Genomic DNA, 288,358 nt, shown 5'->3' with positions numbered 1-288,358 from the left:
AAAAGAAAGTTCATAATGAGGTAGACATATACCTGAACGGATGCATTACCACTTCAGAAATTGCCTTGGTGTCTAGAGGTCTCAAATCTAAAAAAGCAGGAGGGTGGGACGGTATAGTATACGAACACATTAAACATGGTGGAACAGTACTTTTTGAATATATCGCCACCTTATTTAATAATGTCATAAAAAACGAATACATTCCAAAAGACTGGAAAAAAGGCATTATTATAACATTGTATAAAGGTCAAGGTAAAAAGATAACTATTTCCTAGACCATTCACTTCTGTCCTCTCATCAATCAGGCTTTCGGTCTGGCGACTCCACTGTGAATCAGCTCCTTAAAATAACTCATGATGTTGACCAAGCTCTTGATTCCGGTAAAGAAATTAGAATGGTCTTTTGCGACATAAGCAAGGCCTTTGACAGAGTATGGCACCGCGGCCTACTAGTCAAACTATCCAGTTTCGGTATAAGCGGGAAACTCTTATCCTGGTTCAAAAGTTATCTTGAAAATCGTAAACAGCGAGTCTCCTTAAACGGCAAATCATTTGACTGGGCGTACGTTAAAGCAGGTGTACCACAAGGATCTATACTAGGGACTCTCCTTTTTCTTGTTTTTATTAATGATATAGTCGTAAATATTAATGCAACAATAAAACTATTCGCCGACGATACTTCTTTATACGTTATAGTCGACCTTCCTGCTCATGCTGCTAACATACTGAATAACGATCTTGAACAGATTCATATGTGGTCAAAAAACTGGCTGGTAAAATTTAATCCCATTAAAACCGAAACAATTACAATTAGTCGAAAAATCCGTAAACCACAACACCCTTCTTTAACAATGGATAACACAACTTTAAACGAAGTAACCACTCATAAACATTTGGGTGTATTTTTTTCCAGTAATGGTGACTGGACTGCCCATATAGAGAATATAATAAGTAAATCCTCTAGAAAACTTAATCTATTGCGTGCCTTTAAATTTAAAATTGATCGTTCATCCCTCCAACAAATGTATTTTTCTTTCATCCGTCCAATTTTGGAATATGGAGACGTTATTTGGGACAATATGTCTATTGCCCAAGAACAAGTTATTGAAAACATCCAATTAGAAGCAGCACGCATTGTGACGGGTGCAACCAAACTTACCAGCATTTTAAAACTTTACAAAGAGACAGGATGGGATCCACTTAAAACTAGAAGAAACTATCATAAAATTATCCAGCTCCATAAAATGGTCCATAGCAAAACACCGCCATATTTACAAGATATACTTCCTCAGAGACACTCCAATATACACGGTCACAATACTAGAGAAGCCAATAACTTTCTTCCAATTCGCTGCAGAACAAATACATATAAAAAGTCCTTTTTACCTTCAACAATCCACCTTTGGAATGATCTCCCTGCTGCTATTAAAAATAATCCCTCTCTTTCAAAATTAAAATTGCATTTAAGTGCCAATGCTACTTCAGTGCCAACATATTATTTTGCTGGAACTAGACTTGGTCAAATCTACCATGCTAGATTGCGTATGGAATGTAGTTCCCTAAATGACCATTTATTTAAGAAAAAAATTGTTGAATCTCCGTTGTGTAGTTGTAGGTTATCAAATGAAACTGTCGAACATTATCTTTTATATTGTACCAAATATAGTAACATTAGACAAGACTGTTTTGCTACTTTACCTTTACAAATAACCTTGGATACTTTAGTTTATGGAAACACTAACTTACCGAGAAATACCAACGAAATAGTATTTCAAAGTGTTCAAAATTACATTTTACGCACTAAAAGATTTGAATGATTGTTACATTATTTTTGTATGATAATTAAATATTTATATACATGTAGTATTAGTATCGGCGCGTCACCAGCTGGTTGAATATCAATCCGACATACGTCTACTTACTAACTCCTTTCCTTGATCCCCTACTCTCTCTACCCCTCTACTCTGAACTGATAACATGATTTCTCTTGTTTTTCGATATCCATGTGACGTTATTTCTTTAAACATTAATAAATGCTTACAGTGCTGTTAAGTAGAATCACATCAAGGAGACAGATTTATATAAGTGTTCATCACTTGTTTCTGAATCCTTTTCTTTTGTATACCTAAGTACTCTGTAATATGTTATGTAATAAGAAAGAAATAAAGTTTAAACTAAGGTAAAAAGAAAGAAGACCCCAACAGCTACAGGGGGATCACATTATTACCTGTATTTTTTAAAATGTTTGAAATGGTTTTAGCACAAAGAATCCAACGAGTTTTAAATTCCCGTGTATTTCCAAATAGACAACAGTCTGCCTATCAAAAAGATTTGTGTAGTCTATGCACATCATTCAGTCTTCAAGAATGTATAAGTCACAATATTGAATATGGTTCCAACGTCCATGTTGCTTTCTTAGATAGTAACAAAGCGTTCGACACTGTGTGGCACGCTGGACTATTGTACAAAATTTATGAATTAGGATTAAATGCGAAGACGTGGATTTTACTAAAATGTATGTATACAAATGTTGAAATTTGTGTTTTATTCAATGGGTTAAAATCCTCCATGCTCAAAATGGAACGTGGAATATTACAGGGAGGGGCATTGTCTGCCAAAATGTACCTAGTATTTATTAACGATTTACTAAATGAAATAGAGAATTCTGGCCTAGGAGCAGTAATTGTTGATTTAAATGTTAATGTTCCTACTCAAGCAGACGACCTCTGTTTGGTCAGTACGAGTCTTGGAAGTCTTCAGAAAATGATATCAATAAGTGAAAATTATAGTAAAAGATGGCGTTTTTCATTCTCTGCTGTAAAAAGCAAAATTGTTACCTTCACAAACCCAGATAGTAGAACTTGCACTGTGTATAATGAGCTTTATCTGTACAATTGTATTATACCACAGACTGATGGCATTACACATGTTGGTATCTTATTAAACTGTAAACAGAACTCATTCGAGAGAACAGCACGTGCATGTAATAAGTTAAGATCGGGTACGATGTCCCTTGTTCGTTCTGGTGCACATCCTTGTGCTCTAAACCCTTTAACAGTGGCGAAGCTTATCAAAATTACAGTTTATCCATCAGCCTTATACGGATGTGAGCTTTGGCAATTGACAAAAACCGAAATAATAATGCTAGAAAGGGCGCAACATTTTATTGTTAAATCTATTCAAGGGTTTGAAAAGAGAACCAGAACAGATATGTGTACATCTTTACTTGGTTGGACCTCTATCGAAGCATATATAGACATTAGAAAGTTGTTATTTTTTGGAAGATTGTGTAGATTGAAAACAATGTCTTTTGTTTATAAAGTTTTATTTATTTACACTCTCTCCCAGACCTTCAGTTATTACATATATTGATTGGAGGAAATGTAAACTATCAAATTAGTGCAGAAGATCTGATTGAATTCAGGATAAAATCCTGTATTTGTGTGTTCAAGATGTGTAAACTATATTATAATTAATATATATAATGATAAGGATAACAAATAGTCCATGTACATTTTGTAGGAGTCGTGTGACTTAACAATTCATTATAATTTACCTGATTTGTGTATAATTAGATATACAATTGTATTTGGTAGGATGAAGTATAATTAGATATACAATAATATAGAGACATGACATACAGTGGTAGGATCTGATATGTAAGTACTTAGATATACAATAATATAGAGAGACATACAGTACATATTAGATATACAATAATATAAGACATGACATACAGTGATATGTATAAATAACGTAATCATGACATACAGTGGTAGGATCTGTAGTAAGTACAATTAGATATACAATAATATAGAGACATGACATACAGTGGTAGGATCTGTAGTAAGTACAATTAGATATACAATAATATAGAGACATGACATACATTGGTAGGATCTGTAGTAAGTACAATTAGATATACAATAATATACAATAATAGAGACATGACATACAGTGGTAGGATCTGTAGTAAGTACAATTAGATATACAATAATATAGAGACATGACATACAGTGGTAGGATCTGTAGTAAGTACAATTAGATATACAATAATATAGAGACATGACATACAGTGGTAGGATCTGTAGTAAGTACAATTAGATATACAATAATATAGAGACATGACATACAGTGGTAGGATCTGTAGTAAGTACAATACAATAAGTACAAATTAGATATACAATAACGTAATCATGACATACAGTGGTAGGATCTGTAGTAAGTACAATTAGATATACAATAATAGAGAGACATGACATACAGTGATAGGATCTGTAGTAAGTACAAGTAGATATACAATGATATAGAGACATGACATACAGTGGTAGGATCTGTAGTAAGTACAATTAGATATACAATAATATAGAGACATGACATACAGTGGTAGGATCTGTAGTAAATATAATTAGATATACAATAATGTAGACATGACATACAGTGGTAGGATCTGTAGTAAGTACAATTAGATATACAATAATATAGAGACATGACATACAGTGGTAGGATCTGTAGTAAGTACAATTAGATATACAATAATATAGAGACATGACATACAGTGGTAGGATCTGTAGTAAGTACAATTAGATATACAATAATATAGAGACATGACATACAGTGGTAGGATCTGTAGTAAGTACAATTAGATATACAATAATATAGAGACATGACATACAGTGGTAGGATCTGTAGTAAGTACAATTAGAGATACAATAATATAGAGACATGACATACAGTGGTAGGATTCTGTATTAAGTACTAATTAGATATACAATAATATAGAGACATGACATACATTGGTAGGATCTGTAGTAAGTACAATTAGATATACAATAACGTAATCATGACATACAGTGGTAGGATCTGTAGTAAGTACAATTAGATATACAATAATATAGAGACATGACATACAGTGGTAGGATCTGTAGTAAGTACAATTAGATATACAATAATATAGAGACATGACATACAGTGGTAGGATCTGTAGTGATATACAATAATATAGAGACATGACATACAGTGGTATCTGTAGTAAGTACAATTAGATATACAATAACGTAATCATGACATACAGTGGTAGGATCTGTAGTAAGTACAATTAGATATACAATAATGTTGAGACATGACATACAGTGGTAGGATCTGTAGTAAGTATAATTAGATATACAATAATGTTGAGACATGACATACAGTGGTAGGATCTGTAGTAAGTATAATTAGATATACAATAATATAGAGACATGACATACAGTGGTAGGATCTGTAGTAAGTACAATTAGATATACAATAATATAGAGACATGACATACAGTGGTAGGATCTGTAGTAAGTACAATTAGATATACAATAATATAGAGACATGACATACAGTGGTAGGATCTGTAGTAAGTACAATTAGATATACAATAACATACAGTGGTAGGATCTGTAGTAAGTACAATTAGATATACATGACATACATACAGTGGTAGGATCTGTAGTAAGTATACAATTAGATATACAATAATATACAATAATAGACATGACATACAGTGGTAGGATCTGTGGTAAGTACAATTAGATATACAATAATATATACAGAGGATCATGATATACAGTGGTAGAGACATGACATACAGTGGTAGGATCTGTATTATGAACAATTAGATATACAATAACGTATTCATGACATACAGTGGTAGGATCTGTAGTAAGTACAATTAGATATACAATAATATAGAGACATGACATACAGTGGTAGGATCTGTAGTAAGTACAATTAGATATACAATAATATAGAGACATGACATACAGTGGTAGGATCTGTAGTAAGTACAATTAGATATATAATAATATAAAGACATGACATACAATGGTAGGATCTGTAGTAAGTATAATTAGATATACAATAATGTAGAGACATGACATATAGTGGTAGGATCTGTAGTAAGTACAATTAGATATACAATAATGTAGAGACATGACATACAGTGGTAGGATCTGTAGTAAGTACAATTAGATATACAATAATATAGAGACATGACATACAGTGGTAGGATCTGTAGTAAGTACAATTAGATATACAATAATATAGAGACATGACATACAGTGGTAGGATCTGTAGTAAGTACAATTAGATATACAATAATATAGAGACATGACATACAGTGGTAGGATCTGTAGTAAGTACAATTAGATATACAATAATATAGAGACATGACATACAGTGGTAGGATCTGTAGTAAGTACAATTAGATATACAATAATGTAATCATGACATACAGTGGTAGGATCTGTAGTAAGTACAATTAGATATACAATAATATAGAGACATGACATACAGTGGTAGGATCTGTAGTAAGTACAATTAGATATACAATAATGTAATCATGACATACAGTGGTAGGATCTGTAGTAAGTACAATTAGATATACAATAATATAGAGACATGACATACAGTGGTAGGATCTGTAGTAAGTACAATTAGATATATAATAACGTAATCATGACATACAGTGGTAGGATCTGTAGTAAGTATAGTTAGATATACAATAATATAGAGACATGACATACAGTGGTAGTATCTGTAGTAAGTACAATTAGATATACAATAATGTAGAGACATGACATACAGTGGTAGGATCTGTAGTAAGTACAATTAGATATACAATAATATAGAGACATGACATACAGTGGTAGGATCTGTAGTAAGTACAATTAGATATACAATAATATAGAGACATGACATACAGTGGTAGGATCTGTAGTAAGTACAATTAGATATACAATAATATAGAGACATGACATACAGTGGTAGGATCTGTAGTAAGTACAATTAGATATACAATAATATAGAGACATGACATACAGTGGTAGGATCTGTAGTAAGTACAATTAGATATACAATAATATAGAGACATGACATACAGTGGTAGGATCTGTAGTAAGTATAATTAGATATACAATAATGTAGACATGACATACAGTGGTAGGATCTGTAGTAAGTACAATTAGATATACAATAATGTAGAGACATGACATACAGTGGTAGGATCTGTAGTAAGTACAATTAGATATACAATAATATAGAGACATGACATACAGTGGTAGGATCTGTAGTAAGTACAATTAGATATACAATAATATAGAGACATGACATACAGTGGTAGGATCTGTAGTAAGTACAATTAGATATACAATAATATAGAGACATGACATATAGTGGTAGGATCTGTAGTAAGTACAATTAGATATACAATAACGTTGAGACATGACATACAGTGGTAGGATCTGTAGTAAGTACAAGTAGATATACAATAATATAGAGACATGACATACAGTGGTAGGATCTATTAGATATACAATAATGTAGAGTGACATACAGTGGTAGATATACAATTAGATATACAATAATATAGAGACATGACATACAGTGGTAGGATCTGTAGTAAGTATAATTAGATATACAATAATGTAGAGACATGACATACAGTGGTAGGATCTGTAGTAAGTACAATTAGATATACAATAATATAGAGACATGACATACAGTGGTAGGATCTGTAGTAAGTACAATTAGATATACAATAACGTAATCATGACATACAGTGGTAGGATCTGTAGTAAGTACAATTAGATATACAATAATATAGAGACATGACATACAGTGGTAGGATCTGTAGTAAGTACAATTAGAGATACAATAATATAGAGACATGACATACAGTGGTAGGATCTATAGTTAGTACAATTAGATATACAATAGCGTAATCATGACATACAGTGGTAGGATCTGTAGTAAGTACAATTAGATATACAATAATATAGAGACATGACATACAGTGGTAGGATCTGTAGTAAGTACAATTAGAGATACAATAATATAGAGACATGACATACAGTGGTAGGATCTGTAGTAAGTACAATTAGATATACAATGATTTAGAGACATGACATACATTGGTAGGATCTGTAGTAAGTACAATTAGATATACAATAACGTAATCATGACATACAGTGGTAGGATCTGTAGTAAGTACAATTAGATATACAATAATATAGAGACATGACATACAGTGGTAGGATCTGTAGTAAGTACAATTAGATATACAATAATATAGACATACATGATATACATACATACAGTGGTAGGATCTGTAGTAAGTACAATTAGATATACAATAATATAGAGACATGACATACAGTGGTAGGATCTGTAGTAAGTACAATTAGATATACAATAATATAGAGACATGACATACAGTGGTAGGATCTGTAGTAAGTACAATTAGATATACAATAATATAGAGACATGACATACAGTGGTAGGATCTGTAGTAAGTACAATTAGATATACAATAATATAGAGACATGACATACAGTGGTAGGATCTGTAGTAAGTACAATTAGATATATAAAAGTGTAGAGACATGACATACAGTGGTAGGATCTGTAGTAAGTACAATTAGATATACAATAATATAGAGACATGACATACCGTGGTAGGATCTGTAGTAAGTACAATTAGATATACAATAATATAGAGACATGACATACAGTGGTGGGATCTGTAGTAAGTACAATTAGATATACAATAATATAGAGACATGACATACAGTGGTAGGATCTGTAGTAAGTACAATTAGATATACAATAACGTTAGAGACATGACATACAGTGGTAGGATCTGTAGTAAGTACAATTAGATATACAATAATATAGAGACATGACATACAGTGGTAGGATCTGTAGTAAGTACAATTAGATATACAATAATATAGAGACATGACATACAGTGGTAGGATCTGTAGTAAGTACAATTAGATATACAATAACGTAATCATGACATACAGTGGTAGGATCTGTAGTAAGTACAATTAGATATACAATAACGTAATCATGACATACAGTGGTAGGATCTGTAGTAAGTATAATTAGATATACAATAATATAGAGACATGACATACAGTGGTAGGATCTGTAGTAAGTACAATTAGATATACAATAATGTAGACATGACATACAGTGGTAGGATCTGTAGTAAGTACAATTAGATATACAATAATATAGAGACATGACATACAGTGGTAGGATCTGTAGTAAGTACAATTAGATATACAATAATGATAGAGATCATGACATACAGTGGTAGGATCTGTAGAAGTACAATTAGATATACATGACATACATGTAGATCATGACATACAGTGGTATACATCTGTGTAAGTACAATTAGATATACAATAATATAGAGACATGACATACAGTGGTAGGATCTGTAGTAAGTACAATTAGATATACAATAATATAGAGACATGACATACAGTGGTAGGATCTGTAGTAAGTACAATTAGATATACAATAACGTAATCATGACATACAGTGGTAGGATCTGTAGTAAGTATAATTAGATATACAATGATATAGAGACATGACATACATTGGTAGGATCTGTAGTAAGTATAATTAGATATATAGAAGTGTAGAGACATGACATACAGTGGTAGGATCTGTAGTAAGTACAATTAGAGATACAATAATATAGAGACATGACATACAGTGGTAGGATCTGTAGTAAGTACAATTAGATATACAATAATGTAGAGACATGACATACAGTGGTAGGATCTGTAGTAAGTACAATTAGATATACAAAAACTATACAATTGATTGACTTTATTTTAAATGCCCCTGCTATATGTTTACATGAATTACTCATCACTTTATAAGTTTAAATACCTATTAATTGACGGTCTATGGCTGTTATACTTTTTAGATTTTAATATCTTGAACCAATATTTGAAGATTTGAATTAACACAAAATATTCAAAACGATATCTACCAAGTTCATAAGAAACCATTACATTACAAGCTGAGTGTTTTACCCCTAATACTCACTTACAGAAATCTAGGTGAACTTTTCAATGATATTACAATTCTTCACGGTCCAAACTTCAGATGCATTTTAGAGAATACTACTTACATACGTATCAAACAGATTGAACATGGTTTAAACATTTAAACTTAAATTCTTACATTTGGAATATAATGCACTCAGAGTATTTCTACCCGACCAGGTAAGTGGTTTTGAGCAACACTTAGGTTATTGTTGTACCTAAACAACATTCCTAGATAGCTAAATTCATGAACAACTTCAATGGGAGTACCATTGTATAACTGTTACTATCACAAAAACAACTATTTAGTTTTTTCTGTGTTCACAATTTCCAGTTCTTTGAGTATTTATGTAAGTTGTCTTATACATGTTTAAGTCTCTCAACACTCTCAGAGAACAACACTAAATCAGCAGTGTTAATTTTCGCCTTGTAATAAGCCTAAGTTGTTAGCAAAAAAATTCAGAGCAAGCACCCTTAACAGCAAAACAGGATTTGACACAATTATAAAGAGATTTAAAAGTTTGAAAATTTGACCATAATTCCATTCTTCAAAAGTTTTCCTGAAAGGCTCACTCTGTCAAGGTAATCAACGGAAATCAACAAAACAACCATACAACGTTTTCTTTGATGAAAGGGTTTACACTGGATTTGGAATTCATTGCAAAATCAGTATCAGCTGTACTGAGTCCTAGTCGGAAACCAAATTGTAACTCGCACAAAAAATAACATTATTTTCGCAAAGTAAATTATTTCCAAACACAACAAAACAAACTAGAAACTTATTCCTCTGAAAGTATTTGGGTCGGAAACACTTCGTTTTTTATGCACTGGAAAATGGTCAAAGACCATCTTTTTGGAAAATGTCAAGATTCAAAGATATGAAAGAATACACTTGTACATAAACGGTACTACAGGTAAACAGCACACCTGAATATAAACGGTACCACAGGTAAACAGCACACCTGAATATAAACTGTACCACAGGTAGACAGCACACCTGGATATAAACTGTACCACAGGTAAACAGCACACCTGAATATAAACTGTACCACAGGTAGACAGCACACCTGGATATAAACTGTACCACAGGTAGACAGCACACCTGGATATAAACTGTACTACAGGTAAACAGCACACCTGGATATAAACTGTACCACAGGTAGACAACACACCTGGATATAAACTGTACTACAGGTAAACAGCACACCTGGATATAAACGGTACCACAGGTAAACAGCACACCTGAATATAAACTGTACTACAGGTAAACAGCACACCTGGATATAAACTGTACCACAGGTAGACAACACACCTGGATATAAACTGTACCACAGGTAGACAACACACCTGGATATAAACTGTACCACAGGTAGACAACACACCTGGATATAAACTGTACCACAGGTAGACAACACACCTGGATATAAACTGTACCACAGGTAAACAGCACACCTGGATATAAACTGTACCACAGGTAGACAACACACCTGAATATAAACTGTACCACAGGTAGACAACACACCTGGATATAAACTGTACCACAGGTAAACAGCACACCTGAATATAAACTGTACTACAGGTAAACAGCACACCTGGATATAAACTGTACTACAGGTAGACAGCACACCTGGATATAAACGGTACCACAGGTAGACAGCACACCTGGATATAAACTGTACTACAGGTAGACAGCACACCTGTATATAAACGGTACCACAGGTAAACAGCACACCTGGATATAAACTGTACCACAGGTAGACAACACACCTGAATATAAACTGTACCACAGGTAGACAACACACCTGGATATAAACTGTACCACAGGTAAACAGCACACCTGAATATAAACTGTACTACAGGTAAACAGCACACCTGGATATAAACTGTACTACAGGTAGACAGCACACCTGGATATAAACGGTACCACAGGTAGACAGCACACCTGGATATAAACTGTACTACAGGTAGACAGCACACCTGTATATAAACGGTACCACAGGTAAACAGCACACCTGGATATAAACTGTACTACAGGTAAACAGCACACCTGAATATAAACTGTACCACAGGTAGACAACACACCTGGATATAAACTGTACAACTGGTAGACAGCACACCTGGATATAAACTGTACTACAGGTAGACAGCACACCTGTATATAAACGGTACCACAGGTAGACAGCACACCTGTATATAAACGGTACCACAGGTAAACAGCACACCTGGATATAAACTGTACTACAGGTAAACAGCACACCTGAATATAAACTGTACCACAGGTAGACAACACACCTGGATATAAACTGTACAACTGGTAGACAGCACACCTGGATATAAACTGTACCACAGGTAGACAGCACACCTGGATATAAACTGTACAACTGGTAGACAGCACACCTGGATATAAACTGTACTACAGGTAGACAGCACACCTGTATATAAACTGTACTACATGTAGACAGCACACATGGATATAAACTGTACTACAGGTAGACAGCACACCTGTATATAAACTGTACAACTGGTAGACAGCACACCTGTATATAAACTGTACAACTGGTAGACAGCACACCTGGATATAAACTGTACTACATGTAGACAGCACACCTGGATATAAACTGTACAACTGGTAGACAGCACACCTGGATATAAACTGTACTACAGGTAGACAGCACACCTGTATATAAACTGTACTACATGTAGACAGCACACATGGATATAAACTGTACTACAGGTAGACAGCACACCTGAATATAAACTGTACTACAGGTAGACAGCACACCTGTATATAAACTGTACAACTGGTAGACAGCACACCTGGATATAAACTGTACTACAGGTAGACAGCACACATGGATATAAACTGTACAACTGGTAGACAGCACACCTGGATATAAACTGTACTACAGGTAGACAGCACACTTGTATATAAACTGTACTACATGTAGACAGCACACATGGATATAAACTGTACTACAGGTAAACAGCACACCTGAATATAAACTGTACCACAGGTAGACAGCACACCTGGATATAAACTGTACAACTGGTAGACAGCACACCTGTATATAAACTGTACTACATGTAGACAGCACACATGGATATAAACTGTACTACAGGTAGACAGCACACCTGAATATAAACTGTACCACAGGTAGACAGCACACCTGGATATAAACTGTACCACAGGTAGACAGCACACCTGGATATAAACTGTACCACAGGTAGACAGTACACCTGGATATAAACTCTACTACAGGTAGATAGTACACCTGGATATAAACTGTACCACAGGTAGACAGTACACCTGGATATAAACTGTACTACATGTAGACAGCACACCTGGATATAAAATGTAGAACACGTTTTATTTTTCGATTGACTGATTGATTAACTAATTGATTGAAGCACTGGTTGATACAAAGAGTCCTAATTGTAATTCAGGAATGATCGGCCATTTTGGTTCAAATGTGTAATTTTGTCAACCGTGTACGTCAATTGTAATCACTAATACATTGTATACAGATGATCTTTTCACTGTGGTTATGTAAAACAGCCACAGAAAAACGGCCGTCAAAGAATATTGGGCTAACAGCGTGGACAGGAAGAAAAGAGTAGCATGTTCTTAACACTTGGATAGGAAGAAAAATGAAACATTGTCTTACTACTCGGATGGGAAGAACAGCGAAGCATTCTCTTACTACTCGGATGGGAAGAACAGCGAAGCATTCTCTTACTCATAAAATTTATGTCTGTGTCAAAAGGCACATACCAATTATACCAAATTTATTTTCTATCTGTGACGTAATAATAATAATGACACATATATGTGTACAGTCTTCAGGGAAACAACACACGAGATTAATAACTGTGACGTCGCAAATTTAAGGCACAAGAATATCAGGGATCAACGTCACCTCCGTTCCACATAGACATTTGATACGTACATTGTAACTTTAGATGAACTACACACACCAGGTGTAATCGCAAGTGACATTTGTATTCTATACATCTATACGTAAATACGAACATGACATAGCATATAATACTATTCCATGTCTGGGGTTAAGTAAATCTAATTTGTACGCGCTAGATTGCCTAGCTTTCTACGCATTCGATATGTTTAATGGACGAGGCATTTGTATTATGATTTGATTACATATTAGAGCCGCCAACGGATTGTGAAGCAGCATCGTTTTGTCGTCCACTTAAGTATAAAACATATCCTGTGTACCTGTACTCTCTGTTATAAAACATACCTTGTGAACCTGTACTCTTCCTTATAAAATACCTTGTGTACCTGTACGCTGTTTTATAAAACATACCTTGTGTACCTGTACTCTCTGTTATAAAAGATACCTGGTGTATACTCTTGTGTACCTGTACTCTCTTTTATATAACATATCTTGTGTACCTGTACTCTCTTTTATATAAAATACCTTGTGTACCTGTACTCTCTTTTATATAAAATACCTTGTGTACCTGTACTCTCTTTTATATAAAATACCTTGTGTACCTGTACTCTCTTTTATATAAAATACCTTGTGTACCTGTACTCTCTTTTATATAAAATACCTTGTGTACCTGTACTCTCTGTGTACTCTCTGTTATAAAACATACCTTGTGTACCTGTACTCTCTTTTATATAAAATACCTTGTGTACCTGTACTCTCTTTTATATAAAATACCTTGTGTACCTGTACTCTCTGTTATAAAAGATACCTGGTGTACCTGTACTCTCTGTTATAAAACATACCTTGTGTACCTGTACTCTCTTTTATATAAAATACCTTGTGTACCTGTACTCTCTTTTATATAACATACCTTGTGTACCTGTACTCTCTTTTATATAAAATACCTTGTGTACCTGTACTCTCTTTTATATAAAATACCTTGTGTACCTGTACTCTCTTTTATATAACATACCTTGTGTACATGTACTCTCTTTTATATAACATATCTTGTGTACCTGTAGTCTCTTTTATATAAAATACATTGTGTACCTGTACTCTCTTTTATATAAAATACCTTGTGTACCTGTACTCTCTGTTATAAAACATACCTTGTGTACCTGTACTCTCTTTTATATAACATACCTTGTGTACCTGTACTCTCTTTTATATAACATACCTTGTGTACCTGTAGTCTCTTTTATATAAAATATATTGTGTACCTGTACTCTCTTTTATATAAAATACCTTGTGTACCTGTACTCTCTTTTATATAACATACCTTGTGTACATGTACTCTCTTTTATATAACATACCTTGTGTACCTTGTGTACATGTACTCTCTTTTATATAACATACCTTGAGTACCAGTTCTCTCATTTATGAAATATACCTTGTGAACCTGTACTCTCTGTTATAAAAGATACCTGGTGTACCTGTACTCTCTGTTATAAAAGATACCTTGTGTACCTGTACTCTCTTTTATATAAAATACCTTGTGTACATGTACTCTCTTTTATATAAAATACCTTGTGTACATGTACTCTCTTTTATATAACATACCTTGAGTACCAGTTCTCTCATTTATGAAATATACCTTGTGAACCTGTACTCTTCCTTATAAAATACCTTGTGTACCTGTACGCTGTTTTATAAAACATACCTTGTGTACCTGTACTCTCTGTTATAAAAGATACCTGGTGTACCTGTACTCTCTGTTATAAAAGATACCTGGTGTACCTGTACTCTCTTTTATAAAACATACCTTGTGTACCTGTACTCTCTGTTATAAAACATACCTTGTGTACCTGTACGCTGTTTTATAAAACATACCTTGTGTACCTGTACTCTCTGTTATAAAAGATACCTGGTGTACTTGTACTCTCTGTTATAAAAGATACCTTGTGTACCTGTACTCTCTTTTATATAAAATACCTTGTGTACCTGTACTCTGTTTTATAAAACATACCTTGTGTACCTATATTCTGTTTTATAAAACACACCTTGTGTACCTTTATTCTGTTTTATAAAGCATATCTTGTGTACCTACACTCTCTGTTATAAAACATACATTGTGTACATGTACTCTCTTTATATAAAATACACTTGTGTACCTGTACTCTCTTTATATAAAACACACCTTGTGTACATGTACTCTCTTTTATAAAACATACCTTGTGTACATGTACTCTCTTTTATATAAAGATACCTTGTGTACCTGTACTCTCTTTTATATAAAATACCTTGTGTACCTGTATTCTGTTTTATAAAACACACCTTGTGTACCTTTATTCTGTTTTATAAAGCATATCTTGAGTACCTACACTCTCTGTTATAAAACATACATTGTGTACATGTACTCTCTTTTATAAAATACACCTTGTGTACCTGTACTCTATTTAATAAAACACACCTTGTGTACATGTACTCTCTTTTATAAAACATACCTGGTGTACCTGTACTCACACCTTGTGTACCTGTACTCTCTTTAATAAAACATGTAATGGCGGCTAGAACGTCGCCCTTGTTACCATTATTCTGGTATCTAGACGATGTAATGGAGGCTAGGATTTCACCTTGGTTACCATCATTCTGGTTTCTAGACGATGTAATGGAGGCTAGGATTTCACCTTGGTTACCGTCATTCTGGTCTCTAGGCGATGTAATGGAGGCTAGAACGTCACCTTAGTTACCATCATTCTGGTCTCCACACGAAGTAATGGAGGCTAGAACGTCACCTTGGTTACCATCTTTCTGGTCTCTAGGCGATATAATGGTGGCTAGGATGTCACCTTGGTTACCATCATTCTGGTCTCCTGACTATGTAATGGAGGCTAGTACGTCACCTTGGTTACCATCATTCTGGTCTCCTGACTATGTAATGGAGGCTAGTACGTCACCTTAGTTACCATCATTCTGGTCTCCAGACGATGTAATGGAGACTATGATGTCACCTTAGTTACCATCATTATGGTCTCCTGACTATGCAATGTAGGCTAGGACGTCACCTTGGTTACCATCACTCTGGTCTCCAGACGATATAATGGAGGCTAGGATGTCACCTTGGTTACCATCATTCTGCTATCTAGACGATGTAATAGAGACTAGGATGTCGCCTTGGTTACCATCATTATGGTCTCTAGGCGATGTAATGGAGACTAGGATGTCACCTTGGTCACCATCATTCTGGTCTGTAGACGACGTAATGGAGACTAGAACGTCACCTTTATTACCAGCATTCTGGTCTCTAGGCGATATAATGGAGACTAGAACGTCACCTTGGTTACCGCCATAATGATTAATAAATGTATCTAATTGGAATGTATGTGACATTAATACAGGTAGATATGACACAGGTGTTGATGTGATCCTCGCTGACCCCTCATTGTCCATTGTTATCCGTATAATATCTGTTATTAGGTCCTACTGCAACAAAACCTGTGATCGATTTCTGTCTGTAATCACAACTGAAGTGTCGCCGAGTTCACTTTGTCACAAGCTATCCGGGAACATTGCCTTGTTTTATTGTAAATTTAGAACGTGTAATGTAAAATTACCAGTCGAATGTGGCAGGAGGAATAAAATACCCAGAGAAAACAGAATTTGCAACCTATGTAATCTAAACGAAATTGGAGACGAGTTCCATTACCTATTTAATTGTAGTGACCAACAAATATTAATTAATAGAAAGAAATTTTTGTCAAGATGTTATTTGGAAAGACCAAGTACATTTAAATTTAATACTCTATTTAATTATGTAGCTAATGATGAATTAATTTCGCTTGTGAAATTTATTAACATAATAAATTGTCGACTCAATTAATTACATGTAGTAGCACCAGTACCTTAATATTGTATTGTTTTTGCATTATAATGCAGTATATGTCCTGTATATATATATTGTAATTTATATTCTCTACACATATATGTTTAGGAGAATAAAGTCATTGCCATTGTCATTGTCATGATTAGGATACACGCTCTGTTGACATTCCATGATTAATTCCGGTACGTGATAATTACACACAGGTTCAAAAGAAACACACACATTTCTAAATCCAAGAGACGATGTAAATTAAAGAAGGTTATTGTGCGAAAACCAAAAAGCATTATATGATAAAAACGAATCTGACCTCTGACCTACATGTACTGCATTTAACTCGTGAAAACTTTACCCCTACAAATGAACTTACTACATACATGTACATGTTTCTGTGGAAATCTGAATACCTGGGAACTTATCAAGTCCCATAAAAAATTCGAACGATAAAGTTGTTAAAAGTCTATGTGTTAAAATGTCCACATACTTGCTAAAATCTTAAATCTACGATTGGAAAGTGTTTCCCGATTTCTGACAGCGTTGTGTATAACCTCGATTGACTGACGGAAGATTGATAAAAGACAAACACTTAATTTTCACAAAAATATGTAAGAAAAAGATTTGTATATAATATTAACCTAAATACTAAATAGAAAAAAAAACCACACAAAAGATACATCAAATGTAAATATAAATACCATATTAATGTAATGGAGACGATCACGATGGAATGAAACGTTAAGAGAATAACGTGTGTTGGAAGGGAGACTACTCTAACAACTTTAAAGACAATTTCGAGAAAATGAAATGTCTCTCTGTCTCTCTCCATCTCATCTTCCCCAATCAATCAATCAGTCAATCAATCAATCAAAATCAATCAATCAGTCAATCAATCAATCAATCAATCAATCAATTAGTCAATCAATCAATCAATCAAAATCAATCAATCAATCAATCAGTCAAAATCATCAATCAAAATCAATCAATTAATCAATCAAAATCATTCAAACAATCAATCAATCAATCAATCAATTAATCAATTAATCAAGCCTTACCGTATGTAATGCTACTATACCAGATACTTACGCGCAACATTAGGATGTACAACTATATTCATGTTTGCGCTCCTATTCAGTGTACGACGATTGCCAGCAAAACCAGTATAGCGCAATATCACGAGAAGTGCCACGAATAAAGGACAATGAACCCCGGAAAGAGTATCTCCGCTAACACTGCAAAAGGCATGTTTGTTTCTGTCCTCTCTGGAAATATACTTGTTCTATTGGTAGAAGTGCACATCTATTTGATACATCTATTTATTATCACAATAGAAGAAAAGAAATACATAATGTATTTTTATGTTACGAGATACATGCTATAAGAGCGTTACTAACGAATCTTTCTATCCCTACTATAAAATGTTTTCACGTGTGTCAGTTATACTGTGGCACCATGACCAAAATACTAAACTGTTTTTTATCTTTCAGTAATTTCAATGACTATATCCATATACCAACTGTCTGAAAAATGTCTTGGATTTGAACCCTATTTGGTTTTTACAGATCGTCAAAGTTGAGGTATATGCACTAAACATGGGGTTCCTTAGCTTTAAACACGTGTACAGCGCACACATGTTCCAAAGTTTTGGCAGTTGAACCTAATCCTGTGCCCGTATTCGTGAAACCGTTCTCATGCTCAAGCATAGATTTTGTGCTCAAGCAAACTTTTTTATAATTCGCCTAAATCATATAAAATAATACTAATGTCAAATAAAAACATTGAATATAGCATTTGACTTAAAGTCCTTTCAATTATTTTTGAAATCTTTGGCGAAATCTGCCTTATTTATAAATTTTCAACTTAAACAAGATATAAGGCTGGAGCACAAAATTCATGCTTGAGTATGAGAATGGTTTCATGAATACGGGCCCAGAATGAGACTCAATATGTTACGAGCGTTTACTTTCTAACTTGAATTTAGAATTAAGATGTAAATCTTTACGATATCAGTGCGTATCGCACAGTCGAGCAGTAAGACGTTAGTCGTGTTATCTCAGGGGTCGCGTGTTCAATCCCAGATATCGATGTTATAATTCTATTTTAGCTATCATTGAATTTTCAATACACATTTTAATGAAATGATTCTAGTAGCGTCCCGTATGCATCGCAGTGATAATTAGCCAAAAGATTGTCAATTATCTCAGGTGATAATTAATTCCGTCTTTGAGTTAAATTATAGGTCTACTGGCAATACTTTACAGTGTTCGACGCATGGTAAATTATCATCTCAATGTGCTGTATTTTGATGATTATAAAACGTCACGTATCAAGCATTAATTCGGCAATTAAATTTATCTTTTATTTTACATTTACATGTATATTCTGTAGCTTTGTTTTTGCGATATCGCCAACTACGTATGCGATCAACATGTTCTATATCTGGACAAAGTTAATCTGAACGCACGTTCACTTGTCGTCATTAATCGTGTATTTTACATCCATCAAGGCTAAGACTGACAGAAATAGGTGCACCAGAAAAATTGTGGAAAGTCAATGTTTGATATCATAAGATTTTTTGTTAAGAACTGAGTCACTGGATTGATTTCTATCTCTCCTTTTTAACTCGGAATGATGACCACCCTAATATGGAGTACAAGTGTATGTTATTTTCATAGGGTAGCGAAAGCATTTGAAACTATTATAAATTGCTTAGTAACGGAAGTCAAGGCTTTCACTTCATCAACGGAAATTTTACCCAAATGGACTTGACATCAATGTTTCAGTCGATATGATCTCTGAAATGACAAAGATACAAGATACACAGAGAATGCATGGCCAGTCTCTTAAAACATCAGTCGTATCTTGGCGAGGATGAAGAAAGGAAATGGTGGTGAGCTGGTGGAGGTGAAGAAAGACGAAGTGGCGAGCTTTTGGTGTGTCTTTCTGTCCCGAGCCAGAATGCATCTGATATTTTAAGACTTTGACTATGTATGCTATTGAAACTGCAACACTTAATAAAATTTAGACTATCGAAATTTCAACAGTTCGTCAGGCTTCTTCAGTCTTTGTTTACTTGACGTTAATATCGTGCCAGATGACGCATGTCAAAATAATCATGCCGCGCGGAAATATAGTTCCACACATCAATGGATATAGAAATTAATTTCATGAAAAAAAAACTTGCTTGTGACAAGAAATAAAATCACTTATTTAAACAGGTATCTATATATTTAAATGAAATATTTAAGTAAAACAGAAAGTAATTTTGTCAAAATAATGCACGTGCTAAAATACAGCTGTTACTGTTCTGTTACTGCCTAATACAGCAAAACTAAATGTGGTATGAATATTCCGACAATGGCAGCGCAGTTACAGGATGCATTTGTAAATCTTGTTGAAATTTTTGCGCGAATTAACATGACATTTGCTTTACATGACGTCATATGTTTCTGACGTCATGTTTTCTTGCATTCTGTAAATGGTTGATGGAAGTTTCGCTACCACTGTGAAAGTTTTACATTGTGCATTATTTCATGGCGAATCACACTTTAAACGTTGAGGAAGTTGTTTTCTGTACACACACCCGACTATTTAGCAGTATGCGTGTATCCTGAACACAAACTTCAGTGAGTGGATAAGTAGGGGTCATAAATCAAGACTCCCGATAAGCAGTAAAAGGACAGGTACAACATGGCCTCCACAGGATATTTACCGCCACTACTTTGGCCTCTCCTGGCAATTTTATGTGAGTAAGAACTTTGGTGTGATCGGGCTTTGTTTTTTTGCACATAGTAATGAAATCTGCACTGTGAGTTATATATATATATATATGTATAAGACAGGAAGGTAAATATCTCATTCACCTTATTCATTCAATTTGTATGTGTTCCGATGATATTAAACATTCTACTTCGCTTTGCCTTTTTTCATGTCCAATTAACAAAATATGAAAATATTGAATTTCCTTTAACAGCGGCAAACCTTTGTCTGATTTCACAGTCACTTATTTACTTCTTACCTATTTTTTGTAAAATATTTGGCACGGGATCCATTGTTATTGTGTAACTGCGTTAGAATGAAATGTAACGGGTGTTCTTGCCATACCCTGGATTGAAAATTGTTTTATTAACAAGTGAATATTTTCTTTCGATAAAAGCATCCAACACAGAGCAAATATGGCGCGTTTCTGTTGAATGATTTTGTTTATCAAGGCGCCTACATGACCATGACGACTGTGACGTCACCGCTTCTTGACGCTTTTTCATCACCGAAAGAAATGTATGTAAGGCCACGAGACCCAAACTGGGACACATCTAAGAAAGGCATTTTGTACTTTGTGTTTCTGATCTATTAAATTAATATTTTTGTCATAATTATACAATAGCTGCACTAACCTTTCATGATGTGCAGTTTTAGATGCCAGAGGTAAACCGCCGCTTGACAGAGTCATGTTCATGTGCAACTTTCAATTGCAGCAGTTTGTAGTTTGTACTGGTTTCAACATTACTATATATCGTATTATATATTCTAACCTTATGCAAATATATATGTTAATTGTATGTATTATTATATGTTATATCACATATTCTTACTTAACCTACAATTGTAATACCCCGTTTGTTTACATCACTACTTCCCTAGCTGTTGTCAAAACAATGTTTGTTCTACCCTTACCTATCAGTTCTTATCTAATTCAGCTCTCATGTTTGTCATTCACTGAGACATATATATCGATTTAAAATTTTACTGCGTATATTTTAAGCCAGTAAAGGTGTGTGTAACGACATGTCAATAGCACCAGGTAGTTAAAAGTGCGTCTTAGCTGTATTTTGCTTTCAGGTGGATTCTCTTCCCTAACTTTTTTTGTTTTTTTTTTTTTTTTTTTTTTTTTTTTTTTTGAGATTTTTAAAAATGTATAACAAAAGAATCATACAGTTTGTCGCCTATGAGTTTATCAAGAATATTGTCATCATAAACGTACAAATAACGCCTGAATTTTTCAACAATATTTAAAGGTGCAAATTTCGACTGATCAGACAAGTTATTAAGGTTTTTCTCCATATGATAAAAAGACCTTTTGGTTTTTTTTTAATATTCTTCCGCCGTTTTATGGCCTCCTATCTTTTGACCAGTAGAGATGCTCATAGTGTCAACTATTAGATATGGCTGGATTTAAGGTATCATTAAGATATTTTCGAAGGTCAAAAATCCAATATGGCCGCCATGATACCATGACCTAAAATCTTTAAAAGGCCATATTTCAAAAATAGATAAAAAGATAAATAACTGAAAAAATAAAAGCCGATAATATACAGCATTTATGCTTGATATTATTTGAAGATAATCTAACTTTTTGTATCTACATATCTCTGTAGATTTCGCTGTTGGATCAAAGATTAAAATTGTTCACCACTTTCATGCTTCAATTTTTTTAAAGTGAATTTGATGACTTTAAGACTGTTCGCTATTTAGCTGTTGAATTTATTTGTCAATGTATACGTTGGACATGTCCAGATAGGCAGATTGGCAACAAAAATGATAATTCTGCATGTTGCAGATGTTACAGTGAAATATAATTAATGGTAGTGATGTAACAGTGAAATATAAATACTGGTGGTGATGTAACAGTGAAATATAAATACTGGTGGTGATGTAACAGTGAAATATAAATACAGGTGGTGATGTAACAGTGAAATATAAATACTGGTGGTGATGTAACAGTGAAATATAAATACTGGTGGTGATGTAACAGTGAAATATAAATACTGGTGGTGATGTAACAGTGAAATATAAATACTGGTGGTGATGTAACAGTGAAATATAAATACTGGTGGTGATGTAACAGTGAAATATAAATACTGGTGGTGATGTAACAGTGAAATATAAATACAGGTGGTGATGTAACAGTGAAATATAAATACTGGTGGTGATGTAACAGTGAAATATAAATACTGGTGGTGATGTAACAGTGAAATATAAATACTGGTGGTGATGTAACAGTGAAATATAAATACAGGTGGTGATGTAACAGTGAAATATAAATACTGGTGGTGATGTAACAGTGAAATATAAATACAGGTAGTGATGTAACAGTGCTTGTTGTAGATGTTACCAAGAAATGACTATAGGGAAAGTCATGTAATACTGGTAGAATTGTTATATGAGTAATTGAACTGTGTAACCATTTTTATTTAAGAATATATATGTTCAATGCGGTTGAGAATCTAAAACCTTAATGCATCGTTGGTAATAGTTACTCTGTACAGTGTAGTGATATGTATTAATGAATGACTTATGATTATAGTGATCGTGTCACATACTGGACTTGGATTTAACGTGTTTTATAAAGCTTCTGTGATATTAAATTCGTTTTAATATCAATTTTTATAACTGATTTTGTGAAAATACTGAAGATTTATTTTACTAATGGAATAAATGTCTGGATTCTGTATTAAGCAAATGCTATTTAAGTATGTGAATTTTCACAAATATGTTGTTCGTCTTGTAGAGATAGTATCAGACAAGCTGGAATTACAGGTTGTTCTAAGATGGTAGCGTTTTGACCAGCAGACTAGTTTTTCCTCAAACTTTGAAATTAATAAAAAGAAATTGTATGAAAATAACTAATACAGAATGTAAATATAAATATATCGTTTTTTTTCTGTTTCGTAAAGATTATCGCTGATAATTACAACTGAACACCAGTAAATTTCACATAACCGACAAGCTAGATTAAAATTGTTCTCCTGAAAATCTGAACAACATGGAAAACGAATTCTTAATAAATGTATGCCATATGCTATAATGAGATTTCTTGTTTCCTGTAGACGTAGTTTTGCCTGTCAGTGGAAATTACTGCCGACGGGGAACTTACTATACCCACTATTTCTACTGTCCCGAGTCCTGCTGTGGGTACTACAGCAACCAATACTGCTGTGACGATGTGTTCTTGTAAGTAGTAAGGAGTCAAACATAGGTAATCTGATTACCTCAATTATCAGTCTTGTTGTCGTTGTCTCTACTATAATCAGTAATGATAGAACCTTTCTGCTATATCTATAACCGAAAGTGGTGAAAGTTCACTTGTTCTAGGAAAAGTCACCTGAGTTTTTAAGTCCACCTACTAAAGTTTGTGATACTATCAAATTATTCTATTTTCAGATATTTCCTTTTGTATTTTTTTCGTGTGATCTATTTCGATTTCATATTTTTAGTTTCGGTTTTACTTATATCAAATCAGCAATTATCAATACAAAGCATATCACATTTGGTATCATGCTTATGTATTTTGGTTCTAAATTATCCGCTGTTATGACAGGGGTGGAGGTGCCATAGCTGGTATCGTTATTGGAAGTTTAGTTGGCCTCGCCATGCTGATAACACTTTTAGTGTGTATTTGTGCTGCGTGCAACAAGACTACGAGTGGAAGAGTTGTTCAACCAATCAACCACACACACGCTTCAGTAGTATCAGTATCTATTGCAAATAACAACAATCAAACAGATAAAGTACCCCATACACAGGGGTCAGTGTCTATTGTCAATAACAACACTCAGATAAAGTACCCACACACAGGGCTCAGTGTCTATTGTCAATAACAACACTCAAACAGATAAAGTATCCACACACAGGGCTCAGTGTCTATTGTCAATAACAACACTCAGATAAAGTACCCACACACAGGGCTCAGTGTCTATTGTCAATAACCACACTCAAACAGATAAAGTACCCACACACAGGGCTCAGTGACTATTGCCAATAACGACACTCAAACAGATAAAGTACCCACACACAGGGCTCGGTGTCTATTGTCAATAACAACACTTAGATAAAGTACCCACACACAGGGTTCAGTGTCTATTGTCAATATCAACACTCAAACAGATAAAGTACCCACACACAGGGCTCAGTGTCTATTGTCAATAACAACACTCAAACAGATAAAGTACCCACACACAGGGCTCAGTGTCTATTGTCAATAACAACACTCAAACAGAGAAAGTACCCACACACAGGGCTCAGTGTCTATTGTCAATAACACACACAGGTCAAACAGAGAAAGTACCCACACACAGGGCTCAGTGTCTATTGTCAATAACAACACTCAAACAGAGAAAGTACCCACACACAGGGCTCAGTGTCTATTGTCATTAACAACACTCAAACAGATAAAGTACCCACACACAGCACTCAATGTCTATTGTCAATAACAACACTCAAACAGATAAAGTACCCATACACAGGGCTCAGTGACTATTGCCAATAACGACACTCAAACAGATAAAGTACCCACACACAGGGCTCATTGTCTATTGTCAATAACAACACTCAAACAAAGAAAGTACCCACACAGGGCTCAGTGTCTATTGGCAATAACAACACTCAAACAGAGAAAGTACCCACACACAGGGCTCAGTGTCTATTGTCAATAACGACACTCAAACAGATAAAGTACCCACACACAGGGCTCAGTGTCTATTGTCAATAACAACACTCAGATAAAGTATCCACACACAGGGCTCAGTGTCTATTGTCAATAACAACACTCAAACAGATAAAGTATCCACACACAGGGCTCAGTGTCTATTGTCAATAACAACACTCAAACAGATAAAGTACCCACACACAGGGCTCAGTGTCTATTGTCAATAACAACACTCAAACAGATAAAGTACCCACACACAGGGCTCATTGTCTATTGTCAATAACAACACTCAAACAGATAAAGTACCCACACACAGGGCTCAGTGACTATTGTCATGGACAAAACACACTCAGTTAAAGAACACACACACAGGGCTCAGTGTCTATTGTCAATAACAACACTCAAACAGATAACAACACTCAAACAAATAAAGTACCCACACACAGGGCTCAGTGTCTATTGTCAATAACAACACTCATATAAAGTATCCACACACAGGGCTCAGTGTCTATTGTCAATAACAACACTCAGATAAAGTACCAACACTCAGATAAAGTACCCACACACAGGGCTCAGTGTCTATTGTCAATAACAACACTCAAACAGATAAAGTATCCACACACAGCACTCAATGTCTATTGTCAATAACAACACTCAAACAGATAAAGTACCCAACTCAAACAGATAAAGTATCCACACACAGGGCTCAGTGACTATTGCCAATAACGACACTCAAACAGATAAAGTACGCACACACAGGGCTCGGTGTCTATTGTCAATAACAACACTCAAACAAAGTACCCACACACAGGGCTCAGTGTCTATTGTCAATAACAACACTCAAACAGATAAAGTACCCACACACAGGGCTCAGTGTCTATTGTCAATAACAACACTCAAACAGATAAAGATAAAGTACGCACACACAGGGCTCGGTGTCTATTGTCAATAACAACACTCAAACAAAGTACCCACACACAGGGCTCAGTGTCTATTGTCAATAACAACACTCAAACAGAGAAAGTACCCACACACAGGGCTCAGTGTCTATTGTCAATAACAACACTCAAACAGAGAAAGTACCCACACACAGGGCTCAGTGTCTATTGTCAATAACAACACTCAAACAGATAAAGTACCCACACACAGGGCTCATTGTCTATTGTCAATAACAACACTCAAACAAAGAAAGTACCCACACACAGGGCTCAGTGTCTATTGGCAATAACAACACTCAAACTGAGAAAGTACCCACACACAGGGCTCAGTGTCTATTGTCAATAACGACACTCAAACAGATAAAGTACCCACACACAGGGCTCAGTGTCTATTGTCAATAACAACACTCAAACAAAGAAAGTACCCACACACAGGGCTCAGTGTCAATCTATTGTCAATAACAACATTGTCAATAACAACACTCAGAAAAGTACCCACACACAGGGCTCAGTGTCAATAACACACTCAAAAAGTACCCACACACAGGGCTCAGTGTCTACACAGGGCTTGTTAGATAACAACACTCAAACAGATAACACAGTACCACACACACACACAGGGCTCAGTGTCTATTGTCAATAACAACACTCAAACAGATAAAGTACCCACACACAGGGCTCAGTGTCTATTGTCAATAACAACACTCAAACAGATAAAGTACCCACACACAGGGCTCAGTGTCTATTGTCAATAACGACACTCAAACAGATAAAGTACCCACACACAGGGCTCAGTGTCTATTGTCAATAACAACACTCATATAAAGTATCCACACACAGGGCTCAGTGTCTATTGTCAATAACAACACTCAGATAAAGTACCAACACTCAGATAAAGTACCCACACACAGGGCTCAGTGTCTATTGTCAATAACAACACTCAAACAGATAAAGTACCCACACACAGGGCTCAGTGTCTATTGTCAATAACAACACTCCGTGATAAATATTGTGCGAGTGTGGTCTTTCAGGAATTTGGTAGCGTAGTAGTGCCCACACAATATCTGACAATCAGGAACAACATTAGTAAAAAAGACTCACAGCTTACTATATAAACGATCTCTCTATGAATGTGAAGATAATCTAACGAAAGGGAGGTAACTTCTTTATAGCGACCTAACCAGCTAAATGTCGAGATGATGAAAATTAGTTATAATTTATTAATCAATCTAAGTACAACATCCCTAATCTTGAACTTAATGAGTGTTCTTACACTTACATTAATATACTGCGTTTGAAAATTGACAATTGAACAACTCATAGTACTCTAAAAGGCTTTCTTTTAAAATGAATGTTCTTACTCCTACACTACGACACGACGTTCTGTCGGAATAGCAGAAATACAACAGGGTAATGATAAAGCCAGTAATGGTGAAACGGAGATGCCACCACCCGTGTGCTCACTCGTTTTAATAAACATTACAATGGAGGCAAGGCGGCCTGCTGATTGGCTCACGTCATCACAAAGGATTTTTGTCACTACCTCTGTATAGTTTCCCCCACGCATTTGTGGTTCATTACTGCATAAATTCTAATTCGACCTGTTTCAAAAACAGCATATTTGCTGGCATAAAAAGACGTGTTCGTTAGTTGGTCGCCTTTGATTGGCTAGATGAGCTGGTAATACTGTTTCAATGGCAAAATTACGTTGAAGTAAATTTTAAAAAGATAGTCTTGTATCAAGGTGGAATTGGCGTACTCATATTTAACTTGCTAATTGTGCCAGATAAGTCATGCCAATTCATCTTTTACAGACAATGCGTTGCCAATGGTGATTAGACATGTCAATTAATCTTTTACAACGTTGCAATTCAAACAATTTGATTGGCCAACGTTAACATTGATTTTATTTCCTTGTCCATCAACGACAAGGGTGTGATTTCATAAGACTATGAATGGAACGAACAATTCTACCTGATCGGTTTTATGTATTTATTGTTGTTACTTGTATAATGGTATGTCGATTTCAGATTAAATGTGTTTCAGTGATTAAACCAGTCTAGATTTGATTAATGACCTTGTTACAATCACGTTGTTGATACAACATTTCGTGGTTATAAGACATGTGTATTCAGTGAAAACAAAAAAATGAATGTTAAACAATATGTTTGTAAATAAAGTGCCTTCAATAAAACATTTCTATATTTGTGTGCTTCGTAGTATTGTTTTCATTTGACTGACGACTTAGTATATGTGAAAAACCATGGTTCCATACATGTAAAAGCAGTTCGTAAGTTCAGAACATAAATCGACCTTAAATATTTCGCACCGACATAATGATTATCGCGTGCAAATATCCCATCACTTTCCTTTTTCTATTCAAGTAATTTGAAAATAAACTCTTTGCTGTCCATTTGTTTTATAACTATTTAACATACTAAATTACAGTTTCAAATTGTGGCGGTGTACACTTCTGAACTGGACCGTTAAGATAGGAGTAAAACATACGTTACATATTTAGGTGTCGCACCGTTTCCCAGTAGCAAGTAACGTCAAAACAATAAGCTCGTTAAAAATTCGTAATTGACAAATAAAACGAACATACTTAAATACTCTTTTTATTTGTTAAATTCTTGCCACGGTTATACAGTACACACAAAACACAACAAACAAAATACGGCATGTTAGTAGAATATCGAATTCAAACTTAAATTCAGTAAAACCATGGTATATGCATAACAGAACTATTTTTACAGTGATTCATAGTGAAGTACATGAGAAAAAACCAGAGCTCAGGATTGATGAAACGAAATTATGTCGAAAAATCAGATTTGAATAAGCCAATTAACATAACGCGATGTACAGAGATGTCGTATTTGATTGCCCCAAAACTAAGTCCGTGATTGTTTCATGATCCCTGACCAAGTGTTTCGGAAACGAAAACATCTTCTGCTTCATCAACGACAAATGCCATGTAAATCATTGCTAGTCCGATTAGGTAACGTCACATTCCCAAATGTGGATAAGACTACCATCGGTGGCACCACCACAACTGGTCGGATACACACGATGGACATTCTTGCAGCATTCTATTCATTTTAAGACAATAAAATATCAATATATCTGAAAGTTAAAGTGAAAGACTTTGCGAGGTCTTTGTGACATGTTTTGATAAGCGCTCTTCCGAAAACAAAACAAATCGACGAAGAGAAGGAAAGTTTGTTTCCATAGGTATGCCAATACTTTGTTGGAAGGTCTTACCATGAAGCCCAATAAACAAAGTGTAAACTAGGATTTCAACCAGTCTAACTATCTAGTAAAATGTCTTATGCTATATATTTACGAGGAAGTTTATGGTCGTATTTGTAATCTCATTGATCAATATACTATTTCTATGTGCTGTAAGAAGCTGGACTTGTTTGATGCTTGTTTGCTTGTCTGTTGGTGTCGTTGTTGTATACGTGACATTACTTACTTGGATTGACCCAAAATTTGCATCGCGGGTGTCATCGATGAAGCAAAAGGCGCTTTTCTTGTCTAGATAGTATTCTCTTGTTTCACGAGTCTCCGTGTAAATCTTTCTTTTGTTAATATTTTCCCTAACTTTAACGAATTTGCGGTTGGATTATGATTATGGTGATATACTGGTATTTTCTTATTTTTTCAAGCGGCACAAATTTAAGTTTGAAAGATTAACCTGTGAATCTGTGTATTATATATACTGTTTGAAGATTTGAAAGATAAAATGATAAAGTTAGAACCTATTTTTTACGTTCGTTTTTTCACGTTCCTACGTTAGGATTGAACAATTTATATACACAGTTTTAATTATACAAGCAATTTACTTGCATCACAACAATAAACAGTACCTCAGTACTGTATGATTGTAACTGTGATTTTAGAATACTAAGAAGCTTCTATGAAGATGTGGTTGAACAACTAGAGCCAACAATAACACACATATGGATTTTTATGACGTTTAGAAATCAAATATAACCGAGAGAGGTCCGTATCCTTATCATTAATACACACATTGAATTATTGTAATACTGATGCATGATTAGCCTGTATCTTTTGAAAAGTTGGATAATACGTAGATAGGGTTTCCATCGAGCAAGCTTAGTTCTTCGTCATACATTATATGACAGCTGATGGATAAACTTATTTTGAGAGATACAGGTTGGTGTTATGTTTCAATTGGTATTTCAATTACAGAATATATAAAGGTACTTAAAATTATTTTACCTAGTGTTCCTTTTGTTTTAAACATTTTTATAAATATCTGTGCTATAACGACACATATTTTTGTTTGTTTGTCCTTTACATCAGTTACTATAAATACATCAATCGATATCGTTTTCATAAGTTTCGGTCTACGAGAAACACCGAGACTTCGACAGAGAGAAGATTTAACGATGGAAAACTTTCTTATTGGCTTTGTGTGGATTTCATTAAGTAAGTACATTATTGATTCATCCTCGTTTTAGACATAAAGTAAAAACTTAAAGTTAGTTTATAAGATATAAACTTATTAACTTATAATATATACAGTTTGTCGGCTGAAGGAAGATTGCTTAGTTTTGAATTATTTGGAAATGACAAATTAGTAGTGCAAATTACCATACATCAAACACGGTACCCTTAGAGAACCAAAGTTACGAATGAAAACGAAATATAATCTTGCGTATGAACACATAATGTAGTGAGGAATAAAAGTAAGTGGGATATATTATATACATTGTGCGGTGTTGTGATGGAAAGTTTATATATAAAGGTAAATAAAACAATGTTTTGCGATAGAATTGACGTTATTTCAGATAGTTATGGAAGCATGTGTTGTTAAAGAATAATCTTTTTAATAATCGACGTTAGATTTCTTAGAGATATATATTACTGTTTTTATACTTTTATATATTCTCTCGGGACATTCCTACATTAAGGACCATGAATGAATTTCTTTTTTATTATGTGAATCTTTGAAACAAGTCTAAGATTTTTTAATGAGTCTTTGAAGAACAAAAATGAACAATCCGTGAAGAATTTCATTATTCATATCTCAATTTTCATGTAAATATGGTAGAAAACGAATATTTCAACTTCCATCTGGAAGTCATTTTCGCTCCATATTTATAATCTTAATTGATACGTCATAATGTAATCTGTGAATGCGTGACGTCATTTCATTATCAACATTTACGTTAAAATAAGCTAAACTACACCCTTCTGTGCAAAACATATCATATGAGTATAGAAAAGAGATACAACCAGAAGAACATTAAACGCCACGTTCCGAGGACTACATGGTACTAGCACTGACATATGCAGCGTTCGGTATGGTAAGATCATCTGAATTATAATCCTATTCACATTACGATAGAAATTGCGCGACGAGATGGTTGGTTCGGCTATAGTAAATTGCCGCCATCTTGTGCACTTTTTCCTACAATCCTTTTACGAGGTGATCCGGAAGGGTGAACGTTTTCTTCACCAACATCCGCCATACAAACTTAGTTCAAGCCAAGTAAATGTGATTTTGTCAACTGATGATACGATATAAAAGGACGAAGCATTCAAGCATAATGACTGAAAGGCTATATCGAGAAAGCCACTTGTGTTCCTTTTCCGAGCCAAAACACAACTTATATATTTTAAGACACTGATCACTTACGATGAATCCTTGTTATTCTGCAACATCCATTGAAAACATATTAAACAAGCTATTGAATTTACAGACACAAGTAACATCATATAATTGGGAAGCAGTGAATAAAACGTGCTGCTAATATATTCTTTTGGGATACAAAGACAGATGAATCATCATGAATTTTTTGTTACATAAATGCCAAAATTTTATCGACAATCAAATTGATATACAACATTGAGCACAAAAACATAACATTTCTTTCCCCGTGAAGTCATAAAATTGGCGTTTATGACAACGGTTATAACCCGAAGAATGTTCAGCTCATTCAATACTGGAATCCTTAACTCAGTTTATATGAGATTAAGGTAGAGATTTCCTGATCAGGTACAGGAATGTCGAGTTGTAATTCATAGTGATAATGATTTTACATTTTTTTTATCTGTATTCCTTAAGTGTGGGTAATAATTCAGTCAGGGCACTTTTCAAATATCTTGTAAAGTTTAGACATTTAGACATTATACATCATAGTTTTATCACGGCGAGTGTCTGACAATGTCAAAGATATAAAGATATAAATCTATGCTGTACATGATTAATGATACATTACGAAGTGTGTATTTTCTAAACTCAATTGATATATTTTGGTAGAAGGTCCTTCATTTATAAATATAAACAAATTACATACCAAATATATCTATTTAAAGAAAATGATTTATCGTAAGCAAGCGTTGCCAATAAAAGGAAAGTAGTAATAGAAATAAAACGCTATGTTGAATACTATGATCTAAAATATATTCTTATCATTAAAAACTTTTATATCTCGATAAATAATAACATGAACTAGTTGCTCAAACGTGATAACCTACCAGTAAAAACACAAAAACAAAGAAGATATTGCAGTATTCTTCGTACCTGGTGTACTCTGGCCAACACTTTATAAGAAGGAGTCTCTACCAAAAGCAAGACCACATCCAGAGTATTGTGGTTGCATTGGTCTTGTAAACTACTTTGATAATTAATTATCTTTTTTGCAGATGTAGCCACGCCTGTCAATTGCGTGAAATGTTCAGACTCTGGAAGATACTACTACTGTGAGGACGTGTGCTGTACAGACTCCGTCGGCTGTTGTACGGAGGTTTTGTATGTACCATCAGAACGTTTTAGGATATTGTCGTTTGACTTATGTATCCTATATTTCTGTTGCTTTTTGTGATAACGTGTAGAACGGATTTAATTTATAATTTGCCAACATGTTTCATAATAGGTACTTAAATTCGATACGTAATATTTAATGATTTCTTAATCTTGACAGGGGGCTATTATGTAATGATATAACGACATTTTTTACGATTAAAATAAATATATTAAAATTTCAAAGACAAAATTTATCAGTTTCAATTAAAGCAGAAAATTGCATTAAGATTGATTGACTACTTTTCTTTGACAAGGTCGGGCACAGCTATAAAGTGGATAGTTATAGGTTCAATAGCAGGATTTTTCCTGCTCTTGGGTCTCCTAGCAGCTCTATGTGAGGCATGTTGTGATAATACTGTCCATCCAGGAGGAGATGAGATAAGCACTAACACAGGTAAATGTATTCAATTTTTTTTATAATTGTAAAGGAAGCCATAATAATTTCGTTTTTTGAATGAAGATAAAAAGAAGTTAGAGACATGAAAATTTTGTTTTTGTGATTGAAGATAGCCCTCGTAACATCTGTTTTTATATAAAAAATTATAAAGAAGCTAGTCTTCATATAGATAACATCTAAATATGGCGTTAATATCAACAGAAAGTATTGTAAATATAAGTTACGTTAACTAACGGATAGTCATTTAGTTTAACGTATCAAAAGGGTTTGTAATTAATAAACAGTTCTTTATTTCATTATTATGTAGATATCCCGAATGCGTCGTCTGTGGAAGCTGGATCTGAGGAACAGACTACACAGGTTGTCGTGCAGTCTGGTGAATAAAAGTCGGAGTAAACATCGACAATGTGACAGACAAAAAATTCATTCAAAATTGATTAAGCTAATACATCGCCTATATCACATTTTGATTAAGGATTTTGATCTGTAGATGAATTTGACATATGCACTTGAAATATGTATTTGTCGTTCAATAGCACATGGTTACTAACTCAAAACTTTAAGTAATTTGCTCTCCTTGCTAACTAGAACACTGACAAAGCTCATGATTCGCTGTATACAATGTATTTCAAATTCGTGCTGAACTCATCTTTCGAACATTAACATAACCGTCTTTATTTCGTCATTTCAGAAGCTAGATACCTGATTGAATGATTAAAGAATAATACTTTCTATTATCAAAAATGTTTTTCATAACGAGATCATTCACGCATCCCATTGCAGTACATTTTTATATTCGAAATTTCACTCTTTACGTCTTCTGAAAAAATGTTATCATGTCAACTTAATCATAATCCATACTCTAATTCAATCCAACTACGGCAAAAAATGATCAAAAGAACGATCTACATGGAGACTCCATTTTGGTGAATCAAACTAAGTTATGTCACGTTCTCAAATGCGAACAAGGTACACAGAAACGGAACGAACAGGCAAACTAAAAAAATCCGACACTTCCGGCTTTATATCACACAGGAATAGAAATGAGAACACTGTAACGACCGTAAAATTTTCAAATATGTTTCATCAACTTGTATCTTTTGAAATCTTGCGTTACGAGTTTGTCCATCAGTCACGGAAAACATGCAAATCGTGATAATGAGAGCAGGCCCTTGAATATTTAAAACAAGATCTTACAATTTTCAAATCAAATGATAGTCAGTAAAAAGCACATATTGATACTTACTAAAACAGTTCCTGCTTTGGCATGTAAGTGTCGCGTAGTATTAATGAGTTAATTTCAACAAAATTTTATTAACATTCCATATGTTAAACGGATTGGACAACAGGCTGAGCCTATATCAGTCCTTTCCAGAATTAATACATAAATGCATTACATTTATCTGCAATCAAATCCAGTGAGTAAAATATTGTATATATTAAATTAGGATATAACAGGTAAAGGGAGGTAACTCCAATTTATTGTGGAACGTGAAGTAGTTCATTATGTCAGATTATTTTTCATAGGATTATAAATAAGTTGAAATAATACAGGTTTACTGATAATTTACCATGCAAGAATCCAGGGATTCAGGTCATAAAGTCCATGTGTATAAATACCTCGACCATCCACCCAAGGATATGCATAATAACATATCAACAATTCTGCATTTACTATGTTGATAGGTAAGATCATGGTTAAGTTTGAGAGGTTTATAAAATGGTATTTCAGTTTTTTTCATCTATATTGGAGTTGGTCCTCTTAACATAGTTAAGTATATAATAAGTTAACAAATTAGTTACTGCTACATAAGTATAAGCAGTAACTAATTTAAAGAATACATTCAAAAAATGCTTTCAAAATGCTCATCAATTTCAGTCAGAAATGCTATTAAACCGCTTGATATTGCTGATTTACATACATCAGGTATTATTTCAGTGATCCGTAGATAAAGATTAAATGGAGAAAGATTAAATGGAGAAATTATACATTAAATCTATTAGTAAGATGAAAATACTCAAATACTATATGAAGTAAGGCTAAATTGATGTCAGCATTACATACCTTACAACCATTCAAAAGAGTTTCAATGTTTAAGTGGTTATGATCTAGGTGTATGTCTATTTCAGCTATATTTTGAATTAACCGGTTTCTATAGTCAGTGTATAATGGGCAATCAAGTAGGTAGTGCTGAGCATTTTCAGTTTCATGACTACATATACATGTTGAAGTGTCAAGCAAATGGTCATTAAATAAATCAGAGTTTAAGTTACTAGCATTGTTTCTAAGCTGGCATAATAACATGTTATATTTTCTAGGTCCTGTGTATCAAAAAGTTTTGATGGCACCTGTTTGATTATTTACATTGGGCTTTATAACTATCTTAAATTTCTGTATTGAATTAATGTTTACTAAGTCAGGTTGGAGCATATTAAAATCACTTAGAGTTGATGGGAAATAACTATTTCTGTAACTTTCTGTTCTACAAACAGGAGGATTGAATAAACAAGTATTTCTTAGAGGATATCTTACATTCTCATCAGTATAAACAAAAGGGTAAATAATATTATGTAAGTAGCTTGGAATTTCATTTCCCAGAATTTTATAAATAAGAAGAAGTTTATGTTGGCTTCGCCTATTACTAAGAGTTTCAATTCCAGTTTCTGCATAGAGTTTATAATGAGATGTCCCCCTTCTTAACCCAGTAATTATCCTAAGTGCTTCTAACTGAACTGATTCCAATAAGTTTTTTCCTGATTTGTACAATTATCCCAGATGACATCCTCATACTCTAAAATTGGTCTAATAAAGGAAGTGGTTGTTAGGCTTTTCCTGTCTACTTTGTGTTTAAGCATTCTCAAAATATTTATTCTCTTGTAGGCTTTATTATATACATTAGTGATATGGTGAGACCATTTACCATCACTACTAAAAGTTAAACCTAAATGTTTATGAATCTTGACAGAGCTGACTGAATCACCTGCAAACAGTATATCAGGATTAATGTGTTCCCTTTTTCTTGAGAAAAGTAAAGATTCTGTTTTCTGAGGATTAAACTTGATATCCCATCTGTTAGTCCATATATTTAGATTGCTTAAGTCATAGGTTAATTTCTGTGCAATTTCACCAGAATTATTTTCAATCACTTCAAAAATTGATGTATCATCAGCAAACAGCTTAAACTTGCTTATGATGCAGTCAGTTATGTCATTAATATTAACCAAAAATAAGAATGGACCGAGAACTGAGCCTTGAGTGACACCAGCTTTAACATGTTTAAATGTTGAATGAAAACAGTTAGTACCCTTTGCATCCTATCAGACAAATAGTTTTTAAACCAATTCAAAACATTACCACTTATACCATATGATTCTAATTTAAAAATTTGCTAACATCACAATATACAAATCTAATTTCATTATTTTTATCCAAATTACTTATAATAGTTTCATATATTTCCAATAATTGATTTACAGTAGAGTCTTTTGGTAAAAAGCCTGATTGATGCTTAGTAATTACTTCACAATATTTTAGGTATTTAAACATATATTTAAAAACTACTTTTTCAATAATTTTACTAAAACAAGATGTGATAGATATGGGCCTATAATTAGATACATCATTTTCAGAGCCTTTCCCTTCATAAATAGCATTAACATCAGCTGATTTCCAAGATGCTGGTATAGTACCTGTTTCAAAAGTTTTATTACATAGAAGAGTAAGAGGGCGTACTAATGAGGGGGTTAATCTTTTTATTATTTTAGGTATCATATTGTCAGGGCCAGGAGGTTTTCTGTCATTAAGTAAGAGAAGTTGATCTTTGATGTCCTGTTCAGAAATGGTAATATTTTCTAGTTTAAAAGGGAGTTACTATCAGGTTGAGGTAGAGGATCCAGATTTTCAGATGTTGTTGAAATTGAAATGAAATAATTATTTAGACACTCAGCCTTATCAAATGGATGATGGACATACTGATCATTTACATATAGAGGTGGTAAAGAGGTAGAAACATTATTAGAGTTCATTATTGACTTAGCAATTTTCCACCACTTGTTAGCAGGAATAGAATTGTCTTAGAGAGATTCATCTAATTTGATCAAATATGTTTTTTAGCTTCCCTAACAAGATCCACTACCTCATTTCTAATTTGTCTAAAGTTAGCCCAGTCTGTAGCAAAATTACTAGATTTAGCTTTTGCATGTATTCTATTTCTCTAATTTTGAGTTTGATATTATTTCACATCCAGGGTATATCATTAGGTCGGACCGTTATAAGTTTACATGGTACACATAATTTTGTTTGCTTGATAATGGTTTCTGTCACAATTATGATTTTCTATCAGTAATTCCCAATCAACACTATCAATCGCTCTATTCATCTTATCAAAATCTGCTCTATCATAAACTAGTATTTTCTTCACATATGATTTCTTTTTGAATACAGAATTACAACAAAAGAAGTTAACAATACAATGGTTACTGCATATTGGAGTATTCACCAAAGTATTTCTAATTAGACTTATGTTGTTAGTGAACAATATATCAATAGCAGTAGCAATTGTCTCAGTAATCCGTGTTGGTTCATTAATTAAACATACAAAATTATACTTTACTAAGGGTCTACTTAAGTGGTGATTCTCAGGTATATTTAGCATATTTACATTAATATCACCTGTAATTATAATATCAAGACCTGTATTACAAGTATATTCTAGAATGTGGTCTAACTTATCCCAATAATCTACAGTAGATTCCGGCCTATAGATACAACCTAACAATACTCTTTTGTTTTTAGAAGAAATTTCAATCCAAATCATTTCTACATCATTGCTTTCAAGATCTAACCTCCTCTTACTATGTATAGTATTTTTACAGTAAATAATGACTCCTTCTCCTGGTCATGTACTTCTATCAAGTCTATGTGTATTGTGGGAGAATGATCTCTGTGATCTCTGTATCAAGAATATTAGGGGTAAGATGTGTTTCTGTTAGGCATAATATGTAACTATCATGTAATTCAGCCTCAATAATATCAAGTTTATTTCTAAGAGATCGGACATTGAGGTGAGATATTACAATGTCAAGATTAAGACCTGGATTAAGTTGTATATCATTACAAAGAAGCAGTACTAGTTTATGAATATAAGAGTGATATGTAGTGTTGTTTATAGATTCAATGCAATAAAATTCTCCAATATACTGATGTGTCCCTTCACAAGAGGTTAGAGGGGAGTTATATTCAGCCATTATCAAAAATAGTGGATTGACAATTTATGGGACACATCAGGATCAACAGACAGATAATGTAAACACAGCAGCAGGGTATACAGCGATAAAACATGGCAATGACGACTGGACACCGGATCAGCATGTTCGGATACATATATTAGGTAGACAAACTGGATAAGGTTGCAGAACAATAAATAAATATACCTTAAATAAGGTTCCGTAAGATATTAACCGGCTCATAGTCGGAGTAAACACACGGGGTCAAATTTACAGCAATATTATGGTTCTCACATGGTCGATGATCCATTAATAGAATTAAGCGTATTCAAGACCTTTGACTTGGATTGCGTTCTTTTAGCATACATAGCTAGTTATATTAGTTTAAGGTGGCACTAGGGCCTACATTATATGTGCAAGTGTATATAAGTCAGTAAGTAGTATACCAAACTGGATTTAAATTAGGGATTCATTTCATTTTATGCTAGAATTATTTTTATGCAATAATAAGAACTAGAATTGAAAGAAGTAAATGGAATTGGACAGAGACGTATATACGTCTCTGAATTGGAGAAGAGGATTAAATCAAAATTTACCAAAAGCATATAGACACAACCATATAAATGGAAGAAGATATCAACGTCAAACAGTACTAAACAACATAAACAACACATGGTCAGGGAGCTGTAGGTAAGTGATTATAACTTATTTATTATTACCACATATTGAAAATCATAATTTCATGGCCAAGTATTCTAGATTAAAATATATTAAATATAAAATTAAAAATAGCAAGCAGCAGCTATAAGCCTGCATACAATATTACATGTACAGTTTTGTTTACATTATGCTGCAATATTGCTTGACACTATATATATGTACATGTACATGTGTATCAGAGTAGAGTGAAACAATATATGATTAATTAATACACATACAATAGTAGATTTTTACATGTATACAATGTACATGTATACATGTATATAATATATATCTGTACAGTGGCATCAAACACGTGTTCAAGGTACAAATAAATATGCATCTAAGGATACAATGTAATAGTATGGTCCTTTTGTAGATATAGACTAGCTAAGAATAAGATATATTCCATGATTAAGCATTTATTTCAGATGGCACATAAACAAAGTTTGTCAAAATTTATTACATCATTACAAGATAGATATATTCATGGCAGCTGTAAAAGTAATTCAGCTTGCAAATAAACATGCATGGTTAATTATATATAAACAATTGTAACTTAAATAGAATTGCATAAGTTATAAGTTTCAGTCAGTTCAATAGCTAGTGCCGTCATTAGGATAGTTATGTATATATTTGTTGGTGGTTTTCTAATTGAAGCAATAGCTCATACAAAGTATACATATGTACACACACATATAAATACTACAGTGTATATATATATATATATATACATTGTCTTTCCAAACATGATTTGATTTATGCATATATATAAAAATGCTAACATGTATATTACGTTTAAAGTATAATCATAAACAATTGACACACATGTACATAATGCTTGCCACTAAATCATCAAATGACACTACATATGGTTCTTTAAAGAAAAACATACTTTGCAAGTACATGTACACGCTTATATATTATAAACATTTCTTTTATATTAGAAATAAAGGTTGATTGATTAATTTACAGATTCCAGTCAATGTAATGACACATAAATAAGCCAAATGCTAGGTACATGTACCTTTGTATATCTGTTAGTGATTACAGTACACTGTAGTTATAGTTCATTCATAAAATTAATATACTACAATACTCTAATAAAAATAAAGTAAACTATACAGAGCAAAATATAGTCAAACAATTAACTATATTTAGTAACGAAATTATGGTATTGTAGTGAAAACCGGGGTGAATTATCTCCCCTGGTTGTCACTGCTGACGTACAATGACATTGACACCGCGAGATCTCGTGGAGCTCCTGCGACAGTTTGGCGCGAGACCATCGGACAGCCCCCTCTTGACTCTTGACCAGCAAACCGTACGGACGTGATTTACAAAACGTGAGTAACCTCACTGTATCATGTGTTGGTTTGGGAGCTGGGAGCAACCGTGGTGGTTCCTGTGTGTTATACACACATTGGGTACCACTACATTTGGTGTCAGAAGTCGGCGGACTATCGCCGTATTTTGATATTTTTCAGTTTTTTTTTTCGTTGTGTTGTGCACGTGCTGCAGCGCGTGGTCGCCATTTTTGGCAGCTCGTGGGCACACGTGTGCAATACCTCGTATTAGTTTAGGCTTTTATTTATTTATTTTTTCATTAGATTTATTTTAGGTAGTTTGGAGCAAGCCTAGCGCTGCTCCAGCCTTTTTGTTAGGTTATATTAGGTTTTTTTTATATATACTGTCCTATCGCACCTGATCATGTGGGCCGGGTGCGTGACCTTGGACATAGGGACCTAGTGTAGGCATTATTTTTCATTATTATTTAGAATTGGTAGTGTTAGGTTTAGTTGTTAGGTTAATATTTTAGTTTAGGGTAGTTTAGGTATATTTTTGTATTTGCCGCGTAGTTGTCCTATTTTTAGAATATTGCGTCGGCACAACATGGCTACCAGTCCATGCATAAATATTCGTCATGCTTCGGAGGAACAACTGTGTACCCTCCGTGGCATAGGCCCAGTGTTTGCTCAGAATATCATTAGTGCTAGGCAGAGTGAAGACATTACTCTGCAGATGTTGTAAGAAATACCAACTTAGGTTTGGATGTTTGGCAGGGTTGGCTCTCAGAGGGTACTATCACAGGCATCAGTATCACTGTGTCTGACAACAACAATTACCAAACCCATTCCCCAAGTATACAGGAACCTAGTGATAGGATAGAGATGGACCTGTTAGATATGAAGAACCAGTTCAGAGAACTGCAACAGGAATTTAGAAAGATTTCTGTCGACAGGGAAGCTGAGGTCCTAATTAGGTCAGAGGCTTCAAGTAGCTCTAACCCTGCTACTGTCACATGGACAACACCTAGGGGCAGTCAGTATGTCAATACCCAGGGTTATGATGCACCATTTTGGTCCTTATGGGATGGTAAACCTGTCAATACAGAAGTACAGGCACCAGCAACCTTATCTCGCATTGAGGAGGTTGATAATTGTTTTGGACCCATATTACAGGCCATGCCTAGAGATGGCATGTATGTGAGGGAACAAAATACACATATGTCAACATTATCAGGTGCTAAACCTAAAGCTAATAAGTGGGGATTTAATCTGGAATCAGGCCCTTCTAATTTACAGGGGGAGGATGTCTACCCAGGGGTTATTCGGTTAACATGTGATAACCAAAATCCTCATCTCACACAGGGTTTTGGTACCCAGGCTAGTAATGTACCCTCAGGCACTTGTCTACCCAAGGATAGGGACATATCCTCGGGTATCAGTGTATCCTCATGCCAACATCCACCCTTAGGTCACTTTTTGTCACCAGATGATAACAATACAGGTGCCTTACCACATACCAATCAGAGTAACATGTCCCAGAGTTATACCTGCCACCCTGGACATACCCAGGTATTACCGGGGGTGATGTGTTTACACATACAGCAGGCAAACAACCCCAGGCTAAGTCATCCTTGCTAGGGTACATAAACACCAAGCCAGCACTTAGCAATGCTAGGACTGAGAACCCCATTCATAATATAGATAATCCTAGTGTTAGAGAAGGTACACAAGTAGATACATACAGGGGTTCTACTATTAGACTAAACCCTACTAGCCTTACCCAAGATGCAGATCGTTTGACCGCTGGGACATGGGTTCACGTCGTCCACGTGACCAACATCGGGGTATTTTTAGAGGTAGACATGCACATTCCTCCAGCAGTAACTCCTCAAGGTCAGACAACTCCAGTCAAGGGGAGGGGAGTAGCCAAGACTCCAGTAACGATTCCGACCATGGACGGAGGGGGCGCCATCGTCGCCACAGAAGTAAAAGCCCACAGAGACATAAAATGCCCACATATTCAGGGAAGGAGAGATGGGAGCCCTTTGTCCTCAAGTTCGAGAGGATAACAGAGGAGAATGCGTGGTCGGACAGAAAAAAAAATACACGATTTTTTGACTGCTTAGTTTGCGATGCATTAGAATATGCAGACAAGCTCCCTGTAATGTCCTTCCAAAGACTAAAAGAAAAGATGAAGGAAAGGTTTAGCAGCAAAGATGTACATGTAGTGGCTCGCCGAGAACTCCAATATGCTAAACAAGAAGAAACAGAGAGTTTAGCAGAGTTTGCTCAGAGAATACAAACATTAACCTCAGACGGGTTTTCCCATGCTGACAACACAACACAGGATCAGCTGGCTACAGAGGCATTCCTAAAAGGCTGTAGAGAAAAAATAGCAGCACAATGTGCAATGGAAAGGAACCCTAAAACTATACATAAGGCACTGAAGTACATCAAGGCATCAGTTGCTAACCAAAGGGCATTGTTTGGATCTCGAGTCCCACACTACCCAGCCAGGCAGGTAGGATTTGCTGAGGGCACCAAAGATGATGATGAGAAAGAAACACTTCAACAAGAAATAAAGGAGTTTAAAAAATCGTTGTTACTTATTCATGCAGGTACAAGAGGTCAAAGACCATACTCACCGCCACCGTATGGAAGAGATCATTATGGTTACCCCCCATACCACAATGGTAACTAAAGAGGTAACCAAGGTAACCAGCTAGAGTACCCACCTTCAAGTCAAGGGTACAATGAAGCCAAGTATAGGGATAAAGGCAGTGAACAACATCAAGCCAGAAACCAGACTCGGAACCATAATCAGTCACCCGGTTACCAGGAGCAACCACAAAGGAGGCACCTAACGTGGCGAGAACCACCTAAGAGGGGATCTACAACTTCCACAAGTAACCATCCCAACCAAACATGGGATAGAGGCCGAGGTAACCAGGACAGGGGACAGAGTCCCTATCATTCAAGGAGACCCCGTTCCATGTCTCCAGAACTGAAGGAAGTAGCCTCATCATACCACTTACCCTCAATGGAACTCCTGTCAGTGCTGTAGTGGACACAGCAGCCACCATGACACTAGTACGACGTGGTTTACTAGATAAACTAAATGGTCCACTTGTACTTGGAAAGCGTGTTCAACTGCGTGGTTTCAATGGCAATGTAGAAATTGTTTGGGAAATAAAAGACTTACACATAGGTATTGGTAACTCTGATATACCATGGACAGTGTGTGAAGCTCCTATCATGGACGACATGTTGTTAGGAATTGACTTTTTATCCCATAACAACTGTGTGTTGGATTTGAATACAGGGGTACTTCTTATGGAAAATCAAGCAATTCCACTCACCGCCTGTAAGGAGGAACAGAGAAACCAATCGGTGGTTTTTGCTTCACAGACAGCAACAATTCCCCCGAATACTGTTGGACATCTCAAAGTAGACTGGGAAACTCCAACAAAGGATATGGCCATGATACAGCCTACCCATCCAACTGGGGGACCACTGCTTAGCAACTCGCTGGTTCCCCCTGGAACCCAACATACAGTGATGAGAGTCCTAAATGACACAGAAAAATCTGTAAAGATAAGGAGAGGTCAAAAAATAGGGAGAATGGAACCTGTTGACTTGGTTACCACAGAAACCGGATCTGGTAACCAACCGGAAACCATAGAAACCGGACCCAGTAACCAACCGGAAACCACATCAGAAACCGGAACTACAGAAACCAGGGTACCTGAGTTCCTATTCTACTTAGTAACTAGATCCTGCAGGGAGCTGGATGCTGCTCAACAGCACCAACTTGAGGATTTATTAGTAGAATACCAAGACACATTCGCCCAACATGACTTAGACATAGGTTGTCTAACGGAGATCACACATAAAATAGACACCGGAAACGAAGAACCAGTCAAACAAAGAATGAGACGGACACCCGCTCATTTCCAGGACCAGGAAAGGGAACATTTGGACAAAATGTTGGCCGCAGGTGTAATTCAACCCTCCTGTTCCGAGTGGTCCTCGGCACCAGTGCTGGTAAGGAAAAAAGACGGAAGTCTCAGGTGGTGCATAGACTATCGTGCACTTAATGACAAGACGGTCAAAGATCGTTTTCCTCTACCGAACATCAATGATTGTTTGGACTCCCGCAAGGGGATTAATTACTTCTCAACACTGGATATGGCTTCCGGTTATTACCAAATAATCCTAGATGAAAGAGATCGCAAGAAAACAGCATTCATCACAAGATATGGGTTATATGAACACACCAGGATGGGTTTCGGACTGTGTAACGCACCTGCAACTTTTCAACGCGCCATGAACCTCGTCCTCAGAGGATTGACTTGGTCCGATGTATTGGTGTATCTGGATGACATTGTGATATTAGGGAAATCTTTTCAGGACACTCTCAACAAGCTGAGAAATGTGTTTGAACGTTTCCGGAAGTATGGACTAAAACTCATACCTAAAAAGTGTGAGTTATTCCGGAAGGAAGCAGTATTCCTAGGAAGACTCGTGAACGAGTCTGGAATTTCCATGGATCCTAAGAAAGTGGAGGCAGTGAAAACCTGGCCGGTCCCGGTGGATCGAAACAAGCTGATGTCGTTTCTAGGATTCGCGAATTACCACAGGAACCATATCCCTAACTATGCTGGAATAACACAGCCTTTATACGAACTCACCAAGCTTACAACCGACTTCCGGTGGGGGGAGGAGCATCAGAAAGCTTTTGAGGATGTTAAATCTGCCCTATGTGGTGCACAATGCTTGTCATACCCGGATGGGAACAGGGACTTCATACTGGACACAGATGCTTCCGAGTCGGCTATAGGGGCCGAGTCATCTCAAGTTCAAGATGGCAAGGTCAAGGTCATTGCCTATGCCAGCCATGTACTGATACCAGCACAGCGGAAGTACTGCACTACACGCAAAGAACTCTTAGCAGTAGTTAAGTTCTGCAGACATTTCCGCCACTACCTACTTGGACGGAAGTTCTATATCCGCACAGACCACAACAGCCTAGTATGGTTGACAAGATTCAAGCACATAGAGGGACAACTATCTCGTTGGAAGAACTTGCTCAGTATGATATGCAGATTCTTCATAGGCCAGGACAAAAAACCCATGGCAACGCAGATGGACTGTCGCGTATCCCTAGTGATGAGGAAGTCTGTAACTGCTACCTCGCGGGGGCACAGGTAGGAGATCTCCCTTGCGGGGGGGGGGGGGGTGCTGATTTTGTCAGAAAGCTCATCTGCAATGGGAACGGTTCAGTGAAGATGTGGACTATGTTGTACCATTAGCCTACCGAGCCAGTAGCCCTCAAGCTAAAGACATCTGTACCCATCCACCTATAGCCATTCAAGTCGTCAACACTGCACAAGGGGAGGTACCTCGTCTTCATCAGAGGAGGAGGATGAAACCGACCACGAAGTCGACCCTAGTGACCAACAATCAAATTCCCATAAATTGATCAACTGGATGAATGGATTGTGTCGAGTGGACCTCTCAAACCTAGGATCCTAATGTGGGACCAGTGAAAGCATGGCTACAGGGAGGGACCAGCCCCTCCCAAGAGGAACTGTTTACACATGGTCGTGCTGTGAAGGCCTTGTGGTTAATGAGACAATGTCTGGTCCTCAAAGAGGATGTGCTGTATCATGTCCTGCCAAGCCACAAGCGGCCCAGAGTGATACTTCCTGCTTCTCTCAAGGAAACAGCCTTAACATGTGCCCATGATAACCATGTGGGAGGACATTTGGGAGAACACAAGACATACACCAAATTAAAACACCACGTATGGTGGTATACCATGAGATTGGACTCCAAGCTCCATGTTAAGTCTTGTGTTACATGCGTTCGAAACAAAAAATCACCTCGTTCTAAGGCTAAACTGAGATCATTCCATGCAGGATTCCCAATGGAAAGGGTTCACATTGACATATTGGGACCATTTTCACCCAGCAAGATGGGCAACAAATACATTTTGATGATGGTGGATCAATTTACCAAATGGGTAGAATTAGAGGCACTTCCCATCCAATCAGCCGAGACTGTAGCTTATAGCCTAGTGAAAAACATTTTGTCAACGTTTGGCTGCCCTCTACAGATCCATACAGATCAGGGAACTAATTTCGGGAGTCAACTTTTCTCAGAGTTATGTGAACTACTCGAGATTACCAAAACCCGCACAACTCCCTACCACCCTTCCTCAAATGGACAGGTGGAACGGCTGAACCGAACAGTGCTACAAATGATCCGATGCTGTATCAACGGTAAAGATGATACATGGGACCATTACTTGCCTCTAATTAAGATGGCACTTCACGCCACTGAACACAGGGGTACAGGGTTTACCCCAAACATGATGATGTTAGGCAGAGAAACACTACAACCACTAGACTTGTTACTAGGGGCACCAAATCCTCCAGGAGCGTTGGAACCTCACGAATGGGTAAAACATCTCCAGGATTCCCTTACAGAAGTGCACACCATTGCTAGACAGCACGTTGGGAAGTATCAGCGACGTCAGAAACGAGACTATGATGTCAGAGCTACCGACAATTTGTTCAACGCAGGAGATGTGGTCTATAAAAGGGATTCCTCCACCAAAGTGGGAAAAAGCTCCAAGCTCAAGCCTCCCTAGCTAGGGCCATTCCTGGTTGTTGACACCAAACACCCCTTGTACAGGATCAAGAACCGTAAAGGCTCAAAACACTGCCACCATGATAGACTGAAGCATTATATTGGTGGATCAATCCCTCTGTGGCTACACCGGTTGAAGCACACTCTCAATCGGGGGGAGAGCAATGAACACAACGAACACTCTAATGATGAGGGAGGCCTCGAGCTCTCTCCAAGGGAACCTCGTGTACCCACTCGCGGAACCGCGCACGCTACTGAGGGTCAAACCCGCGACACTATGGAGAGCCCTGTTGAAGGGTCACAGGTTCCTGTAACCCTCACTCGCCGTGGAAGGCAGATAAGGTCTCCTCGGAAATTTGACAATTATGTCCTTCAGTAAGAGAGGGGAGAGGGAACCCATATGGGAATGGGTTCAGCCAGTGTAGGTAGGATAGTGTAGGTTTATCTTAGCTGTTAGAACTTTAGACCTTAGTTTTAGAAATTCAAAGTTCTGACCAACCCAGTTCCCTAGCCAGCATTGAGAAGTGATACGTCCTACACCTTCGTTGGTTTACAAAGATTCAGAAGCGTTTACACTGTGTCATACATGTGGGAACAGGGAATTAAGTATACTTCGGTACCTCTTGAAGAGATTGAGTCCCTTTTTCCAAGGGAATCAGTCTACCCTTGATCCTATGTCCCACATATGATACCATCCTCATATGAAGACACCCTGTGGTTTCCGCTGTGTTGGCAAAGCCATAACGGGATTAACCACAGGGGTGCCTCCTTAGAGGATGGAGTCCACCTAGCAGGAATAGTTCCCAGCCAGAAGGCTGGGACCTTTCCCTACTTTAGTGTAACGGCTATATAGGTGTACTTTCCAAGAGCTGATATCCTTGAGAGGACTGGATCCATGGTGTTACTGTGTAGCTCTGCCAGGGAATCTTCTCCCCTCAGAGGGTTGAATCCGTCACTGTTAACCCTTACATAAAGGATCCTGTTTTATGACCGGAACCTGTGAGGGTGTCAGTATTGTATTGTTGTATTCTCTCATATAGGTCTCTGCATCACAACTGTGGAACATGGAACCTGGTGGGAGAAGTCTTTTCGTCCGTCAAAGTCTATATAGTGTTAGCCCTCCGGAAACAGGAACGAGGGAGTAGAGTAGCCCTTAGAAATCCTAGAACCCCAATAATATAGTTTATTTTGTTAGAACAGTAGAACCGTGGGTGAAAATCTACATGATGATGGACCAGGCCATTAATTTTATGGTAAGGGTTCATGCCCTGGACTTGAAACCCATAGGTTGATTTACCCTCACTATGAGGGTTATTGAATTGTATAGGTCCCTTAGTATTATAGGTTAGGTATAGTCTCCAGGCACAATTAATTGTCTCGTCACAAGCTCACTTGAGCTTAAGGGTGCTCACTACCTAAGCACCCTGAAGTCCTGCAACACTGATGCTCATCAAGACTTGTCAACTACTGCTTGGGCCATATTGATCACCCTCCAGAAGTTTTGTCCCCAATACATACAGCAGGAACTCAAGAGGGCCTTCATAAAACGGGGAGGAGTGTAGTGAAAACCGGGGTGAATTATCTCCCCTGGTTGTCACTGCTGACGTACAATGACATTGACACCGCGAGATCTCGTGGAGCTCCTGCGACAGTTTGGCGCGAGACCATCGGACAGCCCCCTCTTGACCAGCAAACAGTACGGACGTGATTTACAAAACGTGAGTAACCTCACTGTATCATATGTTGGTTTGGGAGCTGGGAGCAACCGTGGTGGTTCCTGTGTGTTATACACACATTGGGTACCACTACAGTATTTACATTAACACTTGCATATAATTATATATACAATGTATTTATATTACAGACTGACACACGGGCCTACATGTACATATAGCTAATGTATACCGGCACTGGATCCACGGCCCTGAGCTAGCGTTCTAGGTCCTTGTCCCTTTGAAGGAGGGTCAGGGTAGGAAGATAACTCATTTAGTCTGGTAACTTGATGCTTCTCACCTGTGAGGTTCCGTATCACTATCCTGCCATCCTGAGTCCATCCTCCGGAAATGTGGCCCTCCTTCTTGAGGAAGCGGGCTTTGGAGAATAGTGTGGACCCGACCTTAGTAAGCGCATCGTTGACGAAGAGTTTATTAGGCCTAACAATAACTGTATGATACATTTTAAACTCATAATTTGACATATCATAGATATACACTTAATATCCATTGAAAGGCATGTTTGATTTGTGATCATTGTACAGTGGTATGGCATGCGGCCGACAATTCTCAAGCTGTCAAATGAGGATTCCGGTTACTTTGTAGTTTTTGTTTGCTCTGATATGACAATGACCCTTTTGAACCTGTTTATGGATTACCTGACAAAGTATCCCCCAAAACACTTCTATTCGTCAAGACAGGCGCTGTTTGTCTTTAAATGCATAAATCGATAATAAAACAAGGGTTGATAAAGCTCTGTCGGCAAGAAATAGCACGCATTTCTAAGGGGATACAAAGATACAAAGATGGGCTTCTCAATGTCCTTAATCATTGGCTCGGTGTGGATAACATTGTGTAAGTATAGCGACATTTCATCATCTTTTTCATGATTTTTTTTTTGGGAAAAATGTTCGTACTGCATGAAATTTTAATTAAGGAACACTTATCTATATAGTAGTGTTATGAAATGTTGGTCACTTGTTTGCAAAATGGAACATAACTGTTAACAACTTGGTTACTATGCAAGATCCCTTTATGCACATATTACCATACAACACTGGCATTTTACAAATTAATGTAAAATCGTTTTATTGAATAACACGTAGACGCCAGTATATTTCTCATACAAAAGACAACGTTCCCTAAAAGGGTTAAAATTAGGGAAAACAACATATCTGTGGTAATTCTTTCGAAATTTTAAGAAAATCCATTGTAAAATAAGTAAATGCAAAGCCATACGAATTATATCTTATTTTCTACATAAAGGGGCATAAACCCCTTAAAAAGATTTCAAGGGCAAAATAACTCTCGTGGGCATTACTCCAACTAGTATTTATACTACAGAAAAAAGGGAGCAAATGTATAGCCGGACAAAACTATGTCAATTTTTCATGGAAAATTGTCTTTGTTCTGTAGAAAGAGATCTAAATGCAAAACGATATAACTCCATATAGTATTGATTCATTTATATGATATTTTAGGAAATTCCGTAGGCCACTAGTGCATAGTCAGGAATCTGTGTCTTGTTTTTCACAAAAATGCATGGTTGATATGCAAAATTACTCAAGGAACCACAACTCATTATAACATTATAACCAAAGGTTAAAATGTATATATTGAAAAATGTGTCAAAAAAAAATTACTCAAAGTACTGAGAGGCTAAACGTATTGAAAAAATGTTCACAAATAACCGCTAAGCTATATTACTTTCCCCATACTCCTACACTTTGGAATGCAAAAATTACTAAAATAAGAGAACCAGAGGCTATTTTCCTTAATTTTAAGCGATTGTATATCTTCTTTAATTCTTATTTCAAATTTGACGACAATGATGTGAACAAATCAAAATAGGTAAAAAAAAAAAAAAATACACACAATCAAATATTTATCGCCAACAAGCCAAATGATTAATAGCTCTATGATGAAGTTGACTAAATAAAACCTTTGAAATACCCAAGATGTTGCAATTACTGTCCTATCAATATGAGGATTTAGACAAATCGAAAGTAAATACACTGTAAATCAAGTCATGCAGTTACAATAAGCTTTGAAGATACAAGAAACCATTTTTTTGCTTACTTACGGCAGAGACGTATCTATGCTTACGGTAAATATGGTTGTTTTTTAGGAATATTCACAGTAGGCGACAAGAATCACGCTCATTTGTCATAGAAAAGGGTCTTATCTCTCTACAAGGCATCGATCTGACTTCAGGGAGCTTCATACCACCACCCCACTGGGGCTTTATGATAAGATAAAGATAATTCTGAGAAAAAGTTGTTTGCTTTAGCAAGTGACAATAAATGTCACTCAATCGATACTGCAGAATTTAAATCGAAAAGATATGAGGCTTATATTACTGCCACGTTTTTACGCTAGGAATCTATCTGTTAATATGAGGAAAAGAGATTTGATGAATCTGATTTCTTGTCTGGTGTTTTGTTATTTTAATGAAGTTAGGTATTCTTCCCCATCTGACATTCCGACTATCACTCTGAAAAATTCTAGATTTTTAAACTAGATTGATAAAGTGATTCTTGACTTTATTCATGCATTAGACGGTGTTGCTTTGAAATAGTAGTACGTTACAGATATCTTTTTTGTACGCAAACTATGTAAAATGACATTAGAAGAGACATCTATAATTCTGTTGTGTTTCTTAATCCAAGTTTGGATAAGGTACTTGAACAAACATCTAGATCTCATGTGTGACTCTCACCCCGATATTCCTCTGGTTCCTATACTAGATATTTAAATCTCTAATGTAACTCTGAACCAGAGTTTTCTCTGAACCAGAGTTTTCTCTGGTTCATATATCAGGTTTCGTATAGATGTTATGAAGCTCAATCCTGCGTTTCTTAGATCATATCTGTATGCCTATGTTGTGACTCTCACCTGGATTTCTGGTTATTTCTAGACCAGACATCTATATCTTTAATGTGACTCTTTCTCTCCGAGTTTCCTTCGTTTCCTAGACCAAACAAATATATCTGTGTTGTGTCTCTCATCCTGAGTTTATTCTGATATCTACCCAGGCATTTATATCGGGGTTAAATGTCTCGCCCATTACTCTAGTCCTTAGACCATACATCTATATTTATGTTGTGACATTCATCCTGAGATTCCTCCGAGACATTAGAAATCTTATTGGGAACGAAGATTTTGTTGGGCTTTCACTATTTGACGCTAATATGTCATCTGCATGTAAATGACATATATATTATTTCCCTTCATCACGATCGCTTTTTACATTGATTTGAATTGTGTGATTTCACCTAGTATCACGACATTTTTGTTGGAAAATGTTTTATTTGTTACGGGTACCGTACTATAGAATCTGAAGAGTTAAGAACATGCAATATATTACATAATACACGGCAGCATATATAACATAATTGAGTTGATGTTGATACATAGTTATCAGTTAACCAATTTTCTTATTTCAAACTCTTATTCTGGTGAAGATGTTTTGAAAGTTAGGTCTCAGAAAGTGTGTGAAAAGCAGCAAAATTATTATATTAGTTAATTACTTCGCGACAGGCGCCAGAATATGTAGGCTTGAAAATATTATTTTTCACTACTTAATTTTGTTTTCCAGTGAATAATAGCCATTCTTCATTATTTTGAGGTGACCTTTTTCATACAAAATTAAATTTTTCATTAAAATGCAGCGAACAGAATTTTACTGGGACGATAAGAAGATAATGTAAAACTTACATATGTTCTTCATTTTCATCCAAATGTCTATTTTCTAATATCAATAAACAGAGCATTTCCTGATTTTTTATGGAACGTTACAGGTATCATTTTGCGTTTACGAAGTAGTCAGAATAAGCTCATCAACTCTTGAGGTTAACGGAATTACTACGTAAACAAAACTTGCATGTTACCGAGAAAATTCAAAACTAATTCAGAAAATCCAAATGTCATCGATGTTTTAAATAATCCCTTATCATATCACCAACTGACTTCTATACTGCTCTTTGTGCTGAAATTTGTCCGGGAGTTTTTACAAATTGCTGAAACGCGCGTGAAGGTCAAAACTGCTGTACTATGTAGAAATATAAAGAATGTGTTGGTTCTACTACTATGTAGGCCTAGAGGAACAACTGGGAACATTTCTTATTTCAATTTATATTGTATTTCACCTTCGGTTTTGAAGATCTGACAACACCTGTACACTCATCGTGTTCATACTATGGAAGTTGCAGTAACTACTACTACTACTACTACTACTACGACGGCGACTACTACGACATCGACGACGCACTCAGTTTGTGAGTATCGCGTGAATGCTTCCGTTTTCCTTTAGTTTCTATGTATCAAATAATCAGTAGACTTTTGTTGTTTAGCTCGTTAACGACACTTATATGACGTAGTTATTGTAATTTTATCTTCTGTTTCTCAGTTAACTATTCAGATTATGTAATAATTTGATATCGGCAGCAAGTTAGATTTGTTTTCACATGGACTAAATTAGTAAGACTTCAGCAACATAAAACAAGAGAAAAAAATGATCGTACAAAATAGTAGTCAGTCCAGATTATGTTGCAGATTTGTGTCTGAAGACGATTCAGGATAACAAGGAAATGTCTATGGTAATAAAAATACTTGTAAGAACAAACAAAAATGAATAATGGCTTCGATGTGATATCATCATTGTCAACATGTTTCAGGAGAAGGTTACTTGATGTTACATGTAATACACGTATGTCGAATTGTACAATATTCTTGTATGTATAGGTATTTCACAACTTACAATGGTATTTTCTATAAACTTTCCCTCGGTACTGTAATGTTTTTGTTTATTTCAAGTGAATAGGTCGTTGGCATATTCGCAGCTGCTTTAAAGAGAACCCATTATCCAAACCTGATCTTGTAAATAAAACTAAAGAACATGTTACTGATCATGGTTACTCCAAACACTCTTTCTCTCAGCAAGTGGAGTTTAATTACACCATTTTGGGGGTTTTTTAAATAAAACTATGCTCAAATTATTGATGTGCCTTCTAAATAGCACGTTCTCTCATTTCAAGATCTCCTTGTGACAGACTTAGCTGCGCTACTCAAATAATGTGTTGACAATTTATATAAACTTCGGCATTCGTATAAAGATATGTAAAAGAGACAAATGGTTAACTTATCTCTCGTTGAACAGGTCAGCTGGAGCTATTGCAGGGATAGCAGTTGGATCAATAACTGGGTTAACCCTGCTGATTGCACTCGTTACATGCATTTGTAAAAAGTTGACGAACACATCTACACGACAGGCAGTTGTCTATCCCGGAGGTGTAGCTACCACTGTCCAAGGTAGATTAAAGACATGTCTTGTTTTAATGTATTGTTGTAAAATCGAAAACTAGATCCTTACAACTCCTTTTTTTAGTTTTCTTAGTAGTTGTTTTCAACAAAAACAGGGGTTTTAACTCCCCTCCAGAAGCCTCGGTAGCTATTGTCAACAGATCTATAGATACAATACCAAGACAAATGCCTCAGTAACCATTGTCATTACCAACACTCACACAAGCCAAAGATACCACCGAGGCACAAGGCATAGCAGCTACTGTCTACAATAACACTTACACAGGTTAAACACTAGGACCCGAGTCCATATTCACGCATGCTCAAGCCTGTGCTCCAGTGAAAACGTACTCAAAATTCGTATTCATCAAACTTTCTGAGAATGTGCTCTGCTGAACACGATAACCAAGGCCTCTCTCTAATGTTTGGAAATTATTTTATATGTCGCGCGATTTTTTGCGTACGAGCACCTGTATTCGGGCCATATGCAACTATTGAGGAGATACCGCGTCGCGCATGCGCGGATTTCGCACTCCAGGGAAATTATTGTTATACTATTAATTATAAAGCGGCATCCCAGAAAAATATTATTGTATCGTTTTGTAGATCAAAATTCCAAAATGTTTTTTTTATTTGAAACTTAAAATATAAAACCTTATTTATTTTACAACAATTGCGAAACAAGTTATGTCAACTTATACGAATCACTCTTGTTGGCCCGGATGTAAGCATGCAAGGTATCTTATTGTGGGAGGAAACCGGTGTACCCGGGGAAAACCCACGTGGTCGGTCAGGTGACCCCTTACCTTTTCACGTCCGTTCCGGGAATCGAACCCCGGTCGGCTAGGTGAAAGGCGAGTTCGTTACCACTGCGCCACCCGACCACATGAACCCACTTCATAGTCTTACAATATCTTGAGTTTCTACATCTATGAATAAAGACATGATATAAATACGTATATATAAACAATTTATATTCACTATAAATTTCATAGTTTTCTGTACAGTTGGCAAAATACAACAGACAAGAACGGAATGAGAATATTGCTAACTTAATTAAAGACTTATTTAGCTACACGCCCTATCAACCACGAATTACATTTCATTTTTGCAGAATAATATACATTATTAATAAAACGGTTAAACTAATTAACTTGAAATGAATAGAAGTTTTTTAAATTTCCACATCTACACAAGTTGCCAAAAAAATGCTCCGATATGAAAGAAAAAGTAATTTGTTCTCAGATTGTCGTTAAATCGACATTCACTTCATCTGTATCTATACTGAAAGTCGATTGAAATTTCAATTCTGCAAATAGAAAGCACTTATCTAATAAGATAAAACGTTGATATCACCGCGATGGTGATACACGTTAAATCATAGTATCAATCTTACAGCTAACAATGTAACGTTTCTTTATTTTCATACTATGATATATTTACAGCCCAAGGTGTGATCCAGGCACAAGCTTACCCCATGCAAGGACAAGCCTATCCTCAACCACCACCTGGCAACCCAGTTCAGGGTGCACGCAATGCTCCTCCAAACTCTGAACAAATTGTTCCTCCACCAAAATATTCCACTTCGTAGAACAGCATGAGTGCCACTTATGGGAGTGATCTTCCGCATAAATTATATTTTTACAGATCAATTTATAAATCCGTCCAACTGATGCTTTAATCAAAAGATTATACAAGATGTATATTTATACAATTATGGAATCAAAAATGCTTATCTAGTATTGGTTGCAGTTTATACATTGTCTATTATTCATTGACTAGCCATAATTAAGAATTTACTCCGAATAATTTAGAGTTCTTCATTTTATCTAGAAGTTGCCCAGGTATAACTCCGGTTTAGCAGGGTTATCTGTAGTTTATGAAGAAGTTTCCCTTGGTTATCATTAAGTTTCTCCGATTTTTTAGAGATAACTACAGTTTGTCTAGATTACTTCGGTTTATCCAGTGATTATATCATCCGGATTTGTTATGATTAGAACATGTATTATTGAACAAAACTCTGTTCTTAAAATAGATGAAACTATTTCCTTATTGACATGAGTTAATGATCTCTTATTTCAATTGTTGTAAATCATTTACAATCAATAAAGTGTCCGATAAGCCTCCTTTTTACGTAAGACACGGAGACCTCGGCAGAGAACAGGTATAAAGATGGGACTCTCTCTCGACTTTCTTATTGTGTGAATAGTTTTGTGTAAGTACAACGAATTAATTTTAACCAGTAACTATCTTTCAGGCTTTAGTTGTAAATTTCTGTATCAATTATTGCCGTTTATTTAGTTTTGTTCTAAATATTAGTATGGTCTGGATAACAAAACGTACCAAGAGACCAAAGAATTGCATCCGTATGCCATACACATGTATACTTGATATCGCGATTAAGTCATTGTTACAAGACTAGTGTTTCATTTGGTTGTTTTGTATGGTTCTGGTATAGAATTTACGATACTTTGCGAAACACAGCGTGTTTTTAAATTATTGACATATGCTTAAGAAAATTAGACATATATTTGATATATGATACCATGTGTTGTATTTTTTGTGATATTTGCTATAAAGTGTTTTTTTTAGTATAAATAATAGAACAGTGCCTGTAACATTCCTCTACATATCAAATAAAGCTAATTCCGGATATTCTTACCACCACTGTTACTTACCATTGATCAAATAAACTAAATAAAATACTATGTTGTGTTAATTAATGTTTTGTTAGAGATAAGTAATTTCTACAGTGTGAATATATCGTAATATATCCGAGGTATGTATAATATATACTAGCGGAATAAAGAAACGCAAGTTCAGTTTTGGTAATATAACTTTTTTATCCGTAGACCAAATGTTGTGAAATGTGACACATAAATACCTCAGTGTACTGTCTAAATAATCGTCGGTTTAAATTCGGTCAACCGTGACCACGGGCGACGCTGCACGATTTGGACAGATTTTCCAACAAAGCGTGCGTCCGTAGCACCTACCACGTGCTATAAACCATACCTAATCCAAGTTTTGAACAGCACACATCCAGTGCACAACAATTCATTCCAAGGCGATTAAAAAGCAGCATGCTGCGAATGTCCGAAGTTGATAGAGGTAGGGCTATTGCCCGAATTCTACAGGGCCAATCGACACGTCTCGTCGCCCAGCAATTTGGAGTCCATGAGTCAACGATAGCTCGATAAGTTGGGCGTCTCCGGGCCACGGGAAGTTTAGCTAACCGTCCTAGGAGCGTTACGACGCCACGTCAAGATCAGGGCATACGTCTCTAACACCTACGTAACCGATTTCAGACAGCGACGTAGACGGCAAGTCATATTGTAGGCACTCATGGTCGCCGTGTGTGTCCAAGAACAGTTAGGAATCGGTTGCGGGAGTTCAATTTAAGGCCACGACGTTGGTGCGCAACTTGCCCCCAGGCGACGTCAACGTCGAATGCAATGGCTGCGTGCACATGCACTAAATCGGTTTCGCTTGGCCCGCTGGAGACGTGTGTTATTCACGGACGAGTATCGGTTCACGTTGTACAGGTCAGATGGACGAAAACGTTGCTATCGACGTCGCGGTGAGCGATATTTTGACGCAGAGTCGGGGGAGGGTCGGTTATGGTTTGGGTGGGGAATTCTCATGTCGTGAAAACACCTCGTTATCATCCAAGGCAGTCTTACAGCCGTCCAGTATCGGGATCAGGTCCTCATTCCTCATGTCCTTCCATTAATCCAAGCGCGAAACCTTACGTTGCAGCAGGATAATGCGAGGCCGCACGTTTTGTAGGGTGTGCCGTAACTTCCTCAACCAAAACAATGTCCCAGTACCCGACTGGCCACCCTACAGTCCAGATCTGTCCCCGATCGAGCATTTGTGGGACGAGCTGGACAGGAGGCTCAGAAAGCGCGTCAACGTCCCAAACAACGTCGCTCAGCTCACGCAGGCCCTTCTTCAGGAGTGGAATAACATCCCACAAAGGACTATACCCAATTTGATGGGGTCAATGGTAAGGAGAGTTAGAGCAGCGACTGCAGCTCGAGGTGGGCACACCCGCTATTGATTTTGATCAGGAAATGGCGGAGGGTATCCACGTTTAAATGCTGTCCATGCCAACGCCGTCTGTGTTAAGACAACAGAACTTATCAAATTTTAATCTGTAATGAGGAAAATTAATATAAACATCTTAACAATGATATGATCATCCATAAAACATTTGAAATATTTACCACCGGACAAAAACTTGCGTTTCTTTTTTCCGTTAGTATAGAATGGTAATATTAAGTTGTGCTAGCAATGCAAAATAACTTCTTGTCATAAAAGTAATCATAGAGTGTAAATATATCGTAATATATCCGAGGGATTATGATACAGAGTGGTAATATTAAGTTGTGCTAGCAATGCAAAATAACTTCTTGTCATGTAAGCACCTACAATAGTACCTCAAGACACATGTACGAAAATTTTGTTTGGAAAATCATTTAGATTATTGATTTTGTATTTCCTACAGCCCGAGAGAAACCTGATATGTTCATGATAAGGGTATCTAGTTTATTTTGGACAATACAAAAATCGCATGGTAACTCTATCGATTGTTATATTTGTCTTCTTTGATACAATAGAATCTCAGTCATTTAAACAAACCACTTCCTGATAGGTATTAGGGTATGTTTTGGAACTGCATATGACACATAATCAATAAATAATGGGGTAGTTATATAGATTTGAGTTCCCCGTGGTTAGGGAAAGACAACCAAGATTAAGTATTTCATGTATAGGGTTGCCTTAATACTATAACACCCAAACAGGGAAAGGGGGTTCAACTATATTTATTAGAGATTTAGAAATACAGAAAATCGAAAATATCTCTTGAAATATTTACTAATCTTATACAGATTTACCAAATGTTTTCGACTTTTAAATATTACATTTTTATATTATAAAAATTGTGATGTATTTTCAATGGAATTTAATTGATATGTTTGCATGCAAATACACCATTGACAATAACTGAATAGTAGTGATAGCTCAGTTTATTATCATTATTCTAATATATTTGGCGAGACTCCAAATGAGAAATGAAGAGTTACGCAATAACATGCTGTTGCTAGACCTATTTATTTTTTGTTTTTAGAGATAGTGGCACCTGTTAAGAAGATATCATCGTGCTTGGTAATTGTTTTAAGATCCCAAATTCCGTACATGCTAGGTTTCACAATTTTGACACGTAGTTACACTGAAGGGTTCTAGAATGTCAAATTTGCTGAATGTAGTCCGCGTGAACCTCGGGTTACTATAGATATAAACAGTGTTGAGCATGGCAACTAGCACGTATTCAAACGATCACCATGTCGTTTTAATATGAATTTTCTCGCGCATGTAGGTTAATGTTTTTTCTTAGATTTTTATCTTTATTTCAAAAATCATTCAAGAGATTCATTTTGAAAATTACCTTTTATCATTATTTCTATCCCGTTGCTAATTTAATAGCTTTATCACCATTACACAATATCCAAAGCTACTACCTAAATATATGGACCACTAAGTACGCACCCAGTAAGTCACGTGACTATATTACCACTTGATCGTTAAATCTTGCCAAAGCACTCCATTACCAATACTTTTAGACAGATAAACTTGATACACAAATTAGGCTTTTTCTACAAAGGATGGAAAGTGTTTATATTTCGGTGTAAATGTGACGCAGTAATGCCAATTGCAGTGATATTTCGACACAACATTTCCACTTCAAAAAAATTGGCCTTTTTTGAAAGAATGCACAGCACTTTCGTTACCATAATCCGATACAATTGAAATAATAGATATTTTGTTTTGAATAATTTAGGGTAATGGGATGTTCTGGCGCGATTTTAAGAGCAACTGTTTATGTTCATCTAATACTGGAACTCTTCAGTGTTTTAAACATCATAAAAAGACGTCAAAATTACCAAATAACCATTGATACATTAAAACCTTCAACAGAATTTCCTTTGCATTTAGCTTATGCACATATCTGACAAAGACGTCATATATCATGTTGCATGCTTTTGGTTATACTTAGACGTCGGGCGACATATATGCACCGAAATGAAATGCAGCATTAACCGAAATAACGTGTTACTTTGTGGTCATCTATATCCAGAGCATGGGCTTTACTGGAGTATCATATACCTGGCTCATTTTAGATATTTTATCATTTTACTCTTAAAATCTAGCAACACCTGCCAACAGCGTCCAGTGTCCAGCTTATAGTTACTATGGGAACAAGTATTACCACTACTGCAGTGAGGTGTGCTGTGACTATGCCACGCCCACAGCGTGTTGTATATGGGTATACAGGAAGGTGTACACACCGTCATACTACAGTTCCCGGTATAGCAGATACAGTTCCCGGTACTATAGCTACAAAAGCTACAGCAGTGGTTACAGCAGCTATGACATTACTGAAAACAGTTCTAGCGGTTTGTATGTATCATGTAGGAAAAATCAATTTCATTTACAGTTTTGCGTATTATCGAATTTTCTTGTTTAATATCATATTTAAAAAACCGCAGAAATATCCACCTTTTCGTACTTTTCAAAGATATCAACGACAAGTACTATTATTTTTAATGTCAATTTTTTATCGAAACATTCTGTTCACTCGTGTGTTTTTTGTGCACTTTTCGAGAGAGCAGAGGATAGTCATTGTTGGTGGACTGAAGTCCACGAGGTCTGTCATAGCCTTAATTCCACGTTTTCATTTTTACACATGTAACTGACAAACTTGTGAAATGATTATGTATAGTTTATCTAATCATGGGGCTAGAACAGAAACCCGGATAGATTTTGAATTTTCTTTTGATCTATTCGCCTGTCGCCTCCAAAGATTCAAAATTAGGTCCTGAGCATCACTTTGGAGTCTCATAGGGAAGAAACAGCTGAATGATTCAGCGCAGTTCATTATTTGTTATTACTGTACCTAACTCTATCTTATTTCAGAATATTTGTTGTATTATGTATGTTACATACATACATACATACTTACATTACATACATACATACATACATACATACATACATACATACAAACCTTATACATACATACATACATACATACATACAAACCTTATACATACATACATACATACATACATACATACATACATACATACATACATGCATACATACATACATACATACATACATACATACATACATACATACATACATACATACATACATACATACATACATACATACATACATACATACATACATACATACATACATACATTACATACATACATACATACATACATACATACATACATACATACATACATACATACATACATACATACATACATACATACATACATACATACATACATACATACATACATTACATACATACATACATACATACATACATACATACATACATACATACATACATACATACATACATACATACATACACACACACACACACACACACACACACATACATACACACACACACACACACACACATACATACATACATACATACATACATACATACATACATACATACATACATACATACATACATACATACAAACCTACATACATACATACATACATACATACATACATACATACATACATACATACATACATACATACATACATACATACATACATACATACATACATACATACATACATACATACATACATACATACATACCTTACATTACATACATACATACATACATACATACATACATACATACATACATACATACATACATACATACATACATACATACATACATACATACATACATACATACATACATACATACATACATACATACATACATACATACATACATACATACATACATACATACATACATACACAAGCACATACATACACAAGCACATACATACATACATACATACATACATACATACATACATACATACATACACACACACACACACACACACACACACACACACACACACACACATACATACACACACACATTACATACATACATACATACATACATACATACATACATACATACATACATACATACATACATACATACATACATACATACATACATACATACATACATACATACATACATACATACATACATACATACATACATACATACATACATACATACATACAAACCTTACATTACATACATACATACATACATACATACATACACACACACACACACACACACACTACATACATACATACATACATACATACATACATACCTACATACATACATACATACATACATACATACACACACACACACACACACACACAAACACACATACATACATACATACATACATATAAACCTTAAATTACATACATACAATCAAAAATCTTGCGTTGACAGACTAATCAATTTTAAATTATGGAAGACATCTCTGTTATTTTTTATACTTTAAACCTGTACATAAATGAAGGAAAAGGTGCTATTCACTTTAGTGTCTTTTGTACCATTTTTTCAATCAGATAAAAAAGCAAACTCACAGCGAGAAAGGACAAGACAGATTACACTTTAATCTCTTCCAATAGGTCGGGTGGAACTATAGCGGGGATAGCGATTGGTGCAATAACAGGATTGGTCATGTTGGTGTGTTTTGTTGGATGTATTTGTTCGGCATGCAATTGCAACACCAAAAGCACATCTACGATGCAAAGTACTGTATCTCCAAACAATGAGATAAGCACTGTCTCCGGCAACATAACTGAAGGTAGGTACATAATATCGCCTTCATTGCCCAATTAAAACTGTTTACAATGTGTTCTGTTGGAAGTAAGATTTGGAACAATAAATTGGCAATATACGTTCCCCTGGCAAATGCCCTGGTTACAGGAAAATGTATTAGAACCAATACAACCACTGACTTGTTCTTAAAGTTTAAATAACGACAGGTAAAATGTTTTATCGAAATAACTACCAAACTGAACCCTGTTGACCACTTATCACATTATGACGATTATATTGCCCTTTTTAGAATATACACAATGGTTTGTCTGTTAGGGTACTACAAATTACATCCTATTAAGAATAATCGGTAGACAAAATCCGACTTGTTTTCGTTGGTTTTATATCTAAAAACATTGTCAATTTTTAAAAAAAAATATTGTATTTGTGAATTTTCCTTGTATACTCGTGAAGATATACCAAACAATTTATCTGCGGGCTCTGGAACTGTAGGACAGACAACACGTGTTATCATACTTACTAGTGGAAAATCATCGGCAGTAACAACGATGTAATAGACTAGGCAAGCTGTATTTTAAACAACGATGTGATAGACTAGGCAAGCTGTATATTAAACAACGATGTGATAGGCTAGGCAAGCTGTATATTAAACAACGGTGTGATGGACTAGGCAATCTGTATATTAAACAACGATGTGATAGACTAGGCAAGCTGTATATTAAACAACGGTGTGATGGACTAGGCAAGCTGTATATTAAACAACGATGTAATAGACTAGGCAAGCTGTATATTAAACAACGGTGTGATGGACTAGGCAAGCTGTATATTAAACAACGATGTAATAGACTAGGCAATCTGTATATTAAACAACTGTGTGATTGACTAGGCAAGCTGTATATTAAACAACGATGTAATAGACTAGGCAAGCTGTATATTAAACAACGGTGTGATGGACTAGGCAAGCTGTATATTAAACAACGGTGTGATGGACTAGGCAAGCTGTATATTAAACAACGGTGTGATGGACTAGGCAAGCTGTATGTTAAACAACGATGTGATGGACTAGGCAATCTTTGTATTATTGAATGAATTAGTTTTTTTCTCGCTTAAATGTAGTATTCGTTGATTTGATTGTTTGTTTGTTTTTTTAATTGCCGGTGTGTGGCTGCAATATTGCTTTTGATTTCTCATTTTTAATCTATTATTTTACACGTCTTTATCAAAAGATCTAGTCTCTAATTATTCAATTTGTTCTCCAGTTCAATGTTAAACGATCCAATTTCTTGTTTTACAACACTATTTTCGTGGTGTTTCTTTATATCATGGTCGTGTTTGTACTAGTGGACTAGTAGAATTAAAAATAGATATATCATATGAATCTATAGAAAAACTTTTAAATTTTTAATTTATAAAAGCTTGATTTCGTCTTTTAATCATATTTATAGTGAAAAATACTTTTCTGATTCTGATTCTGTGGATATAGGAAAATTCATTGTACCTCTATACATTGACCTGAATTTACAAGATGTCTTTCACGTATATGAATACGGTATGCATACATATTTTTTTTTTGTTTTTTTTTGATGTATTATTTATAAATATATACAGGATTTGATATTGCAATAATTTGAAATGACGTAAAATCAAAATATTGTACCAGTAGGGGAGATAAGTCTTGTAAAAATTTTATGTAATAATCGAATTCATTTTATGTATGTTCATTGTGCACAGGGGTAATGGTATGTTCAGCTAGAGACAATAAAAAACTGTTAGTAAACAATTTACAACGTAAATACGTTTGTCTTCAAAGTTGTAATGTGTTGTAGTAGGGATGTTATGGTGATGTCACCAGTGAATATCATGTACTTAGAAACCACTTTGTATAACGACTTTCTTTATTGTATTTGTACCTTAGTTAAGCCAAATAGTTATATCAAAATATTGAATAATAATTGGGTTTGAATGCATGAGATATTTTGTATATCAGATAAGAACATTTAGGAAAAATATCAACTAAGACTTACCATTAAAATCACTTTTATTGATTTGTTAATCTTATTGCTAATTTGTCGATTTCTTGCTTGCTACCAAATACCTTTTTTAAAATTATTTTATCGTAATTCCAGATAGTAAACGTGTGACGGTTTCTGGTTTCTGTTTACATAAATTTTACTTGTTACAATTTTTCTTTTTTATGATTTTTAGATATGCATTTAAAGATAAAAAAAAAATTTATTTAAATTTAAACCATGGTATAACGATAGAGTGATGGCCTACGCAATCTCATATACAGATGTCTGTTTAATCCCAGGATTTTTACGTGATTGTGTCTTTGGGTGTTCTGAACGGCATGCTACAGGTCTACCGTATATTGTTCAGCAAGGTAGCTACTAGTTACTATAAGGAACAGTTCTATTTATTATCCCAGGAATCCAACAATTGCATCTGACATATATATAAATATGTATACGCCTTACTATATTTAAGTGAATTTTGATAATTGTTTATTTTCTATTTTTCTATTTTATTTAATCCCAATGCTGTTCATTTTTCTCCTTGAAATCAAAAAATGAATTAGAAATATAGTTAATGTAGAATTTTTTAAAATTGTAATTACCAATGTCCTATTTGTGTTGCGTTATTTGTTATATAATCTGGATGTTGTTTTCTGTTTTATTTAATCTCAGTGCTGTTTCATTTTTCTCCTAGAAATAAAAATGAATTAAAAAGAAAGTTAAAGTTTTTTTTAATTAAAATTAAAATGTCCTATTTGTTTTAATTGATTATTTGAACAATAAATGTTTTGTACTAAGGACAATAGATACATTCCCAATGGGAGTTAATCACCAGGCAGTCATCAGTTCATCATCAGTTTATTTACTTTAAACCTTACGGTTTATCAGTACAGTGCATATATTTACAGTGCAAGTACAAACACAACAAACATAAGAAATACATAGCACACAGCACACACAGACCACGTACACAGGATCAAAGTGTAGAGAATAAGTCCATATATCTAACTCTACACATATAAATTAAATTAATGTCAGCTGCTGAATTTTTTAATGTAATTTTGTAATTTGTTGAAACAAAACCTGGTAAAATAATAACAAAAACTAAACACAGTCGATGTCAAATAATGACAAAAACTAAACACAGTCGATGTGAAATAATAACAAAAACTAAACACAGTCGATGTGAAATAATAACAAAAACTAAACACAGTCGATGTGAAATAATAACAAAAACTAAACACAGTCGATGTCAAATAATGACAAAAACTAAACACAGTCGATGTCAAATAATGACAAAAACTAAACACAGTCGATGTCAAGTAATGAAGGAATGAAATTGCATGTTAAAATACACGACTATTTCTCGTAAATGATGCTAGGAGCAGAAAGTGTTATAATTTAAGAGGCGTCGTTGGGAAATCTTAATCGGTCACACCTCCTGTGAAAATAAAGAAAAGCTTAAATAATCCCATGATACTGTTAATTTAGTAATTTAAGACACTGGATCCCTTTAAGTAACCTTTAGAACATGTGTTTATTCTGACGTGCACACGTGAACGAATACGTGCCATGCAAGGTTACAGCAATCACCGTGACGTTTGTGTACATTTAAAGTTAAAACACAACAAATCTTAAAGAATTGTACAAACAACATAACATTGTTTCTTATATAAATACGGTATATTAACTTTGTGTTACAGCATTTATCCTAAACCTTTAGGAAAATAGAAAATTCTTTGGGGATAATTTTTGTGATATTAACATGAGGTTTTTGCCTTGTGGTTTCATATCTTGATAACTGAGAGTTAAAATTTAATGTTTCACCTGAACATGATAATTCATGCTCATTAAAACGTAAACAGTAATAAATGGGAGATATTTGTATACTTTGTGATTGTAGTAACTGACTGTTCGCCATGTCTGACTCCCTTCTTATTGCTTTCTCATAGTCTAAACAAATCGGAAAATCGATTGACTAATCATTAAAACCCTCCTCTAAAACATTTCTTTTATAAGAACATTTGTTTTTTTCCATCTCGAACACCGTAGTTCTTTCGTTATGGGAGTTTTGTTTGCCAAGAGATTTGAAACACGGCACAAATATAGGGTTATGAACTATACTGAATATTCTTCGTGAAAAATGTCAGTATCAAAGGAGAAATATACGGAGGACGAAATAACAAGATCTGCGTCGAGATCTTCCTACAAGCTATCGGAATACCTTTGGGAACTTTGTTGGCTGACTTAATTTTGTTTTCATACGAGGCTGAAATTATCGAAGAGCTTATCAAAATATGTCGCAGAGACCTTGTAAATTCCTTCATTTTCATTTTCAGATACAATAATGATGTGTTGTCGTTATGTAACAAGAATTTGTTTTGACCACGTCCATCGTGTATACCCACCAGACTTTGAAATCAAGGATATGACAGGATCTTTCACATCAGCCGGATATCACAATTTTTTCTACAACGAAACAAACATGGTCAGCTTTTCATGCATGGGGAACTATTCCCCTCATCTAGCCGTAGCGGTCAATTTTCACCTGTGTTAGGTACTCGCGGTGGCCCGATATATGAAGTAGCGTTACATATTAACTACTGCCTGTGTTTAAAGTTGGATAACTAAGTTATTTATAATAGTACAGCTTAGGTGAACATAACTGGAGAAAGTTCATTAAATTATCTTTATTTTGATATAAATTTTATTTAAAAGCGAGAACATCTTCTTGCTTCACTTTTTAAAACAAAATACATTGTATGATTTCGCCGTTCGTTTACAAGTACATGTACATGTTTGTAACAACATACGTTTTTTCTCACTCGGTATAAGGGCACTAAAATCAATTAGATACCAAGCAATGACATATGTTTATGATAAGGGAAAAGAGTCACAAAATAAACATTAACTCAATTTTTACTATTTTTTCAAATTGAAACTATATGATTTTGTTATTTTGCAATAATTTGATACATATTGTCAAACTGAACCTTGTTAATGAAACAGTATATCATTTGGTAAAGTACGCTGTTTTTGTAATACTTGTTTTAGATGAAAAACTCATAGTACTACAAATAACACCCTCTTTTATTTAATTTGATGCGCGGGCAAACTTCCATTGTTCGTGAAAGAGATCCTTTGTGACTGTGATTGTAAAATTTACATCGACAAGCAAAAAGCAGTCCATCTTAGGAATGACATTAGCACGGTCTCGCGCAACACTGCTCAAGGTGGGTATAACAAGTTACATGTATATATACTGTGTAAATCAGGGAGATTTTCTTTGTTTTCATGTCCTTCACATTTGATATAGTAAATCAGTTTATTTATTGTGATGATGAACAGTTCGTTAGCCATCTACCATATAGCTGGTGATTTTCAAGTGTCAAATTTTCACGATTTTCTTTTAAAACGACCAGATCACATTACAAAGAATGAAAATTTCACGATCACGATGTAAACAGACGTCTAATATATCCGTGTCTTGTCATTCACTGATTAAATTTTTGCGGTCACGTTTATAAACTGCGAAATAGCGAAAATATCATCCCGAGGAATATAACCGACTATACTTGTATTATACTTGACACGATAAACACTCTGTCGTAATAAATTCGGAGTTCTTATAACACACTCTGTACAAGATTCAAGTGTGACGTTTGATGACACCAGTGTGTCATATTATTTTCTACCGAAGTATGCAAAGGAGATATTCAATCGTAATCTCAACCTGTGAAAATAATTAAGGTACGGCGTCATTTTTTAACTCTACGATACCATATTGCTAGGTATTTTCGTAGTTTTTCATTTAAGACGACATAAGTAAATTTTAACGAAAACGTTTCAGTCTTGATATCAGTCATCTCATTTTAGCGAATCAGACACCATTATTGCTCATAAAAATGACAGTTATCTCTACTTCAAAGTCTTCTGTGCCATAAAACATGTAATTTGAATCAGTTACGATTAAATTAATCTTCAAAACCTTGTGTATGTTATTCTCAAAAGCATCCCTTGCCATTAAGGCAAAATTCATTTGTGCTTGATTGAGATACATCGGGTTAGAATTGTAGGCGTCATCATTTTGTGATAAGCTCACACAGTTTTACTATTATTGAGCATCAATAAAATATCTTTGGTTTTTTCTTCGCTTGTACCTCGCCTAGACAGCCAGGAGGCTGAAATAAGTATGAGCTGTGTTAAGTGCAAAGCAATCGTACGCCAGTCAAGAGCTTAAACGCCAAATGATACCACAATGATACCGTTGTCGATAGAATCCTGGCAAATGTTTGCCCAAAGAATTGATATAAATATCCAACGGTAAATATATCGTATCTTTATCTGATTTCTGAACGTTTTCACCATTTCATTTGCTCATGCTGTGCAATATAAATGAAACGGGAATGTTAACATAGTTTTTTTTCATTTCATTTCTGTTTTCTTTTTATTAATTCGAGTGACAATGAAATGTACATATTAAGATTTAATCTGTAACCTTCGTACAGACAAAAAGGTTTTGTCATGCAGTTTTGGTGTATAGCCTTTAAAATAAAGAATGTGCCAGTATTCACCAATCTCTATTTCTACTTTTATTTTACATATATATATCACATATCTACGATCGCATAAATACCAATTTGAGAACCTATAAAAACAAGAGAAAATTCTGATATCAAAGTGTTAGAAAGAATTCAATAGGACACTGAAAAGTAGGACTCTAGCTTCATATCAATGTAGATCAAAGTAATGTAACGCTCTCATAATGAGAAAGTGGGTAGTATTAATGAAACTATCAACCATACTAACAAGCATTAGACATTTATTCCATCCCACGTCTCCATTACAGCACGTCTGAGAAAACCTTCCTACAAGACATATTCATCTACATCTGTTTAGGTAATCCTATTTGAACAGATCCGTCCATATCTAATGGGCTGCACATGATCTGATACAATAGGGTGGAAAACTGAGGATGCTAACATCAAGGAGGACCATTACTAAATAGCAAAACACCTATACTGATGCTATCTCAGGACTTGGTAATATGTCCCCAGTGATTATGTTTCAAGTTAACGTAATCGACATTGTCAATTACTAAGCCATGTTCTTGATGCACTTCTGATAAACTCTTTTATAAATTAAGTCTTGATTCAGATACCACATGATCAACACAGAATAATTTCCTTCTAATGAGTTTGAACCTTTTGAAAGCTCATTCAAGACAGGTCAACAATATATTTTCATAATATATTAGTTTGCAATATATTCATAACAGATCTCTATGTTTCAGGAACTGCGGCCATAATGTCAGCAAAACCAAGAACCTAAACGCAACACAAGAATTACGCAAAGTTATGTGCATCATCTTTCCCATTTGTTAATATGATAGGTATTTTAAGCTAACTATAAAGTACTCCACAGTCTGTCTCTCCATCCCCCCTCCCTAAAAAAATCTTTTTGTCAAGTTCATATTTATCAATGGCATGCAAGCATCCTAGAGATATTGTTATAACTTTGTATGATGTCTGACTGCAAAAACAGGACTATAAAATAAATAAATAGATAAAATATATGTACAATAAAATTCCTGTAATGTATATGGTGGGTTCCGATGTCTACCTCTATGGTAGTATAATCCAGGTTTTATTGGAATAAATTTTATGATGTTACTTTTCTATATGTCATTAAAGAGCTTGTAATATGCAACAATGTTCTTTATTGTAAAATAAACGACAAACAATTAAATAAATGGAAGTTGTGATTTTAATATTCAGACAAACCCGTGCCCCTTACAGAGGATCGACTATGATTGAGGGATGTGTAAGTAGAACAATGTATACGAGTACAGCACTTAAAATAGTATATAAACCTTTTGTTCATTACATTTCATTACAACTTGTAATCAATATTCTGTTACATTTTGGTTGATTATGTGTTTTTACTTCAAGAAAACGTTTAGCACCTTAAGATCAGGAAAACAACTATCTTCGTCTAACTGATAAGAATCACAACAAGTTTTGTAATGCACAGTTTTCACAAGAGCTTAGTAAGACCAATTTGGCACTTATCCATTGTCCTACTGGAAGCAAGAATAATGAGTACCAACATTCTCATTATCCTACCGTAACCTAAGGTGGTTTGATTACCAATTTGTCCTCAGAGTTAAAAGTATAAAAACTATTGCAAAACAAGGCAGTGGATTTAAGAACAGATTATTATGACTTCAAGAAAAAAAACGAAACCAATTTTTCATGTAAATAAATTGATTGTTCGAAAAAGTGGGCTTGTATGATAATGAGAATCTTAAAGCAACTGAAAAAGCATGGTCATCAGATAAGCTTGTTAAATAATGATGAATTAATCCTGAATGTTTAACGATAAGGTCAGTAATATACAAACTGTATTTCTAACAGAATCATGAATGTGAAAAGGAAGTCTATTTTTAAACATTGGACATAATGATACCTTATAAGAGCATGGTCAGGTCCAAACACCCAGTTTTAATTCTTGCCAAAACATGCATGATATATACACATGAATCCACAATTCATATTTGGCAGTTGTAATCATTACTTATATTTAGCAAATGTTGGCATAACTTTTAAGCTTCAGATATTATAGAGTGCTCACATAATTTGCAATCAAATTTTGTTCTAGTACTAATTAAAAATAAATATTTGCACATGCCATTGTGTTTTCCTTGTAAAAATAATAAAAAAGCATTATCATTATTGTGTTATTATACTCTTTTGAATATTAATTCATAGATATAGCTTCATGTATCAAATCAAATTATATAAAAATGCTATGGTACTACAAAGCAGGTTTTAAAAAACACTAAGAACATATTTCTTCAAGCAGCATCAGAAGATTCTAAATATAGCACATAACTTTGATATACTGATTTGTCATTATACATATAAAATGCTGTCAAATACGAACTTATAAAGACAATAGCGGCACGTCAAAAGAATCTTCATTCAAACTGAAATAGACTAAACTTGGGCAAAATTTGAACAAAACACACCACATGGAGACTCATGGAAAAGTACAAACAAAACAAGACCAGGTATTCCTGAAGTCTTAGTGTATTCTGCTTCATCGACGACGTCCGAAACATTTTGAGAGAAACCTCAACAGAATTCCAGTCATCTGCCGCCTTGCTAGTACACCATAAAACATGATATTACTTACTTGGATCGACCAATATTTTCATGGCTGGAATCATCGATGAAGCAAAATATACTTACCCTTCCATGGTCATTTTCTCCTTGTATTGTTTCAGAAGTCGCCATGTAAATTTTATTTGCTCATATTTTGCCCCTGTTTCATCAAATATGAGTTTGAATTCCGATTCTTACAACATGTTGGTATTTTCTTTGTTTTATTTGTGGAGAATATCAAAGGGAAAAATGACCTTTATATACCATTAAGAAAAAAGAAAGTGTTAGGAGTTATGTCAATGAAGAGGCTGGCTAGGACTAGAGGACACTGGTTTAATAGATAACACCTATATTAATGGAATGATAGAAAATCATACATACATTCATACCTCCAGTATGCTGTCAGTGTTCACATACAATTTAAATAATGACAAGAAAATGCGTAACTTATATATTAATTACAATCACACCATGCTTGAACATTTAATTACTATAATTCATACATCCGCATGTAGTTGTCAAAAGCAAAATCTAAACCAAACACAAGAAAGCAGTTCCGCTTTAATATATGTGAAACATACTAAATTAGGTACCATCGTACTAAGCTTTTGAAGGGATGTGTACATATTCAAGAACTTATAATAGGCAAACAATTTTTCCTCCCTCAAAAAAGCAGTAACTTAACACTGGTAAACAATTTATATACCTAAGTATTCACAGATATCATAGATTAATAGCACTGATTGACTATGTGTGTTACAAAAGATGTCTGGCCACATGTTACTATGATCTAATGATAAAAATTCAAAACTTTAAGATATACTGCACTTCAAGTAGATTGATTGTACTCTATATTGCGAATACTTTTGAAGGAACCAATGTTGAAATTTCAATAAAAGTAATATCTAAAAAAGGATTATCAAATGTTTCATTAGACTTTTTACATGCAAATATGTTTTTTATCATTTGATAATCTACTTTGTAACTTGACTTACATTTTGATATGTATAATGATTTATAATGAATATTTCTTATGGCTGTATGCCATAATTAATTATAATACAAATATATAAATATATATATACTATATCCAATATATTAATTTACATTAATTACATAACTCTTATGGGGAAACTCAAAATGTAAGTATGTATACAATATTTATGTATGTACCGGTATATGAATGATAGGACTTAACCAAATCACGTAGCAGACCAATTATATTGAATGATCCCAGAGCAACACATCAAGCTGCTAAACACTACAACATCTAGTTAGGCACTAATATAACTCAAGCTTCTCTTTCGCTTATCTATTTAGCATACTTGGCAAATATGTCATATTTTCTATGACCTGAACAGTGAGTACAAAATGTAAATAATAATATATTGTTATGCCGTCTAGGAGCAATTAAAATGATAACAAGCTTTAAATAAGTAAAACAAATGCATTTGATAATAGGAAATTTCAATTTTCATGAACAATAAACTCATTTTGATAGAAAAGAAAAGAGAAAGAAAAACAAACCAAAAAAAAAAAAACAAACAAAAAAATAAAAATGGGTTGTAGTTTTGAGATTGTGATGAAAAATATGAGTGAAAAAAGTTTCAAAATAATTTTTTTTTTTGGTTTTTATTTTTTGTATTCCATGATTATGTATATCTCTATCAGTTGTATATTGCAACATAATATAAGGTTTTATAGGTTTTACCATCCGCACACAATCCATTACTGATGTTACAAATTGATTGTACATATTGTATTTTGAAATTGAACAGAAAACCTGTCATATTACAAACTTTCTCCAATTAAATTCATCTAGGTCAAACAGCTTTACAGAACTTAATATTGTACAATGTCAGAAGGAGAAAATAGTACATACATTGAAAATAAAAAAACTTGACTTGTAGCTGCCTAGGAATGATTCAGAAGAAAAGACTGATTTAAAAGTTAGCAAATATTTGGTCTTGATGTGCCAACGATTTGATTTGAGGCAACATTACAAAAATACAAAGAATTAATAGAAAATTTACAGCTCTCTTTCCATGACTATTTTAAGAGTGATTTAACAATATCAAGAAAACCAAAAATTCAATCCAAGAGAGGATATTCCTGAATCTTTAATAAACCTCAGTCCAATCCAGTATGAACTGTTAATCATTTTTACAGCTACTGGTATCATCTCTTTGACTCAATCAGGACCATAAATGTTTACACAGCACCTGCTTAAAGCTTCTATTTGAATACATAGCAAACCAATGTGGAAAATCACATATATCCATACTCCATTACCCTTCGGTATTGACACAATTATGACCTTTTTTTATTTTAAATATATAGCTACTATAAAAATGTATAATAAAAAAAGGAAAACAATCCGTTATTTTTTCAGCCAATTTCATAATGATTACAGTCTCATTCGAAAACAAATCATGGAATTTGATACAATTTTGATACCAGTCTTTTTTTAAACTAAAGCAACTACATTAATACATAATATTATTTTGTTCATTGAGACTCAATTCATTCAGGACAGTGTTTCTATGGAAACAAGAACATATAACGAGCTAATGGTTCACCCAGCACATGGGGAGTTCAGGTTCATGCAATGTTCAGTAGGTGGAGTTGGGGTTCATTATGTTAGGTACAGTGGTCGAATGGAGAAAACCTTTCCGCTGTTTCTGTTTCCTCTGTTCAGTCATCTGAAGGAAAATGATGAATACTGATTCATACAATATTTCAAAATGAACAAATACATTTCTCAAAATGTCTGGGACAAATGAAGTCAAAAGATCCTTTTCAAATTTCACTTATTCAAGTTTATCAGCTTACCTTGTCATGTATTTCAGAGTATTGCTAAACTATAATGAATGCCAGCCTGTTGTAAGAACTTACTAATTTTAACATTTTTTTCAAACTTACTCAAATATTTGTTACAAAACTAAGTAAGAAGATTCCCATCCAGAAGTCTTATTTAAAACCACGTGCTAGAATTGATTTACAGTAACAATATCCTGATGTTTCAATTCCTATCATTTGTTTTTTATCAGTATTACAAGGAAATTGACACCCAAAAACTATGTCAAATACCTTGCATCATTCAATTCATCCAGTCATGTAATATAAGAGTAATTTGGAACCTACCTGGTCTTTGAGCTCACTCAGCTGTTTGGAAAGGTTTTTAATTAGAGTGTTGGCACAGTCCAGCTGCGCCTGCAGGTTTCGTAATTCGTTTTGTTCTCCATCGCTTTCTTCTGCCTGAAGTGACATGGCTCGCATCCTTGGGAACCATTCCAGATTTTTCTCCTGTACGTAACACAGATAAGTTAGTTAATTATATGATAAAGTGTATGTCAGACAACACTGAAAATCAGTCAGAAGGGCTCTACAACCTTCATATAGCAAGTTTTTATCAGAGGAATTCATCTCAGTACTAATGATGGGGGACGTCATGTAACCCCTAACTAGGAAACTGCATACATATCTTCAGTTCTGGATTATTCCAATCCTAATATACGTGCATGTAGATAGAGCAGACTGACACACCATGATTCAACATAAAGAAACAGAATCTTTAAATAGTGTACAAAAAGACACACAAGTGAATTGCACCATTTAATACAAATTACAAGATGATACAGTAGAGCCAAAGAATGAATTAAACTGCATCAAAGAAAATTGCAAAATGTCTGCTTAAGGAACACTCCAATCACTGCCTGTGTAATTCACATATACACATCCTTTCTGTTTGCAAGTTAACCAATACATGTATTATACTGACCCACAATTATCAACTTTCAAATTGGATCTGGAATGATGGGTGTTAGTTTTGTGAAACAGAATCTATTGTTCTCATCAGAATCTTTTTCTTCATGTTTAGAATTATGTGCTATTTATATCTCTAACTTTGCACTGTCTTTTTATAAGCCTATAGTAACCATATCGCCTAACTTTAAATCATTATCAATACTAGGTATCTCGTCAATATCCAGTGTGTGTATACCTACCTTTATCATGGAGTGGACGTAACTTTCCGGCCCCGTAAACTCGGTGCGATCTTTCACCTTCACCAAGACTATGAAGTTGAGATAGTGCCACATATTGTGCTCTTTTGACTTGTGTTCATCAAAAGATACATCCTTGTTGTCGAATGCAACACGATTTAAACCTGAAATTGAGTAAGACAATAGAAATGATATCATAGTTTTAAAGTTTTTATTCAATTTAGAGTAATCATATTTCTTCATTTTCAATAAAAAGATGTCACAGAAAACCAATTATTTATAAAAGTATCTGTTTCTATAAGGTTGGTTCAGCCACTAGGCACTGCACTGACTCTAGCCTAACCTTTATAACCTTTCTATGTTTGTTGTTGGGGTGTTGTTATATATCAAGACTTTACACTTCGGTCCCAAATCATGATGAATTGTCAAAATGTACTTCAAACCAAATTTCAACCTTACCTGTCCACCAAATACAAGGTGTTAGCAACAGAGAATTTCTGAAAATCATGGGAGTCACTTGTCATAAGTCTTTGGGATCTACATTGGTCATGTATCAGTTGGCAGTTTTAATAGAACGAAGTCATTAATAAATGGGTTGAAAACTAGTGTTCATAACCTTAATATCTATAATGTGAATACTGGTGAATTCATGAAAATTGAACAGAGAAGTTTACATACATACCACATATAAAACATGTATTTTTTAATGTTTGTTCTTTGTTCTGTTTTTCACTCCTCAAGTCAGCAAATGTGTCGATGATGACACCAAAGATGAGGTTGAGGACAATAATGATGACGATGAAAAAGAACAGCATGTCATACACAACTCTGGCTATAAACAAGGGCTCCTGGTGAACAAAATAGAAAAAAAATAACTTTCATTTTGGCAAAAACTTTCATCAGTTTTTTTTTCTCATAGCACAAAAAATAATAATATATATTGATTTTCTAAGTCATCTGTTTCAATAAAACCAGTGTAAAACCAATTTGATTCCAACAAAATTCTCGTTAACATGTGAGCAGATTTTAATGAGCATTCAAAAGTTTTCCCTAGTACTTCAACAATATGTTTAATGACAGAGGAAATGAATTTCAACCTTTAAATGCAACAATGTAAAATCAGTCTCATTGTTTCTTCAGTAAGACTTAATTAATTCACAATGGAGTTGACCATGCTTCAGATTTAAGAAATCATTTCTGGTACCAATTAAAGGAATAAGTTACCCTTGCAACAGGTGTTTACAGAAAACATAATGTTGCTATTAGATATTTATGTTGTGTAATTACCATGGTATCAGACTGTTGAATTACCATCAGTTTTTTAAGTTGCTTACCATGGTATCAGGTTCACATGTTACCATGGTATCAAATTTGAAAATTCCCATGGAACTAGCATTACAATGGTACACATAACGGGTTGGATCATGACACGAGTTTCAGATTTAAAAGTCACTTACCCTGGTATCAGGTTTACGAAGTACATCACCTATGCCACCTCCGTTTCTCAGTCCTTCATTCAGAGTAGTGAGAATGCACATGATGAGAGAGTCACACACACGCTGTTTCTCACTAGATTCCTCTTCTGACACCACTGTAAATCACCACGGCCATTTTTAGGGCTTACTGTTTTACTTGAAAGCTTTACCAGCAAATTAATTAATGTAACAAACAGAGTTTTATTTTGATCACAGATCTTTCTTTTGCATATACTGTCAAATCACTTATTTAAATCAAATTTCTGTTTTCATTCCTTTTGTGGCTATTTTTGATCCAATAACCAATAGGTCCATAAGTTATTAAGCTGTTCAGAAATTTAGATGCATTTTTATTATATAGGCTGATTTCACGAGAATCACTACACAAAATCAAGTGTCAACAAACTATTTTTTCAAAAGGAGACACAAATTTGAGACCCACAAAAAATATGATTGTACAGTAGTCTCTCCTTCATTAGCTGACTTTGGAGTTGGATCCAAATCTAAGTTTCTTCTTATGTTAGTCACACCCTTCTCATGATTTTTCTATTTTGTTACTTCACTTCAAGTCTGTAGAACATGCTTTCAGTACATTAAAAATGTTTTAAGATGGCCATATAGAATACGCTGAATCAAAATCTGTGTCGTAATATTACAGTAACTATAATTTTAAAGTAATTGAAATATATTAATAAGCAGCAAGGGCAAATTTCCAGAGTAAGAAACAAATTATAAAACTGACTCCCAATATGGCTCAAAATATGGTGAGGTCCAAAGCAGCTATTCTAGCAATATCAGCTGATAAAACAGAGACCTTTTCCACACCATATTTCAGCATCCTACCTTGGGCAGGATTCAAGTAGTGGGCTACTTTGTCGGAGATACTGCAGTTTCCATGAGCCTCACACGAAGCATTCACTGTATTATTTATGTCTGTCAAATCTGAAAAATCAGCACATTTCAGGGTAAACAATTCCCAATAAAATTTAGTAACAAATATTTTATCAGTATATTAAATATCTGATCTGTTGTTGTATATAAATTGAAATCCATCTAACTTAACATCAAAAGGCATATATGTTTGACATGTATAGCACAGAAATTTCAAGAGTTCCATTGATTTCTAGCATTTAATTCAAATAGAATAACTGCTTTTTATCTGGAAAGACATGATTCATAAACTAACTTGCATAAACTCCGTCAACTGTAATAAAATTTCATTTATGTGTGTTGTCTCTTCATAATATAAAAATTGATCCCTTGAAAATTTTGTCATAATTACTGATGATTTGAGGAGGGTCAATCCTCTCCACTTCCATGAGAAAGTCATCCTTGAAGAAGATAAATCCAATGATGGAGAAGAGGTAGATGAGTATGACAGCAAGGACGGCGGTGAGGACAATGGAACGACCATTCCTCGTCACAGACTTGATAACATTCAGCAGGGTTTCCTCTCTGTACACTAGATCTAGCAACTACAGCAAAAACATACATAAGGAAAAGAATGAAGAGAACTGTGGATTCATATCTAAAATGATAAGGTGTCAAACTGGATGTATTCTGTAGTATTAAATGAGTTGTCTTTTTCACTTGCAAGTACTTATCTACACTATGTTTCACAATCTACTCCTTGTTAACTATAACAGTGTTCTGTGACTTCTCTGACTACTACTTCTCTCTGCAAGATGTAAGCAATGGGGAACTATGGGAAATTCAAACCTCAGTTTGGACAATGAGGTCTTGTATGGTGTAAATATGAGATGAATCTGTTACATATGGAGAAAAAACTTACCAAGAAGCTGTAGAAGAACTCATGTACACACAGTCCAAGGACACATAATATGAGATATCCAACATTATACACAAACTGAAAATCCCTCAGCACCTGAGAAGGTGGTTTTGTGAAAGTTCCATTGTTTCCCATCAAACTTATCAAAAATATTCCTTTATTTATCACCTGAAAAAAAAAACTAATTACTTAAATTTTTTGAGGAGAAAAAAAAAGACAAGTACTAGATTTCATATAATATTATTAGATAGTGATGTTAAAAGTATACTGTGACAATTTTATCATTACTGTGATGATGATGATGATGATGATGATGATAAGGAGGAGAGGATGCAGGGAGGAAAGTGTAGAAGGGAGAGTGTTTTGTTTTGGTTTTGTATGTATATTATATTATATTAAATAAAAAATCAAATTTTAGAAAAATTTATTTTATCATTATTAATTTGTATTTTGTTAACTGAAATTATTCGCAGCTGTTTATAATCGTAACCTTTATAAATAATCATCAAATCCATGTAACAGTTACAACTTAGTGTAATGGAAATTTTATCATTCAGCAATATTATACAAATCAAAATCTGCATACCTGCAATGACCTACACTTACATTTAAGGCACCTAATAGCCACAAGGTGGGTTCAAGTCCAACAGAGAATATAAACCGAAGAATGATAGAGGCTATGAAAGTTCTAATAGCTGATGGGTACACTCCAACACTGATCACTAAAGCAAGGGATCCAAACATGGCAGTCCACACCAGGCCCGACAGACGAGGGTCAAGCTCTGTAATGCATCATCAAGTAGAAATCTTATTTCGTTAGCAAGGTTATATTTTTTTAATGGTTCAAACTATCATGGCTTTACCAAAATCTTGAAGCAAAATGGATGTAGTTTCCATGGAAGTAATGAGAGAGACAATGGTTTTGTCTATAGGTTCCATTTTTGAGGTATTAATACTTTATAATTTTTATTCCATCCTTGAAAAATAGCAAAATATAGAATCCTTCAAAATTGAAAATCTATAATTTCTTTTTTAAAGGGCAGTAACACAGTACTATAAATCATGATAAATTTGTACTCAGATTTTGTTTAAAAAGTTTATAAATCACTTAAGTACTACTAAGTAGTAAAAAATTCATGAAAGTTTTCACAGAAAAGTGTAACTAAATCAGACTCATTCTCTCTCTTTTTTTTTCTTATTTAATCAAAAGATAAAAATAAAAAAAACTAGAAAATGTCTGTAAGACATGATTTAATCATAAAGATAAAAATAAAAAAACTAGAAAATGTCTGGTGAAGATTATGCTTTCATTATTATTTTGTTAGCATATTTATTATAGCATATTATGATGATAATGGGAAAAAAAACCCTGTAACTTCTATCCTTATTCATTTGTTTAATTGGAACAAAACAGGCTCTACGAATAAAGATAAAGCATGTCATATCACTGCCACAAAGTACAGAACAAAGAAGTATGGGATGTGTGGATTACCATCTCGTTCATCACTGAAGGGGTAGAAGCAGGCCACCAGGAAGTTGATAAGGACGGCAAAGTTAAAAGTAATGCTGCTCCAAAGAGACATGTGACTGCTGAACCACGACAGGTATGGATTGGCTGTAATAAATCTCCAGAATTAAAGACTGAACCACTGAATTATGATAGATGTGTATCAACTAAAACAAGTCATCAATATCACACATAATACAAACTGTTTGAAACATTACAGACAATATACAATGCCAAAGTTTAAATCAGGTATGGAAACTTATAGGCTATCAATATTTCCAGTAAGATGTGATTATACATATACATACACAAAGGAAACAATATTACTTTTATGTTATACCCTCTAAGTAGGGGTTTTTACCTCGGAGTTTCTTCTGCCATCTCATCTCAGCAAAAAGATCCTCATGTCTTTCAAAAAAGTCCACAACCTTTGACCCCTGTTCGTCCATCTCTGCACAGTTGTAGATCCTTGTCTTTGTTTCTTCTGTTAGGTATTCACAGATCTCTGGTATCGGAAACACAATCTGTTCCATCGTTCTGTTCTCCCTCACAATCTATCACACAAAATATAATTTGTTAAGAAACACTGATAGAAATATTTGTATCGGAAACAAAAATCTGTTCCATCGTTCTGTTCTCCCTCACAATCTATCACACAAAATATAATTTGTTAAGAAACACTGATAGAAATATTGGCATCAGAAACACAATCTGTTCCATTGTTCTGTTCTCCCTCACAATCTATCACACAAAAAATAATTTGTTAAGAAACACTGATAGAAATATTTGTATCGGAAACAAAAATCTGTTCCATCGTTCTGTTCTCCCTCACAATCTATCACACAAAATATAATTTGTTAAGAAACACTGATAGAAATATTGGCATCAGAAACACAATCTGTTCCATCGTTCTGTTCTCCCTCACAATCTTTCACACAAAATATAATTTGCTAAGAAACACTGATAGAAATATTGGCATCAGAAACACAATCTGTTCCATCGTTCTGTTCTCCCTCACAATCTATCACACAAAATATAATTTGTTAAGAAACACTGATAGAAATATTTGTATCGGAAACAAAAATCTGTTCCATCGTTCTGTTCTCCCTCACAATCTATCACACAAAAAATAATTTGTTAAGAAACACTGATAGAAATATTTGTATCGGAAACAAAAATCTGTTCCATCGTTCTGTTCTCCCTCACAATCTATCACACAAAATATAATTTGTTAAGAAACACTGATAGAAATATTGGCATCAGAAACACAATCTGTTCCATCGTTCTGTTCTCCCTCACAATCTTTCAAACAAAATATAATTTGCTAAGAAACACTGATAGAAATATTGGCATCAGAAACACAATCTGTTCCATCGTTCTGTTCTCCCTCACAATCTATCACACAAAATATAATTTGTTAAGAAACACTGATAGAAATATTGGCATCAGAAACACAATCTGTTCCATTGTTCTGTTCTCCCTCACAATCTTTCAAACAAAATATAAATTGTTAACAAATATTGATAGCACAATTGTTCTAAACCGCAATCTTTCCTTATTTTTGTTTACATACATTTTGCTTTATTTCTGCTTGACTGACACTGTAATTTGTCATAGCATTAATGTTTAAATAGAACAGGCAGATGAAAATATGATCATCATATCTTTAATGGGACATTCCTTTGTTCAAATTGCAGATATATGCTACATCTATTATTTTTCAAATTTATATATAACAGAGGATCACATTGCCTATCAGTGGTGACATTAAATGTACTGAAATACATGAATCATATATAAACACTGTCAATATGCGCAGGTAATCTTTATTCTTTTGGCCGAATTCAGAATCTCAAATGTTTTTTTCAATTTAATAAATTTGGGTCATTTTGAGACTCTGACTGCTGTTTTAGTGTTATTTACTTTTACTACTCTAGAAAAGTATACATTTTGCATCTAGCTTCATTTTTATAAACTGAAGTAGTTTCAAGAAATAAGAATCTTTGAAGACAAATGAGAAAAATACAGATAAAATAAATCACAACACCAACACAATTTTTTTTATCAAAATACAATCACAGGGTAAAGACCATAAAGTCTTAAGTGAAACCTTACCTCTATCTGTGCTGTATGTTTTTCATAGAACTTGAGTGCTTGGTCTCCCCATAAGTCATCATCACTGGGCTTCAACAGGTTTGCCAGCTCCTCTTTGTGTTGTGACAGCTGCAAACACAGTACACTTATGCCTACATCTTACAGATCAAAGCAAGAAATAAATTTTGCTAAACTTTACTGATGAATCCAAGTAATGTACTTTAAACACTAGCACTTAATGCATGTAACAAGTCACATAAATCCTACTAATACACAATTTAATAAGCTGATGGGTAAGGAAATCATTCAAAAACAAACAAACATCTGAATGACGTCCAAAAACAGGAACATGGCAACTGATATTGAAAAACCTTACCTGTGTAGCTAGGATGTAGATGTTGTGGCCCACAGCTTTAGGTGAGGCTTCAATTCCACTGTCCTCTTCCTCTTCATCATCATCATCTATAGTTGCCTCTTTATGGAATGCATTTTTACAGTTCTCCACCTATATTCACAGTAAACAAGGCTGAGAATTTCCAACATTTCCTATACATCTACACATACTAATCAGTGGTGCAGGGGTAAACAGAAATATAAAACAGGTCAATGCTGATATCGGAACTAAATTATCAATGGGTAGTTAAGAAGTGTTCATAACCCAAACTTAAAAAACAACTCAAATTTCTTATTTGACAATATCTGCTAACAAACATAAGATCAAAAAATTATTTAAGCTTTTTCATAATCAAGCAAAAGTGAGCAAAATTGTGAAAGTTTAAATTATTTCACACCATGAAAAAAGGGAATGACCAAAGTGTAGCTATGGTAAGCTGCCATGGTGCAAAAAGAAAATAATAAAATCTTACAGTAGTTCTAGTAACAGTATAAAACCTTTTCCTGAACAATAACAAAAGAATATTCAAAGAATGATTCCTACTTTTCTTCTTTTGTAGTTTGAAAACAAACTCTTAAAACAATAAATTCAAAATCAAACGTTTTCATTTTCAATGTTTATTTAAGATATAAAATGAATATCTGGGTGTCAACAATTTCCTTTTGTTATCCCAGACAGAACACAGCACCAACTATAGCTTGGTACAAAGATACCTACACAATATTGAAGGTTCTACATCTGCTGGGACACTAGTTTCTACTCAATCAACACTTCAGACTGCTACAGACTACCCAAAATGGAACAAACAGTCATCGTTTGTTTTCAATTGTATTACAAAACTTAAAGAGAAATTCACTGGAAAGCAAAACCATCAGGACTACCTATCAAAACTGATTGAATTTCCATCAATAATTGTTTAATTCATAATTTTTATGTAACCTTGGTGTTATAGATTGAAGTTAACCAGAGAAAGGAATTTTGCATCTAAATAATAGGCACAGCAAACTGGGAAAAACAATCTAAATTTAAATATGAAATCATTTTAGTTTTAACATTCACTTATGAATACTGTTACAAAATTTTCAAGAGAAAATTTGTATTACCATAAGCATAAACATTAGCATTATTGGAAGTTTTATAAACAGTTTGTTAATTTATAAATATCCTATAATCTTGTTAATGTAATGAAGAAGAAGTGGTTTTGTACCTCAACAACATAGTACAACTAATTGGACAAAACAACCCAATAGTGAATATTTAATTGTCTTTTTTGTACACTGATATATAGGAATGTATGTAAAGAAAAATATGAATGTCATCAATTGAATACTTGTAATCATTTTTGTTAGACTGTCAGTAAAATTATCATAATCATCCTTTTAAATATATTTACCACAAAAAGATGTGCTATCAAATAATGTTTTGAAATAACAATAATTCCACATGATATTATAATGCATGTACCTTTTTGTAGACCTGTTAATTGTGCATCTTTCAAAACCAGTTTTACTTATAACAACTCAATGTTGAATTATGTTTTCCATATTGCTTCTTTTCATCAGATGTTGTACTTGTTGAGACTACTGATATGTGCATGCTTGTTCTTTAATATAGATGTGCAAACTTAAACTAATGAGGATTTTTCTGACAGCAAACAAATTGTGAAAGCGAAAGCATAAAAAGGGCATTTAAGCAGCACATTTATCATTACAGTACCAGCTAGTCTATTAAACATCCCTAATGACATCAAACTATTATTAGAACCTAACCAAACAAAAAAAAAAAAAAAAAAAATGAAAAATTGCCATGCAAGTAACAAAGGGTTAAGTAATAAAATGTTTTCCCAGTGTCAAAAAATTGTACATGTATGTAAGAAAATAAAGATATATCTACTATCTTACCAGTGACTTTGATCCAGCTAACAGCAAGGTAAGAACACTTTTAAGAACTACATGATAAGAGGTATGTTAACCTTAGACAGCCAAAAACCTGAATAATTACTGCATAATTACAACTTGTACTCATAAAACAATCATAAACATTTTATGAAAACTCAGCATAAATTCAGAAAAATATGAAAAATAAAAATCATTTGATTGGTTTCCCCTAATACCAAACCCCCCTCCCCAATAAAAATATGACAAATAGTATCTAAATAGGATGGATATACTTTTAAAAATTATAGATGGAAAAGAAATTGGTATTTTTAAATGACATTTTAAATGATATACTTTAAATAAAACATGAAATAATGTATGATAAAAGAGTGTGGTATGATAAAAGAAGATTTTGTACAGAAAACAGACATAAAAAATAACAAAATTTGATGTAAAACAGGAAATCTATACACTTCACAATGATGGAACACCAGGTTTTCTAAAAGCCCTATTTTTTCTTAAGATCAGAAAAAATAGCATAAAAAGAATCACTGATTGGTTTGCTTTTACAGGACACTTTCTAAACAGAATCAAAAAGGAAAGGTAAAGTGTTAATCACAGGATTTTGCCTCTATATTGTATGTACACAGTAGACATGCAAGTCACCAACATGCATAGTCAGATACAACACTTCAATAAGGAGGTATCATAAAACCTTTCGTAAATCAATAATTCCTCTGTCTAAAGCCTGCTTAAAGACATGTCCCAAAGCTTCTACCTGTTAAACAACAATCACAGTGTCAAATCAAGTTGTTATAGGCAGGTTTGGCATACCACGGCCAACAGGTGTATTCACACGAAGGTGGGACCACATAATGATATACAATCTGTCAATACTGTATTCTCAGTTCCAGTTCTTTTGTATGACAGATGTACATTCAATTTACATATCCAGACTTTGATCTAAATCTGCCTTAACATTTCCAATAATCTACAACTACTTACACTTTTTAAGCCCATTGCAGATTCCAAATAAGGGTTTTTTTTACAAAATATTTTCCTATTAAATGAATTATTTATTTCATTACTAAATCATTACACATGTTACTGAAAGAAATTATATATATATATTTCATAAAACTATTTACTCCCATTTCTCTCCTTTCCACTGGGATTAAAAGAAATGTATCTGGAGGTCATGGAAAAGCAAATAAAGTTAGGACCAACGGGTTAAGGTTGTATTGCTCAGGCGTGAACAAAAGAAAACTGTAATCATGATGCATTTGAGTCTTATCACATGCATGATCTTGTAACCCTCAAACAGACCTTCTGACCTTAACCTTACTGCACACCTCTGATCCTTTTTATTTATCTCTGCTCTTTATACTCTGTCACTGTATAAACTCCTTTTTATACCCTCAGATTTAAAGATTGGGGGCATGTTGTTTTTGTGCTGTCTGTTGTCAACATTAACCTTGCCCATCACTATTGCAGCATAAGAAGCAGGGCTTTCATACTTGGCATGCCTGTTCTTTGTGACAAGGCCTTTCTGCTGGTACCAAAATATTTGATCATTTGACCTTGACTGTGTGACTTTTGACCTACATTTGAAAAAAAATTTAACAATGACCATAACTATTGCATCATAAGAGGTAGGGCTTTCATATTTGGCATGCCTGTTCCTTGTGACAAGGCCTTTCTGCTGGTACCAAACATTTTAAGCATGTCACCTTGACCATGACCTTTGACCTACATTTGTAAAAAAATCATTACCACAAGGAAGATATAAATGTTTCAAAAAGTGTGCATGCAGTTAGCACATGCCTTACACAGTATAGTTTTACGGTCCCGCTTCAGAATTGTGTCGCAACTGGGGGAATAGTGTTTCATAAACACACCTTGTTTTGATTGTTAGGATTTTTGCAGTTCCACCAAAATCTTGAAATCAAAAAAATTTTTTTCCCGGAGTAATCAAAGCAGTTTCACCAAAATCTTGAAATCAAAAAATTTTTTTTCCTGGAGTAATCAAAGCAGTTTCACCAAAATCTTGAAATCGAAAAGAGTTTTTTTCCTGGTGTAATCAAGTCTTGAAATTTTTTTCCCTACCAAGATCCTTAATAAAGTATAATTTTCTGTTTAATTTAATTTTCATGATATTTATCTTTTGTGACTTGATATCATCCTTGAAAATAGAGAAAAATAAAAACTCCTAAAAAAATCTACCTGAAGTTCACATTACATAATAAGTATGATAATTCTCGAATCATAGATTGGGTCAGTTATTGTAACTTGTAGTTGTCTATAAATATCTGAAATGTTCAGCTCTGTAATTGTGATTCCCAGGTATGCAGTAGGTTTTAATCCTGACATTGAGAAGATGAAATGTTACAATAAACTGTATATGTATTCAAATGAGCATTTAATAATTCCAAAGTTAAAATCAATCCACTGAATATGAATGATAATCTAGGTCTATCAGTACTAGTATCAGTTTGTCAATGTTATAATGTTAAAAGCTATATATGGTTACCCCTCTAATTTTGCTGTGTCTTGCATTTCTCTTATAACATGGGAAAATCTTACTAAATGAAAAAAAAAGATGAAAGCAAAACTGATTTTTTTCAATCTATTCCTTTTTTTCATTTCTTATTCATGTTTTGACTCTAATAAATCTTTCATTTACAATTTAAACAGAAGGGGCTACCATATTTCTACATTTAATTGGGCACCATAATATAATAATAATGATATAAACACACAACATTTACTTAATGATAAACCTTACCAACTGTTTACAGTTCATGTTATACAGGATTCTTTCTGCGTTTTCACTATCATGGCGACTTTCCATAACCGCAAGCAATAGTTTGGAAGCATTGTTCTGAAAGACAAACAAAATCAAGAATCCAGTATGCGAGTGAACAACTTATACTTTTTACCACAGTATCTTTAATGAAAAGGTAAAATGTTATTGTCACTAAATTAATATACGAGTTGTGTATCCATTATCAATATTTTGTGGTGCATTTAACAGACTTACAACAATTGTAAATTTGAATATTTGGAGAAAACAATTATAACAAAAGATCAATGGTAAATGAACCAGTAACCCTCTACAGTCTGACTTAGGACCTACACTTTTATGCTATAAATAAACCAGTAACCCTCTACAATCTGACTTAGGACCTACACTTTTACGCTATAAATAAACCAGTTACCCTCTACAGTCTGACTTAGGACCTACACTTTTATGCTATAAATAAACCAGTAACCCTCTACAGTCTGACTTAGGACCTACACTTTCATGCTATAAATAAACCAGTTACCCTCTACAATCTGACTTAGGACCTACACTTTCATGCTATAAATAAACCAGTTACCCTCTACAGTCTGACTTAGGACCTACACTTTTATGCTATAAATAAACCATTTACCCTCTACAGTCTGACTTAGGACCTACACTTTTATGCTATAAATAAACCAGTTACCCTCTACAATCTGACTTAGGACCTACACTTTTATGCTATAAATAAACCATTTACCCTCTACAGTCTGACTTAGGACCTACACTTTTATGCTATAAATAAACCATTTACCCTCTACAATCTGACTTAGGACCTACACTTTTATGCTATAAATAAACCAGTTACCCTCTACAGTCTGACTTAGGACCTACATTTGTAAGTAAATAATTGTTATATACAACTGTTTGATGTTAAGAGTTGACAGAAGGTAACTCTAGTAAGAAAATACTCTTTGAATACAGAAAAGAGAATCCTCCATAATAAGAGGCCTAGCGGCCTTGACTGAGACAAGCAATACTGAATATATAGCTTTACATGTAAAGTAAGTAGCTTTCAACTCTCAGTAAAAAGAAAGTGTGACATTGATGGTAGTAAGACTTACATGTTATAAGCCTTTTGGGCAAATACGCATACCATCAAACTATCTTCCTACGCTTATAATTCTAACAAATTATTTCTGATGAAAAATAAACAATGTTATGATCAAAAATGCAATTTTGCTAAATTTACAGTTTTGGTATAGCTACTTAAGACCATTCCAACATAGTCTTTCTCTCACAATTTCTCTTATAACTGAGGGCACTATATTATACATGTTATCTCTGAAGAAAGAATATACTAATTAAAATCTGGTGTTTTGTAGTAGGATGTATTGGTAAGTATCGTTTCTGACAGTTACATGGCCAGTCATACCTTAAGTTCTAACACCAGATCCATGCGGTTCTTGCCGAGAGGGTTGATATCATTGAGGAGCAAGTCAATGATGATGTCTATTCCATTACTCTCATGCATTGCTATGGCATTCTGAAAGAGTCACAAAGTCCAAGAATCAGTGTGTGGAATTATTGCACCTTCTTCTAGTTTTAAATATGAAACAACATCACCAATAAATTAAGTAGAAGCATATGAAACGAATGTAATATAACAGTGTATATAAAATGTTATATTATTGCATTTCATATCAGTTTTAAAAAATCATCAATAATATCAGTATCTAGATAACTTAAGTATCTCAAGTAAATGGCCTCAGGAGAAATGTATGGATAGAATGGAGACATCCCCTGAAGATGTTTCCTGATTTTAATGAAAGGATCCACTATTATCCATAAGCCACGGATTGTACGTAATTTTGTGACAGGATCCCACAAGCCTAAAGACCATCTGGTTTTTATCATATAATTTGAAAGACCGTGGTGACTTTACCTGATTTATGTGACAGGGCCCCTGACAGTATTCTGTGAGTGTAGTGAGAGCCTGGTTGATGAGTCCAACATTATTCTCATTGATGTAGAGTCCCAGCAGCCCTAGACCCCCGGTGGTGCTACCACAGATACAGTCAAGGAACTGAAGTGTCTCACAGACCAAGTTGTATGGCGTCTTATTGTTGGCTTGGTGCCTAAGATAGTTCTACAACACATCATAACAAATAGTGTCCAATGACAATGGAGTTGTGAGCCTCTGGCAAACTAACACTGTCTAATCTTGTCAAAAAAAAGAAATAGGCGAACAACAAAAAAACATTTATAAACCCATGTACAGATGTCACATTGACCGGTTCCACTTGGAAATGGTGATATTGTCAATCTACATCTCTTAATCAGGTATTAACACAAATGACACCATGAATTTATACTGTCACAATGTAACCTTTTAGCCATACAGCTCTGCTATATCATATTACACCTATAAAATAATGAAAAATTATGTAACCAGATATTACTACACTGATTACAATGTTGTTCAGTGATAAAACAATATCTATAACTTTTTGATGATTAATGAAACGATATTACAGTGGGGACATACTTACTTGTAGATCATGATTATGGTTCTCACAGAGAAGCTGCAGGAATCGAAGAATTGGTTTCATCAGTACCACATGTGGTGCGAGTTTTTTCTCATCCTTATTTTTGTTAGGCTTGTCTGCCACTTCCTCTGTAGGGCCATGACCTGACCTTGTCCCTTCATCACTGTCATACTCACGACCATGTCTGAGTGGTACACCCTTCACTATCCTGCCCTTCCCAGATAGTTTCCACTGACCGTTCTCTGATGCATTCTTCTGTAGACGGCCTTCTAAACAAACACCATAGATGTTAACATTTGATAATCAACTATGACTATTGTTCAATCAACTATGTTACAATAAGTGCTCTCAACAACGGTGAAGTTTGTTATTTTTGCAAGGTCGTTTTTCAACATTTTCAAGGGTGAAATAGAAAAAAAAAAAAAGGATACTTAAAAAATTTAATTCATAGAGGGAACCAGCATGTAAAATAACATACTAGAGCATATTGTTTATCAAAATTTTGCATTGATTGGAAATAAAACTGAAAATCATTCAATGATTTTTCGCTAATTCTACAAAATCTACCCAAATATTACACTGCTGCTCTCTTGCAAATTGCCTTTCGCCACATTTACCTCCATTACGGCTTGGTTTACTGTGGTTGAGCTGTTCATGAGGCTGGGTGTCTTTATGTTCTGTCAAGTGTTTGTCCCCCTCACCAGTGTTGACTGTTTGGGTGGCCTTAATCTCCTCCTGGGCATTGAACATTTTGGTGTAGAAGACTTTGAAGAATACCTCAGATTGTTTGTCTGATATCAGTCTTGTGTAAATAGATTTCTGTAATATTCAATACATTAGTGTTGATGAGGACACATGTAGAATGCACATTTAGAAGATTGTGCTTGGACTAGGTCAAAAGCATCTTTGGCTTGGTGCATCACATTATTAATGGAGGAAGAGAAATCAAATGAATTGTAAAAACTTCAAAGCAAACAGGAAAGAAATAATCCAATTCATACTAATTGATCTTGCTGGCAAGGATGAAAGTGTGCAAGGGGTTTAATGTGGGAGGAAACCAGAGTGCATGACAAAGACGTATGTGGTTGGGTAGGTGACCCCTTACCATGCCTTGATATTGCTGATAAATTAACATTTAATCTCCATTTAGCTGAAGTAAGTTAGAGACTATGTAATTTTGTCTTTACAGCAATGCACAGAACACAACATAACAGTATTTACTGAAATTTTTAACACTCTATTCTTGTTTTCAGAAAATTTATATTTCAATATCGTATTCCAATATTTCATACATCTGAATTACTTCATATCATTCTTTTTTCCAATATCCTATTTAATGTAATTCTTTAATTCATACCTCTGTGCAAGCCTGGAGTAATTTTGTGAAGGTGTTAAGTCATACTGTGTAACTATCTATATCATTACCAATGCACAGGAGTAAATATTTTGTGAAAGTGTTTGACCAAATCAGACACCTGAATTTCTTCATTTCCTCCTTCCAACAATGCTTTGCCTAGCTCAACAGTTTCCAAGAAGATTTTGTTACTGGTGTCCTTGATGATCAGATCCACAATGAGGTCACTGGCTCCCTCCTTATCAAGACGACACTGCAACATTAACATAACAACTCATACCACTTGCCGAACACTTAACACCACTATCCTGTGTCAGAGATGATCAACTTCTCAATACAAAAAAGGTTTTTACTAGTGTGTTTTTTAAATGATGTATCTGAAACTTGTGAATATTATTCTTAAGTTGCTACTTGCGTGTGCGTTGTAATAACTGAACATGTACATGCATTAGTGTAGTAATTCACATAACCATTATGAAAATGTTTTACTTGATATATATATATATGAGGAAAAAATCAACATAGAGTAAAAAATGTTTCATATATAAATAATCATGTTCTTCAGAGAAAGACAGAAATTACATCAGGTGGGGGAACAAAACCCATTTAATATATCATACCTGTACATCATGTAGTGTGTTGATTGATTCACTTCCTGCAGCCGTCTTTGAGTTGTCACTTGAGGATCGACCCTGCTGGGCCTTGTGGCCACCATCTCGCGGCAGACGTGGTATCACTTTGCCATAGTAACGTGTCAATAGACAGTGCCTCAGAGCTTCCCCCTAAAATATTACAGTATGTGTTGTCTCTCGAGACCAGCATCATATATACTGTGCATCAATTCAAACTGATGATCAGTACCATACTTTAATTCACACATCTATTCATACTTACAACACGTTGCAAGTGTATATTAGGTCAAATCTGATCTGATACTACATTTACCAGCCCAATTTGCTACAAAATCCATTTAAATGTTAGACATTTTTACTGGCACATTTTTCTGTTCACAATTTGTAAGATAAGTAGAAGAAATTCCTTCATTGCTATATCATTATCAGGAATACATCTTTTAAAAGTCATCTCGTTCATATGAGACTCTTTAAATAAATATTTGGCCCTACTTAAATCAATGAACATATGTAAAAATGAGGTACAAGTCACAGTCATCAATGGCCTAAAGATGCTCAGGATCTTATGGTGACAGACAAATTTATGTATGTCTTGTCCTTTCTGTTGTTCTATCTGGTAACTTTTATCAGCTAGTACCATACACACCAAAATTATTTGATCTTCAAAATTTCTTAAAAAGAGACTCAAGCCTCTGTTTGGCCTCGAATCATTGAAAGTTTTATAAAGGCTAAAGCTAAATATCTTCATCCATTATATCAATACTTCAGAAATAACCTAGAATTGTTTGAAAGAAATGATTATCACAGTTAATGAATCACAAATGAAAAAATAATACTGAAGCAAACATACAAAATGGCAGAGCTAAATACAGAACTGTATATAAAGGTACCAAATCTGTGTGATCTGATGTGCATAATGGTTTGTCAGTAACAATCTTTTATGTTGAATACTCAATTTGTAGTCCAAGCTTCATTTTTCCTTGTTAAATTCCACCTTTACTGTGTCAAAACGGATCAGAACAGCAATTACATGAATGAATTGATAAAAATATCAAAACTAGCAATAAAACATGGGAAGGGGTATTTTTAGTTAACAGAACTAAGTACTAAATATTACTCAATTTCGACTTTCTTTATTTCTAAATATTTCTCGATCGAATCATTTATCCGCATGTTCTACATACAATTATGCATCAGATAAAACAGGTTTTTAAGATGAAAAATTTCATGCAACTGATCATTTGCAAAATAATATTTCATGTAAATAATAAAAATGATTTAGAGTAAAGCTACAATGAATACTGATCAGACTGGCATCTATTACAACAAAATGCTAAATAGATATGCAGGGTCTTTTTTATCCAGACAATTACAGAATTCTGATACATTATATATATATATATCGCAAAAATTGCCAACACATGTAACTGTAATGTTGAGAAATTCTGCTGCTAAAATCACTTCTTAAAATTCAATTCTTTCATTATGGGAGAATGGAAAATAAACTGAAAATTTATGATGAAAAAATCCAAGATACTATTTTTGAAGTTCTTATGGCATGGAATAAAACTGGCCATAGGACTTAAAAAACAGCTACCATATTGATCTAGCAATAAGCCCATGTCTAGTAAATACCAACAAATATTATATCAACGTCTTTGATAAGCCCATCCCTTGACTTTGATTCACTGTTAATGTGTAAGACCTATGGGCTCATTATAGGGTTATTACTGTATCCTCAAAGACCCGACAATACTGTTAATGTGTACAACCCATGGGCTCATCATAGGGTTATTACTGTATCACCAAAGATCCAACATTGTTTAAGGGACACTTTTTGAAATCTAAAATTTCAAAATTTCACTAACTTATACTCGGTATAATGATGTTAAAAAAAGGAATCTAACTGCATCTACTGTTATGTCCTAGGACTCATCAGTGATCTTGAATTGTTGACACCTACAAAGTGACTGAGGAAACTCAAAAAAGGTTGAAAGAAACGTTAAAATCTCAAATCTCAAAAGTCAATATTCAACATTCAATAAATTTTGTAATTTTAATATAGGATGACTTAAAAAGAAAAACATCAAGGACATGCATTTATTCTGGGTTGTGCCACTATTCAAATGAAATAAGATGTGGAATACAGCTTAAAGCAAAGATTCAGCAGAATAAGAGCTGCTGACCATGTGTTGGTAGGATACACAAAGAGTAGCTGTCCTGATTTTTTACTGTATCACTGACAAGTCCAAGTAACAATGCTGCTGTATATTATGAAGTATATGTTACAGTGTAGTCCAAACTTTACATGAGTTAGTGTTAGGCAGTTGTGGGACCAATACCACAGTTGTCGGTCAAGTCATTATATCAATACTACAATATTCCTGGTAAGGGTGTTTTACTTGAAACCTTTGTTGATGAAATCTTAAATAATTTTTTTACACTAATAATCAATAATGAAGTAAATATTGATTTTGATGTTAATACTAAGGTTAAATCTGAACCCAAGAATATTTAAATACTTCCTTCTGAAACAAATCATTATATTGTTCAAACATATCTTTTAATATTCTTATCAATTGTAAATCTCAACTACATTATGATTTCTAAGAAATAACATTAAATTTCCATGTCCACCATACTGCTAATTACAAATAGTGTAAGAACTACATGTAAAGCAGAAAAAAGCCTGAAATCCACAGTTCAGAAGGGCAAAGAAGGAAGAGACCCATAGGGACTGCATCGCTCACCTGGATCTCAATGCCCAGCAATGTTATACATGCCTATAGGTTGGCTATTTAAAATATTTCCTAATTAAAGCTCAGTCACTTAATCCCTTTGTTGAGATAGGGATCTAAACTAATTTCAAATACATCTCCTCTTAATAAATTTGCTCCATTTCCCTTTTGGGCCCAGCACTTTTTGCTCCAAGCGGCCCTGAGATCCATCATTTATAAAAAAATTGATTTCCCCTCACTAAAAGATGCTTTTGACCAAATTTTGGCAAAATCCAATCATTTCTACAAGAGGAGTAGGATTATAAAAACTAGGTCAGGATACACCTTTTATACAATATAAGTTCCCATTCCTTTAACAATGCTTCTGACCAAAATTTGTTCAAAATCCCTTCAGCCATTCATAACTAGTAGTGTTTTGCAGAAAAAGTTGACAGATGCAGACAAATAACTGATGCCACAGAATCCCTAAAGCTCACTTGGCCCTTTGGGCCAGATGAGCTAAAAATAATACTGAAAAAGAGAAATTTTGATAAAAAAAATACATGTACATCTAACAGGGTGTAAAGTAACTAAAGGTGACAATTAGATGGAATGTCTATATGGGAAAGGAAACATTAAGAACTAAACACCAAAATAAAATCAATTAGATAAGACTGTACATACTTCTAGCTCTGGTGGAACCAAGATTGTGTGTTGGAACGGTATTACATTGTAGTTAAGACATGCTGCAGCATTTCATCAGTTATGTGTGCCAAGCTTTCCATACAATTGTGCTCAAAACTGGTTTTAATCTGATCCAAATTCAAGTTTGCATCAAGTCAACTTGAAAATCTATGCTGTATGGAGTTTGTTATTTTTTTAATATGATCAGTATTTACAGGTGCAAGAGTCATAAAAGTTCGAAAGAATCAAAACATATTGATTTCAGTTTCCATCAAAAGGACTGAACTATTGATGTCTACTGGTTACTGGGCATGCGGTAACCAGGGACAGAAGACTGCCTCTTCATTTGTCACACCAGAATTGGAAGCATAATAAAATCCTTGCAGATATAGCCTACATGAATATTTAACTGATCCACCAAAAATGCTCTACACATGCAGTTACGTTGTGACCTTTTTAGTATCTTACATATACTGTACGTGTCCTCAGTCAAGTAAGTCCTTGTCCTCTAAGAGGATTATTTGTCAAATGTTCTTGAAGCAATCTTGTTTTAATGATCAAGTTACCTTGCTCTCTATCATCTAAGTAACTTTGTTTAATAAATTATCCACATTATCAACCTCATACCATTGCCTTGTTAGTAACCTAGACTACAACCTTGTCAACAATAACTGTGTCCTAAATGATTTTGAATGTAATCACACAGTCTTGAAAATAATCTCTATCCTTTTAATATTCTTAATAGTAAAGCACACACTATCTTGACAAAAATTTGTGCCCTCTAAATGTCCCTGAATTTTAATCACACAGCCTTGATATAAATCTGTCTGCTAAATGACCTTGAATGTAAATCACACGCTATTTTGACAACAAGCTGTGTCCTCTAAATATCCTTTAAGAAAATCATACACCATCTTGACAACACTATTTGTCCTCTAAACGAACTTGGAAGTAATTTACACACAGCCTGACAACAACTTTTGTACTCTAAATGTCCTTGACTATAAATCTCCCAGTCTAGACAAAAACCTGTGTCCTCTAAATGTCCTTGAATGTAATCAGTCATCATTAAGTCTGTTTTGTCTCTTTGCCATCATTTTGTTACACATCAACCAAGTCCACTTTTACCTGTTACTATATGCAGGCACTGTTTCAGCAGTATCTAAACATCTAATATCTCAATCCTTATATTAGCAGGTCTAATCAGGCAAATACTAAGATTTTGCATCATGTTCCTATCAACTCTGTAAACTTGAATTGACCTTAGCTATTGATGATGATCTCTAATAGCTGGCAGAAGTAGGGAGTGTTGATGATAGAATGATGATAAATTTACTTGGTTGATGTATATATGGCAATGAAGGTCATGGTCACTGTTAATATCACCGTTACATATCTTACCCTTCTGTGGTCATCAAGATCCTTTTTACCCAAAGCCTTCACATCCACCTTGAGTAAGCCATAGTAAACAAGAAGTGACAAGGGTCAAATCAGGGTCAAATTAGTGCAAGTAGCCAAAACCATGATGGTGATCGGGGGGAAATAGGGGTAAACCAGTTCAGTGAGTTAAACTAGCATAAAGTTATTATTACTATGATAATATTCTTTAAAAAATGTTCAAAAGGCATCAACAAAGATGGTTAGGTTAAGGGTTGATTAACAACTGTACTAAAAGGACATTTTGTCATCGTACTGGAAAAGGTCAAATTAGTAAAATAAGACAATGAGAGTACAGTTTGACCTTTGAACTTTAAGGTTGAAGTATACTGCACTTATGATAAAGTTAAATTGACCTCATTTTGCAGAAGAAAATAAATGAAACTAAAGATTTCATAGTAGGTGAATAGAATATAATATGACCATGTTTTTTTAAAATGAAAGTGCCATGGATAATGATGTACTAATAAACCAGCGATCACCATTCCCCATTACAAACAAATGCAGCATGGTGAAACACAGAGCATCATATACACAAATTAAGAAATTGAGAAAATCATTAACAATAATCTGAAAACAAGTGGAAACTCAGAGGTGCCAAACTCCTGCTCTTGCCAGCATGATAGCAGTGTTCATAGTGGTACATTCAGGGCCATGTAGTCACGTCAATTCAGTCTTTTAGCATGCTCAATCTAGATCTGTTGGAAACAGTGTCTGTTCATACACTAAACCTATAAATCTGTTGTCACACATGGGGTGTCTATTCGTAAACTAAAACTGGATCTAAAGTCACACACATGATGTCTGCATGTACACTAAACCAGGATTTGTTGTCTCACACAGGATTTCTGGGATAACACTAAACCTGAGCCTTATGTCACACACGATATATCTGAGTACACGTCATCTAGATGTGTTGTCACACACGATATCTGTGAGTTCACAAAATCTAGATGTGTTGTCACACAGAGACTGTCTGTGAGTACACAAAATCTAGATGTGTTGTCACACAGAGACTGTCTGTGAGTACACATAATCTAGATGTGTTGTCACACAGAGACTGTCTGTGAGTACACATAACCTAGATGTGTTGTCACACAGAGACTGTCTGTGAGTACACATAATCTAGATGTGTTGTCACACAGAGACTGTCTGTGAGTACACTTAACCTAGATGTGTTGTCACACAGAGACTGTCTGTGAGTACACATAACCTAGATGTGTTGTCACACACTTATCCGTGAGTACACATAACCTAGATGTGTTGTCACACACTTATCTGTGAGTACATATAACCTAGATGTGTTGTCACACACTTATCTGTGAGTACACATAACCTAGATGTGTTGTCACACAGAGACTGTCTGTGAACACACATAACCTAGATGTGTAAAGAAACATAAGGTGTATGCGATAAAAATATAATTTGTTTTAAGACTTAAACATCAAACATTTTTTCATTTTTCTACATCTTGTATTATTGTCAATGTGAATGCAATCTGGGTGACTAATAAATAAAATGTTTATTTGGACACCATGATTTTCCTTCTATCACCCAGACTGTATTCATATTGAAAATGAACACAATCTGCTGACATTTCAATATTTATTACATTTCAGATTTTTTTAACAAATCATAATTTTCACTGTATGTTTATTTGCTGGAAGAACTGCATCAAGACTAATGTCAAGCTAATGGGGGGGGGGGGGGGGGGGCTCTAATCCAAAACATGAATATGATATCATAAATGGATATAACTACACTGAACTGAGTAAAGTACAGTATATTTAGTTTCAATTAACAAAATTCTTTCCATGAGTAATATTACAGTATTTCTATCACAATCCATGAAAACTGGCTGAATGTACCACTATGAGTCCAAATAAAGGGTAGCAAATCTCAATATGAAGGTATCTCTATGATGATAAGACCAATGCTGGAATTATTCTTTTAAACTTAAACACTCATCAAAATATTGTGTTCTAGCTCTGATTAAATATTGTCTAAAAAATATAGCTGATTATTACACTAATCAAAAGATCCTGAAAAAATGATATTTTTTTGTAGAATGATTTTTTGTTAAGTTTTAACGATTCTTATAAATGATGTTTTCATGAATTAATTGATGAATTAATTACCAGAAATCAGAATTTCATTTACTAAATGACATTACTTAAAAGAGTAAATGGCCAAATACTGCTCAACGTCTATATGGTTAAAATTCATTGTTACATATTAGGGCTTTCATCAGTATAAATATTCCATTCAACTTTATTACCTTTCAGTACATATTTATCCATTATTGAATGTACCAATAAAAAATTGAAATTAATAAACCAATCCTTTGTCAATAAAAATTAAAATTCCATAAATAGAACTCTGAGGTCATAATTTATGTGCATATTTCAGATTACAAAAATATTAATATTATGAAAGTAGCCTGGAATACAACAATAAAACAAACATCATATTACTGTGCATTCAACAAACAGTGGATCATCTAAGATCTTTATGTACTCTTATTTGGGAATCATAATTCAGATCTTAAAGCTGTTATAGTGCTGAAAAGTTTTTGCTGTATTCAGAAAATATGTAGCAGTATATAACTTCCATACCTCTGGTATCTTGCAGTTAGATATTAGATAATCCACTGTTTATTTATGGATTCACATTTATAAAACCAGATATTAAGTTCTCAAAACTTACAGACACCCATAATTTTTCTATAAATAGCATCCAATCATCAGACAAGCCATCTATGACAGGCCAAAGAAAATATTTCAGGTTCATATAAAAAGAAATCTTGTTGAGCTACCCTATGACAGGTATTTGACTGCTGTGCAATGTGAAGAGGTACAGTAAGTTTACCTTGTCTCCGTATTCATTGTCAATAGTCATCATCTCCCGAAGAGTCTGCAGCACCTTGATACACAACTTGTCCTCTTTTTCTTCCAGTAGACACTCGGTGTGCTTTATCAGTCTGTTCACCAAAATCATACATTCTTTTATAAAATATTGCAAAACTTTGTGAAAAGTGGAAATAACTAAACCTGATATAGATTACGCACATCTACAATGTACAAGGATTATTGCCATAAAATTTTGTGAAAATCCATTCAGTGGTTTAGAAGTAAATGGTACATCATTGAGTTCCAAATGGGGTATAAGTTTCCAAAAGGGGGAGATCACTCAATTCCAAAGGGGCATAAGTTTCCGACAAAAGGATATAATATGACCTGATATAGACTACACACATTTGTAATGTATAAGCATTATTGTCATTCCATTGTTTCATGGAAATCCATTCCATAGTATAGGAGGAGTATCCCCCCCCACCCCACACATACTTTGTTGCAGGTGGTAAACCTAGTTAATTGGTACCCATAAGTATTATAATTTTTTAATTATATTAAGCACCAAGACAGAAAATAAAGTAAATATTTGTGATATTTGATATTTGACATTCAAAACACAAATTAAAACCAGGAACATAATTTATATCAGCAGCTACTTTATCCCTTACCTCGATATGAATCCTCCAATTTCACACTGAGTACCTGGAGGGAAAAGCTGCTCTGGGCAGTGAAGAACATCAACAAGGACAGATAACTCTGCCTGAACTAAAGGTCGCAACTGGTCTTCCAGCAGATCCACAATATCCTAGAAGTCAAAAATTTATCATCAGGTAAGATCAGGTAATTTTATTAATTTATGCATAGCTTCAAATGACCCGATGAAATTTAGATTTTATCAAAGGGAGCCCAGAGTGTAACTGATGTTTACTAGTCTTCCATCAACTGGACAATAGGATGACCAAATGGAATATTCTATATACAGTGACCCTTTCTACCCGACTTGTTTGTTGTTATTTGGAGACACTCTATAATGTTATTGTAGTCACAGTCACAGCAGATAGATGATAGGATGTTCAATTTATAGAGACCCTCTTGTCTTTATGATGTAGACTTGTCTGTTAGAAGTTGTTACCTGGAGACCCTCTATAATGTTACGGTAGTCACGAGAGATCGATGGAATGGACTCTCTCTTCATCAGCCCCACTGTCTTCCATCTCATGGCCGTATTCTGTGTCTTCTGATTCTTCTCAAACAGAAGATTCACCTGGCTGTCCAGATCAACTGGAATGGCTATCCCCCGCATCTTAGCTGTGATAAACAATTGTATAAATTATAACAGAAATAGAGAGACTTCAACTTTTATTCAATTAAGCAAGGTTCACTTATGTACAGTATCACTGAAATTTTAAAATCTTAATGCGAATGGTGATACTCATTATTTCAGGCTGCAAAAAGAGAAAGAGAGCTGAAAAGATACTAAATAAAACAAATTTTAAAATCAAATGATACTGTTTAAACATCTGCAACACTATGCAAGAGAATTATTTTTCAGTTAACAGATGTCTTTTATAAATGAAAACTTTTATAAAAGAAAACTTGCAGTAAGGATGCCTTTTTGAAAAACCGGGTAAAACCAGTGATCATACGACACAAGATAGAACCGGGGTGTCGTAACTCTTAAGATTTTTAATCCTGCTGTTACATGAAATAATTGTATTACATGGACAAGAGTCTGTAACTTACCTATATCTGCCAGTGTTTTGATGCATGTCTCCACATGGAATTTCTGTATGCCAGTAAGCCACTTGCAGTGTGACACACGGAAAGCCCCTTGTAGCAGTCGCACAAAAACTGGCTGTCTGGACTATTACGACAAGACAAAGTTAAATGACAATAACAATCGTTTCTATCAATGAAAACTGTGATGGCATTACCAGCATGTAATCTGAAGTATAAGTATGGTTTCACAAAACAATTTTAGTCCCAAAAAAAGTGGCCTTAACCATGAAAGATTAAAATGGCAAAATTGGATCTAATTAGCATATTCAACAAACTCAGATGCTCAAAAAAGGTTAAATTCAAAAGCATTTTGGACAACTGAAAAATCTTTCGGCTTTTATTTTTAAACAAAATACAAAAAAAATATGAACAAAAGGAACGTCATTTCCAGAGAATAAGGTAAACATTATCTGTGTATCTTTTTTTTTCTTTCTTTGTATTAAATTGACATACTTCTATTTTCAATACAATATGGAATAGATGTAGATTACTTGTGAGAGAAGCACAGATACAGCTTAAAACTAGTCTAGCGATATCATATAATGAAAAGTCAAAATGACAACACCAATGCATTAATTGTACTAATCAAGAAAAAAACACAATACACAGAAGCAACTTCATTACAATGTAAGCTTTGTCAGTTCTCTTTATATTTAAAACATAAATAAAGAATAAATGAGATTAATCATATTTAAGAAATTGGGAGCATGGTTTGTGATTTCTTTATTCTTTACTGATTCCCCTTTCAGAAAATATAACTTGGATTTTTTAATTAATACATCTATTATCTGCCTTTAGGCTTTGATCAGGCAAATGCAGTGTTCCTGATTTCAGTAACTCATTTAACGTCTATTTTAATTATATGGCATATGCCAAGTTAATACAAAAAAACCCCAAACAATCAAACAAAATCAAAGAAGAGGCCTACATGGCTTGTATGGCAAATACCCATACACATGTACAATTTCTATAGATTAATTGACCACATTTGACCTAATAGATATGGATCAAGGTCATTAAGTTTTTACTTTCAATGCCTTCATAGAAAATTTACCTTTGAATTTTCAAAAAAAAAAAATTCAGAAAGAAAGATGATTAAAAATTTGAGACATCTGATGCTAATATCCTTGAATATATCACAAGGTCAAGGTTTTTATCTCTAACAATAGCACTTGTATTTAGTCCTTTACAATGTTAAATTCAAATCAGTATTATTGAATGCCCTTCATCCAAATATGATGACCAAATTCCTTATAATAAGAATAGTGACACCATGTCATTATTGGCTCAACCTCACTGGCTTTTTAATACTTCCAAGAGATATTGATGATTGCATATTTTCAACAGCTAATCATAGATATGTAAATTCAACCGTTTGCAGTTTTCATCTACCCAAAATACCTAAGGTTAAAATTGCCTTTCTTACACCGAGGATTATAGCTAACACAAAGTTTCTAACCTGCATACAGAAACACAAAATGAAAATTTGAAATAAATCCATAATGAGTTACGAGTTGAGGTGTTTTCTGAGTCTTATTCAGTAAAATGTGTAGATTTTTGCTGAAAATCTAAAGGAATCAAGCATAACAAGAAAAAAGTTAGTACTAATCATTTTAAAGGGCTTTCTAGGAAATCACAAATTTCAAATCATCTCCATGCCTTGTATGTATATAAATAAACACATCATGAAAAGATGGAAGCATGAGCATCAACATGTGTAAATGCATAGTATCATAAGAACTTGTTTTCTGTTAAAGTAAGGGATGGCTATTACTTATTGCAAAACATCAAAATACATAAATTAAAATCAAATGTTCATCAGACGCCTGTATCCAACCTACTGATCTTCTATTTAGTTTCTGATACATGACTTATGAGTAAGGTTGTAGTTTCTGATACATGACTTATGAGAAAAGTTGTAGTAATATGATATGAGTCAAAATGATATAACAGGAAACAGTCATAACCCCTCATAAAATCATATGAAAGAAAAGTTCTCTACATATGTATCAATTTTTTCACTTTCACTTTAAAACATGAGCTGCATTACAACAGACAAACATCCATCCAATTATACAAAACCTTAAAAACATTAAACATTGCCTTTCTCATTTTCTTTCTATTACAGGAAACACTAAATTTAGATGATTTTGAACAAGCTATAGAACTGTTCGTACAATGATTTACAAGACAAATGAGATAACTGATAATAAAACTCATTATCGTCCACTTTATCAGAACATGACCTTTACAGTAACACGTCATTAATACTGTCACTGACAGTTGACATCACTTTATTACCTCATCTTTCAGATCTACTAAAGTCAATGTTATCCATGAACAAGAGGCCTAATCTGGGGCCTGTATGATCACTCCCCTTTTACTTAACCAACTTCTATGCACTTGTAAGTGGTTAACAAATTCATTTAAATAGCATTCTAGCAGAGATACGTAATGAGCTAAATATCAAGACCTCTGATCCTTTGACCTCAAAACTGGGTCAGAATGCTATATATACCTTAGTGTCAAAAATCAGTATATTTATATAATCTTTGTGAGTGATATTAAACACATCACAGCACACAGTTGATAAGTTTCTAGTCATTCAGATTGTTTAATAAACACACAAATTGGTGTCCCTCAACCAATGACCAGACCACAAATAAGGCCAATATTGTTTATATCATTAACAACTAACATCAAACAAGCACTCAGGTAACCTTAAGTTTCATGTTGTATTCCTGTAATTCAGAACAAAGTCATACCATGAGTTGGATTATAATATAAGGGTACATTAAAATCTAATGGGGAGTTAAGATGCAGCGGGGAAAACATAATCTAAATTCAGGAGAGTATATATTGTGATAAAAGAAATGCTGAAGTTGCCAAGTAAAACCACACAACACTGTGACAGAACAAATCAGGCAGACTTACTTTGTTCTACAAAGGGAACAGAAAATAATAGTTGAAATCAGTAAGATATTGTCTGTATGGGTATCTATTGGGTATCCCTAATTTTAATTGGGTCTTACTTACTTTAATGTGTCTATCTACAGCTGTGTCTTAATATAGTAAGAACAGAATATTATGGGACATGTAAAGGACGAAAGACACCACACATTTAAACAATTCAGATGATTACTAATAACCTGTCTATATTTTTAGGGGACAGATTACAAGCGAGGAACATATGTCCAATTGAATAATTTTGCTGGTTGATCAATTTCTCTGCAAATTAAAAAAGTTTTTAAAAAATCAGGTAAGTGAAAAATGGCATTAAATGATTCAGCAAATTCTGTGTTAACAATATCGTGCACAAAAGATTGGTTAGAAGTGCATATTAACAGAATAAATGTAGAGGTAATCAACAGAAGTACATTTATGTTGAAAGTGTTTCTCTACGACTATTTGTTATAATAAAGTATATCTTTCTAGGGTAAACAGTTTCTACTCAATCTAGCAGATAAAATAACCTTGATCACTTAACTTACAAACTAGCTATCAAAATACATTGATACGTATCAATCATGCTGCTTTAAAATATGAGAAATATGTTGAATTTCCATTCTTCAAGATAACGTCCATTCAAATATATCCAATATCTGGTTGTTTAATATCTCATTTCATATAATTAGACTTTAGATTTTGATCATTATGAATGCTATTTAACATGTATTTTTAACATGTAACATTTTTTGCAAAAGTTTCATCTTTATGGTTGGAACAAGATACTGTTCAGGATTAAAATTCTGTTATGTTCAACCTAAAGTATCCTCCAGTTCTTCAAGAAAAATCCATGCTGCCAAAACTGCGAAAAAACCAGCACGAAACGTTCCTCACACTCGCTAGAGTTAAGGCCAGGTTAAGTACAACAGTTACACAGTCTAACAGGTGATCTACACATCACCTTACAAATGCACAGATCAACAATTTTGTGCAATATCTAACACTCAAATTATTCTTCTTAAAATGTGTACATCAACCTTCTGATGTGGTTCCTTTACCATGTATGATGAACAGCTAGAAGATTACTGGATCATATCAGAATGTCTTCAGTGACTCTGGAGTGTGTATAAAGTCTTACTAGATACAGTTCTCAATCAACTTATTCAACATAACAACTAGACCCTGTAGCTTTCTCTCCAAACCACGCAATCAATATATTGCTTGCTCTTTAAAACAATAAAATGTTTCTTGCTCTCTAAAACCATAAAATGTTGCTTGCTCTCTGAAACCATACATAAAGGTTACTTAACTATACCACATAACATAAATTGCCCAAATAAGTAATACAATGTCACTTGCTCATCCACACCAACTTACTATCTAACTTGTATGATATCCTACGTGAAGTCTCACCATCCACTTACCTGATGAAAACTATAGCTGACACATCAGCCATATTACCAAGCGTGACATTGTATCAAGATCTCTCCAGATGTGTACTTGCTCTCTACCAAACCACATCACACAAAATAAGTCACTGAGTCTTATTCTTTAGCTTTTCTCCACTATGTTCTTTCTTCTTGAGACCTTCATGTGTTATATACTTGCTGCGCCCCTCTTAAGACCTTCATGTGTTATATACTTGCTGCGCCCCTCTTAAGACCTTCATGTGTTATATACTTGCTGCGCCCCTCTTCAGACCTTCATGTGTTATATACTTGCTGCGCCCCTCTTAAGACCTTCATGTGTTATATACTTGCTGCGCCCCTCTTCAGACCTTCATGTGTTATATACTTGCTGCGCCCCTCTTAAGACCTTCATGTGTTATAATGCTTGCTGCGCCCCTCTTGAGACCCTGTGTTATATTCTACATGCATCCTAAAGTTGTAAGAGATAAATATGACGTATTTGAACCTTGATTTTTCACTTACTATACCTACCATTCAGATATGACCCAGTTAATACCTTGTTCATGGCAATACATTGGGTAAGAAAGCATAGCAGAAGACTGTTTCTATACAGACAAGCGTATAGAAGGTCAATTCATAATATTACCTGGAGGTGAGTTGTTTGGTCGGAGAATGGTGAGCTGAAGAAAGTGTGAATGACGTTCATCACTATTTCTGTCACATAGCTTTCTAACACTGTGTCTGCATGGCGTCGATCATGGGTTGCTGTTGACACCTAATATGTAAGAGTAGAATAGAGAGGCATAATTTACGCAAAATGCTCCAGCAGCTTGCTTTGAATTGATCAAATACGTCCTAAAGTTGACATACATAAAAAATTTCTCCATTTAAATAAATAAATTTTCCCCCTTTCTTAATTGCATAACATGTAAGTTTCGGCTATTTAACAACTCTAATTAAAAAGCCCTTTTTTCAGCATTTGTCATTTTCATCATAATGTTAAATAGTGAAAAGAAAAAAGATATTTTTTACAAATTCATCTGTTCAAAGTCTTTCCCCTCAATCACAAGAACTAAAGAGCATTCACTCTCTGTAATTATCTCACTTTCTTGCAATATATGTCACACTGTCAGAGTCTATCACAGGGCCCTAAATTTTTATGTTGAACATCTCGGCTATCTTCGGACAAGCCAACTCCCCCGTTTGAGTAAGAGTTTGGGGCTTAGCACGCTGTGCTGACTGAAGATTAAATGCAATATAAAATCGGTGTAGAAACTAACTGTGCCCATATCTGTTAGGAAGTTCTCAAACAGGGTCCACATGTGATTGCTGGTGTAGATTTCCTTCATCTCCACCTCCGTGTCAATATAACAGTGATTCAGAAAGTTAATGTATGCACTTTTCACCTGAAATGACACATTATGAATCATACTAAAAACATGTCAAAAAGTTATAAAGATTTACTTCTTTAACAGAAATAAAGGCATGGAAGACCTTCAGTTTTGATGTACCAGTTGTTCATGAGTTGGGAAACTCATTGTATCAGAAGCACATGGCAATGTACAAGGTTTAAGTCTGGAATATACTTAGGTCACTGAAGACTGAAACTTTTACCATACAAAATAAATCATTGGAATTCAACAGTTGTCTTTTGTAGCTCTGACAATGCGTTTAATAGTATAGATAAACTGTAGTTGTGAAATCATGTATGTTACCTCCGGGATACAGTCCTTGTCTGTGACAACTCTGACAATGTCATCAAGTGGGAGGAGGGAGTGACATTTGATCTCTGTGTACACATTCTTGCCCTCAGTACAGAGAGCCAGCAACTGTACCAGGTTGATGTGGTAGACAAGGGGGCTCATCTGGTCTGTTCTGTATCGCTCAGACTTCATTAGATCTAGGAAGGCCTCAAATGATGCTCGGTCATTGTAAAACAGGAGGACTTCCTCACCAGCATTCACCAGCTATTTCAGACGAGAAAAATCACACGTTTTCTCTTAGTCATGAACAGATTTTCCGTGGTTCTCTTTTCAATCAAAATATTCACATTTTGATAATTATTTGTTCGATAAAACAATTTGATCATACACATTTAAAATGTGACAACACTAAAATGGAATGCATTTGATGTATTTCCAGAAAGTCTTTACCTGAGATAACAATATTGTGTTTTTGATGCATGTTCCATTATGAACACTACTTGGAGAAATAGCATTCAGAAGGCTATAAATACAACATTACCCACACTAAAAATTTCACTTCTCATTCTGCTTTATGTACTGTTATTTTGTGGCACTTCTATAAATGGGCAGGTTTTGTTGATATAAGAATAACACCTAATTAAAATTGAGCAATTTCAACTAGATCTCGCTTACAAAACTTTAAAATTTAAATTCACCATCATCCTGGCCTATGACAGTTCCAACATGTCTAGACTTCAGACATCACAGCCAAATTGAATAAAAAACTTACCTCTGCCATGACGAGATCCTGACATTTCTTGATATATTCTCCCTCCGTCTTAACGAGAGTCTGAAGGAACTTGAGGTATGGTACATGTCTGCCATGCGTCTCTATACAGTGGACAAAGTGCTGAATAACCCGATCCTGTACTTCGGTACACAAGTTGAGATTATCCTGGAATATCGCCTGCATCGTGCGAGCCTCCAGAAGCTACAAGTAGTCAATTATTTTGTAACCATTCAGTTCATGGTATAAAAGTAACATACACATTTTGTTTATTGTGATGATATTTTGCAATCAGTTTAAAAAAATGAAACAGAAAGCTTTAAGCCAATATAGGATGAAGAGAATATGTTGAAATTTATCATAATACAAATAGATGAACTTAAGGTTTAGAGGAGACACACTGTTTGCTCTTGCCTTGTAGATGTCTAGTAAATCAGTGTTAAATAGGGGAGCAAAGTTTATACATATTTCCCCATTACCAAAACTTTTTCAAGTACAGGCTTTCATAAGGCTATGTTCTAACATCATGAGATGTGTCTGTTCTTTTCAGTGCTACATACCCCTGGGGTGAGGAAGAGGTCAAGACTCTGGTGCAGTAGGCCCTGATTTTGAGGGTTACCCAAACAGAAACTCTGCAGGAATTCATGAGCCAGTCGCATGATCTCATGCATCCGTGTATCATCATTCTGAAATATGAAGTCTGTATATTAACAACAATCACACATAATGCAATATAGTACAAAATGGAATCATTATATGTATAGTTACTGTTATATACGTCATGTGATCAATATCTCAATGCCATTAAATTTTTTAAATGATTTCAAGAAATGAGACATATTGGCAGTGGAAGTTATTATCAAAGTGTTCACAATGGATATTGCTCATTATGAGAAATATATTTTTTTAAAACATTCTATAAACAAATATAATTACAATATTTATCAGTACCTGTTCATACGGTATCTGGAGCAGTTCAAGGATGGCAGAGTGAGCACTCATGTTTCTCAGCAAACGCTGTTCATGTCGTCTTGCTTTTCTTACACCAGGTTCACTTGTATTCTGTACACACAACTTGGTCAGTCTCTGTAATATCTGTGACAAAAATTAAAATCTCAGACATGTAAAGATATCAATCTCACAGGTCTTCTGCTCTGTTCGGCCATTTTACAAATCATATTAAATCTTGTAGAAAAAACTTCATAAAACAAAAATTTTATATCATTCAGCTTATTTCATTCCAGTAATCCTTTTCATTACTCTGGTACCTGTTGTAGGATTAATTGAGTGATTCATAATTTCTATTTCTTAGGTTTCATCTCACATTTAACTACAGACTACCATATGGATTACTTCCACCATTCATATGAATATCATCACTTGACTTGTTTTTAAATAATAAGACACTGTGAAAGAAATAGCATCTTGCAGCATGCTATCAAGCATTTTTTTTCTTTTTTTTTCACTTCGTTTGTCTGATGGGAAAACACAATTATAGTCATTTTTCTCAATTAATTTCAAAGTTTAAATTGACCAAGATTTAGTGAAATCATTACCGTGATATAGTCTGATAGGTTCAGGCCTCAAATTTAACATTTTTGTCACTTGCTGAAAACAGCAAGTGCCTTAAATTTGTACTTGCTAAAATGACTTTTTACTTGCTATTATCGCAAATTTCCATGTTCTAATAATGTGTTTTGTTTTGTGATTTATAATGTATTACTTTGCTTCATCCAATATATATCAACATTATAGAAGAACTGCTTTGTCCCAATATTTACACTTTGAAAATCAAAACTCAAAACAATTCAATTATGTGAAATGTTAGGAATAGACAGGCACTCACAGTTTGCATCTGATGAATCCATTTGCTAAAAAATGCAAGTCATTATTTTTTCTACTTGCAATTCTTGGATTTCTACTTGCAATTAGCCAGTAAAAAGCCTTAAATTTGAGGCCTGAGGTTTATATCCTTGTCATTTAATAGTTTGTAGTGTCAACATACCTCCTTGATACGTTTGTAGTTTTTGCTTGCCTGTTCATCTATAGGAGGACCCAGTTCTAGATCTATGGCTGATCCTTGATCTTTAGATATATTCTGAAAAAAAAAATATCAATACCATCTGATGTAATGTTATATTAATTCCTGACTTTTAAATTTGACAATTATAATACAGCCAAACTTACTAGCTTATATAACTCAAAAAGCAAATTTCCATGCAAATTTTTTTTTTCTTTTTTTATCTTAATTTTTGATGAGTTCAGGCTAAATTTTGGCTTATTAAAATGGCAATTAGATATAACTAATACTTTTGATAAAACTAGGATGTTAATCAAATGTTATGAATTTCCAAACCTCAGCATGCTCAATCTGACTTTCAGACAAATGTCATACCTAGCATGGCTTTGATAATATTAGTGATTATCCGTGACTTACCAGTTGCTGTGGTTTTGCTTTCTTACTAATCTAAAACTCTTTACTTATTTTATTGTAACTTTAAATATATTAGTGGTTTTTTTATTGTTTTATTTTTCAATGCGAACCCATATCGATGGCTGTGTTTTTGCCTTCTTCTTTCCCTCTTTTCCATCTTTGTCCTCCTATAATAAGACGACAATGGAAATCAACACACTGAATGGTAATGATATCATAATGCTAACTCATTTTTATCAGTAAACCTAGAAAAATGTACTCTCTTTTCAAACAATTCATCAAACCACTTTATCTCAGATTTAGACGTAATTTGTCAGACCGGGACTTTCTGCTGGTGTTATAAAAGTCTGAATCGGGATAAGTATAAATAGTACAGCAGTTTGACTTGGCAAGATTGAGGTCATTTGAAATAAAAAATCTCTATAGGAGAAAGAATCTTAACTGCAATAATACTTTCACAACTATGAACATAAGATCACAAGCTAATCAAATGTTATAGTTCAGTGTAAAATGTATTGTATTACCATATGTTCCCATTCTGTATAGATTCAGAGCCTCATGGGAGATTGCCTAACTGACTTATACTCTCTAACATAAAGATATTTTATTAATTCTTTTCTAGACAGACAAAGACTTGTAAGCAGTATTACCATTACATTATTGTAATACCATACAACTAGATCTGACCTTGTCACCACTGCCAGATTCGTTGGCTTTTTTCTTTGGTTTGGGTGTCTCGGCAACAGATTTTGACTTGTAAACCCAGAGCTCTGATTTCTCCACTAAATTCCTTAGGTCTTCCAAGTCTGTTTTGATCTGTTTGTAGTTCTCCACATCAGCTGCTGTCACAAGCAGCTGCACCTAAAACACAACAAGCAAGTAGAATCACTTGGAATTGGATATGTACAAAGTCTTGTCTTTTCTCAAGTCTTCAAACTGAGATGTAAAGGTCCCTGAATTCAGGTAAGATCGGTTTGATGTTAAACACACACAGGCTTGCAGGACTCCCTGTCTCTATAGTGAGATGTTGCAACAGGAATATAAGGAACCCAAAAGAGCACAAGCGGCCCAGGGACCTAAACGCTCACATGAGTGAACTCACAAACTGAAACAATTGGAATGAATGTGTAGTATAGAGAAGAGAAAATGAGGAATGAGACTTGTCCAGGGATGGAAGTTTTACATTCAGACCCACCCATCCTTCAAAAGTATTTGATTCTACAATATCTGGGTATTGAGAATAGTTTTGAAATTTCAGTCATTTTGATCCTTATTAGCCACGCCCATCAGCCCTTTGGGGGTCAACCAGAGAAAAGCACCTTAAGACCATTTCATCCATGAAGAGTATTTGATTCTACAATACTTGATTATTGAGAAGGAGATATCAAAAACTTCATTAAATATGACCCTTTCTGGCAATGCATATCAGCCCCCTTAAGGACTGCAGGATTACTTGTTTTTGCCAAAAACATATATCAACAGAATGCACAAAGTGCCATAAACAAGAACCAAGTAGTTACCTATAAGAGGTCCTGTAAAAATTTCTGTCTGCAACTTATAGGAGACATGAGTAGTTACCTGTTTGAGGGTGAGACTCACTATCTCCTACTTACCTGTTTAAAGGCCTTAAGACTTCCTGTCTTTCACTTAAAACAAGCACAAGGTGGAGTAAATTACCTGTTTGAGGGTAAGACTTACAGTCTCTGGCTTACTTGTTTACAGGCTTGTAAGACTTTCTGTATCGGACTTAAAAAGACACAAGGGTGGAGTAGTTACCTGTTTGAAGGCCTGTAACACTTCCTGTCTCTGACTGAAGTGTCTAAAAAGGAGCTGTAGTGCCCCAGACACCAGGGTAGGGTAGTTGTGCATCACCAGGTTAAGCAGGACTCTCAAGAACATCTTGCCCCCTTGACCATCCAAGTCTAACTCAGCTGTTGTAGAGCTGTAAGAAGCAGACATATAATATAGACTCAAATCACAAGTTATCACAGAATTATAACAAATATACTTATATTTTTAATGGGTCATCACAACACAGAAGTACTGTCTCAAAAGTTGGGGTGGGGAGGTGGAGGGGAGGTGGAAGTGGAGGGTAGGAGGTACTTACTACAGGTTAATGAAATAGTATTGGTTGGTAATTCTACTGATATATATATAGTTTCTTACAAGGCTTGGGTGTATTTAAGCATTGAACTATTACCATATGGTAGTATAAAGTCGATATGAATACAATTTGGTGACACACTATTTATCTGTCACCCAAATTGTATTGATATCGACTGTATACTACCATTTGGTCACAGTTCAATGCTTACAATTACATTCATAAAGATTTTTTTTTATTGCAGCTAATAACATGTTTAAATTTGCTGCTTACCATATCATTGACATCATCAACTTCAAATACCAGAACAGCCAAAATTTTCCAGAAAGAATAATACCGTCCCTAATGCCATCATAGATGACATACAGATTTTGCACAAATTTGATTTTATTTTAGACAAAAATCTGTCAAATTATATTAAATGCTTCCATAAAAATAAGAAATTCATTGCATTAAATTCATTACACATGATGCAATTCCTAAGAAATGCTTGGATGAAATGACCAATTGGATGGCTAGACATGACAATAAGTGTGGTAAAAATAATGATATCTTCCTCTGTTATCTATTTTGAAAAATATACTCTACACCCATGAAATGTTGCATTGGCAAGAACCCTGGGGCTGGTGTCATTAATGTATTACTAGGGAATGTGATCTGCGAGACATGGGTATTTTGAACACATGGTTAATCATGAGATACAATTTGACCGGCAGTAGCGAGGTCTACATTCTGTTTATCAGTAGTTTCCTCACTAGGGAGTGAAATGGTGGACAAAGCTGTACTCAAAGCTTTTTTCTGACAAGAAGAAACATTTCTCATGTAAGACCTTAATGAAGATTCATTTTTGTGAGAGGACATAAACATTATACCTGAAATTGGATTGTATGTATGCAAGCTCTTTTTATTTATGATAACTGGTGGCCATGTTTGTTTACACTGGAGACACTATCAGCTGTATTCATACACTGACCTCATCACTGTAAATTGAAGTATACTGTCTCATATACTACAATTTGTTGTACTAACGACATATAGGCAAATGCAACACATAATATAAATATAACTGGATAAACACTGTTTTCCTCAGCTTCGAATTTTGAAACTTCCAAGGTTGTAACTTACCTGCCTCCAAATATTTCCTCCGCCTGCTGACCTATACTTTCAAGGTCAAGGCCTGTCAAAGTAAACCAATCATGAATTATACGGGTAAACATATGAAAAAAATGAAGACACACAGATTACAAGAAAAAATACTTGTATAAATGATGTACATACAAATATCTTCTATGTACACAATTATAAATTCTTGTCTTTTGGCATGATAATGCTTATAAAATTTTAACAAAATAAAAGATGATTACTCATATTGTATTTTAAAAACTGATCTCTATTTTTGAATCAAACTATAAAACATTCATTTTTTTTAATTCAACAATAAAATGAATATGTTTCCTGATAAGTTGGGCAATTCCAGTAAAAGAAATCTTTCTAGAATTAACTTAAATAGTTAACATTGGAATGTCAAACAGACCATTCAAAGAAGTGATTAAATTTTCATTTCTCAAAATATGTATAAAATAATTTCACAATTTGATAACAAATATTAGTGCAGATTGAAAGCAATAGCTAAATAAGTGATGCATGCAATGTAAACCAAAATAATACACAAACAAACATAAACTGTTATGAAAAAAACATTTCTCAAAACCTACTAGACAACAACTATATATTTAACCAAAAGAAAATATGGCAGCTAGTATCAAACTTCACATTGAAAATAATAAACAAGTAAAGGATGACATAAGAGATGAAATGATACAAACATCAATAATGTATGGACAAATATTGGGATACATTTGGCGTATTATAATATTGAACCATGCTCAACAATCATAAACATATGGTGGTACATTATCGTCAGATACACAAAACTTTTCTATTCAATATACCTAACACAATAAAAGTACCCCAATACCGGGTAAGTCAAACTTATAATCTAGTGAAATGGCAATACTATTCCTCAGTTAGAATGATATGTCTCAGATAATCAAGCAGGTATTTCAGCAGTAGTTCTATCACATTGTGATCTACCAGAGATTTTTTCAATATCAACAAAGAAATCTTTTCTGCATACTTTAAGATGGCAAATGGTATCAAGATAGGACATTATACAAGCAGAGCTTCCTTGTATAGCATGATCAATTTTGTATTTACTCAAGTTAGTGTATTTCTTCCTTGTCTTAGACCACCTGGAAAGTCGTAGAATTTTCTATTACTTCAGTAAAGAATGTATTTTTTCACACCAAATTAATTCCAGCAACTTTCTGCAATATTTTCGTAATACATATGTACATGTACTCTCACTTTCGCAAAGTCAATTCCTCTTCTTGCCTGACACCACAGACAACCTATTATATCAGGCATATATTTTTAAAGAATGAAGCAGAAAGATGGAAACCAAGGATTTAACAAATTAAAACAATTTGAATATCTGATATTGTGTTTACTGCAGATAGATTGTTATTTGTACAAAAAGATGGAGATTTGTGAACAAGGACTAATCAGGACATTGTAGTAGGTATATTATAGGAGGAAGGTTATGGTTAAAGTACACAGAATACGGTCATCTGGATAAATTAAGATACACTAGGCTACTAAATAACAATGTGTGACAGGTATTAAAGAGAAGGTGAAGAGAAGGGAATCAGTTCTCCTAACATTATATTGGAAGTGTTTGTCAAATTTAAACAAACATACATGATCATTACAAAAGGTGAGGTCAAGTCACTATAACTATACGTTAATAAGAATAAATACCAGTAGATGTTTTGAATATTTGAATTTTAAAAATAGGAATTTATACACCTATAGATACTGTGATTTTCTCTCTTTACACATTGTTGTTTTAATTATCTTTCTCTCAAGAACCACACATTGTATTCTCCATGATATGACAGACAATACCAAACTGAGTGAAAATCTTTCAGTCTTAATTCACATTTTTCTTTCATTTGAGCTGTAAAACAATCATAAATCCTTTGGATAATCTTAGATAGAAAGACAAAAGTACTTAAAAAAAGAAAAGAACTTTCCATTTTTTCCCTTTATTTTAGTCCTTATTTCTCAAAGTAAGAATAATCTTTCCATTTTCCTCTAAATTTCTTTGTTCTTATTAAAATAATATCTCAATTTTTCACCATGTATTCTTTTTCTCCTAATTTTCTCAGTTCTTGTTTCTCAAAAGTGAAAATAATTTTTCTATTTTTTTTCTTATTTTCCAAGTCCTTATTCTCAATACTTTTTGCTAACAATGTTCATTGCTGTAGGCTCGTTGAATTTCACTAGGACTGTAAAACTGTTAATCTTAACACATATAAATTTGATGATAAATCCTTTTTCATCCTCATCTACTTAACAAGACAAAATTGATGGATCAGATTGAAAATAAGTTTCATATAAATCAATATATAACAACAAACATAATCATTATAGAGAAATCATTTGATAGAGACTGCAGGAAATATTTGATCCATGTCCCTCTAATGTAAAATCTTTTTTGTTTAAGGAAAAATTTGATTGAATGGCAAGCTAGGCTAACATAAATACTCTATAGATCAAGAATCATTAGGCTCACATAAATACTCGCCAGATCAAGAAATTAGAATCATTAGGGCCACATGAATACTCTATAGATCAAGAATCATTAGGGCCACATAAATACTCGCCAGATCAAGAAATTAGAATCATTAGGGCCACATAAATACTCGCCAGATCAAGAAATTAGAATCATTAGGGCCACATGAATACTCTATAGATCAAGAATCATTAGGGCCACATAAATACTCGCCAGATCAAGAAATTAGAATCATTAGGGCCACATAAATACTCGCCAGATCAAGAAATTAGAATCATTAGGCCCACATAAATACTCTATAGATCAAGAAATTAGAATCATTAGGGCCACATGAATACTCTATAGATCAAGAATCATTAGGGCCACATAAATACTCTATAGATCAAGAAATTAGAATCATTAGGGCCACATAAATACTCACCAGATCAAGAAATTTGAATCATTAGGCCCACATAAATACTCGCCAGATCAAGAAATTAGAATCATTAGGGCCACATAAATACTCGACAGATCAAGAAATTAGAATCATTAGGGCCACATAAATACTCTATAGATCAAGAAATTAGAATCATTAGGGCCACATAAATACTCTATAGATCAAGAAATTAGAATCATTAGGCCCACATAAATACTCGCCAGATCAAGAAATTTGAATCATTAGGCCCACATAAATACTCTATAGATCAAGAAATTAGAATCATTAGGGCCACATAAATACTCGCCAGATCAAGAAATTAGAATCATTAGGGCCACATAAATACTCACCAGATCAAGAAATTTGAATCATTAGGCCCACATAAATACTCGCCAGATCAAGAAATTAGAATCATTAGGGCCACATAAATACTCGACAGATCAAGAAATTAGAATCATTAGGGCCACATAAATACTCTATAGATCAAGAAATTAGAATCATTAGGGCCACATAAATACTCTATAGATCAAGAAATTAGAATCATTAGGCCCACATAAATACTCGCCAGATCAAGAAATTTGAATCATTAGGCCCACATAAATACTCTATAGATCAAGAAATTAGAATATTAGGCCCACATAAATACTCTATAGATCAAGAATCATTAGGGCCACATAAATACTCGCCAGATCAAGAAATTAGCATCATTAGGCCCACATAAATACTCTATAGATCAAGAAATTAGAATCATTAGGGCCACATAAATACTCTATAGATCAAGAAATTAGAATCATTAGGGCCACATAAATACTCTATAGATCAAGAATCATTAGGGCCACATAAATACTCACCAGATCAAGAAATTTGAATCATTAGGCCCACATAAATACTCGCCAGATCAAGAAATTAGAATCATTAGGGCCACATAAATACTCGACAGATCAAGAAATTAGAATCATTAGGGCCACATAAATACTCCATAGATCAAGAAATTAGAATCATTAGGGCCACATAAATACTCTATAGATCAAGAAATTAGAATCATTAGGCCCACATAAATACTCGCCAGATCAAGAAATTTGAATCATTAGGCCCACATAAATACTCTATAGATCAAGAAATTAGAATATTAGGCCCACATAAATACTCTATAGATCAAGAATCATTAGGGCCACATAAATACTCGCCAGATCAAGAAATTAGCATCATTAGGCCCACATAAATACTCTATAGATCAAGAAATTAGAATCATTAGGGCCACATAAATACTCTATAGATCAAGAAATTAGAATCATTAGGGCCACATAAATACTCTATAGATCAAGAATCATTAGGGCCACATAAATACTCTATAGATCAAGAAATTAGAATCATTAGGCCCACATAAATACTCGCCAGATCAAGAAATTAGAATCATTAGGGCCACATAAATACTCTATAGATCAAGAAATTTGAATCATTAGGGCCACATAAATACTCGCCAGATCAAGAAATTAGAATCATTAGGCCCACATAAATACTCGCCAGATCAAGAAATTAGAATCATTAGGGCCACATAAATACTCTATAGATCAAGAAATTAGAATCATTAGGCCCACATAAATACTCGCCAGATCAAGAAATTAGAATCATTAGGGCCACATAAATACTCGCCAGATCAAGAAATTAGAATCATTAGGGCCACATAAATACAAGAATCATTAGGGCCACATAGATCAAGAAATTAGAATCATTAGGGCCACATAAATACTCGCCAGATCAAGAAATTAGATCAAGAAATTAGATCATCATTAGGGCCACATAAATACTCATTATAGATCAAGAAATTAGAATCATTAGGGCCACATAAATACTCTATAGATCAAGAAATTAGAATCATTAGGCCCACATAAATACTCGCCAGATCAAGAAATTAGAATCATTAGGGCCACATAAATACTCGACAGATCAAGAAATTAGAATCATTAGGGCCACATAAATACTCTATAGATCAAGAAATTAGAATCATTAGGGCCACATAAATACTCTATAGATCAAGAAATTTGAATCATTAGGCCCACATAAATACTCGCCAGATCAAGAAATTTGAATCATTAGGCCCACATAAATACTCTATAGATCAAGAAATTAGAATCATTAGGGCCACATAAATACTCGCCAGATCAAGAAATTTGAATCATTAGGCCCACATAAATACTCGCCAGATCAAGAAATTAGAATCATTAGGGCCACATAAATACTCGACAGATCAAGAAATTAGAATCATTAGGGCCACATAAATACTCTATAGATCAAGAAATTAGAATCATTAGGCCCACATAAATACTCTCAAGAAATTAGATCAAGGCCCAAATTAGAATCATTAGGCCCACATAAATACTCGCCAGATCAAGAAATTAGCATCATTAGGCCCACATAAATACTCTATAGATCAAGAAATTAGAATCATTAGGGCCACATAAATACTCTATAGATCAAGAAATTAGAATCATTAGGGCCACATAAATACTCTATAGATCAAGAATCATTAGGGCCACATAAATACTCACCAGATCAAGAAATTTGAATCATTAGGCCCACATAAATACTCGCCAGATCAAGAAATTAGAATCATTAGGGCCACATAAATACTCGACAGATCAAGAAATTAGAATCATTAGGGCCACATAAATACTCCAGATCAAGAAATTAGAATCATTAGGGCCACATAAATACTCTATAGATCAAGAAATTAGAATCATTAGGCCCACATAAATACTCGCCAGATCAAGAAATTTGAATCATTAGGCCCACATAAATACTCTATAGATCAAGAAATTAGAATATTAGGCCCACATAAATACTCTATAGATCAAGAATCATTAGGGCCACATAAATACAGAGAAATTAGAATCATTAGGCCCACATAAATACTCTATAGATCAAGAAATTAGAATCATTAGGGCCACATAAATACTCTATAGATCAAGAAATTAGAATCATTAGGGCCACATAAATACTCTATAGCCACATAAATCAAGAATCATTAGGCCCACATAAATACTCATTTAGAATCATTAGGCCACATAAATACTCTATAGATCAAGAAATTAGAATCATTAGGGCCACATAAATACTCGCCAGATCAAGAAATTAGAATCATTAGGCCCACATAAATACTCGCCAGATCAAGAAATTAGAATCATTAGGGCCACATAAATACTCTATAGATCAAGAAATTAGAATCATTAGGGCCACATAAATACTCGCCAGATCAAGAAATTAGAATCATTAGGCCCACATAAATACTCGCCAGATCAAGAAATTAGAATCATTAGGCCCACATAAATACTCGCCAGATCAAGAAATTAGAATCATTAGGCCCACATAAATACTCACCAGATCAAGAAATTAGAATCATTAGGGCCACATAAATACTCGCCAGATCAAGAAATTAGAATCATTAGGCCCACATAAATACTCGACAGATCAAGAAATTTGAATCATTAGGCCCACATAAATACTCACCAGATCAAGAAATTAGAATCATTAGGCCCACATAAATACTCGCCAGATCAAGAAATTAGAATCATTAGGCCCACATAAATACTCGCCAGATCAAGAAATTAGAATCATTAGGCCCACATAAATACTCACCAGATCAAGAAATTAGAATCATTAGGGCCACATAAACACTCGCCAGATCAAGAAATTAGAATCATTAGGCCCACATAAATACTCGCCAGATCAAGAAATTAGAATCATTAGGGCCACATAAATACTCGCCAGATCAAGAAATTAGAATCATTAGGCCCACATAAATACTCGCCAGATCAAGAAATTAGAATCATTAGGGCCACATAAATACTCTATAGATCAAGAAATTTGAATCATTAGGGCCACATAAATACTCGCCAGATCAAGAAATTAGAATCATTAGGCCCACATAAATACTCGCCAGATCATTAGAATCATTAGGCCCACATAAAAATTTGAATCATTAGGGCCACATAAATACTCGCCAGATCAAGAAATTAGAATCATTAGGCCCACATAAATACTCGCCAGATCAAGAAATTAGAATCATTAGGCCCACATAAATACTCGCCAGATCAAGAAATTAGAATCATTAGGCCCACATAAATACTCGACAGATCAAGAAATTTGAATCATTAGGCCCACATAAATACTCGCCAGATCAAGAAATTAGAATCATTAGGCCCACATAAATACTCGCCAGATCAAGAATCATTAGGGATACATTTGTTAATTTAGTAATAGGGTACCACCAATGAAGTCTAATAACTACAGACTCTACAAATCTCTCATCTCATCATGACATGATCAAAGTACTACAAAATTCTATAAACCTAACCAATGTCCGCTGGTGTGCCTTTTTGGGTTAATAAGGGAATGGGCCTTTTTAGGTCAATAGGGGAACACATTCGCTGTGAAAATCATATTTTTAATGTTTCTAATTGTTTTTGTAGTTACTCATATTTCTTTTTCCCAATAGTTCATTTCTTTTCCCCATCCCGAAAAAAAGGGACCCACTTCATATCAACCAAAAAAAGTTTTGTTTGGAGAATGTTATTAACACATTATGTGGACAAATAGCTTGTTATACAGATGGTAGGAGGGAAGAATGGCTAGTATGTAATATACACTATACAACTGGGATAATGTACAGACTCACAACAATGATAATGGGATGCAAAAATAAAAAATTTAGTATGACACTGGGTTATATACGGGTGGTGCCAACAGACAGCCATTCTTTTAAACTAAACCCACTGAGCTCATCCTCATCGCTGCTGTTGATCCAGGGTTGTTGTTCAATTTGACTTTTGAACATGGAGAGAATCCAAGTTAAACGGTAGTCCAAACGTACATGCATTAAATACTGAAAAAGATGAACAGGGAACATACAGGGCACACACAGATAAATACATATGGAAGTAGCAACTGCTACTAGGTTGATTGATAGTAATTAGGGTAGGTCCCAGACGCTACCAATACAGTGTAGGTTATTAAAGTTCAATCTACATACTATGTTATAAGTAGATTACTGCTCAGGCAAACATACTCTCAAATGAATCGCCATGCTGTTAGTGTAACTAGATTAGAATCCAATCAATGCATCAGAATTTTTATGATGCCCCTGTTGATCATATCAGAAGATCTGGTATTAATGCTTTGATCATACTGTAACGATTACAATATTCAAATTATCACTTAACATTTTGAAAGCAGTTACAAATAACATTCAAAATGTTTTTCATTAACACTGAATTTTTTTAAAAACAAAATCCAAAATGCAAATCAACCCAAATGCACAACGTAATGTGATTTTAAATGATCATGTTAATTCCAGACCCACCATATAAGGAAACAACAAAAGGCACTAATAATGAGGCAGACATTGGTTCTCTATACATGGTGTATCCAGAGTTTGCCTACTACCACCAGCTGTTGTATGTGTAAGCAGTAGTACAGCTGTGACTTTGCGTGCACGGTGACAGGAATCAGGATCATCTATCTACTACAGAACACCCACTCCACTAGTGTACCTTATATACTGTGGGTTTTAATAGCTGTGAGGCAGTCTTACACTGGGTTATTTCCCTTGTGATATTCTGTCATTTCTTGTTCTTTAACATTCTTTTTTATTAATTTTCCACGAGGGATGAGGGAGACGGGATGATGCTAACAAACTCTTAAAACTAGTACACCCAGATTTATTGAGTTATGTTTATTCACAAAATCAAGTGTCTGCAAAATGGCGATTTTTAAGGAGCCCCACAAAGACCTATGATTTTACAGTATTTTCAAGCTTTTCCGATACTTCAATAAAAACCAATTTGCTAAAGTGAAACTTCCCTATTTACCCTGCAATACATGTACACCCATGTGACCAAGATTAAATTTCTGATTTAAAGTAAGGGATGATCCTATTACAAGGTAATGAAAAATCACTGTATTTATCCAGCAAAAATACCAAGCCAGGTTATAGGCCAACCCTTGTATATTGCTTTTGCTTTCTCATTGTCTTGTGATAAGACCACCCACTGACTCAAAACTAACAATATGCTGCTTTGCTGGAACAAAAGTTCATATATCAAAACCAGCAGAAGATTACTCTTCCACTGGTTGTGTTATAAGAACTTCTATTCTACCGATATTACCAATCTGAAGCGAATGTTCTGAAATAAGCTGCTTTGCTGACTTCAAAACTGTTTACACTTGAATCTAAAACATTACACATGAATCTAAAACAGTTTCAAAGATTTAGCTAACTTTAATGCCTTTCTGGTAAAAAAAGAGGATGTGTAAGGTAGGACAGAGATTTCATGAAGAATCTATCCTTATGAGGCACAGCTATCATAACCCTGATAATCAGGTGAAGTGGGTAATAATAGATAAATGTTAGTTGTTACTATTTAATAACAGGCAACATTAAGTATGGGTTTACAAAGACAAGCTTTGTGAGGTAAAACTTCTTCAAAGCATCAGAATTGTGGCTTTAAAATCAAAACAAAATTTCAAATTTTTTTTTAAAATTCTTTTCAAAATCAACTGCACTGTTGCAAAACATAGAACAGCAAGAAAGAAAACTGTATCTGAAAGAAAAATAAACAGTGTTTAGTATACAAAAGTCTGGGTCCATGCCGTTAAAATTCCAGACCACCAATCAACAAGGCAAACCAATCGCCCCCAACCGGCCACCTTACAAATAGTATCAAGACCACTTAAAGTCCATTACCGTCCTCATCCCGTAAAACATTGTTCTCGTCAAATTCTCCTTTGAAAATGGACAGAAGGCATGTGATACGATAATCCAGTCGCACATCAGTTATAAACTGGAAAGAAAATACAACATGGATGTATACCAACTTTACCATATGTTCTAACAGTGTAAACAACCAATACTACAGACCACCTATTCCAAATAACTTGGTTTCAAACTTAATCCAAATTTTAGTATTTTGACTGGCCTTTCTTAGATGACATTGCCGGCTACTGAAACGCGTTCAAAGATATTATGGAAATTAATCTGATATTTGATATTCTGGAATAAGAAAGAAAACAAATTAAGAAGAAAAGGCTCTAACCATGCAAGTAACATAATACAGCTATTCAGCTATCACTACCCCTAACCCAACCACTACCACCATAACCCGGAAAATGTTTTTTCCTCCTACATGTATTATATAAAAATCATAACCCATTCCTCCTTTATATATCAAATAATTCTTTTTACAGCAGCCTTCCAAAACCCTTCCTATACTGAACAGTTCACACAAAATTAGTCAGCTCCACCCCTCCTCCTTTATTTTTACTGTTCTTGCTAAATTTATCTACCTCACCCCACTCTACCTCATTTCTATTTTTTGAATATCGTAGTTTATCAAGAACAAGTTTACCTCACCATCTCCATTTCTTTTTAACAGTTTTTCAAATTTAACGTCGTATGTCTTACCTGTTGAAAGGGATAACTACTATTTGGTGTTCTATAAACATCAATGGTGCATCATCAAATCAGTGTTAATTAATTAGTAGTAACATTGATTACAAAAACATATCAAAAACTCTTGTGCAACATATTTAAAAGAACTATATTTCCAACAGCTAAATTGTGAAGAATCTATACATTAAAACACATTTGATTATCTACAATAAACTATATACATGTATATTTAAATGCTTAACTATTACCTACACTAAGTACAGTGTACAATTAAATGCTCTAGCTAATCAACACTGAATACTTCATAATTATGTAAATGTACTTCCAACTACTGACACAACCAAATTTTCCAGAAGTATGATTAATAAAAGCAAGGAAGATAACAAATTTCTAATAAAATACTAAATTGTTATTTCTTTCTCTTTCTTTTTTCTTCTTTTGTTTTTTTCTTTTGTGCAAACATAAAATAGTCCATCAGGCTTTTTTAACCAGATGTTGGAGTTCTGGATACATTTCAACTGACTGAGACTCCACTTATTGTGGAGTTCTTCATGACTGTTGTCAAAGAACCAGGCAATTGAGAGATGGGATTGAAATGATCAACAATTCTTTTGAACATCAGAACTACAATAGAGAGGAGATTTTGACCAATTTCTTTAAACCAGCGGAACACATTTTCAGATTATCTATGAACACATCGTTTAATCAATGGTTGTGCTTTGTTGACAAGACATAGCCGTAAACATTATTGTAATATTTTTACTCATCCTAAATTGTCGCAATATCTGTTCAATACATAGGGTGTGGTTGCCAGGTTTTGAAATCTCTGCCGTACCTTCCTTACCATGGAAACTAACATTCAACTTGTTGTTGGCAATAGAATGTTATTTCCATTTTTCAGACTTGCCTGTGTGCTGGAGATATTATCTAGGAGTTTTAAACTACTTTTACTATCTGTGGAGTGCATCCAACAAATTCTCAAGGTAATTGTGGTACAAAATTGGACTCAGTAGCCAATCAAAAAATGGTCATTTGTTTGTACTCTATAATCAAGCTATAACCATATATTTTATCAGGACATCCTGGCATGTCGCTAAATTTTGTAAAAATTGTGAACTTAGGTTATATTTCACATTTATTTCATTATTGTGTAAATATACATGACATAGCAGCTTACTGCTCCAACCAGTATATCATAATAATGCTGCAACTTCAGGAAGAACCATGTGATTAAATTTTATCAATTTTTTTTCAGGAAATTGCTTTTAAATTATTTATCTAAGAGGGCATATCAGCTTTATCATTTCGTCATTAGCTGTAGATACACCAACTTGCCAAGTTCACACAGGTGTTGTACATATAAATGTCCATGTCTGCAGGGTACAGACTTACCTTTAGTATTTCAATGATTTTTAGCTTGGTGTCCATAACAAGAGTATCAGCCTCGGCTGCATCACCATTGCCTCGTGTGGAGATCACATTGGAAATAGCTTTATCAGGACCTGTTCAATACAAAATTCTCTATCAATATCTTATTGGGTATCACTATGCTAAAGTCTCACTTTCTATCCATATCACATTGGATGAGGCATTATCAGACCTGTTCATAACAACATTCTCTATTATCAAGACATTATTTGGAATAGCTTGTCAGGGCCTTGTCAATACAAAATTCTTTCAGGACTTAACATTCACTGGACATAATATTGTCAGAGCTTGGTCAGTATAAAAATTTCTATTCATATCACATTTGAGACAGCTTTGGATGTTTTGCAGAATTTACTGTTCACATAGATGTTAAATAATTTTTCAATTGACACCAAGGGGGGAAATAATCAGGATGAATAAGAGAAAGTAACATGTTCCATATTATGAGAGTGGTTTACAACTGTGTTTCACTTAACAGGAATGTCTTCAATTGCAGTGTCCTGTCTATCTCTCAATATTAGGCTGTCATGAAAAAAACCAAATAGTTTAGCAAAAAGGGGCAGTGATTTCAAAAATATTGACAAAAGGGATGAAATCAGATTTATGTATAATATTATAAATCTATATCTAAGAAATCTGGTTACCATGGTCACTGAGGGAGACAGGTTGCCTCACTTTACCAACACCGTGTATTTCCTTCTCTGGTGCAAAATCCAGGATGTTGAGAAGAGTTTTGGTAAGGCGGAGGAGATTACTGAATGAGTAAAATCCAAAGTAGATCAGTTGCTTAGCCAAATTCACCACCTAAAACAGGAAATTGTAAAGTCGGTTCACCATAGTAAATTAAGAACTTGTGGTCAAATTCACCACCTAAAACAGGAAAATGTAAAGTCAGTTCACCATACTATATCAGGAAGTTGTGAAGTCAGTTCACTATACTATGTCAGAAAGATGTGGTCAAATTCACCACCTAAAACAGGAAAATGTACAGTCAGTTCACCATACTATGTCAGGAAGTTGTTAAGTCAGTTCACTATACTATGTCAGAAAGATGTGGTCAAAAGCACCACCTAAAACAGGAAAATGTAAAGTCAGTTCACCATACTATATCAGGAAGTTGTGAAGTCAGTTCACTATACTATGTCAGAAAGATGTGGTCAAATGCACCACCTAAAACAGGAAAATGTAAAGTCAGTTCACCATACTATATCAGGAAGTTGTGAAGTCAGTTCACTATACTATGTCAGAAAGATGTGGTCAAATTCACCACCTAAAACAGGAAAATGTACAGTCAGTTCACCATACTATGTCAGGAAGTTGTAAAGTTAGTTCACTATACTATGTCAGAAAGTTGTGACTACATTCACCACCTAAAACAGGAAAATGCTAAATATAAAATCAGAAAGTTGGATTCAATTCATCCCAATAAAACAGGAAGTGATATCATCAATTCACTACACCAAAACAGGAAGTGGTATAGTCAATTTCCAACTTTAAAACAGGAAGTGATATTATCAATTCACTACACCAAAACAGAAAGTGGTATAGTCAATTCCAACTTTAAATCAGGGACTCATACAGCCAATTCATCCCAATAAAACAGGAAGTGATATTATCAATTCACTACACCAAAACAGGAAGTGGTATAGTCAATTCCAACTTTAAAACAGGAAATCATACAGCCAATTCATCACAGTAAAACTAAAACAAGAAGTGGCACAAATAATTCACCACCCTAAATCAGAGAGTGGTTGTCAATTCACATCCAAGACAGGAAGTGGTAGTCAATTCACATCACCAAGACAGGAAGTGGTTGTCAATTCACATCACCAAGACAGGAAGTGGTAGTCAATTCACATCCAAGACAGGAAGTGGTAGTCAATTCACATTACCAAAACAGGAAGTGGTAGTCAATTCACATTACCAAAACAGGAAGTGGTAGTCAATTCACATTACCAAAACAGGAAGTGGTAGTCAATTCACATTACCAAAACAGGAAGTGGTAGTCAATTCACATCACCAAAACAGGAAGTGGTATTGCATATACAGATAACTGTCACAATAAAACAGAATACTGTTCAGTAAATTCACTAGACTAAAACAAGACTTAAAAGTTGTACAGTATAGGAAATCCATAACACTCAAAGAGAGGTGGTATACCCAATTCACAACACTAAAACAAGAAGCAGCAGATCAATTGAAGACACTAAAATGGGAAACAGAATAATTAATTGAAGACTAACAAGAATGAAAACATTGTCAGTTGCTATAATGTATGCTGTCAGATGTGATAATAACATACCACATGCAACTACTCAAGACTCGTCAATTTGATGTAAGCTGAGATCCTTTTCAATTCATGAATTGAAAAGGACTTAAAGCATAACAGAATCAAAAAGTTTTAAAGCTTCAAGGAAATGAAAATCCTCACCTCAAATGTGAGTTTGTTTTGTTTTCTGTCAACAAAGGCACCTTCTTGGGTGACAACATTAAATAGGTAGTCTTCTACAAAGAGGATGGTACGAGAGAATCGAGGTTTCACCTTCTCCTTCTCAGGATCTTTTCCAATGTTGGACTCATAACTAAGAAAATGAAAAAAATATATGTTTTTTAAAAATAAGAAAATTTGCACTATGAAGAATTATGCTAAGCATAAAGCTATTGAGGAACAATTGAGTTTGAAACCAGGCAAGATTCAATAAAATCCAGTTATTTCTTCAAACAAATCCAAGATCCTCACTGAAAGCAAAGTTTTAGGTGGGCTCTATCAAACATGAGTGAATAATTTATTAAATGGTGGATATTTTCTGAGGGTCAAAAACATCACATAACAAAACAAATCAACATCTACACTTGATAGAAATATACAATTTCAATGTATATATCACATAATCTTCTACAATATGACAGAATTACCATCACATTAATCAACTTCTAAAATATGACACTAGAAAACTATCACAATATGGAAGAGTTTAGGGTTACAAGCCTTGATTTGATACAAGAAACGATGAATTGTCAGCCTACTTACAGTATACTTGACAATCTACTGTGAAACTACTAACAGCAGTAAGACACCAAGGCAATGTTGGCAGGTGTGATATTGTTAGTAAACATGTACAAAACTTCACAAAATAGCAAATAGTCCAATTGTTAAAGAAAAAACACTTATTTTGAAATCATGTTCGAAGCTTTTTGAGGTTCTAATATAAATCATGATTTCTTAACATATAAAAAAATTCAAGATAACTTGAAATTGAGAATATGGATAAAATGAACACAATTATTAACTAGGACTACTGTTAAGGAAGAAAAGGGTAATATGATGGTTCAGTCAGGATAAATTTAACAAACTTCAGCAATTCTGAACACTTTAAACACTGAAATTAATGGTCGTGTTTCTTTTGTTCAGGAATTAAAATGATACATAATTAAAAAACACATACAAATACAATGAATACACATACATACTTGTGTACCTACTCTCATGCTGACCATATAAAATTCCAATCTAGAGCATTATCAGAATCAATAGCTGCAGTATTTTTATATCTATTCCTTTGTACATAGGAAATAGACTGACATCACACAGGAAGATAATGGCAATTTACGAAGGGGAGGTAATTCAAAACGAAGATATTTTAACTGGGTGTAAGGTTTATAACAGTAGATTTAATTAGTTTCAACTGTGATAAAGTACAGTGTAGACAATGGTGAAGAGTTATCATAGAAAGTAGACAAGTCTGCTTAACAATGATCCCATAGAATCAGAGGATGCTCCAAAACAAGGTATGTCCTCACACTAATTTAATTTCGAACCATTTTATTTCATTGCAGTCATTGCCATAAAAACAAGAGGACATGACCAGATAACAATTTTGAATCGATTTGGCATGAAACTCCCAATATCTTATTTTACTGGTGACGTCAACTTTCTTGCCGCAAAATTTGATGATTTGTACAGATAATGTTTATGAATTTCAAATTAAATAGGCCTGGGCTCATTGGTAAGAAAAGATTGGATTGGTCAATGCCTGGAGCAGTAAATGCCAACTCCTTAAACGAAGAGCATCATTTCACAAAAATCAATTTGGAAAAAATTCAACGAAGTCTTTAAACGTTTCATTCAAGCTGAAGAAGAAGCAGCATTTACGCTCACAACTTAAATGTATTTTGTCAATAGGAGTGAAGCAAGTTATTGGGTGGAGCATGTGTTTTGTCCATGCTACCTACTTCTCTGACTTCCATGTACTATCATATCTGAAATATTAAGATGCATTCTTCATCAAACTTACAGCATCAGCATTTATGTGTAGAACTGATTATGATGGACACCACTTTTTGTTGTTTATAAATTGTTGCCACAAATTTTATCTACGATGATGCAACAACATGTTTGAGACCTGTCACACATCATCCAACACAACTGCTGTAAATCACCTTGCCCAAGGTCACAATACTAAACAAGAGACCTTTAGAGCAAGCAATATATAGAGAGAGCAATATTCAATATAAAGGTTTTAGGCTAAGCTTTTAAAGTTTCATTAAAAAGAAATTGTGACATTGACAACAGTAAGCCAGTGTCAATATATGCATACCATCAAAACTGTCATTCTATACTAATAATTCTTACCAAGTCATTTCCATAGGAAAATAAATAATGTTTTGCTCATAAACGCAATTTTCCTATCAAAACTATAGTCAACCTTACCTCCTTCAAAGTCATGAAATTCACAATTTTCGCAAAGCACCTTAAAACTCTTCCAAACATGAAAAGCATTTGATTCTACCATATCTGGGTATTGGGAGAAAGATTTTTGAAATTTGAGTCAATCTGAACCTTTTTGGTCCTGTCCCTCAGTCCCTTGGGGTCAGCCAAAATCAGTATATGCATAACATCAAGCTGTCATCCATTGCTCATAATTCTAACCATGTTTGAAATATTTCCATTGGAAATCAAACAAATAATACTAAAAATGTACTTTTCTTATAATAACTAAAGTAAACTTTACCCCCTGCCCAAGGGGAAATGTGAGACCATGGTCTCCAAGGTTTTTCCATTTATTAAGAGCATTTGATTCTGGGTGTTGAAAAAAAGATTTTTGAAAAGCTGAGTCAATTTTACCCCTTTTGGCATGGCCCCTCAGGTCCCTCAGGCCCCTGCATGCTGGGGACCATATAATTCTTTATTTTGGTTCATTTTTGGCCTGGGAAAGTTTTGCAAAATTTCAATGAAATTGGTTAAGGGGTTTTTGAAAAGAAGCAAAAAATGTTGAAAGTTTACAGATGCATGATGCCAAACAAAACTATGTGCATACATCTCAGATTTCACACGGTACGCTGATGCTTTCTGCTTACTGAGCTATTGCAGAAGTCAGTGTGTAACCAACAAAGTACACTAACTGTCCCTATATTATCACAACACCTTACTCCAAAAATCTCTTTTGTATACATGTTGTCTAGGTCACAGTGTATTACTTATGAGGATGTTTCATTGTAAATCTCATCTAGTTTAAACCTTTTAGTTATATAATGAAAAACCTATGTTGGTTAGTAGGTGCTACATGAAACATCACTTTGATAAATTAATTATCAAAATCATCATTAACAACTTCATGATTGTGATGATGACACTTCAAAATACTCACAAATTATTTTCCAACTTAATGTCTGGTTTGTTCTTTTAATGATGTCTGATAAATGTGTGAATAAGGATTGATCAAAGTTCATTTAGCCTTTGTTTTCTTGTCAGTACTACTGGAAGCTTATACCACCAGTGTTTGGACCTATTGAGTAATACAAATTAGAACACTACCACAAAATTTTCCCGTACATGTTGGCCACAGTTTTGATACTTACTCCTCGATTGAGATCTGCGTGGGGATCTCGGACCACAGTCTGGCATACTTGACCGGTTTAATGATTTCCTGTGGATCCCTATCTACATGCATGTGTAACATCAATCTACAGAATGAGGCACGCAGGTCATAAGGCAGAACCTCATCAGAGACACACCTGTAAAGAATTGTCACCAAATTATTCCATCATCTAGGAATGAAGCACAACAACCATAACACACTTACTGGAGAATCCATTCTTTATCAATTTACCCAAAAACCCACGTAATATGCACAGGTTTTCTTTTTTGAGAAAAATAATGTCCAAAGTGGGATGTGTGCACATTTAGTAGCCAAATGATAATCTTTGGAAACACTCACATAGTTACATCTTATTCTCCTTCAAGTCATATATCGCAACAAATTAGTAGCCATGTCTGTTTTCATGTGTAGTGGTGGAAGTTAGCTATCGCTTGCATATACAGATTTTGGGCCTCAATTTATGTAAGCTCGTGTGTTGACGATTTGACAGCGAGACATGCAAGAAAACTTGACTTGCAGGAAGTGTAATTACATGGTTTGGTCATAAATAAGTAGATAATGACTGGTACCTGTTTTCAACACTGAAAACAGGCCTAGTGTGAAGACAAGTGTTTGTAAACGTAAGATAAAGAAATATGGCTTAATTGGGCAGGTAAGTGAATGATAAAGCGTAACTTGTCTGATGTCAAAGAAAACAAACAAAAAGTGCAGAAGCATTAGGCAGTATAGTCACTTGTATAGTACCTATAATTTAATAATTAAAATTGAATTTTTAAGAAAATATTTTCAAGTTTGGACTTACTAATATCTTTGGTCTGACATATGAGGTGAATATTCTGAGAAAGATTTCTTTGTTCCTGGAGATTGATTTTGACTGAATTTTTGGTGTGTGCATTATGCAAGTAGAAGGAATTTTTACTATTTTCAACCCAAAATGTACCTGCACACATTACGTAGGTGAGCATATCACATGGGTTTTTACAGTAAAACTCAAATGGAAAACAAATCTATATCAACACCAATATATTAGAATGATATCTTAATTGATACAAACTTACATAAGAATGAGATTTATCAATTCAAAGCTTAAACGAGAATTATATCTAAATCTATACAAAGATGGCATAAGAAGCAGACCTATATCACTACAAAGCCTGATGTAATTTCATACCAATGTGACATAGAAATAAGACATAAATCAATATATAGGTAAAACCCAAGAATCTGATCAGTATGTCAATACAACACTTACTTGAATATCTTATCTATATCAATATATATGTAAATGTAAAACTTACCTGAGGATCAGATCTATATCCAATTGTTTAGAGAGAGCATTGATGGCTATGTACTGTCTGTCCAGACACATGTGAGAAAACAGATCTAATTGGTGTCTAAAAAAAGATAAAAATGATGTCACAATAACAACTGACGATATTATTAAGGAGCATGAAAACAGACACTCAGACAATTGAAAACATTAATATCGAGAAAAGTTTATGCAAAGCAATGAAACAATACAAGTTCTGTTAATTTTTTATCAAGCCTCTGTTACCTGTAATACACTAAGATGTCCTGGTCCTCAGAGTTCTCACCAAGGCCCTGAGATTCTGCTGCGGTCTCTGCTAGCTCACGTATACTCTTGGTCTTCTTGCCAAGATCCCAAATAAGCATGACCTCCTCCACCTCCTCAATAGTGACAATTGGTTCAGGAGCCGACGTGCCATCTGGGTTCTCTACTTCCATTTCCACTTCCATCTGAGTCTTCTCTAGTCTGTTGTATCAAAAATTTAAAACATTGCAGTCATGTATTTCATATCTAGTCTCTTTTATTGAAGTAGAATTCATTGGATCTTTAAAAACAAGTGAATACTTTTTCTTTCATGAATACTTCTCAGTTCATGTTATCTAGTTTTCTTTGTTAATCATACCATTTCATAACTAAGTGATTTATTCTCATAAATCTGTTCAGAGTTTTTCTCAATTTAAAAACAAAGTGTTTAAACTGAAATTCATTAAAATCATTGGCTTAAATATGAGCAAAGTCCACTAGAGATGGTTGTGAATGATGCATCACTCTCCTGATCCTTATTTTGAAAGAAATATAATAAAATACAAATCTAACAGGATGTTTAAATATGAATCGATGGATGGGCCTACTGATAAACACCTAATTTTCTCTACTATGTGATGGAAACATGACAGTTATCTATTGCTGTGACAACGATACAGTGTTAAGTAAATATTCCTTCCTCCACCTCAAACAACAGACACAAATACAACACTTTTGTACATAGATATCAAGTTAATGTGACACAAATACAGCATTTTATATCCATAATTCCAAGATTTGAAGTGACAATCAATGGTTGTTTTCCTCTTTCTTTCTTTTCCTCTTGCAAAAACTTGTTAAAAGCAAAAAAAAAACAAAAAACAAAAACAGATTTCCCAACACTGAAGCATGAGTGTGAATTATCTCCTTTCGACACAGTGAGAAATACATAATATAATAACAATATGCCATCGCCCGCAAGAAGGTAAACTTTTACCCTTTTTGGCTGTTTGACCTTGTAGATGGTTACAGGAAACAAATAATATTTGATTAGTGTATCAATATCTACATGTAGAACAAAAACAAAAGAGTAACATCCGTCCTTTCTTCTTTCAATCACTATGTTTTGATAAATATCTTAACAAATACCCTTTTCAGTTTAATATCCAGTAAATTAAAATTGTTATCATTAAATTCATCACCAGAATATAAATGGAATAGCTTACTTTAGATATTTTTAAAACAAGAACTCCACTATTCAGTTTCAATAAATAGGAATATTACCTTGAAGTCGATAAACTATTCAAGTCTTTTTTTTTCTTGGATTTTTATAAAATGAAAAAAAAATTGCCATCTTTTATTACATGTAATAAATGGATTCAGATGTTCTTATCAACATAAGCTGTGAATAATATGTCTTCAATTTAAACAGGTCATTAACCAATCAACCCATTATTGATATCCAGTGATAATGCAGACTATCACTCTCTGCACTCTTGGAAAATTTCATGTCAAAATTGAATGTTCCAAGTGCAACACCTTATGTACATCAAACAAATCTTGAGGTCATATATTGGTGTAATGTACTGTCTCTGAAGTTGGAAGTCTTACTTTGAAGATTACAAATTAGCATACCAGTCTGTGAATGGTCAGGTTTTTTTCTCCTGAAATCTAGACAAATTAAATCACTTCCTTTGTGACATCAATTTTGCCAGAAAATGTATCAGTGGTGCAGGAAATGAATCAGTGGTGCAGAAAGTGAAAGTGATCATAACCCCTTGAATGACAAGGATGCAATTTACCTGTTCTTTATCTAATCAACAAATGTATCTGGTCTCTCGTTAATTTACAATTACACCTTGATATAAGTTATCGATCAATCTACCTGGTCTCTAGGTAATTAACAAATCTACCTGGGTCTCGAGGTAATTAACAAATCTACCTTGTCCCTGAAGTGATTTACAACTGTACTTGGTCTCTAAATAACAATCAAATCTTCCTGATTTCTTGGTAATTAATAAATCTATCTGACTTCTAAGGAATTAATAACTGAACCTAATATGTTAACTGACAACTCTACCTGATCAATGACTAATCAATAGATCTGCCTGGTCTCTAGAAGAATTAATAATATACCTGGTCTCTATTAAGATGTCCTGGTTCTCCTCACTTAGAAGACAGTTACAAATGAGGTATTGGGTGGCTGCTATAGCCTGGTTATTTGATACACACAGCACATACAGGTAGTCCAGGAACCTACAAAAATACACAACAAGGTTTACATCCTGAAAATCAGCAGGTTTTCTTCCACTAGAACATGCCACCACAATGTCAAAAATTTGACATGAGCCTCTTTGCGGAGGACATGAATCTTTAGGCAGTGCACTGTACCATTATCCTGTGATCTCTTTCATAAAGGAATTATGAGTCAGCAGCTTTTTTTAAACTTTTAAAGGAATGCTATCAATCAAGCAATATGTAAGGTTTTTGTCTAATGGCTGAAAATGAGCCTTGGATTTTTTCACGACATTCCAAAACAAAAAGAGTTCTGCTTCTCTGCCCTCATGTTTTACCAAGATGGAACAGAAAGGTGTCTACTGTTGCTTAATGTTTTCAAGCTGATAAACACAGCACATAACTAGTTTAAGAAGGTCAGTTGTAAGACATAAGATCAATAGCAAGGCCTATTTGTCTGGTTTATAAATTTGATTTTATGAATATGAGAAAAACATGAAATATTTCACAGGAAATTGTAAGATGTGAAGACACAAATATATGCTCTCACCTTTCAATAATCCGGCAATAGAATTGTTATTAAAATGTGTAAATGACTTTTTCATAAGACAGAATAATTGTCATATTACTATGTCATAACATTAATTGTTTCATCATTGGCATATGTACAAAAATAACTAATCCACATCCGGTACAGTGGTGACATGTGCTATAAGGCCTATAACAACATGAAGAACTTCAATGTGAACAACAACTAATACTGAAAGGATTGATCAAACAACACATCTTTTCATTGAAATAAGCAAAGAATCGTAACATGTCAACATAATCATCGCTATTAATAAAGTACTTAACATTGATGTAACAATTAAAATATCTCACGTAAGATGCTATAAGATGTTTATATCACACTGTTTCCCGTATTACTGTCCATAAACATCCACCAGAAATTACATAATTAAATGCTAATTTACGTGATCAACAGTGCTGTAAGACTGAAGTTCTCCACAATGTTGTAGATACAGTCTTAATCTTGCTGATACCTAATAAAAATACATTTAGAGATACTGCATTTGAAGTATCTTGTGTTCAAGTCTAATTTTGTGATTATCATCAATTGCATTTACTCACTTGAAAGACACTTCCCTCCCCACTCCCCCTTTTTTTTTAATTGTTTTTATCTTATTTATTTCATTATCATTGTTTTATTATTGCTATTATTAATTAGAAGCAGAGATCATAACAGATTGACCACCTACATTGAGAAGGAAATTTTACCTGGGTTTTTTGTTTTTTCTGACCAAACTGACGAATGTCACAATCTCCTGCTTGGTGATGTGCTTCTCCAACAATTTTCTGTTGTTGTTCAGTAAAGCTGTTATAGTTTCCTCTGCTAAAACATCATATCCTATTTGTTTCTGCATAAATGCAAAGTATTTTGCAACATACTCCTGCAAAAATTGAAAATTTTTTAATCAAAACATACTTTTAATCAATGGGAATAATACAAAGTTTACAAAGTTAAAAATTTCAAAACATACCAAAAAGAAGACAGCTTCTTCTATTTGAGATAATAAACATAAAATTGTAGCTGAGGGTTCAGATTTCTATCTTTTTTCTGAATATGCAAGGTCGTATCAAGACAGACTAATTCCTTTTTCAGATATATTACAAGGCTACTTGTATAAAATTACTCCCTATTACTCCTCAAAATGTCTTGTTTAACATACTGTAAACCAACTTATTTTCATGTGAGATTTATTTTTGCATAATTGCTGTGAGGTAGTTTCAATCACAGGAACAGCAAGCCTTTACATGAAAACTTTGGTTTATGTTCTGAGTCAACCATCAATACATCTCATGAAATATGATTTTATGAATAAAAGGTAATTTACATACGGCAATAACCTCATCAACTTTAATTTACTTTAAAATAAAGCAAGAAGCAAACGAATACTTTACAAGCCAGTCAGGACTGATAATAATGTTAAATTGGACTTGGTATTCAGTAAAACTAGATCAAATATCATTCTTACCTTGTATAAATGCTAGTTCAATAAGAGAAGAGTATCAGTGAAACTGATGCTACCCAAATAGCTTAAATGAAAGAAAAGTTATGGTCTAGGCACAATAGGTTTTACAAAGGGCAATAACTCTACCATTAAGTATTTGGCACAATGCACATCAAGTATGAACAATGTATACACCAAGTTTCAATGACGAAAAAACAGCCTCACATCAACTTTGAAAGATCTGGCGAGATAGATAAGCAGCAAAGCACCTACAGATAACACCAAAGAGGGACACTGGGCAGAGCTCCAAATTGGGAGATGTGGGTTAATTTGGCAAAGACTGGTTTTCCCTGAAACAGTCCAAACAAACCTATGCCAAGATATCCTAATCACAGCAAGGGAAGAAAATGGTCATGACAGAGTTAACTGTCCCTAGGGAGGAGTGATGTCAAGAGGCATACAAGTGTAAATAGGGAAAGTATGCCAGTCTTGCTGATGACATGAGAGCAAAGGGATGGAGTGTGTGGGTCTTCCCAGTAATTATGGGATGCGAGGTCTTCCTACATCCTAGCTTAAATGCAAGCAAATTGAATGCTCATGACACAAAATTATAGAAAAAGGCGATTACTCTGAAATTTATGGGTTTCAGGCATGGATTTTGGTACAATGTACATCTTCTAAGAATTATCAATGTATGCATCATGTTTCATTATCCAAGTTTAAAAGCAGGCAAAATTATGCTCAGGACACAAAATGTAACAAAGGACAATAACTCTGTAATTAAGGATTTGTGGGCCCAAACATGGGTACACTGCACATTGTCTTTGTATGATCAATGTGTACACATGCGTATGAAAACGAAGTGAACACATTCATTTTTGCAATACAATCACGTTGAAACTTCTCCAAACTGTCCATGCATTAATAACATGACTCTGATATAATTGAACTCATTCCGTTCTGTACATTACATCAATCACTCCGTATACTTTCAGCATTTTCACTTAACATGTCTATGTAAAGTGAAGCAAGTGATACTTGTATACATGATGCAACTTTATTATAAATGAAATCTGCACCTATCGACCCACTATCAGGCAACAACACTCACATATGGCTTGATCTAGCCCCAGTCAGAAGGTCGGCTTATCTGAAAGAACTAGCATACCAACTGATATATTTGATGAATAGGTGTTTTTGTTAAGCAGTACAAACAAGAGACCCAAGGTGCCTGCATCACTCTCCTGACTTATTTAGCTATACAGAAATAATGAATTACAAATAATTTCTGATATAGTTTCCCTATTAGGTCCCAGTCTAGTGGTCAAACAGAAGTCATATACACTATTCATAAAAATTGATTCAGACAAAAGTTTGATAATACCGCTGTACAGAACAAAGATTTATAAGAACTTTTATTTCTCTGAATAGCCCCTACTCCTCCTGCCCCTAAAATGATTCCCCTTCACCCAAGAATACTCAAGACCCATATGGGCAATATCCATTTATACCTACAGGAGGAGTAGGATTTTAAAGAACTTGAAAAATTTCATCTCTGGCCCCTGCCCCTCCAGCCCCTTGTGACAAGAACCAATTTTTATACAATTGGGTTACTCTTCCCCGAAAGATGCTACTTACAAATTTGGTCAAAAACTGTTCAAAAAGTATTTTATTTTGGTAAAAAATAACAGATGGACCCTGAAAAATAAACAGACAACAACCACTGCTCCATGGCTAAGCTCACCGATTATTCGAACCAAGTGAGCTAAAAATTGTGGCTTTCTAATTCTACATCAATACTTATTTTCAGCTTCAATGAAATCATCAAAGAACTTGCTAGAAATGGTTTCATGTTGTCAATTGAGGCAACTATATATATTGTTTATCATCTTCCTATGATAATGTAGGTATTGTGTACAAAGCCTACCAATAACAAGTATGTGCCATGGTGCAAAGCTTGCAACTGTCAGCACAGATGCTGATTTCACAGTCCACTGGTCGTAACTTGGGTCTTGATCACTCAGGTAAGGCCGGTTTTCAGCAGTATTTTGAGTCTATTTCAATCACAAAATCTAGTTGGTATTTGGAAAAGAGAGGGATCAGTACATTTTGTTCAGGTTTCAAGACGTAATTGGTTTTGATCAGGATTGGTTTTGGGAAGTTGCACTGTAGCGATATTTGGATAAATACTTACCAAGTACAGGCTCTATACATCATGTGTTATCAGTCATTACTAATCTGGCAGTTGATGACTCACACTAAAATTGGACAGACAGAACTGAAAACTGGTCCTAAATATCTGGATTTAAGGCTGTAAATTGCAAAATTAAATTGCCGCGAAAAGTCGGTTTACTTTCAAAACACGAAAATAAGTTGGTTTACAGTATATTGCTTCAACATAAAACACTGAAGACAGATCAATTACCAATAAAAAAAACCAGTTTAAAACAGCCAATACTGTAAATGTATGTAATCTGGCACAATCAAATTTAAGCAAATATGTATGCTTGCAGTACAATTACTTTATCTACTGTATACAAATGATGACAGACATTCTCTTTTGTTTGAGAACAACATCAAACAGAACAGTGTGATGTCAGTTGTCCTTGACCTCGGTCTGGCATACCTGATTTTTCCTGTAATCCTGTTGTGAGAGACGTAGGATATGGTAACAGAGTTTACAGATCTGTCGGATGGGAGCATGACGCTGGTCCGCTAATTCCTCCATCTTCAGCAGGGGTTGAGGCCCACTGAAGGGAGCCTTAAGGATCTGGAACACCTGAGTGATGATTGTATAATCAGTATATTTAGGGTTCAGAAGGTATCAAATCATACAGCTCAATGTTGAAATGATTCATTCAAAAAAGGAACTACAATCAACTTTACCCAGATTGAACCATACATCTGTCTTTTTGACAAATGCTGTTGATAATCTAAAGCACTGCTCATGGAATGTGCACTTATTTACTTCTCTAGTAAAAAATCTTTTGAACAGCTGACAACACAAAAAGAGAAGAGGACCATGCGTACCTGTTTTAGGATGTCCTGTTCTCGGAGTAGCTTCTGTCTCTCCCTGCACTCCTTGGGTTTTGCCATTTCTACTTTGAGAGGGTCACCTCCTGTGTTCTGAGATTCTTGTTGGGTTACGAAATGCAATATATCTGATAACAGCTGTGTTACAAACCTGTCAACCAAACATCAAAGTAATCTCATTAAAAACATATAGCTATTCAAAAAGATCTGCTCAATTTGAAAATTAATGAGACAGTGACCTTAAAGTTGGCGTAAATTTAGCAGAAAATATAATCAATATCTCATGAGGTATGTGACTATAAAAGTATCAATATAACTCTCTTACTAGTTAGTTATTAATCTTGTTTCCATAACTCAAGCTTTGTGACAAGTACAAGAAATGCACTGACTCGCATCTGATCGATGAGCCAAGTATGATATATCAATCAAGACATGTAAGCATCTATCTGATCAAAGAGCCTGGTATGAGATAGCACTACAGAAATGTATAGATACAGAGAGGGTACAAATATATATATCGTAACAAGATACAAACTTTCTGACAGAGATCAAGACAGGATAAAAACTTTGTAAATGAAGATCTCTAGCTTAGAGAAATGAATCAGATACAATATTTTGTAAAATGCACAAAAACATTTGTCACAACAACTTCTTTGTCACTAATACAGGATAAAGACTTTGTGAAAAGAAGATCTTATAACGAGCTATTAAAGAAGGTAAAAGGTACTACCATAGAGAAATTAATCAGATATAATGTTTTGTAAAATGTACAACACCTTTGTCACAACCATTCTTTTATCGCTAATACCTTCTTTCATTCTGTGTGATGCAGCCCTTCTCCAACTTGACAGCAAAGTCTGCCAGTACTCGACTAGCATCATTGGCAAAGTCAAGGTCCCTAACTTCTGATGGTGGAACTGGTACTATAGCAAAAGCCTCACGATCTTCTTTTATCTGGGCACACCCAACCTTGAAATGCCAACAGGAAAATTTTATTTTAACATGATATGTCAAATATTGTGTTCTCGTCATTATATGAAAACATCTTTCTTAAAATTTATCAAGATTATAGAAATTTGTGTTGCTGAAGTCATACAACAGTGGCAATGTGCATGGATCAACAATGCAAACTAGTAAGAATACTTTAAATCTAATATCATAACACTACTATTTAGTTTGAACATTAATTTGTTTTTTAATGACTCAATATAATCAAAGCTTGGTAGACGGATATCATTCAGATTGGATAAGTTCTCCACCAATTACATTTTTTTATTAGAAATATTTTAAAAGTGAATGACTTTCAAAAGAATATCGTTTGTACCTTCTTCATGATGGGTTTATCTTCATCCTTGTCCAGAGGAATGGAGGTGCTATGGACCCAGCTATTGGTGCACAGATGGTGCAGTCGCACAAAAGAGTTCCTGTGGAAACATGGCATAGCACAACAAAGGAATTTAACACATTATTTAGGCTTGTGGCTGAAGAAAAAGTTCTTACAGATAGGAAGAGCATTTAAATGGGACTGATGATCAGTCAGATGGAAACAGCATAAATGATATGGTTGAACCACCATTGAAAAAAATCAGTTATCTATAAGATATTAATGCCTTGTTAATATGCAAACCAAAATCTAATCAGGTGCAGAAGTTTTTGATATAATACTGTGAGGTAAATATGAATCAAAACTGAGAGTGACATTGATTCAGAACCTCCATACTCATTTCAATAGGCAGAGAGTAAGACCATCTGGTTATACCTGGGTACATGCGAGTCTCTGGTCATTGTCGTGGGATCCAGCTCAAAAATGGTGGCCACATCATGGCCATGAGGTACAGATACGAGACAGAAAACTGGTGCAGTGTTTGTACCCCTGAGTTTGTTCCTCATGGTGTCTGGTGCTTGATCTTTGTCGACCTAGACCAAAATAGAGATAAATCTGATGATCTGAACATTTCCTTGTGAATTAACATAGGTATAATATATTAAATAAAACACTTACCTTGTTCCATACATCACAATCTGAAGTCAATATCAAACTTATGTACATCAACATGGAACAATAGTAAATCACCTTATACAAATGTTTGTAATACAGTGTAATACAGGCTACTGTGCACATATTGCAGTCAATCACTATATGCTTTGTATATCCTAGAGGCAGACTTACACCAGTAGGCAGAACTTACCTCAGCAGCTAAGTACTTTACTTCTAAAATATGACTAACTCAGCAGTTAAGTGCTCTCCTGTAGCCAGTGTTAAAAATCTATACAGATTCACTCCTATAGATAAGACCTACCTCTGCAGCTAAGCACTGTTCTGTAGCAAATAATTTTAATCTGTACATACTTACAACCATTAATATGACTTACCTCAGCAGCTAAGTACTGTCCTGTAGCAAGATGTTTAAATCTATACAAACTCATCCACTGACCAGCTCCCCCACGACAAGGGTCATGTTGTACCACCTGGAAACCAAAAGGTACAATTATGGTGCAAGTCCTGAATGTGTAATGCAAAAAAAAAATGTCTCCTGCAAAATGAATCCAACAATATCCAACAAAAAATCACTTTGTCAATCTATTACAAAAAACAATCATAATGTTCGTTAGATGTTTGACTTAAGGGACATTATCGTAAATACCTCTATTTCCCACAATGCCTTGGAGCTAGTTGCTGTGGTGGCAGTCTGTCGGGCGGTGATCCTAAGGAACACAAATTGCTGCCTTTTATACTCGTCACACGTCAGAAACATCTGTTCCTCAGCATGAAACAACCGTACCACATCACCCTGTAATGTTACATCAGACAAAAACATCCGAATTAACAATAACCTTAAGGAATAATACTACATAGCTACTTATTCAATCTTGTTCCAGGGACACATTATTCAGCCAAATTGATAGAGAACTTTGTACCATACACCTATATTGTACCTAAAGGTTTTATTTCTAATTAGTTATTACTTCTTCAGATCCATGAATAATAAAAAAAAACACACAAATAAATGAATTCTGAGAGTTTTAAAGGCTCTGGGACTTCAACCATTGTTGGCTCTATATATTGATTTTATGTCAAGTAAATGAAGGGATCCTACTTTCTGGAAAATAGCGACAACAAACATCAAATGCTAACAATCAAAATGGCAGCCTACAAATCATGCTGTTTTTCTTATCAGTCCTCTATGTTTTGAAAAAGAATCCCTCTTGTACTACTTAGTATTAACAAGGACTGTTTCAGGATGGATAGCAAATACATGTCCAAAATGTTGACAACAGACCACAGACAAAATGGGACTGGAATGTTTTTACTGGTCTAGGTTATTAAAGGCACTCACCCCTTTAAGAACCTCTTCTTTGTTTTCTCGATAGTCCATAAACAATGTCATCTTCCAGCATGCTGGGCTTGCTGTATTTACAGAGTTCACCTGAAATAATGTCACTTTTCATAGAGTAAATTCAAAAATTACAAACATTAAATCCGTCGTATCAAATTAATAAATCCACAAAATGGAAGTGCATTATGTACAGCTTAGTATATAATATTTTGACACTACAGAATCACATATCCATAAAGATAAGAATATATTAAGAATATTAAAAGGACAAAATATTTGGTCAAATTTGTAAATAAAGTGAAACCCGCTTATTATCATGTTCCATTTGTCTGGGAGAAATGTGATAAATAAGTGGAATGTAACATTAACAGCCGACACATTTTTTCTGGATGTCTGTTTAATCTTTGAAATATCTAGACTGCTATCATAAATTATTGTGAATGATCATAAGTCATATTCACAGTTTACATGTGGTCAGATTTATATGTGACACTACTAAGTCATCAGCTGATGTTTTGTCATATAATTTATTCATCCATTACTGTATAGGCTTCATAATGGGGCATCATTGCAAAGTTGATATATACAGTGTGTACCTCTGCAACTTCGATAAAATTTGTTCTGAAGATCACAATTTGAGCATTGCTGAAAAAAACCAGTGTTCACATTTCATTGACTTTTAAATTAGTGGCTATTTTTAATGGCCAATCAGATGTCGTGAAACACAGCATAGGGAAAACCCGGTTTCAGAAAACTTAACTATCACCTTACCAGTGCTCGCAATGATGTGCTGAAGATAAATTAAACAATCAATGATTTGAAGAAAGATTAAAATGTCAACACTCTGATGTTATGACCGATTAGATTTTTAGTCTTCACTACTTACTATACATTATTTACCCTGAAGGAATCATCTGAGAAAAGTGAGTATGATATCAGCAAAGACGTACATGCCCAGTGAAGCTTTTCTGGGCATGTGTGATGACTTTATATGTTTATTAGGCCTAATCCAGACTTCATTTTGCAAAACTTGAAGTTCAAATCGGTTATTTTAGTATCTTAAGCTTTGTACCAGAAATGTGTTCTGATAAATGATGGTGACATATGTAATGACAACATTGACATGCTGTGGTTTGGTGTCCCAAAGGTCATTGTAAAAAGAAACATAACAAAAACAATTTATTGTAAATTGATTATTTTCTGAAATGTCTTTTGCAAAACGATCTTTTTTGTTTCAAAGTTGATCCCAGTATGCATACTAAAGACTCATTTTCAAGAAATTTTAGTAGCATGTCAGAAAACTTAACAGCATGGCACCCATGCCAACATCGGTTGCATTGTGTAAAGTTTCAAGTGACAAAGTATTTAAAACCCATTTCAAGACTAGGAATGAGCTAGTCATTTTAAATAAAAAAAATGCACTATACTTCCTTTGACCTAGCTGGACCTGCCAAGAAAGCAGGTTAAACTTATTGTTTGAGAGTCTTCTCCGATAGCTGTTCTATCCTCTATTGAGTAGAGCAAAACACCAACCTCCTTACAGCCTGGCTTGTCGATAAGTTCGTAGGTACTGGCATGAAGAGGCTGTCCAGCATTGACTGGGTTGAGCACCACCTTGTCCCCTACCACCACCTTAATAATAAAACAACATCTCAACAACATATGATTTCCTTTATACCATTTCAACTCTGATTGAAACCCAATGCTACTTTGAAGTGCAGTGATAAATCTACATGTGAGTCGTAGAATTCTTATGGGACTCATTGAATTTTTGGAAATACTTCTACTTTATATTAAAGGTAGGTCAAAAGTACCAAAGAAAATAAATTGTTGATTGATCACTGGATGGAATATTTTTTTCTTTTTCTCTTTTTTTTCCCAATTATTTATTTAGTTTTTGAGATACTACATGAATGCCACCTCTTCTATGTAAACTGAAATCTGATCAGGTGTAGAACTTGACATTATGATACTAAGTGATATATGTAAACAAAATCTGGAGATTCTCAAGATATTACACTGATTCAGTATAGCATGCCACAGTCTGACCAGACACAAAGTGAGTAACACAACCTGTCCCTCTCCTTAAAATGGCTTGGTATATTAACATGAAGATATTCAATAGACAATGGAGAGCTGAATGTATCCATTGTACAACATACCGGATCCCCTGCCTGTCGAAGCTTGTAAAACGGCATGATATAGAACCAGGAACCTTCATTTCCTGCCGTATCCAATGTCACTCGCATGGCATTCTTCTCTAGTAAGGCAGGTAGGCGCTTGTTTACAGTCAAGTACTTGTTACTCTTTAGATGGAGTAACTAAAACAAAAGAAATTATACAATTTTTTTTTCTTTATTCTACACTTTTGATGGCATAACTGAATAACTGAAACATAACATTTGTACTCATTTACATTAGAGAGACACACTAAATGAACCTTTACAAGAACAAAGGTTGTACACAAATCTTCATTTGGGCAGGTAATGTCTCTTTAGAAATAACAAAATATTCTGATTTCATAATCATGACAACGAACCAACACCATCACCTTCGATCCATACAACATTCCAACCCTCTAAAGATACCAGTCATGTTAATGTTTACACAAATTTGGTACAAAATTCCCTTCATGTACAATATGTGTTTTGAAATAGACCCCATGTATCAAATTTATGAGACATTAGTGATCACTTGTTATAAATAATAGACCACCAATAAAGCCTTTCATATAATGCCTCTAGAGTTGACATCAATACAAGAAAGACTGACTGTAGCCCAATCTACTTTCACTGTACTACAGCTAGGACCAAATTTCAAAGCCATCCAGATGGAGAAATAAGAACCAAATCCAATCATGCCAAATAGATCACAGCACCATATAAAATGCATTGTTCTGACAAAAAAGTGCTGTAGTAATTCTTTGAAGTCCATGGCATTGATTGATTTTACCCCCTCATAATAAAAACAAGTGACATTCATCACATTTGAAACAAACAATAATGAATGTTGATATTTGCAAGGTAATTTTTTGAAAGAGTTATCAAATTTCATAAATGTCAAGAAAATATCCAAAGTAATAGAGTATTAGTTTCACGTCTGATCAAAGGTATCATTGTTTGCCATTTAGTATACATATGTCATCATCATTAATTGATGTACATTAAATGACTATTGATTATTCTAAAGAAAATATCTCTGACAAAAAGTTACATGACAATATTGATTTGCTGTATCTGAGACTTCTCGCCAGAAAACTGGTATAATATTTTTTAATAAATCATAGAAAAAAAAAATTGTTCTTTGTCTTGGAGGGACATGCTTATAGTTGAAGCTGTTGGTAATTACAGATTATGCATGGAACCAGTGTGGGTTGTATGTGATGCTGGCACCACAATCAATAACCACTTGATTACTGCCATGTCTGCTGGGAGAAGGTATAAATATAGTTGACTTAGTTATCAGTGTCAATCACCTGTGTCAGCAACTCTTATCATCTGCACTGAACAGTTATGATTCTGTTAAGAGGAAGTCAATGGGAATTGTGTTTCCTAAAATAGCTCCTTTTGTAGATGTATGATTGACATTTTCTAATTGGAATTGGTGGCTGGGGAAACACTGAAGCCAATACATATATATTATAACACATGCATCCAAATATCATTGCCTCAAAGGCATACTTATTCAATTCCATCTCATAGATTCTTTTCTTATCCTCTTGTTGCACTATTGTTGAAGCTGAAACCCAGCAATGTTTAAAATTCTCTATGTAAATAAGATAATCAAATTTGTTGAATAAGTTTTATCTTATCACCAAGTCGAGTGAATTGATAATTGGTTATTAATCACCAATTTAACTTCATAGCCTACAATTATTGCCTTTTCATTTAATATAACGAAAAATTCAGAGTTACTCTAGAGTACTGACTTTCTGTGAACTAATTGGGTTCAGCTATTGATTTGCCACTTAAACAGGTTTTAAAGACATTCTGTTAACAAGGTTCAATCATTCACTTGTAACTAATCAAACTAAACATTTTGCTAACAAAGCTTAATTACTGACTATTCACTAACTTAACCAGATATTCTGCTTACAAAGCTTAATTACTGACTTGTCACTTACCTAATCTTACATCCTGCATACAAAGTTAAATTACTGACTTTTTTATAACCTAACCAGACATTCTGCTTACAAAGTTAAATTACTGACTTGTCATTAACCTAACCAGACATTCTGCTTACAAGGTTAAATTACTGACTTGTCACTAACCTAACCAGACATTCTGCTTACAAAGTTAAATAACTGACTTGTCACTAACCCAACCAGACATTCTGATTACAAGGTTTAATTACTGACTTGTCACTAACTTAACCAGACATTCTGCTTACAAAGTTAAATTACTGACTTGTCATTAACCTAACCAGACATTCTGCTAACAAAGCTTAATAACTGGCTTGTCACTAACCTAACCAGACATTCTGCTTGCAAGGTTTAATTACTGACGTGTTAATAGCGTAGCCAGACATCCTGCTTACAACGTTTGATTACTACCTTGTCACTTATCTTATTTCTTGTATATGTTGTATCCTCATGAGATTTTTACCATTATGTTCTATTTTCTAACTTCAGCTATTGTTTCTGTTATATAACCAAGTTATCATGTAATATCTTTAAATATTTACATGTAATTGTCACCAAACTCTACAATGTAGTAACCATAAAATCCTTTAAAGCCCTATATGGTTTTGAAAGTAATTTGTTAATGGAACTGACCAGCTTTTAGACACTAAGTTAACCATGTTATAAATGTCAGAAAGTCAATCAATTTGTGTGATGACATGTTAGAAACCTCCAGAAAACAATAACAATTTTGTACGTCCAAATGCCTTATCTATATAAAACCATTGGGGGCAAACAATCTCTGTGGAACATAAAAACATTCTCAGCGTTAAGTAATTGAATTGCACCAGCAGTTTAATGTCCAGAGTTTGCAAAAAGCAAATTCTTGATGTCTTGTAGCATTAACAATTTCTGAAGGAAATTGAAGATGGCATAAATGTTGACTCAGTACAAAATTTACCTGGATTACATTGCCATACTGAATTTCTGATCCCAGCTGTTTCTTGTTTTCGGCCTCATTCTGTTTTTTCTCCAATTCTGCAGCATGCTACAATGATGAATTATCACTTGCTAATGCTAGTTTCAGAAATAGTTGTTATAAACAAGTGTAAAATGTAATTTAAGTGCAAATGATGACAACACTTCATGTTTTCATACGGTATGTGAAATAGACAAATGAAAAATGTGTAGGCTTTTATTCTGTTGTTTCATCTTTTTCTTTTAACTTCAAACATTACTAGGCTATCTCAAATAAGTTGCATTGAGGTTTTTAAAATGAGAGAGAAAGCTTACATGGAGTTTTTTCAACAGAACTGTATCTGGAGCACTGGTGAGATTTGTACCTCCGGTACGTTGAGCGGTCCAGAACTGGTTCTGAGCAGAATACCGGTTCATAGGACATATCTTGAACAGGCAGTCTACAAAGATAACAATATCAGCATAGGTTAAACAATTATCATAAGTTTGCAGCAATTAAAGCTTTCATACAAACAAACAAGATTTTCAGTGAAATTGATGAATGCTCCCCAAAAACGAATTTTTTGGACACAATATTTCAACAAAGGTCAATAATTCTGTGCAATAAAGGGGTTGCAGGCCCTGATTTGGTATCTTGCACATTCTCCTAGTAGGGTCAAGGTATGCACCAAGTTTCAAGATCCTTGCTTACATGCAAGCAAAAGTATGCTCTAAGCAAGATATTCTTAACAAAGTGCAATAACTCTGTACCTAAAGGGATCCGGGCCCTGAATTTGGTAAACATAACATTGTTTTAGTATGATCAATGTATACCCTAAGTTTCCTGATCCTTGCTTAACTGTGAGCAAAGTTATGCTCCATACAAGAAATTTTTAACAAAGGGCATCAACTCTAAATAAGGGGTCAAGGGCCCTGTGTTTGGTACACTACATATTTTTTGAAAATATAATCAATCTATCCACAAGTTCATTAACCTAGTTTAATGCAAGCAATTGAAAGTTGAGTTCTAAACACAAAATATTTACTGAATTTGGTACACTGCACATTGTCTTAAAATTATTTATGTAAACAAGTTACGTTATCCTAGTTTAAATGCAAGCATAGTTATGCCCCTTGACATTAAATCATAATAAAAGGCAGTAACTCTGTAACTGAGGGATCAAGGGCCCTGAATTTGATACCCTTCATATCCCCATAGTATGACCAATATATACACCAAGTTTCATGGTTCTTGCTTACTTGTGGGCATAGTTATGTTCCAGACACAAAAGGATGCACAGACAATACTACCCCAACATTTTTGGGGAACATAAAAATTAAGTATCTCTGTTGAGAACTATTATTACAATAACAATCAATGGATGGAGTGGGCACTTCCACTTTTAGATCTTGATCATTTATATACAATATATGAGCATATATTGTTTTGGACACATCTGAACCCAAGGGTTTCTGCCTACAATGGATATTATCATTTTCTTTATAAAAATGAAAATGAATAAAACACATATATCATCTAAATTTTCTTTTTTTTCCCCCTTTATTACATTCAAAAGAATATGCATGCATATATATACAAAGGTATTCACATTTTCCTGTTAAATCATTTATTAGTATTTTGAAACTATCTTTCTTTCATCATATTGTTTATTATTATTGGATATTAGACCTTAAAATTGCTATCATCAAAGTGGGAAGAAGATACCCAGAAAGTAAACTGCCAATAGTAAATCAAGGCAGTATGAACATACCCTATAGTCTCATCCATAAATATTTTTTTTCTTCTGCTTCAAAATTTATCATTTTATTATCCATGTCAGAGCAATCATTCTAACACTGAAAATCTATCATGATTACACCAAGTCATCTTATATCACTTGGGTTGGTTAAATTTCTCCTCAGAATGAAATAGCTGTATGCATGTCAGTTGTCATATAATGATATTCAAGTAATAACCTACTCAGATGGCACTTGAAGCAGTTCCATTATACATGCATTAGGACTTTTTGATAATCACAAAGCATGTGCTCAAATACACATGTACATACAAAAAGATGAACAAATATGAATATTTTCCACCTTGATTGATGTCATTTGATACCAACTTGCCTTGTTTTTAAATTTCTTTTTCATATTCCTAACATATGTTTACTAAATGAATACACATTCCATGTAAACAGTGGTACAGAGGGCATCTAAGTAAGAAAAACAACTCTGTCAGTTCTATACACCGTAGCAATTTAATAAGAGTAAGCATGTAGACCTGTCAAGCAAGGACAGGTGATATAGCAGCAGGTTAATAGATTCTTAATGGTAGGGCAAATATACACAGGCTGTATGTGATGTAATTAGGCATAACTGCTGAAGACAAATGTATCCTATCACATAGTATCAGAGAGAGTCTGAGAAGATACTATCCTGACACTCAGTCATTCAGAAATTGTAATAGTAGGTACACACATAACCTCCACTATACAATGTCAACTCTCATTATACAAGTTTAATATAACAAAGGAATGTATATATAATTACTTGTATGTACACAGTCATAAATGACATATAAATCATAAGATCTAAAGAAAACTGTCATCAACAGATGACAAACACATATAGACAAACATAACTGTTTCATGAAGCAGAATGTCTACTTAAGCCCTGGTTTAATTCATTAGAAATCACTGCACTCTGTCTACAACAAGCATAATATGACTAAACAATGACATAAAAACAAAACTGATTAATGCAGAAGTTGAAAGATTTTTACCATTCAAAGTATTTGGGCATGAGATTAGACATACATCATACATGTAGAGACTATAGCATTAATAAATATAACTGTAGATTTACAAATTGAGAGAACCCTATGCAAACATGTATTCAAGTCCTGAACCAATCAATTTTTTCCTAAGAGATATAAAAGCAACAAGCCATCAACAGAGGTTTGAAAACATCGTTTTCCAAAAAGCTAAATAAATTTTATAAATGCCTTTGTATCCAGAGTCTTGTATTTATTCCCTTTTAAATGAGATTTGTGAAATAAAAAAAAATTGTGCATTTAATTATTTATCTAATATGAAATGGAAAATCCATATAAAACACTAACTGATCAGGTGACCAGAAGCTATACATTTTTTTCTGTACAAAAAAGACAATTTCATGTTTTAAACATGTAAAGAGAATATCAGAAAGGTATATTTTCATTGTTTTGAGAAGGGATTGGAATGATAAAGACACTCAAACAGTTGTATGAAGAATGATGAACAAGTGATTGTTTGTATCAGACAGATATATCCTCATAAAACCTGACAGAAGGATAGATAGATACCAGCAGGTTTTGTAAGATTTTCAATCAATATTTTGTGTGATGTACGTATATTGAATGTCATGCCATCTTAACGATCCCCAGTGAAATCATTATAATCACTTCAAGCACACGGTGGAGCCCATATTGTCCTCAGACTTGTCATAAAGACTGAAAGACTGACCTGGCTGGTCTAGTCTATCATTCCAGCTGTGGCAGCTTATACAAATGCCCAAGAAGGGGAAGGACTGAGGAGATGGACAATTAGGTCGACAGATTTTTTATATACATAAAAAATAAAGGGGAAAAACATTAATTTGATGATAAAACAGATCAAAATTTTATAAAACAGATCAAAATTTTGATAAAATCTACAGAAAAAGAAAGATGTTCAGAACTAATTTGACTTTACCAACATATAAAAAGAAATCTATTGATTATCCAATATAAACAAAATGTTCAGCACAAATATAGCCAAATGGTTGTTTTCCAGTGACAGTCTGTACATTTCTGAACACAATGTGACAAAACCCTTTCTTGCCTTTCAACTGTGTAGGATTTGTTATTTGTTAAATACCAATTATTCACAGTTAGGTATGACATGTTCAATAATCCAAACAATCAAGTGATTTTAATTATAAAACATAATAGAAAAACTTCCATTTGAAAGATATCACAGCAGCAGATCTGCATCTATCCAATAAAATCTCACAAATCTTGCTAAGGAAAACAAAGTTGTTTTATAAAAGAAAAGTACACAACACACTCAAATCTTCAGACCACTTATACAACTCAAAACTGCACAACAAGACCTTTTATCCAATACAAATAACCGTAAGATATATGTCTCTGTTATTACACTCCAATACTTTAATTCCAGGATGTTGCCATTTGTTATCAAATTCCAGACTATATGATACCAGGATACAATTTGTATCTTTGACCATAAGATACAATTATCATGAAATTGGCAGATAATCAAGCAATATGTTATCGAATAATACAAGAAAACCCAAGCAGTTACTTAAGTATTTTGTATAATTGTAACTGGAGCCAGATCCACCTGAGACATGAAGGATGTGCACACATGTAGATTAACATGTAGATAATACTGATGCTACTTCCTGGTTACAGCGCAGTGAATGTCGAACATACACATATCTGCATGTATACATTAAAAAGATCACTTCCGGCTAAAGTTTAACTTTATATAAGTCCTACACCCTATACAGTTTTTGTTAGAGCAAACACTGTAACTAAATGATTCATTATTTAGATATTCAAATTATTTGTAAACATGTTGACATTCGGAACTGTAAATGTAGTCAAAATCTGCCAAAATTGATACTGTATGTTATCAAACATTAAAAGCTAATAGTACAGGTGAAGTGAAAGTATCGTACTTGCTGCTCTCCTTGCAGGATCTTATGAAGCAATTGAATTTGGAATTTGATCTTTTCCCTAATATATCCCTTGACATGGTCTCTGAACTGACCTTTAGTTAGATTCATCCTTGTGAGAAGGCTTTGGGTCATGTGTTGTCCAATGTCTGAGATATATTACAGTCTTTATGAATTGTAGTTACTATTCTCAACTTAATTCTTCAGCATTCTGGTAGAGTTGCCCTTTGTCAGTAAGGTACAAGGTGGTGTGTCATACTGTGGTACTTCCGCTGTTCACTTCAGTGTGATAGCACTATAAGTTGGCTTCAGTTCCGCAAAATCATAGGGAGGCTACTCATATATATTGCAGCAAGTAATAACACTCGGCAATTAAGCACTCATCTTGTACAAAAAGGGAGGCCATCTTTAATTATGACTATAGCTGTTGATCAAGGCATTAATATCATATAAATAGAGCAAAATCAAACCAGATCATTTCAATTTTGCTTCAACCATTTTGTTTTTAAAAGCAATTTTACTTCATCTGCTTGTGTAGAGCATCAATAAAGTTTATTTGACTTCAAATCCAATACCACTTCCTTTGTGGAAAAGTTTTTCAACAGATTACTGTACACCAAGAAAATTATGTTCACATCTAATCTCAAAAGTCAATCTTGAAAAAAAAATCTTTTATGCAAATGGAAATACACTAAAGGCAAGACACTTTAAAACTCAAGAAATACAGGAATTCTCTTTAAATGCCCTTGACCTTCATTACTCAAACGCAACACAAAGTCACCTAAAATGTTCACAGTAAAGCTAACACTGTTACTAAACCTTTGAGTTTAGATGAAATGTCAGAAAGCCATATATCTAGCTGGAGTAGCTTATAAATATTCATACAACCTTGACTACAAATTCAATGTAAAGATTGTTCTTAAAACCATTCACCTCTATATCTGTGTTAAAGTATGACAAGAGGCCAAGTGACCTTGACAGTCACCAGCGATAAGCAATATTGAACCTAACGGTTAAACGGAAAGTAGCTTTCAAGTGTCATGGCAAGGAAATGGTGACATTGATGATAGTAAGCCAGTGTCAATACCTGCATACCATCAATACTGCCATCCTATAAATGATAAATAAATCTTAAAAAAGTTATTTCCAGTGAGAAATAAACAACAATATGCTATTTTTCTATAAAAATTACAGTGAAGTTAACCTCCCCTGAAGGAAGAAATATGGGAGCCATTTTGGTAATTAAAGCACCATAAGACGCTTCCATCCCAGAAGAGCATTTGAATCAGCCATATCTGGGTGTGAAGAAGAAGATTTTGAAATTTAAGTCAATATGACCCCTTTTGGCCATGCCTATTATTATTATTATTATTACATTCTTAACAGCCCATCAACACAATAAAAGGTCATTAGGGCCATCAAACAGTAAAACACAGCGATCCAAAAGGAAATAACATTAAACAAACCAAAAGGTAAAAGACAATTGTTGAAAATCTTAAATGGATATGTTAACACAAAAGATTAAAATGGTACATCATTGTCTATTATATAGACCAATATCTTTCAGGTAATGTAGAGTTTTACAAATCTCAACAGTTTCAAAAAGGGATTTTAGACATGTAATGTTACAATAAAAACATTCTCTAGTAGACAGAAGGTCAATGCAGTCCAATAAAAAACGTTTAACGATGAATGGCTCATCACATCCTATGCACCAAGGATTATCTTTGCCTTTCAACATATATGAATGTGTAAGGTATGTATGACCCATCCAAAGACGGGCAAGGACAACTTTGTCTCGGTGGTTGTCTCTTTAGCCTGGAGACCATTCACTAATAACAGGGTTAATGGAGTGCAATATGTTTACGGTATATGTTTTCCTTTCCTCCTGCCACTGAGCTTTTATAATTTGTTTAATTAATGGTTTAAAATTGGTAAAATGAAGTTGAAAAACAACAGGTGGTAGTGATATAGCTTCCTTTGTGGCATGATCTGCTTTTTCATTGCCTGGTATTCCCATGTGCTCAGGTACCCAGCAAAAAGCAATACGAAAGTTAAAATCAAGTTCATGATATTTTATTAAGGTATTACAAATGAAAATATTTTCGATATTAATATTGCTAAGACTTTGTAAAACAGAAAGAGAGTCTGAATAGATAACAGCTCTCATACTTTGTTTTGCTGAATATATTCAAGGGCCAGGTACATAGCTCACGCTCCTGCCAAGAATATTGAGGCGTTGTTCGGTAGCCGGCATCCATAAGTTTCATCTTGTGTAACCATGGCCGCAGCAACCTTATCATTGTCTTTTAAACCATCAGTATATAAATGTAGAAATATTTCATATTTTAACTGCAATCTCGAGAAGGATGAACGAAAGGTGTAACTGTATGTGTCTGATTTAACCATTTCATGAAGTGAAAAGTCAACTTCAGGTGAATTCATGAGCCAGGGTGGAATTTCTTTCGTTCCAAATGACTGAATTAGGTTAATATCATTATTGAGTTTTGTAAAAGGGCTGAAATTCAAATACCAAATGATGGAATGGTTTTTGGTTTGTTTTGAAACAAGGTTTTATATTTCGAATTTGACAAAAATGCATACAAACTGTTTTTAATTGTGATCATCTGCCCAAATTTGTAGTTGATTCAAACATTGTTGAAGTTGTCTTTCGATGGTATTCATATGCTTAGATCAATAGCATATGATGAAGTCGTCAAGATAAAGAGCGCCCTTCATTGAAGGGGGTAATGTTTTGACAATATTGTTAATTTTAAGTCCAAAAAGTGTAACCGAAAGAATGCTGCCTTGTGGTACACCTATTTCCTGCTGATGAACATCGGAAGTGGTTGTTCCATTCTGGACTTGAAATACTCAATCTGATAGAAAATTTGAAATAAAGATTGGTAGATTACCTTTAATACCTATATCGTGCAGATCTTTCATTATGCCGTATTTCCACGTTGTGTCGTAAAGAAAACAGCAACCAAGTGCTCCTTGTTTAAAGCCTCACACACAAAGGTTTCAAGTCTAACCAAATGATCGTTGGTACCTCACTTAGATCTAAAACTGCTTTGTAGGGGTGATATTATACAATTGTATTCCAGATACCAAATTAATCTTGAATTGGCCATGCCTAACAGCTCCAGGGGGTTAGTCAGGATCAATCTATCATAACATCTAGCCATCTTCCTTCACTCATAATTCTAACCAAGTTTGAAATATTTCCAATAGAAACTAACAAATTATACTTGAAAATCTTTTTTCCCTATCTAAACTATAGTAAACTTTACCCCCTCCCACAGGGAAATGTGAGACCCTTGGGCCATGTAATTCATAATTTTGGTAAACCACTTTAAGATGCTTCCACCTATATAGAGCATTTGATACTACTATATTTGGGCATTGGGAAGAAGACTTTTTAAACTTGAGTCAATCTGACCCCTTTTGGCCATGCCCATCAGCCCCTGGGGGTCAACAAGGATCAATATGGGCATACCACCAAGCCATCATCCTTTGCTTATAATTCTGATTAAGTTTGAAATATTTTCAATGATAATTAAACAAACTTAAATAAACTATAGTGAACTTTACTCTTTCCTTACAAGAAAGGTGAGTCCTTGAGGTCACAAAATTCATAACTTTTGCAAACCACCTTAAGATGCTTCCATCCATGAAGAGTGTTTGATTCTAACCTATCTGGTTGTTGAGCAGATTTTTAAAATGTGAGTAAATTTGACCCTCTTAGCCCTGCCCCTCAGGCCCCAATGAGGTGGGGGCCATATTTTTCACTTTTTTTTTCATCTTAGACCAGGGAAGGTTTCTGCAAAATTTCATTGAAATCTATTCAGGAGAAGAAGTCGAAAATGTTAAATTGTAAACAGACACACAATGCATGACCCCAAATGAAGGTGATCGCAATAGGTTACCAGGAGACTTTGTCTCAGGTGACCTAAAAAGTTACATCAATGCTCCCTATGCATTGCACATATTATCTATATTGACCAACATCTTATCAGAAATAGAACTTCAAAGAAGTTTATTCAGTTGTCACCAATCATTTCATGTCAATGATCACACCGAAATGATAAAAACTCAAATTTTTTTTTAAAGCAACTTTATAGCTAGAATCTATCATTTTACTGACTTTGGACCACAAATCAATACAGACCGATATTTACAAAGTCTTTACACAATGACATGTTATCATGGGCTTGAGTAGAATACTCTAAATTTAGATCTGAAATCCAGTACAGACTGTAAATATATCAACATGATTCTCTGTTATCAAAGAAATCCACGTCAATTAGATCAAGAACATCATCTTTTTTATACCATATTTCAATGACATCAGAAATTTCAAATCTACAGATTTTTCACAGCATTCCAAGCCATAATTTCAACAAGAACTTCACACCCAGTGTACAAGAAGCAACTCTAGATATGAAAACCTAATGGGTTCCCCTCTATACATCTGAGGTGGTACGTGTATTCTAACCCGTCTAGCAAGTCATTATACAGAAGGCTGAAAACGTGATCAATGTAGTCCGATAGTTTACACACCTGTTAGGGCTAAACCTTTAAATATTTACAAGTTTTCACTTCATTTTAAATAGTGCCCCACTACAAGCCCTGTGTTTGATAAGAACCTTATACAGTATATGTAATCCACTACACAAAAAAAAGTAGGAGAACACAGTGGGCTGCTCTTTGTAAAATACGAAAGTATAAAGCAATGTTATAGACATCTCTTGTGTTCATTTAGGTAAACTCTTATTCATCCAAAAACTCTTCTTTCACATCCATCAAAATATCAATGACAATCTTTAAAGGTCTAGGTTTTCAACACCACTGGTTTTAATATAAATGTATCCATACACAGCAAAACTGATATATAAGTGCAAGATTTAAAGGTACCTCCAGGATTGTAACCTCCAGGTAATCTTGCTTATCAAAACCTGTGGGTTGGACTTAAATCATCTGATCTTTATAATCTACCTACAAGTTAGACTTTTGGGATATGATAATATAATCTACAGGTAGTTGATTACTTTTGTAGGTATAATGCTCCATAATATGTAAACAGATTTATCAGTTTCCTTTTCTATGTGTTAATGAAGTGTCACACTTGCCAATGTCAAAATTCAGGAACAGGCGACATTTGAATAATTGTGTGTTTTTTTATGCAGCAGTAAGCCTAAACAAAGCTCCAAACACTAACATACTGGAGACAAAACAAACTGATGGTCATATTGGCTAGACTGTGTTCTCTACAAAACACCATATATTGTCTATGAAACACAAATCATCAGACATTTATTGTACAACAATTATCAGATATGAAATAATCTGACACCTAAGAGGCTCATGGAAGTGGTTTGTATATTATAACAGAATTAATGAATACTGGTACATAAACAAAAGCCTAGCTTGAAGTAAATTAAAATGAAACATAAAAAACATTAAATGGAACAGATTTTTTACTGAAGTAAAAAAACAAAATCAGTTTTTAAGGGATTTTCTATCCAAGTTACAAAATGTCTGGCTGTTTTGTCCCTTTTAAAACTCATTCATTGAAATCTGGAACTGAAAGATCGCTGGATCCTAGATTTTTTCTGCTGGGATCACTATTTCATTTCTTCACTAGGATCATTCGGCTTATTTTCTGTTGATTTTATGATTTACATATATATTTCATTGTGTTTGGCATACAGCAATGCAAACTTGCTATGACACAATCAGGGCTGCATGAGCATTTGTAAATCAATCTAGCAAAGGAATTCTGCAAATTATATATCATGTTTCTTTAAATGGTAAACTGAGGTGTACAATTTCTATAAGAACATAAGTAGATGATTTTGCACAAATATTGGTACCCTCAACCTTTCTCAACATTTCAGACACACAATGTTAATTGAAATTGTTATATAAGTATGCAACATATATTAAATTTAATCATTTCATCAAGTTAAAAAAAAATTCAATCACCAATGCACCATCAGGATCACACCTGATTCTATTACTATATCTAAATATATCATAGCCAAGATCCAAACCAACTTTTATCTTGAAAACATCCAAAATAACCATGGTTCCTTCATTCATTCTCAGCAAAACAGCTGGATTGTTGTAAGTTGACAGAATTTATCAGGAACTTTTATAAGAGAGCTTTCAGAGGGAGAGGGTAGGGTGGAAGGGGGCAGCTGGAGCTTGTTACCTCAAAGTTTGATACTGGACAAAGAGAAACTAGGTCTTTTTTAAAAACTACACCCAAAATGAATAAGATTCTTTCTTCCTTCCTGAGAGAACATTACATCAAATCTGAAAACTTGTGAGATTATTCAGTTCTTCATCATTTACACACTTTGCTTTAGCATTTATGGACAAGAAAATTCTATTTTGGTAAACACCCTATATATATTTATACAAAATCAATAACTGTTTTCCTCTTCCAAAGCTTTCCACACATTATTTGATCTAAAGCTGCAGTTAGGTGTAACCAAGACAATTTTGATATCAGTCACTTTCTTTGACCTTTGTTGAATTATATTTAAAATCAATAAGTTTCATTCCTGATGTGGCCCAAACACAACGTAGCTATTTTCACTTTGAGAGTTTTCTGATTTAGAAGTACAGCTGGAATGAAAAAATTAATTTAAATAAACCACTTCAATTTGACTTTGGATGTGGACCTTAACTAAATTCAACAAAGATGTGAACTGTATTGCGGTTTTGCAAGTATGGCTATAAATATCCAAGATGAAATTAAGATTACAATATATACAAAGCACTTCCCTCTTTACACATGTAATTCATCGACTTGCCTCTTCCTGCTAAGTGTATCAGGTGTCCAGTTTAGCACACCAATTCTTTATTTTCATGAGCAATGCATTTAATCTATTTACCATAAACAAATAATCATTCAAGGAAGAATTTAATCAAATAATAATAATGTGTCTTAATGAAAGTTTTCAATATTTGGTGATTCCACACTTAGCAATATCTTGCAGCTAATGGCCGCTACGGACAGTTTATTATTTAGTGATGTCCTAAGAAGAGTAACATCCACTTTTCTGAAACCATGACATTGTAACACAGGAAATTGTCAACTTGTACAAAACTATACAGAAAGCATAACCTTTATGCATCGTGGGGATGCAATAGTTATCAGTAAAGTATTGAAGATTTCGGATGTGTCATTCATTGAGATCTGAGATCAGGGCTAGCCATCATATGCTGTTGTTGAACAGTCCTTCAGCACGACCTTTTACCTCAACATCTCTGAATAGCAAGTGATAATCTTCTTGCATGATTTTCAAGGACAAGGATATCCTGCTTCAAAATAACCTTTGCTGTTTGCAGGACAATACACACAGCATAAATATCACATAACGTAGGAAAAGATAGAGCCAACACTGGGTATGCTTGATCTGGTAGGTAATGGATTCCTATTGAGCTCGTCCATCTGGATACCCAAAAGCATGGTGATTGAAGGAAAAGTAAATATCATAGTACAACAATTCAATAGGAATCCTAATTCATGTACTTAAAAGTAAAAGAATTTCTATGTAACTTTGCCCTGAAGAGCACCCAAGTTGAAGGGAAACCTGTCAACAATAGATTGATGAACTAGACCCCTTCACCTGTTGCAACTGGCTTCTACCACTCATTTGACATAACCAAACAGTGTCAGAAGAAAAATTGATTTCATCCTTTTCAACATCATGTTTTACATTATATATGAAAGAAGGCTGACCTTCAAGACTAAAGGATACAGCTCATCAATCAATCAAAAGGGTCACCTAGGCTTCCAGTAGTAGACCTAATGTAGTCACCTAGGCTACCAGTAGTAGACCTAATGTAGTCACCTAGGCTACCAGTAGTAGACCTAATGCAGTCACCTAGGCTACCAGTAGTAGACCTAATGTAGTCACCTAGGCTACCAGTAGTAGACCTAATACAGTCACCTAGGCTACCAGTAGTAGACCTAATGCAGTCACCTAGGCTACCAGTAGTAGACCTAATGTAGTCACCTAGGCTACCAGTAGTAGACCTAATGTAGTCACCTAGGCTACCAGTAGTAGACCTAATGTAGTCACCTAGGCTACCAGTAGTAGACCTAATGTAGTCACCTAGGCTACCTAGTCGTAGATCTAATGTAGTCACCTAGGCTACCAGTAGTAGACCTAATGCAGTCACCTAGGCTACCAGTAGTAGACCTAATACAGTCACCTAGGCTACCAGTAGTAGACCTAATGCAGTCACCTAGGCTACCAGTAGTAGACCTAATGCAGTCACCTAGGCTACCAGTAGTAGAACTTATGTAGTCACCTAGGCTACCTAGTCATAGATCTAATGTAGTCACCTAGGCTACCAGTAGTAGACCTAATGCAGTCACCTAGGCTACCAGTAGTAGACCTAATGAAGTCACCTAGGCTACCAGTAGTAGACCTAATGCAGTCACCTAGGCTACCAGTAGTAGACCCAATGCAGTCACCTAGGCTACCAGTAGTAGACCTAATGCAGTCACCTAGGCTACCAGTAGTAGAACTTATGTAGTCACCTAGGCTACCTAGTCATAGATCTAATGTAGTCACCTAGGCTACCAGTAGTAGACCTAATGCAGTCACCTAGGCTACCAGTAGTAGAACTTATGTAGTCACCTAGGCTACCTAGTCATAGATCTAATGTAGTCACCTAGGCTACCAGTAGTAGACCTAATGCAGTCACCTAGGCTACCAGTAGTAGACCTAATGCAGTCACCTAGGCTACCAGTAGTAGACCTAATGCAGTCACCTAGGCTACCAGTAGTAGAACTTATGTAGTCACCTAGGCTACCTAGTCATAGATCTAATGTAGTCACCTAGGCTACCAGTAGTAGACCTAATGTAGTCACCTAGGCTACCAGTAGTAGACCTAATGAAGTCACCAAGGCTACCAGTAGTAGACCTAATGCAGTCACCTAGGCTACCAGTAGTAGACCCAATGCAGTCACCTAGGCTACCAGTAGTAGACCTAATGCAGTCACCTAGGCTACCAGTAGTAGACCTAATGTAGTCACCTAGGCTACCAGTAGTAGACCTAATGTAGTCACCTAGGCTACCAGTAGTAGAACTTATGTAGTCACCTAGGCTACCTAGTCATAGATCTAATGTAGTCACCTAGGCTACCAGTAGTAGACCTAATGCAGTCACCTAGGCTACCAGTAGTAGAACTTATGTAGTCAACTAGGCTACCTAGTCATAGATCTAATGTAGTCACCTAGGCTACCAGTAGTAGACCTAATGCAGTCACCTAGGCTACCAGTAGTAGACCCAATGCAGTCACCTAGGCTACCAGTAGTAGACCTAATGCAGTCACCTAGGCTACCAGTAGTAGACCTAATGTAGTCACCTAGGCTACCAGAAGTAGACCTAATGTAGCCTAAAAGATTTACAATAACTACACACTAAACATCATATAATTCATTTCAAGCTGATGATAGAGTTCCATTGTTATATTAGGAGGGACCAAATGTGTTTGGTTCAACTCATTTTGGTCTCAGTACCTGCAAGGTCACAATATGCAGCTACTATTTGTAAATAAACCCAAATACCTAGATCGTCAGTTTACAATTCCCTTAAATATGGCTAAAGTATCATTTTTTTTATGGTGGAGTTTGAATATCAATAAAGTAAAATTAAATGAAATCGACTAAATTAAGTACAGTTTAGAAAGATCAAACCATTTTGTCTATAAGACATTTCCAGTTTTATTTTTGACCATGTGGGCAAAATTATATCAACAGCCTAGGTATGTTTAGGACTAAGGGAGTTTGGTTTAAAATCTAGTAGTTTGTGAACTTAGTGGGACAATGATCATTATTACAGTTGAAATGGGTGTACATGGATATATAATGAATACTATGCTATGTTTCTGTTACTTTTGATCACAACAACAACAACAAAATATGCTATATCAAGCTTCCTTCATTCCATTAAAATAGCATTAAGTACTGTATCCTGGAGTTAATAAGCAATACTCTCTTTGGTGGGGCACTAATTGTTAGCAACCAGATCCAGCTCGGAGAAAGGAGAGGATGACAAGTTTTACATAACACTGTATTAGTCTGTGTACATTCTGTTTACTAACACCACATAAACAGTTCCAGAGACTTACAGTACGCAGTATACCAAAATCATCATATGATCCCCTAACTGACTCCAGTTTTCATAAACTTCTTCATCTTAAAAATGTTGATTAATCAAGTTTATCCTTTAAGGAAGTTTTTTTTTATATTTTGGACAGTGATAGTAAAGGGTATTTTCATGAAATTTTTTCAGCTAAGATTTCCTTTATCAAGTATCAAACTGTTTATGAACTGAGACCAGTTTTACAAATCCTTGACAGACTTTTCCTTCAAACAGTCTTCAATGACCCCACATATAATAGGTATACCTCAAAAAGTAAGTGAGGAAAACAATTACTAAATTCTGTCCAGATGTGAAACCTCTCACCAATTCTCCTTCTGTATATTACTGTAATGATCTTGGTTTGTTTATTGTTGCGTTCAGTCTGGATTCAGTTATCTGACCACATTGTAGTAAACACCTTTAATCAACGCAGTTCATCCGAGGTAACAACTGTTGCAAGGGTGAGTGGACTGCCTTCTGTCTGTTTGGAATGGCAAATATCTTGAATTTATAACTTCCAGTGCATGAAAACAAGGACAAGACAAGATCAACTCTTCTACAAGAGTCTTTAATCTTGTTCATTACTTACATAGTTTCACTTACATGTACTTCCATTATCCTATTGTGAATTTTACATTTGAAGAAAGTAACCTTTCCCGTCCAAAACCAAATTTGTAAACATATTTCATAGTTGATGTAGTTTAATGGTTACCATCATTATGGTATTGGGAATGATGTCCTTGGGCGAGACACTTTGCCTTATACACGTGGTGAGCCTCCCATGTGTTGTTCTAAGAGGTAGCCAACAGCTTCTACAAGGAGTCCCTACTTTAAAATGACAAAAGCTATTCCTAGGGCAATAAACCCAGCAAATAAACAAACAATCCTTCAGCAATGCAAAGTTAGATATGTCTTAATTTGTTGCTTGTAAGTAAGTATGCCTGATGCTAAATGTTTTGTTAATGATGTTGGTTCTAATTTTTGAAACACGACATCTTATAATGAAACAATAAGTTTGTTTGAAGAAGTAAAAGGTGTTAACCTGTTTGGAACACCTGGTCTTATTTTCCTTGTACTTTCTAAAGAGTATCCTTCTTAATTTTTCTCACTTTGTTCATAATTTTGCCTTTGTTAATGATTCTGATTTCGAATTAAAATTTTGCTGACATAGTTAACAGAAAAGTATTTGGGGGATAGTACCCACTCAAAATGAATAAATCATCTATGACTTCAGTTCAACTGCAGCAAAACCCAGACAGATTTCTAATTTGATGCACTACTTCACCGTATAGATTTATCCTAGCAGAAAATATGAAACAACTTCTTGCTGACTGCTGCTCACACACATAAAATTAACCTACATCCCAAGTTGAAACTTATCTCATATATCTCTCCCTATGAATTTTCCCAGGTCCAATGATTAGCAGTTAGCTAATCAGGGATAAAATATGGGACAAATTCTAACACATAATTGGTACTAATGTGTTTGTGTCAATTTATCACCACCAATCCCGGTGATAACCATCAATGGTTAATGTCTGAACACCACAGAAATGATTATCTGTTTTGATCTCTTTCTTTTCTGTGAGAAATACATATTTAGAACAATTCTCTTTTGTGTGATACGAGTTATCTGAAAATATAAAACTCTTTTTTAATATGCTTTCTAAAATTTAGGGCTGCAATTGATGCAACCAGACTACTGAGTTACACAGCCAAACATCCTTATAAAATTGAGATGTTATAATGACATAGTAAAGTACATAACATGAAAAAAGTATGATTTTTTCTGCAAACATCTCATTTCAATATTGTAAATTAAGAGCCTTATGTTACTACTAGTCTTAATTACCAGATGTCATATGTGAAAATGTCCACTAAACCTGCATTTATTTGATAGAACAGGACATTTATTATCTTTAATCCCCTCCAAACAAGCTTGGCTTTTTTTTGCCGAAAGGATCTGTTATAAATTTTTTTTTTTTAAAAACAAATTTTGTTTCATTGTCCCAGCAATCTGTTTTAAACATAATCAAGGGCTTGTTTTGTCGGATTTTTTTAACAGAGAATAAGTGCTTCCTGTTGTTTCTTTCCCTCTAGTAATTTTACCTCTGAACTTCTTTGGAGGATTAGTAAGGTCACCAGCCTCTGGCTGTACCACACATCTGTTGTCTACCAACCTGTAATATAAACAACATCAGTGTCAACTCAATAGTTCTACAACCTGTAACATATACAACATCAGTGTCATTTCAATAGTTCTACAACCTGTAACATATACAACATCAGTGTCACTTCAATAGTTCTACAACCTGTAACATATACAACATCAGTGTCATTTACAACCTCATTGTCATTTCAATAGTTCTTCAACCTGTAACATATACAGCATCATTTTCAACTCAAAAATTGTAGTTCTACAAATACTGGTATATAACATCAGCGTCTACTCAATAGTTCCACAACTTTTAACACATACCGAAATACAACATTAGTATCAACCTCTATAACATGTAAAGCACCATTATCAATTCTTCAACCCTTAACAGGTAACACCTGGGTGATAACTTAAATAACACCATTTCTACTTCAAAAACTTCTGTTTATTTATAATGTGCAGTGATAAATAAATTAACATGTGAGTCCAGAGTCCTGTTTTGTTGGGACTCAAAGAATTTCTAAAAATACTGAAATCTTACTTATTAAGACTCATTGTTTTTAGCAATAATGCTGTAAAGGCTTCATAAAAAACATATTGTATAATGATCATTGAATGTGAATTATTTTCTAATTAAATACCTAAAATGTAAGTCACATAATATCTACCTCAAATATCTATTTATATGACAATTACAGTTATCTTCTGAATTTTATTGAACCTAATTAAGTTGCCTATGTAATTACATAATTAAAACACCACCACACAATGTTATATAAATTTCATAACAATGTGTATTCTACATTACATTGTACTGACACTTTAACTGATTTCTATCAACACTTCCTAATTTTCTCTATGGTTTTTCCAAAGATCATCCACTACAAATTAACTAGGCCAATGTGGACACTGAGCTCCCAAGTGATTTCTTTTCTTCATTGGATCCAAAACGGAGAAAACATAAAGTGGTTATGACATCATTAACAAATGAACAGAATATGGGTTTTCTAGTCGTTCATAATGGAGGCAAACTAAATATTGCTTTCGTACATACAAGTGCAGTCACTTTCCTACTTGAGCACAAAGTAAGATATAAAATATGAGGGATTATATGATGGATGCCAGTGTAGATATTTCTCTACTGGGACATGAATGTCTAATGTACATTATTGTCATGCCACAGTATCAAAGTCATGTCACTGAACTCCAACCATTTAGGGACAAGGTTGACATTTAAATTAGATACATGTACATATGATCAATATCATCTTTCACAGTTATGCACATAAAACACCACAATGAACCAATTATCCCTACATTCAGTAGATCTTAAGTAACCACATCTATCATGTAATGGGCTTCTGTAGGATTGCAGTGGAAAAGACACAAGCTAATTAATACAAGGGCGTTCCTGCCTCAAAATGACCCTGGCTGTTCACAGAGCAATAAACAAAGCATTTTTTCACAAATATTATCAACGATCTATTTTTTGAGAATGTAAATAATAGTAGGGTAGGACTAATTATCAACATCAATGAAACTTAATTGATAGGGATAAATGAGAGAAATCAGGACACCATCAAGTTAAGAGAACAAGATTTAGAGGATGTAGAACAATTTACATGTACAACACTGTTGCAATGGTAGATAAGACTATGAAAAGCTAGATGTGCTTTTATACAACTGAAACATGTTTGAAACTCAAATAACGTCTCGAGGGGAACAAAGCTGAGGCTATACAAAGCATTAGCAATACCAGTTTTATAATAGGGATGTGAAATATGGAAAATGAATAAAGGGGATGACAAGTTGGTTGATGTTTTCCACAACAAATGCCTCAGAAAGATTCAGTGCAGTACAGTGGCAAGACCACTAAGGACAGAAGACATATTGGAAAGAACAAAAACAGGGCATCAGTAAGCGAGGCGATAAAAAGTCAGACTGGAAGTGATTGGGTGTGTTATCTGGCAGGACAAGAACGACTACAATGGTGCATTAACATGGATCCCAGAAGGAATCAGAAATGAGAACATCCAAAGACGACATGGAAGAGAAGGAAGAGAACGGTAAAGAAGAAAGGAGATGAAGCAGACTGGAGATCCTGGTACGAAATACGAACAGTGGCAACAGATTGGGAGAGATGGAAAAGCTCTGTGAAAGCTTTATTTGCCACAATGCACAAAGTGGATTGGTAACAGGTAACAGGTAACCACACACAGATATGCTTTCTGTGTTATGTTTAGGTTTTTTTCTACATATTAAAAATATGTAAAACATAATTCATGTTTTTGTGACATTGCTATGCACAAAACTTCTTAAATTCACTGTTGGAAGATGGAAGAATGCCAAAAATTCCCCTGTGAATATATTTCAAATCAAACAACAATCACAAATGTTAGTACTTGTATTGATCATATAATTTTAAGCTACAAAATATTTCTCCGTTATTGTTTTAACATACTACACATTACATGATTTCGACATTGTATTATAGAATGATCATCACAATAAAACTATGGCAGGTTAACAGATGATCTTAGATAACAGCTCAAAAATAAGAATAAAAAATTGACATTACGTGATCAACCCACAACCGCTTTTAAACATCTCATCAATATAACAGAAACAAATTTCAAGTGCTTAATGTTCCAAGAGATTTCTCTGTGAACACTATATAACTTGCTAATGGAGAAGCCTTTATTGATTCTGGGAGTTAGATCCCCAGTATTAACAGGATGTGATGAGCCAACAACATGAGCAGGATCTGTCTGTGTACATCACACAATGCACCCCTGATAAGCTCAGATGTTCCCCTCCAAGTCTTCAGTCACGATCAGAACATCAGCAGCTATTGTTAGTGAGACAAAAAACTAAGGCAATAGACGTGTAGGTGGAGAACCCATAAAAGAAGATTACTCTTACCTAATATTACAAGACACTCTTCAACATGCCTTACACTACATCATTAAAATAAGACAGTTTTACAATTCAAGGTATTGTAATGACTCCGCATTACCAAAAACTGACTTGCTCTTTCCCTGAATAAAGATTCTCTACATGATTACATTTTAAGAAATTAAATTTCAATGAGTTATGAGTTAATGTAAAATCCACTCCAGACATGTAAACAGACTGACCTATAATTGACCTACACTGATGATCAGGTAGCACTCAAGTTTTAATCTAAGAACATATTGGCCTGTCATAACTCTGTAAGTAGTTGTCTGCCTCTGCTGGCGAGTTATTGTTATGTGGCAGTGTAATTTATCAGTCTATAATTTATTGTAGTATAGATATCAGGACAAGGAAAGCCATCAAACTCTAGATCATATTTATACTACCCTAGTTCAAATTTTAATACAGGCATTTCATGAAGTTTGTTGAAAATTCCAAATATCCACATTGAACGATAAACAAATTAAACAACAGTTTGGATACTTCCATTTGGATCATGGAAACCATTAGTGTTAGGATGTCTAACATTAAAAACTCTCAAAATATAGAAAATCACAACAACACATTTTTCTTTATTTATACCTACATTCCATACAACACATGGCAAAATATCACAGAATGTGATCAGTACAAACCAATTAGTAAATTGGTGATATTTAAAGATGATAATGATACTAACATTACAATTTTTTTGTTTTGTTTTTCCCCCATCATATTAGTAAATATCCATAGCTAATATGAATACCACTAGCAAATAGCAAAGGTTGAAAACAACTTTATATGGCAGCCCTACGGGGCACAATATTTATGTCAAATTATGGAGATGATCATGTCACCACATGATCTGTATGTTTATAATCATATCTGTGTTAAATTGTGTTTCAAATTTTCAAGATGATTTTTTTTTTTTTAAATAAATTTACATTTCAAACTTGAATGGATATCCAAACTTATAATGGACTTGCAGAAATATGGAAAATAGACTTATGTTTCCACAGAACAATTCAACATGACAGATTCATCAGTTCATTTAAGGTATGCCATTCATCTTTCAAAATTTTTTACAAAATGCAGTTTTCGGTATCAACAATTTGTAAGAAAGATGAGAGCTTAAAATCAATCATGTTTGTATTTATGATACCATCAAGTTCTAAAAGTTCCTATAAACAAACAGTAACCATTATCAAGTGTTCCGGTTACATAAATATTTGTAGAACATCATGAACAGATGGACTATTCCTTTTCAAAGGTATACTGACATGAAGCATTTAAGGTACAGGAACAAAATATGTCCAAATATAATTCCAAATTAAAATTTCAATAAATCAATCTTTAGTCCAAAGACTTATGTCTCTATAATGGCCTTAGATTAATACCATGTACTATCAAATTTCCTTTTCTAAAATTTTAGATCCATTCTCATCATGAATGCTGCTGAAACTAATGAAGCGTCCATCCTCTGAAACACTAGTACAAGCTCCTAACTCTGAATCACATTCATTTTCTCCTCCACAACCAAAACCTAATCAAACATATAAAACTGTCATTATCTGCTTGTAATAAAGGCTTCACTTTAACTCTTAACTCACAAAAGCTAATCAAAGGAGCCCCTATCATCTAATATAGGAGCTATAAAATATCGTCGTGGCAACTGATCACATCATAGGTTATAACCCTCTCCAGTTGGTTTGACTGTGTAAATTTGTATGTACCTGCTTCAAGGTCTAAAAAACTATGATGGCCCAAAACTCTGCACTTCCTAACTGTTTGACTGTATAGGTCTACAGACCAACTACTGTGAAAGATACTCAATTTTTGATGGTCATTTAGGTTCAAGTTTTTACAGATCTACTACACCAAAACTGTGTCTCTTTTCTTGTTTCATGATCACAATCAAGACATTTAAGACTCAATGTTTCTCTCTCTATCACTTCGTAACTCTTACATTTGATAATGATGAGTAGAGTCAGGAATGCTATAACTGATAAGCAATCATGCAGATATCTGCTAATTTTGAATCCATTGGGGATTGGGTGGGAGGGGATGGTGGTGTCACCAAAAATAACTTTCAAATGAAATATATTTTGGCCGTAGTGACTATTTACACAAGAATATTCCTTTACATGATTTTGTATTGTCCCTTTCCAGTGCCAGATGTTAGACTAAAATGTCACATTTGTATTGTCCCTTTTCAGTGCCAGATGTCGGTCAGACTAAAAATGTCACATTTGTATTGTCCCTTTTCAGTGCCAGATGTTGTTCAGACTAAAATGTCACATGTGTAACATGAATCTGGATGGTTTTACTCATTCAACATCTCTGCTTTCGATTGGACATTTTAGTGATTTCTCGAAATGTCATTTATATTGTGTGGAGTCTCTCTAAGGGCCGAAAAGTGCCATCATACCTGTGGTCTCGCTATATCATCACATCAGATCTCCCATCTGCACACTCCAAAAAACACCCACCTGACTGCAGTAAAATAACTTTCTACATGGTTAAATTTCATAAAGAAAGAGAAATATCAATTCTGAATCTGCTTGCAAGAAAGAGGGCAACACCTTTTTTGTTGAAAATGTATGAGAATATCCTGTTGAGAGACTAATTTGTCACATTATCTGCTCAAGAAATCTGTAAAAATATTAAGAGACTGTGCTCAGATTTTGCACAGGAAATCAATATAAAGTATTTGAAGGTGGCATTTATTACTGTGTAGTCATTCCTTAAATTACAATTCCTAATTGAAATGTGAATTACAAGTCAAGCAACATGTGTCTGTCCTTGAATCGGGTGATGCAGTATGGTTACCCAGATGACTGTCCCTCAATTTCCCTGTATTGGGACATGAAAAATACTGAGGTCACCAGCCTCAATAACAAAGGTTCATCTAGATAACTGATTTTTCCTTGATCCTACAGTAACACTTGAAACACTTGTATACGTACTCATTCATCATTCAGGTCAAGAAATTTACTAATATCATTCTTATAAGAGAACAGATACAAATGTAACTGGTTACACAATTGTTGTAAAGTATAAAGTTTAACACTAAGGTACACCTTTTATCTTATCTGGTTCACATCATCTTATAAAAGTTGTATAAATTCTTGTGGGTCAGTAGAATTTTTTTCAATGTATGATTATAGATCTACACATATTTATCTTTAGCTGAGTAGATATACCTAACAGTTCATCTTCAGCTTGGATACCTCTCTCCATGTGATGCCACAAGTTCTGTATACAGCAGAGGCACTTAAAATGACATTAGTAACCTAGAAATCTTTATTTATAACCATGCTGGTACAAATATACTAATACAACACATTTCTGAAACAAAAAGTACTCTATATTGTGGGTGTTAAATGTATGATGATAATTATCATTAAAAAATCCTCAGATTACAATCAAAACACATCATAGAAACTATACGATGCTGGTAATATACCAAGATATCAAATATTTAAAGTACAAACATTTGGTAGATATGAGAATTGGACAGTAATATTTGTTTGGGAACTATTTTTTTAGCTATTCTATTTCAAGTATCCCTAGTTATATGCAATAAATATCAGCAGATAAATAGCCTGATGCCCTATAATTACATATCTGGCACAGATTCCAGAGTTCTTTAACCAAATACATCTGCTAATAGCTCTAACACAAGTGAGAGAGGCACAGAATGACTCTCTAAGTTGTTGCTAAGAAATACAGACAGCTGTGAAAAAGGTTGGAATTCCAAAGGTAGAGATTGTTTATTATATACCAAATCATTCCGCAGACAGGTTTCTAGGTTTTACATACAAATGGAACACTACTAAATTATCATCAACACAGGGTACACAACAGAACTTGTACCAACGGCAACTGCTGCTGGTAAACAAATATTGGAAGGTGCAGCCAACAGCTTAAATACCAATTAACAAAAGGGAAGTTTTAGTAAATAACTGAATATGATTGATTGACAATAACACTTGGACTCATTCTGAATAATAGCTATAACACAAGAACTGACAGCTGCTCACAGGATCTTGACACCAGAATCAGCAGAATATTTTCTTGCACAAATTTCAGTAATAATGCTACATCTTTTACAATAAATATTCAACTGTTGTTATTAATTTACATTAATCTATATATTTCCAATTTGAACCAGATCACAAACTCAAGAATTTTTTAAAACATTGATATTTATCATAAAACAGTCATATTGCTGGGTGCTCTTTTAAGTTACCATACATATATACTGAAAATATTTTCCTGTTTACCATCCTGAAGTTTTTTGTCGCTGATGTCGAATATCTGTTGTAGTTAATGAGAGTACCTCAATTCAGCCTATAGCTGCTATACCACCAACATTAGTTACTTATTTCATACTTAATCATAATTTGTAATATCATTACTATTGTCATATCCTTTTCTATGGCTACCGTATACAGGTAATTTACTGTACCTATAGATCATGAATATATTAAAATTAATCTTGTTATTGCATAGCAATTGCAGCTATTTTGTACACCCATTGTAATTTATTGCATAACAAGTATAGCTATTGTAAACCTAAACCTACAGCAGCCATTACATAATTATTGTATTTATCACTAAATATCCATGACTACTGCAGCTATACAATGTCCCTATTACCAGTGTATAACCATTGCAGCTTAAATCTACACCTTAAAAACTTCATCCTGACATTACTGTTCTATTATCACTATAAATTCAAGGATTTGGCAAGGCTAATTGTTTATCTTGGAGGGTATGTCAGTATTATCTGCTTCCAGATACTCAACAAAGTCAGGGTTACTATATCTTACACTTTTGAGATTCAAGGGATTCTATTATCTGAATTTTGAAGACCTGCCATTTAAAGAAGCTTTCAATTTGCAGTGGCTTGTTTGACTAGAGCCATACAACACATTGTAGCATCTCTAAATAAAAGCTTATATCAGCTTCATCAACCTGATTTAATCTGCATCCTGCTGTCTTGTCCTTGGGAGTTATAGGTTAATTATGCAAGATACTCTACTTTACCACATTTAAGCTTGTTGATCTATTTCAAGAGTGTCAGAGTGAGAGGATCCAGATTTAAACCTCCTAGACATATATCTACAGAGATAGTTCTGTATTATATATTGGTAAATAGTAATTCTCGCTCTAAACCTCTGACAAACCTTTCTGATTATATTACACCTCTGTAATTGTTATAAACGATAGTGTATCTATATCAAGAGATATTTCTGTATTATATATTGGTAAATAGTAATTCTCTCTCTAAACCTCTGACAAACCTTTCTGGTTATATTACACCTCTGTAATTGTTATAAACAATAGTGTATCTATATCAATATATCAAGAGATATTTCTGAATTATATATTGGTAAATAGTAATTCTCTCTCTAAACCTCTGACAAACCTTTCTGGTTATATTACACCTCTGTAATTGTTATAAACATTAGTGTATCTACACACAGTGATATTTCTGCATTTCACAATAAGCAATCAGCTTTCTAACCTTAGACTTTGTATATACCATTACAGCTCCATCACTGTAGTGTGTACACCAATGTGTCCATTATATGAGGTACATCAAGGTTTCTATGGAATAGAAGAATATTTATTTGTCCTACCCACAATATACATGTTACTACCGGTAGTAGGTCTGACTGCTGAAGGTATATAACAACCAAGCATGTACCATGAAACAGAACAGATGGTTATATGTACATATGAACATCAGAATATCTTGCTTATGGAAGTATACCATACAATATTTACAGGCTTCATGAAACATGGATGTAACTGATGAACCTTCATAGTGCCATGAAATTTTATGATATTGACTTTCAATTCCTATACAAAAGTATCCAGTTGATGATAACTATATTTACTCCAAGACTAATGCCAACAACCAAAACTTAATCTTATTATTTTCAAACAACAGGGCTCTTTTTTAAAACTAAATCAGATGTTACACATTTGGAACGACAACAAAACTGTGGCATTTTACAGTTAACACACAATGACAACAAACAGAACCAAAACAGTGTGAATCCTAAAGCAGAGAATAGTGATCACATCACTTAATTAACATTTAATTCCAACTCACTTAAAACACACACCACATGCTAATTTGGTACAAAGCTGAACAAGACAAAAACATAAAAAAAATTCAACAGTACAAGATTAAATTTTTGTTAGATCAATTTTGTTCCAAGAAGCAAACCTATAATGATTGTGCACTTTACAGTAACTGTGTGTCAATTTATAGGAACCAACAATGTGCATGGTTTAAACACAAGATGTTGGATTCTCAACAATCATCACAACTGAAAGTAACCAATTATTGCACATCTGTAATATTGTCAAACTATCACTACAAAAATGTCTGCTGTATTCTCTTTTGTTTTGTCTAGCAGAACAAAGACAAGCATTGGGACATATCCAAGACTTCTGGTATTCATGATCAGGTTTCCCATCACCTGAAAAATGGCATGTATTCCCGATATCTATTTATGTCTATTGCGGATATTATGCAAAATGCATGTTAGTTCAACTGCCTACAGTGATCTGCATTCATTTACTCCAAACAATATACCAGATTCTCAAAGGAATTACCTAGCGCCAAATATATACATATCCTTGTGTTGTAAAAGTCTAAACCACAATGCTGCAATTGCTTTGTAACTGCCAACTTTCTGGAATTTAATTCCATACAGAAAAAAGCATACTTTCAAAGCTTTCAAGCATAAAAAGAGGCCTAGCAGCCTTGACAGTCACCTGAGATAAGCAATATTGAATATAAAGGTTAAAGGTTAAGTAGCTTTCAAGTGTCATGAAAAAGAAATTGTAACATTCATGATAGTACCAGGTAAGCCAGTTTCAATACATGCACAACATAAAAACTGTCGTCCTATACCAATAATTCTTACAAAGTTATTTCCAGTGGGAAATAAACAACATTATGCTAAAAAACATTTTTATGTTTCATAAAAATCATTATAAAACTAACCTTCTCCCCATCGGGAAATGTGAGACCAATTATGGTAAAGTACCTTAAGACAATTACATCCATGAAGTGCATTTGATTCTAACATATCTGGGTGTTGAGAAGAAGATTTCTGAAATCTGAGACAATTTGACCTCTTTTGGCCCCACTCAGCTAGGATCTATATGGGCATACCATCAAGCCATCATCCTTCACTTATAATTCTAATCAAGCCTGAAATATTTCCAAAGGAAATTAAAAATTATGTTCCAAAGTCTATTTTTCCAGTAAACTATAGAAAATGTTACCCCATTCCCACAGGGAAATGAGAAACCCTGCGGCCACGAAATAAACATTTTTGGTAAAGCACTTTTAGACCCTTTTATCAATGAACAACATTTGATACTATCACAATTATCTGGACGTTAAGAAGATTTTTGGCATCTGAGTCATTGTGACACCTATTCTTAAGCAGAAGTCAAAAATGTTAAAAATTTACAGATGCATGGCGCACGATGCTGGACAAAGGTGATCACAATAGGTCACCATGATACTTTATCTCAGATGACCTAAAAATGCATTTAAACTCCTTTTCATAAAATTTTATTGATATCAAAAAACAACATAGTTCAATTTGCTCTTCCTTGTAAGCAAATTGGAATTCTGAATAATGAATAACTTGGAAGATTAATACATGTAGTTTACAACTCAACTGACACCGAAATTGGAAGTCTCTCCTCAATGAGGAAGATTGGCAAAATTGTCACATATAGTGCACTGAGCAACACCAAAAAGTGCACATGACTCTCCATGAAATTAAAAGTGAGGAAAGGTACTGTTATCTTTCTTTTTGTTTCTTCTAATCGGTTTTTAAAGACTTTACATGAACAAACACACATACAGTATCACACTTTTGTTTAGACTCACCCACACCCTCATCATAATATCATCTTCATATCTTTTTTCATCACCATCTCATCCCCATAACATATTCCCAACCAAGAAGACATCATCATCATCATCATCATCATCATTAAAGCACACTATAAAGCAGCTAAGGAATTTGTTTGCATAAAGTACATCAAACAAGGCAATTTCGATGATGCTTCTATTTTTACAACCATGCATAGTTAACAAAAATGTATTGTAATCATCCCTATGATATATCTTAGAAGTTATTCCTTGTCTGCCAAAAAATATTGTCTTGTATATATCATATATTAATGATAATGTAACTGTTAGATCAACAACTTCGATGAACATGTTGGGTAGACGAAAAATGTTTTCCAGAATGAACTACTGATACACTATTTTTAATTGATACAACAGCAACTATTAGAAAATACATTATAGTAAAGTAAAGGTTAAGGATCAAATCTCAGGAGAATGTTACAGAGGACAAGATGCAGATAGGGGAGCTTTTAACAACTGTGTGCACATGCATACATGTGCGAGAGACATACTGTGAAATGTAAGACAGTCTAAATAATTTACAGCAACTGCTACGTACACCCTAATTTAATTAGTCTATAGAAAGAAACCAGTGAAAAAATCTTATATCAGAAAGGATTGTTGCATGCTGTAGATTGAGCTACCATGTCTCATCTATCTAGGCTCACGAATCAATAGGCCATGCTGTAGAGGGTTTTCACACAGCTAAAACCAAATTACAGCAAAGATGTTAGAATCAGGAGCAGTATATATTGGTAGTATGATCGGATCAGAATGAATGAATCTCTTAGTGTCACTGATCAACACCTGATCATCATCATGGAGGTTTACGTTAGGTTACACAGTGTAACACATTCTCATCTGTCCATTTCAATGATACCATGGAATAAACACTGAAGTTTTCTAATAGAGTTGGTTTCAGATTGAAATGGGTTCCTATCTAAGCTTCTGTATTATGTTAGTTGGGATATCTGAAGAGACTAAGTTACTAGATTGGAGTTCTATATCACATGTGTACAGTACATATATGAGTAAACAATAGTGTTCGATTTCTGAGCTCTCTGAGAAAGGAAAATGATCCGATATGTTTATATACATATTTCTGACAGACTGTATAAAATCCTTCATCCTGACCTCAGGATCAACTCAGAGGTGAAAATGCACATGTTTCATACCTACAGGTATCCAAACAGTACATAGCTTATCCAATAAATCTTCCATACTACATCTTATAACCAGCTGATGACTTTATCACTTTCACCAGTAATGTAACTCATTCTGACAGACCTACCATAGTCTGCATACATAACATAGACAAGAAATGGCATCCAATTGTTGTACCTAATAGATAGAATTGTCGGGGATTTTTTGTACATCAAACACATACTCTACAGATCTGCATAGCTTAAGATTAGCCTAATACAAACAGTAAGTCAGTATTTTTGCAGGTGTCCATAACAATTTTTTTAAATTTTGACAAGTACCATAGCCACGAGGTGGTTTTCCCACAGTAAAAGTAGTAACATCAAGGACTCGAATATCAAAGTCTCAAAAATAACTGCTTGGTCTTGATCAGAGACTTTTTAATTCACCTTAGAATGAAAAAAGGTTCATTGACTAATTGGGAGATGTGTTGTACAGTAAAACAATTGTATTAAGCTTGCATTTTTACTTAATTTCACATTATGAATTAGTGAGCTTATTTCTAGACAGGATGTTTCTTTTTTTTTATACCTTCAAAACGTGTCAATATTAGCATCTTGTATATTCACTAAAATTTTCGGTCATATAACAAACATGATAATTTTCAGAATAAGATATTTCAAACCAAAATATTGATCATCACTTCAAAACATTTAATAGCACTTCACGATCAGTCAATACAATTTAGAACCTGTCCTGTGAGTCATTAGCTTCAACTATGACCTATATAGGCCTTCTTCCTGCATTTGACTTCAGAAGCTCTTGAAATTGAAAAGTACCATGCATTTATCATATGTTTCTTATTATATGTATTTATATTTACTTGTAATATATCAAAATACGCATAAATTATGCATCCATATTTAAGTTGCTGCAAGCTATATTCTATTGAAATATCTTCATCTTTATCAAGCTTTTTGATCTCAAAACTTCAGCAGATGTCTGACCTATAGCATACATTTTACAAATCTATATATAGTAGACAGATGTATATTAAATATGCCTATGAGATTGGGTGTATACATTTTTTTATACAACTTTGAAACATCAAGCAGAAAATAACATTTACACCTCATTGAATGACTTTACATGATATGTATGTTACATGTTTGTTGAACTTTCTCTACAAGTCTTCACTCGACTGTAGTGTATGATGGTCATGATTAGTTGATAACAAGAAATATTGGCACATATCCACCAAAGATATTCTACAGATTCTTCATTAATGACAGTGTATGTTATTAAATCATACTTGACTCCTAGGTTTGGAAAGGCATTATTAACATGTTATATTATTTCTTTCAAAAGTGCGATTTGGCTCTATTCAGAAAAATGATATTTTAATTACAAACATTTACAATTACTGGAAAATTTGACAGTCAACTGAAAGCAGTGTTCATGATCAATCCTACTGAAGAAACCATTTAATAAAGGTAATGAGGTGCACATCCAATCAGTGCAGTATACTATTTGTATATACAATACAGTATAGAAATGGCATTTAAAGAGGAAACCCAAACTGGCTTACAAGGTGTACCCCCATCAGCCCATTGTTCAATAAATCAGAAAGGACCCGATCTTGCTGTTAAACTGACACAGTAGGAACCAGTGCCCCCTTTCACCAGTGTTTGAATGTTTGTTTAGGCCAAGGGTTTTGTTTAGTGTTGCATTCAGTCCTACAAACAATACATTTTCATTCCCTTGCCAAAGAAAAATATGATGTTATGTCAATGCACCACACACTCTCCTTTCTATGATGAACTATATTACAACTCTGGATTTTGAAGAACGATACTTGTATGTTCTGCAATATGATAAAAGATTATACCCTGCATGATTTCATGATGAACTATGCAGAAATTGAAAAAACTGTACCCCATCCTGTGTTATGAAGAACTCTTCATACATATCGGTGTCTTTAAGAACTGGTATATTCTATTCCACAACTGGGTTTTCAAAAAATGCATCCCACCAATGTTACATAGAAATGTAACCCTTTATGTGTGAACCATATATGTTTTATTTGTTTCAACTTTAATAATATGTACCGTATGTTCTGGGTTATAAGCCACAGCCTTTTCCTCTGCGGTCAGGTGTGTGGCTTATATACCAGTGCAGCTTATATGTGGACAAAAAACTAAAAATAGGCAGAATGAAAAAAAAAAAGAAGCATATAATAAGCTGGATATAAGTTCTGGACCATATTTCGGAATGGCCATTCTGTCGAGGCATATCACATTCACTATTGACCTGCATGACCTTAAACCCTGATAATTTTGGTTGCTGTGACAAGTCTTGCTTCCAGGGAGAATAAAAAATAGTGATTTAAACCAAGGATACCAGTATGAGATGTTGGTACCAATTTTTTTACGAGTACGAGTACCTGTTCATCATGTGATAGATAGGCCATCGGGTCAAATTCTAAAACGACAGCCATTGTTTATGATATGAATGGCTTCGTGTAATTTACAAGAGGAAATAATACGGGACAATAAAAATTTGGCATGGGCCTTCACTAATATTAAACAATACAGACACCGATGGAGATATTGTTACATAAACTGCAGGTAACATCAGGCCCTATATCTGTGCGTAGGCAATCTTTCCCAAGCAAAATGAGTAAGATAATTACTTTTTTATGGTTTTGAAACACATCAATCAAATAACGGATTATCTGTGTATAGTGCAAACTTTTAAAAATGTTTCATTGATGATCTTAATAAACTGTTCTCCATTGTATCTGATATCAACAAACTTTGGTCAACATAACAGTTATCACTTTGTCAGAACGTCCTTCCGTTATTTGTTACCAGTTTATCAAACGTCAACAATATGGTCACCATATCGCAAGAAAGGGTGTGGCTTATATTCCAATGCTGCTTATATGTGGATCAGATGGAAAAAAATTGCTAAAAAACTGGCCCAATGCCTTATATACCAGGGATGCTTATAACCAGGAAAATATGCTGCTGAAATTACTGAAACTCTAAACATGTTGATGATTGATAAATTTGAAACTTTAAATGTGGGACATAATCAATTACATGCCAAACAATCAAACATTTTTATTGAAGATGACTATCAATGGCAAAATTTGAAATTTTGAATACATTTTCCATCAAATCAGTGAAATTTGTGCAAAATGTGCAATTCATGGAACAAAAATTAAAATTCCAAATCAAAAGATTGCTACTGGCATTGGTATTGGATACTGAAACCAGGACAAAACTTTGCAACAGGTTATAAATGATTTATTTTGCTACAATAAAAACCAACACACAAAAAGTCACTAAAAATTAAAGGTACAAAGTAGGGAGAATGCACATAATGTGACTATAGGACTTCATCTTTTGATGTCACTAACTTCTTTGAGTGTCTTGGGCAAAAATGTCTGAAGATGCATTACAATTACCATGGTATTTGTATAAAATGTACATGTGTGCCAAGCTGTCGGTCTCGCTAGAGTAAAATTGTCATAACTGTCATCTTTCATATATGAAACTGAAACTTTGCATATCAATGTATTGTAATCATATCAAGTACAAATCTTTTGACTTCCCTTACTTTAGTTATAATTTTTAAGGTACATAATAGGTGCTGCCCTCGAGTGTGATACACAATAAATGAGTGCCAGCGGCAATCAAGGAAAATTTAACTCTCCACTACTCAATCAATTTCACAAATTAATATCAACAAGAAACTTGGTAAAATTTGTGTATTGTGATCATATTTATGATGTCACTAACTATAATGATTATCTCAAAGTATCTTTACAACTCTCACGGTCAACGATTATTACTTATTGCCGACTTTAAATTAAACGCCAAAAATAGATGTCTATGATCCCATAATTCTGTGCATTCCCCCCATATTGACCAACCTCAGAGAATCTTCTGCAAACAAGGGCAATGCTAGTTTATGGTTGACACCATTTTCAATCTGAATAATTTCATGAATACCTAGTCTGTCAATTTTGTAAGGTTCTAGTATAATACTACATTGTCTCATAGCAACAGTATACATGCATGACACATTTTGAAAAATAGCATATGACTGCCGCCAAGGGTCACTAATATATCACTGGAAAATTTCTACCAATCAGAAAGCTGGGATTGGTAGCCGCAGCTAGTTTCAAAGGCTGTGACAACAGGCTGAAGATATAACTATGTTACATTTCGTCTAAAAACTGACAACGAGGCATTCCTTTGACGATTACCAAGAAGTGACATCCTCAAGATCCATTTGTTGTGCATCAAAAGATCAAACTAGTCTCCTCGTCTTATCCACATGGTATCCCACATGGAACCTTCAATTTTGCAATGTTCTAAGGGTGCAGAGAGTGATAGTGAGAATAACCCTTTTAAGTATAGAGGATGATTCATACTGTATCACATGATCTATAACTAACTGATCTTATTGAACTTTGTTGGCCTAAATCATAGGCAGTTTTAATACCTAATGAATCAAAGCTATATGTTTCAACCTTCAGATTTAGGTTACCTGTCATCATATATATATTGTTCAGTCATTCATGCATAACATCAAATTTATTGGATAAAAGAACACATATGTTATACAAATTCATTCAAAGAGCTTCACTGGCCTGTTATTGCTAATGTTAAACATCCTAATCATTATTCAATGATTTTCACATATGCTAATATAAATGAAACCATGGCAATGCTACCAATTTATGGTCTCATTTAACCAGCTCTTGCATCTCAGATTCAAAACAATGCAAAAGGCATCGTCTCAAATTTGTATTTTCACAAAAACCAAATAATCATTTATGACCATTCATATTGATTCTGGTCTTGTTCTGCTAATCTGATGAAACTCCATCACCTTCAGTATTACCCTTCAACTTAGCATTCTGCAGCTGAAAGTCATTTAAAGAATTTAGCCATGGCCCTATATCACATGTTTTTATCTGGAAGCAGTTGCCTTCATGTTTTGATCACATCTCGGTCCCTGTCATCTCAAATTTAGGTAAAGGGAATTTCTTTCAGCAAAGTTAATAATGCCACTATGCTTAACCTATTATAAATCATCACAGACCTAAGTTTAAAGGCATTAAAAATACACTTATATTGCTTAATATTTTTATGGTAGGACTGTGACAAATCTTTGAAGAAAGTAATAATCACCTCATATTTTGTCAATGGATTTACAATGTCAATAAACAGCAGGCCAAGAAGATGCACGTCCTTTGTAAATCATTCAGTTCACAATTGTGGTTCAGAATTTACAATTGGTTATATTGACATGGTTATTAGAACTTCTGAGTTGAGAAGATGAACTGGCGTCATGTCGAGTGTAAATGTGTAGGTAAACAAAACGTTATCAGTTCTCTTTTACAACATTGGCTAACAGCAGGCAGATAGAACTTCTCGGTCTACTTGAAATTAAAGCTAATAGAGTGAGTGAATGGACATTCAGAGATGTGTGGAGATCTAAGCCTGGGTGGAGTTTATATCCATAGCCAAGGTAATAAATGCACCAGTGAGTGACCACATGCATTCCATCAATCTACACTAGACTATTTATACATCTACTGTAGACCTTTGGCTAAATCAGAAATTACTCTCCTCGCCTTTGACAGGCTGTGCAAACATTGCCAATTCACTTTACTAAAGATAAGCATGATACAGAACTTACCCGAGCGTTGAAATAAAACCACAGACACTTCCCTCTGCATACAAGGAAACAATGTCCCCGAAATGTAACACGGTTGCAGACATTTTGATGGAAATTATTCTGTTTCTTTCGAATCGTCTGCTGTCATGCTGAAATCTTGATGTGAAACCATTTATGAAGAGTTTTACGTCTTGCTTCACTTCAGTTCATATTAAGGCGGTCACCTGAAAAAGCAAATCCATTAGGAATGCCCACGAACAATTTCCTTACATGATGAAGTTTAAAATACGCGAAAGTACATCCAAACTTGACAACATTTCACAGCCTTACCTTCGAGAGGCAATCGCTTCCGTGACTGTTGCACGCACTGACCCCTAGCGGGGAAAAACTGAACAACTTTTTGTTTAGTTAAGGATATATAAGCAAATAGAGATATAAAAAGAATCTCAGTAATGACTAATAATACTACATAGGTATAAAACTATTAAGATATTCGAAATAAGTATAAATACTCAAAAGACACATTCAAGGACAAAAAAATATACCAGAAAAACGGCTGATAGAATGGGAAGGGGGATAACTCCTCGTATGGAATGTACACAGTCGGTAAGAATTAACATGAATGATCAAAAGGGGAAAAACTGTGATGCAAGTCAGCTGACATTATACAAATATCTTATAATTACGGGTTCACATATACTTGGCATCGGCTGATAACCGCACAGTAGTAACATTGTTTATTTAATTAGTGTAATTTTCACCTGGGACAGAGGATGAGCTCCATTTAGGAAGTCCTTTTCTGCATGATCACTCCATCTTTTCCTAAACAAATCGCATAACGGTTAAATCACCGTATAAAAGAAATCGTAATTATTTGAATTAAATATACTATATAAAGTTTGTGTATACAGAGAATACAAGCGAAATAGCAAATGCATGGCTATAGGCAAATCAGCAAATGACAGCTAATTAACTAATTACATAATTAACTGATTTACAGTAAAGAGCAAAGTACAAGTGACAGTCTAACAATAGTGCAATTGAGTGCATAAGATGTGATGTATATACTTTGGAAAATATTTTTCACGGGATTTACCTCCGCTTTTATGGTTCATAGGGTGGCAGTAAGTGGAGAAATGGAACCTAAATTATAATAGTACCCAAATAGAGTCATTTTACTTAATGATATTTTTTATTATGTGTCCAAATTTTGGTCCTGGCTACGTTGAAAATTTTAGAAGAACCAGACTTAAACTACACAGGATAGATGGTTAAGGCATTAATTTCCATTGTGCTTGAGGTCATTTGATTTTTTTAATGTCCCACTTTCTGTAACATATCGATACGTACGTCCTATTGATATATGTATTTCCCTGACGATATCGATCCGATCTTAATGTTTTCTACATCCGATTTTACTAGTATTACACAGTCAGTCTGTGATGCCCCGGGGGCTTCATTACTGCCCTATCTAACGAATCATAAGTCATTCTTTTGAAGTGGATTAGAACAGGTAGAGAAGGGATGAGGTGGGTGGGTGAACTTGTTCTACCTGTCATTCCCCAAATCTATGTTACTGCGTGTGTGATGATCCACACCATCTGTGTGGGCGGATTAACTTGTTCTACCTGTCATTCCCCAAATATATGTTACTGTGTGTGTGATGATCCACGCCATCTGTGTGTCACGGTTTTCTCACTCTCTCCCATCACTTCTTACTATTTCCCCTCTACTCACTTTCCTATCTCTTCTCGTCCGCTAAAATGTCGAAAGGTCGTAATAGTGAATGTAAACCCCGTTAAATAAATAAATTGGGATCGGGAAGAGACGGACAGAATGTATCTAGACTAAACCACACGAACTATGTAAATATATAAGCTTGAGTTACAATGCTGTTGTTCTTGTAACACATCATAAAAGAACCTTGTTTACATAATATAACTTGAACAACATTGTACATGTAATGTATATGTAAAATGTGCACAGCACCAACTGTCATCCCATGCTAAGGTTTCTCACCACGTTAGAAATAAAAGAAATTACACAAAAAATGCAATTTTCCTATAAAAACTCTTCCGTCCATGAAGAGTGTTCAATAGATTAGAACTATCATATGTGGGAAATGAGAAGATGTTTGAACCAATTTGAACCCTATTGACAGCGCCTTCTAATTCACGGGGGTCAGCCAGGATCAATAAGTGCACACCTTCAAGCTGTCATCTTATAATTCTAATCAAGTTTGAATTATTTCCATTAAAAAATAAACAAATTACATTAAACTTATGTAATTTTTTTCTATATAGATATGAATATATAGATTTATTGCAAGCGGTACCCCATCCCCAGGGGAAAATGTGAAATGCCGCGGTTTTGAAATTTACAATTTTGGTAAAGCCCCTTCCATTTATGGAGAGTGTTTGATTCTATCCTATCTAGGTATTGAGAAGAAGATTTTTGAAATTTCCCCTTTTATGACAGCGCCCACCAATCTCACTCAGGATCAGTATATGCGGCACAGCAACAAATGGTTACCCTATACAAACTAAAGTAAATTTCTTCTATTTTTGGGTACTGATAAGATTTATGAAATTTTAGTCAATTTGACTCTTTTTTTGCCCGCCATCAGCTCTTAGGAGTCTGCCATGGTCAAAATATGCATATCATCAAACCGTCTTCTTATACAAAAAAATCGAACCATCTTAGAACTATTTCCAACAGAAAGTTAACTAATTATGCTCAAAATGTAAACTTCCCACATAAACTGCGTAAATTTTACCTCCATGAAGGGAAAAGGGAGAACCTTGCGTCATGAAATTTACAATTTTGGTAAAACACCTGAAGACCTTTCCATATATGAAGTGTATTTGAGAAATCCTTGAAATTTCAACAATTTGACCTCTTTTGATCCCATCCTCTTGGCTCTAATTTAAAATTTGGTTTATCTTTCATTGAAATAGGTTCATGGGTTTTCCAGAAGCAGTGAAAACTGTATGGATGACGTCGGACAATAGACAGACAGGAAAATCAACATTTGTCTAAGAATATAATTCGCATTAGAATATACGCGGGAAGAATGTTTCTTACATTGTATCTTAACAAGCATAAGAATCGGAATATATTGTACAATAATTGAATTGAAGAGTGGTGAAAAGACAATGAAAAATAGCGATAAAGATATAATGACATTGAAAATTGATTAAGAAGTTTTATTTTTTCTTATTTAACGTATAGTCACAGTCTTTCTTACTGATGAAAAAGAGTGCCTATAAGCGTTTGGCCTTTCGGTCCAATAATAGACATGACTTACCAATCCCCACTCTTCCCCCTGCCTTCCTCTTCTTTTAACGTTATTACCAACGAGTATGTGTTGAGAAGGGTCTAAAGGATGGTGAGAGGGGTCAACAGGTGTGTATTACATGTACAATATATTTACTATTGTATCATTGTGTGGCAACCCATCCCCACCCAACACAGGGTTTCCATCTCCAGAAAGTCGGACTTTTTTGAGAAGACAAATCTTGATAACTGTGATTGTTCCAAACTGTCACGACCCTGTTACTACATTCCTTTACTTAGTATATCCATTGTCTTCTTTTTCTGAAGCAAGTTACCTCGAACTTTTCTTATAACGAACCCAGCAGGGACAGCTTTCCACTAAGATTAAGCTGTATAAGTGTTATAGTCTTATTTTCCCAATTGTAAATTTCCCTTTTCCGGATAGCAACAAATCCGCATTCCCAACCTTTGGTGTTTACACGTCACAGGTAATTCGATATTAAAGGCTTGCTCCCGATATCACGATTTTTTTCGTGTAATTGACGGACAAAAAGCTTTGAGAGATTTGAGATAAGTTTTACGGTCGTCTTGTAATTATGCTATTTTGAAAAAAATCTATATACCTGTCCAATATAAAATCAATAAACCTGGTAATTCCGTTGTTTTTTTAACCTTGTTCTCATTTTGGAATGTGACATTACTTGCTTGGATTGATCAAGATTTACATGGCGAGTGTCGTCGATGAAGCAGAAGACGTCCACTCTTCCGAAACTCCTGGTCTTATTCTCCCTGCACTTTTTCAGGAGTCTCCATGTACATTTTTTTATGTTTTCCTTAGGTTTATTGATTCGGAGTTTGAATTAAGATTCTGTTAACTTGTATGTATTTCCTTGTTCTGCTGAAGACATTTGTTTTTCCTAACGACACTACTTCAATTCTGTCTTGATAATGTATTCATTGTTAAGGATAAAGTGTCCTAAGTCCCGGCGCAAATGTTTTCCGGGATCCCTGTTTGTCACCCAGCTTTAATGAGGTGCTCCAAGTAATTAACTTATGTAGCAAAAACCAACATAATTAGAACTTACCGCAGGTAGAGTTACTTCCCTTTGGACGAGCTCAGATTGTCCGCATCTGGTTTCAATTTCCAAGTCGAATCAATCAATTCGTTTAAGGCCCACTTCGTGGTGCTCCAGTTTGGTATAGTGTTAATGCATCATTATTCAACATTTAGTAATCGATAATGCTATGTAAAAAAGCTGATATACAAAATGTCCAATTACGAGAGCGTGTTAAGTCAATTTCCAACCGAGCAATATACAATCATATATGAACTGGTGATCCGTGTGCATATAGCTATAGATCGGCAAACACTCTCGTTTAATTACATATTTTTTCAAACATCAAATTGTTGTTTCGTACAATACTAAATCAGTAAGATCGATTTTTGTGATACGTGTAGATAAAAGTAGTAAAAAGCTTTAACAAAAAATACAATTGTAAAAAGTGTCTGATTTCGGAAAAAAATCACTGAGCAGTTCATGCTATGACGTGATCATGTTGTGCAGGGTAAAACAATGAACAGAATAGTTAATGGTTTTTGTAGTCTTGCTGCATTTATTTTAACCGTTAACACGTTGACGAGGAAAATATGAAACTTGCACACGTGTTGAATACGGAAGTTATTTGACAAAAACGACGAGTTTACAAATATTAGTATTGAAGTTGGTCGTTTTAAGTACCGACCTCGACTGAATTGGTTTTGAACTGTTTGTCCGATATTTTACTACGTTTCATCGTCGACGGGAAAAAATGACAGCTACTGTTTGCCTTCATATATTCTACCGTCTCTTGCATGCGATCACGATTCTAACATTTTCAAATTTTAACAAATGTCTTATACATAAAAATGAAGGCAAACTATTAAGGGATGAATATGTTCTTCTCTCAAATTTTGATTGATATTCTAACTGCATAAACGGCAAGTATTTACACTAGGTATGAACTATATACGTTATTTACACTCGTATGAATCTTAGTGTCTTCCTTTGCTTACGTCGAGAAAAAAAGACACGTATTCTTCAGAATTTATTACCAATAAAAATATCGTTTGCTGTTAGGCGTCTGCTGGAAAATGCTGAAGTAACAGACAAGTATGTGTTCTAGTACATCTTAGGTACGCTTGCCTTATTTGGAAACTAACAATTAAACTAATGAAACTTGTTAAAGGCGGATGATCCAGCCGCGAAATTATAAATTGTAAAGTAACTACATTTCTTTATGATGGACACAACACCTTGTTATGTTAGGAAGTCTTCATTATTTGGAATATTTGCAAAAAATCATTAAATGAGTAAAATTCACTAGAATCATGTTCTTTTATTAAGTCATTAATCACTAAAACACCTTTATTTAAACATTTCCTCCCCCAAAAAAGCAAATACTCTTGTTACCTATCTTAAAATGTCTGTTATACCAAATAGGTGTTTTCAGCACACTTACTTTTTCATTTAACTTATTTTGCTAAGACTGAAAATGTCTTTCCAGAATAAATGTTTTCATTTCTGTTGTACAGTTGCTAAATATTGAAAACCACAGTTAACAAGACTATCCCTACCTACATAAGTGTTAAACAGCAGTTGCCATTTACCCTCCGAAGTGAAAAGTCTACGAACTCATATACGTTTCAATGCGACAGTAAAAGGTTTTAGATGAACCATTTTGAGACTCCCTTTTATACAGGTTTTAATTACAACATCTCTCTTTATTTTGTCTACTTTACTTTTCCAGAGAAAGATATTTAATTCTGAGTTCAATTTTGAAATAAAACTGTCATCAGGATTTGGTAATGATATAAACAGGTGATATAACTGAGATATCAGTAAAGATATGATATGTGTTCGTCCTAAAGGCGTTACAATTCTTCTATCCCAGTTCTTTAATATAACCTTCAGCTTTACTAACGTTTTGTCACAGTTTAATTTTGGAATCAAATGTAAATCAACATGAACAAATTTACATCTTCCCCACTGCAAGTTCATTTCTGGAAAAAATCTCTCCTCACTATATTCCTTGTCCCCTATCCATATGACTTGTGCCTTACTTTTATTTATTTTCAGGCCGGAAATTTTTGCAATTTTGTCAAGTTCAAGTAAAGATTCTTTTAAAGATTTTTTTTTTGATCTATATAAGATAAACGTACTATCATCAGCGTATTGAGAAAGCAATGATGGAGAGTTATCTACCTTTATACCTTTATCATTTCTAAGTTTAATTGAATAAGTATCTCAGCACACAATATGAAAACGGAGCGATTGGGTTCCCTTGACGGTTTAATTTTGGAAAAAAAAGATGAAAGATTGTCCCCTTGATTAACTGCAGACATAGATTCCTTAGAAAACATTTCGACCCAGCTTCTATTATCATGACCAAAGTAAAAATAACTGAAGACTTCATCTATAAAGCTCCAATTAACAGAATCAAATGCCTTTCCAAAACTGATATTTAAAAGGGGGGGGGGGGGGGGGGGGTAAAAATAATTTTATTGTCTAATGCTATCCCTAACTAACTCTAAATATCCCTTACATGTGGTCAGTGTCCCCAGGTATACCCGTCCATCCGTTACGTAATAGCAGTACAGGTAAGTCACAGAGATGGACATTGGTAATTGGTCAGATGTAAACTCTGTATGATGACAGTGTGTAGTTGATGAAAAGTTTATATCCATTTATATGTGGCATATACGTATGTATATGATACAAATTAAATTGGAAACTGAAACAATTTCATGTTTACATTTTTTTTCTCACGCTTTTGTGGTGAATTTGAAATGTTGTTTACGAGGAAAAACACCTACAAATCATGCCTTTGTTTTATATCGACTGGTGAAATATTCAGTCGTCAAATTACTGAGATACATATGAATATTGTGTGATTCATGCTCTGGTCGTCTCAAATGGACAGGATATTTTGTATCATATGTGTTCACGTCGATAAATTTTACTTTCAGAAGTGTCCATGTTCGAAAACATATTTTAATCATTGCTTACAAAGTAGAGATCATTCGGATCACGGCACCAGTGACGTCACCATGTCACGTGACCTCGTAGCTTACTATATTTCGACCAACCGGCAGCGACTGCATTGAGGGTGTCCTAGACTCGGTTATAACCAGAACAAGGACGTTAAGCCCCCAAAAAGACAGGAAAATGCTACATTGAAGACTTGATGATAAGTAATGTGGTAACGCCCAAAAGCACCCGTGTTGCTTTTTAAACAACCCCATGAAACGTTTAATATTTGTTTTAAAAATGTTCAAAATCATGTTCGGCCAATTGCTTTTGGCAGAATACTTCAGTGTGAAGCACTATAAATTCGACATTAGTCAATTCCGAAACATTACAAGATAACACAAGTATATCGTCGGTTTTCACATGCATTCACCTCGCTTGTAAACATTTTGATCCCACAGAATCCTTTCGTTTCAAGCTAGACAGCCAATGGAGGCGAAAAATGCATACGGGGACATTAGGCAAGATACAACCAAACCTCCCACGTGTATTTTAATGATTGAAACCAAAATTTCCAAATCAAGTAAGTCTTAAATTTGGTAAGCAAGTTGGTTGGAAAATCTATGGTACGGAAGAGAACTGTGTTAGGGGAGAGGAAGAGGGTTCTCCGCGGAACTTGAGGAACGAGCCTTGTCGTGTACACAAAAGAAGTTCCCTGTTATTTGGGGGTGTTTTAATCTAGTTTAGTCCGGGGAACGTTGGTGACGTTACACCAGTGTGATGTCCGATAGGAGACAAAAGGATCAATCCTTTGAAACCAAAACTGTTTAGCATCGAGAGATGGAATTCACAAAAAACTTACTAAAGCTCAACATAGTATATACATGGTGAACGCCTTTCCCTCTCTCTATTTTGATACATACGGGTGGACATGATAGCGATAAATCATGCCATCTGTTTCATGTGTAGAGTCCTAAGGTTAATTCTATTTTTCAATCTCATATGCTGTATATAAATGATACTTACAGCAGACCATTCACTTTGGTACTGGATACAAGTAGTTTGTACACACGAGAAAATAAACACCCTCGGCAATCTACCACAGTTTGAATCACAAAACAGAACAACACATTATTATTACAAAAAGTTATTATTTTCATATTTGTATATTCAAATGGATGTTTGCTCAACGAATTTCAGCTTGTGTCTTTAAAATCTTAGGGCTGAGAGAAGGTGAGGATCGTTGGCTCCACGCATGCGCGTTCGTCAGGATTAAACATGCGTTGTTTTCCAGAGTCCGTCTTGGGGCACATTCCAGTATAGACAACACGTTCCTTTTTGCACACAGTGTAATGTGGAGTCCACTCCTTACCCTTCCAGGGGTTGAGACCTTCCGGTAGACCTTTACAACTGGGGAAACGCACGTAGCATGGCGGACAATCTGCACTTTCACACTTGTTGACGTCATATTCGCCTAAAATAAGACAGACAGTTTTGAAATATACTTTTGTCACATGATTGTCTTGTTATTCAGAGAATTTACACATGCAATATTTCCCGAATTTCACAGATGTGCCACAACCTATTGTGACGTCAGCTTTAGATAATGTGACGTCACATACTCCTCAATTGCACCGTGACGTAACAAGGATGATACTTATATTTCTTTCGTTATTTATGAAACTCGCCACAATCTACTCAGCTTGTTGAAATCATGTTTCCAGTCTCGTTCCATGAATCACATATCAACTGGAAATTCATACAATATATGATAAACATGTATATAACACAACCTCTCTGGTACCGCCAACGTCTAAACAACGACTGGCCTCATTGAATCGAGACTAAGCAATTTCCACATATAACCGATCATAGCCAATGTTGACCTTTTACCTCAGTCAATATTTAAAGTCTTGTTAAAGAAAACAGATAAGAAAAACTAGGAGTTTATAATAATGATAATATGTACCTAAATCTAATTATAATTGGTCTGTTTCATATTTTCCTTAGAGGCAAGTGTTCCGATGGTAGAAACTGACATTGCCGGTCAATTACAGATAAAAACATGGAACATAAGAGTAGAAAGTTCCGATTGTAGAAACTGACATTGTCGGTCAATTACAGATATAAACATGGAACATAAGAGTAGAAAGTTCCGATTGTAGAAACTGACATTGTCGGTCAATTACAGATATAAACATGGAACATAAGAGTAGAAAGTTCCGATTGTAGAAACTGACATTGTCGGTCAATTACAGATATAAACATGGAACATAAGAGTAGAAAGTTCCGATTGTAGAAACTGACATTGTCGGTCAAATTACAGATAAAAACATGGAACATAAGAGTAGAAAGTTCCGATTGTAGAAACTGACATTGTCGGTCAATTACAGATATAAACATGGAACATAAGAGTAGAAAGTTCCGATTGTAGAAACTGACATTGTCGGTCAATTACAGATATAAACATGGAACATAAGAGTAGAAAGTTCCGATTGTAGAAACTGACATTGTCGGTCAATTACAGATATAAACATGGAACATAAGAGCAGAAAGTTCCGATTGTAGAAACTGACATTGTCGGTCAATTACAGATATAAAAATGTCTCAACACTCATATATTTGCTTTGTAATTATTCTAGTAAAAGTTTGAAAAAAGATAAATATGTGTGTTAGTAATTGTGTCTGTCAGATCACCTCATGTTTCTGTGGAAAACTTGGACACACTTTTAGCTTGGTTTACGTTTAATTAGCACTGTCCGAACTAAATTATATAAAGTTCAAGAAATCATCGTTGCAAATAACATTGTTGGTGGTTTAAACAAGTTGCCCATACTTACATGGATCTGTAGGTTCCACCCGGTTGTCACATTTCACAGTTTCTGGAAACTCGCAGCGATCCTTCTGTTCATCAAAGAGGAGAGGGTATGGACATTCCATCAGGGTAGGAGTACTGGGTCCTGCGACACGCGACACGCCACATTCATAATATTTGGCACAGTTCTCCTGATGTGACTCACGTGCACGGACGCCGGACACACACGGCTTTTGGACTTTAGCTGGAGTCGTGCCTGAAAAATAAGTACATGTCATATTTAGATCGCAATTTAATGGACCGTGGATACTCTTTACACACAGATGGTTTACGGAACACTTGTAAATATCATTAAAACTCTGGCTAAGTGATCTAGAAGATGTCAAAGGAGTGGTAATTAAGAAAAAAAAATAATGGTTTCAGTTCGAACTCAGATCATCCTCGTTAAATTGCATGCTGAAGATCTGAAAATGTTGTTTAGAAAGCTCTACCAAGACCGGATCTTACATATTATCATTGCCTAAATGAGCATGCGTACATTTATCCTCGGCTGATCCCTTGATGACGCACATCCGGCTGTCCGGTTCCCAAACGAGACCTGATGGACATATGTACTTAAAATGTCGTCCTTGGTAGCACATATAGAAACTAGAACAATCGGTTTTGTCCTCCACCCAGGCGACGGAGGATGTTTGGGGACACAGTGACTCTGTCCGTACCCCCGCGAAGAAAGCGGCGACGACGATCAGCGTCAGCATGGCGGACAGCGTTTGATGAGTGTAGTCTGTAAGAGTGTGTGGCCTGGAAGGTATATAATGCTGCAGAAACAAGTCGTCGTTCTTTTATATAACAAACCACCAAGGATGAATAACAAAGTGATTATTTCAAATATTATGGGTGGGGAAACAACTTCCTTCAGGAGGAACCAGATTTAATCAAAAACTAAAATTAGGCGTACACTTTACGGGCAAACTTTATGAAGCGCAATCCCTTAAATGGGGTAGTTTTAGAAACAGCCGACTGTAGAGTTCATGTCTTTTCTGACCCCCATTTCTATACGCCGGAGTCACCAATGAGGCTTTGGAGGGGAGGGAGCGCCTCGGTTATAAAGTTTTGTACATAAACTATGATTGATATCTGTATGTGTTTATTTGAAAATACAGTTTTTGTAACTGTTGAAACGTTGCTGCCCTGTATATTATTACTCATATATTTGCATGTGGTTGTATGTGATATGGTGTAAATTCGTATACTTTCGATTTGAAGAATGAGGTACGGTCTCAAACCGCGGACTCTCGGTCAAAACACGAAGATAACGACATGATATGTAAGGTTATAAAGACGGCGAACTTGATTGGTCACCAGACGCCATGTTGAGAATGTTGATTGTGCCACGACGGAACTTGCTGCTAAACGAATCCTGTTTCACCCATAACACCAGTATACTGCGGTCCAAGGTCACAATGTTACACAGCTACCCAGATATCTTTTGTTTTTGGTTCACAAGTTTTTGTGCAAACACAGAAGAATGTGTTCTGTTTGGAACGTAGGTATCAAGAAAATAAATGTTTAACAAAATCCCTGATTGTGTAAGTTAAGGCACAATTGGGTTGGCGAATTTTACACCGGCTACTCGGGACGAAGGGGATAGCAATTAAAACTATTCATTGTTTCCGTTTTCATTTTTATTCTTCAATCCTCGATAATCTGAACCATGCTTGTACAATGTATTCATACAGTATACCCTGCAAACGATACAAATCCAACACTTTGGTCAATAGGAATGCATTATTTTGTAAATGACTCATTCAGAGTCTGGCAGGGACAACCCTGTCCCGGGGCCTTTCTTAATAGCTTGGAAGCAATTAATTGATTTGAAGTTCGATTGACTGCTGTTTTGTTGACTACACGAAAGCGTTCGACTCTGTCGATCGTTGTAAATTGTGGTATAAATTGTCAAAATTAGGAGTTCGAGGAAGGCTGCTATTAATTTTGAAAGCTATGTATAAAAAAGTTAAGACATGTGTCTCATCTAAGGGAAGATGTTCCGATTTTTTTGTAAACAATATGGGTCTCGCCCAAGGGGAAATTTTATCCCCAATTATGTTTTCAATGTATGTAAATGATTTTGAAAATTACTTTATTGCTAACGGTATTAGGCCGTATGAGTTTGGAGAACTCAGTCTCTTTTTATTAATGTATGCGGATGATTTGGTGCTACTTGCAGAATCAGCCAATGAGCTACAGAATATGTTAATTAGTTTGTCTATATATGCGAATTCATGGAAATTGACCGTTAACACGGCAAAAACTAAGATTTTTGTCTTTAGAAATGGAGGCCGCTTACGTAATAACGAGGAATGGTTCTTCGATGGAAACAAATTAGAAGTCGTTGAACAGTTTACTTATCTAGGTATCGTTTTTAAATGGAACAATAAATTTAATGTTGTACAAAAGCAATTATCCGGGCAAGGTCGAAAGTCAATATTTGCCTTATATACAAAATGTAAAAATTTGAATTTAAACTGCCATACCTTGATTAAACTTTTTGATACATATGTTAACAGTATACTGTGTTACGCATCTGAGGTATGGGGCTCGTGCAAAGGCATAGATATTGAGAAAGTTCACCTGGAATTTTGCAAAAGGATATTATGTGTTAAGAAGTCAACATGCAATGTAATGATCTATTTTGAATTGGGTAGACTTCCAATTGTACATACCAGACATTATAATTTAATTAAATACTGGTTCAAGCTTTTAAATACTAAGAACTGTGTTCTTAAAACTGCTTATGATGAACTCATGTATATGCCACAGCGAAATACTGTTTTTAATTGGGTAACTTTTGTGAAAGACAAACTTTTTTTACTCGGTCTTGGCTTAGAATCAACACAATGTGAACCCGTCTGTTGCCCTGCCAATTGTTAAACAGAGAATCTTTGATAATGCACGGCAAGAATTGTTTGAAATATTAGAGAATTCCTCGAAATGTTTTTTGTATAGACATTTAGTTGATAATTTAACATTGCAACAATATTTATGTAAATATATACCAAAGCGAAATAGAATTACTCTAACTAGATTACGTTTATCAGCGCATATGCTGTATAGTGAAACCGGGAGATACCGAAACATTGTTAGAAATGAACGTATATGCAGAATTTGTAATTCTGAAGATATTGAAGACGAATATCATTTTTTGTTTATTTGTCCATTTTATCAAGCTTTAAGAGAGAGACGTATAAAATTGTATTACTGGAAAAAACCATCAGTTTTCAAGCTGATACAATTATTGAGTACAACGAACTTTAAAGAATTAACCATGTTAAGTAAATATATATATGATGCCACCCAGTTGAGGAATAGCATGATATAATGTTAAAATATATGTAACTACATGCATTTTCTGTCCATTCTCCACTGCGGTATTGCATTGCCTGCCACTGTATTTATATGTATTGTGTACATACTGATGAGCTGTAAAGCTCAAAGTCAATAAATGAATTTGAATTTGATTGACTGTAAGTTGTTTTCTAAACACTTATTGCAATTGGTTTCCAACTGTGAGCAAATATTGTGTCAAAAAGTTCAAAATCTGAAAATTGAGTTTAGTATCAAAATATGGATATAAAATCTGCTTTGGCGACACTGTCACCCTTTTCGTTACCTGATATACCCACATTTCTAAGACCTCATGAAATGTGATTAGACAGTTAGAGGCCATGTCGTCCTAAACATTATTGAGATATTGATTTAATTCTGTTGCATTGGAATGTAAAGATTGTCTCCTTACGTGATCAGAATAAAAGTTTTATGAAATAAGACCAAGGAAAACTTTGAATCTATAAATAGAACCAAACATACGATGATCAAGGGACATATTTTCGGCGACTGTCGTCATGGATAAAATTTCAATATCAGCCTGATAATATTCATATTCACTAAAATAATTTGAAGTTATTGGAACCGTGGGTCCTGCAGTTATACTGAATAGTTTTAGACCACGCCAGCTTCAAGTCCTAACTTTTCGTTATTACGTTACTTAAATTTGTTGCCCTACATGTAGAAAAGACGATATTTGTCTCGTAGTGAGGAGAAATCCTTTATAGCCACTTCGATATTCAGTTGCGCGAAAAGACTATCATTCTCAATATTTTACGAAGTAATGTAATTACATCTATCAGCCGCCTGCTGTTTTTCTTCTTCGTCTTCTTCTTCATCGGTTTCTTCTTTGTTGTGTTTTGTATGGTGGTGTGTGCGTGTGTGTTTTTTCCGTGTTATTGTTTTTTACGAGTACTGTAAACTATAATCAGAGTAATTTATTGACATGCTCAGCGAAAATTTTCCAGTTGCCAGAATTTAGCAGCATCGATATATTACATTAGATAATCGCAAAAATAATTTTGAATGTAGGTTATCAAGTTGAATGGTGACCGCAAACTACCTGGTTTCGACAGCATGTTGGGTGTGGTCCAGTCACGATCAGGTATGTTGATAGACGTCTGTTGATCACGGGGTTTCTTTGTACATTAAACAACTCTATCCCCAAGTTATTGGCACACCTATCTAAATTCTAAATATGTACAACGTGTGTATACGGACTTGTATCATTTAGGTTATGGGGGTTAGAAAAGTTGATTGAATGTCGTGCTCTCTGACAAAGCATGTACACTAGAGCAGAATGTGAGAAATAAAGTAAAAAAAGTGAATAAGATCTATAAAAGAGAGCGAGCGCGTGATCCACCCTGCCATAATAGTTCGGGCACTTGTCCGGAATACCATTGTTTTTTCTAAGCCCCAAAATGCAACGAGTTTCTTCCTCGCTAGTGTATCAATTTTTTAAGAATGCAAGTTAACATTAATAATTGGGGAACATGCTACTTATAAAGGACAGAGGAAAACTGTAATGGAACACACACACATAAAACACTGTCGCTTCGCGGTAAGTTTCATGCTTTATAGACTGTTATCTTCTTCTAAAATACTGTAATGATAAAAGTAGTAGTTTGTCAGCATCTCACAAAACCGAGATGACACATCTTTGTCAAGTTTTACATCATCTTAATATCGATATGTAGCTCATTTAGTGTTTAGAAAAATCACGAAGGTAAAAACATTCTAAATATTTAAATTTTCGAAGTATGGGTATGGAGAACATAGTGGATTGTATCTGATATGGTGAACAATAGCGTTTTTATCCTTTCATCATCAGATGACGGGCTGTTCAAATCGGTGTTCGTCAGTCGTTTATCTGTCGTCTGTACATCCGTCGTCTGTTCGTCCGTAAACAATCCTTGTTCTATTGGAGTTATATTTCTCAGGCGTCACAAGTGAAACAAAATTAACGTCAAGTACCTATCATGGATTTTGGAAGTAGAAAATTGTTATCGCTATTTCTTAAGAAATATCAGAGGAATTTTTCTAGAATCTCATGTGTATGTTTCCATGGCCTTTAGTTGTGCCTATTAATTTTCATCATTGATCAGGGAAGCCAAATGGCCGACAGATGACCATTTTGAATTTTGACAGTTGAATATTGTTATCGCTATTTCTTGAGAAGTACTAGGGAAATATATTTTGAATTTAATGTGCATGTTTCCCAGTGACCATACTTGTATCTGTTCGATTTTGTAACTAATAAGTAAAACAAAATGGCCGACAGGTGGCCACCTTGGATTTTGAAAGTTGAAGATTGTTGTCCCTAATTCTTGAGAAGTACTATAGGAATATATCTTGAACTTAATGTGTATGTTTCCCAGTGACCATATTTGTATCTATTCGATTTCATAACTTATCAGTGAAACAAAGTGGCCGACAGGTGGCCACCTTGGATTTTGACAATTGAAGTTTGTTATGGTTATTTCTTGTGAAGTACTGGAACTTTATTTCTGAAACATGATATATAATTTCTCCTCGATGCCTTGTTGTGTACACTTTTGTTTTACAGGTGACCGTTGTGTTTTGTCATGTCAGACAACATCTATATACCTATGTTCACGAAAATCTGATAATATCTAAATTTCGTTTTCCATTTGAACAAGAGAACTGTTCTTGAAGGGGGACTACTGTGGGGAAATTTCAATATTCTTGGATTTTGATTATATTTGGCATGTAGGTATATAACACTACGAACACTTCCGTTACTTTATCAGATACTATCCTAATGAGGTGAATTCCAAAAGCACTGATTTAAAATTTAAAGCTGAAAATGTCAGTCAGTTCGAAAAATATTTTTGAATTAATTTCATTATGATTAAAAAATGCATGATTTTCATTTATTAAGTATCATTTGAATTAAGAATATCCATTAATTCTGAATGTTCTTATTTGAAGTCAAAATATCATTTTTTTTTTATCAAGTGATAATTTTTTTAATTCAAAAAATTATCTTTTGAGTCTAAATAAAAACTTTTTGAATTCAAATATGTATTTATTTACCTTGCATTAGTAAATGTAATTTCTATTATATAAAATTATACCTAAGAATTTGAAATAATTAATGCCTCTGTTTTAGTAGGATCAACCTAAAGGCTTAATTCATTATTAATCGTTGTTTCAATGGTTTCAGGAGAGGTATCAAAGTTATGTAAGAAATGTCATTTGTAAATATTTGACAAACTCCAAAGTTATTGGCTATATCATTAGTATAAATAATAGAGGCCCTAATACCGAGCCTTGAAGAACTCCGACATTGGTAGCTTTAACTAAGGATTTAGTATCAGCAACTTATGCTGGCTAGCACTAATACAATTATCTAACCAATCAAATTATTTACCCGAAATACCGTTATTTCTTGGTTTCAACTTCAACCAATTGTGCCACACAAAATCGAAGGCTTCTTATATATGACAGAAAACAAAACATATACCACATTCGAAAGTTCATGTTTATCCACATTTTTAAATAAAGGCATGGATAATGTTTTTTCCCATCTGTTTTGGAAAGATTCCATTTTCCAAAGAAGATCTAAAGAAGAATACTTTACTCCCATGGGTACGCTTGTAGCCTGTTGAAACACATTGTCAACTAGAAATTCACTCTCACAATGTCGTTTTAACATGTTATTTAAGAATCGATGGTGCCGGTAAATCAAAAGCGCTTTAGAATTCCTAAAACCAACTTTTCATTTACTGTACTTCGGACATGCACTAGACGGTCGGTAGTACGAGGTTTCCTGCTCTTTGAGTCACCAAAAAACTGGCGATAAACATAGTCGAAAGGGATTTTTAGGAACCCAAAGCAAGTAAGATTGGTGTACATGTTTTTTATTCCAAGACAACCTGAAATACTCAAACAAAATCATCTGAAGAAAACATTAAGAAGATACCAAGGTAAATAGAAAATTATGTTTCTAGCGACCACTTCTGAATCATAAAGGTGGTGCGCATTACGGAGATGCACGTGTCAGGAAACCACCAGCCGTGGAGATCACCCATGCGAATAATTTCGAAATATGGTAATGTCTAAAGAATACACAATATATGCCGGGCTTCACGTAAATATAAACGTATGCGTCTGGCTTTGAAAAAGGTTTCGGTTGTAGGTAAATCTAGCTTTACAATCATGATTGCTTTGAAGCACTCCGTTTACAGCTAGATATCGACAATATGGCGAAAGTTTTAGGAAGGTGAAATCTCCTTATCTTGTCTCTTTCGTGAAATGTTGTCGAAACATTTACTAATCTGCTTTGTCTATCATTACTTCATGACCGCTGTTCATAAATAACGATATAACGAGTCCTTTGTACATCTGTAGAATACAACAAAAACAGTCTAAACAGCTCAAAAGGTTCTGCCAAGCGATGATAATTTTCGTGTTCTATCCGTTTTAAATTAAGTGTCCCCAGCCGTCAACCCTCCCCTGTGATGAATATGCTGGAAAATACTAGTCAGATAAGATGCATATGGTCCTCGTTGAGCTCTCCGAATATTCATAACAACATTAGTACCAAAAGGGCGACACAATTACCAGGACGGACAGACATTGCAAACCTTTGAAAACAGCATAAGGTTAAAGGATTCATAGCACACCTTCAAGAATAGAACTTGGCATGACAGATTTCTGACCAGTCTGTATAAATATAGTATATCTTGGCCGGCCTAGAATTTTACCTGTGTAGTCCGGTTTCCTCTTGCATTATGCTCTAATGCCCGCTTCCATCCTGGCCTTAATCGGTGAATGTTTTAGCTTTTTATCATTGCTTCAATGAAAGCATTTTTCTGACGGTGACCTATTAATTTTTCTTTATGATTTTCGTGTATATTGCTATGTATTAGTGTAATCAGTAAAGATTTGGAGTAACAGAAAGTGACGGACGAATACAATGTAGAAAACAGAATGTATGTAGAGCTATTGTTACAGAGAAGCTATCAAGTGTGGCTAGTTTTAACATACCAGTGTTATGGGTTTTGTAAAGAATAAAGATATGAAATACTTTGATAATTGAAATGGAAATGCTTTAGGAAAATAAAACGTTGTTCAAATGCTTTTTTCTTCTTTCTTTCTTTTTTTCAAACCTATAATTTTATTGAAATGTTTGTACCGTGGGGTCAACGCTCGGCATCGTAACTTAAACACACAACATGTCACCGTTATATAAGTTTATGTGTCGCGGATGTCTACATTTATCTTAATTCCTATCATCATACAAGCAATATGCCCATCCGGATCCTGTTTACTGCTGCTGTAGGAATGGACACTGATGAAGACGAGTTATCCACGCACGTGAGGGGTATCTACCCTACCGACAGATTCCTGGCACGCGACATGTGCTTTATCATCACTATTTAGACACGGCTCGACAAGGAAAACAACTTGTACGAGTTTTTAAAGGTATGTCTGAGTCGGCTTTCCTGTGTGTTTTCTGTAGTAATACACGATGGATTACTTGATCTATTGAGGTACGGATGTGACTATGACCCTACAGTGACCCCTGGTATGTCCGGTATGGATGGACTATCTGAAAAATTCCTTTCGTCTTTATTGACTCGTCTACTTAATCATACAGGAGCGGCGGCATCCAAATGTTCTCTCGACATTATCTCTTACACCTCACGCCTTTGGTGTTTCTTGTGATAAACATTCATTTGGCTTCTCAAAACAAAGGCGTCTGACGCTATAAATACGTTCTACCCGACTCAGTGTCCACAACAGCCCCCAGAAAACACCACAGACACAGAAGATTCAAGTCATCAAATATGTTGTTTATAAGTTTGTTCGCGATCTGCGTCTCCGTTGCGTTTGCAGAAGATCACTGTAGAGATGTGAAGGGGTCAAGATGGTTAACAGATCCAAATGATTGTTCCAGCTTTTACGTTTGTTTTCATGGAATGGAATTTAAATATACTTGTCCAACAAACACGGTGACAGATGTTGTGAGCCGCGCGTGCGTTCCGAAAGGGTCCCGACTTGACACATGTAAGTATGATAAAGATATTAACAGTCACTTAATATAACTCTCTAGCGCCCCTTTGTAATATTTCATAGTCTAATTTTGTGAAATTCATTCCCCTGCCTGTATAACCATTCGCAACTAGTCAATGATAAACAAACATGAAAAATTAATATGATAATTTTGCCTTGATATTCATTATAACACAAGCAATTAATTATAAGACAACGTAATCCGGTGTCAAGTACCTGTTCAATAACCTTTATTATATAATTATATATATATATATATATATATATATATATATATAAATAATTGTGGTTTGTTACATCTTTAACTAAGGGACACTATAATACAAACCAATTATCATCAATCTAAAAGGTGATCAAATTCAGTTATTTGAATATGAAGTATCTTTTTTTTACTTTTTTTTATTCCATTGTTTTCCTATTTTTATCATCATATCGAACATTTGATTTCGCTTGCCGAGAGACAAACTTTACATCCGCGGAAGGCCATGTATTATTTTACATTTGTTGCTTTAGTTACGACTCACAACATGTGTCTATTGATTCTCTTATAAAGGTAAGAAAGGAAAACCGGAAGTCGATCAAGGAAAAGTAAATGTTGATGAAGTAAAGCCAACTGTAGACCAGGGTAAAACGGACTCTGTCCAAGGGAAACCCGACACGACCCAAGTTAAACCAACTGTCGACCAGGGAAAGCCACCACTGGGAGGATTGGCCGTAATACACACTCAGACTGTGTGCCAGTCAACTCCCAAGGACAGACTGCCCCACTCTAACTGTGCCAAGTACGTGGACTGTCACTCCGGTGTCCCAAATGTCAATGAATGTCCTTATCCTCAGCTCTATGACGTCACTACAGAACAATGCCAGCACCATGATAAAGTCCAGTGTGAGAACAGGAAGGAACCCAAATCACCATGTAAGTCTTGACAATGCTGTGGTATTTGTATGAGGGCTGGCTATGCAATTAAGGGGTTGGCTGTAAGTGAAACAAGACTTTAAATGAGGTCTCCATTTGTAGGAGATTATTCAGTGCTTTCTTACCTTGTCCGATGAAAGACTGTTTTGTTTATATTCTTTGATGTCTTTTAAGCAGTCAGTGCCGTTTAAAGACGGTCTCTCTGGGAGTTGAGTGAATGTATTGCATGCGTGTGATTTTGGGAGGCTGCGGCATGTACGTGAATGTTTCCCTGTGACAGTGCGGAACAGAAGCCGACTTAATATTGCTACCACACTAAATGTTCCCAGCAGGACACCCTAAACGGTCACACTATACCGACAACGGTTAAATCAGTCATAACTCTACCTCAATACTGGGTATGTCTCGGCCAGAGTACAGAACCCAAAGTATTCCTCACAGGACCCCCAGCTTAGTAGCAAAATGTGAATATTGTCAATTGAGGCATAAGAAAGAGGAAAAACTTTAAGAAAATAGAAATTTAGATACTCCAAATGTAGTAATCTCTTACAATTACTATTGGGACAGCAGGTACTATTTTTATGTGATACCTGTAGGACAGACTCGTGAGAGGTGATCCGTTATGTCGATAGATAAGTAAATGAGAGAAGATTGACACCTTTTTAAAACGCTATTTTACATCGCTTGTGAAAACGTGTGCGTGTATTCGATACAAGTTATATTTAACCTTACACAAATTGAAACACGTTTTAAGGAAAATAAACATACGGAGTAATTTTTGCAATTTCTTAAATTGATATGTCTTAAATACATACATGAAACGCCTTGTTAATTAATTCACTTGTTTTTAAAATCAACCCGTCTTATTGTTTCGTTTTCTAAACATTTCTAGAATTTCCGTCTATTGGCTATCAAGTTATTCGTTCCAGAAAACATTCCCTTCTTTAAGGATATATAAGTGTATTGTAGTTGTCGCATGGTATCATTTCCCGTTTTTTTTATCGTTTCATTAACTTCATTTTTGAATTGTCATACTTAGCGACATAGAAGAAATTGACTTTTAAAATCATTTTCATAGATGTTTAGAAATACTTTAATTTTTCGTTTTGAATAATAACCTGTTTAGTTGTATTGCAAAATCAAAATTCTGTTTCAAATATTTGAAAAATGTTCCGTTACGTTTGCAAGGAAACAATGAGTGTAAAGAAGGCCAAACTATTGGCTTAAAAATTGCATTGGGGAAATCAAACGGTTTTTTAAAGAGACGAATCTATGACAAAAATATAAGATTTTCACCAGGTGATATTTAGTAATTGAGATCGGGTGGAAATCGTAGACGTAAAGGTAACGGCCTTGACTTTTATACAGAATTTGATATTCTCTTTCTCCCAATAAAAAAAATCACATATTACTCTCTTCAGGTGACTACGACGCCTACCAATGTGGTTTGTCCTCTCACTGTGTGCCGTGTGAGGTTAGATTTCCCAGCTGTGAAGGTGCAGATGACGGCCCCAATCCCTGGAAAGGACGGGAATGGACACCATATTTCATCACATGTTACAAGGAACGCCTAACTTTCCAGTCTAAGTGTACATTGGACGCCAGCAGTGCTGGGAGTTATGTGTTCGATCCCGTCAAGAAACAATGCGTTGACGTAAAGGATGTAACTATGTTATATAAATAAAAAGAGGATTAATTTATTTGTTGTTGATTGGTACGAGATGGTATCTTCAATGTCTTTAATGTGCAAAATTGTTTTATAATAAATGAGAATTAAATAATAAACAACGTTGTTCCTTTTGTTTCAATATTTATCATTTCCTACATTTCCGAAGCATATTTCATGAAAAATACGCCCAAATCGAAGCGGACGAAATCATAAAAATGAACGAAATTCTGATTGACAACATCTTCGTCGAGTTTGATGGTAAGATCTTCCAACAGATGTTTGGAGTACTTATGGAAACTAACTGTACTCCTCTGTTGGCTAATCATTTCCTATGACGAAACCAGCATGGACATCGTTCCACGAAGCTGTATTATAGGCAAGATAATTTCAGTTGCCACTAGAATTTGCCATTTCTGGATAGAAGCATCTCCAACCTATGGTGTTTACATATCGCGTCTTATCCGATTTTCAAAGGCCTAAGTTCCATTGTCGCGATTTTCGGGCAACAAATGGTTTACAAACTCGTGACAAAGGCTTTTAAAAAATGCAGGTTGATAAAAAAAAAACTATGAGGAAGTTTTGCGGTCGTCATATTCATCTTGTTGAGCAATATTCTCTTTCATCGTGCGATATGAAGCTGGACGTGTTTGAAGCTCGTTTTTTTTACCAAACATTATTGGCGGATGTCGTTGATGAAACAGATGACGCTCAATCTTCCGGAACACCTTATCTTTTTCTCCTTGTGCTTAACCATGAATATCCGTGTTAGTCTTTCTTTTGTTTTATTCTGGTTACGTTTACTTTGAGTTTAAGTTATTATGATGTGATATGTTAGTATGTTCTTTGTGTTTCTGAGTGGAAGGAACTCTAATGTGGTTCCTTTTACCTAATGCATAGGGTTGTAAACTATGATACTGAAATAGCATATTTCCTTTTACCTAATGCAAAGAACTGTAAACTATTTGCTGATGTCGACCTCTAAATGTTGTATATTTGAACTGTTTATCGCGAGTGAAAATAACTTCCGGAATTCTAAATGTGGACCGTTGGTACCTTGTTTGGCTGTAACCTCATGCTTAAAATTGATTCTAATACAGTTTAAATTTATCTTCCTCTGTCTTCTTTGATCTTTTCCGACTACCTTCGGATTTCTACACCTTTGGCCTTGAACTCTCCGATCATATCCCCGAAGGACAAAGAAATCACTTACATTGGTAAGCAGATAGATTAATAGAACAAGGATATCTCAACACATATGTAAAAATTTGGCTAGCAGCACAAGATCGTAACAGCTCGGAAATCGTTGAGGTTTGTCAACACACTCATTGTAGGATAACGGTTTGTTACTCCGTCAGTCTAGCAGAACGACCGCGATGTCTAGAATCTTTCGCTTGATTCACGATATCTTAATCAACAGAACACAATAATGCCATAATGCCGTAAAAAAGTAATCAGACTTCACCAAGCATCGCCAAATGTAAGCTAGTCAGACAGGTGTCCTTGAAATAAGTCGCCGAGCCCCTGACGCGACATGTACGTCATTCGGCTTCGTTGTGGTGTTAGAAGGATCAGTTTCATGTCGTTTCCCTGTCATAATTGCTCAGAACGAAATGACTTTCAGCTTTTGTAAACATGATCTCGATTGTCTAAACTTCCCAATACTCGGAGTTGATTAGGTTGTTCAATTTTCTCATTTCCATTTTTCTACAATGAGTGTATTGACAGAAAAGGCTAGCACCTGTGATTATGCAACATAAACCTACAGTGAGTCATAGCACTTGCCAGCAGTCCCTACCCCTGTAAGAAAGAGGTTTTCGTAGCAAAATCGAGATCCCCTCACAAAGTATACAAGGAACACTTCCCCAGGATCGGAATACACCTGTCTTTTTATTCAACCGGTTTTTACTGTCATCATTGGAACAAGAACACAACATCTGATTTTTAATGAATATATTTCAAAATAACGATGACAATATATAGATTGATGTGTTCGATAAAAGCGAAAAAGAACATGACAAAGAATGACAAAATGTAGGACAGAATAGTGAAGTATGAACGCTACTGGGCCTTACATACGCGTTCCTCCGGGTCAAACAACTGAGTCTTTTCCTCATTGGAACATTGTCCATGGTACACTACACGTTCTTTCTTACAGACGACGTAGTAGGGCGAATCTTCCCGTCCTTTCCAGGCATTCAGACCATCTGGAAGTCCGTCACAGCTAGGAAACCGGATGTAACAAGGGATACAGTGACCTCGCTGACATTGGTTAGCCTCGTATTCACCTACAACAGGGATAGTGTTAAACTCGCTGGGTATTAATCTAGGATCAATTCCTTAAACATCTAGTATTTGTAGAGTAAGACGGTTTTGTTATTTTTCCAATGATAAATCACAAAACACATACAGCGATACTACTTTAGACACATTCATTGGAGACACCCATCTTCGTAAACGTTTACTTACATGGATTTTTAGGGACGGAGCGAGTTCCACACTCGGCTGTTTCCGGAATCTGGCAGCGTCCAGAGTCTTCATCAAACAATAGAGGGTAGTCACATTCCTTGGTTGCGGTTCTGAAGTCAGCAGACCTGGTCAGCATCATCTCACAATCGATGTATTTAGCACAGTTTCCGGTCGGATGTGGTTTTAATATATCATCAGGTGAACAGATTGTTTCCTCTTTCTTGGTACCTGATGTGTTAAAACATCGCATGGATCAACGTCTTTTACACTAATAAGTTAAATGGCAAACCGAAACAAATTTAAGAAGTAAATAAGATTTTTACAAATGTTAAAGACCTTAGCGACAATACAACAACTTATATGATTGCATAATGAATAAGTTAAATGATGAGACCAAACAGGGACATTGTACAAGTTTTACTTCCCGAAATATATGCTGTTATACCCCAATCGCTTGCTTCTCGACCAGTCGCCATTTTGTTGACACTGCCGCATATGCGTTTGAAAGAGTCAGCATTGCAAAGCTTCTAAACGATTCAAACGTTTTAATATATGATTCATTATCTAACACACTTGAAACTTATCGGCTACTTTTTCTTTAAATAACAAGCTTCATACAGGATAATTAATAGAAAAACAGTCGATAACGTCGATAACCTTTCGAGGTCGTAGATGTATAGTTCAAAACAAAGAATCCTGGTTCACTACTTAAACATATCAGAAACTTATCGGCTAATTTTTCTTTCAGAAGCAAATTGGATATCGGATTATTTAACTGTTTATGTAATCCGGAACAAAACACGTTGTCGTCGTAGATTTGTCGTTACAAAAAGAACCGAGGCATGGCTCTTTTGTCAACAATGTAAACTGTTGATGGTAGGAGGAACAATATAGAATCTAGAACCAAAAGCAAGTAATTGATCTGAATGTTGTCTCCAACCTGTATCACCAGAAGTTGTGTTTAACGTTTAACAGTATGTATATCATTGATGTATCTGTATCCCAACGTCCAGGCTACTAGGTTTCCATTCAATTAAAAAGCAGACTTCATGCATTATACTTTAAAAACATAAATATAGAAATACGTCCTACTGGTTAGCTTGTATTACTTCTGATAATAACGAACATTATCTAATCTCCAATGAGAAGACATCATTTGATAATAAACTTGTATCCTTATCTTATGGACACATCGGCTTTCGCTTTTCCTTATTAAACACTATAACGGCCAGATTAGATTTCCATTACTATCTACAAACCAGTCATGTATTAACTGTCAATACTTCAAATCTTTTCCTGGAATTGATACAAATTGGCAAGGAGGTATATATATTTGATAAATCTGCATCGTCTCCAGAATAATATACCATGTTAATATACATTTACATACATTACATTACATACGCTGCGCCGGGTAGAAAATTAACACACAAAGTGATACTACAATATATAGATTATACGGAAGCACCTTTTGGGATCCTCTGGAAACTTTCTTACTTACATGTATCGTATCTGGATCCTTTTGGAACACAGGCTTTTGTGATAAAATCTCGGACGGAGTTGACGGGACACATGTATTTGAACGACGACGAGTTAAAACAGAGATAAAACACGGAGCAGTCATTGGGATCCGCTATCCATTGGATACCAGTATTTCCTTGACATATGTCATCAGCTTTGGATAAACACAGGATGAGAAACAAAACTAGAATTCTTGATAAAACCATGGCGTTGTTTTCAGCAATATCCGCTCAGAGGTTAAAACCTGTGTATGGCCGAGTGAAATCAGTATTTTGTTTTCTGGTTTAAGTTACGGGTATTTTATACAAAAAATACATTTTTGCTTTCGTCACCGGAAGGACGTGCGCGACAGCTAATGTACACGGTCCAGACACGATAATTGATATGCATTAGGCGTAGTTAGAAGGAGTTACGAACATTCCTCCAAAGTAAACTCACAAATTTCTTCACAGCCTAGAAACACACAAACTCACCTAGACGATCACATGTATTACTTAATTATAAATAATACATTTTTACTTATCACGTAAGATCCATCTGATTTATGTTAGGTAAGCGAGCAGTTGCCAAACCCACAACGGAAGTAATCCTACCGGCGGGTAGTGAGAAGTAGATGACGTTACAGGTTCAGAGAACACCCAAAGCACGTCATTCTAATCTCTCATCAAACAGACTAAAAAATCCGAAATCGGTGATTCTGCAATAAATGTACACCTGTTTAGGAAACCTCACATCAGCGAACACCGAGAAAGATATCCATGACGTTTTTTTCACCAGACATAGAAGTGATTTTCGTTGAACGTTCCATGCTGAAATAATTAGATCTGTAACTTGTCTACCAATAGGAAATATAATTCCTTAAACATACATAGTTATTTGCTCTTTAATATGATTGTCGGTGAAGGGTCTTCTTGATTGTTGTGTGTATAGTTTAAACATGATATTATACTCTAATTGTATTATCAAAGGCTTTACGATTGAACATTTCATGAAGACATATAACACGTGATGACAATTCAATCATTATCAATTTTGTTGCGTGTCTGATTCTTATTTTGTAGTCAGAGTTTCTTTGTTAAAGATTGACAACCGCATATTGAAATATGAAAAAAAGCTCCGCAAACGCGGGCAATACCCCACAGGCTTATTATAAAGTTGGAAATGTGTGGTTGGGGTGAGTGGAAAGTTATCTCAAGAATGAGTTGTGTAGGTCCATAGGCCCAACATCCCCAGTGAAAATGGTGATGACCGGTTATGTAGTTTTTGAGATAATAAGCGGTATGCAATTGTGGACGGACGGACGGACGCCGTGCGTGATCGCAATACCCCACACCCTTTCGGGCTGTGGGGTAAAAGTCTTTTGTGAAAGCTACAGAATGGAATGCTCTCTGATTATCAAAATCAGTTCTCTTTAATTTTTTTGTTATGAAAAATGTTAGTTCTCTATTAGGCCCTCTTTAAAATCGACCTCACCTAAGTATTTACCAAAATCTGTTATCAAGTCATATACAATAACAACCCCTGCATCATGTCTTGTAAAATACAACTGCATTTGACAGTCAAAACACAAGTGAAAATATTTTATCTCCTAGTTAAATATGAGGTTAGATGTGTTCGATTTTCAAGGATTTTTGTGCTAGATTAGGTGTTGATTTGAGATCGAAGATCGTGACATTACTTACTTGGATTGTACACGTGGTTAAATAGTCCTTGTATTTTATAGGAGCTCTGCGTAAATGTATTTTGCTCTCGTTTCGTGATTTTGATGTTATAACATTTTCATCTTATTTTTAACCATTTGTGGCTAATAATATATGATAATAACTGCATTACAATACAACCTACTTCAGTGAACGTAGCATATAGTTTTGTTTTTGTTTTTGTTTTTTTTTTTTTGTTTTTTTTTCTTTATTTCTTTAACACTGGGGATGCTCATTTGGCAGAATGTTTCCAAAAATCTTTACTCTGAACTATTTGATATCGTATCGGTGTCAAAATAAGGGCAGGTACACATAACTCAGATAAAATGAAAGAGTTTGAAATAATGTATTTACACAGAATCATGGAATAAGCTTACAAACCCACAAATACATCACCAGAGGAGTATAAAGGCGTCCTATCGGGAGACGGACCTTAACCCATGTTATAGTGAAATACTCCATTGGTATAAGGTCACACTGGCTTGTTTTTAGTGCTGTATCAGCATCCACTTGTTTACGTTCCAACTGTTCACCTGCCCAGTAACAGAGATATGGATCCAACATCTCCCTTCTACATCCTATATGTTTTTATGGACAACACAATTGTCGGGGGACTCAGTAACTTGTATATAGACCCATCACCCTCCCTTCTACATCCCGTATGTGTTTATGGACAACACAATTGTCGAGGGCACAATAACTTGTATAAAGACCCATCACCCCTTACTTTTACATCCCGTATGTGTTTATGGACAACACAATTGTCGAGGGCACAATAACTTGTATAAAGACCCATCACCCTCCCTTCTACATCCCGTATGTGTTTATGGACAACACAATTGTCGAGGGCACAATAACTTGTATAAAGACCCATCAACCATTACTTCTACATCCCGTATGTATTTATGGACAACACAATTGTCGAGGGCACAATAACTTGTATATAGACCCATCACCCTGCATTCTACATCCCGTATGTGTTTATGGACAACACCATTGTCGAGGGCACAATAACTTGTATATAGACCCATCACCCTCCCTTCTACATCCCGTATGTGTTTATGGACAACACAATTGTCGAGGGCACAATAACTTGTATATAGACCCATCACCCTCCCTTCTACATCCCGTATGTGTTTATGGACAACACAATTGTCGAGGGCACAATAACTTGTATAAAGACCCATCACCCTCCCTTCTACATCCCGTATGTATTTATGGACAACACAATTGTCGAGGGCACAATAACTTGTATAAAGACCCATTGTCACCCTCCCATCACCCTCCCTACATCCCGTATGTGTTTATGGACAACACAATTGTCGAGTGTACATTAACTTGTATAAAGACCCATCACCCTCCCTTCTACATCCCATATGTGTTTATGGACAACACAATTGTCGAGGGCACAATAACTTGTATAAAGACCCATCACCCTCCCTTCTACATCCCGTATGTATTTATGGACAACACAATTGTCGAGGGCACAATAACTTGTATAAAGACCCATCACCCCGTACTTCTACATCCCGTATGTATTTATGGACAACACAATTGTCGAGGGCACAATAACTTGTATAAAGACCCATCACCCCTTACTTTTACATCCCGTATGTATTTATGGACAACACAATTGTCGAGGGCACAATAACTTGTATAAAGACCCATCACCCTCCCTTCTACATCCCGTATGTATTTATGGACAACACCATTGTCGAGGGCACAATAACTTGTATAAAGACCCATCACCCTCCCTTCTACATCCCGTATGTGTTTATGGACAACACAATTGTCGAGGGCACAATAACTTGTATAAAGACCCATCACCCTCCCTTCTACATCCCATATGTGTTAATGGACAACACAATTGTCGAGGGCACAATAACTTGTATAAAGACCCATCACCCTCCCTTCTACATCCCATATGTGTTTATGGACAACACAATTGTCGAGGGCACAATAACTTGTATAAAGACCCATCACCCTCCCTTCTACATCCCATATGTTGTTTATGGACAACACAATTGTCGAGGGCACAATAACTTGTATAAAGACCCATCACCCCTTACTTTTACATCCCGTATGTGTTTATGGACAACACAATTGTCGAGGGCACAATAACTTGTATAAAGACCCATCACCCTCCCTTCTACATCCCGTATGTGTTTATGGACAACACAATTGTCGAGGGCACAATAACTTGTATAAAGACCCATCACCCTCCCTTCTACATCCCGTATGTATTTATGGACAACGCAATTGTCGAGGGCACAATAACTTGTATATACAGGTGGCAGAAGCAAGGGGTGAAGGATCTTTGAGAAAGGTTCTATTGTCAGAGACCGAATAACAATAATGATTATCTATTATCTAGTCTCAAGATCATACCCCTTATCTCCCTTGTATAACGACATATCCCGCTATTTCTAGATCACAAACACCCTCATCTCCCCCGTATAACCACATATATCACTATATCTAGGTCAAATGCTCCCTTATCGCCCCTTTTTATCCACACATCTCATCATTTCTAGATCAAATATCCCCTTATCTCTAATGCTTAACATCTTATCTCACTATTTCTAGATCAAATGCCCCCTCTTCTCCCCCGTATAACAACTTATCTCACTACTTCTAGATCAAACGCCCCCTTATTTCCCCTGTTTAATCACATCTCACTTATTCTAGATCCACTTTAATCTTGATCAATCCTGGATATAGATCGTTAGGTGAGAATGCCTACCAAGTAAAGATAAATTAATTGTGGAAGCAAATACTTGTAAGTCTATGTTGGGAAAAGACAATGGTAATGTAGCGATTGTTCCTTGCATCTTTATTAAACAACAAAAGGAGAAGGCAATTTCCAAACCGATTATTTTTGGGAATCTAAAAATATAAATACTTCAGAATATAGCAGAAGTTGTTTCCCCTCTTAAAAATGAAATAAAACGGAAATTCTTCATCGTTAAATGCAGTTTATCTACTGATATATAATGTTGAAAAACAGCCAGCTAAGACACGCAGTTTTACGCTGTTTAGCTTTAGCAAGCAGCGACAACAACCATTCAAGATATAAGTTAAGAGTATGTTTTGACAATTTTAAGATCGACGAGAGTTTAATATACACTCAGTCAAAACTTCCGTCGAGTGCCTTGATGGCATAATTATATAAGATTAAAACGACATGATGTAGGGACAGGATGCCGAGCTAAAGAGGGTTGTACAAAACACACAAGTGAAAGACAACCTTTAGCGAGTATTTAATTTGTATTAAACAGGAATGTATAGAACTATATTATCCTGCTAAGACCAGTCCGTGATGCTCAATTGCGGAAATAAAGAAGGATTGCCACGAACCTTACAATTGTTCTGAATAGCCGTAATCATAACGAAAGTACATTGATTTAAAATCCTTAAAAACATTTAATGATTATATTCAAATTTACTAGAAAAAACTTGGATCAACTTAATGTTATGTTCTGTAATAAGATAACATTTTATAAAAGTTTGTCATTAATTGTTTTCAAAACTATCTAGTATTTTCTTTGTAATGCTATCGTCCCGATAGCATGATCAGTTGATTATTAAAAGTCCACTTTTCGAAGGATCTAAGTGTCGTTAACTGTTAAACAGCATCGAAAGTATGTTTCTGTCTTATACTATACATTACATCTCTAAGTCAAATTTCTGGAATGGTCTGGTAAATGTTGAGTTCAAAGTCCACTATAACAACCACCCACAATTAGGCACGGACATTGTTTGTGCGTTATGGCAAACAAAATATGTAAAAGAACCACCCATGTTTGGGACATGAAGGGAGGAGATATTGATATAACAAAAATGTTGATATTACGACACGAGTAGTCTAAATACCTGCGATCACAAAGTTGTTAGGAAAGCCTGTCCTTTTGACGTAAAGTCTGAGATGACCACGAGAATTGTTGAAATGCCAACAAAAACCAGAATGATCATCGTGTGTCTCGTGTTTGACTACTACAGGGCACATAGACAAGAGTGGGCGGCAGAGGGATCATCAAAATAGTTCAAAATGATATCATCGATACGTTCGTGGGTTGATCAGAATATATATATAGGAAGCAAGCTCAGAAATATTAACCAAACTAAGAAATACTACGACAAGACGGAAAGCCTTTGAAAATCTGCCAATATGAAGGTGATGTTTTTGTTATCAGTTCTGTCAGTCGTATCGGCTTTGGAAGTCAGTAATGAGTGTCAGAGTAATACCGGTGTCGAGTGGAAAGAAGACCCGACAGATTGTTCCGTGTTCTATCTTTGTTACAATGGACACCGCACTCAATACTCGTGCCCCGGAAACATGGTTACAGATCCCGACAGTAAAGCTTGTGTGCCAAGAGGCTCGAAGCTGGACAAATGTAAGTAAATATTATACAGATTGGGACAGAACTTACATTAACCTACAATGATTTGGCTAATTAACATAATTCATTTCATAGTTCATAATCCATTATTTACAAATCTTATTTACTTTCAAATACCTTAGAAAGAAAAGAAAGTCTTAACAGATACCTTTTCAAAAACATCAGGAAATACCAGTATGTGAACAGATTCAGAATATAAATTCAATAAAACTTTGGTAAAATATGAAAAAGATAAAAGATTTACATGAGGACACCTGAAAAAGCGCAAGAAGAATAAGATCGGGTGTTAAGTTAAGATTTTCCATTATTTTCTAGGCTCAAACAAAAAAGTACATGTCCCACAATGCAACGCTGCTTTGAAGGAGTCCTGTGCCAGATATATTGCCTGCCCCGTTCCGAAAGAGACGGGGACACCAGTTATACCAGAGGTAAAAGAGTGTCCCTACCCACTACTGTATGACGAGGAGAATCAGCGGTGTGCCTACCCAGAAACTGTCAGATGTGGAGACAGGACCGAACCCAAGGATCCTTGTAAGTACACACACTCTATAAGACAATATAGTTGTTATATTTGTGTTCGGTGTTTGTTATGACGATATAAATATATATTTAAATCATTTTGTTAATATGTTTAACACTCATGATGATATCCAAAAATGATTCTCCTATTTAGTGTTTACTTTTGGAAAAATGATGAGTGATATTTTAGACAAGTGATTGTTATTAATAATGTCGAGCTAAATGTTTCCTGGTTTTGTTCGATTACAAGGCTCTATGATTCGTAAGAATTGTCTTATTTCTTCTGGGCACTCATTAAAGATAACCTTCTACATTTCTGTGAAATGTACAATTGATTGAAAAGTAAGAAAAACAATGAAATGAATCACTTAATGTTTTAGTCAGTCTAGAATCGAGAAGTAAAATGACCTGATTGAAACAGAATATAGGATCTATATTTTTAAATGTACCGTCATGACTCCTGATATTATAACTTATAGTAAAAAATGTGCTCTCCCTCTCTTACAGGTGATTATAAGGCTAACCAGTGTCAAGGTCCTAATTGTGTGCCCTGCAGCGCCCGTCACCCCAGTTGTTCCGGACGACCGGACGGTCTTAATGTATGGAGCGGGAGAGAGAAGTCTCCTTATTTTGTTGTTTGTCGAGGCGAACGTGTAATGTACCAGGGTCTGTGTCCCCAGGGCAATAAGGGACGGATCTTTGATCCCGAGATAAAGGGCTGCACGGATATATAGGGAGACATGGAACGCATCTTTGACCAAAAGTGAACGTGTGGACCTGTAGAGCGAACAATTGTAATGAATACATGTTGAAGTGTAAATGTATTTCGGCAAACTGATATTATATTGATTCTCCACAATGATATTTCTTTTCTGATATTAAATGTTATACTGTACACATTTACAACATTTTGTAATAAAAAATGGACACTATTTCTTTCTTTGATCCTGAATTAAAGGGATATTTGGACTTGTGTGAAGAATTGTAAAAATACGTGTAACAGTATAGACTTATTTCGATGTTACATTTATTCTCTCCATCTTGATATTCCGTTTACTGAGATTAAATTACACTGTACATCTTTACAATATTTTGTAATAAAAATTTTTTTTCAAATTATTCCCCTTTGTTTTGGTTATTGGTATGAAGCGTGCGCTTATTTGACATGAATGTTATGATGCTACAGGTCTCGCAATCAAAAGTTACAATTAAGCATCATGGTTTCAGGACAATATATCGACAGCTGACAAAAGAAACAAAAACCAAAACTCAAAGAGAGTATTCTAAGAGATGAAGGTTGAAGAAGATTATGGCCGTTATAGTGATTTCATTGGTATTAACGCTATTTGTTTAATGCGCGTTGATAGGCCTGTTAGTCCCGTTATAGTGAACACTCATTTGAGATCAGGGCATTCCTGGTACTAAGATTTACATGTCGGGTGTCGTCACATTTTCTATGGTTTCTGTTTTGCTTTTGCTTTGTTACATTATGTTGCTATATCGACGTTTTCTGTTTTAATGTTATCATATGTGTCATGATTTATCTCACATCTTATATATTAAGTTTTAGTTCATTTCCCTAGTGGCAGAGTTTAGAATTTTCCTATTTTGAAATCCTGCGCTTCCTGTCTCTATTTTGATATTGATCTTGGACAATTTAGATTGCTCTCAGTCGCTTCCTGATATTTTAGGCCCCTAGCATCACGGACGAGTCGCAGAACGACCTAACAACTGTACATGTGCAAAGATTAATTTATCTCACACGTTACATATTACGTTTCAGTTCATTTCCCTATTGACTGAGGTTGAAATATTCCTGTCTCTATTTGATATTGATCTTGAACAACTCACTTCCGAGTCGCAAAACGATCTAAGAGCTGTACATATGTAAAGAAGATTAAATCTTTTATTTAACTTTACTGTATCTATATATGATTTTTGTGGAAAGCATGCTTTTGTCTTTTATACAGCCCTTTTGGATTGCAGGTGATAGAATCTCCTGGTATGGCTTTTGCCCTTGAAGTTTGATTTTATTTTAATGATAGTGCGGTTCAGAGAATTTAGACATGTACGTTATGAAATTATCCGAATCATAAAAAATATATGCTGACTATACATCCTCATCTATATTTAGATATATGTATGCTTCATCCAGTTCTATATTTGAAAGATAGGCGCTGTTCACTTGTGTCTTCTTTGTGGAACAAATTGTACTTATCGTTAAGCGTGTCCACTTGTCGTACACTAAAACTTAAATGTGTCAGAGGAACAAGTTTATGAAACTTTTCAAACATATTCAAATGCGTTATACAATAGACAAATACAAATTCAAGATCGTTTTTCATTACAAACTTTTGTTCATAATTCATTGTGGGTCATGCAAGGACAAAACACCTTCATGATGCCTTTGATTTATACTGTTGTTTAACAGTATGTACTAGATGATAAATCAAAGGTATCATAAAGCTGTTTCACTTGAATCACTGAAAAAACAGTGATACGGTCTGCTGTTCCGTTAGCTCTAGCCATAAGAGTGTTAGGTAGAAATGAGGTGGGTTTTTCATTAAGGAATAAAACATCCAAAAGATGCCATTAAAAAAAATTTTAAAAAACCCTTTAGTACCGGTAGAAGATAAGCTGCTTACTTAATGTTAAATTCGTTAAAAAGAAATAAAAATGACAAATTAAACAGAAAGATGTGGAATTTCGTAGAAGTTAATAGGAGTTGTCCCCCTTCTTAACTTTTCTCGTTTTTTCTTTTAAAATTGCAAATGTATTCTACATCTGTATTGTAGAGACTATGAACCGACATGCTAGGTAAATGCTAAGTAATGTTGTAGTTGTTAACGACCACAGGTTTGAAGTATAAGCATATTTTGTTAAAACATTCAACAACATAAACTGATTTAGGTTAAAAGCATGTTTCACGAATTTAATTAATTAATTGACCAGGGTTTGCTATATACTCCAGCAACCATGTTTGATGACAGCATTAAAGAAGGCCTATAAGGGAGCTAATCGGGACAGTTACCGGAGTCTTCGCAAAACCAACCCCACATTTGTATTGAATAAGCCATGGTATAGAATATTCACACGGAAACACGATATTTTAAACCATTCAGCAGTTTACTGACTTCACAGGACAGTGACATCTCCATCTATATATCTGACTTTGGCTTTTTGCCAATTTCGATTTTCCTTTGTAGCCTTTTTTATATTCTTGGCGCCATCACTGATGTATCCTAGAAGGATCTGATATATAACACAGTTGAATGCTTTGTTTTCCTCCTTTGTATCTTATTCTGTATAGGAAGGTGTTCTTCATTTTTGTACAATCTTTTTAGCTTTTTGAGACTTTGCAGGTAGACTTACGTCTTCACGGTCTGCCATAAACTGCATGCAATTTTTCAAAATTCATAAGAATAGTGACAGGTGTCAGAATACATACACATGTATTTGGCGTTCTAAAAATTGAACTACGGGGATAATGAACCGACCTAGCCACCCACCCTTCCACCTACCTACCTAGATTTTAACATTTCACGTCTATTGATTTTCCTCAGTGTCGTCCTATGTTACAACATTTCAACAATTTAAGCTGTTGAGTCTTACAAGGACGATTCATCAATATCATTTAGATTGCTTTATATCTTGGCTCTACTGTATCTGATTCTAAACTTGAGGTGCTACTCTCTTGTGGGTAAAATTCATTTGTGTTTCGTTGGTAACATTTGCAGTAACATTAGGAAAGTGGCACGATTTAGCATATATACATTTATCTCACATTATTTTGACATTATCAGATACAAGTATTTAGGTTAAAAAACAAAACTTATTGATTTATTGTGTAATGTACCTCCAAACCTAATTTTTTACATCTTTTTCGATTATGTCTGGCTTTTCTCAGTCGCTTCCTAGGTATCAAAAGTGCATTATGATCTCCCACAGTTACTGCAATTGGTTTCACTTCGCCAGGCCGATGGAATACGAGAATGTAAACGTGAGGCTATTAGCATCACTCACGAGTCATTGAAACACAGCTATGTGGTACAATTTTATTCATTGTTGGCCTCAATTGGATCTAGTTTTTAATCTAGATTAAATCAATTCATTCATAATTGCATCACGCAAGCTATCGGTAGATTCTTCTAGCATGCATGGGTGATTTATGTTAGTTACACGGTCCTCACCTAGACATCGTGTCATTGTCTACTTTTGTTCTTCCATTTTTCAAGAGTCACCGTATTTACTGTTGACTGTTTTACGTAAGAGTTTGATTCTGTGTGAGAAATATTTTCGTTTTGAATTTTATTTACATGGTAGATGTCGCCTTCTTTCTTAAGATGACTTCCCTCTTATCGTTTTATTTCTCCTATGGTCGTCATTAGAATCTATTAATGAGAAAAAAATTAACGATGTCTTACTAATGACCAATTATAAACTGGAATAGTTGATAGTAAGAATTGGATGTTGATTCACCATGCAGAATAAAATATGTAAATATGATATAGCAATTACAAAATGATGTAGAATTAATATTTATTTGAATGTTGTTATTCGTTATGCAGCAATATCATGTCATATTGTTTTGTAATTGATAATGTTAATTTGTAATCTGTGATGTCAGATAGAAAAAGTTTGAAATGATCATAATATTGAACAACAACATAAACTCTAACATTGTAAGCGATAAGTCAGATGTCATATTAATAACACTGTTATATTAACTTTGTCAGATTATTGTATTATCACTTCAAATAAAACAAATACAGAAAGAAATAAAGTCCATTTTTTATTACAAACTGTTGTAAAAATGTACAGTGTAACATTTAATCTCAGAAAAGAAATATCATTGTGGAGAATCAATATAATATCGGTTTGCCGAAATACATTTACACTTCAACATGTATTCATTACAATTGTTCGCTCTACAGGTCCACACGTTCACTTTTGGTCAAAGATGCGTTCCATGTCTCCCTATATATCCGCGCAGCCCTTTATTTCGGGATCAAATATCTGTCCTTTATTGCCCTGGGGACACAGACCCTGGTACACTACACGTTCGCCTCGACAAACAACAAAATAAGGAGTCTTCTCTCTCCCGCTCCATACATTTAGTCCGTCCGGTCGTCCGGAACAACCTGGGTGACGGTCACTACACGGCACACAATTAGGACCCTGACACTGGTTAGCCTTATAATCACCTGTAAGATTGTGCAAGAAAGTGAAAAAGAGAGCAAATATGTTACTATTACATTTTAATATATATATATATATTATAATTTTATTGCAGTTTTCATATCATTTGATGATATTTAGTCTTTTAAACCTATTACCGATTGCTTATGTAACAGTAAAGTGTCAATGATTATCAGCACATAAAAAACAACCGAGTTTTGTAATTAACAAACATTCATCTTGATAAATAATCAACCGAAAGTATAAAATATAATATTTCTATGAACAAGCCCGGAAATATGATTTAAAATTACCAGAGCCCATGTTACGTGTATTAAAACTAAACTTACATCGTCATAACAAACACTGAACACAAATATAACAACTATCTTTTCTTATAGCGTGTATGTACTTACAAGGATCCTTGGGTTCGGTCCTGTCTCCACATTTGACAGTTTCTGGGTAGGCACACCGCTGACTCTCCTCGTCATACAGTAGTGGGTAGGGACACTCTTGTACCTCTGGTATAACTGGTGTCCCCGTCTCTTTCGGAACGGGGCAAGCAATATATCTTGCACAGGACTCCTTCAAAGCAGCGTTGCATTGTGGGACAGGCTTACCTTTTCCAGAGCCTGTAAAAATTCAACCACAATTAAAATCATATATCAACCTATTAATAAATATTAAACAGTAGCTCCATTAAAAAACAAATTATAACTGTTTCAAGATCAATTCATTGACAATACGTTACTTTGAGATACCTACATTTATCCAGTGTCGACCCTCTTGGAACGCAACTCTGGCTGTTTGGATCTGTCACCATGTTTTCAGGACAGTAGTATCTAGTTTTCCGACCATTGTAACACAGATAGAACACGGAACAATCGTCCTGGTCTTTTTTCCACTGAACACCGGTGCTACTCTCACATTCTCTGGTTATCTCGAACGCCGATACCATCGCGAGAGTTGATAGTAAAACAAATCCATTCATGATGATTTCTGTTGTTAAATTTCCCTCAGAACAGTGAACACTAAAGAAATTTTAAGTCTATGCTCCATCGTCTGATAGTTCCAGTATAAATACCTTTTTAGAACTATCCCAAAATTGCAATGATGCTATAAGAATCACTTTACAGGTCACAGGAAATGACGAAGTAGAACGCCTCGATCCCACGTTGTTGACAAACTCGCCCTCGCCTCCCCCTCTCCAGTTGATATCTCCGGAAATAGAATTACACATTTCATCAACATACATACTTAGCATATTTTCTTGATATGATATCGACTTGGAGGGTCCCTAAATCTGCCCCTTCCCATATCACGTGAGAGTGAGTCCGCCACTATTGACTTGGCACTATATCGTTCACCTACTGGGCAGTTTAGCATTTCATGTGCACCATGTTACAAATACGTGACAAGTTTGTGTCGGTAGGTAGGTCATGCATACCCAGGTATCCGTAATTTCGTGGGCGTTAAAATTTACGTGTAGATATATTTAGAACTTCGCACATCGCCCTGTTTTCATTTTAAATTTATTTACGGTGTTATAAAGAGAGAAAGAATGGTGAACAGAAAAGGAATGGGAGAAACAAAATAAATTATTTGAAAAAGTAATTGTAGAAAAATAAATAAGCTTTTTTCATTTTTTATTCTAATGAGAGTTTCAACGTGATAGATAACAGTAAGATATCAATAATTGCAGAATGCTTTACGAATGTTTGTCGACTGTTTCCTTCACTAAATCACGTATTATACCAAGTGTGGGCTGTCTTGATTGGATAACTTTAAATATGAATGATATTGGTACAACTTGCACCACTTTGTTTAACCGATACGGGTATTTAGATGCTTCTGGATGTTTCTGGTGTCATAACCACTAGCAATACCAGCATCACGATCTATTGACGTCATTCCTGTACTTTTTGAATTTCGGGGTCATCCTAGGAGTGGTCAGTTTCTATAAAAGGTACATAACCGACTCCATACCACATAATACCAGTGTTAAGTTGAATCTATCATCCTTTGGTGCATTAACAAGGAGTCTAACACAAAATAGTGATATATTAAAGGGCATTTCTTTTTATAAAAGACAGATTCACTTTGAAGTTGTATCTAAGTGATATGGAGAAGTTGATTGTTTTGGTGGTCGGAGCGTTTGTTCTGTCAGAATCTCGCGAGATTTGTGACGGGAATGTTGGTGTTCGATGGATAGGGGATCCTAAAGACTGTTCTGTGTTCTACATGTGTGTGGGGACCGTGATGTCACAGTTCCGCTGTCCTAAGGGTAACGTTGTAGACGTCAGCAGTAAACGATGTGTTAAGGAGGGATCCATCCAAGACAGGTGTACAAGTGAGTTTGTAATTATATCAACATCTACTTCATTAATTATTACTGGTTATAGGCATGTTTCCGACATGATAAGCAGGAAGTATAAAGTAGAAGATTGGGTTCGTTATTTAATAATATCGGTAGTATTTCGTCGTATTTTAACTTCCACAAACTTTGTCATTTTGTCATCAAATGTTTGAAGATAGAGCTGCTTTAATTCTTCCAACGCGAATATTAACATCGGACGAAAATAAATATTTAAACCCTGGGCGATCTTTATATAGTATACAGTAGTTCATTTATCGAACAAGTAATTGGATTTTTTTTTAATTATTTACGATCATCTTTATTTCTTCATTAATCTTACAAATTTTTAAAGTTTTTAGATATTAATTTTCATTTTATTTATACCAACACCGTAACAATACAAAATAAACCAGACTGACCATCGGTAAAAAGGCACAAGACAGATTAATAAAAGACAAATAATAGGTAAACAGGGACCATTTTAATGTAGAATATAAGAAACGCCTGTTACTGATGAAGTAACGTTAAACTTATCAAAACTAAAATCGTGGGTTTTATAAAACAAAATTGTAAAATCATGGGTTTTATAAGACAAAGCTGTAAAATCGTGGATTTTATAAAACAAAATTGTAAAATCATGGGTTTTATAAAACAAAATTGTAAAATCATGGGTTTTATAAAACAAAATTGTAAAATCATGGGTTTTATAAGACAAAATTGTAAAATCATGGGTTTTATAAAACAAAGCTGTAAAATCGTGGATTTTATAAAACAAAACTGTAAAATCATGGGTTTTATAAAACAAAACTGTAAAATCGTGGGTTTTATAAAACAAAATTGTAAAATCGTGGATTTTATAAAACAAAGCTGTAAAATCGTGGATTTTATAAAACAAAATTGTAAAATCATGGGTTTTATAAAACAAAATTGTAAAATCATGGGTTTTATAAAACAAAATTGTAAAATCATGGGTTTTATAAAACAAAATTGTAAAATCATGGGTTTTATAAAACAAAATTGTAAAATCGTGGGTTTTATAAAACAAAGCTGTAAAATCGTGGGTTTTATAAAACAAAATTGTAAAATCATGGGTTTTATAAAACAAAATTGTAAAATCATGGGTTTTATAAAACAAAATTGTAAAATCATGGGTTTTATAAAACAAAATTGTAAAATCATGGGTTTTATAAAACAAAGCTGTAAAATCGTGGATTTTAAAATAATAAAACAAAATTGTAAAATCTGTAAAATTGTAAAATCGTTGGTTTTATAAAACAAAATTGTAAAATCGTTGGTTTTATAAAACAAAGCTGTAAAATCATGGGTTTTATAAAACAAAATTGTAAAATCGTTGGTTTTATAAAACAAAGCTGTAAAATCGTGGATTTTATAAAAGGAAAGCAATATTATATTGTGGAGAGAATGAAACTGAGAGAGAGCACAATGAAAGCAAAACCATCATATTGAACAGGAAATTTATATTGATATACATATAAGATAATTGTCTAAGTGGGTCCCCAACAGAACGGAAACTACAATATATACTAGCAGACGTAACATATCTTGGTTTCTCGATGAGATTTTCAGTATATGCCGTCTAGTTTATGGTTGTATTCCCGTGTATTTTCTGCAGATGCTACACACGAACTGGACACCTGTCAAGGCGGTCAAACTTACCTGTCTGTGGCGACATCCTGCGCCAAGTACATAGACTGTCCAGCCTCCCGTAGGACCGGGATCATCGTGGAGAAGGAGTGTTCCTACCCCCAGTTATATGACGAAGGAATGGGAAGGTGTAGACAACCAGATAAGGTCACGTGTGGGGACAGAATGGAGCCCAAGGAACCGTGTAAGTGTTCCACATCGTGTAGCAAATACACTCATTCTCAATGCATTCATTTACCACCACCCCCTCACCCGCCCACCCCCTCACCCGCCCACCCCCCCCCCCCCAAACAAAAAACAAAAAAAAAAAAAACAAAAACAAAAACAAAACAAAAACAAAAAACGACAACACCTCCATGTTTTAAGTGCGACTTAACCAGATCACATAATGACATCGATTTATGTTGTTTTCTCGTTCGTGTGTGTTTTTTCCCAATGGCATTGTCCGCCTCAGTCGGCCTAGCGAAAAGAGACATTTTTGGGAATCTTGTCATTCTACCTAAGCCGTTCAAGATGTCTCGTGCTCATGATCTTAATCGACAGATACTATGTTTTCTTTGATATACGGTTCTTTACATATCTTGCCGTGAAACCTCCAACAGCATATGTCCACCGAAGCAAATGGCTTAATGACAACCGAAGTTTTCCCATAATTTGGTCGAATCGCTATACCGATGGTGTTTGCGATTGTATTTGTGTATTAACCTAGAATAGCAGTTGTCGTTTACATGTGCTAATCTAGAACAGCAGTTGTCGTTTACATGTGCTAACCTATGTGCTAACCTAGAACAGCAGTTGTCGTTTACATGTGCTAACCTAGAACAGCAGTTGTCGTTTACATGTGCTAACCTAGAACAGCAGTTGTCGTTTACATGTGCTAACCTAGAACAGCAGTTGTCGTTTACATGTGCTAACCTAGAACAGCAGTTGTCGTTTACATGTGCTAGAGTTTTCTATTAAAACGTAGGCATGTTTTCCATTGTATTTAGAATTCTTTAACTATTGTCACACACTTTTAGGGATGTCCCTTACTTACAGTCAGAATTACCATGCTCGGTCGCTCCTCTCATAAATAAAGTGTCACGGAGGACGAAATGAATGCATGACGCATATTTATTTATTATTCATCATAACTTAAGTGAAAATTTCTGGAAATAGCTGAGTGATAATCTAATTTTTATATTTATTTTTTTAATGTTTTTAGGTTTAACGTGTTTAAGCATGTCACTTCTGAAGTCTCACAAAATGCCGAATGAAAACACCCAATTGATATTCATGAAATTTATTTGACAAACAGAACAATTTAGCTGATTACATGCGATGTTTATTTGACCACGCCCATTCCAACTTCTCAATAAGGCTGAGATTGATTTTTTTACAAACTTTTTTACCTCGCCATTGAACACCATAGGACAGGAGGTGGTCTAATAAACACCATGTGTACTCAACTTGATTGTTTTGTGTATCACCTCTATTTTGATGTTCGTTCTGTTACTATCTGAAACTGAAACTATGGAACAGTTGATTTATAAGTCCGATAACACAGCATTAGTGGTTATAACAATACTATAACGTATACAACAAATATTACGTTTTTAGGAAACTTGAAAAAAAACATAAGTACATGGCGCTGGCTTGGCTCCACTATTCATTTAGAATGTTATACAGCTGTTGTATTAAATATTTGTATTTTGAAATTTTGAATTTTGTCATATTTTTTTCTTCTTTTTGATCGTTGGATACATTCAAAGGAAAATTGCAAATCTGTTAAATTCGGCTTGGGTGAATTATCGTGTCTAAAATACTATTTATATCTCTTTTGCTTGGTGTTGCAATGCATCTGGCCGTTCATTTATAATTTACAATAAATCTGATTCTTTTGAAAGTTTTCCTTTTGTCATATGTCTTAACTTTAAATTCTAGTACTTGTTTCTAAAGGGTAATAAGGCGTATGTATGTAAACATGGTTTGTTATGTTACAGGTGACTATGATGCCAACAAGTGTAAGACAGCTCACTGTATCCCCTGTCATCTGCGCATGCCCAGTTGTGACGGATATCCGGATGGGCCAAACGTGTGGTCCGGAAGAGAAAGGTCGCCATATTACGTTGTCTGCAAAAACGATCGTGTTGTCCTGCAGACAAGATGTTCCGGAGCAAAACCTCAACTATTTGATCCTGTTCTAAAGAAATGTGTATATTTCAGTCCTATTATTGTGTAAATATTATCTTTCCGTGTTTTATTTTATCTCCGTCTAATTTTTTCCTAAGCTTTTATGAGATTGTTTGCACTAGATATAGCTTTGTTTTTGTTTGCATTTGCATTTGTGTTTTTAGAATGCTTAATCATAATTAAATAAATTGTTATTATTATGAAAAAATATTTTGTGTTTTTTTTTTTAACAACGATCAGTAACAAAAATTAATTTTACATTACAAACACCTGTTAAATTGGTTCATATTTTACATGCTTCTTTTCTGGTGTCTATGTATATTTTTCTTTTGTTCACATAGTTTCATTGCGTTTGAAATAAGATTCTATTGGCGTGTTGGAATTTTCCTGTTGTTTTTAGACAGCTGGTGATTGACCATATCATCTGATCCATCATGAATCATCATAAAGCATTTGTTTGCCTTATCATACACGTTCGTAATGAGACAATGGCTAGCTATAGATTGAATTATGGAGACGGAAGACCTGTAACTAACAAACACATTTGTTTAAGTCACTTTTCTGACTGACATACAATTTGCTGTGATCTACATTTTATTCATTACCGTCATATACCGTTAGAAAATCCTCAATAGTCACTTGACAAAAGTATACGTGTCAATAAACAAGCAGTTATGATTTTAATCACATACATAGGTAACAAATGCATTTTGGAAAAATCTCATTATTGGATTCAGCTTCGTGTTGGAAAGTGAACGACTCAACTTCATATTAGTAATTACCAGTATTAATTACTTGACCTTGAAACGAATTTGCATATGATTACACCAATGTCGTACGGGTTATTGGAAACGTCGACAATATCCGTGTTTAATAGTGATGTAACATCACGTTTACATAAATATAATTCAGGTCAGGATAGTGTTAGGTAATGGTGTTTAATTAAAATGTATATGTATTCTAAACAGGCTACAAAGGCGTTAGAATACAACAGTTAATGAAAACATCCCACTATTTTATTCATGTCGTGTTACTTGTATATGACATATGTCCTGTCTAGTGTAACCAAGTAATAACACCTTCCTCACCAAAACTTCAAACCTAGCGCTCCTTAATGCATATCTTTGTTATACCTCGTGACGTTAGACCTGTTCTATATATTTTTACATTAGTTACATAAAATTAAGTAATAGCTTTAACACTCTTTGAGGATTCGAATTCTGTATAAAAAAAACTAACTAGAGAATAATGTAAGCAAGCTAGTTATTATCGCGTTTGACCAATCTAATATTTACATGAAGACACTTTTGATAAATAGATAGTATGGCTGAATCAAAGTGCCGCGAGATATGGCTAGAAAGGCCGTGTATTAAGCAGAAAAATGTGCAGTGTCATGTTATGTTACTACATTTCAATAAGCACAATCAATACAATTGTTTTCAAAATTTAAAATGTGAAATTGAAGGACTTTTAAAGCTCTTTGCATCCTATTTAGTACCAATTCTATAAAAAAAAAACTTTGTATAAACGAAGACAGGTCTGGCAATATTTCCTCAAAATACTAAATTGATGTATTTTTATTGTCAGATAGAAATTTAAGTATTAACACGACGTATATTTCATCTGTAATTTTTCACAAATAAGAAATAATCTTTAGTATTTATCACGGTAGTAAACAGAGTGAAGAGTTAAGTATCATTAACGTTCTCCTATGTTATATTGTCGTTATGGCGATCGGATTTTAGTAGCTATCCAATATCGAAATGTGACTAAAATTTTACAACGTTGAAAATCATGTGATCGCCTATGTGTAATCATAATTCTATAAATCACGGAAACTGCCAGGAACATTGACAAACGAGATACATATAGGACTATCAGTACTATTGTACCGGAACGATAAGTGCCTACAATTTCACTTGAAATGAAAACCTAGGAAAATCCAAGTACTTACATGCTCTATCTAAACAATGATTGTAGCGTGTATTTATTTCCGATCATGTAAAAATAAATTTGCTGACGCTGTGATTTTATTGACGTACATATCACGGACAAGTCCTTGTGTTATTACTTTATTGGTATTTAGTATAAGATATCACATACTCAACAATACCATTGAAAACCATTATTTATTATCAACCAAATACTGCTTTTGATGTTAATTGGTACAAAGGACATACGAAACAACTCCAGTCCAATTATGAAAAATATAATTTAATGCCTTTTGTAACACCTTATTTTGATTGAGAGGTCCTTTGAGAGAGTTAAGGGAATTTGTAACCATCCTTGGGCTGGAGACAGGTGTGGATGACTGGATCGAACACAAATTTGTACCCTGGGGTCGGGGACATACATTTTCCATGGAACACAACGCGTTGATCTTTGCAAACCAAAAAGTGTGGTGTTTGTTCCCTGTTCTTCCATGGATGAAGTCCATTCGGAAGGCCTTTGCATGTTCCGTAACGCATGATACACGGAGGACAAGAGATCGTTCTACATTGATTGGCAATGTAGTCACCTGTCGAAGAGAGAAGAAAATATACACATCTAATAACAAAATTAAACAAGATAGACTCAACTCCACAAACGTTATAACATACTATAATTATTCCCAAACATAAAACTGTAAAGGCGGTCCATAGGTAATGGACAGGTTAGATACGAGGAGAAAAAAGACATTAAGATATATGTTTATTATAAGAAGTGAATTTTCTTATACAGATGAAGTGAGAGCAGGTGAAATATGGCTATTTCACTTTAAAACAGTATGTGGATTGATTCTGTAGGTTAGTAATGTGAATTATTTTTCGGATTGTTATCCGGAAATGACCTTAAACTTAACGCCCCAGATTCCAGAGTGTTGTAAATTTCTGGGCGTTTCTTCAGTCTCTGAAGAGGAAACTTATAAAAATATGGAGAAAAAATATTAGCAGCTTTTAAAGTAATGACATTAAACAATAGCTTAATGGTTTGAACTGGTGCACAATAAATGGGTTTTGTTTCCATTTGGCTTTTCGAATGTAGCAGAGGGATAGATATAAGAAATGAATCTGGCGACAGAAAGGTCATCTATAGTTAAAAGATAAAATCTCTTAACTTTAACAGCGTACAGATTATATCATAGAACTTAATCAATTGAACGTGTCACGCAGTTGACTCCCATTAATTCCAGTTTGCATAACAGACTTACTGAAAATGTGCAAATATGATTTATTTAACATATAACGCATTCTTCATATCTAAATTGCATTCTAGCAGACTGATAGCTTGAGGGTAATTGATTTATAATCAAATAATTTTATTAACATGGATTCATAAGAATTCACATCAATCATACGACAGCTTCTCTTCTCTGGTGGCTGATCTTTATTAGAAAATCGAACTGTTTTGTCATCAAATTAGATATTTCCAATTGTAATTTGACGGCTCTTGTTTGGAACAAAGCAATGTAGTTGACGTGTTTATAAGATTCATTCTATCAATCATACTGACATAGGGCCCCGGCGAACAGGAAAACACTTATATTGTAGACATTGTCTCAACTATTTGTATTTAATACTGTTTTTCCCCCTATTTTTTATAAGTGAATACACATATAGATATATTTCGAGGCTAGGTCCACTGAACATTGTTCTACACTTACGTTTGTAGTTGCATATAAAGTGGAAAGTAATGTTGTTTTCAAGTAGATATATTATTCTATAATGTACAAGTATATTCCGAACATCGTGTCACACCGTCAGCTATATATCAAACTGTCTGCCATCAGTGAAGAGATATACAGAACTTGACAGAAACAGTTTAAGCCCAGGACGACGCTTAATTCTAATACTTTTAATTGACGCCAATTAAGTGTGCGAGCTAACATATGATGACTCACGTGACAGGCACATGCGGGATATTAATTAATCTCTACCTGAACACAGGAGATTCATAGTTCGCATTGATACGTCATTATATTGGAATACATTAGAAGCTAGAATGACCTTTATGAGTAAATGCATTGTTAATACTACTGCGAATTAAAAGTTATAAAACCATTATGAGGGATAAATAAAAGTTAAGTACTTCAAAGCTGTTCTATATGACATTTACAGACATTTGACCTTTCGGAGCGGTCAATTTCAGGTAAATGAAAAGAAAGAATCCGCTTGCCAAACGAGAGTGTGGAAGTTAATTTTACACATGAATGCCAGCTTAGTGGGAATGGCAATATGATGCGATAAATGTTTACCTCTACTTTTCGCATAAAGTTAAGGAATTTCAAATAGGTGTTTTCACCTCATTGTGATATTCGACATGGTAGTTAACAATGCGATTGACTATCTTTTGTAACGTTTTTCCTTCTGAAGTATCAGTCTCCAAGTTCAGAATTACGCTTGCAGCTCATGAACAATTAATGCCCGAAATTGGACTGTTCGTTGAAGATGATACCAGGTCACAGTCCGTTATCAGACTAAAGTGAACCTGTAGAATTTTCATTCCAGTATTAGTTGTGACCGGTTAAATTGAAATCCTTGTTTGTTTGTTTATTTGTTTTTTTCCAGTCACTTATCATCTCTATTCCCTATATTAACTAATTGATATTCACATATTATCAATTTGCACATTTGAAACATTACAACTACAATATTACTTATGAGTTATGTTAAAAGTATATATATATACTACTATATGTGTTACACGGTCAAATATATAACACGTTTACATATACTAGACAGCTAAAGACATATTATTATCATAAAGTTACATGAAATATTCTTTATTTAAATACATCTCATGTAATTAAATAGACACATGGAAAATATCTTTCTGATTGTCTGGTTACATATATTGAAAACATTCATATTATCATCTGTTAATTTTTTTAGCATATAAATATGTGTAAATGTTACCGCCATATTACAAAGAACTCAGTTGTTATTTTTAAATCAAAATATTACATACCCATATGTATGTATTTGTATGATTGCATTGTCATAAGTAATACATTTTATAAAGGTGGACGAGTCTGTTTAACTCTTGTGTTATGTTCATACAGTTATAAACAATGTACTAGTTTTATTGTTCTTTTTGTGTTAATTTAAAGTTTATCTTTAATCAGACAAGTGTATATTTTGTCAAAATTGAAATATTGTATTAAAAAGTTCAAACAGATAATGAAATTTCAGACATGAAAGTTTTATAAGCATTGCTCATATTAATCACAAACCTGACAGTCGTATAAAGATATTTCAAGCTTAACATACATTTATACAATTACGTATTAATAATGAGACTACAACATAATCAAATTGAAAACCAATTAAATGAAACTCCACTAGAAATGACTTGTCCCTCTCTACATGGCTTAGGTGACTTGTATAGTTGTTATAGAATATATTAAATGTATTATCATAAGTAATGAGGAAACAATGGCTCCAAAAAACGCGTTATGAATATCCAATTAGTGTGGCAGGTTGTATATTACATACATCAGCAAACACACACACAGATATATATATATATATATATAGTGTTTCATCGCTTTTATGAGAAAAATCAAAACTGAGTTACATGCAATGTTGAACCGTTTTAAACATTTTATGTAAGCAATGAGACACACTCCACCTGTATATCAATATAGAAAAAATCATTAGAAAATACCATTTTAGGGGGAGGTGGTCAAATTCACAAGCAATGAGCCATAATCTGACATATAACTCCAACAAATGAAAGGGGTTTCGTACATAAGAAATTGAAATATGTAAACAAGAGGTTACTATAGAAGGGAATGTTCTTCAGACATTAAAAATCATCTGTCTTTTTTTTTGTTTTGTTTTTTTTATCTCCAAAGCTACAAGACTAGAAGCGACAGGAATATTTCTGTGTTGCATGTACAATGGAATGCCTTTGATATCTATTACGATAGATCCAATTGTTCTTATTTGTGCCAAAACATTAATAATATTATGAAGTATTCGAGCAAGTCTCGAAAGGTCAGGCACATGTATGCATCAACTGAAGTTGTTACTAAATGTATCATGATGTGTTTTTAGAAATAATTTTCTAATTGAATAACATTTTTCCTATTGCTTCATTTCTGTAGTGGTACTGACAGATGTCGACAGGGATTTTCCTGATAGAAGGACGATTCGTACAGGGATCGAGAGGAAAAAGTACTTAATAAGGATACAAACTAATTGTAATTGCAGTTGTCGAGATGGTTTCACTTGCATGGATAGAAAGCTACTGTACCTGCTGTGGTCGAGATAGATTATAGTTATAAGGGGTGTGGAAAATTATTCTATTATTGGTAGAGAGGAATCATGCTTACAGTTTACATAACGATTGCTGTGAGAGACCATACTTACAGGGATCGAGGGGTACAGTCCTGCGTCCACACCTAACGTTGGAGTAATGATCACACTGGGCGAAACGAACATTAAAGAGAAGAGGATAGGGGCATTCCCTGAGGTTGGTTCCCCACCAGTCCTCCTGAGGGTTCGAACCACAGTCGTAATATTGCGCACATTTACTCGGATGGGCGATCCTTCGGGTCGATCCAGCAGTACACACGGGCTTGGCAAACCTCCATTTAGCGTTACGTCCTCCAGGTACCTTACGTGGAGGGGACGCATATACCTGAGGTGGACCCCATCTCTTAGCTGTGGATATAAGAATAGGTTGCTTCACAAGAAATTGGATAGAGATTTAAACAGATTACCTTTCAGGCGAATTAAAGACTTAAACATCGTTACAATGTATATCTCAAGTAACTTAAACACAAAGCAACAATTAAATTGTATGACAGTTTATATCTGAAGTAATTCATAACCACAACAACACCAAGGGGAACATATCATAGATTAAAGATAGGAAACGTATATTAGACAGAATATTAGAATCTACCACTTACATCAATAGTAATACGGGATCAAAGATATTTTCAGACCTTCATAAGTATGTATAGACAATTTAATCACCATTAAAATGTTACCCTATAGTTTGTATTATTTTGTTTATTTAAATATTGTTAATTGTATCGTATTTAGTTAAAATACGTTCTGGTAATTTTGAGCAACAATGATTACTGTCCGGAACTGGACATGAATAATGGTCGCCTTGTCACTGATCAAATGAACGGCTGAAAAGACGGCTTCATTTGTCATCCTTTTGTTTCAGAATATGTTTTAGAGTTACGACTGTAGTCATTACCTATAGCTCGTGTTTTAGAATATGTTGTACTCATTTTATAAACATCGTATTTAGGACTGTTTATACTCACTATATGAACCCAGTCTTTTAGGACTGTTTATACTCACTATATGAACCCAGTCTTTTAGGGCTGTTTATACTCACTATATGAACCCAGTCTTTTAGGACTGTTTATACTCACTATATGAACCCAGTCTTTTAGGACTGTTTATACTCACTATATGAACCCAGTCTTTTAGGACTGTTTATACTCACTATATGAACCCAGTCTTTTAGGACTGTTTATACTCACTATATGAACCCAGTCTTTTATGTTTATACTCACTATATGAACCCAGTCTTTTAGGACTGTTTATACTCACTATATGAACCCAGTCTTTTAGGACTGTTTATGCTCACTATATGTACCCAGTCTTTTAGGACTGTTTATACTCACTATATGAACCCAGTATTTTAGGGCTGTTTATACTCACTATATGAACCCAGTCTTTTAGGACTGTTTATACTCACTATATGAACCCAGTCTTTTAGAACTGTTTATACTCACTATATGTACCAAGTCTTTTAGAACTGTTTATACTCACATATGTACTATATATACATATGTGTTTTATATTCACTATATGTACCCAGTCTTTTAGTTACTATATATGTACTCTTTTACTATATGTACCCACTGTTTATATTCTATATGTACCCAGTCTTTTAGGACTGTTTATACTCACTATATGTACCCTGACTGTTGTTATTCACTATATGTACCCAGTCTTTTAGGACTGTTTATACTCACTATATGTACCCAGTCTTTTAGGACTGTTTATACTCACTATATGTACCCTGACTGTTGTTTTAGGACTGTTTATACTCACTATATGTACCCTGACTGTTTATATTCACTTTATGTACCCAGTCTTTTAGGACTGTTTATACTCACTATATGTACCCTGACTGTTGTTATTCACTATATGTACCCAGTCTTTTAGGACTGTTTATACTCACTATATGTACCAAGTCTTTTAGAACTGTTTATACTCACACTATATATACATAGTGTTTTAGAACTGTTTATACTCACTATATGTACCCAGTCTTTTAGGACTGTTTATACTCACTATATGTACCCTGACTGTTTATATTCACTATATGTACCCAGTCTTTTAGGACTGTTTATACTCACTATATGTACCCTGACTGTTTATATTCACTATATGTACCAAGTCTTTTAGGACTGTTTAAACTCACTATATGTACCAAGTCTTTTAGGACCTGTTTATACTGTTGTATGTGGTATAGGGCCTTTTTGTACTAACTGTATGAATCTAGTGTCTTATGATTTCTTTGTGCTACTAACAGAACTTAAAGCACTGGCCACATATAAAAACTACATTAATCAGTGTTTATGAGTATTTTTAGGATATGTTTGTAAACACAATAGGTAACCAGCGTTTTAGGATATATTGGCAGTCAGTGTATATAGCCAGTATTTTAGGATATGTTGGTAGTCAGTATATATAACCAGTGTTTTAGGATATGTTGGTAGTCAGTATATATAGCCAGTGTTTTAGGATATGTAGTCAGTATATATAACCAGTGTTTAGGATATGTAATCAGTATGTTTAGCCAGTGTTTTAGGATATATTGGTAGACAGTATATATAGCCAGTGTTTTAGGATATGTTGGTAGTCAGTATATATAACCAGTGTTTAGGATATGTTGGTAGTCAGTAGGATATGTTGGTAGTCAGTATTTATAACCAGTGTTTTAGGATATATTGGTAGTCAGTATTTATAACCAGTGTTTTAGGATATGTTGGTAGTCAGTATTTATAACCAGTGTTTTAGGATATGTTGGTAGTCAGTATATATAACCAGTGTTTTAGGATATGTTGGTAGTCAGTATTTATAACAGTATTTATAACCAGTGTTTTAGGATATGTTGGTAGTCAGTATTTATAACCAGTGTTTTAGGATATGTTGGTAGTCAGTATTTATAACCAGTGTTTTAGGATATGTTGGTAGTCAGTATATATAGCCAGTGTTTTAGGATATGTTGGTAGTCAGTATATATAGCCAGTGTTTATGATATGTAGTCAGTATATATAACCATTGTTTTAGGATATGTTGGGAGTCAGTATCTATAGCCAGTGTTTAGGATATGTTGGTAGTCAGTATATATAGCCAGTGCTTTAGGATATGTTGGGAGTCAGTATCTATAGCCAGTGTTTAGGATATGTTGGTAGTCAGTATATATAACCAGTGTTTTAGGATATGTTGGGAGTCAGTATCTATAGCCAGTGCTTTAGGATATGTAGTCAGTATATATAGCCAGTGTTTAGGATATGTTGGTAGTCAGTATATATAACCAGTGTTTTAGGATATGTTGGTAGTCAGTATATATAGCCAGTGTTTATGATATGTAGTCAGTATATATAACCAGTGTTTTAGGACATATTGGGAGTCAGTATCTATAGCCAGGGTTTAGGATATGTTGGTAGTCAGTATATATAGCCAGTGCTTTAGGATATGTAGTCAGTATATATAGCCAGTGCTTTAGGATATGTAGTCAGTATATATAGCCAGTGTTTAGGATATGCTGGTAGTCAGTATATATAACCAGTCTTTTAGGATATGTAGTCAGTACATATAGCCAGTGTGTAGGATATGTTGGTAGTCAGTATATATAACCAGTGTTTAGGATATGTTGGTAGTCAGTATATATAACCAGTGCTTTAGGATATGTAGTCAGTATATATAGCCAGTGTTTTAGGATATGTTGGTAGTCAGTATTTATAACCAGTGTTTTAGGATATGTTGGTAGTCAGTATTCATAACCAGTGTTTTAGGATATGTTGGTAGTCAGTATATATAACCAGTGTTTTAGGATATGTTGGTAGTCAGTATATATAGCCAGTGTTTTAGGATATGTTGGTAGTCAGTATATATAGCCAGTGTTTATGATATGTAGTCAGTATATATAACCAGTGTTTTAGGATATGTTGGGAGTCAGTATCTATAGCCAGTGTTTAGGATATGTTGGTAGTCAGTATATATAGCCAGTGCTTTAGGATATGTTCAGGCCAGTGTTTAGGATATGTTGGTAGTCAGTATATATAACCAGTGTTTAGGATATGTTGGTAGTCAGTATATATAGCCAGTGCTTTAGGATATGTAGTCAGTATATATAGCCAGTGTTTAGGATATGTTGGTAGTCAGTATATATAACCAGTGTTTTAGGATATGTTGGGAGTCAGTATCTATAGCCAGTGTTTAGGATATGTTGTTAGTCAGTATATATAGCCAGTGCTTTAGGATATGTAGTCAGTATATATAGCCAGTGTTTAGGATATGTTGGTAGTCAGTATATATAACCAGTGTTTTAGGATATGTTGGTAGTCAGTATATATAGCCAGTGTTTATGATATGTAGTCAGTATATATAACCAGTGTTTTAGGATATATTGGGAGTCAGTATCTATAGCCAGGGTTTAGGATATGTTGGTAGTCAGTATATATAGCCAGTGCTTTAGGATATGTAGTCAGTATATATAGCCAGTGCTTTAGGATATGTAGTCAGTATATATAGCCAGTGTTTAGGATATGTTGGTAGTCAGTATATATAACCAGTCTTTTAGGATATGTAGTCAGTACATATAGCCAGTGTGTAGGATATGTTGGTAGTCAGTATCTATAGCCAGTGTTTAGGATATGTAGTCAGTATATATAGCCAGTGTTTTAGGATATGTGGGTAGTCAGTATATATAGCCAGTTTTTTTAGGATATGTTGGTAGTCAGTATATATAGCCAGTGTTTAGGATATGTTGGTAGTCAGTATATATAACCAGTGTTTAGGATATGTTGGTAGTCAGTATATATAGCCAGTGTTTAGGATATGTTGGTAGTCAGTATATATAGCCAGTGTTTAGGATATGTTGGTAGTCAGTATATACAGCCAGTGTTTAGGATATGTTGGTAGTCAGTATATATAGCCAGTGTTTAGGATATGTTGGTAGTCAGTATATATAGCCAGTGTTTAGGATATGTTGTTAGTCAGTATATATAGCCAGTGTTTAGGATATGTTGGTAGTCAGTATATATAGCCAGTGTTTTGATTGACATGCTGACTAATTAGCGTTTTACAGACCATGGTTGATAATTAGATACACAAGGAAATACACGTCATTACAATACATTTACATTTAAGTCCTTGTCGGAGACGTTACGAGAAGATCATAGCGCTATCCACGTCAGCCACACCAGAAAAGAATTAGATAAATGGTGGTTAAAAGGCTTTAATTAATTAATAAAGTACTATGATGAGTTTTTGAACACATAATGATAAACAACATTAGCGGCTTGATGAGAGATCTAATCCATTTTGATATGAAAGGCATACAATCTTAATTATGATTATTATAGGGACCTGCTTTCACCTAATGACAGGACTTCTATGATAGATGTTATAATATATGAGTGATAAAAACAAAGGATATTGGGAACGTAAGTTGATGAAGACTATGAGAAAATTAGGATTACCACGGTGATATTATAATCACGGGAATTTTTTTTCGAAACTAAATATGTTGATTTTGACACGGTTCTCGTTAAGAAAACGTGATATTTGTTGGAATGACATAGTTTTACATGGTGGATACAATTGATGAAGCAACTTCCATGATTCTGTATCCATCTTATCTTTGTTTTTTATAATCTTATATTTTTAGACAAAATCTTACATGAAATCTTCACATAGCCTTGTGGAATGTCCTGAATATTAAAACGCGGGGTTGCTTTGAAGCACTTTCAAACATTTAAATACTCCCGTGAATATCACGAAAAATGATCTTGCTTATTATTTTTGTAAAGATAGACAAAGGATAATGAAAACACATTCAAAATGATATCTGAACCACAGTGATGATCTTAGCAAGTCTTATCACATCATTTCTTTCATCGTCTTCTTATGAGTGAATATACCCAGAAAATATTTGGGTTTAGATTTCAAAGTGTTTGCATCCATATTTCCATTAACGAGGAAAGATCTACAATTCAAAACAATAATACCAGGACAGAATATCTACAAAGATTGAAAAAGTAACCAAACTTCATTACCAAGAATATAAAACCATGTTATTTTTGTAAAGGTAGGCATCTTTTGTTTCATCGCTTGCGCTTTGGTTTTATTAGGGTCAACTTTTAAATGCCTGGTTCTCAAAGCAAGAATCGGGGTGGAAATAACGTAACCACGTGGCAGAAGCCTTACCGTTATTGAGGATCAAATCTATTGAACGCCACATCAGAAAAAGGAATACAATAATTCACAAGGAGACAATGATAGCGACTGTATCTACAACAAAATGCATCTCCAGAATCCCTGTAGGTCTCTCCGTCATAGTAAATGCTCAGACTATAATCTTTAGTGATAAGCTGCCAAACTCGGCCACATTGTCTGAAAATTTATTGGCTGGTGAAAAATAGTCTATAGTATTACTGATTTGAAGTTCAACTGGTACATGGGGGTGACAAGGACAAAATTTCTTGTAATTTTACCTCAAGCACATATTTTCTAAATGTTTGAAAATATAATTGCACTTGATATATTTTCACTTAACAAAAGAATGAAATGTCGACCTTCAGAATGGGAGTATTCCTATGGATTTGGCAATATATTAAATACTTACGCTTTTGACATGGGTCGGGACCTATGGTCGTGCCTTTCTCAACACATTTGCGGTCCTGGTCGTCCCAGACCTGATTTCCACAGCTAAGATCGTGAAGCGTTGTACCAATACACAATATGTACCTGGAACAATCGTCAGGGTTGGCGAGGAAATCATGTCCGACTACTTTCTCACACAGGTTCGTGACTTTGCGCGTGACAGGTGGTGGAGCTGGTCGAGTATTTGGTATATGTGTCCTGTGATGCCTTTGTGGCCTTCTGCGACGGGTGGCAAAATTTGAGTTCGCATATCCAACGCAGAGAAGAATAAAAATGAGGAGGACTTTAGTGTACATATCTCCTGGCGACGACCGACGTCTTAACCCAAAAGCAAGTGCGACGAAAGTGTAGAGGCGATGAACAGCTAGGTCTAACAATTTTCTTACATCACACACTTAACGTGATCTGACTGGTTGGTTATAGAAGTAATTTACATAGGACAGGTAAATCGAGAGATGACAGCTCCGTAATATATCACATTTCTGACACATTCACTCTACTTGTTCAAAGTGGTGTAGCATCGACGGCAGATTAAGAAAGTAAATACGTTCATGATTAATTAATATGTTTCATGTTGGAAAAAAAGAACTATATGATGGCCATGGTATTGATAACAAAAGATGATGCAATGATTTTATTTCCACTCTGAAACAAATATAGATTCCACAAAAGTATTTTGTCCGCGCAAGTTAACAGCACTTTTTCAAACTTTGAACCTACCTGTTATTTTCATATTTACCATTGCATCCTAATTGTAATTCTGAAATGTAATTATGGTCGACGTATACGAGGCACACATGGAGATAGAAAATAAGACTTGGGGAATTATGGAATTATAGAAAAAAATATCTTGAAATACTTTTACTTTTCGGCTCAAGAACAATTAAAATTTATAACGGTCATTAAATCCGCGTGTTCGTTTAGATATCTAGAGTGAAGGACGTACAAGTGCTGCTCCGCAGACCCAAAGCCTTGTATATTAATATAAGGGATGTAGGCATGAGAAACGATCCACTGACATTAATGTATTTGTACTGAGTTATGAAATCGGCGATGCGTCAAAAATAGTATATCGAAAATATCAGTGACGAATTCTAATGCTAGTGCTTGCTATTGACAAAAATAGTTGTAAACTTAACTAGGTCACACGTATTTCTGTGACATATGGATGTTTATTGATGACTATGACGTATCAGTATGCTTCACAGACTATTTTGCAAGACTATAGGTATATCATGACAGCATTCGAAATTCGAAACATCTGTCTGGATTTCAATCATCTTAAATGAACTCATTGACTAGGATTGCCTCACCTTCCCACAGTTGTTATCACATCTCGGCGTAAGTCACATTCTTAACACGTAACAACCACGCTACAAAGTAAAAGTGGCAGTTTTGGTTTTCCTACCGTGAATTTTCGTTTTCTTGGTAGTAATATTTTTCATCTTTGAATTAAAAGCATTAAATTGCCAAAGTTTCTTCGATAAGAAGACGTATTCTAGATATCGTGATTGCCGTCATTGATATGGCAGGCGGAAGGAAAATCTTACTGTAAATTATAATGCGTTCGGCAGGCGAATATGATAGTGCCAGATTATGACCTTAATGATCTCAAAATTACATAATGGGGCCCTAAGTGCAGATGGTGTCAACAATTTGAGATTGAAAATGCTTACAATTTGAGAACGTCTTGGAATTGACTTAGACATTTTATAACCTAGGCGGTGTCGAAGAAGTAGAAAACGCTAGATTTTTCAGTACACCTGGTCTTGCTCGACTTTTGTTTTTTCTTTACTTTTGTTGAATATGTGTTCAACTTATGGCAATATATATAATGAATTCTGGAATCATTTAGTAGTAAATGAGTCTTGCCAAATACAGGCGAGTAAATAACTTGAGTGACTATTGATGTCGGTTGACGAGGTGTAGAACACAGTAAAGGACTCTTTTTTTTTGCGTGCGACCAAGTATGTTGCTTTGTCAGATCGAAAATTTGTCAAGAATAAAAGACGTAAGAAAGAATTATTATGATTGTTACGTTAGAATAAAGCTGGGGTGGGGTTTGCCGATCTGATATATAGGCATATGATACTCAACGCAGTCCAATAAGGTTCGTTTAACCAAGATACCCAGAAATGACTGATATGCTTATCACAAGTAATTTTTTTTAAATTTAGAACAACATTGAGATGTTAATGTCAGGAAGAAGGATCAGTCTGTGAAGTTACTCCATAGATGCCTGTCCGGTAACATGTCATGGGTCGTCATAGTTTAGTTTATACATTATACATTATGAAGGAACATCATATTTATCGATATAATGGTAGGTTATCATAGAAGCAGATCATACGTAGGATTAAGACATGGGTTAGGCTAAGTCACCTTCAACAAAAATGAGACTTAGTTGAGTGATCCTTTTCAGATACAAGGCGTGTTGCATATTCCCATCTAGATTTCCTTTCTATCATTTTGGATTTTCCTCAGTCACCTCCAGGGCTTCAAAATTTAGGCCCTTAGCATCACAGACGAGTTTTAGAGGGACGAAACGGCTGTATGATGCGATTTTATTCATTGTTTGGCTCGACTGTATCGAACTCTGTATTAAGGATGCTATTCACTTGTGTCTTTCATACTCGCTCCACATTGTTGCTTAAACATTGCTTCTTGACGCTGAAATCCAAGGCAGAGCAAGACAAACAGTATCCTGTGTGGGAAGTCCTCAGTTTTTGTCACGTCGTACATAAACACAAATACCATAGCATTAACTGAAGTCATCATCATGTTTATTTATCCATATTGTCTGCCCAGACATACAAAGGATACACTAGAGCACATCAACCTTATACATACAAACGTGTCAATATATATACTTATGTGGTGCAATCAAACTGATAAAGGACTACATATTGTCGCAGTCTCGGATCTGATCAAACAACGTGTTCTTCCTTTCAAGTACAAATGTGTTTTAAAACTACGTGTACCTTTTTACGTCAATTACTGTTACCTATATCTTAACATATTTATGAAAATTTAGGAAAACTATTCCTTCACTTCCATCATAAATAAAAAAGTGATGATTTTTTTGCATTTTCAATAATTGATATATATATATTTATGTAAATAATGATTCACAAAATATTAGATATCTTAAATTTAATAATTATGTTTTTGACAATAAACGACATAACTTTGATAATTATTATACATCCCCACAGACTATCTATGACGAAGATTCCGGCTACACCTGACAGAGAGAGTGGCCGATATATTACATCACAAAGATTATACTCATCTTGAAGCCATTTCATGGACAACAATCATTCACGTGAGATTCTAAATTCCATTGAAATTTATGTTAATTAGTTACATTTCTTAACTGAATTTCTAATTTGTTGAAATATATTTTACGGAGCATATGATGAATTTCTAATTTCATATTAAATTCTAAATACATGTAATGTTCAAAGTATATTTATTGCAGACATGTCAGAGTTGAGAACTAATTAAAACAAACCTGTTCCTCTACATAATGCAATGTGTAAGACACTTACTGATAGATTTATTTAATCAGACCCAATGTTTTGCAACTCACTGATTAACAATATTGGTGGTCAAACGCTTGGAAAAGGCATTAATATGACTTCTTAACTTGGTTTCTCATCCTATATGTCAACTCCACAACATGACCTAAAGAGAGTGGACAAGTATCAACCGTGATACACATTGTTTTTTTATTTGATGACTTACTGCAAAATTTAAACTACAGTTGTTACCGACACACGAGAGCAGTTGTAATTTATGTGTAGTTGTTGGAATAATAAACATTAATGAGGACTTGAACTGTTATAATGGTCATGAAAAGAAGATATAAAGTTGAACCATCAAAAACAGAAAATAGAAGAATTGTATATTACAGTCTAAACAATCACTCATTTGTTATCTAAATATCAATATATTTGAGGCAATACAATGTTTGTCAGTGTACAGCGTTTTTATCATTAGATATTCAAAAAAGACACAACAGCATAAATTTATCAAGTAGGCTATATGGTGATATTCTGAGAAAGGTCGCTTGCTGTCAGTAGTTGGAAGGCTTTAACTGGGCAAGGCAAGGCGCCAGGAACAATGTACAATGAAAGGAAGAAAGAGGAGTAATATTGTGATATAATGTCAAAGTCGTCACATGGACTCCAAAGCAATGCATATCCTTGGCTTTGTGGAATATTTGGTGACGTGTATGATTCGACACGGGTCATCAATGTCGCATGATTTTCTCAATACAGCCCTAGGTTTGTTAATCTTTTTTTTTTTTTTTAATTTTTGATGCAACAACTCTATTAACAAATGATATGAAATTTTGTGGTAACTAGATTTTTATATCTTGGCACTTTAGCCACGAGCAATAACGCCAGTAGAAAGAACACAGGCAGGAACAATTAATGTTATCCAAATGAAACCACTCTTTCAAGTGCTATGTGCCACCTCTCAAATCATGGGCACTACATCAGCTGAAAGGTTATACAAAAGACTGGTGAACAATAATTTAGAATATGCCATTATGGTAAGTTTCAACGACATGGTATAATGCTCGTAGCATGGACAGTCTATATGGAACTACGTGCTTTTAGTTATCAAGAATTGGATAGAAACAAACATACTTGAAACAATAAATGATTATTAAAAAGGAAGTTGTTGAAAATCAAAATGATAAAGAATTCAATCAGGAAAAGAGGTTAGTAATGACTCGTGACACATCTGTTGACTAATGAGGAAAAAGAAATTAAAAAATACTTTTGTAGACGTTTAGATATCAACGTAATTACCTGTAAATTTACATTGGTGAAGGGATCAAGAAATACAGTGTATACGAAAAAAATTAAAACTTGGAAAAGATCAAAAGGATAAAACACCATAAACCAATCAAAATTTGCATAATTATAGGACTATTTTCATTAACCTTTTTTGACAGAAGCACACATTATGAAAGTCTTTAACCAAACCTCATATGGTATATTTGTAACACAGAAAACATCATGCTTATATACATAATGACAAACAGAATAAAGACAGAGATGTTAGTTGATTGAGATTATTTTGTGAATATAGTCTACCTATATATGTTAACACTGGGCAAACTAGGAACAAAAGTCCAGTGTTTCACAACTCATCATAATGGGCATGATTTGTTTATCAACTGTACAGGTGGAGGGGTCCCACGAATAGGACAGAATTCTCAAAACTCTTGTCCAGTCAATCTGTAGACATGATTACAATCAACATATCTGTTTATCTTGTAAACATGCTATCTTCCAGAATGTAGTCACTAGAAAACAGACAGTTAGATAAAAGTTGACAAATAGTGGGACAAAGTCCAATGTTTCTTAATGTGCTTCGTCATAATGGACGGTTTAAAGGTAAGTTCTCTCTTCATCAGTGAGGTAGACATAGCATTTAATCTCAAGACAAGAGAGGGTGGAGAGCTTTGAATTCTATAGAGACTCAGAAACACCATTTTTTGTTTGGTTAAAGTACCAATTTTGTCTAGGCACCTAATAGGTCTAACAGTTGTCAAACTACTAAATAAGTATACTAAAATTAATAGCATGGACTTGTATCTATATCTAAGTATATGTGAATATTACCAAATCTCTTCTCTAGTGCTGTTACGCCTATATGCTTGTAGTCCCCGCTAACATTACAAGTATCTGGCAGAGGTCTCCTAGCAACTTAACCTCTTCACTACTACAACATCTGATAGCTTCCACGTATATAATGTAGTCCCTACTAACATTACAAGTATCTGGCAGAGGTCTCCTAGCAACTTAACCTCTTCACTACTACAATATCTGATAGCTTCCACGTATACCATGTAGTCCCTACTAACATTACAAGTATCTGGCAGAGGTCTCCTAGCAACTTAACCTCTTCACTACTACAACATCTGATAGCTTCCACGTATACCATGTAGTCCCTACTAACATTACAAGAAAAGCATGCTTTCCTCTAGAGATATATATCATATATTATATGATACCATGAATTAGAATAACATTAACTGATAATTTTTCAGAATGCAAGAGAATTATTAGGATATATGTTAATTTGTTTTGATGTAGTGAGTGAATTATGTCAATTTATATCGAGGAGCTCGATTAAAAGAGAGTCCTGTCTCTGGTGATACACTGGATATCCCTGTCTTTATTGGATTTGGGGTGATGGTGGGTGGGAGTGGTTAGTGAAGGTTGGGGATGAGGTTGAACAGAAAGTCTAATTTGCCACTGGAATTTACCAGTTACATGAAAGGTCGGAGGAAATCATACTCAACTCCTCTCAGTCAAAATAACCACACAAATACAAAGTAAGCCTGGTAAACGGAAATTAATCTTAATGTCATATCTGTACTTAAAGGATATTAAATAAAAAAAATGATACAAATACCGTTAATTTATTAAAAATAACATAAATTCCGCACTAATAACACATAATGATAACCGTCAAAATAACAGTAAGATGATTATATACAGTGAGGAAAAAGGGATTGTGTCCTAAAGGTGAGTGAAGAAAGACATTGCTCTTGAAAGCATTTACACCAAACACAAGTTTTAACCCTTTTATAAATAGCTCAATACAGCAATATGGAATGAATGTTAGAACATGCATTTGGAAGGATAAACTCTTTCATAAATAAAAATTTCATAGCAGAGGACAAAGTGAAGACATTTTATTTATCATCCGCAGTAGAGTGATAACAAAGACAATAAGGATACTACTGAGGAGTTGGTATGCTTGATGCAAGACTCATTTCTGTTTTAATATGGGTATTAATATCGTATTTCAGGCATATCATACAGTGCATTACTGTTAATGATTAATTTGTGGGTTAAAATGTATTGGACATTAAGTAAAATATGACATAAAGGAAAATGTGACAATAACAGAAAATTTATATAAAGCATAAGAGAAAATTTAGAGAAACTGTATGTTTCTGCAAACGTAAACCACTGAAGAACACAATATACATAAATAAACATTTAAAATATATAAATAGCCAGCATCATCAGTGGGAAATCTAATAAGTTATTTTTCATCATCACTTCCAGTGATTCTTGTCCATTATCACAAACTGATCTCACACTTTCAAATCATGATGTTTTTTGTCTGTATACATTAACTCTGAACAAAAATGGACCATGTGGATCATTTCCTGAGAAAATTTCATCAATTTAATTCTGACAAGATTTTTCTTCCCATTTAAACATGTTTTTTTTGTGATAAGAAAGTTATAAAACGAAAAATGATCATATATCACAAGATATACTGCAAAATCACATGATATAATTATATTATTTGATTTATTATAAATCACATGGTCTAAAAATATCATTTTAACTATCAGACAGAAAGAAGTGTTAGGCAAAAACAAAACATAAATGGAAAATAACATATCAAGTTATAATAATAAAAATATCATTATTTAGTGTATGTTATCCTCTATAACATTCCTATTTTCCATGTCTGAAAAAAGAGTTCTACACAGTCGCTTTATATCATTCATTCATTTTAGGTAATAAAATGAAATTTTGTGAATAACATTTCCTCTGTGGTGGACAAGGTTGAGGAAAGTGATGACATTCTGCTACAGAAACTGCCGTATGATCTACACCAGGTTTCACCATGTCAGATTTTCAACCATCCTTCCTCTAGCTGCTCATATTATTTCTTTCTTTCACAAGTTCCAATTCTGCATTTCCTCTCACTTCAGCAAAAGTGTAGTCTTTTAGTAATTTTCCATTTTCAAAAACTGTAACCAAAGCGTCCTGAAACAAAGAATAATGTGATCATTTAGTGGTATACTGTGAAATTATGGATACATCTGTATGTAACACTACACAAAACTAGAATACTGGTTGGTCAGCAAGTGCACCCCTGTGTACCTAACAGTGTATCTCTCTTATAAGAACAAAGCAAGATGGTTGCTTGCAATTTTGCTCCAATTGATCACCTACTATGTTTGGATTGACAAGGAGGCTACCTACCATATATTGTTAACCTTAAATGTTTGGATTGAATTCCTTCCATATTTGGAATGACAATCTACCATATTACGATTGACTACCTACCATATTTGGATTGATTACCTACCATATTTGGATTGATTACCTACCATATTTGGATTAACAACCTACCATATCTGGATTGACTACCTACCATATTTGAATTGACAACCTGCCATATTTGAATTGACAGCCTGCCATATTTGAATTGACAACCTGCCATATTTGGATTGACCACCTACCATATTTGGATTGACCATCTACCATATTTGGATTGACCACCTACCATATTTGAATTGACAACCTGCCATATTTGAATTGACAACCTGCCATATTTGAATGGACAACCTGCCATATTTGGATTGACCACCTACCATATTTGGATTGACCACCTACCATATTTGGATTTCCTTTTCCTTCCTCCACAGTCTTATATTCTCCATTTTCATACTCTAAAGTCAAACGTCCCTTTTTACTCTTCTTTTTCAGGTCTGTGATTGGCTCCTTAAACACATTTACCTACAACAGGTAAGAAAAAAATCAACATTCCATTATTCAATCAGAACTTTTCACCCTCTATAAAAATATAAAACTGTTCCATTTGACTAGATATTAAGGAGGATTGAACCTGTGACATTTGACCTGTGTCATGAAATATTATATTCAAACAAAAGAGTTTGAACAAAAGCATAGCAAAACTCCTATTTTATTGACAAATCATTGTGTTGACAGTCATTAGATGTAAGACATAAGAACTGTCAGTGACATGAAAAGGCCCACAACCAAGGAAATTTTTATAACTTTTTTGAGCTATTCATGGCTGTGTTAGGAGGTGTAATCATGACTCATGAAAAGTAAAATTGAAATTCTGCCTGCAAATTTTCTTCTTAAACTTTCCGATGGAGTTATTATGAAAGGATATGGAATATCATAGTTTTTGTGAAAACTTAAATCACAATTCTTAAAGATTGATCGACTATATAAACCAAATGAGAACTTGACCTTGATATTATTATACTGCTACATACCAAATTATTTATCTGTTCCTGTTAAAGAGTAAGTGAATGGAAACATAAACATGAAAGAATGACTGCCAAATATAACTGTATTCTAAATTTATATTCTAAGTAATCTTTTATAGTCTTTTTAAGCAGATCATGTGTGACTTCAGTAATCAAGAAGTTTTAAAAATCATTGGTAACAAGATACATGATTAATAGTGTGTACCTCTTTGCCCCCTATAACAGCGTAGCTGCACTTGTAGGCACATTTCTGAGTATCCCTGTCCATTCTCTGTAACAGGGCCCCTCCGCTCCCGAACACCAGGTTGTCTGCACTCCATTGATTTTTCTTCATTGCCTCCAGAATCTTAGCAAGACTTTCGTAGCTGATACCGTCACCCTGAATCACTCTCAGGTAAGGAGGTAACATCTTGAAACCCTTTTTGTTAGTTGTTTGACCAAATTTCTTTTCTAAAATAGTCAGCACCTGTGTTGTAAATATTTAGGGAAATATTTTCAAAAATGAAGAATAATAATCTAATATAAAACAAATGGTTTATTCTTATTAATATTTTGATAAAAGGTGACATGTTGAGACACCAGAGAAACATTTCTATCTAAACCTTACCATTTTTCAATAACAAATGAAGATGTTTTTGTGGAAGTATTATCAAATTATACTCTAAATAACAGTACGATCTAGATTCTATAGCCAATGGGACCTTGATTAAATGGTCTTAAGATGATTATGCTGTAATTTGCATCAATATCACAACATTACAGAACCTATCCAGTTCCCTCCCTTTATCTGTGATTAGTAAGTGGATGATTTTGCAGCAATTTGCATCACTATTGCTACATCACAGAACCTATCCAGTTCCCTCCCTTTATCTGTGATAGTAAGTGGGTGATTTTGCAGCAATTTGCATCACTATCGCTACATTACAGAACCTATCCAGTTCCCTCCCTTTATCTGTGATAGTAAGTGGATGATTTTGCAGCAATTTGCATCAATATCGCTACATTACAGAACCTATCCAGTTCCCTCCCTTTATCTGTGATAGTAAGTGGATGATTTTGCTGTAATTTGCATCAATATCACAACATTACAGAACCTATCCAGTTCCCTCCCTTTATCTGTGATTAGTAAGTGGATGATTTTGCAGCAATTTGCATCACTATCGCTACATCACAGAACCTATCCAGTTCCCTCCCTTTATCTGTGATAGTAAGTGGGTGATTTTGCAGCAATTTGCATCACTATCGCTACATTACAGAACCTATCCAGTTCCCTCCCTTTATCTGTGATAGTAAGTGGATGATTTTGCAGCAATTTGCATCAATATCGCTACATTACAGAACCTATCCAGTTCCCTCCCTTTATCTGTGATAGTAAGTGGATGATTTTACAGCAATTTGCATCACTATCGCTACATTACAGAACCTATCCAGTTACCTCCCTTTATCTGTGATAGTAAGTGGGTGATTTTGCAGCAATTTGCATCACTATCGCTACATCACAGAACCTATCCAGTTCCCTCCCTTTAACTGTGATAGTAAGTGGGTGATTTTGCAGCAATTTGCATCACTATCGCTACATTACAGAACCTATCCAGTTCCCTCCCTTTATCTGTGATAGTAAATGGATGATTTTACAGCAATTTGCATCACTATCGTTACATTACAGAACTTATCCAGTTCCCTACCTTTATAACAACTTCTGCTGGATCTCCTGAATCTGGTCGCACAACCAATACACCATCATTTTTTCCTCTTTCAACAATAATGTCTTTGAGTTTCTCTCCCCACACATTTTCACACGCATTCCAAATATCATAGCTGTCGCTGACACAGGCCATGGGACCTGAAGGGAACTGTGTCAGCATGTTACGGAAGGCTTGTGTCTCACCATCCTTGCCCCAAGTTGTTATTGTACTGAAGGTATGAACAAAACTCTGCTAAAGTATCAAATGTTATAATCAACAACGGTCTTATCAGGCACTATAGTAATAGTATTACATGACCAGGAATATGTCCACAGCTCTCAGAGACAACTGCATTAGATATTATCTACTGACATGATCCTTCCTGATATCTACTATTTAAATATGGAAAATAGTTAAATCAATTGGAATGGTGTTGCCTGCCATCTCACAGCCATATCTCTGGCTACTAAAATCTAGCTCTATAGTAATTACCTGTGTTCAGCTGCAGGTATGGAGTAACCTGCCATCTCACAGCCATATCTCTGGCTACTAAAATCTAGCTCTATAGTAATTACCTGTGTTCAGCTGCAGGTATGGAGTAACCTGCCATGTCACAGCCATAATATCTCCGGGCAGTAGCAATGGCAGCAATTGTATCTGTACCACAAAAATTCACCAGGTGTGCAGCTCCGCCTATCCCTGCAGACTGAATTGGAAATAAATCATTTTACTTTCATATTTCTATGTTATAGATAGTCTTGGTGAACCCATTCCAATTCTAACACACTGGAGGGGAGATAACTTGTCCTATTTTGACAAATGTGGTTGTTTTATCCTTGAAACACCAGCACATTAGAAGGGAAATAAATCCTTGTTTACTGAAACATTACTTTTCAGTCTCTCCAGCGAACTGCAGGGGGGATAATTCTTCTTGCCCCAAGACCATTAAATAATTCGGAGGCTGTGGTATTGGCTACAATAGATGTGCTGTCACAAATTAAATTTCAATATGCAAAGACATTAGCTAAACATGGATATCTTTGGAATTATATAAATTTGTTATAAGTTTATTACCTCCACAGATGTTGATCCACGGAAACCAAAGTCATGAAGTTTTAAACCAAGGAAAGCCAAATCATCAGCAGTTTCGTCAAGGTATTTGGCAATAATTTCCTTCTGGTAGCGTGAGTTTGTGGCCACTGTCATGGGGTACCAGACCTGAACTAGCAGGGTCTGCAATCAATCATTATTAGTCAAGTTACCAAAATAAACTCATATAACTCAGGACATTTTCTTTGAAAACAAACAGGTTACTAAGTGACATATCTACTTCATTTATAATTAGAAAATTAGAATACCTTTGATCAGGTTTCTTTGACAACAAATTTCGCTACAGTCCATTCTCATTTCAGAAGTCATGTAAAAGAAAGTTAATGGAAGAGCACTTCACTTTTATAGATCTCCTGGGTATAGAACTTACCTCAAAATAATTTGTTAGCCAAAAACACTTTGGATCTGTGTTCTCAACAGTGAAGAGAACATTTTTGGTGGGAACTACAGATCCCTCAGGGACTGCTTTGATCCTCATCGGAAGTTTGCCATCATGGTGCTATAAATGAGAGGACATCTATATGAAGATAATCTCTACTGAAATGTGTGTGTACCTTGGTACTTCATAAATCTGACCAATCTAACCAGCACATAGTAACAAAAAAAAAACCCAGTCTTGACAGCTACCGCAACACATCAACACCAATTATACTATAAAATTATCTATAATTGTGAGTCTCAATTCTCATGGTTTTCCAAAATATACCATTTCTTGTTCACTTGAATATGCCCAATAAATCTACTTGTACTAATTTTAACAGATGTGAACAAAAGAATGTGTCAAATCAAATCTGTAAAAACCAATTTCATATAAAAATCAATGTTTCTACAGTATGTCAAAATACCCAAAATAGGTTTTCTATAAAACACATTTTTTTAAGAATAAGGGGGATGATCTTTCATTCCTATGGACAATTTCACTGCTATAAATAAATTGGTTAGTGTCCTTCTTGTTTGTGTCACTATCTCCCGGACTTTCTACACAATACTCATATGATATGACTATCTCCGTCAAAAAAAAATTCCGGCATGGTTCAAACGAAATATCCAGTTTAATTATTTTACTCATTTTATTAAGTAATTTTCCTCTACATAACTTTATCTTTTGATCATTCTGATTTCAGTAATGTTTACATTAACGACAATTTAATGTTTCACTCTGTTAGATATATGATGTGTTTATCAATAATGTATCGTTTGATTGGTAAACATCTGATCTGCCTGAGTGAACAAATTTGTTTTCCACTTGAGGCTTCTGCCTCACCTGTACATGGAGCTGCCTGGTGATCTGAAGGGTTCATGTTTTCAGTATATTATTAGTCAGGAGTGTGTTTTTTCACCTTGCACATGTTCAAGTTACCAAACTCATTTGTGTCGCAACCAGCTTCTGATAACAAAATTTCATGTAATATCACAATTCATGATAAACGTCACAGTTTTTTTTAATCATATTTCTAACTTATTTATTCTATATATTGGGTTAAATTTATTACAATCTCAGTTTTGCCCTGACTTCACTTGGCTGTGTTTCATAGTCCTGTGCTTTAGTCAAAGAACTGAAGCACATCAGTAGACTATTAGAAACCTTTGTCTGCACACCTTTATTTTTCTATTATATTTTTATATTATCTTGAACACACCTGTAAGTTTTGTACATCCGTATGTCTGTGTAATTAATTATTTACATGTGTGTGCTCAACTGTAAGTAGACAGTTTTAATACCAACCCAGACAAGACTTTCATTATTAGTAAATCCCTCAATATCACAGTAAGGTGGTTTTACAATTAAATGCTCTGGCTATTTTAGTAATACTTAATGAAAACAGAAAATGAAGCTCTTTCGAGCTGTGAATGTAGATCAATACTACAATGTGAACTACACAGTTCCACCAGAACTGTTGGTTTCCTTAAAAGCTCAGGATCAAAGGGTGTGTATTAACATGCTACAAAGCCTCTCCATGAGTTTCAAAGTACTACTGAGCCTCTAGACACTCCCTGATAGGATGCAACAGCCATATATATAGATCAGCACCAGTATCAGGCATTTGTCACTTCCCTTCAACAACATAATGATAAAATTTGGTCATTGGTTGCTATCAACAGTAGGTGTTATTCACTGGTCACAATCAGTAACTAATGTGACTTTGGTGATGGCACAGATATAGTTATTAAAGTGTTGATAATGGGCAAACTAAAGATCAAAAGAAGTAAGAGATAGATACAGCTTCTCTGCTTCAGATTTGCCCTGTCTTTATAATGGAGTATACAGCCTAAATTACATTAGAATGTATATAGAAATGAAGACTATACAAATATTACACAATAAAAAGAGGCCAATGAGGCCTGTACTGCTTGCCTGGCAAAAACAATTGCTCTTCATTCAACAATGCGTTAGACCAAATATTGTAAGAACCTAATCATTCCTATAGGAGGAGTAAGATTTTAAAGAATCTAATCTGTTTTCCCTCTTGAGCCCCGCCCCAGAGGACCATGACCCTCTTCACCCAAAATTGCTTCGGACCAAATTTGGGAAAAATCCAATTATTCCTAAAGGAGAAGCAGGACTTTAAAAGAAATTGCTGTATTTTCCTACTGAGCCTGTCCCTTCTGTGCAAGGGCACTGTGACCCCTGTTTATATAAAATTAATTTCCCTTCACTTAAGAATGCTACAGACCAAATTTGGGTAAAATCTAATCATTAGTGCAGGAGGAATCGGATTTACAAATTTTCCTTCTGGTCCCATCTCTCAGGCCTCTGGGAGCTGAGACCTACCATTTATGTAACATTTGTTTTTCTTCCCCCAAAGATGCTTTTGACCAATTTGAACTATTTTTCATTTCAAAAGTAACCATGATTGACGTTTGACCCTTCAACCTAAACCAATTACCACCAAAATCTACAAAGGTGTAACTTTGGTTTAATGATAATATCCTGTGAATTTGAACTAAACCTGAAAGGGGTTCATGAGATCTTGTGTACAAGATTTTTAATTCAAAAGAAACTGAGGGTGACCATTTGGCTGGTGGAGGAAAGTTCCCACAGTAAAACCACCAACCTGTATCAAGTACCTGGCTAACACCCTCCATAGGCCTCAAACCAGAAGCCATGACTTTGGTAAGGTGAAGCTATATTGTGGATATATAAAATATACTGGGGAGAAGTTCATGAGATATGTTGTACACCTTTTTAACCTTTATGGTTTGGTGGTTATCGGTCAATCAGGTGTACACCTTGGAAAGGTGATACCATGGTGAGAATGTGATTTAAATCTGTCCAGTGGTTCATTAGATATCTTATACATATTCATGGTTATCACAGACATGCACTAAGTGATTTACATTAATGGTACTATATAACACACACATCCCTCAACCTCCTCTCAAGATCCAAGATTTATTCAGAGAAGCTAAATCATCCAGCAGATGACCCTACACCATGGAGGATGTGCTACTGCATGTAATAAGTAGTCAAAGCAAACCCAAAGGGTCAGGATTATGTAAAATGACCATAACTTCTTAGTATAAGTTTGTATTTGTTGAAAAGTGAAAACATGTAATGTGATTACCAGTTACCAATAATTTAGAAAATTTAAGCGATGTTCTATTAAAGTATGAAATGATCTATAGTTAGTTGTCTTGGTAATTACATGATTGACAATTAAAACATTAAGAATTGAGATATTTCTATCTGGGGTCGAAGATTGAGAGATTGATATTGAAGGGCATGTACTGATAGATTCCTACCAAGGTCAACCCTTGAGATTTATACTGGGGGTCAGAAACTAAGATATTGATCCTGAGGGTCAAAGACTGAGAGATTTACGTTGAGGGTAGGAGGTTGAGAAATTCTGAGATTCATTTTAAGGGTCAGGGATGGCAAAATTTTTATTGAGGGTCAGAAAATGAAAGATTCATACTGAAGGTCAGTGATAGAGAGATGTACATTTTAGGTCAGGGATTTAGAAATCGATATCGAGGGTCAAAAATTGAGAGATTTATGTTGAGAGTTGGGGATTGAGAAATTCCTCCTGAGGGTCAGAGATTGGGAGATTCATATTAAGGACTTTATCTAAGATATTAAAAAAGACGATCAATGAAAAACTGACTTTAAGGACCAATAAATTGGAAATGCTTCATCTTTGATATTTTTGAATACTAGTACACACGTAACTGTTAGCAACTTTGACTCCTCAGCTTAATATACATGATATTCAATGAAACCTAAATGCTAAACCTATGTAATACACTGTAGTTAAGGTCAGCCACAAATCAGAAATCTTCAATCATCACATGGATTGATTTTATGCCAACAGACCAAAATCATACTATGTATTGCCTATTTAATTAAAAAAATCTCTTTTTCTGTGACACAATTTATTTTCAATGTTTAATTAATGAACACAATAAGTAAAGGAAATATAAAGCACAATTCAAACAACATGCAGAAAAAAAACTTCTCTGAAGTGTTTGAGATGAAATGGTAGCAACCATGAGGTCCTGAATTAATCAGAAAGACTGCTACAGCAAAACCATCAATGCCTATTGATTACTGTAGTCAATGATGTTTACTCAGTCACAATCAACTCCAGCTTCATAATATTTGTCCTTTATGAACTCAAGCATTCTTCATTGATGTGTTTCTGTCTGAATTACAAATCAAACTTGATTAAGGGTCTGGGGGTTAGTTAAAGGTTGTGTGAGTAAATACAAGGCTAATATTACACTTGGTATTAAACAACCATGCATTACACCTGTATAAATACACCACTTATTACATCTATTAAAATACAACAGGTGTTACACCTGCTAAAATACACAATGTATTACAACACATGTTGAAATACACAAGGTATTAAACATGTTAAAGCATAACAGGTACTACATCTGGTAAAATACACCATGTACTACGTCTGGTAAAATACACCATGTACTATGTCTGGTAAAATACACCATGTATTACGTCTGTTAAAATACACCATGTACTATGTCTGGTAAAATACACCATGTATTACGTCTGTTAAAATACACCATGTATTACATCTGATAAAATACACCATGTATTACATCAGGTAAAATACACCATGTATTACGTCTGGTTAAATACACCATGTATTACGTCTGGTAAAATACACCATGTATTACATCTGGTAAAATACACCATGTATTACATCTGATAAAATACACCATGTACTACGTCTGGTAAAATACACCATGTATTACGTCTGGTTAAATACACCATGTATTACGTCTGATAAAATACACCATGTATTACATCTGGTAAAATACACCATGTATTACGTCTGTTAAAATACACCATGTATTACATCTGATAAAATACACCATGTATTACATCTGGTAAAATACACCATGTATTACATCTGATAAAATACACCATGTATTACATCTGGTAAAATACACCATGTATTACATTTGGTAAAATACACCATGTATTACATCTGGTAAAATACACCATGTATTACATCTGGTAAAATACACCATGTATTACATCTGGTAAAATACACCATGTATTACATTTGGTCAACTATTTAAGATATTACATCCTGTTATACATCTCATGTTATACCTGGTTTTACACCAGTTAGTGATATATGTACTTCATCAGTTTACTTACACAAGAACCATGTAATATGTCATGTAATAAATAAAGTATTACATTATATTATATTACACAAGGTACTGCACATGGTATTAATAGAATATTACATTATGTAATACGCTAATCATAAAAAAACTCAAATTGTACTGGCAACACAATTATTAGGATATTTGTACGGTAATATTGACTGGAAATGTTCCAAATGAAACTAAAATTTTAAATCATTAACGAGCCAAATGTGTAATACAAGTGAAGAGTGTTTGAAGGACATAAAAAGGTTTAGGTTCCTAGGCCTATGTACAACTTGTTGTTACAGGGAAACAGAAACTTGTTTAATCATTCAAGTCCTCAAGTTAACAGTATGAATGCTATCTGTCCAAAACTCTTTCACTTCATTTCCTGAATACCCAGAGTAGACAAAATGTACTGTATGTAGAGGTCACTAACTGGGAATTTGCGGACTTTGATGTTCCAGGAATGACTCCACTAAATCTATCAGTAACTGCAGACTAAATCCCATGGCAGATTGTTTTATTACAGATTGTCGGTAGATTGGAATATGGTTAGATTCTTTCTCATTATAGAAATTAAATTACCGGTACATGGATTAGCCTCCTGGACTCTCAAAGTAGGAGCAGATGACAGCTGAGTTTATAGGATACTATTGGTGTTAGTACATCTTTTTCATGAGATATTCAATAATTCAAATTTTCAATTTCATTTTTTTAATATATATAAATCACTCAATATCCCCATCATTCTCCCCTCCCTTTTTTGAAATTGTATAAACATTTCATGTTTTATTTTCAGGTAATCCAGATGAATGCCTGAGTTCACAATAAATTTCTCAACAGCTCTTAAAACCCTTTTAAGCCATAAAATATTAAGGTAAATGTTCTGTTCTGATTAAGATAATGTTTAATAACTGAAAATATGGCACACATAACTAGGACCTATACTGAATATCTGAACACACCGAAAACATGGCACACATAACTAGGACCTATACTGAATATCTGAACACACTGAAAATATGGCACACAGAACTAGGACCCATATTGAATGTCTGAACACATCGAAAACATGGCACACATAACTAGGACCCATACTGAATATCTGAACACACTGAAAATATGGCACACAGACCTAGGACCCATATTGAATGTCTGAACACATTGAAAACATGGCACACATAACTAGGACCCAACACACTGAAAATATGACACAGATCTGAACACACATGAAAATATGGCACACAGACCACACATAGGACCCATACTGACATGAAAATTGAACACATGTCACACATAACTGAACACACTGAAAACATGGCACACACATAACAACATGGCACACACACATAACTAGGACCCATACTGAATATCTGAACACATCGAAAACATGGCACACATAACTAGGACCCATATTGAATGTCTGAACACATCGAAAACATGGCACACATAACTAGGACCCATACTGAATATCTGAACACACTGAAAATATGGCACACAGAACTAGGACCCATATTGAATGTCTGAACACATCGAAAACATGGCACACATAACTAGGACCCATACTGAATATCTGAACACACTGAAAATATGGCACACAGACCTAGGACCCATATTGAATGTCTGAACACATCGAAAACATGGCACACATAACTAGGACCCATACTGAATATCTGAACACATCGAAAACATGGCACACATAACTAGGACCCATATTGAATGTCTGAACACATCGAAAACATGGCACACATAACTAGGACCCATACTGAATATCTGAACACATCGAAAACATGGCACACATAACTAGGACCCATACTGAATATCTGAAGACACTGAAAATATGGCACACAGAACTATGACCTACACAAAACAATTTAAAATTAGAGGCGATAGGAAATAGTTACTGGCCGCCATAGTTTGAATATCCCACCAAATCCAAAATACAGCAAACACAATTTATAGGAACAACCATGAGCATGTTAATGAGCCTTGAAGAAGATCCTTTAAATTATTTCTGAGAAATTATTAGCAGTCACAGTTGTGATATGTGACAATGAATCAACAACACAAGTAATCTGAAAAGCCAACCATCTTATAACGGTGGACTCAAAAGTAGTATATATTTATGTCTAATTGTTCTATAATTTTAATTACCTCTAAGATATAATTCCATCCCTCCTCGTTAAAATAATTATGGCCAAAATGAAGAAAGTACAGGTCACGGGCTTCTTCAATCTTTTCTTTGGTGACCACTGAACCTTCTAAGAAGCGCTTTATGATATACTGGAGACCAAAGAAAACTGTCTTTTCAAACTTGCCTCCTCGACTTTCAAAATAGGAGCAGACAACAGTGGAGTTGGGCGGATACTGGTAATGATGTGTCACCTGTTTAAGAGAATAAAAGAAAGAATTCATAGTAACATTGGTTTCCACAATGAAATGAAACAAGAGGCCCATAGGGCCTGTATCTCACATCTGGATCTTAAAGCCCAGCCACAGTATACTTACCTATAGGTTGGGTATTTCAAATATTTCTAAATCATAACTCAGTCACTTAACCTCTTTGGTAGTGCAAGATCAATGGGTAAATTCTTATATCATGACTGTCTTTCTCTTTTGATGCCCGTTAATATGTTTATATGGTTATCGGGTTGGGATCTCAACTTTGTCAAAAATATAACCCAGAAATTTTCAATTTAACATGATTGAAATTTGTTAAACCAGATTTTTGATAAAATCAATGAGCAAATCATTTTTGTAAGGTGAGTTTCTCGGTACAGGTACTTTCCACAAATCAATGTATAAGTGGTCAAGAAACTCCTGAAAATTTCTTTTAGAAATATATCTGACCTTTCTGAAGGTAGAAATTCAGCATTTTGTTTTCATATTGGCATTACCTTCAATGCCTTCAATAGCAATAGCTTTGATATTGACTTTTAATCAATTCTGTAAATAGCTGTATAACAGAATATATTTAACTCATACAAGTGGATCTTTCATATTGAAAAATCAGGTTCATAGCTGGTTGCTTAAAGAAATGAAAGTGTTTGTTTGTTGCCCCATAAACAGTCCAGATTATTCTGAGGTAGGCTCTTAATTTAATAGCTGGCAGGTCCCTCAATGAACAACATACAGGAAACCCGTCAGCAACTAGGGTAAAGTGTGTAGTCTGGGGACACAACCATAACAGCACAAACTTGTCCAAATCTCGGCTTCCTGATGAACATAGCCCGCATTGAACTAAATGCCTCTGACATGTGTAGGTCAATGCTCTCACCTAATGCAGCCCCAAATTAACACACTTGTTAATTATTATAAAGAGTATTATGAATGAAACTTCAGCCTAACAATAAGATCAAAATATGTATGAGACAATGTATTTTTTTATCTAAATTGTACACTTTGCATTGCTCTTTTTCAAATTAATTTTAATTCTCATAAACGTCGATATCTAATGAATCAAGAACTATTAAATGATAATGATTTTAATTTATTATGAAACTACACTTTATTGTCTGTGCTACACAACTACAACATTACTAATCTTTAAAAACTGCTTATTATACTCGTTTGTGAATAATCACTTTAAAAAGTTTGTTTTAATTTTCACAATTTTTTTAGGAGCATATCATTTTCAGTTTAATTGTTATCCTTTTCTTCAAGTCTTTCATTCAAAATAGGTACTTCAAACTGCTTTTCACTCAATTAGTGGAATTTCTTTTCATGAAAGGATAGTGGAGGAGAGGACAGTGTATTTGGTAACCTACAATATAAATTCTTTATCTAGTGTATTTTTTATTTGATTATTTTTGTCTTTAATAACTGTAGCCTTGCTTTACTTCCACAAACTGACAACATGATGATCTTGCTAGTTGAAGATTTCCATCTGACAAGGAAATAAAATTTCATCTATCTATATCTATACTACGAAACATCAGAATTCTACATTTGAAACCCAAATGAAAATCTTACAAACAGTAATGCAATTGTTGTATTTGTATATTATGAAATAATTAAAATACTGAACATAATATCTACATAATACTGGGACAATGATCAATCATATCGATTTTTTTTTTAGCAGGTAAAATGTAACATTTTTTCACACAAATAAATCATTCAAATATATTGCTAATTAAATGTAAATTTGAAGAATTATGGAAATAATAAATAGAACATTACATTCATTATTTTGGTTCCAGTATCAAAGCAATACATTAATTAAATATCAAGGACACAAATATACAATACCTGAATATTCAATAGAACAATATTCCATGCAAATGTGAAACTCTGATTTACTAGTACTTGCTTTTGAACATCGGTCTGACACATGACCTCTTTTTCAAGAACAACAGAAAAAATTGCTGAGAGAACTACAAACAAAATAATGCTAATATTCTTGTGATTAATAAAGAATGAGTTCCTTCTGTTTTCTTCATTAGAAATGTGAATATCAAATGCTGGTCTCACAAAGGTGTGAATATTACAAGTTACGAGCAAAAATTAAACAAAAAAAAAAAAAACAAAAACAAAAACAAAAAAAAAAAGTTTCATTATTTGCACATTTTCATTTTCATAAAATATTAAGCATGTTTACACCTAAGAATATCAACAAAAAGAAAATGATTGCATTTGAATTAAAATTTTACACATTTCCCCTACTGTTTCTGGAGTTGTACGGCAAACTTTTGAACAATCATGTGTAATTATGTATACTTTAAACCACTATTCAATATAATATTTGATGTGTTTTTTTCACAAATGAAATATCTACCACAAAACAAAATTTCAGTAAAGGTAGTTCCTAGAAAATGAATTTCTTTGTCAATTAACTTCCTGTAATGCCTTCCTAGATTTTCTTTTCTACTTTCATTTTCCATTAAAATCAATTCCGCACACTTATATATCATAATATCGTACATCTTCACAATTTCTAAGATCAATGACGAAATTAAAGACATAAAAATACATGTTTTAACATGCACGTTGTATGTCTTGGACACTAATTCCACTAGTTATATATGGTGGTGAAATAGCTGATTTTCTGTAAACACAACCATCGCTGGTTTCGAGATGTTTGTGTCAGCAAAAATTACCAACTGATATTCTGAACATCAAACATATCAGACAATGATCTTATAACAACTACGAGTTTTGGCGGCAAGTAACACAATCGGATTCAGTTTAGTTACCTTGTAAGAGTCAGTGATAAGCAGAATGTTGTCCGTTCCTCCAGCCGGGTACGCCATTTTGTACGCTTAATGCGAAATGTAGTGACGTCATAGCAACGATGCGAGTCGGTGCTCGAAGGGAGATCACTCAGTGAACAAGCCAAAGCAAATTGTCAATAAATGATAACAAATGCCATAAAGCTTATCCACAAAATATCTTTTAAGATTCTTCATGAAGTTATGACGGTCAAAGATATATTGTAAATATGTCCATAGTACACATTTGTGTCAACGTTCATGTTGACACTTGTGAAAATGATTGGGTTAGGGAGAGGTTTTATCTGCGTTCCGTGGCACACGTGTGTATTGCGTATAAACATGTATCACACTCCCGAGCAGCGTCTTCAGATTTTATATTTTAAGATACTTAATAAAGTAAGCGACATGAAAAAAAAATATTTTAAGAATTTGATAAAGTAAATGACATGTTTATCATAGTTCATATATATACTGGACTACAAATACCATGATAATCCTATATCTGCATCTCATTTCTACGTTTTGAAAATTACAAAGTCAACTAGAGATTTTGAACATTAATGAAAAGGAAAGCGTGATATATCCAAATATTGGGCAAAACACATATTCTGATATACATGATAATGCGTAAAAGGCCATACAATGTATTTCTGTTTATTGCTTCTTTGTAGGCATGTGTTGCTGAAAAAGAACCTTCATGTTATCTACGGTCCAGTGGTTAAGACAGAGTAACTTGACACAGTCACTAAGACGTTGTTACTTTTTTAAACACAATTTTGACGGGACAAGAGAAGTATCGTTTTCCTTGTTTTGAAAATCCATATTTATGTTGATACTGAAATCATGAATCGTAGTATTTCATAAATCAAATAGATTTAAAATGCACCATGTGAGATTCTTCTATAATTGGTTGTAGTGAAGGGCTACATGTAATTGCAATGTCGTAAGACTATAAAGTGTTTTACACCCGATAAATTCACACTTGATTGTCGTTTAACATGATGTTGTCGTTTAAGGCATGTTATTAATGGTATGTCCGCGAAGTACTCCTTTTCTATGATCTTTAACCGTAGAGAAACCTTATACATTCAGGAATGTGTAATCAGAAGTCACTTGGAAAATCATTACATATTTTGTCTGATTGGATTCCCACGATTTGTCTAGTGAGCCAAGTTACACTGGACCTGAAACAGACCAATCCATGAAAATGAACTTCGGGTAAAGTATATACCAAATTTGGTCAAAATTGGACAATATCTAAATTTTGACCAATCAGAGGCCAGGATTGTGTTTCCGCGGTAACAGTTTGGGAAACGTCTAATATATCCAATTATTGGCCTTACTGGATTACATCTTTTTACTAAGTTTGAATACAATCGGTCAAATAACTGAGGAGTTATGGACATTTATTAGAAAACTTGTTTATAGTGACCAGTTACCATGGCAACCAAAATTTTCAAAAAAAGAAAGGGACATGCATATCTACACATGTTTGTCATGGCAACGAAACCTATTTTATAATGTTTGGCATCCCCTAATAACCCTATATACCAAATTTGGTCAAAATTGGACAATATCTAAATTTTGACCAATCAGAGGCCAGGATTGTGTTTCCGCCATAACAGTTTGGGAAACGTCTAGTATGTCCAATTATTGGCCTTACTGAATCACATCTTTTTACTAAGTTTGAATACAATCGGTCAAATAACTGAGAAGTTATGGACATTTATTAGAAAACTTGTTTATAGTGACCAGTTACCATGGCAACCAAAATTTTCAAAAAAAGAAAGGGGCATGCATATCTACACATGATCCTAAATATTCCTGTAAAGTTTCATCAAAATCGGTTCGCAGGTTTAGGAGGAGTTAGCCGGACAAAATGTGTCTACAGACGGACGGACAGCAGGACGGACGGACGGACAGACGGACAACCTGATTCCAGTATACCCCCCTTAACTTCCTTGCGGGGGGTATAATTATTATTGTGGAATTAGACCTAAAGATTCCTCACACTCAATAACTGACTTGACTGTAGACCTCCAGCTCCTAACACATAATTATTATTGTGGAATTAGACCTAAAGCTTCCTCACACTCAATAACTGACTTGACTGTAGACCTCCGTCCTATATCATTGATATCACAGGAGAACATATACGATAACAACAACAATAACACGCATATTGTTTTAATAATATTGTTAAAATAATCCAACATACAGATACACCATGAACAACATGGATGACCATCATATTTGACAGTTCATCTGGATTTCTACCTAATAATGCTTTCAGCACAACATAAACCTGACATTATAATCCATAATTGATGTACATGTAGATAGATATTAGTTCCACAATGAAGGACATTACTAGCTTAACCATGTTCTGTTCTTATACAAATCACTGAATTTATAACATCTTTATACCAGATCCTGAATGGAAATCAAAACATGTAAATCAGGATTGCTGTGCATATAATCAAATTGCTTTTGGCAATGTAAGAGGCAGTCTATTTAACCGGATTACTCATAGTACTGCATATATGAATAACTCAAATTAGAGATGTGAAGATAACCATCAGAATGGATTAGACTATGACTGAGGTATGAGTTTGACAGACATGAAAATAATTGTCGTCAACATGTTCCTGATGTCTCTTACAAAGCTGACATTATGACATGTGGTCCATATCAGAAACAAGTTGGTGACAATTGTATTCACGTTACTCAAAATTACTGAGATTACATAATCACTGAAAGGCAAAATAATAGCAGATGAAATGAATTTGATTAAACAACGTAAACAAAAGTGTTACAATATTCTGAAATACTTTGAGAAGTTAATACAAGTTTCAGTTATAAGGAATAAAGAAATTTTGTTTTTCATATGTAATCAAATCACTCAATCTTTCATTAATTATAGACTGACACACCTTAAGAAAAATGACATATTGGTAAATAAACAAAATCATTTCACTAATAATTTGAAATGAAATAATAACAAAATCCTAATTGTTTGGTTGTATGGTTTCTAGCCTTGTTAAAGTTCTATCCATTTTGCTGCAGTGATACCAACTTCACTTTCTTTTTCATAAAGGGATTTTTTTTTCTAAATTTCATTCAATGACTCAAAGAAAAGATTAGTAATTTTATGTTAATATATTTCACATTTGTATTTTCCCTATATACAAAAAGACCCACTCTATACATTATCTATTAAGTCACCATTCCATTACCAGCTTACAAAGACAACTGGTTGTGTAGCCTACTATCATACTCCTTTGTGTTCAGTTACTTTCAGAATAGAGCAGTCTCCCACATGATATTCATGTAAAATAGAATTAGTAACAATACATTTAAATTTTGTTTGGATATAATTGTATGCAAGTCAGCAAGGATTTAAACTTGTTGTTACGTTTAGAGTGTACCTAAAATATTCGCCATCTTTCCAATAAAAGAAATATATCTCGTTGAAATTAATGGATTAAACAATCATGTAACTCATAAGGTACATAGAAAAACTGAAGTTTTTTGTGTAAATTTCTAAACCCAAAAGAAAATTTGGCAAAGGGAAAAGATATTTTTTTTATTAAATTTATCATTCCATCTGAGCTTTTTCATAAAAACAAGGTAGGTTAACACTGAAAAGGAAAAATCATTATCTGATTTCAAATGAAATAAAACCAATTTTGAGACAATGAACTAAAATATCACATAATACTTACTAAATTGAAGTATTTCACCTCTACCATATCCATGTAAAGGTGGAATAAGTACAATTTCTCTAAGCCTTCCCATCAATATGAGCATAAATATGCCTTCCCATCAATATGAGCATAAATATGCCTTCCCATCAATATGAGCATAAATATGCCTTCCCATCAATATGAGCATAAATATGCCTTCCCATCAATATGAGCATAAATATGCCTTCCCATCAATATGAGCATAAATATGCCTTCCCATCAATATGAGCATAAATACGCCTTCCCATCAATATGAGCATAAATACGCCTTCCCATCAATATGAGCATAAATACGCCTTCCCATCAATATGAGCATAAATACGCCTTCCCATCAATATGAGCATAAATACGCCTTCCCATCAATATGAGCATAAATACGCCTTCCCATCAATATGAGCATAAATACGCCTTCCCATCAATATGAGCATAAATATGCCTTCCCATCAATATGAGCATAAATATGCCTTCCCATCAATATGAGCATAAATACACCTTCCCATCAATATGAGCATAAATATGCCTTCCCATCAATATGAGCATAAATATGCCTTCCCATCAATATGAGCATAAATACGCCTTCCCATCAATATGAGCATAAATATGCCTTCCCATCAATATGAGCATAAATACACCTTCCCATCAATATGAGCATAAATACACCTTCCCATCAATATGAGCATAAATATGCCCTCCCATCAATATGAGCATAAATATGCCTTCCCATCAATATGAGCATAAATACACCTTCCCATCAATATGAGCATAAATACACCTTCCCATTAATATGAGCATAAATAAAACAAAAACACCCCATGTCTTAACATAAATGTCAACAAGATACCATAAGAAATGAAAAATGAGCAATATTAATTAGAAAGAACACTAATCATGTTGCGAAATATTGTATGAACGTTGAACATGCTCAAAACATTCACAGTAAAACATGTCATATGTTCAAACAATTCACAGTAAAACATGTCACATGATCAAACATTTCACAGGGTAACATGTCACATGATCAAACATTTCACAGTAAAACATGTCACATGATCAAACATTTCACAGGGAATCATATCACATGATCAAACACTTCATCATAAAAGATGTCACATGCTCAATCACTTAACAGTAAAATATGTTAAATGCACAAACACTTCAGTTATACATTTCACATGATCAAACACTTCAGAGTAAAACATGTCACATGCTCAAACATTTCACAGTAAAACATGTCACATGATCAAACATTTCACAGGGAATCATGTCACATGATCAAACACTTCAGAGTTAAACATGTTACATGATCAAACACTTAAGTCATACATTTCACATGATCAAACACTCACAGTAAAACATGTCAAATGATCAAACACTTTGCAGTAAAACATGACATACGATCAAACACTCAAGTTATACATGTCATATGATCAAACACTTCAAAGACCATCTGGACAAAATATAGTGTCAGCAGCCTTCAGGGAATTGTTTATGCATAAATTCTGTCAATAGTTCATAAATGGGATTAGGAATAACTACAACCAAACAATAGTCACAATATCTTACTATCTAACAGTGTTGTGCCATAACTAGAGTTAAAACCCTTTATTACACTATCATCATACAATACTGTAGTCTCAACCCTTTATTACACTATCCTTATACAATACTGTAGTCACAACCCTTTATTACACTATCCTTATACAATACTGTAGTCACAACCCTTTATTACACTATCCCCATACAATACTGTAGTCACAATCCTTTATTACACTATCCTTATACAATACTGTAGTCACAACCCTTTATTACACTATCCTTATACAATACTGTAGTCACAACCCTTTATTACACTATCCTTATACAATACTGTAGTCACAACCCTTTATTACACTATCCTTATACAATACTGTAGTCACAACCCTTTATTACACTATCCTTGTACAATACTGTAATCACAACCCCTTATTACACTATCCTTTACAATACTGTAGTCACAACCCTATTACACTATCCTTATACAATACTGTAGTCACAACCCTTTATACAGTACTGTAGTCACAACACTTTATTACACTATCCTTGTACAATACTGTAGTCACAACCCTTTATTACACTATCCTTATTTAATACTGTAGTCACAACCCTTTATTACACTATCCTCATACAATACTGTAGTCACAACACTTTATTACACTATCCTCATACATAACTGTAGTCACAACCCTTTATTACACTATCCCCATACAATACTGTAGTCACAACACTTTATTACACTATCCCCATACAATACTGTAGTCACAACACTTTATTACACTATCCCCATATTACACTATCCCCATACAATACTGTAGTCACAACACTTTATTACACTATCCTTATACAATACTGTAGTCACAACCCTTTATTACACTATCCTTATACAATACTGTAGTCACAACACTTTATTACACTATCCTCATACAATACTGTAGTCACAACCCTTTATTACACTATCCTTATACAATACTGTAGTCACAACCCTTTATTACACTATCCTTATACAATACTGTAGTCACAACCCTTTATTACACTATCCTTATACTACTGTAGTCACAACATTACACTTTATTACTGTAGTCACACTATCCTTATACAATACTGTAGTCACAACACTTTATTACACTTCCTTATATTACACTACAATACTGTAGTCACAACACTTTATCACTATCCCCATACAATACTGTAGTCACAACACTTTATTACACTATCCTTATACAATACTGTAGTCACAACACTTTATTACACTATCCTTATACAATACTGTAGTCACAACACTTTATTACACTATCCTTATACAATACTGTAGTCACAACACTTTATTACACTATCCTTATACAATACTGTAGTCACAACCCTTTATTACACTATCCTCATACAATACTGTAGTCACAACACTTTATTACACTATCCTCATACAATACTGTAGTCACAACACTTTATTACACTATCCTCATACAATACTGTAGTCACAACACTTTATTACACTATCCTTGTACAATACTGTAGTCACAACCCTTTATTACACTATCCTTGTACAATACTGTAATCACAACCCCTTATTACACTATCCTTATACAATACTGTAGTCACAACCCCTTATTACACTATCCTTGTACAATACTGTAGTCACAACACTTTATTACACTATCCTTATACAATACTGTAGTCACAACCCTTTATTACACTATCCCCATACAATACTGTAGTCACAACCCCTTATTACACTATCCTCATACAATACTGTAGTCACAACACTTTATTACACTATCCTCATACATAACTGTAGTCACAATCCTTTATTACACTATCTTCATACAATACTGTAATCACAACCCCTTATTACACTATCCTTGTACAATACTGTAGTCATAACCCTTTATTACACTATCCTTATACAATACTGTAGTCACAATCCTTTATTACACTATCCTCATACAGTGCTGTAGTCACAACCCTTTATTACACTATCCCCATACAATACTGTAATCACAACACCTTATTACACTATCCTCATACAATACTGTAGTCATAACCCTTTATTACACTATATAATAACAGTCGTCACTTTCCTTAATTGAACTGGTCTCATTCAATAGAGCAGTGATATCCCTAAGTTACACATATAAGCACCAATCTCAAGAAATATATACCCCTGGTACACATGAAATTTAACTGAATTCAAAATAAATAATAATTTAAATAAAGAATGTTATAGTGTCAGCCAATCGCTGGTCATGGTGTACATTTTTTCATAAAGCTATATCATGATTTAAAGGTGTCATGTACTATACATATAGAAAATATATACCTATTTATAATCATATCACCAGAACAATGTATCGATATCAACAAAGTAATGCCTATTTCAGCTTAAAATAGCTCTCATTGGTGGAAGTTTCACAATTTTGTCACCGGTGAAAGTTAAAATGTATTTTCACTAATTTCATAAGTTAACATGAAATTATGTTCAGCATCTATGGAAGTCAAAACCTGTTCAGTTGTATGGTGAGTTAATAGTAAGTTAACTAAACATTTTCTGAGATGGGTATTCTACATCAGGCACCTGTCATATGGTAGGATCACATGTACAGTGATATTCACATCCTGTATCACATGTGATATCAAATCAATTGTATATACATGTATATATATATATATATATATATGTGTGTGTGTAAACAACAACCCTGATAGATTATCTTTTCAGCTATCTGTTATAGATATGATCAATTATGATAAAAAAAAAAATGCAAACCTAATGGCATTTTAAATTACAACACATGAATCCTTTGTGTCATAATCTCATTTCAATTTTACCTAGCTGATTAAACGTGAAACAATAACAATCCAAATTTATCAATTAGCAGAATAGATCCAATATCTACCAATAATACACAGCCCATCAAAATCAGCCTGATTAAGATGAAGAGCTTGTCTGTGTATGACTGTAGGTAATATTACCTACTAATCTATCATTAAAAACCAGTGATAATGTTAAAATAAATAAAAATGAAAATTCATCCTGCCAATTTACCAACTGAACTGAGCTTACACTTTCATCCATTCACCAATTAGTAACCTGTCGTTCAGACTCTGTAATTTGTACTCTTTGCTTCAGAAAAGAAACAATCCTTTTAGAAAGATCTCAAAATACATTTTTCAATTGCTGTTTGTTCTAAAGAAAAACATGTTTGTTATTTGACAAGTAAGGTCCCCATGAAATAAAATGCTGTTAAACACTAATCTCTGTCTGTTTGGATAAAAACAGGTGTCCTGAAGGTTTAGTTCCACTGAAACACAGGAGTAGAGGTAAACATGGAAATATTGACTTGAGTAACCAAGGCATCACATCTGGGAATGGGTACTCAGTCAATATAAAAGTACATGTTGACCTTGAAGGTCAGATTCTTCAGAGGTCAATGTTGAGAGATCATAACCTGGGGGCACTTTTGTCAACAGTCACTGTTTTCTTTAGCTTTGTTCCTTGTCTGATGGCACCGAGCAAAGCTGTCCTCCCTGATGATGATGGAGGTGGGGCAGAGGAGCTTGGTGGGGGTGGAGGTGGAGGAGGCCCAGGGACAGGGGGACCAGCAGGAGGGGGAGGAGGAGGAGGTGGGGGTACCCCTGAGGGTGGGGGTGGGGGTGGGGGTGGGGGTGGTACTCCAGATGAGGGAGTTGTACTGTTGTCAGAAGGTGTAGAAGTTCTCTTCTCTGCTGTCACAGAAGGTTTCCTTTTGGATTTCCTGGAAACCAGATCACAAAAAATTAGCTCTGCTGTGAAAGGTCAAACAATCATCCCGACATATATATCAATCCACTACAAATGAAGATCCAACACTACAATCAACAAAAGCAGCGTCCCAGTGGTTTTATAGCCACGAAACTGTAGCTTTTTCTAATAAAGCAACATCACATAGTCAACACAATCTATAGCAGTTCTGGACATTTTTAATGGTTCTATAAACCATGTAAACAGAAAGATCTGTGCTTCAAAGAACATATGACTAAGATAATGAAAAAGTACCAAAGTCTGACAGTTACTTACTTAGTGGGGATCTTGCCTTTACGTACTGACTACCCAAGTCTGACAGTTACTTACTTAGTGAGGATCTTGCCTTAACATACTGACTACCCAAGTCTGACAGTTACTTACTTTGTGGGGATCTTGCCTTTACGTACCGACTACCCAAGTCTGACAGTTACTTACTTAGTGGGGATCTTGCCTTTACATACTGACTACCCAAGTCTGACAGTTACTTACTTAGTGGGGATCTTGCCTTTACGTACTGACTACCCAAGTCTGACAGTTACTTACTTAGTGGGGATCTTGCCTTAACATACTGACTACCAAAGTCTGACAGTTACTTACTTTGTGGGGATCTTGCCTTTACGTACCGACTACCCAAGTCTGACAGTTACTTACTTAGTGGGGATCTTGCCTTTACATACTGACTACCCAAGTCTGACAGTTACTTACTTAGTGAGGATCTTGCCTTTACGTACTGACTACCCAAGTCTGACAGTTACTTACTTAGTGGGGATCTTGCCTTTACGTACCGACTACCCAAGTCTGACAGTTACTTACTTAGTGGGGATCTTGCCTTTACGTACCGACTACCCAAGTCTGACAGTTACTTACTTTGTGGGGATCTTGCCTTTACGTACAGACTACCCAAGTCTGACAGTTACTTACTTTGTGGGGATTTTGCCTTTACTTACTGACTACCCAAGTCTGACACTTACTTTGTGGGGATTTTGCCTTTACGTACCGACTACCCAAGTCTGACAGTTACTTACTTAGTGGGGATCTTGCCTTTACATACTGACTTCCCAAGTCTGACAGTTACTTACTTTGTGGGGATTTTGCCTTTACTTACTGACTACCTTAGTCTGACAGTTACTTACTTTGTGGGGATCTTGCCTTTACGTACCGACTACCCAAGTCTGACAGTTATTTACTTAGTGGGGATCTTGCCTTTACGTACCGACTACCCAAGTCTGACAGTTACTTACTTAGTGGGGATTTTGCCTTTACTTACTGACTACCCAAGTCTGACAGTTACTTACTTTGTGGGGATTTTGCCTTTACTTACTGACTACCCAAGTCTGACACTTACTTTGTGGGGATTTTGCCTTTACGTACCGACTACCCAAGTCTGACAGTTACTTACTTTGTGGGGATTTTGCCTTTACTTACTGACTACCCAAGTCTGACACTTACTTTGTGGGGATTTTGCCTTTACGTACCGACTACCCAAGTCTGACAGTTACTTACTTAGTGGGGATCTTGCCTTTATGTACTGACTACCCAAGTCTGACAGTTATTTACTTTGTGGGGATTTTGCCTTTACTTAGTGACTACCCAAGTCTGACACTTACTTTGTGGGGATCTTGCCTTTACGTACTGACTACCCAAGTCTGACAGTTACTTACTTAGTGGGGATCTTGCCTTTACGTACCGACTACCCAAGTCTGACAGTTACTTACTTAGTGGGGATCTTGCCTTTACGTACCAACTACCCAAGTCTGACAGTTACTTCCTTAGTGGGGATCTTGCCTTTACCTACCGACTACCCAAGTCTGACAGTTACTTACTTTGTGGGGATCTTGCCTTTACGTACCGACTACCCAAGTCTGACAGTTACTTACTTAGTGGGGATCTTGTCTTTACATACCGACTACCCAAGTCTGACAGTTACTTACTTAGTGGGGATCTTGCCTTTACATACCGACTACCCAAGTCTGACAGTTACTTACTTTGTGGGGATCTTGCCTTTACGTACAGACTACCCAAGTCTGACAGTTACTTACTTTGTGGGGATCTTGCCTTTACATACTGACCACCCAAGTCTGACAGTTACTTACTTAGTGGGGATCTTGCCTTTACGTACCGACTACCCAAGTCTGACAGTTACTTACTTTGTGGGGATTTTGCCTTTACTTACTGACTACCCAAGTCTGACACTTACTTTGTGGGGATTTTGCCTTTACGTACCGACTACCCAAGTCTGACAGTTACTTACTTAGTGGGGATCTTGCCTTTACATACTGACTACCCAAGTCTGACAGTTACTTACTTTGTGGGGATTTTGCCTTTACTTACTGACTACCTTAGTCTGACAGTTACTTACTTTGTGGGGATCTTGCCTTTACGTACCGACTACCCAAGTCTGACAGTTATTTACTTAGTGGGGATCTTGCCTTTACGTACCGACTACCCAAGTCTGACAGTTACTTACTTAGTGGGGATTTTGCCTTTACTTACTGACTACCCAAGTCTGACAGTTACTTACTTTGTGGGGATTTTGCCTTTACTTACTGACTACCCAAGTCTGACACTTACTTTGTGGGGATTTTGCCTTTACGTACCGACTACCCAAGTCTGACAGTTACTTACTTTGTGGGGATTTTGCCTTTACTTACTGACTACCCAAGTCTGACACTTACTTTGTGGGGATTTTGCCTTTACGTACCGACTACCCAAGTCTGACAGTTACTTACTTAGTGGGGATCTTGCCTTTACGTACTGACTACCCAAGTCTGACAGTTATTTACTTTGTGGGGATTTTGCCTTTACTTAGTGACTACCCAAGTCTGACACTTACTTTGTGGGGATTTTGCCTTTACATACTGACCACCCAAGTCTGACACTTACTTTGTGGGGATTTTGCCTTTACATACTGACCACCCAAGTCTGACACTTACTTTGTGGGGATTTTGCCTTTACTTACTGACTACCCAAGTCCGACACTTACTTTGTGGGGATTTTGCCTTTACGTACCGACTACCCAAGTCTGACAGTTACTTTGTGGGGATCTTGCCTTTACGTACCGACTACCCAAGTCTGACACTTACTTTGTGGGGATTTTGCCTTTACGTACCGACTACCCAAGTCTGACAGTTACTTTGTGGGGATCTTGCCTTTACGTACCGACTACCCAAGTCTGACACTTACTTTGTGGGGATTTTGCCTTTACGTACCGACTACCCAAGTCTGACAGTTACTTACTTTGTGGGGATTTTGCCTTTACGTACAGACTACCCAAGTCTGACAGTTACTTACTTTGTGGGGATTTTGCCTTTACGTACCGACTACCCAAGTCTGACAGTTACTTACTTAGTGGGGATCTTGCCTTTACGTACCGACTACCCAAGTCTGACAGTTACTTACTTAGTGGGGATCTTGCCTTTACGTACCGACTACCCAAGTCTGACAGTTACTTACTTAGTGGGGATCTTGCCTTTACGTACTGCCTTCAGTAATGACTTCATTTGAGATGACAAACTAATCTGTAAATATCAATGAGAAGGACATGATATTCTAAAATTTAACAATTACAAAACAAGTTTTTTCTTTCTCTATATCTCCTGTATTTTTTAAATACTTTCTGACATAATTTCTAACACATCTAAAATTGACACATTCTTCCTTGCAGTTTGTTTAAATATTTCTTTACTTTTACAAATGTATTACCTTAATGCCATTAATTAAATGAATTATTACTTCTTTCTTTTGTATTAAATGAACTCACAGGAGCTGGGTTATATATATCCAACTCTGGGAGGTGTACTTGGAAAAAGGACTGATGACATATCTGGAAAAATATCAAAATTAAATTAATTTGATCCATACAAACATACATCCTGCTGATATTTAATTGTACACATCTTTATAGTTACAGATAATAAATTGATATGGCATTTATCTACTTATAGTATTGATGCAAGAAGTTTAGCTGATAAAGTTGACTTTTACAAGTTTGTCTGAACAGTATGAATATCTGAAGAATTCTGTATTTTAAAGGATACTGGCGTGTAGTAATTTATGAGTTATACACCACTTACATCTTGTAGACTGGGATATTTTCCAGAATCATTTCTAAATATATAATTCAGCATCTGTAAGCAAGGAAATACATGTAAAGATGTAAAGAAATGTAAAGATGTAAGATGTATAGAAATGTAAAGATGCGCTTGACAGTGTCCTTAGGATTAACTTTATGAATTGAACAATTAAACAGCATTATCATAATTCCTTCAAGTTGCTTTAGAACAACCGACAATTCCCAACCGTAAGATTTTTCATAACGATGATTTGCACATATGACTCTCCTAATTTCTTTTTTGATTTTCTTGTATTATAAAGCATTTTTATCTATTTATCTTTTCTTTTGGTTGGAGGGGGTAGGGGTCATTTTCGATTATTTTCTAATACTGTAAATGTTGGTTTTTGGATAGTTTTCATAATTTTACAAACAGCTTTCAAGCAAAATGATATACTTTTCATGAAATAAACTACACTTTTCAATTTTAATTAACTTGAATAACTACTGACAACAGGTAGTAACAGAGTATCAGTGAAACGAATGGAAGTCTTTATCAGACACAAAAGTTTAACAAATGATCCTGCACATACTCTTAGTATGACTAATGCATACACCAAGCTCCATTATCCTGGTTTTAATACAAGCAACGCTACACTCATGATACAAAATTTTAACAAGGACATAGTCATCAAGATCCCCCGCCTATGTTCATTTGTAAGATATATATATTGAAAGTGAGCAACTCTGAAGTATTGAAACCATTTGTTGTTTATGTTCAGTTCTGTTGAAAGTGATCAACATAATAACAATTTTGAAGCATAATACTGCGAATATTTAATTTCAGAAGATATCCTGCAGAAAGCAATCATGCCATCAGGTAAGAGCAGCCTTATATAATTAGTTTCCATATATGATAAATTTATATATTAAGTCCCATCTAAAGTTCATCAGAAGATGTCCAGTGCAAAGCAATCAGCCATTCAAGTCACAGCTGCTTCGTTAGATATTCTCTGAGTTAGCTTATAATCAAACTTAAGAGAGTGGTTAAGGTACTAAGTCGCATTCAGTTTGGGTGTTGAAAGATATCAGCCAATCAGGTCACAGCAGCCTCATTAAATATGTGCAGAACTTGACAATAATCAAACTTGAACAAGGGGTTAAGGTAACAAATCTACCAAGCAAGTCTAATCATAATTCCTTTGTGCCTTCAACAGATAATGTGTGGTAAGCATTCAGTTAACTTTGTTGCGCAGGGGATAACAAAAGGCCTAATGGCCTTGACAGTCACCTGAGATAAGCAGTATTGAATATAAAGGTTAAAGGTTAAGTAGCTTTCAAGTGTCATGAAAAAGAAATTGTGACATTGATGATAGTAAGCCTGTCATCCTATAGTAAGAATTCTTACAAATTCTTTTCTAATGGGAAATAAACAACATTTTACTCAAAAACGTAATTTTTCTATGAATTAAAGTAAAGTTAACCTCTCCAGGGAAAAATATGTTTTTCCTACATAAACTAAATAAACTTTAGCCCCTCCAGACTGGGAAATGTGAGACCCTGGAGCCATGTAATCTATGATTTTGGCAGAGCACCTTCAGATGGACATACCATCAAGCTGTCGTCCTTCGCTCATAATTCTAATCAAATTTGAAATATTTACCAATAGAAATAAACAAATTATGCTCAAAAATCTATTTTTCCTGTACAAAATATAGTAAACTTTACCCCCTCCCCATGTGGAATTATGAGGCCCTGGGGTCATGAAATTCACAAATTTGGTAAAACATCATTAGACACTTTCATTCATGAAGAGCATTTGAATCTACCATATCTGGGTGTTGAGAAGAAGATTTTTTTGAAATTTGAGTAAATTCCACACTTTTGGCCCCTCTAACCAGGCCTCTGTGGTGTGAGGGAATGCATAATTCACTATTTTTGTTCATCTTATGCCAGGGAAGGTTTCTGCGAAATTTTATTGAAATTAGTTCCAGAATTTTGAGAAGTAAAAAATGTTAAATTGTTGATGGACGCACAAGGCACGATGCCAGACAAAGGTAATCCCAATAGGTCACCATGAGACTTTGTATCAGGTGACCTAACAAAGTGCCATAACTCTGTACTGAGGGATCATGAGCCCTGACTTTGCTACACTGCACCTTGGATGACTGATGTATACATTATGTTTCAATATCCTAGCTAAAAGGCAGGCAAAGCAATGCTCTGGACACAAATTTTTCACAAAGGGCAATACTTAGATAAATAATTAAGGGGTTGCGTGCCCTAACATTACTACACGGAACATTGTTTTTGTATGATAAATGTTTACAAAGTTTTACGATCCTAGCTTCAAAGTTATGCTACAGACAAAAAGATTTAAACAAAGGCAGTATCTCTGTAATTAAGGGGTCAAGGACCCTGGCTTTGGTATACTGCACATCCCCTAAGTATGACCAATGTATACACCATGTTTCATAATCCTTGCTTGACTATGTACAAAGTTATGCTCCGGACATGGAAGGACGAATGGAAAGACAGATGGACAAATGGATAGACGGACAAGGTGATGAAAATTTTGGTAGCATAAAAATAAATGTATTAACTCACCTCAACTTGTTCATTAGTACATCTATCCAGATCGTTTGGTTTGGGGTGGGCTGTGGGCAACTCACCGCCAGTACACATCTCATATAATAAATGGCCTACAGTAGGGAAAAAATAATAAATTAATATATTGTAAAGAACATTCAACAAATTGAATGGAAAGCATGTGAGTAAAATTACTGGAATTCTAAAGTCAATGTTTTAGTAGAGGATAAGTGATTATCATTCATACTCTGAATAAACTTCAATTAAAAATTATGAATTACAGCTTGCAGTGACACATGATTTTAATGAGGCAATGAAAAATTAACTATATCAACATTCAGGTTTGTTTTGGGTAAATCAATATATATCCCAGCACTGGGAACTGGTACAGTACTTACCAAAACTAATAACATCTACATCTTTTTCTTCCTTAATTTTTTTCTTGATAACTGGGTAGAGACGTGAAGAAAATCCTAGAAACATGTTTTCACAACTTCCAAGTCTGTAGAAAATTTTAATAAATATTTTATCATCACACTTCATGCATAAAACAAGCCAAATTAATGTCCATGGATATGATCAGATTTGTTAAATATCTTACATTTATTCATCAGAGGATATTACCTCATTTCCTATGATTATCATACAATAAACTGAACTAGATTGTCTCCCTTGATTATAGATGAATACCTCATCCTCTTATAACTACCCTACAATAAACTGAACTAGATAGTCTCCCTTGATTAAAGATGAACACCTCATTCGCTTATAACTACCCTACAATAAACTGAACTAGATAGTCTCCCTTGATTAAAGATGAACACCTCATTCTCTTATAACTACCCTACAATAAACTGAACTAGATAGTCTCCCTTGATTAAAGATGAACACCTCATTCTCTTATAACTACCCTACAATAAACTGAACTAGATAGTCTCCCTTGATTAAAGATGAACACCTCATTCTCTTATAACTACCCTACAATAAACTGAACTAGATAGTCTCCCTTGATTAAAGATGAACACCTCATTCTCTTATAATTACCATACAATAAACTGAACTAGATAGTCTCCCTTGATTATACATGAATATCTCATTCTCTTATAACTGTCATACGATAGACTGAACTAGATTGTCTCCCTTGATTATAGATGAATACCTCATTCTCTTATAACTGCCCTACAATAAACTGAACTAGATTGTCTCCCTTGATTATACATGAATATCTCATTCTCTTATAACTACCCTACAATAGACTGAACTAGATTGTCTCCCTTGATTATACATGAATATCTCATTCTCTTATAATTACCGTACAATAAAGTGAATTAGATTGTCTCCTCTTATTAGAGAATATTACCTCATTCTCTTCTAATTAGCCTACACTAGAGTTAACAAGATTATCTCCCTTGATTAGAAAAAATTGCCTTATTCACTTGTGTATCACACATTCAAGTGAACTAAATAAAGGACACCTGGATTGATCAGAAAGATTGCTTCATTCACTTGTATATTTTCACCTAGAATGAACTAGACTGTCTCCTTTAATTTGAGAAAATTACTTTATTTATGTGTATACCCTACATTGGAGTGAACAAAATTGTTGCCCTTTGTTACAGAATTTACTTGAACAAAATGTACACCCTATCCACAAACTCACTTACATACACTTAAAGTATTCGAACTGTTTCTCTTGGTTAAAGAAAATTCACAAATTTATTTAAATCCTTACACAAAAAATTGTCTTCTTTGATTTAAGAAGAATGATTCATTCCCTTTTTCTACTATAGTCACTAGACAAACTGCTTCCAGCCCTTAAGTGACAATTTGTAAAAACTTACCTGCAGCAATCTTTGGTGAACATGATATTACCAGAATGTACATTGCCATGCGGTGGGAATCCTTTGTCCTCCAATAAGATCAGGGCCTGGATGATGAGACTATGTATTAGTGTTCACAATAAGAATACATATTTGTCAGTCTTTTTGTCTCAGTGGTGTGAGAAGGAGGGGGGTGGGGAGGTGGTGGAGGGTGGGGGTTGGGAGTGGGGGGTGGTGGCAGAATTTAGTTTCATATTGATAAGCAAACGAACAAGAAAAATACTGGTAACAAAATTGGGATTGACTCACATCGGCTTTTAAACACCACTGCATTTAATATCAAACATTATATGCATTTTGCCTTTATCTTCAAAATACTCAAATTCTAAAAATATCTGTCAGGTTTAACTGATGTTGTTGAAATATTATAGGATTTGAGAACAGTCCCAACAGTATACAAAATGTTTACCTCCAGCACCTGTCGACCATACAGCTGGACTTGACTCTCACTAAGGCCTCGGCTCCGATTTTTGTATTTTACAGAATACTGCTCATTGAATCTACACTGGTAAACAGAGAAACAATGGAGATCCAGGAAAACAAAGATTTAAAAAATGTTAGACCTTGATTGTTTATCTGACCTCACAATTTATGTAAAAATATAAAATGTTAATTGGATTTAGATATGACAGAGAAAGTCCTTGAATCAGTTTTTGTCATAGACATGGGTACAGCTTATATAATTACTTACATGACAAATAAAGGCCCTGATTAGACATAGGTACAATTTATTTACCAGATAAATAGACACAGGTACAGTTTGCTTACCTGTTAAATAAAGACCCTGATCAAACAATCACAGGTTTTGTACCTGCTTAATCAATTACAGGTACAGTTTACTTACCTGTTAAATAAAGACCCTGATCAAACAATCACAGGTTTTGTAGCTGCTTAATCAATTACAGGTACAGTTTACTTACCTGATAGATATAGTCCTTCAGTGATCCCCGATTAGACACAGGCTGGACAGTGACAACAAGACGCTGATCTACCACAAAGTCTACATCTGATAGTGGAAACACATATGGATGCTAAAACAAAAATTGTTCTATTAGATAAAATAATACTATTGTGTATTACTAAAGATACTCCTTCGTGAAAATACATGTATATAAAGCTTCAAAGGATATGATGTTTCTTGTTATAATATTTCTGAATAACTTATTTCCATGAAAAACCAAATCACAAATATTTTCAACACAATGAATGAATTGTTAAAATCAATGAAATCCATGTTTGATCTGGTAAAAGCACTTCCAATGTCAGGCTTACCTTGATGAGAGTTAGTAGGTCTTTCAGTATTTTGCTAGTTGTTAAGTTAAACGAAGGAATCATGTTTGGACTTAATTGTGATATTGCCAGAATTTTCTCCGACTTTGATCTCTTGTCAAGTACTCTGAACCAAAATTTGTCAGATCTAGAGCCTGTGAAACAAAAGCATTAGTTTACTGTGGTGTCAATTATATTTCCTTAAGTGCAGTAACTGCAGCTTTCAACAAGAGATCATCCCAGAGGGATATTGGCGCCCATCATTGTTTAATCTTTATATGCTCTTTGAAAGTTGGATCTTTTCCCTTCTTTTCTTTTCTAGTCCCTATTTTTGCTCTGAATGATAAGACATTCAAACATTCCTTTGCAGAAATAGTGATGATAATCTTTACCTGCCCAATCCAAAATGGCCACCTAGAAGCCATTTTGTTTCTTCTGATCAGTTCCAAAATCTTAAATCACAAGGAGAGACCAAAGGGAACATACCTATGAAATTTGAGCGATATCCATTCAGTACTTCTTAATAACAATAACAATATTTACTAGGTAAAATCCAAGGTAGCTGCCTGTTTGCCAGTTCTTTTTTCTGATCAGACCCAAAATCAAATGGGCACAACTATGGACCAAGGGGAACCTACATATGGAACTTCAGAAAGATCCATTTAGTACATCTCAAGAAAAAAAGGTAACAAACTTTCAAAGTCAAAATCCAAGATGGCCTCTTTTCAGGCATTTTGTTTGTCTGATCAGTTCAAAAATCAAAAGGGCACAATGACGGACCAACGAGAACCTTCATATCCAATAAATAGCGATAACAAAAATTGTTTACAGATGAACGCCCGGACGACGGATAAAAGGATAATAGACCAACCACAGACCATGGACACATAGCAATATGAATAGCCCACCATCTGATGATAGTGGACTAATAAGATACAAAGTGATCAATAGGTCTATTTAGCTCAAATATTTGGAGTAAGTGAAATATCTCAGGTTAAAATTGATTATATAAAAAATGTCCATAGAGACATCATGAAACTGCAAACTAAAGACCACAAGTAGCCTTGGATACTGACCCATATCCTCTAACTGCTGAACTCTGTCATACTGGGGGTGTGATCTCATGTAGAAACTGCAGTTCATCCAAGCTTCGTCTAAGGGGAGGAAAATACAATGTATTATTTCCAGGGAGATATTTCTGGTACAGTCCAATGTTCAATCATTGAGGTATTTTGTAAAATAGAAAACAATCAAAATCATTTTTCTCTGGCATTGTGAAACAAACTTTGTATTTCCTCTACTGGCAATCTGCCAAAAAATGACACCTGAAAAATTTGAAAGTAATGTTTGAACAAAACATTGTAGGATATATCTAAAGGTAGAATTTCTAAGGAGAAACTGTGACTAAATCATACAACCATGAAATACATTATATATCTTAAATCAGGACACCAAAGGAGAGATAGCAACACTTTGTTAAATACATGTATATCTTAAAGGTAAGTTATCTTAAAGGAGAAAACCACACAATCATATATTGTTAGCCAAATCTAAAGGCAGGAGATCAAATGGGAGACAATCAAACAATCATATAATGTGAGGTAATTTCAAAGCAAGATATAAGGAGGTGACCAAACAGCCATCTTTTGTTAAGCACATATATATAAGCAATATTTTATTAGGGGAGACAACCACAGCAACCAACTGTAGAATATGCTATGAGAGTTGCAAGGTAAGGGGAGACAATCACAATCAGGTGCTGCTGGGTATATCATGTAAGACGGTAACTACAGTGAGGTCTTGTTGGATATACTATCTAAAGGGACACAACCATACTTGGGTGCTGATGGGTAGGTATAACATCCAAGGGGAGATTACCACAGTCAGGCATTTCTACTGTAAAATATGTTATAATTGTTTTGTCCAACTAGTACCTCGAAGACTGTTTTGCTGCTCTCGTCTTTCCAGATCCATTTTTTGTGGCAGTTCCATATCACTGCGTAATACACTGTAGTCATATCTTGACCTACAATAGAAAAAGTAAAGGGTAGATTTGACATCAGTTTTACAGATCGATTTTCTGACAAGAACAGTTTTTTGTTATAGACAATTTTGACTTCATCAGGGTGTACAATTTCATCAGAAAAGGAAACAGATGTATACATATATTGGGAAATTTTTACTATCTCTAACATTAAGCTAGCATCCTCAGGGATCTGAGCCTTTAAATTTAGACAGAATATTAAATACCTAATGATTTCTTCTGATGATTGTCATAACTTACCCACATCTCTTACAAAGGCACCAGATGAGTACAACGATCAGCACAACAACAACAATACCAACGATGATAGGAACCTGCCAATTAAAAATCACAATAACTTTGTCATAATCATTGACTTAGTAATATCAGTGTTGGGTAACTGGAATGTTTGGGAACATAAATCTGGTGAAAGTAGGTTAGGTGTAGGAAGTAGAGGAACTACAAAAGGTGGAGGTAGGTACTGGATGTGGAGGTAAGATACAAAAATTCAGGAAAGGATACAATAGTTGAGGGGTATGAGGATATAAAAAATTGGGACAGGATACAGGAAACAGGAGAAGGATAGAGGAGATGGAGGTAGGACACATGAAGTGACGGTGGATTACAGGATGTTAAGCTAATGTAAGAAACAGGTAATGAGGGAATGTGTAGCATAAAGAAGCTGATATAGGACATGTACAGGAAGTGAAAGTAGGATACAAAAAGTAAGTTAGGATACAGGAGGTAAGGTAAAATACAAAGGATGGGGCTGGAAAAAGAATCTGGGTAAGATATAGGACATTGTGGTAAGATACAGGTGAAGAAGGATATACAGGAAGGTTGGGTTGGACACAGGAGATGGGATAGGATACAGGTGATGGAGCAGAATACAAGAGGTCGTCATACAGTTTAAGATACTGAAGGTTTGAGTAGAATTCAGCAGGTGGAATAGGATATAGGTGATGAGGGAATGATACAGAGTCAGAAGTCATAAGTTTAGGATACAGGAGGTTAGGGAAGGATACAGGAGGTTGAAGCTGGATACAGGAAGATGGAGCAGGAAACATGTGTTTTAGGGAGAAGGATGAATTGATAGAGACAGGTTATTGGGTAAGATATCAGTAGAGAAGGTGTGGTAATGAATCATGAATTAGGGGCAGAATAGACAAAGTTGGAGTGGTATACCAGTATCGGCGGCTGAAATGATCCTGAGGTAGGGACTGGGTGGTATACCAGTATCGGAGGCTGAAAACATCCTGAGGTAGGGACTGGGTGGGTATACCAGTATCGGAGGCTGAAATGATCCTGAGGTAAGGACTGGTTGGGTATACCAGTATTGGAGGCTGAAATGATCCTGAGGTAAGGACTGGGTGGGTACACCTGTATCGGAGGCTGAAATGTTCCTGAGGCAGGGACTGGGTGGGTATACCAGTATCGGCAGCTGAAATGATCCTGAGGTAGGGACTGGTTGGGTACACCTGTATCGGAGGCTGAAATGATCCTGAGGTAGGGACTGGGTGGGTACACCAGTATTGGAGGCTGAAATGATCCTGAGGTAGGGACTGGTTGGGTATACCAGTATCGGAGGCTGAAATGATCCTGAGGTAGGGACTGGGTGGGTATACCAGTATCGGAGGCTGAAATGATCCTGAGGTAGGGACTGGGTGGGTATACCAGTATCGGAGGCTGAAATGATCCTGAGGTAGGGACTGGGTGGGTATACTAGTATCGGATTCTGAAGTGATCCTGAGGTAGGGATTGGGTGGGTATACTAGTATCGGAGGCTGAAATGATCCTGAGGTAGGGATTGGATGGGTATACCAGTATCGGAGGCTGAAATGATCCTGAGGCAGGGACTGGGTGGGTATACCAGTATCGGAGGCTGAAATGATCCTGAGGTAGGGACTGGGTGGGTATACCAGTATCGGAGGCTGAAATGATCCTGAGGTAGGGATTGGGTGGGTATACCAGTATCGGAGGCTGAAATGATCCTGAGGTAGGGATTGGGTGGGTATACTAGTATCGGAGGCTGAAATGATCCTGAGGTAGGAATTGGGTGGGTATACTAGTATCGGAGGCTGAAATGATCCTGAGGTAGGGACTGGGTGGGTATACCAGTATTGGATTCTGAAATGATCCTGAGGTAGGGATTGGGTGGGTATACCAGTATCGGAGGCTGAAATGTTCCTGAGGTAGGGATTGGGTGGGTATACCAGTATCGGATTCTGAGATGATCCTGAGGTAGGGATTGGGCGGGTATACTAGTATCGGAGGCTGAAATGTTCCTGAGGTAGGGACTGGGTGGGTATACCAGTATCGGAGGCTGAAATGATCCTGAGGTAGGGACTGGGTGGGTATACCTGTATCGGAGGCTGAAATGATCCTGAGGTAGGGATTGGGTGGGTATACCAGTATCGGAGGCTGAAATGATCCTGAGGTAGGGACTGGGTGGGTATACCAGTATCGGAGGCTGAAATGTTCCTGAGGTAGGGACTGGGTGGGTATACCAGTATCGGAGGCTGAAATGTTCCTGAGGTCGGGACTGGGTGGGTATACCAGTATCGGAGGCTGAAATGTTCCTGAGGTAGGGACTGGGTGGGTAT

At 34.7% G+C, this 288,358-nt stretch overlaps 11 protein-coding genes across 11 annotated transcripts in view; 4 read left to right on the top strand and 7 right to left on the bottom strand.

Moving 5' to 3' along the window:
• Positions 1-50,627: 50,627 nt before the first annotated feature.
• Positions 50,628-57,135, top strand: LOC132546558 (uncharacterized). Its single transcript, XM_060210276.1, has 4 exons — positions 50,628-50,676; positions 53,984-54,098; positions 54,980-55,131; positions 56,568-57,135. Exons 1-4 carry the CDS (start codon positions 50,628-50,630, stop codon positions 56,711-56,713), a joined length of 462 nt encoding a protein of 153 aa, XP_060066259.1. The 3' UTR covers positions 56,714-57,135.
• Positions 57,136-74,135: 17,000 nt separating this feature from the next.
• On the bottom strand, positions 74,136-185,284 carry LOC132546531 (inositol 1,4,5-trisphosphate receptor-like). The gene is made up of 62 exons (XM_060210250.1): positions 185,196-185,284; positions 167,395-167,465; positions 150,728-150,852; positions 150,396-150,482; positions 147,477-147,635; positions 146,848-146,946; positions 145,315-145,404; positions 144,622-144,768; positions 144,350-144,445; positions 143,736-143,893; positions 143,301-143,400; positions 142,785-142,945; positions 141,974-142,127; positions 141,570-141,722; positions 138,210-138,382; positions 136,833-136,952; positions 134,700-134,918; positions 134,443-134,538; positions 133,125-133,280; positions 131,499-131,525; positions 129,697-129,847; positions 127,910-128,069; positions 127,230-127,339; positions 123,164-123,272; positions 115,464-115,515; positions 114,011-114,176; positions 112,922-113,095; positions 112,345-112,401; positions 111,806-111,898; positions 110,752-110,895; positions 110,361-110,486; positions 109,804-110,004; positions 109,044-109,295; positions 108,609-108,734; positions 107,975-108,103; positions 105,908-105,913; positions 102,938-103,058; positions 102,327-102,502; positions 101,863-101,999; positions 101,208-101,319; positions 98,304-98,351; positions 93,490-93,651; positions 92,991-93,122; positions 92,133-92,334; positions 91,519-91,784; positions 90,912-91,115; positions 90,402-90,512; positions 88,970-89,065; positions 86,900-86,962; positions 84,290-84,418; positions 83,935-84,042; positions 82,181-82,373; positions 81,805-81,927; positions 80,919-81,094; positions 80,316-80,480; positions 79,806-79,998; positions 79,367-79,465; positions 78,506-78,639; positions 77,731-77,896; positions 77,052-77,212; positions 76,189-76,350; positions 74,136-75,746 (listed from the first exon to the last, which is right to left on the bottom strand). Exons 1-62 carry the CDS (start codon positions 185,276-185,278, stop codon positions 75,657-75,659), a joined length of 8,259 nt encoding a protein of 2,752 aa, XP_060066233.1. The 5' UTR covers positions 185,279-185,284; the 3' UTR covers positions 74,136-75,656.
• Positions 185,285-193,674: 8,390 nt separating this feature from the next.
• LOC132546523 (peritrophin-1-like) lies at positions 193,675-196,030 on the bottom strand. Its single transcript, XM_060210241.1, has 3 exons — positions 195,811-196,030; positions 195,298-195,528; positions 193,675-193,931 (listed from the first exon to the last, which is right to left on the bottom strand). Exons 1-3 carry the CDS (start codon positions 196,028-196,030, stop codon positions 193,675-193,677), a joined length of 708 nt encoding a protein of 235 aa, XP_060066224.1.
• An 8,442-nt stretch (positions 196,031-204,472) lies between these two features.
• LOC132546557 (uncharacterized) lies at positions 204,473-207,298 on the top strand. The gene is made up of 3 exons (XM_060210275.1): positions 204,473-204,692; positions 205,252-205,614; positions 207,036-207,298. The coding sequence occupies exons 1-3, from the start codon at positions 204,473-204,475 to the stop codon at positions 207,296-207,298; spliced, it is 846 nt and encodes a 281-aa protein (XP_060066258.1).
• Positions 207,299-209,341: 2,043 nt separating this feature from the next.
• LOC132546556 (uncharacterized) lies at positions 209,342-211,476 on the bottom strand. The gene is made up of 3 exons (XM_060210274.1): positions 211,251-211,476; positions 209,750-209,977; positions 209,342-209,568 (listed from the first exon to the last, which is right to left on the bottom strand). The coding sequence occupies exons 1-3, from the start codon at positions 211,474-211,476 to the stop codon at positions 209,342-209,344; spliced, it is 681 nt and encodes a 226-aa protein (XP_060066257.1).
• Positions 211,477-217,138: 5,662 nt separating this feature from the next.
• Positions 217,139-218,623, top strand: LOC132546562 (uncharacterized). The gene is made up of 3 exons (XM_060210279.1): positions 217,139-217,364; positions 217,686-217,901; positions 218,397-218,623. The coding sequence occupies exons 1-3, from the start codon at positions 217,139-217,141 to the stop codon at positions 218,621-218,623; spliced, it is 669 nt and encodes a 222-aa protein (XP_060066262.1).
• Positions 218,624-222,866: 4,243 nt separating this feature from the next.
• LOC132546564 (uncharacterized) lies at positions 222,867-224,058 on the bottom strand. Its single transcript, XM_060210282.1, has 3 exons — positions 223,833-224,058; positions 223,484-223,699; positions 222,867-223,093 (listed from the first exon to the last, which is right to left on the bottom strand). Exons 1-3 carry the CDS (start codon positions 224,056-224,058, stop codon positions 222,867-222,869), a joined length of 669 nt encoding a protein of 222 aa, XP_060066265.1.
• A 1,130-nt stretch (positions 224,059-225,188) lies between these two features.
• Positions 225,189-229,309, top strand: LOC132546535 (uncharacterized). Its single transcript, XM_060210255.1, has 3 exons — positions 225,189-225,417; positions 227,057-227,272; positions 229,071-229,309. The coding sequence occupies exons 1-3, from the start codon at positions 225,189-225,191 to the stop codon at positions 229,307-229,309; spliced, it is 684 nt and encodes a 227-aa protein (XP_060066238.1).
• A 2,215-nt stretch (positions 229,310-231,524) lies between these two features.
• On the bottom strand, positions 231,525-242,467 carry LOC132546555 (uncharacterized). Its single transcript, XM_060210273.1, has 3 exons — positions 242,134-242,467; positions 235,614-235,907; positions 231,525-231,778 (listed from the first exon to the last, which is right to left on the bottom strand). The coding sequence occupies exons 1-3, from the start codon at positions 242,465-242,467 to the stop codon at positions 231,525-231,527; spliced, it is 882 nt and encodes a 293-aa protein (XP_060066256.1).
• Positions 242,468-247,759: 5,292 nt separating this feature from the next.
• LOC132546536 (nicotinamide phosphoribosyltransferase-like) lies at positions 247,760-264,922 on the bottom strand. The gene is made up of 9 exons (XM_060210256.1): positions 264,866-264,922; positions 261,825-262,055; positions 254,413-254,541; positions 254,007-254,165; positions 253,508-253,638; positions 252,933-253,161; positions 251,453-251,713; positions 250,622-250,744; positions 247,760-249,988 (listed from the first exon to the last, which is right to left on the bottom strand). Exons 1-9 carry the CDS (start codon positions 264,920-264,922, stop codon positions 249,872-249,874), a joined length of 1,437 nt encoding a protein of 478 aa, XP_060066239.1. The 3' UTR covers positions 247,760-249,871.
• Positions 264,923-273,601: 8,679 nt separating this feature from the next.
• LOC132546554 (slowpoke-binding protein-like) overlaps positions 273,602-288,358 on the bottom strand; it is a 16,131-nt gene continuing 1,374 nt past the window's right edge. Inside the window, exons 2-14 of the mRNA XM_060210272.1 lie at positions 286,017-286,090; positions 285,667-285,758; positions 284,809-284,886; positions 283,736-283,887; positions 283,384-283,494; positions 282,873-282,968; positions 282,425-282,510; positions 280,982-281,085; positions 280,602-280,696; positions 278,017-278,070; positions 277,704-277,766; positions 277,397-277,461; positions 273,602-273,914 (exon numbers count right to left, since the gene is read on the bottom strand). Of these exons, the coding sequence (XP_060066255.1) occupies positions 273,602-273,914; positions 277,397-277,461; positions 277,704-277,766; positions 278,017-278,070; positions 280,602-280,696; positions 280,982-281,085; positions 282,425-282,510; positions 282,873-282,968; positions 283,384-283,494; positions 283,736-283,887; positions 284,809-284,886; positions 285,667-285,758; positions 286,017-286,090 (1,383 nt within the window). The remainder of the gene's footprint in view (positions 273,915-277,396; positions 277,462-277,703; positions 277,767-278,016; positions 278,071-280,601; positions 280,697-280,981; positions 281,086-282,424; positions 282,511-282,872; positions 282,969-283,383; positions 283,495-283,735; positions 283,888-284,808; positions 284,887-285,666; positions 285,759-286,016; positions 286,091-288,358) is intronic.

The sequence above is a fragment of the Ylistrum balloti genome, unplaced genomic scaffold (genome assembly GCF_031769215.1).
Source record: "Ylistrum balloti isolate Yb309-2 unplaced genomic scaffold, AGI_CSIRO_Ybal_v1 Utg369894, whole genome shotgun sequence".
Lineage (NCBI taxonomy): Eukaryota > Metazoa > Mollusca > Bivalvia > Pectinida > Pectinidae > Ylistrum > Ylistrum balloti.
The sequence above is the reverse complement of the archived record's forward strand: the minus strand, read 5'-3'. Positions and strand labels throughout refer to the sequence as shown.

What these genes read in the sequence shown, in the direction of transcription:
- LOC132546555 (XM_060210273.1), bottom strand. Translation starts at nt 242,467, where the DNA reads ATGTACACTAAAGTCCTCCTCATTTTTATTCTTCTCTGCGTTGGATAT. An exon ending in TCCCGACCCATGTCAAAAGC is followed by an intron (nt 235,908 to 242,133) that starts GTAAGTATTTAA and finishes TTATATCCACAG; the next exon opens with CTAAGAGATGGGGTCCACCT. An exon ending in GACTGTACCCCTCGATCCCT is followed by an intron (nt 231,779 to 235,613) that starts GTAAGTATGGTC and finishes TCTCTTCGACAG; the next exon opens with GTGACTACATTGCCAATCAA.
- LOC132546523 (XM_060210241.1), bottom strand. Translation starts at nt 196,030, where the DNA reads ATGCTGACGCTGATCGTCGTCGCCGCTTTCTTCGCGGGGGTACGGACA. An exon ending in GGGATCAGCCGAGGATAAAT is followed by an intron (nt 195,529 to 195,810) that starts GTACGCATGCTC and finishes CTTATTTTTCAG; the next exon opens with GCACGACTCCAGCTAAAGTC. An exon ending in GGTGGAACCTACAGATCCAT is followed by an intron (nt 193,932 to 195,297) that starts GTAAGTATGGGC and finishes GTCTTATTTTAG; the next exon opens with GCGAATATGACGTCAACAAG.
- LOC132546557 (XM_060210275.1), top strand. Translation starts at nt 204,473, where the DNA reads ATGTTGTTTATAAGTTTGTTCGCGATCTGCGTCTCCGTTGCGTTTGCA. An exon ending in AGGGTCCCGACTTGACACAT is followed by an intron (nt 204,693 to 205,251) that starts GTAAGTATGATA and finishes TCTCTTATAAAG; the next exon opens with GTAAGAAAGGAAAACCGGAA. An exon ending in GAAGGAACCCAAATCACCAT is followed by an intron (nt 205,615 to 207,035) that starts GTAAGTCTTGAC and finishes TACTCTCTTCAG; the next exon opens with GTGACTACGACGCCTACCAA.
- LOC132546558 (XM_060210276.1), top strand. Translation starts at nt 50,628, where the DNA reads ATGGGCTTCTCAATGTCCTTAATCATTGGCTCGGTGTGGATAACATTG. An exon ending in ATCGACGACGCACTCAGTTT is followed by an intron (nt 54,099 to 54,979) that starts GTGAGTATCGCG and finishes CTCGTTGAACAG; the next exon opens with GTCAGCTGGAGCTATTGCAG. An exon ending in TGTAGCTACCACTGTCCAAG is followed by an intron (nt 55,132 to 56,567) that starts GTAGATTAAAGA and finishes ATATATTTACAG; the next exon opens with CCCAAGGTGTGATCCAGGCA.
- LOC132546556 (XM_060210274.1), bottom strand. Translation starts at nt 211,476, where the DNA reads ATGGTTTTATCAAGAATTCTAGTTTTGTTTCTCATCCTGTGTTTATCC. An exon ending in AGGATCCAGATACGATACAT is followed by an intron (nt 209,978 to 211,250) that starts GTAAGTAAGAAA and finishes TTAACACATCAG; the next exon opens with GTACCAAGAAAGAGGAAACA. An exon ending in CTCCGTCCCTAAAAATCCAT is followed by an intron (nt 209,569 to 209,749) that starts GTAAGTAAACGT and finishes TCCCTGTTGTAG; the next exon opens with GTGAATACGAGGCTAACCAA.
- LOC132546531 (XM_060210250.1), bottom strand. Translation starts at nt 185,278, where the DNA reads ATGTCTGCAACCGTGTTACATTTCGGGGACATTGTTTCCTTGTATGCA. An exon ending in TGTTACAGGCCTTCAAACAG is followed by an intron (nt 113,096 to 114,010) that starts GTAACTACTCCA and finishes GTTGTGTTTTAG; the next exon opens with GTGCAGCTGCTTGTGACAGC. An exon ending in ATGGCAGAAGAAACTCCGAG is followed by an intron (nt 81,928 to 82,180) that starts GTAAAAACCCCT and finishes GATTTATTACAG; the next exon opens with CCAATCCATACCTGTCGTGG.
- LOC132546564 (XM_060210282.1), bottom strand. Translation starts at nt 224,058, where the DNA reads ATGAATGGATTTGTTTTACTATCAACTCTCGCGATGGTATCGGCGTTC. An exon ending in AGGGTCGACACTGGATAAAT is followed by an intron (nt 223,700 to 223,832) that starts GTAGGTATCTCA and finishes GAATTTTTACAG; the next exon opens with GCTCTGGAAAAGGTAAGCCT. An exon ending in GACCGAACCCAAGGATCCTT is followed by an intron (nt 223,094 to 223,483) that starts GTAAGTACATAC and finishes ACAATCTTACAG; the next exon opens with GTGATTATAAGGCTAACCAG.
- LOC132546535 (XM_060210255.1), top strand. Translation starts at nt 225,189, where the DNA reads ATGGAGAAGTTGATTGTTTTGGTGGTCGGAGCGTTTGTTCTGTCAGAA. An exon ending in CATCCAAGACAGGTGTACAA is followed by an intron (nt 225,418 to 227,056) that starts GTGAGTTTGTAA and finishes TATTTTCTGCAG; the next exon opens with ATGCTACACACGAACTGGAC. An exon ending in AATGGAGCCCAAGGAACCGT is followed by an intron (nt 227,273 to 229,070) that starts GTAAGTGTTCCA and finishes GTTATGTTACAG; the next exon opens with GTGACTATGATGCCAACAAG.
- LOC132546536 (XM_060210256.1), bottom strand. Translation starts at nt 264,922, where the DNA reads ATGGCGTACCCGGCTGGAGGAACGGACAACATTCTGCTTATCACTGAC. An exon ending in GATGGAATTATATCTTAGAG is followed by an intron (nt 254,542 to 261,824) that starts GTAATTAAAATT and finishes TCTCATTTATAG; the next exon opens with CACCATGATGGCAAACTTCC. An exon ending in GTGGATCAACATCTGTGGAG is followed by an intron (nt 253,639 to 254,006) that starts GTAATAAACTTA and finishes TTTCCAATTCAG; the next exon opens with TCTGCAGGGATAGGCGGAGC.
- LOC132546562 (XM_060210279.1), top strand. Translation starts at nt 217,139, where the DNA reads ATGAAGGTGATGTTTTTGTTATCAGTTCTGTCAGTCGTATCGGCTTTG. An exon ending in AGGCTCGAAGCTGGACAAAT is followed by an intron (nt 217,365 to 217,685) that starts GTAAGTAAATAT and finishes ATTATTTTCTAG; the next exon opens with GCTCAAACAAAAAAGTACAT. An exon ending in GACCGAACCCAAGGATCCTT is followed by an intron (nt 217,902 to 218,396) that starts GTAAGTACACAC and finishes CCTCTCTTACAG; the next exon opens with GTGATTATAAGGCTAACCAG.